Consider the following 288358-nt stretch of genomic DNA (forward strand, 5'->3'; position numbering starts at 1 on the left):
TAGATCCCTAGAAAGACTTTGAAAATTTTAGCCCAGACTGTACGTTTCATAGCTCTCATGGAGGATAAGCCACAGGCCACGAAGGACAGCTCACCTGCATGGACAGACACTCCTGCCAGCCCTCTGTCCTGTAGGAGCTGCACTGCAGATTCCACAGTGCCATTATTTGGCACAATATTACTCAAAATGCAAGCTAAATACAGGTAATACATCATGGGATGAAGGCCCGGTATTAAACTGTCCAAGGAAGGAAACACCTCCCTCTGTGTTTCCAGAATATCATGTAATTTACAGTCACTGCTGTGAGCTCTCTGGAAGAATATTAATGTCTCCCCTTCTCAGCCGGAAGTATTAAAGAGTCATTATTAACATCTGAAAGTATAGTCTACAGGCTGAAAAGGGAGCTCTCTGCAAAGACACAGAGACATTATTTCCTGGCCAGGAGCTGAGTGTAATACTTTTTCTTACGCTTTTACTGAAATGGGTTTCTATGCCAGATTTAGCCTCATCCTAGTGCCTTATTCACAACTCTGAATCAAGCACATGAATTCCCCTATTCATATTTAGAAGGGAATAAAGATGATCAGAAACGATTTCAGAAAAAGTATTCTGTATATTTTTTTAAAAAAGATATTTCTATACAAAATCTAAATTTCAAGGGCACAGATTTTTACCCACTATGAAATGGGAACTTTTAAGGTGATAGAAAAGAAAACATAAATGTATTAAGGAGGAAGTAAGGCTCATGAAAATTTTGAACAGACATTTCTACAACAATATAAACCGACCGTACTAATTTGAAGCATGGGGACTGTACCAGTCCTTGTACAGAGATGTTTCACATTAGCATGTTAATTCTTGTCTTCTTTCAGCAATGGACCAAAATGAGTCAAAAAATGCTGGTCTCACATGGAAAGATACTAAGAATCAGAGAAATCAGACCACAAACTGATTTAACATGAAAATAGGTATTTCTAGGAAGAGCTGGAAGTATAGAAGTGAGCCTGGAGTCTTGCTTGATGGAAACAACCTGAAAAACACTTCTGAGGAAGTCACTGATGGAAGTAGAAGGCTGTTCAGAGAACAGCTAAGTGCATGCATGACCAAAGACAGTTTGTACAGTATGATTCAAGATGTCTTACACAAGCTGTAATGGTCAATACAGCCTTGCATGAAGATAGTGGAATTTTCCAGAACTGCAAGAAGCTAAGGTTAAGAACAAAAGACATGTTCTGGGCAGCCAGGAGCTTCACTGGTAGAATTAGTCACTCCTGAGTGCTTGACAGCAGCTTTGCAATAGACACACGGGCTATGACATTAACTGGGAAATGCAGAAGGACTCACGTACACACTGCTGCAAACTCAAACTTCTCACTGCCCATGCTCCATGTTGGCTGGATATGAAACACTGGGGAACTTGCATAGTTCTCAGTATGACAAAAGAAACTGAGGCTGCCAGCCCTTATTTATGTGGATGTACCCTCAGACATTGCTTTGTTCACCATTTTACTCAAGACAAGGCAAGGCAAGGCAAGGTAAGGCAAGGCAAGGAAAGGCAAGGGAAGGGCATTAGAGAAATGGTGAATACTACGGTCATTTGTCCTTTAACTAAAAGTATGGTCATAAATCATTCAGCACTCTGAGATACTTGGCTCCTGATTCTTATGTATGTCAAAACCAACTGTAGCATTCTTGCAAGGCAAAGGGCCTTGTAATTTGACGATGACACATCAAATTAATAGAAATGGGTCTATGTACAAATAAGAATCGAGTCTACAGGTTGTTATGGTCAGTCTTGGTTCCTGATCAGAGGTGAGAAAACAAATTCACAATAGATGATTGTAGCTATTCTGGTCATGTACTTGGCAGCTTGGGCAGAGGATAGAGCTGTCCTAGAAGCACATACCAATACAGAACATGAGATAAGCATTGTGAGTCTAACACACATGGGCAAAACTGTGAGCAACAGCACTGGTTCTGCATATCTGCAGGGGACGTGGTTCCAGGTTTCTACACAGTCTGCAGTCTTGTTGGAACTATTGTAGCTCATTTCTCTGTTGCAATTGCTTTTGCTTCAACCAGGCTACAAAACCACTTGGAATCCTTGAAAAAATCTGGAGTCCTCAAATTCTGGGCACTAAAACCAACACAACTGAAAAACCTGAATGTAGGGCTACATTACCCAACGGGTACATCCAAGCATTAATCTAAAGAACTCACAACCCAGCTACATTTTTTTCCTCCTCTCTGAACTAAATGACAGAACAGAAATCCCCAGTGACCTTCAGAAAGCACATCTACTTGAATGACTAAATCAAGATGCCCACCACTTGTAGTGGCTGATGGCAGGTGAAGCACATACTGAGCAAGAAATGAGAGTGTTAAAGATTTTTGGCCTCAAGTTGGCAGTATTTGTTGTTACTGTTTTGAGGAATCCTTTGTTGTTCCTACATGGCATAAGGTACCACTCATCAAATATGTTTAAAAGGACTAAAATTCAGAAAAGCTCCACAACTAAGATTTATTGCCCTTAATGTTCCTATTTAAAGTGTTCCTGCAGTGCAGAGGGTCACTTTGTAAACACAGAACTTTCCTGCAACGTGCATTTCCCCCTTCACTTTTATGTAAGCTTTGTTAAATTTTATAGGGCTACAATTTCAGTTAACCCCCAGCATGGCAATTTCAGTGTGGCTTACAAAATCTAATCCAAAAAATATATATTTTTTCTTCTCAGAAGTATTCTTACCCTCTTTAGAGACCATTCTGATAGCAGAAGAAAATTCCTAATTTGATATCTAGCAATTAAACTTATTTATATACAGAACAGCAAGGATGGGCTTAAAATGGTGACCCAAGCAGAGCAGAGGGCTGAATAAACATGTCCAAAATTCACTCTTCAAGAAAAAGAAGCCTCCCTTGGCAATCACATTAACCTGAACACCCAAAGGGACATTTTGCCTAAGCCTCAGGCTGTGGAATTTCATTTAGTTTTTACTCACCACTTTCATCACCTGTTTTCAAGGTTGTGTTTGAAGTTACCTAACTCCACATTTGGGCACACAAATAACTGGGAGGAATGACAGAAGCACTTAACCCTGCCACACTTTCAAAAGAGCCAGCGTGGTTAGATACAATAAAAGCTGTAATGATGGAGTCTCAGCTGAAATATTCAAATACGAATTGAGGTACTTAATGACCATCTTAATTTTTCTGTAAGTGCTGAGCAGTCGCCTTAAGTAAAGCAGGCTCTTCTGAGAGCATAAGTTGAGCAACTGATATCACAGATGGTTTTTTAGCATGTTGGTCCATAGCCTGAAAAATGCAGTTTATATTTTTTAAAGCACGGATGTAACTAATGAACTTGTTTAAATATTAGGCAACACAGCAAACATGAGGTGGAAGTCACAGAGAAGAGCATGATAGAATACAAAATATAAACCCACGGTGGGGATGTACTCTGAGCCAACTCATACATTTTAGGCCAAAAATTAGCATTGCCTAACAACAGAGTTTTTATTTAACCCATTATAAAGATTCCTAATGCTACAAGCTTCACAGTCAGATATAACCTAGGAGCAGGGCCGAACTTCCAATGAATGAAGGGGGTGGCAGAATTTAGTTTCCAACCTAGGTCTGTCATGAACAAATTACATGTACGGTAAACATACATGCATTGTTACATATTCACTTTTCACAACTTTAATTGTACCTTAAAGTAGGAGAATGCTTTAAAAATGCATTAAGCTTGACAGCTGGAGAAAAATGAGGCTGTTCTAACATATCAAAGTGCAGAAGATTTTACTTCAACTGTAGAGAGATGTTGAACTTCTGCCATGGGAGATCAAGACCATCATTGCCAAGAGATGGAAAAGCTAGTAGGCAAAAGCAGATTGTTTTTGAAATATTGAGATTATTAAAATCTTAACTATAATTGACCCACATGCCACACAGCTCATATTTCTAGGTTCTATGCTTGCAAGAACAGTGCATTTTGCTTTAAACAGGGCTCAGTGTTACCTTTCTCTTTGGGCTGGTAAATTGACTGCACTCTTTCAGTATGAAACAACTTTTGATGAAAAAGGAGTTCGAGATTTTTGGCCTTGTTGTCACTCTTGAAATGAGAAGCTTGCTCTCCCACCCACTGTGAACTATGCCAGCCACATTACTTCTCATGCTTCCAGGGAGATTTCCCCTCGAGGTCACAGCGTTTTGTCACTCTGTGGTGGGGCGATGCAGCAATCTTTTGCTGCAGCACAATTAAGGCATATACCCAGAATGCAAGAATGTGGTGTAGCTGTGTCAACATCACAAAATAATTACTCATTCCCTGGGACAATTACCAAGAGGTCTTAACCTCAGGAGGAGTAGGACCAAACACTGGCAAGTAGGTTGTTGCTTTCTTCTGCTGCACAGCAGAAAATGTGCTTAGTAGATGTGGCCCGTCCCTTAGCCACTTGTCTCAAAGGCTGCACACAAACTAGTACTGCTCTAATATTCTGCTGTTCAGACTGGTGATAAGATCAGAAGCATGGCCAAATTCAGATTGACTGAAAGAGCCTGAAAATACACTCATACAGCCTTTACCTCAGGTGCACTCACTTCCAAGCAAAATTATCAATCCCACAGGCAGCAATTTCAAAACATGCTTGAAAAGAATTCTAAATAGCTATATTACATCACTGCAACTATTCCTGGGCTGTGAGATGTTAAAAGAACTAGAAATATCACCATCAAGCCTATTCATTGAAATGCCCTTTTCCTACCTCACCACGCTGTTCCACTTGGGATTAACACAAACAGTGAGGTTGACAGGATTAGGACACTCACTGGGAACACGACTATCCTGTTAGAGCAAACACCATGAGGTGTTCATTCCTTTTATCTCATGCAGTTTCTTGGCATGCGTCTTGGATACAAGTCTGCTGTTTTTCACATCACTGTAGAGCAGGAGTAAACTCACTGAAATGCAGGCATCCCATTTTCAGTTCTCTAGCCCATATAAGACTCCCAAGACATAGGCTTTACTGCACTACTGTGGCCTGCTGATTTCATATGCTACCGTACCTGCAAGTAGCACGTAGATGCTCTGAAGCCACGGGCTCACATAGAAGGATGAGAGTTGCTCCTGAGCTTGGTAAATGGCTTTTTGTTTTTGGACTGTTCCAGTACCAAAATAAACCGCAGGAACATGCTAAAGGTGTCCCACTCTACTCCTCAGCACAGCATCCAAAACAGCACAAGTGACCAGGATTTTGCATCAGACGGGGCATGTGGCACGGTTAGTTGCTGCAGCTCCAAGGGGGAGAGCAACTGATCTGTGAAAACTCAATTCTTTTACATCTTGTAAGCACACAGTCAACCTGGCTAACAGTGCCAAGAGAAGCAGTGCTGACAGCTGGGAAGAGCCAAAGCCCAAAAAGACTTTGCCCTCACTCCCACAGCCAAGAGCTTGTGTGATTTGGAAGCAGCATACAGGGATGAGGTCAATATTCCCTATTCCTTCACTGTGAGGCTGGGTTGATCTTAATGAACCAGAAGGGGTGAGGAAGGCATACCATTCAGCAGAGAACTGGGTTCAATCAGGCCTTCTATAAATTGGAGAATCACTGCATCTTTATCTGTTTGTGACTAGTAATACAGACACTTTCCCTAGAAAACACCTTCTGGTGGTGAGCAGACACCTTATTGCAGTCATCTGCATGAGCTGATTTTAAAAAGTACATGGGTCCCTTCCAGTGTCACTAGGATTTTAGATCCTCGCATTTGCTATTTAACAGGTCTTCATGACACATCTTCTCTACATGTCTGTAACACATACACTCTGGTTCCACATTTCTTTTTGCTTTCAGTTGCCATCAAACAGCCCTTTCTCCACACCTCCAAAAAAAAAATAAAAATAACAAAGCCAACCCCACTTACTTTAAATGGCAACTTCATGCAAGGTTTCAACCCAAGGTTATTTTTTTTCTACCAGTTGTTTCTTGAAGAACAGATGGCATTTGCAATGGTTCAGGATATATCCTATTTTTAAGTGTCATCTGTTTTTACTCTTCTGCAGTGGACTTAGCAATTAGAGGAAAATGCCATAAGAATTTTGTTTTTTACATGCTGAACAAACCACGCTGTTTCAAGCCACTCCAGACATTATCTCCCATTGCAAATGCCCAGCAGCCACCCTGCTCTGCATGCCTTCTGATGCAATATTTCCTGTCAGCATACAATAAGGAACAACCTGCTTCCGGCAGTGCCGACTCAGCAGAGCACTAAAACATGGACATAACAGAAATGGCAATGAGAAAGCTCAACTTTAAGTCGCACGCAATGGAATGATCTTTCATACACGACTTTGCAGGGAAGGGTCCCCTGTTCCAGCACAAAATTCAATACAATGAGAACATAACGTATCTTGCTTGTTTTCCTCTTTGGTGTTTTCTCCCTACACTTCGTATTCAGAAAAGGTAGCAGCTCCCCTGAAAAAGAGAAGCAATGAAAAAGGGAGTCAGGAACTGACATGCTATTTAGGTTTGTTGGGTTTTATACTGCAAATTCATAGGATAAACTCGGCCTTACTTTGTAAGCAACTGCAAGTTCAGTCTGCCTCTATTTTGATCCATCTGCACAGGAACCCACTCTTATAATGGAAAGCCAGCTAGCAAAATCTGAGCTTGAGCTTTTAAACCCTGCCAGAGAGATCAGGCCAGGTTTTGTACCATGCTAACATGGCTCCTGGGTCAAAGCTGGCTTCTATCCAGAGAAGCAGAGAGAGTTCCTACAGATTTCCAAAAGCCCACATAGATGTAGTGTCTAAAGTTAGCATTTGGAAGGAGTCATACGAACAGGGGAAAAAATGCTGTTGTGAATGCTTAAAAAGGGAAGATGCAGAGCCACAGTGGCTTGTTCCAAAGAGGCACCAAAGAAACACACAGCTGACATCTCTAATCCCCTGCCAAAGGCCTCTGGCTTGCCTCTTCCACCAGTACCAGGAGCACCTTCACTTTTGTTCATGCTCCGATTCATTTCCATTTTGTTTCTCTGTCAGGCTAAGAGCTGACGTAGCAGCAGCTCAAAAGTACAGTTTTTTAAGGCAGTTCTGGCTCACTCCCCCACTGTCACCCCCTCGGGGCTTAGCAAGCCCTGCAAGGAACTGAGCTGAAACGGGTTGTGTCAGCTGCTTTAGGAAGTAATACTCAATTAAATTGGGATAGGTGCACCTCAAAAAGACTTTGAACTTCAGGAAAAATTAAAACAGAATTAATCTGGAATCAGACTCCATATTCGAATCCAAGCAGGAGGAATCTGAAAATGAGAAAGGAGATGTTTTCACATGTGTGCTTCACACCATGCCAGCGGGGAGGGGTAAGTCTGTTTTCCACTAGCTCCAGCAGTGAAGGCATTCATCTGGGACACTGAAGACCCATGTCCTCCTCTTTCTAATTAAAGAAGAGCAAGATTTGATCTTCTTAAGAGAATTTCCTATATACCAAACTGTTCTGAAGGAACCTCTCATGGCTTAGCTGTTCCTCTTCTTCTAACGTACTTAAACGAGGTGTCTCTGTTCCCCCTTAAGAGCCCTAGCTGATATATCAAGTTATTCTCGGTCACCTTGGCCCCATGCATATGTATTAATTGCCAAACCTCCAAACTGATCTTCAACTCTGTTTTCATTCTGTCTCCCAGAACAATCTGAGATACTAGATGCCTATAACATTTGGAAAAACAGAATTGAAACATTTCAGAGAAATTTACTGTTTGTTTATTTCTGAATAGTTTCTTTAAACCAATACTTCTCATAACAGAGAATTCTCAGAAGGAATTGAAATAAGATGTATTCCTAGAAATCTGAAGCCGCTTCACCATAAATATCATAGGCAAAAATAATAAAATTGCTTGGGTAACCTTCCAACCAAGTTATACAGTCCATTCCCTTAATGCCAAGGTTTAATGTTTCTGCCATTAGGCTGAGTCCCCAGGGCACATCACAATAAGCTTGAGTGAGCGCATATGAGAATTGCTAGCAGGATAAATGGCCTTCTGGTTTCACATACACTTATTTTCTTGCTATTTCTCTACAGCACTTTAAACAGCCAGTCTTGCAAGATACTGATCTCCATACTAGCACTGTTTTGTAGCACATTGCTTTGAACTTGTGAGGCCACTTGTCAAGGAAGATGCTACTCAGTTCAGAAATAAAGTCAGTCTTATCACATAACTACAGGGAGCAAACAACTGAACCAGAGACCCATTTTCAGGCAGTCTGCAGAGACTAGTTCTGTCCCTGTAAGATAGACCAGGCCCATAGTCCATATCCCTCAGTGCAAAGAAACCACGTTGCAAATCTAACATCCGCAAGTCAGGAGGTGCCTGTGCAAACCCTAATTCATTCCCAGAGAGTGCATACAGCAGAATCCAATGCTCAGTTATACAGCATTTTCTCACACTTTCCACATTTATTCAGTATGTATGATGAACTGTACTTTAGACACAAAGGGGGCATATTACAGGGGACTCCGTCCAACAGGGCTCACAATTGCAAAAGTTGGGTTACATATGTTTGTGCTTCCCTTTGATGATAAACCTGGAGGTATAGGGGCTCTATGCACGAAAAGTATCTTGGATTGCCTTCCCATATATCATAGAATCATAGAATCATAGAATATCCTGAGTTGGAAGGGACCCTTAAGGATCATCAAGTCCAACTCTTGATACCGCACAGGTCTACCCAAAAGTTCAGACCATGTGACTAAGTGCACAGTCCAATCTCTTCTTAAATTCAGACAGGCTCGGTGCAGTGACCACTTCCCTGGGGAGCCTGTTCCAGTGTGCAACCAACCTCTCTGTGAAGAACCCCCTCCTGATGTCGAGCCTAAATTTCCCCTGCCTCAGCTTAACCCCGTTCCCGTGGGTCCTGTCACTGGTGTTAATGGAGAAAAGGTCTCCTGCCTCTCGACACCCCCTTACGAGGAAGTTGTAGACTGTGATGAGGTCTCACCTCAGCCTCCTCTTCTCCAGGCTGAACAGGCCCAGTGACCTCAGCCGTTCCTCGTACGTCTTCCCCTCCAGGCCTTTCACCATCTTCGTAGCCCTCCTCTGTACACTCTCCAACAGTTTCATGTCCTTTTTATACTGTGGTGCCCAGAACTGCACACAGTACTCGAGGTGAGGCCGCACCAGCGCAGAGTAGAGCGGGACAATCACCTCCCTTGACCTACTAGCGATGCCGTGCTTGATGCACCCCAGGACACGGTTGGCCCTCCTGGCCGCCAGGGCACACTGCTGGCTCATATTCAACTTGCTGTCTACCACGACCCCCAGATCCCTCTCTTCTAGGCTGCTCTCCAGCGTCTCATCGCCCAGTCTGTATGTGCAGCCAGGGTTTCCCCGTCCCAGGTGCAGGACCCGGCACTTGCTCTTATTGAACTTCATGCGGTTGGTGATCGCCCAGCTCTCCAACCTATCCAGATCCCTCTGCAAGGCCTTTCCACCCTCATTCGAGTCCACAACTCCTCCAAGTTTGGTGTCATCAGCAAACTTGCTCAAAATACCTTCTATTCCTACATCCAGATCGTTTATAAAAATATTGAAAAGTACCGGCCCTAAAATGGAGCCTTGAGGGACCCCACTGGTGACCGCCCGCCAGCCTGACGCAGCCCCATTTACCATAACCCTTTGGGCCCTGCCCGTTAGCCAATTGCTCACCCATCGTATGATGTTTTTATTTAGCTGTATGGTGGACATTTTGTCCAGTAGGATCCTATGGGAAACCGTGTCAAAAGCCTTGCTGAAGTCCAAAAAAATCACATCAGCTGGTTTCCCTTGGTCCATCATACGGGTGATCTTATCATAAAAGGAAATCAGGTTAGTTAGGCAGGACCTGCCCTTCACAAACCCATGCTGGCTGGGACCAATGACTGCTTTGTCCCCCAGGTGAGCCTCAATAAGTTCGAGAACCATCTTCTCCATGATTTTACCAGGCACTGACGTGAGACTGACAGGCCTGTAATTGCTAGGGTCTTCTTTCTGACCCTTCTTGTAAATCGGCACAACATTTGCCAGCTTCCAGTCTACCGGGACCTCTCCAAATTCCCAGGATCGTTGAAAAATAATTGAGAGAGGTTCCGCGATGACGTCCGCCAGCTCTTTCAGCACCCGGGGATGAATCCCATCCGGACCCATGGACTTGTAGGGATCCAGGTGGAGTAGCAAATCCCGCACACGTTCAGGGTCGGTTGGGAGTTTGTCATCCCCACCGTCCCGGTCCTCTAGCTCAGGGCACCCTGGGTCCCGAAGCCCATCATCGGCATTGAAGACAGAGGCAAAGAAGGCGTTAAGCGTCTCTGCTTTGCCTATGTCATTGTCTGTGAGGAGACCTTCCCTATCAAGGAGCGGCCCTATGTATTCTTTAGTTCTCCTTTTTCCATTCACATATCTGAAAAAGCCCTTTTTATTTTCTCTCACAGACACAGCCAGCTTCAACTGTAGGTGTGCTTTGGCCACACGAATTTTCTGCCTACAAACACGAACAGCATCCCTGTATTCTTTCCATGACACCTGGCCCTCCTTCCAGTAGCGAAACACTCTCTGTTTCCGCCTAATCTCCATTAGAATGTTCCTGGTCAGCCACGCCGGCCTCCCGCCCCGCCTGCCTGACTTGCGATATTCAGGAATTGCTTGATCTTGTGCTTCTAGGAGGCATCGTTTAAAGAATGACCAGCACTGGTGGACATCGAGGCCTTCAAGAGCAGTTTCCCAGGGGACCTTGCTGACTAGTTCCCTGAGCAGCCTGAAGTCCGCTTTCCCCATATCTAGGGATGAGGTTTTGGTGGCACTTTTCCTTCTGTCACCGTAAATTTTGAACTCAACCACTTCATGGTCGCTTTGACCAAGGCGGCCACCAATCACCACATCTCCCACCAGACCCTCTCTGTTTTCTAGCAACAGGTCTAGGAGGGCACCTTTCCTAGTTGGCTCCGTTAGCACCTGCACCACGAAGTTATCATCTAGGTGCTTCATGAACCTCCTGGACTTGCTCGTGTCAGCCGTGTGGCACTCCCAGTTAACGTCTGGCAAGTTGAAGTCCCCCATAAGGACAAGGGGAGTTAATCTCGAGGCCTCTCTTAGTTCTGTAAAGAATAATTTATCGGCGCTATCGTCCTGGCCAGGCGGTCTGTAATAGACTCCCACAACGACATCCCCTTTATTCGTTCGTCCCTTGATCCTTACCCAGAGGCTCTCAACTTTGCCATCGCCGACCTGAAGTTCCACACAGTCCAGCCCCTGCTTCACATACATTGCCACCCCACCACCTCGCCTACCCTGCCTGTCCCTCCTGAAGAGCCTGTAACCATCTATCGCAACACCCCAGTCACAGGACTCATCCCACCAGTTTCGCTTATGCCGATGATATCGTAGTTGCGGGACTGGGCCAGGACTTCTAGCTCATCCATTTTATTCCTCATACTGCGTGCGTTCGTGTAGAAGCACTTCAGGTGCGTCTCCTTACACTCAGCACCTTGTGGATCTGCCCGAAGGACCTCACTGGCACCCAGCCCCTCTGATTCTAGCGTACCTTCCCTTAGGTCTTCACCGGCGTGCCTGGTTTTAGCCCCTTCCCCCTTCAACTCTAGTTTAAAGCCCTATCTATCAGCCCTGCCAACTCCTGACCAAAGATCCTTACCCCTCTCCGAGAGAGGCACATCCCATCAGGTGCCATCAGGCCCTGTGTAGCATAGACCTTCCCGTGATCAAAGAACCCAAAGTTCTGCCGGTCACACCAGTCTCGAAGCCACGAGTTTATGTGAACAGCAATATAATATACCCACATATATATATATATATATATATATAAATATACCCACAAAGGAGCTGAAAACTTCACAGTATAGTGGAAGAGCCCCTCTTTTTGCCCTAACTTTCCTCCTGAAAGGTCATTAAGACAGTGTGGCAGAGGAGGAAGGAAAAACTGTCCCTGTGCCAAGCCCTGAGGATGGGATCCTCTGGGGATGACTATGAAAGGCAACTCCACATGGAAGTTATGGAAATGCTCCATGTTTTGCAGAGGACCTTCTCATGTTCAGGCCCAGGGGTCTTCATCCTCAAACTAAGGAGCAGGGAGTGGGTCTGGAAGTAAAAAGTGCCCATGAGGTCATCCTCAGAGAGGGGGGCACAGCCCAGGCTACTGACTGAGGACCAGCTGTAATTTCAGCAGCAGGTTTGACTGAAAGAAGCTGAGATGTCTCCCAGATTGCCTTGACAGTGTGGGTTTGTAGTCACAGCAGTTCTGTGCCACCCTAAAAAACAGTATTTCCACCCTTCTCTGGCACAGCTTTCCTACATCACAGTTTGCTAAGACTAGGCCCTCAGAGCCCTAAACATGCCTAGACTTTCCAGGTCCAGTTTGGGATCCATTTGGTAATCCATTTTGATAATGCATGAGAATCCTCAGCTTCCACTGAAGGTCAATGGGAGACATGTTTTAAATGCAAATACAAGAAGAGAACAAAATGCTAAGGATCTCAGATACAGAATCCAAAAATGAGTAGACATATCAGGCAGTGATGGCTTTAACAGCTGCATCCCAGAAGCTCACATGTGAAATGGGGCTAACACTAGCTCATCTCGCTAGTGGCAAGGCAGACCTACAGCAGAAACCTACCCATGTTCATAAAGAGCTTAGAAACTATGATCAGAGCATTTGCAGTCCCTGAGGATAGTCTGTATTCAGTGCAGGGTTCAGAGATGTGTATTAAGGAGAAATGTAAAGAAAAAAACTGGAAATGAAAAACACCATCTATCTTGACTAAGGTGAGAAGTCCACAGTGGTGAAAAATACGGTGTGATCACCTACTTGAAGAATATGTTAATGCAAACATACACAGAGCACAGAAGGATGGGGGGACAAATAGGCATTTGAACAGCTGAATTTAGATCAGGTACATCTAAAAATTTAGCTTTCGGTGCACAGATATACCAACACATGCACACCTATGTTGAAAACTGTCCCAAACACCCCCTGCTGTCACACCAGAAATAAAATATATATTTATATGCTACCAAGCTTGCAGCCCAGGTTACTCTAACCTTAGCTTCTCTCCCCTGTGGACATAATTCATACATGGTATACTTAAATAGCCCTAGGCAGTGAATTAAAGATACTGTTTCATTTACAATTCTGTAGCAAATTATTCACTGTAGTTCTACGTCAAGCTTTTCATTAAGTATTCATTATTCAGTGGTTTGTTCCTGCTTCTATAAGGCAATAACAGTGTTTAAATGCCAGTGACAACTGTCTTAGAATCACTGAGTGCCCAGCTTTGCAATGAGGCAATAAATTGCAACTTATTTGCCAGGAATATGCATTTTGAAAAGCACCTGATTTTTGCTTTAAGCAGCATCCCCACTTTGACCTAATTACAGAAGTCTTTTAGCCACTACAGTCATCTAATTCGCTCCTAGGATCAGCCAGGTTTCAATCTGCAGCACTCCAAAGTGTTTGTTGGCACCGAGTACATTCACCAGCAGTATACAGACTTTTTCAGAGCAGGCATCCCTTTTCTCAAGAAGCCATTTTGGGCCAGATATTGATGCCCTACCATAAAACACTTGCACATCTAAAAATAATTATGACACTACCTTGTGTATCTTAATCCCAAATTTTGAAAAGTAACAGATCAAATATGCTCCTTTTTCTGTAAAAAAATGTGTGGATAAGAACTTACACTGCCTTACTACGTACTGAAGTACCAGTAAATGCATACATTTCATAGAGTCTCAGTGGAAGATACTGCTTTTTTGCTGGACTTGGAGCTAACCATGTAGTTGGAGAGCCTACAAACATTTCTGCCAAGTTTTACTTATTCTGCAGAGAGATTTTTTTCCCAATCTTCTCCTCTTTTTGCCTGTGGGGCATGCTCAATCACACCTAAAAATAGGGAGTTGAATTCTGTGGAGAAAAACTGAACAAAGTCTTACTTAGAAGCTTGATAACAACCAACATGAAGCAGTCATATCTGAAATCTCACCGCACTCAACAGCAGAGCTCCAGTGACTTGGATTTTTCTCTTCAGATACAAAGTGTTACACAAGGGTTATTACATGGAGGACATGCAACAGTTTATGCTAACGTGTTTTCTTTAGCAGTTGGGATAGGTTACTGTAAAGGCATGAGTTCAGCAGCCACAACTCAGCTGACTGGTGGTGGCAGCTCACTTGGTCAGCCACAATCAACTAATCATTTGCAACTGTACAGAAATACTTCTAAAAGCAAAATCAAAGCAGGGATTAATGTGCAAATAAAAGCAGATACATAAGAAGGCTAAAGACAATGCTGTCTTCAATGCTGCCTCAAAGAACAGCAAAGGTGAAACCTTCACCTTTTCTGGTTACTAGAAGAATTCACTTATAACCCTGAATTTGCCAGTCAGTGGTATGCTGCCCCCACTTTCTGTAAGTGAAACCACTGTGGTGCTGTCAAATGGCTGTTGTGGTGTTAGTGAGCAGAATCTGAATCAACATGGTTAACGCATTCCCCCACCACTTCTTTAATCATGGAGGAAGAAAAAGGGGATATGTTTAGAAAGATTAGCACCTACGCAGGCCTTACCTGGGATGTTTGTTTCAAGCAGGTCACTCTGCCCTGCACTGCTGCTCTCAGAAGAAGCGATATCCATCCTACACCCAAGTGCAAAATGATTCCTGGCTTTCAAACTCTCAAGGAAATACTTTCTATTCTGTTCCTGAAACTAATAAATATTGCAGTATCTACAACTGTGTCTAATGCAGCTGCCTGAACTACACCAATGTGCAGGCACTGGGAAGGATTACCAGAAAATGACATCTTTGCAGCTGGAACATAACATTTGCTGCCCAGTTCTCAGTTTAGCTCCCTGCTTCAGTCTCTGAGTACACTGCTGAGACTGTATTTCTGATTCACTAAGAGTACTTACTGAAGAGAGAAGTCATTAAATGAGATCATGAAAGATGGACATGTCCCTTTGAAAGCCTCTCCGAACTGATGCTTATGCTCTGTAGATGGTTCTGTCTGCAGAAACCAAGAGGTTTCCCTTACTGTAGCTTGTCTTGCAGCCAAGAAGTTGTGTGGAAGACCATGGACCCCAGAACCTCAGATTCATGTCTTCAGGTTTCAGCTTCTAATAAAGGTTTCTTCAACAACACAAATTCTATACATTGTAATAAAATTTATTTTACCTCTACTTTGAAATTCACTATAGAAGGTTGTGACAGTATCCATACCTCCATGTGCTGGAAAATACAACCACCCAGGAAAGCCAGGCACTCCTGCAAAGTACAGCTCAGAATACAGGAAGGCTTATGGCCTCCAGATGGACTATGCCACAGGCTGGTGGCAGGGACATAGCAGAGAGACTACCCATTCTCATGAAGGCTGCAAATCCTGCAGGATTTGAGCAGGCCAGCATGGCTGGTAAGGAATATCTCAGTGTTCACCAGGAGAAAAAGCAGCCCCTTAAATTAAGACTGTGCATCTCATCTCAGGCAGCTCCTGCTGCCAGAAGGGAAATCACTGGGCAGGAGTAGTGACTGCTGCAAGCAGCTGGCCCCCATCTCACACATCCTGATCCCTGCCCTGGCAGCGGCAGAAAACCTGATTTCCCTGGGCACTGGCAAAGACAGAGTAAGTGATGAAGACATGACCATTTTGCTGTGCCCTTGGCAGACTTCTGCTGCCCAAGGCAACAACCTACATCACCTATGCTCCCGGCTGACCCTGTTTTGCAGTCTGTTCTCTGTTATGTGTTCAAATGACTCTATTAGCACCTCGAAATAAGTCATTTGGGTCCCACCTAAGGTTCAGAGAGATTTCACCAGTTGCCTTGACTCAGAAATGTACGGATTAATTGCAAATACCATCCAGGAACGTTAAAGCCCACATACAATTGTGACAACTGTAATATTATTGCTGAGAACAGTGCTCACTTGAGTCACGCTATAATTCAGTCATTATGATTTTCATGGAAAAAGGCATATTTCCCCCCAAACCCATTTCACAGAGTGAAAAGCAGACAGGTAGGATTTGTCCCACATAAAAATGAATTGCTATTTGCATTTCAGAAAATGGCTGTAGAAAACAGCAAAACATTAATTATTTAGGGCAGCAAAAAAACTAAAAGGCAATTTTCCCAATTTTTAAAAAGAAATGTTAACTGCAAGCAATGGGTCAATTTTTTTTTCCACTCACAAAGCAATTGCTGTATCCTCCTCTGTATGTAGAATACGTATCAAGTCTGACACACTGGTTTAATTACTGCAAGAATGAGCAAAACAATGAGCTTTTACAGCCAAAGAGCCTCGACTTCTAACAGATGCCAGTTCAACCTGTAGAGATATTCCATTGTGCCTTTGAAAATTTACCACACACACACACAGAAAAATAAAAATAAAAAGAGAAAAAACAGTCTTTCAATTTTTTTTTTCAAGAGTATAGAGGTTTTCCCTTTTAATCAGTGACCTAAAGAACACAGCTCCGCTCTTACACATTAATGTGCCATTAGTACACGAATGCAACGCAATTATCTTGGTGATTGTGACCAGACACGATCTAAGACACCAGTGAAAAGAAAGCCTATAAATCTCATTGCTGAATTATTTATATTGCTGTTGCAGCCAGACGTGCCCCTTGGGCAGAGATGAGAGCACTGCCATGCTGCCTGGGTGCCGGGATTGTGAACGTGGGTCAGCGTCTCTACCCCTCTGCCTTCTCCACCATGTTTTCCCCACATGAGCTAGGACAAACAGCCCAGCCCACAACACAGACACCCACTGATTTGCCTCTTGCACGGAGCAGGGTCCAGCCACAGTTCCAGTCTCCACTGGGAAGAGCAAGAGTCTCCCTCCTCCTGAGCTCACTGTACATTTAGTTAATTTTTTCTTGTTCTGGCAGGTTTTAATGAGGCTGGGGAAAAAATAGTTAGCATAGATAATGAAAATGGTGTTTTGTGCAGAGAGTTAGTTCAGTATTAGTTTGACTGAGGGATGAAATAGCAGACTGCTGATGTTAGGTTTTTCTGCTTCATCATCTATTTTTCTTAAGATGGCAAACAGCTAGCAAAGTGCTCATTAATGGATAGTGACAAGTAGTTTCCTGTGGTCTTAAAACAAACCATCAATTACAGAAAGTGTTTTCAGTTCTTGAGGCTAAAAAACATTCAATATCATTCAGCTGTTTGCGTGTTTTTTCAAGTGATGAGAAATCCAAGTGAGAAACATATACAAAAAGAGACGAGAGACACTGTTGTGCTTTCTCCAGACGAGGGTGCTTCAAAATAGCCTTCAGGTGAGGCTAAGATATACAGTGCCCCTACAAAACAAATGGCTCTCTGAAAGGCTACAGACTGATCTTCATTTGACCTGATCACATTTGTTCAGTGGATTGGTAAATGCTCAAGTCCCATAAAAGCTACATTAAAATTATATAGTTATAATTCTATAATTATATTATATTATATATATATTGCATAAAAAGCAAAGCACAGAGTAGGAAGAAAAGCAGGCTATAGTTTTAATGGATACTGACAAGAAAGTTCATTCTTACTACTTTTTCTTTCTATTCTAGCCTTTGTGCACTGACAGGTCAAGAAAGAGGACACTTCAAACCAGCTGGAAAAATTCACATGTGAAAGGCAAGAACAACTTCTGCTTCTAGAGTGTCACAGAACTCCATGCTCCTAAATCAACCAATTTTTCCTTTATTCATGTCCAGTTTGAAGTGATCTCTTGTGAAAAAAACAGGAACAGCATTGGCAAACGTTACAAGACCAATTCTTCATCACTATACACAGAAAAAGGAATCAGTTGCACCACTGGAAACATGAGAAATAGCAACAACCTAATGGTGTGTAACAAAACAGAGCATTGGACCTTATGGGCCTGTTTATATCATCTAAAATAAACAAAGAAATTGTCTTAGATGTCCTTACAGGAAATGTACAGGATCTCAGAAACACAGCTACTGTATTTAAAGTGGTGACAAAAATGTGTTTCTGAGCTGTGGACACAGTGTGAACCACTTTTATGTTTAAGTATACATCTATACATTTTTTTACAATAGACATGAGGTTTGGAAAAAGTGGTTCTAAAAAGCACCAGGTGATATCTGAGCAAGGTCTGGAATTACAAGCTGTATGGAGCATTTCCAATGCAAGAACAAGTTCTGAGTTTCCATTCATAAGTAACTTTCAGCACATTATACAGCTGGTCAGAGAAGCCTCTGCATTAGGTGTCAGTGTCCTGTGGTTCACAAAAAAAATTGACTGCATGACTGGTTTTTGTGCATCCATCCTGTAAGCCCAGTGTTAGAGTTGCCCATTAGTCACAAGCCAATACGGGACTCAGACTTTTTCAGTTTCATAGGCTTTGGATCCAGAGGTTCAGTTTAAGATCAACCTCTCATCAACTGTCTCTTCCTTCACCAACAGAGACTACGCATCAGATTTACTAAGGGTGAGCAGTATAACTGTAATCTAAACTAATATGAAGAGAGTTCAACAACAAAAACAGAAAAGCTGCAAGAAAGAAAGCTTTTTCTGCACAATCATAATGTAGATATCTTCTTTTCAAATGTACTACATCCATCTCCAGCAGGACAACAGCTGACAGCCCCTTGCACACACCCTGGGGGCTCAGGGACAAAAGCCCTCCCCTTTTGCAGCCAAGTGCCACATGGCGATTACTCACTGTTATGCTGGCACAAAATAGTAAGGGTCCAGCCATGATTACTGTTGGCAAGTCTTATAAGAGGCAGCTCATCATTCATGAAAGCGTACACTGCTCCTGTAGGGCTACATCAGGGACTGATTTACTCTTTGCATATGTATACATGCGGAACCTACAGGAAATGTGGAAACAATTGGAACATATGGAAAGGTGGCTTTCTGCAAGAGGAAAGCTCTCTCCAGATGCCCAACTTCTTATAATGATGGAGGTGTTTGTTTGCTCGTGCTGTTGTGCATCCGCTGCATGCCAAAATGATCCCCCCTGATCCCAGTTTTGTGCTTATGCCATGAGTGATAAAATAAGGCCTGACAAGCCATTTCAGATTCAGACCGTTCTCATTATTCACCCCAGCAGCTATTGTCTCAGTTAGATAGGCCAGCGGTTTCACAGGAACTGCATGGGTTATCTAGCTATAGTATAACCACATTTCTAACCACAAAGAAAATATTTCCGTCCATATAAATATTTAATACAAGCAATATCTTCATGTAGAAGAGAGGATATCAGGGATCCCTTTGTGACCATCCTGAAGCAGGCTAACTGCAACAACTCACCAATTCACTTCAGTAGAGCCAAGAATTATCAATATAAGTTTTACAACCTTACTCAGGGTAAGTTTACTGAAGTCAGAAAAAAGATATAAGAACTCCCATTAGCATGACCTATCCACGTCTTGGGTCAGATCCCAGGAAAAAAAAACACTCGTCCTCCCTTTTCAGCCATAAATTATGTGCTTAATTATCCAAATGTCAAACTGTGCTTGCAAATAACAAGGAAGGTCAGATCAGAGTGAGTTAGATCTTTAAAAGCCAGTTTCAGGGGCCAGGCCTTTCCACAGCAGACATGCAACTGCATTACACTTAGAACTCACCATCATGCTTTGCAAGTTGCTTCCGCAAGGGCCACAACCAAGGAATGAACTGCTCTTCCCGCTTGGAGCAGTTAGGGGGTCTCTGATGGCATGCTAGGCATTTACAGGAAGACAGGTTTTCAATTCCAGGGTTTCCCTGTGGAAACATCGAAACCTATTGAGTCAAGAGTGTTGGACTCTATCATTATGGAGAACTGTTTGGACTCCTCAGGACCATTTACACTTAGGACAATCTCAGCCTACAGCAAACCCAACAGTATGAGATGAAGGACACAATCATGTCCATTTTTTTTCTTTGAACTATTAGCCACAGTAGGATATTACTACTACAATATTGGATTGCTTCAGGGAGGGACTACAGGCCAAATTACCATGTCTGTAAACAGAGATACTCTGAATGAAATTCATTACTGGAACAAGTATTAGAGTGCAAACAGCTGCACCTTGAATTTGGCTCTTTGGTCTTTCCAAATTTGTGGTTACCAACAGGCTAGGTCCATCTCCTCCACCTCAAAATAATCCTACTGCCTTCAGCATCACAGTATCACAGTATCACAGATTTCTAGGTTGGAAGAGACCTCAAGATCATCGAGTCCAAACTCCGACCTAACACTAAGTACTCCACTAAACCATATCGCTAAGAAAAATTGTAAAGTTCCAGCATGATTCAGGTAGAGCCCAAGGTGTTTATAAAAAGATATTAACCAACAACAGGCAAACGCACAGGTATACTAACTTCTTCTCCTGTTTGCATGATGAGCATGGAAGTAACTCAGAAGGGAAAATACTAGCCAGACACGTTGGTTTTGGCAGCTGGCAGGCAGCCATTACCTGAGGTAAGGCTGGGGAATTGGGACTGCTCTGTGTGTGCTGCTTGGGCACCCAGCACAGCTGACCTGTGGAGCAGCTGGGCCACTGCTAGGGCAGAGATCAGGTGCACTCTACCACAGGGCTGCCAGAAATCCCCAGGTCTTCCACACACAGGTTTCACATTTGTTTGCAGGGTGTGCGAGACTTAAGTGAACACCATGAAGCCCATCAGGTAATAACAGAAAGGCTACAACATGCAGCTTCCTAACCCTGATACCACGAATACCTGGATATATACCACCTGATACCCGGATACCCGGATGCATTCCTTGCCTGTATTCAAACAAGCCAACCAGTCCTGCAGCAAACTGCTTTACTTCTCCAAAAAAATCAGGTGCCATCTCCTGTCTGTCCAATGTAGCTCTTACTTGGTCTCCTCCTCACCAGGAGTAGCACTCCTGGTCCTTCCAACAGCATGAGTTTCTTCTGCTCTCTCCCATACAGCAGGTCATACCATGACATTTGCCACACCTCTAACGGTCCACTGATTTTCTCTGCAACTCTCATTCTCTCCAGGCTTTTCTTGCTCCCACTGAACTCAAACACAACCCTTTTTGACAGCAAGTGTAGCAGCATGGCCCAGCTGCCTTGGCCCAAATAATAGCTGACCCAGCACCTCTGTGTTCCTAAAATAACCATTGAGCTCTGCATGCCAGCACGCAACCCCTGCCCAGGAACATGGGTCGCCTCTGCAGACCAGATTTGGTTTTGGCACCCTGAAGAGGAACCGTGTTGAGGCCAACTCTCCTCCTCTATCAGCCCCTCTCACCCCTCCCAGAAAGAGGAAATTGTGAGGTCTCAGTGAGCCTAAATCAAACATCCCATTTCCCAGGATGCTTTAAGGGACCACAGAATTGAAGGGATTTTCTCCTGACTAAAAGTAAGAATAACATGATTTCACTAAGGAAAAGGCACTACCTTCTAGCATTTCATGTGTAAATAGTTGCTTCCTTTGCCTCCACCAAACCTCTAAGCTAATTACAGCTTAAATGTTAACCCATGAGAAAAATACAGAACACTGAAACGTGGCATGGAAACATTGCAGCTCTAATCCTTTATAGCATTAGCTTGTTTAAACTTGATGAGATAGAAGGGAAACCAAAGGAGACACATGAAAAGATACCTGGTTACGTCACCTCAGCAGTTGCATGAGTGTGTTTTCTTGTACTTTTTTCTTCCACTTTTTTTTTAACATGTCTAGGGATCTCAAGTGAGTCAAAGTGTCCTTTACTCTCTCACGCACAAGAGAAGCTGCAAAACATGTCACAGAAGTTACATCTTTGAAGAGCCAGACAAAAAAATAAAAAATTCTGCTGCAGCATTAAACATAAATTACACTCAAACCCTGAGCTTTCCCCTAGAGCTAGCATCTCGCTTTTCTTTCTCCAAACATGCTAGCAACACCTGGATGGGTTTTGTGCACCCCATCATCCATTCTCCAGGTTAAAAACACAAACAAACTAACAAAAAACAAATAACAAAACCAACAAAAACCACACACACACACTTGAGGAGAAAATGTTCATTTAGCATGAGGGAAAGAAGGAACCTAGTGAGAAACATTACTGTCAGATATAGGAAAATGAGAAACCAAAAGGGAAGTATTGTGCAAAGCACTTCGGGTATCCAGGAACAGGGGAGGAAAGTTGTGCAAGACAGCCCAAAAAGCAGGAAGAAATATGCAGTCATTTTGTGTGCATGTATTAAAAGAGGAAACAGATGATCGCAAAAGACACACACGCAAAATTTTGTCAAGAAAGACCTGAGCTACTTACTATCTTTCCATTTTTTATAGTTTCTCATTTTCCCTCCGCACCACAAGCTTTTGTACATGTTTGACTAGGTCACCCAGACCAGAAAGCAGAACTGAGTGCTGACAGCTCACATCTAGGCGCGGGTGACCTCCTTCTCATAAAAGGTGAACACAACTTGCCCCAGAAATAGGCAGAGATGCAGATGTTCACCACCTGTAAAACCATTGCTTTTCCAGTTAAACTGAATGTAGGTGCTCGCCTTTGAAAATTTTACCTTTGGGCCTTCATTCGACCTCCCAACCCTGACAATAAAATGGATACAATGAAGAGTTTCTTCAGGGCAGAATGCATCAGTGAAGAGCAAAAAAGCTGAATTTATTACATCATTCTTCACTTTTTAATTAGGGGAAACATTGAAGAAAGACTCTGGAAGCAAAATCAATTTGCTAGTCTTGATTTGACTTTTTGTTTAGTGACAATTTGACTCCTAAGACCAAATTCTCTCTGGGGAAATAATTCCACTCACTTCAAGGCAATTGCTTCAATAGGTAAGTTGCTTAACTTTCTTTCTCAGGTCTATGTGCTTTCCCCCTTTGTTCTCTGAACCTGAAAATATCCTAAAATTCAGGGCATTTCTCCGCCACCCCTTCCAAAGATACCTTCAAAGTGACAAACATTTTCTCTACACAGCTAAGCCTTTCTTCATATCTACAAGTTTTAAAACAAATTAGAAATTACTTTAACTGTAAAATACCAGGGGGAAGAAATTTTGGAATATTCATCATTGTGATTAGAAGAAAAAGCAAGTCAGACACACTGATGAATGTGAGGTCTGTGGGATAGGAAAAAAACGACCTTTTGTTAGACCCACAATTCATGAATGCAGGTTCCCCACCTCCCATCTGTAAGCTAGTCATATTGCTGAGTATACTGTGTATATTTAAGCACTCTGAATTCAAATTGTGATAGAAAAACTGTCATTTACTTCTTTTCCATGACTTTTACCTTTATTTGGAACATATAATCAAAATAAATGTTGAGGAACCTGACTGTGGGTTTAGTTGAACTTAAGCTCTTCAGAATTTATGTTCTACTTCTTGTTTTCAGCCCTGGTATTTCTTTGTAAGATATTTCACAGGGAAGTAACCAGAAAACCATTTTTTTTTTTTTTTTTTTTTTTTTTTTTTGATCTTAAAAGTCACATAAGAAAGATGAAGTGATAGTTCAATAGTTCCCAGGGGATGTCTGGAAATAGAGGAGATTCATGAGTAGTTCTCAATGCATTAGCTTCCCTCACACATTCTAAACCCACATGAAAATCAGAACCCAGACGGTAAAAGCCCTTATGATCTTGTGCACCACTTAAAAATTTAAACAGTGTTCTAATGGAAAAAGATAGCCTATTAAAGACAACAGCGCCCATCTACCAACATAATGTTCATGCTGCTAAGCCTGCTGGAGCTCTCTATTCTGCTATTAAAGCTCTTCCTGCTTTTTTCTTTTGTGTAGCACCAACCAAGATGGAAGCCTAACAAAGGTGTGTTTTCCCCAGAGGGATCTCCATTCTTCTGCATGGATTTGCTTCTTTGCTTGCTTGTACTGAGGGAACTGGGAGACTCCTGGTAGGTAATGGGGATGAAATGCTGATAGCAGGGCAAGATTAATGTGATCTGATCCACTGGTGTTATCTTTCACATCTCTGCAGACTTGCAATTTGAATCTGTAAATCCAATCTTCCTCTTCCAACACTAGCAGTTCTCCTCTTCATTTTTTCTCTAACCAGTGTCACCTCAAGGCTAACCATGAAGCAATCACTATCCAAAACCTCAAGCTCTGTAGACAGACAAAAATATATTTTTCTTTCTCTCCTGAGACACGGTGTAAGGCCCAAATCCACATCTCTGTTTACCTGGAGAAATCTCCTAACGGAATAAACCCATCCACGCCATGGGGATACACCACTACAAGAGAGAATTGCTCTAAGAGTGTCCCTCATCCTGGTGAAATGCAGTTCGAGAGACAGCAGGATCATTCATCTCACCTGAGCCTTTGGAAAAGTATTTTTATGTGAATTTCTATTTCTACTTTTGATTCCTGGGACATGCTGAGAGTTCACGTATGGTGAGCTGCTACGGTTCAAGTGATGCATGACTCAGCCTCAGTGGACAAACAGCACAGGGTGGCGGAGCCCATCCAACATCTCGCCACCAGTGCTGAAAGGGGAAGTTGTACACCCCCTATCACTCTTGTACACACTCTTTTGCTTACCTTGCACCAGCTCTGGTGCTTGTCAGGAGCCTCCAAGAATGGATAAAAGCCACTAATCCATCTGCAGATTATCTCAGAAAAAGAAACTGAGCTTTCTGCCAGGATAAGAGCAAAGTTGACTCAGTAAAAAGTTTTACAAGCTACAGAGCCAGCAGAAGAATGCAGCGCTGAGTGAGAGGGCAGGGGTAGGGAGGACAAGCTGCAATAGGATCACAGCCTTTGGCAGCTGTAAGACTCAGCCATAATGCACAACTTCACCTTTGGGACCATGCAGATGTTGCCTCTATCACTAATGAAGCATCCAAGCAGAATGGTGAGGTAGGAAAGAATAAAAATTCTTAAGGAATAAATTCTGGCAGAAAAAAGAAAAATGCATGTGGATAGAGTTGTCCGAAAATATTTTTACAGAGGAAAATCGCAGGATAAGTATTTCGATATCTATTATCTATTATTAATATTTCGATATCTATTATCTTGAGGGTCATCACGCGGCACTTGCAGGGCAAGCAGGCGATCAGGCCCAGTCAGCATGGGTTTATGAAAGGCAGGTCCTGCTTGACGAACCTGATCTCCTTCTATGACCAAGTGACGCGCTTGGTGGATGAGGGAAAGGCTGTGGATGTGGTTTACCTTGACCTCAGTAAGGCTTTTGACACAGTTCCCCACAACATTCTCCTCAAGAAACTGGCTGCTCGGGGCTTGGACTGGCGTACGCTTCGCTGGGTTAGAAACTGGCTGGATGGCCGGGCCCAGAGAGTTGTGGTGAATGGAGTCAAATCTGGTTGGAGGCCGGTCACTAGTGGTGTCCCCCAGGGCTCGGTACTGGGGCTGGTCCTCTTTAATATCTTTATCGATGATCTGGATGAGGGCGTCCAGTGCACCCTCAGTAAGTTTGCAGATGACACCAAGCTAAGTGCGTGTGTCGATCTGCTCGAGGGCAGGAAGGCTCTGCAGGAGGATCTGGATAGGCTGGACCGATGGGCTGAGGTCAGCTGTATGAAGTTCAACAAGGCCAAGTGCCGGGTCCTGCACCTGGGGTGCAACAACCCCAAGCAGTGCTACAGGCTGGGAGATGAGTGGCTGGAAAGCTGCCTGGCCGAGAAGGACCTGGGAGTATTGGTTGATAGTCGGCTGAATATGAGCCAGCAGTGTGCCCAGGTGGCCAAGAAGGCCAACAGCATCCTGGCCTGTATAAGAAGCAGTGTGGCCAGCAGGTCGAGGGAAGTGATTGTCCCCCTTTACTCGGCTCTGGTGAGGCCGCACCTTGAGTACTGTGTTCAGTTTTGGGCCCCTCGCTACAGGAAGGACATGGACGTGCTCGAGCGAGTCCAGAGAAGGGCGACCAAGCTGGTGAGGGGTCTGGAGAACAAGTCTTACGAGGAGCGGCTGAGGGAGCTGGGCTTGTTCAGCCTGGAGAAGAGGAGGCTCAGGGGCGACCTCATCGCTCTCTACAGTTACCTGAAAGGAGGCTGTAAAGAGGTGAGGGTTGGTCTGTTCTCCTACGTGCCTGGTGACAGGACGAGGGGGAATGGGCGAAAGTTGCGACAGGGGAGTTTTAGGTTGGATGTTAGGAAGTACTTCTTTAGGGTTATTAAGCATTGGAACGGGCTGCCCAGGGAGGTGGTGGAGTCACCATCCCTGGAGGTCTTTAAAAGACGTTTAGATGTAGAGCTTAGCGATATGGTTTAGTGAAGTACTTAGTGTTAGTTCGGAGGTTGGACTCGATGATCTTGAGGTCTCTTCCAACCTAGAAATCTGTGATACTGTGATACTGTGATAGAGAAGATATTTTACTTTTTTTTTTTTTAACAGCTGGTTAACATCAATCACTAACAAACATTCAGCATAAAAGATATCCTTGTTAATGATTCAGTGCTTTGCTTCTTCCAGTGAGAGGAAACACTTAAATCCAACACTTAGAGGCTGGATAACAAGTTGTTAAAAGTAACTGGGAAAATTCCTAACCTTTCTAAGGAGGAATGGGAAAGAGGAAGGGAAAGCAAGAGGGAAAGTGAAGGGGAAGGAACAGACACGTATATACCACAAAAAGTAGATCACAATTTCCTATTTTCTTTCTTTTTAGTCCTTTGAAGGTTGCTTTTCAAGTAAAATACACTACTTTTTAAAAGCCTGTAACAACACCACTTCACACTTTTAATAAAGAGTTCTAAAAGCCATTAACTTCCATGTAGCCCACAATCTTTTCATATGGGAGAGACATGAAATGGCTGTTCTGGCAGACACTGCTGCTCTCACAGCCAAACGTCTCCTCCTTTTATCCATGCATAGCTGAGTGCTTACCCAGGAGCAGTGCAACGGTGTCCTCACTGCACGACTGCTCCTGTTAGCGGGGTTAGTGAGCATAGACAACCAGCAGCTGCTACCACCACACCAGCAAAGCCCTCAAAAGAAGCCCCTAAGCTGGAAAACAGATCCAGACGGGTAGAAACTGCATCGTGCAAGAGTATACACCTACACATAATCAGGAAAAAAAATCAGCACAGTAACAGCTCAGAGTAATAAACGGAGAGAGGCAGCCAAAAGTTTCTTTGTGAAGACCTGCTTCGTAGGTTTATGTTATTACAGGATCTCCTCCTCTCATGGACCAAAGATGAGTTCTGCAACATTGCACCAAGTGCCCACTGTGGCCTGCAGGTATTTATTATTTACTGCAGTCTCAGGAGGTCCACACTAAAAGCAGCCTGGGGAAGCAGGCTATGTTTTATCCACCACATGACCCAGTTTTCAGCAGCTCTGTCAAGCACTTCTGTCACTACTGACAGGGATGAATAATGTTCAGTGAAGTAGGTGATGAGTTACGTGAAACTAGCTTCCAGAGGAAATTAATTTCCGCAGAGAGGCTCTGGCTACTTGAACTTTGTTTTAAAAAGCTGTGTTTTATTGCAGTCTAAGTTAATGAAGAAAGGTAGCTGACAGGCTGCTGTGCCATCTGTGTTATCTTTCAGCCACCTTTCTTCCAGTAGCAGCAGCAGCCGAATAGGAATATCCACTGAAATAGCTTCTATTTAAACTCATTTTACTGCCTCTCTACTATCGCCATGATAAATAATCAGACTTACTTTTAATACAATGCGGTACATACGGCATCTCCACCAAGACCCTTCTTGAGCAGAGAACTGATTGCAAGAAGTACTGCACACTCAAGTCTTCTTCCTGGGAAACTCTGTTGGGATAACATTTATATAACCCTCCTCCAAGCCTTAGGAGCACCTGATTTCCCAAAAATATTATTTTTCTGCTCTTAAATTGTCAGACTTACCACAGTGAGCACCCCGAAGAGTATCCACCCCTTGGTCCCACACTTGACCTAATCTTTGTGTGTTGGAATATTTTGGGGACCCTCAACTGAGGCCCTATTCCAGATAGTAGGATAAAGGTAGAATTAAATCCATCAATCAGAAGAATGAATTCTCCATGGATTGCTTCAGACTGTGTTTCTACACTACAAAACTTACCCTAAAATTAAGGATAAACTAGTTTGTGCAACCTGTGTACAGTACATACCACATTCACACCCAGGTAGGTTACTGCTTCTAACACACTTACCTCAAACATATTCAGAAGTATGGCTGTCTACATTTCAGAGAAACGTAGAAATGTGGGACAAATATAAAAGAGTCTTCTATTGTGGAGAGGCTGCTATTCCATGTTGTTAATCTTTACAAAAAAAGCAGGCACATTTATCTCTGCTTGGGATCCTTTGTATGAATATTGCTGGAAAACACACTTCGATGTGATCGGATGCTTCGTAGTAGTTCCCCACCAAACATCAGGAAATAGCAAATGGGTTGAAGCAGACTTCACAAGGTGGGATTTCCTTGTGGTATTTTCTATTGGTATTTTGAAGAAAAACGGTAAAAAAGAATAAAAACTTGAAGAAGCTTTAGTTTACATGCCTTTGACACTGTGTGCTTGCAAAAGTATCAGGTAAAAGCATGTGCAAATGGTAAAAAGAATTTTAAAAAGCAGCACTCAAAAATACCAGAAACTCAGAGCTGTATAGGCCTTAGCCTAGACACAGTCCCAGGCAAGAACAAAAGGAGATGTCTCACCTCACCATTTAGCTGCCCCAAGAAATGTAGGTACAATGCTAATTTCTTCTTCTCCATCTTCACCTCTCTTGTATAGTATTTTACAAGCTTGGCTAGACACTATGAAGATATCTCACGTGTTTTGCTAGCTGAAGAGATTCTCAATAGCATAACAGGTTTTCCTACAATAAAACCTAAACGTGCAGCAGCTTTCCTTAACATTTCTAGATCTATTCTGATAGTATTAAATACATACATTACATATAAATATATATATATATCATATATATATATCAAATAAATATATGCGTTATTCTGATCAGCATTAAACTCAGCCACGTCTGATTCATTGCAGCACGTATCCAACCTTCTCACCAGTACTTGCCAACCATTAGCATTCAGAATTAGTGAATCAGTTCCTCATCAGACTTAGAAACAGAACAGTTTTTTAAATAATTATGAATTCCAAGGAGATTTGTCTTCGCATTTTTGACGTTGATGAGTTTATGTTCTCAAACACTGCTATGTAGCCATCAGCATTAGAATCTTAATTTTTAAAAACAGTCATGTGAAAGTGATATGAAATAGCATGACTCCAGAAGTCAAGGATCAATCAGTCAAAATAAATGCATGAAGCTTGGTGGCTTTAACTTCACAAGCTTTGTGGACAACACAGAGCAAAAGGTGAGGACCAGCCATGGGAATTCCTTGTGTTTTTGGAGGGACATGAAGCAGCAGTGAAGTGCCAGGTCCCTACCCTCTGGGGTAGAGAAAACAACATGGAATGGTGAAAACGTGACTCTTTGCATGAACAACTCACTGAGCTGCAGGGGACAGCCTGCAACTCTTGTGACTATGGCATGAAGTCAATAAGATATACGCTTGGTCCCCAAACTTCAGTTGCAACTGCCACTGCTGGAAGTCTCTCTAAATGAGAGCCAAGATTTTGATTGTCTTATTTAAGCACAGGAACTGGAATCGCACAGGCCTAAAATCCTGATGTCCCACAAAATGCACAGGTAATAAAACTACCACATATAAAGTATCTTCAGATCTTAGGGAACCTCAAGATGCTGTTCTTCCAAGAATATATTCACACCAAATAATTTATTCCTGTTCTAAGCTATTTTAGCTGTTAAAAAGCCAGAGGGTAGCGTGCACCAAGGCTTGTTTTATACACACACACACATATGTATACATACATATATATATATATAAAAGAATTTTCTTTTTCCATTCAGCTTCTAACTAGAAATATCTGACCAGTGTTGTTCCAAGTAGACTATATTTACTTCCAGGAATAAGAGCAAGTTAGGAGATTTTCACTGGCAACATAAATGGTCTCAGAAAAATGTGTGAGTGAAAAAATTAAAAATAAAAAGCCCAAAGGACACAAAATTAGAATGAAAATGTTTATACCACTTCGGCTTTTGAAGTTTTTTCTTTCTTTCTGCAGGTACTTCTCATTTCTCTCAGCATTTCACAATTGCCATTAAGCTGGGACCTGTTATGCAGGAAAACAGTGACATGGCAGAGATAATTCCCAAGGCTTTTATATCTGATTTGAGATGTGCTCTTCTCCAGCTCTAATGGGGACCAGGCTATATTCCTGCTGCCTGCCTTGTTTGTCTACAGAACTGTGGCAAGACAGCTTGCAAGAGGCAAAGCAATTCCCACTGGGGACTGTAATCAGGTGGGCTGCCAGGACAAAATGCTGAAGCAGCATCCCAAAGAAGAGCAGTGAATGAAAACCCTGCTGCCACCTGGATAGGTCAGGAGTCTTGTCTGTTACCGGGAGGTGAAAGCCCACTGTCAGCCGGTATGTGTAACAGCCATCAGAAATCAACATATGTCCTAAAAAATAAATTCCCTCTTGTAACTAACCCAACAAATGTGCTTGCACGTGTCTGCTTGCTTATAATCTTACCTTCATCTTGGCACTGCACATTGGTTATAGTCTGCACAGCAGGGCAGGTCCCATAGACAAAAGCCCTGACATCTTTCCACTCCTTATAAAAGTCATCATCCATGACAGCTGCTGGGTCGACAGCTCCACAGCAGCATGTTGCTGCAGGTCAGAGCAGCAGCACATAGTGAGCAGTGCTGTGTGGTCCCCCTGTACCAGTGGGGAGCAGAGAGGGAGTTGGACCCACAGTCGGTGCCTTTTTGGCTTCTCTGCTGCTAGGTGCCAAGTTTAATTAATTTTATGCAGGTTCTCCCCTCCAGGCAGGGCAGAATCCACGCCTTTGTGTCGCCAGCTGGTAAGCAGGCTCCATGAATGTGTACCAACAGGCAGAAAGTTAAAAGGCAGATTGTGCTCTCCACTGCACGGGTAGAGTAGAGCCCTGCATTTGACCTGGATGCTCTCCAGCAAGCAGCTGCAGCCTGTCCCCTCTGTTTCAGGCAGTTCAGAGCCCTTTCCAAGGAGACAAACGTTTTATTTGCATTTCCCTTTCCCACCTCGGATAATGGGAACATACTGCTGATGGTGGTCACAGAGGCCGTACATCACACACCACTTCAGAGATCTCCCTTTGTGCAATTCACTCCTCAGACAATAAAAATACCATGAAAATCCACAGTGGCACAGGTTATCCTTCAAATCATAGTGTTTGCTAAATGAAGAGAAACATGCAAGGCCTCATGTCATACCCAGTGCAGCTCTGACTGCATGCTGGAAGCTTCCTCAGCACAGTAATTGGTAACACTGGAGGTTTTTACTAAGTGTTTAAACCACAGTGTAAGTGAAACACAACCTCTAGCAGAGATATAATACATTTTTTAAAACAGACTATGCATTACAGAATATGTCACCATTTTTCCACTACCCTTTGAAAAGCAAGTGAAAGAAAGGGCCAGCCTTCCTGATCTAGCAGGCAAGCTACATAGCAAAACCTTCATGTAGCATGTACCAGCCTCCTACTGCTCACTATGCCTCCCCCAGCCAGAGATTCACCCCCAAACACCTCTAGGTCTGACAGCCAGGATCCTTCCCCAAACCTCTCTGCATCTGAGGGCCTGGAGAGCCCCAGCCCTCCTCAGCTCTTACCCAAGGTGCTGCCAGTCCCTCCAAAAGCAGGCAGAGGAGCCATGTTTTGCTCTTGCACAAGGAAAAAGCTCCTGTGCTGTGCAGAACAGCTGAACTTCAATGACTTGCAAAGCCCAGGATGCCCAGAAACAGCGCCGTGGCCGCCTCTGGGTTAGATGCCATTAAAAATAAGCATGGACTGTGCCCCCTCTTTTCTTTGCACATGCACAGGTTTGATTCTTGCTGTCTTTTCATTTGCCTCCAACTCAGAAATCACCCCATCACTTTGCAACCTAATGGAGAAACTATGTGAGAGCACAAATGTCGCATATCTCCTAATATAACCTGCTAGTTAGAAAGGAATTGGAGCAAATGAGATCTCCTGGGCCCAGGAACCTGCGCCTGGTGAACAAACCAAGAAAGCTGCTTCCCAAAGGGCCCTTCGGATATAACTTGGAAAGGATTGGGCTGAAAATCAGCATAGGCAGAGGAATCTATTTTTTTCAGAACAGTCCTTCGTTTGTGAAGAACTAAAGATACAATTTCAGAAGTACTGTTGTGGTTTAATCTTGCTAAATACCATTCTGCTGGAGGCCAGACACCCTGCATTTTTAAAGAGATTTTATGGACTGTTTATCTTAATATAATCTCCCACAAACATTTACGGGGAGCGTTTATTTAAAGCAGTCTGTGATCGCTATAAACATCACCATGGTATTAGGCTAACCAAGCTCTGAGCCGAACTGGAAGTCGTGTGGGAGCTTTATTTGGGATATTAAAGTAGCACAGCTCAATATATGATTTTATTTGCAGTAGACTGATGGGAATTAGAGATTAGTCATGTGGGGATTTTAACAGTTGTGAAGTTATGAGAGGCTGACTCAATGGTTTTCGTCTTGTAAAATGTCACCCAACTGTCTTGTTACTTCAGATTACAAGATTAAGAAGTTAAATACTTAAATCCCCAGAGAAAGGTTTGAATTTTGGGGTGGGAGGGCAGGAGAGAAGCACAGAAGGAGGAGAGAAGTAGGAAGGTATCTGCAAGCACAGTTCCATAGTGTTCTCACAAGTGACTAGAAAAATGGCACTGGTGCTTCCAAATTTAATTTCCTCTCCATGACCCTGTGTCAGATTCATTCAGTTTACAAGTCGATTTCGTATTATTAATTGTCAGCCTTGAAAACTCCGCTTGTGATCCACAAATCAAGTTGTGTCTCTTTATGCCTTCTAAATCACCAGTAATGAAGATTCTGCCCTTTGTAATTTACCTGTCAGTGCTTTGGAGATCCAGACCCAAATCCATCTTGCTCAGCCCTGCAGTGCCTGCATGTGTAGCTCTGGATCTTTTCTGAAGCAGCACTGTTGTTTCAACGTGGAGGAGACTAAGACAGACATTCCCCAGGCCTCCTCACTTTTTTCTTCACTCTATTTGTTATACATATATTGCTGGGATGCTGAGAGGATGCAGGAAAGATGGGTCTTAAGATACTGGAAAAAATGCACTAAGTGAAGGATCAGATAGGATTACCTGCTGCCCTGCCCTGAGCTGTATGTTGACGATCTCAGTAGCAGGATAGGCAGAGGATGAAAAGAGAGAAGAATGTGGCCCACTTGACTGCCATAGCAGAGAATTTCAATATACCCTTTGTTCGCTAGGTTTTATTTTGCACACGCAGGAATCCAGGTTTCTCTGACATCTAAATTCTTGGCCTTTTGCCACCGGTATAAGTAACTAGCATTTGTTATTAGTAAGAGAGCGCTTGTCCTATTAGAAGTCCATCCTTCTTCACATTCTGTACTTGCTATTGATTACATTTACACAATCATACAGTCTATTTAAGCTTGTACTTTGAGGAAAGTGATAGTGCTTTACATTAGGAAGTGTCACTTGCTAGATTCACATATGGCAGTTGCATGGTGAGTTGAAAAAGAAGCAATCAAGGGCTGTGTGTGGGAGTTTCTGATTTGTGCCTCGGAGTTACTGCCTCTCTGCCAGGTACAAAGGCAGAGCCAGAACAAACTCTTCTAGAAAAAAAATAACACTATTTTTGCTGCTAACACATAACGAAGATCAGGGATCAGATTTCTTATGTCAGTCATGTTATCTTTTTAGCCAACTCCAGACTGTATTGCAGACCATCTGATTTTTGCTGCCTGCAGTCCAGCTTCTGGTAATTGCTCTGCCCCAGAATGAGCATTCAGCTGAGCAGAAACAATCTGATCCCAGAGCCTTTGTATTTACTCCCCCAAACATGAAAACAACTCCAAAATCCATATATGAATTATAAGCTTAAAACTTTGCCTCATACCACTTCAGAGCATGGAAAATGCTGATGATCCATGATTTTCACTTCATTCATTCATCAAATTCTTGGGATAGTGCATCCAGGAAGAAGAAAATCACCATGTATGTCAGGGTAGGCATCAATCTCTGACACACTATGGCAGTTCTCATTTTCCTACAGACTTTCCAAAATTGGTACAGTTATGATGCAACTCTTCCTCTGAAAGACTAAGTGAACAAATACACCTCAGCCAGTAATGTTTTATGCTTTAGCTTAAGAACCTATGCTGTGTAAACTGCTATTTTTGCCATCACAGATAGAGTCATCTTAGTAGCTAAAAGGACAAAGGACAATAATGTCTTATTTTGCCTTTAAGATGAATAATGCATCCTTTACCTCCTGATTTCCACCCACTAAACTCCTTAATCATTGCTGAGCTACTATCAAGGTTATTACCTTCATCCACATAATCTAATCCCATTTTGATGCCTTTTGGTCTTGCTCACATGCTGTAGCAATGAGCTTCACTAACTTTCCAGTCACTGCAAGATAGGTTATTCCCTGAAGACCTTTAAACCTGCTCCCCAGTGAATTTCACTGGATATTCTTGTGTCGTGGCTGCCCATGGCAGTTTCTTATACACTTTCTCCGTGTTCTCCACAGCAGACCTCCATGGCACCACGCACCTGTCCCTCCATAGCCACTTTTTCCCCCCTAGACTGAAGAATGCGACTTATTCTCCTGCTGTAAAAACTACATCTATCATGCTTTTTGCCCTTTTCTGAGCTTTTTCTAATCCTACTGTGTCCTGGTTGAGAGTGTGTTCAGAACTGCATAGATTTATATAGGGACATAATATTTAACCTCCATTCCTTTTCTGCTCTTGTCTAGTCTTCCATCATGAGGGAACTGAAACAACATTTATTACGCAGAGGTGGTATCTTCTATATCCTGGCTGAAACAGTTTTGGTTACTGAGGATTCAGGCTCAGATGAATGAGAGGATACAACCAATAAAAGAAAAAAAAATGAATGAAATAAAATTAGTCAATCAGGTTAGAATTTAAAGGAAAGAATAGTGTGATAATAAAAAAGCAAAATGTATGCAAGTTTTCCTAGCACAGTATTTGGGAGGGGCAACAACAAAAAAAAATCATATTTTTTTGCTAAGCTGTGGTTTGAAAATGTATCACCGAGGTAACCGTACTAGAAATTTAGGGTATGTCTATGCTGCATATTGATAATTTATCCAGCTGAGCTCTGTGCTAATGCAACTATACTGCTTATAATACTTAAAAGCTAACTAGTTTAGGGCTCTCTTTGAAACCCCTTCACCAAATTGCACTGTGCAATAGAAACTAAAAAAAAATACAAATAAAAAGTCTTCAGCACTGCAGGACACCTTGAAAGGGAAAGTAACACCATTATCTCCTTTATACCAATGGAATAGCAGCTATTGTGTCTTTACAGGCATGGGGTGTTGAATAAACCTTGCAGAAGACCTGCACCAGGCCAACCTATGCAGCCTTACTCTGCATAGATGAAGATGCCTGCTGACTCCAACAGAAGTGCTCCCAGGCACAAAATTAAATCCAGGCATATGGGTCTTTTGCAGCAGTAGGCCTAAAATTGGTAACCCCCCCACGCATGGAAAGCTATCTCTGCAGTAGAGCCCATGCAAGATAATATGTTATCAGGGCGACAGGGCCTGACACACAGGGGTGCTGTACCTAAGATGCAGCAGTTACTACACACTTGAACTCACCCTAACTCTACACGGGATCAAAATTTAAGAGACAGACTGTGTCTCAGACAAAAATGCAGATGGAGCATGGGGAAGGCCTTTCTCCATTAGCTTTGGTCTATTATTTCTGCCCATAACAGAGAACACCAGTTTGTGCACAGAGGGTGGGTGATCGCTGAGGGCACAGATTTCTCTCCAGAGAGGAGTCCCACACTGGCACACAATCCTTTCCGTTTCTAAAGCCCTTGGCCACAAGCAAGCCCCACCTGTCTTGCACAGGCCAATTGATGTGCCCCTAAATTCACGAGGAACAGAAAACCCTGGGTTGCCAAGCCCCCTCTGAGAATGCAGTGATGATCAGAGTCGAGGGACGCATTTGAACGTTTCCAAGGAGCTCCTCACTGAAACAGGCGCAGAGTAATCATACCTTCTGGACGCAGGCATAGCTATCCCAACAGGCCAGCCTGGAAGAAATGTGGTATTAAATTAACAGCTACCCATGACACACAGAACTGACATGATGGCTGATGTATTTTTGGCCTGATTTCCTGTCTGTCAGCTCCCTTTAGTGAATTTTTTCTTTAGCTAATTTTAACCAATTTTGAAAGAAGGGCTGAAGTCTCACAGATAATTATATTTTTGTAAGTTTCAGGGATGTGGCAGCTGGAGAGAGAAGAAAGACCAAAATTAGTGCTTTCCATTAAGGAAAAGGCAGGCAAAACTCAGCCACTATACATACACCAGCGAGCCTGAGACAGCTAACGAACCTGTACACATACAGCTGCAGACTAGCATCATCTGTGTTCTCTCTTGTCCAATAAAGCTGGTAAGAAGGACATGGAGATGCACTAGCAGTTTTGCACTGGTATATGTGTCAGGATACAAATTCATAGATGTCCAGTTTTAAATAAATTCTGCTGTTCTCATAATAGTTCCTATGGTTTTGTTGAGGTACTGGTAGTAGCAGAGTATCTACTGAAATTAGGATTATTTGTGAAGATGCAGTCAAAAATATCTACCTTATTGCAGAAAAATGCAATTATCGCACCTCATTAATTACTTTTATTTGTGATCATTCTGTTTTAAACTTTTAATCCCACAGTTATTAGATCATAATATTGGACCATGAATTTTGTAATTATTAAAAAGGAATTCAAAGTTTCTCAGGCCAATTTTCTGTTGTGTTAAATTAAGGGAAATTGTGGTTTGTCTTTAAATTAAAACCAAAAAGAAAAACAATGCTTCAGAAATAAAAATGTCATTGTTCAAGGAAGAGTAATAAAGTATGAATGCTTCTTCATCATCAGACTGTTTTATAAATGAGCAAGAACACTGAAGCCAATAAATTACCATTACCCAAGCTTCATAAATCCTCAGTGGTTGGGTTTTACCGTGTAGTTTAAGTGTAGTGTAGTAAGATCTCAGAAGAGGCTAAGAAAGATTCATTTGGTGGATTTATAGGCAGAGAAGAGGTCTCTGCACTTTCTCAACAATTACTTGCAAAGTCAATATGGAAAAAGTTGCCCATTATGAAAATTGGTGGTTCTATAAGACAGCTCTCTGTAAGTGAAACCGTAAGAAAAAGCCTTGGGTTACTCAGTAGAATGAGTAGGTTTTATCTGCCCATTTTTCAAGCACAGCTTTGCTAGCAGGTTGGAACAGGGAATCAAAACAACAACAACAAAAAAATAAAAGTAAGGTCAGCATAGGTACAAATACCAAATATCGCTGAAACTTGGAAAACAATTTAAAAAGTGAAAAGTGGAGGAGTTGACCAAAACAGGAGGCAAAATAGGTGGCATGAATCGTACAGGGAGTTACCCAGTGACAGGGAACACAGATGGGTTCCTCCTGTACTGACACAGCTCCTTGATGAAACAACACCCGGAACCATAAAGGATATACACCAGCACAGTTTGAAAGTGGAAAGCCAGAGAAAATAAATAAATGTCTAGTCTATAAATATGAAATGAAACTGTTGCTGAAAAGGGCTTTGTGCATTGTGGAAGGCAAGTGTAAGCTTGTCTGCACTGTCCTACAATTAGAGTGTGGGAGAAATGTCTACATTTGGGTACAGCAAAAAATTCACCAAGTCTAGGTCTCATTAACTACCAGTGAAATCTGGACTTCTAAGTACTCCAATTTCCTTAAATTTGGAGCCTGTATTACTTACATGCTTCTGCTGATTTTTACCTTTGAGTGAAATTGTAAACTCAACAGGCTGGAGACTGTCTTACATTTATCTCCTTAACTGATCCCAAAATATAAATTGTAGCTCACCGTCCATTTCTAAAAAGAACAAAAAGACAGACCTCTCCAGCAATGGGCAAATGAGAGAAAGCCACCATGCCTGAGCTCAGAGCCAGACCCGGGGGGAAGAGAGGGGCTGTAGGAAAGCTGTTGATTAAACTTTGCTTCTACTAAAGTAGGCTGATGGAGGGCATCATTATCAATAGGAAACATGTACTTAAGTTAAAATTTAAAAAAAAAAAAAAAAAAGTTGTTTCTTGTATTCATATAACAAGGAAGCCATTTGAGTACGTCAGATTAAGAGTATTATTATATGCTGTCACGGGGCGTCCTTGAAGGCAACCCATTAGATGAACAACATGCAGTATGTGATAGCATTCAGAGCACAGCTTTTACTATTCCATGCCTTTGAACAGTGCTTGGTGACCTTGGATATTCTGATCAGGGATATGGGAGAGCTGTATTAAGAAGGAATTATTAAATATTGATTTTTTCTCTCCTGGCATTGGGCATCAAGATAAATGCCACAAATTCATCTATCCTGTTGAAGCTCACCCAGAAAAGGTGTTTCATCAAGTTCTGGTGCATAGAAAAGGAGACAGGGACAAAGAAACAAGAAACTTTTGCAGCTTTTCAAAAAAAAAAAAAAAGAAGTCTTTGTCAGACTTCTGAGCAGACCCTTAAAAAAGCTTCTGCAACCAGTATTAGCTCAGTTACCACACTGCTCTCCTGTTACACTCCCATCACAGATTTATTCATTCACTCATGGAAGTGATCCTAATACTAAGACCACAAAAATTTTGAGACTTGCAGAGGGAAATCTGCAAGTGCTTATGCCATGCTCAGGAACTTTGCTGATCCAAAACTTGGTAGTTGTCTCGCTTCCCCCTGAGCACAGTCCATGAACTTTCGGACCAGGGACTCCTGGGTCAAACTCAGTAAAACTTGTGGCACCTTGATGCTAAGCTAGCACATGCTGCAATGCTTATGGTTAATTTCACACTTAACATATCTTTTCAGGAGTTCTCAAGACAGAAATCCTGAACTTTATTATTTTATTAACTGCCAGCAAGGGAGTGCCTTCACTGATTCTCTCATTCACTCTAAATTAATGATAAAATAATATGTTGCCACAGAGTTCAGCTGTGGATTTTAAGGCCAGCATGACTTTGTCCAGAACTGGATGAATTCCAGGGCTGAAGGAGAGGAGTGAGCCAGAACTTGTGACTGCATCAGAGCTCAGCTGCAATTCAAACTAGGATAGTCTTTCTGGCACCTTCAATGCTACTGGATCCACTTTACAAAGGGAAGGATGGAGGACATTTTAATGATTTATTCAAGCCATAGTCAGGTTGCTCACAGCTCTCTGCTGACAATGCGACATGTTCCTTTGAACCAGGGCTTCAGCTTACTGACATTTTTCCAGAAAACTGGACCAATTGACCTCTTTGGAAGAGTCACAGCTCAAAGAGGGGGTGCAATTTTTGCTCTTTGGAGTTTTAAGAACCCAGCTGGATAAAGCCCTGAGTAACCTGGTCTAACACCATTGTCTGCCCTACTTTGAGCCTGAGGTGGGACTAGAGATGTCCCAAGATCACTTCCAACCTAATTTATCCTATGATCCTGTGAAAATGTTCAAGACTTGCAAACAAAGTCCTCTGTAATTTGTTCTCCCAAATAGGAGATGAGTTGTTTTTTTTCAAAAATTAAATTCATGAAAAATTCCTATTTGCTCTGTATCCTATTCAGATACGCCAGTATGGATTAAACGGCATTTGGTTGATCTCAAAGAATGGATGCTCACTTCAACCTCTTGAGACCCAAGCCAAGTTCTCTGTTTCATTTTAAATGGTGACACAGTGGTTATTTGCAGTCTGTTTAAGCCTAGTGGGCTGAAACCTTAAGAAAAAATTGAGGAGGGAGTTCATCAATAACAGCTGCTGGTGAAAAGAGCGAAGAACCCTCCCTCACAAGTCCCTCAGTGAGACTAGCCAGAGCTTTCTATAAGAATCTGCTGAGGAGCACAGGGAGACACCTGGGAAGCACAGGGCTAAAGTAAGCCTAATCTTCACGTGCAGTTTATACCATTTCAGGCTCTTTATAAAAGCAGGTGTTTTCAGCTAGAGGTGAATCTAACAGCCATTGTCACATATTGGAACATATAGGCAAAGACAAAGCTGAGTGTGCATGGGGTGAGGAGTGGCAGCTTGCAAAGTTTTGGCAAAGTTTTTTTGTGGTATGAAGAGTCCTGAGGGATTTTTGTTTCTGAAAGGAATGGAAAAGACTCATCTGGAAGTCATTCTGGGGCATTACAGAGGCAGTACAGACTGCATAAAACACTCTTTGAACTCTCTCACAAAGTCAAGAAGCCAATTTAAGTAAAAAGGGACTTTTGGAGGTTACTTAGTCCAGCTTCCAAAGCTGAATATCTCCAAACACAGAGATCCCACAGCCTTTCTGGGCAACCTGTTCCAATGTTTGACTGCCCCCCTGTGAAGATCTTCCTTCTACCTGGCTGGACTTTCTCATGCTGTGACTTGTGTCTGTCGCCTCTCACCCTTTTGCTGTGGATATCTGGCTACATCTTCTCTATAATTTCCCATTATTCAGTTGCAGACAGCAATTAGACTCCCACTCCACACCTTCTCCAGGATGAAGAAAGCACCACATCCTGCCTTTCCTTGTATGTCACATGCCCCAGACCCCTACCTGTCCTAGATGACTCGCTCCAATTTCCAATACCCCTCTTGTGCTAGGGACTCAGAACTGGGCACAGTGCAGTAGATATGGCCTAGCAAGTGCAACTCAGAGGGGAAAATCCACCTCCCTAGGCTTGATGGCGAAGATCCTGCTAACACAGCTTAGTCTGCGGTTGAACTTCAGTGCCACCAAACGCATGGCTGCTGGAGACAGGAGTAGCCAAGTGGTTCCATGTGGGCTGGTAACAGGAAGAGAAACGGAATTTTTTTTTTTCCCTTTCCCTCCAGGTTTCTCCATGCTTCATACCAGCACCTCTGCCTGCCCAGTCACTAGCCTGGAAACAACTAGGAAAAGTTGTGGGGCTCAGAACAGATTATACCAGGGTCCCAAACAAATTTTATGGCTCTCACAGTTCAGGCTTACATAAGAGGTAGACAAGCAAAAACATCAACCAAAAGATGGGCTGACAGAGCATGCATCATTCATGTCTGGTGAGAAAAGTGACTAATGGAGTACAGTAAAAAACTAAAATCTGCACTATTTACTCTTTTGTGCAATATCTGAGCTTAACTCATGGCTGGAGTACTGTTAAATTGTAGCATGACAAAAATTGGAAATGTCAACTATGATGCTGAGAAAACCAACCCCAAATCAAAATTTGGACATCTTGCCTCAAATAGGAATTTTCATTGTAATTCCTCTCCCTTCACCAAATTTCTCTAGAATGGTATTATTCTTTCTTCTCAGAGAGTATAATGTAAGCTTGTTCATTCACTTTTAACTTTGGAAACTGTTATTAAAAACTACATTTTTTTTTCCTTCTTCAGGTACAGTTTCTATCACATGTATTTGTAGTAAGTCATGTTTTGCCCTATGACTAGTCCTGTTTATTTCTGGGATGACAGAAGTGGCAAATTTTGGCCCATAATATCTGTATGCATCAGAAAAAGTGAAAGAGAGACAGCGAGAAGTGGTTAGAGTACCATGTATTCTCAGTAACCACCCACATATGCCTGCATACCCACACAAGTCTCTCTCTACAAAAAGTTATTAATTATATTTTAAAGATCTAGAGGTTTAATCAATCTGCTTTGGAAGAGCTGGTTATAGAATCAGTTTAATTCCCTCATTACAACTGGTCAAATAAAAAAAAAAAAAAGATCCTATTATAGAGAAAAAGATCTGCTAAGAAGCCTAATAAAGACTATGATGGAGTCTAAGGTGCCTTCACTTTTTTTTTTTTTTTTCCACACTGTCTGCTTTTATTTCTTTCATCAGTATTGGCATAAAGTTCCCAGACACCTAATTTCCAGGCTTCCATATTCTCCTTTTACAAGCTAGTCTGTCCTCCATTATTTTTCAGTGAGCACTTTGCATCATAGGGTACCAGCCCAAAAAAACCCTGAAGACATTAGTTAAATTTAAAAATCAAGCAAACAAAATCCCTTCAAAACCTACTTGCAAAAGTAGAGATTAAGCACAGAAAGGTTAACAGGAGTCCAAAAGGTTGATTTTCCAAGAGATATGTGAAGCTTCTAGCTGGATGGACATTAAAGTTTCCAGACACAAAATATCTATCCCAGGCTAACCTTATTTCTAGAGCAAATGTTCCCGCTGTCTTCAGTGGGTTTGGGCCCTACCTGGGGGGAGCCAGCCCCAGACCTCTCTTGGTGGTGCTTCCAGAAACTACACCAAAACACACAATAAGAAAAAACACGATACAGGTATATACATATATATATATATATATACATACAGATACATGCGGACTTGACTAGAACAGCGGTGGACTGTCCATGCCATACAGATTTCACAGAATCTTAAAAACAAAATAACACGCTGTGTTCAGACTACATCTCCTTCCAAGCAGTTTGATGCTGAGGGCCAGTTCTTGTACCATGAGTACAAGGACAGCCCCTTTGCCTGTGGAAGACTAGATAGTGTCACCAGCATGAAACTCCTGCTCTGTCCCAGTAACACCAGCAGGCTGGGGAAGACAACTCTAATTCCGCATCTGCCCAGTTTCCAGATCCAGTCTGTTCTGCCCAGTTCATGGCATGAGCTTCCCACAAAACAGGCTACCCAACTGGGCTTGCCACTTGGACCTTACCTACAGCGCAGCATGCGCCAGCCTGTTGCATAATGGCAAGACAAACGTCAATAGTGAGAGCTGTGAACTGCGTAGTGTAGACCGGGCTAAGATGGAAAAGTGAAAAGAGCCTCTCTCATTTGTCCATACCCCATTAAGCTCCACTGCTCTTCTGCCTTCCAACCTACACCAACCTTTCTCCTCCTCATTTGAGTTAAGATCACCCACCAATTCCTACAGAGCTACCAAATTTGATATATTCACAGCTTCTTTCCTTTGCTGTATCTCTGAAACAGCAGATGACCAGCCAGCAGCAGTAAATGAGAAGCCAGCACATTTTGCAGCCCATCCCTGCTGTCTGAGCAGCAGAGAAATTTCTGAGCATGCAGGCAACTGGGTGACTTCCAAGTACACATGGCCTCCTCTCCCTTTTCCATGTTTGACACATTCACATTTACTTTTGTTACTGGCAGACCCCTGTAGCTTGACTTCAACACCACCAAGGGAGAGGGCTGGAGAAGCTTGGACCACTACAGAAGCTCTTTGGTTGGATTACTTTCTCACTAGTGAAACACAGTGTAGCACGGTCGTAACACTCACCATAGCACTAGTTATCAGAGTGAGACATCTTTCACCATGAAATCAATATAGCCCAGAAAATCCAGAAGAGTGTTACACAGACCATTTTACAGTGACATGCAACATTAACATGAAAATACTTTCCCACTGGCTTTTCCCATGTCAGCAGGTGAGGCATTGCCACTGGCACACATGTACAAATCCAACACACAGCTGGGACTTTCTGCTGCCATGGTACAGCAACATCTTCCCTCCCAGCAGGTAGCTGAAAGGTAAGCGGCTTGTATCATGTAGCATGCCCTGCTGTCAACCTTGGTATTCTATCCTGTTTTCTTCAGCTGGCTCAGCAATAAAATACCTAATCATGCTGGTGCCTGAATCATCACTGGACTCTGGAGATAAACGGCCTGGGTCTCCCTCTGCAGAACCATTGCTCCAGGCTCTTTGCAGTCTCAAGTAGGCATTAACACCAGCATGTGTCCCCTGCATACAGTGCCCCGCTTCCACTCGGGTGTTTTACAGAGAGATAAATTGGTTCCACCACCTACTCTGCTGCAAGTACTCACACATCCTAGCTCTTAAGAGGGACTCTGAGTCCAGCAGAGCCTCCCTCCTGGAGGTGTGGCACTGCGGGAAGGGAAGCCAGCCTGGGTATTGCTCTTAGAGCGATCGGGAAGGGATGTCTGCTCTTGTGATTTCATTAGAAGAGCCTCTTCCCCCAGCAGTGGTGATTCCAGGAATATTTAAGTAGAATCAAGGAGTGATAATGCCTATTATAATATTAATACATTTTTATTCCTTCTCCTCCCATCAACTTCCACTCCTCAACGTCAGCAATTAGCACATCCGATGAGAGATTCAGTGAGGAAACAATTTCAGGTTAAGCACATCACGTACTGACTCACTGCCACGAAGCGCTAGCCTTCGACAGAATTCCTGGTGAAGGACAATGAAATATTCATCAGCCCATATTTGTAAATGGCCCAGCAACACACTGAGTAAATGACCTCTGATGAAGTGCCTCGCATTAAAATGGAACAGCAGCCAGCTGAAGCAAGGGAGCTACAAACTACGCATGTTTTGTCAGCACAGACAAGCAGCAAACACAAACAGAAAGGAATCTAGTTGGACTCATCATCCTGACAGGGAGAAACAAATGAGGAGCCAGCCTGTTTACTTCAGAGAGACCCACTGGTAGTGCTTGCCTGAGGCCAGAGCGGCTAAGCAACATTTTACTCCCCAGATGCTGGCCAGCATCAGTCACCCCTGGTCCCTTGCACCTCCACTGAAGCATCAACGCTACCGGTCCTTAACCAAGGGACCCGGTCCCTAAGATTGCACGCATAAGCCCGTGCCCTCCAGAGCAAACAGGGTGCCCAGCACTAGGCAGAAGCAGCCCCACAGTTTGCATTTCTTGCCTTACCCACACATTTCAATGTGAGCCCCTGTGAGGGGGCTGTGAGGAGGGAAGGTTGTGGGTATGGGGTGTGCCCAAGCACTGCTCTTTGCCTGGGGTGCAATGGTGTGGTGATGATTTCGGGAGCGGAAGGGTGGATTTTCTGTCCTGCTTTCAGCTCTCATCGTTATTCAGGATGCGTGATTTCCAGGGAGGTTGCCAGCGCTGCACTGCACCGCTTGTGACGGTTAATCCTCGTACGGGAAAGCTCCACAATGGAAATTGTGAGGAGAATGCAAAATAAATTAGGAAAACCCAGCAAGCAATCGTCAGCCTCCACAAAACGCAGAGGCATGCAGGTTCTGCCTCCCCCAGACCTTTTCCAAAGCGCTTTCTTGAAATCAAGCTTTAAAATACCCATCAGTTATTGCCCTGGGGCCTTGCAGAAAGGTGAGCTCCTACCGCCAGAGCCTGGTTGGAGACGCAGACCCGTTTTTAGCATGTATGTATTAATTAAACGTGCAGCGATGAGGCACATCCCCGTTCAGGCCCAGAGGCCCACAAGGAGCAGAGCAGGCAGCGCGTGCAGGAACTCGGGCAGACAGCACCATCAGGTGGCTCGTGTGGAAAGCGATGGGCAGAGACACCCAGGGCTGCCACCATCCCCAGCCGCACCCTGCCACCCTCTTGGCCATCCCTGGCCTCTCTTCATCCCCTTCCAGGTTCTGAGAGAGCACAGAGGTCCTCCCGGAAGGATCGCTGTGGGTCCAAAATTACACAGAAAGCTTCGATGGCAGCAAGGCACAGCCATGGAAAGCCTGAAGGGAAAGCTTCCCTTTCCCCCACTGTGCAGATCCACAGATCCGTTGTCTTGTCCTTTTTATTGCTGACAAGTGTATGTATCTCAGCTTTACTACATAGTTTAACTAACATGTTAACAAACTACCTGCTCGTGGCCACCAGAGTGCTGGTCTGAGCCAAGTCTCCATCCTTCCCTTCAGCCTCTTCAAATTTGGGGGGCACTGGCAAATTAAAGTTTTCACTTTGAAAACTATCCCCAGTGAGCAAATCCCTGTGGAGCCACCTCCACCTGCCTCTCTAGGGAAGATGAAGGATACTCTGTTCAGCCTCAAGCAGGTGCTCTTTCACCAAAGACTGCCTTTGAAACAGCAGCTGCTTCAGCATCTTTGCTGCCTGCCCTTGTTGCTCACATATTTGGCGAGTGTAAACTGGGAGCAGGAGCATTGCCCACCTCCTGGAGTCACAGAGCAGATATGGCCCCAACATGTGTGGTGTTTAGGAGCTGGATGAGCATAAAGATAATGAACAGCAATTGAGCTCCTAGACTTCAGACCTCGAGTATGCTGCAGCCTCTGCCCTCAGCCTCACACCTGTGGTCCTTACCTGACCCCAAAAAGACAGGAGAGTACTGGATGCAAGAATCTGAAGCAAAATGAAATGCTATTTCACCTACAGTTGTGCAATGACTATAACCATACCCACCACATTGTTTGTGCTGCCAAGGGAGAGACCCATCCAGTCTTAGTCGCTTTTCTTATACATGGATGTTAAAAGATTTTTCTTATACATGGATGTTAAAAGATTTTTCTTCATAGTGTTCTCCACTCCAATGAATAATTATTTCTAATTGTCTCCTAGGAGTACTTAGGTAACCTAATTAGAAATATGCATAAATATATTTACTTGGTTGTGTCTTTGTTTATGAATGTATATATTTTTATAACATAAATATGTCTTACATTTATGTAAGATATATAAATAAATATATCAATACACATACAAATTTATGCATTCACAAATTTAAAGGAAAACTATCCATACGTGGTTACTCAGCTCCTTTAGGAAACACCACAACTCAGAGTTTCAACCTTGAATGCACACAGTTAGATCCTATCCCAGCTGCTTGAAAATCAGGACTTTTCATAGCTACATTTGTGCTTATGCTTATAGAAGGGTTGATTTACGTACCCAATTTTGGGCCTCTAATTTTCAAAAATTTGTGGCCTGAACAGGAAGTCCTGTGTTTCCAGTTATAGTGCCCCAAGGGGCACTTCTGTGTGAAGTGCATCATTCAGTCACCTTGAAGGGACGTTAAAGCATTGAAAGTTGTTGACAGCCCATCTCAAAATCTCTGCCTCCTGTAATAAAGAGACCTCCAATTCCCAGATATGTTCAATGCAATAAAGTTTCTGAACATCCCACATAAAGATGATAACGGAGCACCTAACACAAAAGATGAAAAAAAGAGGAAATGAGATTATATTTCCCATCATGGCATCCACATTAAGCTCAATAGCTGCTTATTTCTGCTATAATTGTGCCAGAGTCATTTTGAATTTCATTTTCTTTATGCACCTTGCTCCAAAGCTGAGATACTTGGGGAAAAACAATACACAGAGCAGCACTTAAATGCACACAGCAACGTTTCACCAGTTGCTGCTAATGATGTCAGAGGAGGTCAGGTGGGCATAGAAGTATGAATTATCCCTACTTTTGTACATTTTTGAGTGACTAAACAGTACCCAGGAGAACTAAAGTCTTCCTAGGACAGCAGGAGCAAAGAAAGCTAAGGAGGAGGAATGCCTTTTTTCCTGCCACCTTAATTCTCTTTGCTTGCAAGCCCCTCCTCAGCCCTTGCCTTTGGTTTTACTGTAAAAAGAGAACGTGGTGCTAAGGAAAGTCAGCTTGCAGCAGCGTTGGTTCATGGGAAATCCTGCAGAAGCCACCTCCAGGCACTTCTGCAAGTACATTTCTATGCTGGGCTGTCAGTTGTGCTGCTCTATTCTAAGAGTAGAGCCATGGAGCAAGATGCTTGGGGTGGATTTGTTGGCAGATCAGTAGGGACTCATAATATCCCTGCCAAATTCATTTTCTCATGTGACCAGAGCTTGACTTGGAACATGGATTTCCTACAGAGACAAGTTTGAGCAGTGCCAGGAATTTGAAGGCCAGGTGGTCTGCAAAGTTTCTCCCCAGGCTCTGCAATCTTATTTCCTCATGTCATTCTTTCCAGCCAGCACAGAGCTCGGGCTGGGGTGCTCACATCAAACTGAGTCTTAAAAACCAATGCAATCACTCCTTCCCACCACCACCTATCCTCTGGAAAAGATTGCAACAGAAGTGGGAGGAAAGAGGAGCACGTTTCTGCTAGGAAACAGATTCAGACAGGCTTTGACCAAGACTGCTAGTGAAACTTTTCTCTGCCAGAGGAAACTCTAAAGAAATCCCACTTTTTCATCTCAGCAACATCCAAATTGGGCTTAGCTAGTGCAAACTGTCATGTCCTTGCTAACTTAGAAAGCCTGTATTTACTTCCTACCTGGGAATGAAAGCTATCATGCAAAGACAGATAGATGGGCTTTTCTGAAGAAAGCTATCCACAGCCACGCTGGTCTCTTGGGACAAGACAGCCCATATATTAATTTTAGATCTCTGGCAATCCATATACTAGAAATAACTTGTGGCTCTGATCCATACTGACTTCTATTAAGGAAAGAGAAGCTAGAATGAGCTGGAAGCTCTCCCAGATGATGCTCTCTGAATATCCATTGAGAAAAAGCAGCCTACCCTAATACACTACTCTGCCCTATCCCTAAGAAACTCTTATGAAATAAAGCAAGTTTAGCTTTCTGAATAGGCTCAATGACACTGTTAGCATTATAAGGTGATACTAGGCCAGGACCTGGACCAAAGATGGTGCTTTTCTCACTGTTTTGTCTCAGCAGCAACCAGGGTTAATACACAGTTTACACTTGTCTCCTTCTGGAGTTTTTAATCTTCTCATACTGCTAAGGAAGGATCCCTGCTCTCCAACCCCTGACACGGAGCAGGACTAGCAGTCTCATCCTAAAATGGCTCCTGTCATTCTTTCTGGAAATGTTAAGAGAAGTGGAAGTGGCCCTTCTCATGTATAATCCCATATCTATAATTGCTGCCTTGTTGGCAAATCCCAGTCACAGATTGCACTCAGCTCTATCCCACCCTCACATCAGATGCAATCCACACCAACCTGTGCCTGTCAGAGTGCCTGGCTGAGGTAGCTGGGAGGAGGAGAACTCACTTCGCGTGCTCCCCCAGGAGACTGAGCAAAGATTTCAGCAAGCCTGAAAAATCCCTCTGAAACCATCCCTGCACCAGCTCTGTCCTATGTTCCTGAGGAAGGGATGTAGTACCTCCTTCCTCCCAGCTAGGAGAGAGAAGATGGTACTAGACCATACTCCCTCCTGTCAGATTTAGATTTGGTTGCAGCAGCTGAGCTCCCCCTGCACAATTACAATAATGCTCAATACAGAGGGAGGCATATCTTCCACTGAAGCAGTATTTGAAATAACAGCACAAGCCACCAAGAAACTGACCTCCATGCGTTCTCTTCACTGGCATCAAGCTGAAGAAAAAGTTCAAAAATCCTGTGTTTCTACAGTTTGAGACCTGCTGGATTAATTCAGAAATTGCTTCATGGGGAGCATCTGCAAACTGCCTTACCAGACACCACTTCTGCTGGAAGAACGTAACTGGAAGAACGTCAGCAGCAGCTATCAAATTCATTTGCATCAGAAACTTTTTGGCAGTAGGCTGACCAATCTGAAATTCAGTCCCTGAATCCATTAGAATCCAGTTTAAACTTAATCTTCCCTGAGCTCTAGTTCCTTCGCCCCCGTTTTCCAGGCATTCAAACAAACCCAATTTCACCAACCATCAATCAGAAAGAATAAATATAGGATAGCGAACACTTGGGTATCAAAATGCAGCCTCTGCAAGTGGCAAAGTAGGTTGATGAAATCCAGAATTATTGCCTAATTTAAAAGCCCTACTTTCTTGCCTGGAAGGGTTGAGCTGGTTGTTCTCAATGTCTGTTGTTGGTGAAAGACCTCTGCCTCCCTTTTACAGTGTTCTCGGAGCACACCCTTCCTTCCATGCCTGCCAGCATTTGATTACAAGAACATTTTTAAAGATTTCATGTCATGCCTGTGTGGAAGTCAATTTGATCATTTTAGGAGAGAGAAACTATCCATGATAGGTGATCCAGAAGCAAAAGGTCAACTATTTTGGACATTCTTCCCTGCTTGTGGATCATTATTCAAGCCAAAATCGTACTGAGGTTCCAAGTTCTTGTGTTACTATGAAATTCCACTGTGTGCATTTTTTATTTTGATATCTACGGGTTCCAATTCATGTCCCTGTATTTGAATCACCTATAAACACAATTCATCTGTAAGGCCAGAAACTCAAACATCAACCAGTGCCTTGCTAGGTCTGCTCTGTCAGAAGTCCCTGGGCTGTATTATGAGAGGAATGCCTGGACACCACTGAGCATTTCCCAGGCAGTGAACTGAGCTTATTCCACCAACTCGCTTCCCCATGAACACAGGAAACTCCATTAGCCAGGATGGAGAAATGCTCGTTTTCAACAGACTTCCAACAGCCAACACCACGCCCCAGTCCATCAGTCCCAGGCGTGGGTGGCTGCTGTTCCTTGCTGCCTAACCAGCACCAATCTGCATCAATCCAAAGTTGTGCATCGGCATTGCAGTGCTGGCAAACAAATTCACTCCATCCAGGAGGGTTAGAGGTTTTGATGCAGACCACTGACCCCACTGCAATCCTCATTCCAACACCAAGGTAGACATAATGCCTGGCCAAACAGCTGCTCGTTAGCGCAGCCACAAAGCAGCACAGAAGAGAGTGACTTCTGACATAACGATACCTGCCAAGCTCATGCTAAGCCACAGGCTGATTTCTTAACTACATAAGGTTTCCCACCAGAGCAGTTCCTCACCACGTTGCTGCCACTGCCATGCACTGAGAGGCAGTCCACATTCTGGGAGACAGCACAACAGCACCAAACACCCTCTCACCCCTTTGAAGTTTGAGGTTTCAAAGCTTCTCCCATCTTGGACTTCATCTGAAAAAACAGAGGACATCCTGTGGTAGCTCAGAGTTTGTTAGCCCAGGATAAAAGTGGATACAAGTCCCTGCTTTGAATTCCAGCCTCACAAAAAAAGTTTACCAGCCCATATAGGCTATTGTGGAACAGGAGTTCTCTGCTAACCACAATGCTTATTGCCATCACTGAGATAACTCCCCTTCTAGTATGCATGTTCCCACCAAATTGTACCATAAGAAGCTTTGGATTCAGTGAAGTGGTATTTTCTGAGAGAAGTATTCACTAGGAAACTTCCACCCACCTCAAAACCTGCCTGTCACAGTAACAGCTCCACGCAGCTCCTGAGATGGGCTGGTGGAAGCAAGGAGGGGAGATGCAGAAGCAGACGAATGCTTTTCTCTTTGCACCAAAGCTGTTTCCACTGCTTCCACCCCTACTACAGTTGGAGAGACCACGTAGCTCAAAGGACATAATTTCTTTTTAGTCTTAGGCTCGTGTTCATTTGCATCCGAAACAGGCAATGCAAACATGTGTAAATGTATACATGTATACATGTACAATTGCTTCTGCTCTGAGCAGTGCTAAGCCTGCCTCCCTCCTTCCCATTCCCATATTCCAAGGCACACACTGCAGGAGGAATGGGCACACTCGGCAGCACTCATCCAAGACAAATGGCACAGCCACATCACACGTATGGCTATCCTCTTCAGAGAACACCAGAACAAACTTGTCTTACATTTCTTTCCCATATGCAAATGAAGGACAGGGGAATATTACACAGGTACCACCTTCCTGCCCCAGTCCTACCATGGACAAACATTTGCTGCTGCTCACACACTTTTCCCTCTGGAAGAAAGGTGAGAGAAGAGTCCAGGCAGGACACAAGCTAGTTCTTTGCTTGGGGTTGACCACTGAGTTTGCATTGCTAGAAGGGCCCTTGGTACAGCAGGGCAAAAACAAGGGCAGTAAAAGAATATAATGATAAATGAAAGCTGGAAGCCAGACAAGCACTCATGTCTGGGTACCACCCATTGGCTTCATAACTATGTTTCAAATGCCTCTGCTACTGACAGTAGAAGTCTACAAGCTTATCTTCCAGCACTTTAGAAAGGAGTTAAATAGAGCTTTAACAAATATTCTGTGTTCTTATATGAAGACACTATATAATCACAGCACAGAAATTGCATGCATCTTTCAAATATTGGATGATGTAAATGTAAGGATTCAAGTGTTAAAATCTAGACGTATTCAGCATGCTTCCTTCATGACAGCAGCTTAATTTTGCCCTTTCTCCATGACTGGCCATCAATTTCTTCCTGGAAAAGCTTTGTTTTTAACCAGAAGGAAGCTGTGTAAGGCTTTATTTTTACATGTACCTACAACAGCTGCATGGCCTTCACTGTAGGTTGATGCAATGTACACCCTCTCACTTTGTAGCAGACAAACCAGTCTGTGTCTCACAGTGTAGACTCCAGGTGAATACTGAAAAGTTGTAACAATGTACAACCTTAATATAGTTTTCTGAACATTTAATGTAAGTGATATAAAGGAGAATGTCCTTAACTTTTCTCCATACCACTGGCTAATTCCTTCTCCTGAAAGCTTTGATTTTTAAAAAGAACAACCAAATTTAGGATGGCATCTAAGATAGCGGTCCACTACTATTTAAGGTGTCAAAGTGATTAAAACCTGACCTGTATAAAGCTACACAGGCTCACGCCGTACACCAACCAGCAGCAGGTACTGCTGAGAAGCAGCCAACCCCAGACAGCCACAAAGGGCTCGTGCTCACGGCCTGCCAGGGCTGAGCAAAGCTCAGCTTCATGGTGCCCAGAGAAAGCACACAACAGCAGCCCCATCTGCGAGCCTAGCTTGTATAAAATTTTGTCGCTGTGTTCAGCGTCTCAGCCTCCGACTCTCGCTTTGCTCCCGGAGCACTTGCGGGGACAGTGGGCGCTCACAGGTGCTGCGGTGACAGCTAAGAGGGCCGGTGGGTCCCAGAAGCCTTCCCACACGTGAGCCCAGTCAGGCACACTGCTGGCAGTGCTGCAGCTCAAACACCCTCCTAGCACCATGCAGAACTCACCTCTGCTCAGGTACAGTTGGAAAGGGAATGGGGTGGAGCATTAGCTTTCGTTGAGGACAAATGAAATACAGTTTTCGCTTTTCTAAGCCATGCTGTATTTTAACTAGAATATTAGAAACTTTAGTGAAAGTACAGTAGGAAAAGCTGACTTTTACAGTTAGTGAAGGTATCTCCTCTGAAAATCTCATCTATCTTGTCATCTTTTACTCATGGGAGACCCACACAGAGACATCTGAAGAAGAGAGCTTTTGTTCAGAGGGAATTGCAAGAGAAAATAAATCAGTGAAATTTTTAGTGCAAAGTTTTCTCTGTAGAAATGTTTCATTGTACAATACAGGAGTACCCAAAGATACCAAAGGCAAGAAGAAATAATTTTGTTTGAAAGAACAAACGTAAACTTTTTTTAGAACTCACCTTACACTGGACTTGCACATTACAGTAAAAATTCTTTAAAGAAGAGAAACTCAAGGGGAAACCCGGTTGCAGAGATGAGGTGAAGTGCTATCCAGGCCTACATTTGGAAAAGTTTTGCAAACACAACTACTTGGCTAAGGGTAAATAAAAAACAACATACCCATAACTATTGTGCAAAAGTTGGAGTGCAGGTACAGTTGTATGAATGCAAGAAAGAGGCCCCACCAGAGCATCGGGTCTCATGACCAGCTAAAGCCTCTGCAGGGAACCCAGAGAGTAATTAAAGCAATTCAAGGGCAAGGATGCTGTGTGAGCAAAAAACAGAGCATGAAAAATATGTAGCTTCGTTGTCCTGGTATGCAGGCTGTGCCTTGGATATGAAACTACTTGCATTAATTGGAGGCAGGTAAAGGAATCAAGGCTACAGGAAGATAATTTGCCTTAGTGAGTGTATGAAATCTGGAGAAATAAGAAAAAAAAGGTATTGTCAGTATCAACTAGATAATTGTAGGGGAGCTTTAAGGATGCAGTCTTTGGGTCTTAGAAGATCTACCTTTACCTAAGCAACTGTACCAGTAACACTACATAAGACCAAGACTTGAGTAAAGGTATTGGAAACACCAAATTTGAGAATGGAAGTAGCAGAATCAGGGCCAACAATGAAAAAAAAATGAGGTGAGTTGCATATTTGCAAGGATTTTGGGTAAAGAAAGGAAAGTGGTAAAAGCAGCAAAAAAGGCAGGTTCTGCAATGTAAAAAGGGGGGAATAAGGCATAAAATTAGGCAAAGGTCAAAAGAGGGTGGGATCTTCTGACAGCAGGAGCTCAGACACCTACAAACTTTAGTGAAGCTACCTGTACACCCAAGCCCACCAGGATGCTAGAGAAAACCCCCATGGATAACTCATACGACTCTCCATCAGCGGTCCATATCCAAAAGACTCAGTGGCGAGAATAAAGAGGGACAGGCTCACACCCTGGCACCAAGTGGGTGGAAAGAAAGGGTGACAGAATGATAATAGCATAGTTGGGTTAATCTTAAAAGATTTGAGAATGATACTTAGTAGTTTTGTAGTTATAACTGCAAAATAATACAATTGTAAATTAATGATAGCAGCGTCTCTTATTCATAATATCTATCATTAGGCTACTTAATAGTATGTGGCTTAATCAATATTGCTGTCTATTAAAAGTTATGACTCAAGCTTGAAATCTAAAAGGGAAGAGGTGGACCTGAAGTAATGAGGAAGAACAAGAAAAAAGTCTCTTTATTGCTATACTTTCTCCAAGGAGCTGCTACTGGTTATTGTTAAGAGGTTAGAGACGTGAGAGGCTAGTGGTACAAGCTACTGGTAGGGGAGGATTTGCTCACATAACAATCTTGTATCACTAAAACCAAGAAGTAGTTAGAAAAAAACAAGAAGACATTGATATAACATTTACCTGCTTATTAGTCTCTCTTCGTACTTTTTGCTCTTTCCATTTATATTACAGATGTAATTTCCTTGTTAAGTAACAAGCATTTTCACTCCTTAGTACTGCAGAAGCACCCAAATAAGGTGAAAAGTGCTCTAGAAATACAAAGCCACTTCCTCTCTTCAAGTAAATAGCTTTCCTTACAGGCATTTTGTGCTGCTTATCTCCATGGTCAAAGCCTCCAATCAGATAAAGAAACATGCTTGTTGGCCAGCTAAGCAAGCTGCCAAAACAGAATTCCCACTGCCAGCACTGATACCACTTCATTTAGATGTAGTTTCTCATCCCACAGGCTTTGGCTGTTTGAAGGGAAAGCAGTTCTCAGAACAGATGGAGTTGGTAATAAAGCACTTTCTAGGAGATACAGGGATTACACAGGGAATGAAATGGCGAAACAGCGTCTGGAGTACATGTTGTAAACTAAAACCACCCAAAGTATAATTCCCTTCCCACTGAGAACAACGTAGTGGGGCAAACTGGAAGCGGCAGCACAGCTTTCCAAAACGTTCACCATCATGGCTGCTTCCCCTCAGAAGGGCGACTATTGAAACTACTTGAGACACTTTCCAACCTCGCACCCACAAAAAAATCTTGTGATTTGTCATTTTGAGTCAGTGTCAGGAGCACTGCCAAAAAAAGGATGAAGTAGCTTTCTCAAAAGAGCAAGAGAGAGTCTATGCAACAGACGGAGAAACAGTGCAGGCACTTGTCTGTGTATAACAGCGCTTCTGGACTCATCTACAAAGTCACATTTCATTTCTGCTAGGACATCTACACCAACCGTCCTGGTTTCAGTGAAGCAGGAAAACCCATATCCTGAAAGTCCACTGATGTTCTGCTCTCCCAAGCTCGTGCTTAGACTGAAATCTCTGCAAGGCACGGCCTAGACTTTTGGACATCAAGAGAACAGCCACCACAGCGCTTCCATGAAGATGAAAAGCTGCTTTGAGTCAGCACTTCAGCAGTCACTGACGCTGGAAACACGGTGCCAGCAGGATGGGGTAGAGAGAGGCAAGGAGGGTAAAGAACAAGACCAATGTCCAGGTAAACCATTTTGGTCCAGACCAAGGCTCCATTCTGCTAGTAACCTGCCCCAGTGCTGTCTATGAACAGGCATGCAGAGAAGAGTAAGAGCAGGGCAAGCATCTATAGTATTTCTCCCACATTTTCCCCTCTTCCAATGATTTTCATCTCATAAGAGGTCTTAAGCCTAATATGGTTTATTTGTTGACACCCCCACAGTGGGTCTCTCTTTCAAGCATTTGCCCTATTATTTGGTTTTCTTTGTTCATTATTATTGAGCATCATACTGACGTTTCAAAGGAAGGACCATGATGATGTCACTCCTAAAAAAAAAGAAAAGAAAAAAGAAACAGAAGTTATGTTCTCAGTTCTGACTTGCAGTGCTTTGCATTTTGTAAGGAGTCACTACATCCAGTTCTCATTTTCTTCATAGACCTTAGTGGAAAGGGACTTTTACTCTACATGATTCAAGTTTAAATGCATGATAGCAATCCTGGACATTGTCTCTGCTTATGGAATTGTGCTAGCTTTCATCAGCTATCAGCTGGGTATCACCAGAAGTCCAGTCAAACCAGACAGATCTGTAACTCAAATCTTTTTTTGTATGATCTGTACACATGTGCTATGCCTAAGGACAGTTGCCTGGATTCTCACCCTGGCCCTGGACATTTAACTCACTATTATGATAGCAACCAAAAACATGAAGCAGGCCTGAAGCTCATTATTCAAAGCAAGCAAGGTCTCTTGGACTGCACTAAACTGGTTTTTCAATTTAATACATCCTGGCTGAAATACTGGCCCCCTCTTTAATCTATGGGATTACTTTTGTTACCTTCATTCAGGCTAGGATTTCACCTCAGGAACAACTCTACTGTGTAGCATTATTTTATAATTATCTTGTCAGGTGATCTCCTGTTTGCTGAAGTACATAGGCTTTTCCCTCTTCAACTTTACTCAGTGACAGAGCAAATGATACTTGTAGCCTTTGGAGCAAGAAAGACTGAGATGGCCAAAGCAATCTTTTATTCGACTCCGTCACGCTACAGAGCCAATTTCTTCTCGTCTCCAGCTCAGAGAACGCTGTTCCAGACTTTTCCTTTATGGTTGAGTTTAGCTTGTAGGTTTTTTCCAGTTAATACTTTGTCCAGGAAAGTCCTTTTTGGCAACTGGGTTTTGAAATTCTGTTCCAAATCCTGGATCTCAAACTGAATCAGAGAATTTTACTGGGGATGAGGCAACACTCCCTCCTTTCCTTACTGATCATTCCTTGCCATCTGCAACAGCCACCTTTTTTTTTTTTTAAAGCTGTGCTTCATCCAAAAGCTAGCATGAATAACAAATGCAGTGTCAGTACTGGACAGTTAAACAATCAGGAAGACAGAAGGAAAAAAGTGAAGTCTGCATTTACCTGACTGGGTTTACTATTAAGTAGTATATTCCTAGTACCATTGAACAAAATGAACGAAAATGCAGCCTTCAGCACAGTCAAGCAGAGAGAATTCCTAAAAGTTTCAAGACTTGGTTATCTGGTGTGTCAGCTGTGTCAGACAAATCTCTCTTCCCTCTAGCAGAGTGCTTTTATTTTCTTTTTAACCAAGAAAAACACAGAAACCAAACTGGCCACCTTGCAAAATTTAGTCTGACTTTGTGCGACTAAGATGGGGTGATTTGGATCAAAATATTTTGCAGCGAGGGGGCCTAAATAAGCTTTTCTGAAGTCCTGACCCAAATGCTTTGACTTCAAGAGAAGAAACTGGCAGCAAGAAGAAAAACAAACAGTTTGCTGCATTGTTCCAGCAGGCACCAAGGCAGGGCTATGCAGTGCAGCGAGTAGGTGTGATTAGCTCATTTGTCATTAGTTTAAACTAACATGAAGCAGAAAGCAGAAGTCTGAGCACACGGAAACAGCACCCTCCAATTCCGATTAGCCTCTTGTTTATACCACGTTGTGGTAAGCTGGAGGCTGCCTTGGCTCACTTAACCCTTCTGCAGGCGTGAATGTAGTAACTCCTGTCTCCCTCGGAGAAGGGAAGGAACAGCTCCCTCCACAGAGGGTTAGCAAGAGACAGAGAGAACTGATCCTGCAAACTGCCACCATCACCATGAAGACATCAAATGCTCTTGTTCTCATCTTAGTCCTGCTTTCCATCAATGCCAGCACAGAATGGCCTACGCACACAGTCTGCAAAGAGGACAACTTGGAAATTCATTACAAAAGCTGTGGTGAGATTCTTAAAATTTCCATTTTCCTTTAAGCTGGGCAACGAAGTTGTTCTTAGGCAGTGAGAGAAGCCTATAAACCAGGCAGTGAATGGAAGGGTTACATTCCCAGGCCAGCACTGGGTTTTGCAGCTGGAACACTTTTAGTTTTTCAAATATAACGGGTTTGGTTCTCACACACACAAATCTAACTGATTTTAGATGGAATATAATAGAGAGGAAATAATGTAACCTAATTCAGATTGTTAAGTAGCTGCCAAAAATTCAGTTCAGCATGAAAGACGATTAGGATTTTTAACTTGAAGCTCAGTTACAAAAAACAGGAAGACCCTAAATCTTTATCCTTTTTTACCTCTGACACAGACTCTTCAACACACCAATCTGCTGTTTTCTTATCGTGTGGTTAGGCTGTGGTGATGTGCTTTCTGTCCTTCCACTTGGAGTGACAGGGGACCTGGTGTGACAGCGGGAAGGAGTTGCATTCTCAGCAGTTGCCACCATGCTTAGCAAGACCTCAGCAGCAGCACTTAATAGGGGCATTTCCCAGGGACCTCCGGGTTTGTTTGTTCTTTAAATCTGTAGAGAAGAAAAGGAGCAAGTGGCAGTGGGATGACTGAAAATGAATTCACTGAATGGTGCTTGCTTTCCACCTCTTGCTTTGCTGGCCTTGTGCCTCTCCTATTGTGCTGATCTGCTTTACAACTGGGACAAAGGGAATTAGATTCACAGACGCCTCATTCATTTTCCGCACGTGATGTGAAAAGTGATTCATGGCAAATGAGCACCCTAGAGTTTGTTTTTCCAATTCATCCAGATACAAAGGCTTTCCTGGGGGGCTTTTTCTCCCCTGTAGCTTTCATGCAGTTTTGCACACCCATTAAAATAAAGCCAGTGAGGAACAAGGGAAGTAAATAAATATTTGTAATGCAATTCTTCACTGGCCTGTTCCCCGGAGAACAAAGTCAGGCTTCACATATTATAAATGGGTATACTGCATTAGGAAAATATTTAATTAGATATTGAATACGAGCACTGGTACTACCTTTATTTTAAGAATTAGTTGTATAAACAAATTCTGTTCCCTCTACAGGTCTCAGTTAGCATGAGATGCCTTGACACAGGGGCACAGGCTACAGTTTGAGTTGATTCAAATGATGATGAAATTTGCTGGGCACGTGTCAGTCAGGCATTGCTTCTTACTATGCACACCACTGGACTGACAAACAAAATGCGTTTGTTTAGAACATACATATCACTTGTTTGGTTTGCCACACACAGAAAGGTAACAGGAGGAGTTCACGAGGAGTTCACAGCTTGAGAAGCACAAGCCAGAGATCTCAAGTCTGGTCCCACCACAAGAGTGATTTTCTGTTCTCCTAGGCACAGCTATGGGAGATGAGAGGATTACACAGACATGGAAGCAATGCAAGAATTAAATCAGATTCCTTGTTTGAAGCCTGATTCTTTGCCCCCTTACAGCTCAGGCAGATTCAGTTGTGGCAACACTCACAGCTGCTCTCAAAGTGTTCTGCCCTGCCTTTTTCCAGAAGCTACCTGTACCTGTAGCATCAGACCAGGAAGCACCGTTGGCATCTTAGCTGATAATGATATCTCATAGTCTGATATGATATCTCATAGTCTGGTAGCTTGCATAAAGCAAAACAAACAAAAAAGTCTTTTGGGATGAGCCCAAAAATCTATAGAAAGCCTCCTAGATGGGGAGGTTAATCAGAATACAGTAGTCTGCGTTCCCTCTCTTCAGAGAAGACACAGCTCTTCATGAGCTCGCTGGCCAGCTTGCAACAGTGACAAAGGCAGTGATCAGCCTTTCAGGAGGAGGGAAGCTTTGTCTGCACTTCATTTCACTCTTAACCATCATTTGATGTAAAGAACATAGCTTTTTTCTTTAGCTATGTCCCAACAGCTGTTCTCACCCAGGAAGGAAAAGACATGCTAGTGCCTGGTTTTGACAAGACCCTCTCCCAACCAACCCCCTCATGAAAACTTTGTAATGTCAGCAGGCACAGCATCAATGCTAGGCAGCTGCCCATACACTTTAGGTGTTTCAAGGGAAGGAATACTCCAAAACCATAGGGTTGCTCATTCTTCAAGGTGTTAGTACGAGATTAAAAAAAGTGGGAGCAGCTTCCTGGCTCACAGACCAGAGCTGGGGAAAAGGGACTATGATAACACATCCTAGCAGCCACAGAAGGCATCCCAACAAACTAGTGAAGAACATTAATATGTTGCAAAACTAAACCCACACTTATTTTAAGCTGACTCCCTACTGAGGGCACCCAATCCCCAAATAAATGTTAGGCCCCCCCCGTGAAACTTTCCCTCCTGCATGTCCTCTTCATTCTGATACATCCTCAAGGTATCTCCTGATCCAATGAAGATGCCAGAGAATGACACATTTTGGGATACAATATCTACAGGGAGGTTTCTAGTATGAAATATTGGGTAAAAAATTCCCTGATGGTTTCAAGAGGGTCAGGATTTCACCACTATTACTGTTACTATAAATTCTATGATGATATCAGTACACCAGGGCTGAATCAAGTAAAATTTAAAAAGGTCGGGGGAATTTTAGCCAATTACTTCACAACTTTATTTCTCAAACTCTATCAGCAGATTAATAGAGTTCAGTCTGAGAGCTTAAAATGGAGGTGTGTGTTCATTTATGCTTTGCAGTTTATCAGATCTTCTCCTATAAGGCTTCAAAAATCTGATTAAAGCCAAAAGTAAGAGTTAGCATACCAGTGATAAGCGTAGCAGAGAAGCTTAGCTGGCTAACTGAAGACAGACAGAGAAAGAATAGCAGTCTTCTATACCCAGGAGCAAGTCCCAATTCCCTGTTGAAAGCACTTGACCTAGCTGCAACCTGCCTCTATAATGGGGTAGTTTACAGGCATGCATCAAACCCCTTAGTGTCACCCCATATTCTGGATCCTACAGAAAGCATCCCCATTCACACCCAGCAATGTCAGACTAAGCATTCCAAAAACAGGACCCTAAGGCATGCATCAAAAGAAAGGGCTGGATAAGACCCCAGTGATCAGTGTCACACACTTGGGGGGAAAAAAAAATATAAAGGAAATCAGAAGAAAATTCTCAGCATCAAGTCCATAGCAAGAAACTCAGGCTGAGAGATGGGTGGTCTAGAAGTAAATAGACAGTACACTGCCTCCTCCACGTAACCGCAGGAGACATAACACCGAGACAGTCTATAAATAGCAAGACATTTCCCATCAGTGCCACTCTTCCTCCTAGGAAGAAGTGACAAAAACAAAGGAAGATCTCAAATGACCACAAATCACTTTAGAAACCTGTGCAGGGATCCTGAGATAAAAGCAACACAGGTTAACATCTCCAACTGAGAAAAGGGAACTGTAATTGGCAAGTCTATGCAGAGACGTGAAAAGAATCTGCTACACAAATGGCTGATTCCTATCCCTTTTAATTTCACAGTGATTTTTACAGCAACAATGCTTTTGATCTTTCCAGCTACATTTTAAAAGGCAATTCTGTGGGAAGGGAAAGGCAGCAAGGCAGCAGTAGCAGAGTGCCCTGAGCAGATTCCAATGGTATTTGATTGTCAGGCATCTAGCTGAAAGTGAAAAGTGCAATGCAGTCAGAAACTACAAAATGTAACTCTTCAATGCATCTACCAGCACCTGCCTCTAGACCATTCATGTAAGCTTGTGTCAATTAGCCATGAAAACATTCTTATGAGGTACTGTTCAAATGGGACCCTCTCCACAGGGTAAAGCAGGTGACTGCTACTATAGGTGCATGAAAAGCATTTTACAAGCATTTTTACAGCTTTTTCTTAAAATTTGAGTTGGGCCTCTGTCAAGAAATCAGTATTCCAGAATAGTTGTTTTTATTTCAGCCAGCATACCCAGACCAGTACTCCCAGTGATGAAAAAAGCTCTATGCGAAGGTTAGGACTTTGAAGAATTCAGAACTTCTGCTGCCTGAAAATGGAGATTTCTTGACAATGCAGAAGAGGCTACTATTAAGGTAGAAGGGTCCTAGAAAGGGTCTGGAGAACACTGACCATTAAGGACTTTGTTTCCTAAGCACAGGAGTAAATAACACAGAATTTCAGGGAGATCTGCAGGCCAGCCAAAGCTAAGTCTTGAAGGATATTCCCCAGGCTTTATAAAACACTGTTCAGAGCATATGGGATTTTTGACTATCAGGCAGAGACAAGCAGATTTCCCAAGTCACGTCTGACTTTGTTTTTTTCATCTGAAGCCACTAGCTGAAGTTTTGAGAGGAGGAGGAATCAATCACCATTCATTTCAAACTCCAGAACCTAAACAGAAAACTGACTGTACCCTGTCTTTACAATTTTATCTATCTTCAGATTTAAAAACAAACATGCAAACAAATAACAACACTTAGTGATATGGGCAACCATTTGCTATAATTAATGCCTTCTGCTAGACATAGCAGCAGCCTCTCTCGTCCCCTTCAGGGAATTATTTTTACATGCCAATGCCTCTTCATAAAGAGAGCAGTTAGACCGAACATGTGTTGTCCACTGAGCTCCATGACTGCTTGCATAGCTCTATGTCACACTTCAAGCAGGGTTATTTTTATGAAGATTTTTCCTGCCCTACATTGATAGAGTAAAAGAGAGCAGCACTGCCCACTTTGGTATGAGCTTGCACTGGATTGCATTTACTGGTAGAGGAAAATCTAATTTGTATTGTTTTTTAAACGTGTGAGCCCAGATTTGGATCTTGCCAGAAAAAGCCCCTTGAAGTCAACAGGGTTGTCCTGGTGCAGAATCTGCCCTGCTCAGATAAGCTGTTAACCCTCCTGTTAAACTCCACTTTGAGGGAACTTCTCAGTGTTGGTTTTTGTTTGTTTTGGGAAGGAGGGGGGTTGTTTGTTTGTTAGTTTTAAAAGTGGAAACTGATAGACTGGTTAGATTACATTATCCTGATGATTTGTCTGTCCGTGCTAATAGTTTCGGTCTTATTGGCGTCCCCCTCATGCACTCAGGCCCGTCACATCCTTTCTCCTACATACAGAGATCAAATACACTTTCTTTTAAAAATCCTTTTTTTCCTTATTTTCTTTTTCTAATAGACAACATAACACCCATCCTGCTAAATCAACAATACCAACTTTTAAGCAATCCTGCTAAATTGTCATTGTTGCAGCACTAATTTCACAGCTTATCCCTTTCTGCTTTCTACGTCAACCAAGGCTGCTGGTCCCTTCCTCCCTGGCCACAAGCACATACATCCTTTAGTTAAAGGATATCAGTAATCCAATAGCTTCAGCTGGCAAAGAAATGTCTGCAAAAACTCTCACCTCATGCATCTTCAGGGCAAATGTTCTGCTAGATGCTTGGTGAAAGAAGGTTCTTTTTCCACTATTCTTTGTTTTTTTGGCAGATAGATTGAGCCAGATGCTTCCCTTGGACTTATTTATTTATTTCCCTCAAGCAGTCTCCAGCAATTGCTTCTGCTTCTAAATTATTTAAAGCCACAAGACACCAACTCCCCTCTGATCTTTTGTTGCATAGATTGCTAATGGGCAAACAATCAAAGAACTTAAGAATTTCACTTGAAAACATTTTTTTTATTTGCTCTGTCCAAGCCGTCTTAGTGTCATAGCCTGGCTGCTGCACTCATCTGGTGTAGCTTACTTATTCCAGGGGGAAGGCCAGATGTTGACAGGCATATTTCTGGCACTGAATCCTAACAGACTGAAGCTACCATCAGAATCAAGGTAGCATGGATGTGAGTACACATGTAAATTTGCTTTAATTTTGCACATGTAAAACTTTTTAAAAAGTTTTGGTCCTTCCATGAACTGAAATTTCTGAGTCTGTTTCTTTCTCCGCTTCGTTAGAAAGGATTCAAACTTTCATTCCCTATGTGACCTTTTAGGTGGTTCTAACTTAATTTTACCTCATTTCAGAGAGAAAAGGGTATTTTGTAAGTTTTAAAATGTAAACAGTAAGGAGGAACAGGATACAATTTCACACCTCTGTGGTACTTCGGAAAAAAAAATAGGTTCAGCATCTAGACTTTGAACCATTTAGCAAAATCAATATTAATGCTTTCAATGAGACTAGTTGTGGAGAAAATTAACCTCAGCTGAACTTTTGCCACCTTGCTTTAAATTTTCCCATCTAATTTAGTTCTCAGATATTTCCTCATGGTGCCCATTTTTTTTCCCACCAAATCAATGAAGGTCCTGCATCATATACTGCAAAAGAAAGTTGTTTGTGACAGCCCATCCTGCTCATCTCCAGCTGCTAAATCTAAAATAACAGATACATTTTCCACCTATTGACTTTTGCCATGTCTTCGGTTGTTGTAGCCACTGAGTCACTAAGCTACCACAAGAAGAAGGGGTAACAGCCCACAAAGCAAGCCACAGGAAAATGTGCTCTCCTCTTTGGAAGCAAATAGGAGAGGCGCACCTAAAAAAAAAAATGTGCATTTCACTACAGTTAAAAATTACTGTGGGCAAAGCAGAACCACCATTTGCTACTGCATGCAGAATTTGAGTCTCTATGTTAACACAGCCTTGTTAGCAATGTGATAAAACTGAGATTAACTTCCTGGGTTATATAAAGTAGAAATTATCAAAAGGCATGTTCACTGCATCAAGTTAGGAACAAGAGTAAGCTCATAAGTGCTCCAGGGTAAAGCTTTCTGTGTGAGTGTATGAAGCATCGCTAGGCTTTCTGGGCATGGCCACATCATCTCATCTCATCTGTCATGAAGGCCCCAAAAAAAGCTCTGGACCCTACAATACCTACAGTTTACCAAAGAAAATAGGAGAGATGTAGGAGGTTTTGCCCAGAGAAGCTGTGGATGCCCCATCCCTGGAAGCATTTAGGGCCGGGCTGGATGGGACCTTGGACAGGTCTGGTGGGAGGTGTCTCTGCCCATGGCAGGGGGTTGGAACTGGATCATCCTTAAGGGCCCTTCCAACCCAAACCAGTCTGTGATTCGATGATCAGCTTCTTGCAGCAATTTAACATCCACCAGCAAAAATACCTAGAATAATCCAAGAAAAATGAAAATACACCTCAAAAATGCCAAAATTACTTCTGCATTATTGTGTTGGCGTCACTGCAGCAACTTCAAGGAAGCTTATGGCAAACTAACATTTGGAAGGAACAGTAACAACAAGGGACAAGATGCCCAAATACCCTGCAAAGAACCACCACATACCAAACTCCAAACCTCTGATCTGTCATAAATGCTGCTTTTAGACTCAGGAGAGCTGCCGCTTGCCAAAGCTAGGATCTTGAAAACTACCACAACTTAATTCAATGCACCAGTTTCCTCTTCACCTGAAGATGGATGACTCCTGTCAAACGATCCAGTGGTGATCGGGCAGGCGGGAACCCTGCTAGTTTCCTTAGCAGAGGGAGCATGCCATTCTAATTATAGCTTACTGCCACACTCCTGTGGTGGATTTCAACCCATCCCGGGAAAATGGGAACATTTAGTTCATTTATATGCTGCTGATTACTGTTCTGTATAATCAGCAGTGAAGCCTGTTATCCCAGAGCATGGCATGTGTCTAACAGCAGGGCAGTTGCTGGTAATGTTTGGTTCTATTTCTGACACAGGTCTGCAAGTCTGTTGTGAATCCTCAGTCCTAGAGGCAAGCCCTGATGCCCAGAGATCTGTCTCAAGCAGAACAATATAAAGACGATAAAGAAGCACGTGAAGAGAGAAGAGACAGATCTGATTAGGAATACAGGCAGTTATTGTATGCATCTTACTCATGCAGTGCATGGCATTTTCTTACCAACAGAACAGAAGAACAAAGACTTTCTCTCTAATACATTCCCTGCTGGGCCTAAATTAATGCAGCTTTTTTTTTTTTTTTTTTTTTTTTTTTTTTTTTTTGGTTAAACTGCTGTAGCTGAAGCCAGCCCTGCTTCCCTTTCTCTCTCAGGCTAACTAGGACAAATCAGGATTATCAAATACAAATGCAGATCTATATGTGCTGTCTCTCAAAGCCAGCATCTTTCAGTTTTGCCTTCTTAAACAGGCTTAGACAAAGCTTGTCATACCACTCAAAGCACAGCAACATCTCCCCACCCACACCTTTCCAAATATCACCACTGGCAAAAGCAAGGAAAGCCTTCATGAACCCTGAGACACTGGGCCTCCCCTCAAGCCCTTGCAAATAGCTTTAACAAGCCTGCTGTCAAGAAAGGCGGTTTGGGCAGGAAAAAGCAGGGAAATTTGAGTTAAGTTTTTGGCAGGGCTGATTTGTGCAAGGTAATGACACTCCTATCACCAGACGTAGCCCCAGGCTGCAGAGAGCCCCTCACCCACATTGCCTTTAGAGGCTTCCACCCAGCTCACCACCAGCTCTTTGGCTTGATACTGGGCACATCTCTTCCTCTCTTCGCCATCTGCCACACATCCTTGCTCATGGGCTGAGCCCTCCATCCCACATCTGGTCCTCACACCCCAAATGCTGTTACTATTGCAGTTATTGCCCCAGCAACACATTTGGAGGTTACCAGCCTTCTGAGATAGTTTCTGAACATCTGCAAATCTGGGCATCAGTTATACTCAGCAATGAGCTGTATTTGAATTAGTAAGAGACAAAGCCTTAGCCCTTTGTTGAAATTAGTTCATGAAATGCTGGAATTACCTGGCTTCAAAACGAGGGCCATAAAAACAGGCCAGTAATGCCTTTGCCTTAATCTAACAAAACTGTAATTGCTATTTGCATTACCAGTGTTCAGTACTCTTGAGAGAGGAGTGGAAATGATTTAAATATTGCATGAACATTTTTTAACCGTATTCTACATTTCTCTCTCTACTCTTCTAGGGGTTTTTAGCTTATAGATTGTACTGAGACTGATCTTCAGACTCCTCTCTACTGCCACATAGGTCTTAACAGAAAGGAAGCACAGTTACTGACTCTGTTAGTCACCTCCAAGAGCTTCAGGTTTAAGCAGACCTCAGAGACCACAAGTTGATAGAACTATTGGCAGTGGGGAATTCCCATGGTCTGTAGCCCTGGGATGTTAAGGATACATCAACTGTGATTTTCCCATTCCTTAACCTCCATGTTGCCTAATCATGTCAGAAACATACAGGAGATAAACCATACCATGTCTTCTGCAAAGGAAACCAGTGTGCCTGTCTGAACCAAGGAAAAGCCCAGGTTAATGCTTTGAAATGAAGCATTCTTATGATTAAGTAGCCACAACTGACATGATTCTCAAAATTTATTCTGCTCCGCACTGAACAGAGGGTCCCTCTGCTCTTCCCAGCCATGAATGAACATGGCTGCAGCATGCAGTGAAGGAAGACCTGAAGGGAAGTTCATTAAACTGAAGGTATTCAGGGAAATCTAGACATAAAACTAGAAATCTAATGCAGCTTGTGCTTCTTCCTCAGTACCTCGTGAGTAGATTCCACAGTGTCAAATATAACCTTGAGCATTTGGGTTAATTTATTTAAATAGACATTAAAGGGAAAATGTTGAGTGAATACAGAGTGAGATCCCAAACAGTTCCTCATTCTTTCCCTCCCTTTCATCACCTTGAATGTTGTAAGGACTAATGATTTAATTTTATTAAGAGCTTTGAAGGTGAGGAGTGTTGGGTAATTACTAAATGTTTCTTCCTTGTGCTCATTTCCAGCTCTTCTAGCATCAGTCTGTCCTTGTATGACCCTAACCAAGCCCAGCTATGTCATTCCACTCAATTGTACATCTTTTCTCCTAAAAGTGCAATTTCTAAAGGCCCAAAGCTTATTAATTTGGAGAGGCTTCTCACCCCTGCAAGAGTTACATATGTGCTCTCCTGCAAGCAAAGCTTGCATGCTTGCTGCTCTTGGTTCAGTCATGCCATTTATTTTCGTACTCATATGGGAACAGTGGGATTTAAGAGCAAGTTCAGATGAGAGTAAAGCCAGTAGAGGATAGCTAATAGGATGGTGGGGAGAGAGATAGAACAATAAGACAGGCTGTTCTAGAACAGCCCAACAAAATTCCTGTAACAGGTCCTTCCCATCCAACCATGCAATTTCTGTAATCCCCTGTTGGTGGTCTGCTAACAGGTCTGGTGCTGAAGGACACAGCTGTAGCAGGTTAAGACATTATCATTCCTAGCTGTCCACTTCATCTCCCTGATGGTGATCAACTCCCAGAGAACAGGAGGCTGAACAGACAAGTGGGGCACACGGGCAGCCCCAGCTCACAGCCCTCTGTCCTGGTGCACACCCGTGTTCAGCAGGAGGGTGAGCTGGTGGCCCTTCAGCTGCAGTAACTGAGGCATGAAAGCGTGTCCCTGTCTCTGTCAAAGGTACACTGCCTGCAGCCAGGAGGGTCATGCATATATACCACTGTAAATCTGTCTGAGCTAACTTACCTAGGACATGACCTTCTGCTAAGAACAGGAGTAGGAAAAGGAGTTCCTGAACTTTTCTTCCTATAACTTATCTGAGCTTCTAAGCAGTACTAATTGTGTCTGCTCAGTGATCTAGAAATGCCCAGCAAACTTCACCACTTCAAGCACCTCACAATATTAAGCCATAAAGGCTGAAATCGTGAACTATGGTACTACACTACAGGTTGTGCATGAGGAAAACCACATACCAAGCCAATATGGCAATCAATCTCCACCAGAGTATTTGGGAAAGAGTAAAACAGGAGGTGTGATACAGGGGTCAGCTGGCACTCCACCTTGTAACTGGTGATCAGATACATCCCATATTTACCTTCCACAAAGCAGGACTGTACTGCAGTGAGATAAAGCTGAAGGCCCAGCATTAGGCATGGCATTGAGTTCAAACAGCAGGCCTAAGAGATCTTAGAGTGCTTCAGATCCTCAGACTGTTTACAAAGGACAAAGACTCACATCTTTCTGAAGGCAGTTGCCTGAAAGGTTTAGAACTGTCTATAGAGAAACTTCAGTCAAAATCCTGTTCCTGGGCACCTTCATGATAGCTGAAAATGTTATAACCCAAGCCTTTCTCAGACAGATGTACAGAGAAACAAAAAATACAAAAAATATTCTCCCCCCCCCCCCCCCCCCAATAAGCAGATTTTTACTAATAAACCTCAACATGTTTGCAAAATTTCCAGCAACGTTTAAGTGTTGGTAACATATCAAAGCTGAACTGGAAAAGCAAAACTCCGCATTCAGTTGAAGAGTTTCTAGCTTTAATTATGGAAGAGGGAACAGATTGAAGGGAGTGGGTGGAGGGAAGTCTGGGAACATACAGTACTGTGCACTATGAAATGTTGCAGGGAAGTGGAAGGCTGAAGGGCAGCCCCATGTATTTTAGAGATTTAATGATAAATGTTATTGCTCTGCACATGTGAAAGACATAACTTGTATTTTTTCAGTCTAACCAGCTCACTTCAGATTGAGGCAACAAGGAAGAGTAAGAATTAAACCTCCGTAAGAGAGAGACAGTGACTCACAGTTGTGCAACAGAGAAATGGCAATGGCCTTGAGTTGCTTTTGTCACACGAGGGACTCCTCTACATTTGAAGAAAGGAGTAAGGCACACTACCTTAGTTCACAGCGCTCAGCTCAATCTACAAACATCTCTGCATATCAAGTAGTTAAAAAAAATAGTATTTCCTTTAATTTCCTTTTAGCAGCATCCTTTCTGCCTATGTTTTTTGTTTTGTTTTGTTTTCTTTTTGGAATCCAGACACCCTGGCACCATAGATTTAACAACAAAGCCATCCTTTCAATTGATTTCAGCAGAAGTCTGCCATGTACACAATAGTAACCAAGATGTTGGATTGCAAAGTCATCGCCTGAATTTCCACAGGGAGACGGTCAGAAAATTAATTGGAGTTTAATTCGCCAGTAGAAAAGTTTGTTTCACAGCAAAATAGTACCAACACAAAATCCGAGTGCTCTAATTCACAAATTTTGCTGGACTACCTCATGTGAGTGTTTTCACACACACTTCCTCACTGGGGATCAGGCAACATGTGCCTCAACACACCAGTGTCCCTCTGTGCTGCATCACTAGTGGTGGAATAGGGGACACCGTGGTTATGTTGCACCATGAAATACTTCACCTGGCAAAAAAGCTCAACTCATGAACTAAACTAAAACAGCTCTGAGGTGGAGTTCTTTATGAGAAATACATGTTTTCCAGGGAAGCTTTGTTTCATGAACATCTTCTTTGCATCCAAACAGTTATGGAAGATAAATTTTCAGCTAAAAAAAAAGCAAAAAAACTTCTAGCCTTAATACCATGATTTAATTTGTTGACTAAAGCACAGCCTCTTTCTCTTTGAAAAGAAAAGAGCATTGTATATGTTGCAGTGCCATCTTTGATCATGTTCCCCTCTGAAAATTACGGAACTGGAAATTTTGGTCGTTTGACAACGAGTACTGCTTGTAGGCAACAGTACCCAACTTGCTCAGGATCTGAACGGCTGCTTCCTGAAACTTATCCATGCACCACACACCAAAAACAGAAATGAGAGGGGCTATTGCAAAAGTCCAGAAGAAAGCGGAAACCAAGCCCTGAAAGGTGGCAGAGACCAGAGGGGAAGCAGGCATAACAGTCCTGGAAAAAAAAAAAAGAGAAGTTTGACACTCTTTCCATCTGGAGCAGGAAACTGCTCTCCTACCTGATTGCGACAACTTCTGAAGCTGCAATAACAAAGCAAAAACTGACAGGAACATGGAAAAAGAGGAATGACCCCCTTCTGACCCATGTCACACTTGAGTAGCCGATGAACACTCGCCTGTCCCAAGCAGGTCATGTAACTACAGAGACTGGTTTAGTGGTGTGGAAGGAAAAATACAGCATAGGGATACAGAGCTGTGGGAAATTACTGTGACTTTTACCTCCTTTTACCTATAACAAATAGTTATTTTAAATTGTCATAAGTTAGGACCTGGGAGATCCTTTTGGACCGCACTGACAATCCACATGCTGCAGATTCTGGCTTGAAGATGCCAGGTCCTCCCAGCATTTTCATTCTTTTCACGCTCCCCTAATAGACAAACAGGCTTTGGTCACCCAGGCTGGTTCCCTGTCAGCTGCTACAGCTGTGGAGCACTGCTGCAAAAATAGGGTCAGACTAGGAGCAAAAAGATGACAGACACATTAGCTCAGACTCACAGAAGTCACTCATGACTCAAGTGTCACCACAGCATCAAAGTAAAATTCTCCCAACCCATAATTTTCCATTCAGTAAGATGATCACCTCAAAGCACAAGCAATAATAAGTTAGAATTCAATTCTCAAGTCTATAATTTGTCACCAACAGCTCTGTGTAGACCGTAGAGCCTACAGCTGCTTCTGTGTGTGCTGCAGTTGTGCCTGGGTCCACCCTCACTGCTTCTTGGTTTTCCACAGAAGAGGGAGTCAGATGCATGGGCAAGGCCATGAAGCCACCATGAGGGCCAAGTATGCCTTGAGGCTCTTGTACAGCATACATCCATGGGTTAGATGACATTCAGCCAAACTGGCCACATCTTCCACCTCCAGCCACAGCTCTGGAAACCTCTTGCATGTGCCGATCGTTGCAGCCGTGCCAGCAGCAACTGAGCTGTCCGTTGTTGCTGCTGGCTGTCACCAGAAAGTGACACATTGGCAAGCCTTCAGGCATAGCGCATAGCCTGGGGAAGGAAGGAAGAAGGTGGAAGCAGGGGGAAAACAGTTGTGTTTGTTCAAGAGTTTTGGAGTCTCGTGCTGAGGAAAGGGCACCATGGAAAGTAGCAAGAAACACATCCATGTCGGTCAGCAGCTTTAGGGCTCCTTCTGCCCCCAGCTCTTCTAAGGTCTCCAAGAGAAGAAACAGGTTAGAAATATCACACAGTAATGGACCCAGCATGAACCACTGCAGGATCTCAGCAACACAATTTTGCTTTCATCTTTGGACTTTCTAATCAACTTCAGGATTCAGGTTCCCAGACAATCACCAAGCGATCTTGTGATACAAATTCATTAAAAAACAGTCATCGTAATTAATTTTTTATTTGTGCTGAGGAAGGAATGGTGACACACAGAACCTGAGAAGAACAGCAGTGCTAGGACTTCAGTGTCAAATGAGTACAGACAACCCACCTCCATGGGGAATTTGCTTTCCCTGAACTTGGTTAAATTTTCCATCCAGCAGGTTGTAGCCCCATGTAGGCTATCATCAGAACGTGTTTCAGATTGAAGTGGGAGGAAGGACAGACAGAAGTAGCTAGTAAACATGGCATGTAGGAGCTTTGAGCCCATCTTGGAACATTTCTAGGAAATCTGTAATGTTTTTTTAAAAGCACTTCTGTAGTTTTACTGCTCTTGTTACCCATTGCTTTCTATTTCCTGACAGATCCCCAGCAAGACTTTGCTTTCAGCATTGACCGTTGTTCTGATGTTGCAACCCACACCTTTAACATCAGAGCTGCCATGGTCCTAAGTAAGTGAATCGCTATTTCCTTGTGCCAAAAGCAGATAATTCACGTGTAAGTGCTGATATTAAGTAAGCAAGGGTGATAACCTCTGATAAAATAAAAATGGTCTTCATTTCTGAGAAGTTTCAAAACCTGCTTGAGGCTAGAGAAATGGCAGTTCTGTTACCAGCTCTGCCTCAGACAGTGTATTCAGCCCTCAGCCCCTATCCCTCTCCTACCCTTCGTCTGTACATATGAACAGCCAAGGTGGCGGCTGGATCTAGAGCTTGTCTTCACAGAGGATTCATCTGGGGAACGTCTTGCTGAATGAGATGGCTACAGCACCCACAATCTCGTGTCAGCATCAGCAGCGCTTCCCAAATTGCCAAGGCTGACCCTTGCACCTTCTTGCAACCCTGTTGGCCCCAAGTTCACCTTGAACCTCTACTACTACAACAAATATGAGACTGTGCTGCTGTATACTCGTGGTCTGAACATGAGTTTGTGTGCCAAGCATCTTTTAACACTTAGGAATGCTTCCTTACATGCAAAGGTCATCCTCCTAATGGATGTGCTGCCCTTTTCCCTGAGGAGCACCTGTTATCAGATGGCTGCAAAGTTACACAAGCCTGCACACCATATTATAGGCATTTGCAAATACCTTTCCACCAACTCAGATTACAGGGCCTCCCTCTAGATGCACGCCAAAAATGCCCAAACAGTCAACCTCCTAGCACTACTTATCTGCCATGCTGGTCCCTGACACAGGGCAACCATCCCAAGCCAGACATTTGGCCACGGGCTGCTCCAAGGGGCACACTGGACATGGCCACACTGCTAGGGACAGAAGGGAAGAAAGAGTTTAGGTGTATGGACACAAGCTTTCCTATGCCACTTGGTCTCAGGATCAGAGAATGGTCATGGGCATAATTTACAATAAAAATGTAAGCTATGCCCCTTGTTATATCTACCTCAAGAGACTTGGAGACCTGTTCCTGAAACATGTATTTCTAAGTATCAGGAATCCTCAGTGAAGGGAAAATGTTTAATGGTTTAAAAGCTGGAGGGGAGGATGGGGTGAATGGAAAATAAATTAAAGCTGTTTACTCTTGCACTTTTTCTGAACACTCTGTCCTTCTTTCTGTGTAGGACACAGCATTAAGGAACTGTACGTCAAGGTTGATCTGATCATAGGTGGGAAGACCGTTCTGAGCTACTCAGACACACTTTGCGAGCCTGGTCATTCTAAGCTTATTTTCTGTGGAAAGAAGAAAGGAGGTAATTTAGGTAGCACTCTGAAATGTTTGATGGCTACTGAATACTCCAAGCAGGATGCACCCGCTGTGCTGCTGAACGCACCAATACATTGTAATGTTCTGTTTACATCAACAGCATGTTAATGGATGACAGAAACACAGTAGGACAGAGATGTTTTAATTTTAGAGCCTGCCTTTCCTTAACCTGTTTGCTTGCTTTTCTTTTAATCACAGAATATTGCGCACACATGGGATTTCACATCCATAAAAAATAAGTTTAGTAATGAGACCCCATCCAACTGCAGAGAGGTTCATAAGCCCTATTTATAGCCACATGGTTGTCATGTGAGCAAAAAGTACTACAGAACTAGCCTTTATTTTTGTCAGAGGAAGGGTTCAGCAAACAAACAAGGCATTCTGAACACATTCTTTACTATTAAGCAAATAACACATCCTGTCCTTAAAGGCAGTTCCTAACACACTTTAAGGACTATGCTTGAATAAGGATCTTTGGATCAAGATAGTATTTGATACCATCTCTGCTTTGTACCTTGTTTCTGCCTACTGTGTGACTATGCTGCGGTCAGATGAATACAGTTCATGCCAGTCAAGCTGCCAGCCAGCAGCTGCCAGCCTCACACTAGTTGGTTTACAGTGGCATTAGCTGGCCCCAGAAAGCAGGCATCTTTGTTCTCAGGTGAGCCTGTGCACCTCAAGGTCCTTCTGCAATGACCCAGGCCAGGTAGTGCAAAGCTAGCCACAATATGTCCAGAAAGAGCTATGGTCATGCCTCTGGACTGTAAAATTCACGTATCTTAAACAGTCATTTTGAAATCCCTCTTACATCGTGATCGTCCTTTAAGTTGATTTTAAAACAAAGAGGTGGAACTGAAGTGAAGTCTGCCACAGAGCTCTTAGAGAATCAGTTAGTTTCAGGAGCTCCACTTTCCTTCCATTCACTTACATCTCCATCATGATAATGCTGCAACAATTCATGTGCAAGGGCTATGAGTCTGACAATCAAGCACAACACTATTGCTATGACTGCCCCTGGAAAATTACTAAAACATTTCACGCAGCATAGAAATATCACGAAGAATAATAGAGAAATGCTGCATGAGCAACCAATTATGTAAATCCTGTAAGCCAGATAGACACACACACACACACAAAAAAAATAATAAAAAAAATTTATAGGTTTCTTCAATTGTGTATTGAATTATAAGAAAAAAATAACCACCCCAGACCTCATGAAAAACTACCTTGTTTTCGTGAAGTACTTATTAACATCCTTTAGAGAACACATTAAGAAGTGGAGCCAGTCCTGAGTAGAGCACAAACTGCCCTTCACACGTTAAGCTACAAAGCCAAAACCTCCTGGGGTTTCCAATTCCCTTAATCTTAGACTGACAGGTGATTGTTTCTACTAATTGAAGCACACAGTGATATAAAGCCATAGTTGATTGTTGAAATAATATTATGTATCTTTGTTTAGAAGCATCCCTAAGTTGATGTGAGGACCTCTGCACTTCTATCTTGTTCAGTAGCTATTTCTATTTAGTAATTAAATCACAGTGGGAAAGAAGTGAACTTTCTCAGACTAAGGTTCAAACTGAAAGCGTGGTATTTCTTAATTAGTTGACATTTGATTCTAACCCATGTTTTAGAAAGTGAGCTCAATACCTGTCTGAGGCAATTCAGCACAACCATATTTTGACCATATTAGTACAACTGTAAGTCTGATCACAAAAGAAAATATTGTGAATGGTCAAGTATGCAGCCTAGCAAAAGTGAAGGTTAGATGACTCTTACAATGGAAGCTTTTCATGTAGAGCCCTGTTTCCATGTTGTATGGACAGCATTTCCAACAGTAGTCAAATCTGACATGAGCTTAGAGTTGTACACACAATGTGCTTGCCCACCACAAGAAGGACAAAAATTACCTCTGCCTCCCTCTTCCAAAGTGACAAGTAATGTAAAATAACAGCTCTACTGAAGATTTTGTTGGTCCACTGGTGTGGACAAGCAGAGAGGAAGTTACAAAGACGAGAGATGTGTAAGAGATGGATTTGGCAAAGTTTTGGATGTTGCCTCCACCCCCAGTATAATAATTATATATCATACACACAATATATAATACCTAATATGGCTGCAGGTTTCATGTTCATCATAATCATAGTATTTACTATTTATGTTAACAAACCTCACATCTGGCACAGCTCACTGGGAATCCCAAATAGGACTGAAGGTTTTTGTTTGAGTTTTATCCCTGTTGAGAAGTTGCAAGCTCAAAGGTTGCAAGGAAATAGGCCATTGTTCACTTAAGAACAGCAAAAACAAAACAAAAAAAAACTGCTAAATTCTTTGTGGTATAACACGAGCTCAGCTCTTCCTCTATTTTAATAGAAAGTGGTAATTCTCCACTTCCTCTAAAGAAAATAGTTACATAAGATTTAACAGATTTCTCAATGCAATCACTAAAATCAGAGAGAGAGACCTAGCATGGTAATATTTAGCAGCGTGCCAACCACAACTTGCAGGCTTCAACAAAACTTCCTGGTGAAAGATGCTAGCATACTCTGCAAGTTTGCAAGTTTTATTTCAGCCCCAACTGAAGAAAGCACCAGAGAGCTGGCACAATTCCTTGTGCGCACTCTCAAAACAATACAAAAACACCCCTGACTTTAGACCTCCACTCTATGCATTATTGCTTCTTTTGCTAGGTTTTACAGTGAGCATGTTTCTAAAAAAGTATTTGTGAATAGAGAACAAGGCATAAATTACAGAACTGGGTATCACTTTGGGAGTTTAGATACATTTTTCCGAGAAAGCAGCTACACCACAAAGCTAGGTCTTGTACTGATATACGATGCCATCTTGCTTAGCCCCTTCATATCACTTTTTCCTCCCCAGTAAAGAGAGTGGATATTTCTCATCCAGCTATGTATTTATATACATTTTTCTCACTCAACTGTATATCTATAGCTGGCAGTTATTCAGATCATTCCTGCATCCCTAAAACTCACAAAAGTTTTGTGTCAATTGCATGGATGCAAGATCGTGTCCTAGAAGAACTCCAACATGGAGCATTTAAGTTCTAAAACATAGAAAAAGAAGAGGTGGGTGCAGATGTACAGGGCCTTTATATAGTACAAGAGTGTGAGAATGTTTAAGATTTTCAGTGCAAGGAAGATTTGAGAAAGAGAAGTGAGAATTTCATTATAGGTGTTTTGTCAGGAATGAGAAGCATCTTCATGGTAAATGGTAACTAGTAAGTTGAAGTAATTCTCAGGAAGTTCTTACACATTTGAAAGCTCTGCGTCAGACTAGAAGCTACCAGAGGCCTGTTCATTGACAAGGAAAAGGACTAAGTTACTTTTGGTAGAAATAGTAGAGGAAAGCTGATACAAATACAGTAATATCACCCTGAATCAATAGTGCATTAGAAATGTTTTCCAGGATGCTCTACAGAAATCACATTCAGTTAAGTCTTTAAGGAGAAGAGCTGAACATGGAAGGTAGGCTAAAAGCACATCACTGATGACAGCACACATTATAGGTGCTATAACTTACCGGACTAATAATAACATAGGGGACTTTTAATTAGGAAAAATGTAGTCATGATTTATGCTGTTCCCAATAATGTAAATATACAGTCATGCATTTATGCAACTACAAAAGCATCTGGGCTTGCTCTATGAAGACCACAGAATTCTTTCAATGAGCTCGGCTCAGTGTTTGTGACAGTTACCACCACTGAAACAGATGTGTTCATCCTCTTTCAATGTAGGAATGCAAAAGTGTATATGAGTATACGAAGGACGCTGTGATAAACTACAGCTCTTAAAGCCTTGCAGAATGTTTACACTTCTGGAACTGTAGCAGAAATCTCCATGTGAGAGGAACACTGAATGTGCTGTGAGAAGCCTGATCCAGACAATGTGGGCACCAAGAAGATTGCTATAGTCAGAAATGAGTATGAACAATAAAATTCACAGATCTACAGTTCTATATTATTTCACAGCAGGCCTCAACTAGATGAAAAGTAAAGCTGATTTTGCTTTCCTATCAGAATATACATTCAAAGCAGCACAGTCCTTTTCCACAGTTACCGAAGCAAGGAGGGTCACAGGAGCTTTCTAGAGGCCTGATTACAGAACCACACAATGGTTGGTGCTGGAACGGACCTATGGAGATCATCTAGTCTGATCCCCCTGCTCAAGCAGGTTGCCCATGACCACGTCCGGATAGCTTTAGAATATCCCACAGGATGGAGACTCCGCAACCTCTCTGGGCAGCCTGTGCCAGAGGTCAGTCACTCTCACAGCATGGAAGTGCTTCTTGATGTTCAGACAGCACCTCCTGTGTTTCAGGTTGTGCCCATTGCCTCTTGTCCTGTCACTGGACACCACTGGAAAGAACCTGGCTCCCTCCCATGTTTGTTACCAAACAAATGCAGAGCTACCACAAGTCAGAGCAATCAAAGAAAACAGGGAGAGGTGAGGCAGAGCCCTAAGTCTGCCTTCATCTAACTGATGTAATCATTACTTTGTCATAGCAAAGAGGGATAAAATGGCTTCCACCTGTAGTGAAGGAGAAATCAGCATTGCCATCCTTTCAGAAAGAAATATATGGCCTGATGATCCTATTTCATTTTGAAATATAAGTTTTGCAGAGCTTGGATACCGTTTCTCTACGTTTAGAATCTGGACATCTTTCCAACAGCCTAGGTGAGACACTAAAGAGCTACATGACCCAAGATGAGTTTCCATATCCCAGAGGAAAAGGATTTCAGGGAAAGGCAATTGTTCACAGCCCAGTTTACTCTCTGTCCTCCTCTGCTGTCATCCAAGATGTGCTAGATTCAGAGATGACTGAAGGAGGGACAGACAAGGCCCATTTTAGGCCCTCTACTGAAAGCAAGTACATACAAACCACAAGCCATACCAATGCAGGGTTCGCACCACTCTGGGGGTGCAGCTCACAACATGCCTTAGCTCACATCCACACACGTACATCCCAAGTCCCAAGAGAGTCACTCATCACATAAGTCGTGCAGTAAGCAATGCCTTTAACTCCTATTTAGGCTCCAGTAAGTTGTGAACTGAGAAGTGGGCTGTGCAGTATTTTTAAGATTCTTGAGTCACCACTCTCTGCTGCGGAGATGTGTCAGACTCCAGGGCTTTCTTCATGCACAGAAGCAAGCAGTGATGGCAACTGCTCTTTGAAAAAAAGACTTCTTGGTGTCCAGGTGAGGTGGCCAGGGAAGCAGAGGGGAAGGAAAACAGTCTGAGTGCTATAATACAGTTGATCAGTTTGGGAGTGAGAAGCCAGAATGTACTGTTTCTATTCAGTTTTGGTATTATTTTTTTCAGGGAGACAGTGGGAAGTCCTGCTTCTTTCTCCACCTCCCAGAATCATCAGGGCATTACATTTAACAAACTTCTCATTAATACACAGCTGTGGGACATTGGTGATGTCTCAGGTTTCTGTTACTCATTTCCTAGTGCATATTATAGTTACGATTCTTTCATTTAAGTTTGTTAAATGAAGGCATTGACTAATATTTCATGATGTGTGGGGAAGACATTCTGTACACTTGTTTCCATTTCAGATACCTATTGCATGGTGGGATGGACCATATGACAATCATGTGACAAATCTTTTGTCCACCCTTTAACAAGGAACAGTTAAAGCAACGCAGAGATACCAGACTAAAACAACTCTCTGGGACTGACAAGCACCAAAATGCCAGCACATGCTCAAACATGATGAAACACTTACTCCTCTGTCACTGTCAAAGTAAAGAATATTTCATGACACCTACAAAAGAGAATCCTTAAACAGTTCTTAGTTTTCCATGACTTCTGTAGGGCAAGTTGTGCAAGAAATTCTGTACCAAAACATCTACGAATTTTATTTTCAGTCAAGTCTACACAGTTTGGCCCAGTAAGCTATGAAAAAGTAGGAGGAACTGCAGAACAGCTTGTGAATTCTGTCCATTAATGCTAAAGTTGCCCTTTCTTCCACAGTGAAGAGCAAGCATGTCTTGCAATTAAGGGGATGGAGATTGGAAGGTGCAACTCCTGGGCTCCATTCCAGTCACCGACACAACTCACGATGGCTTTAGCACATCATGTAACTTCTTGGTGAATGCTCTCTCAGTGAGACAGACATGTTCTTATTACTTTAAGGTCATGTTCAGCAAGCAGTCAGAACTCTACACCTACAGAAACACTCAGCTCAGATTACCATTCTGCTAATTCTAAGCAAAAAGTATAGCTCAACTGTTGAATCCCCAGGTGTTTAACAGATCATGCTAAAGGACTCATGTCTAGCAATTTCCTGCTCCCCTCTCATTTCCCCATTTGCAGGATGCATGCTGACATACGGACACCCACCTGGTTGTGCAAAGCCAGGGCCCCCCTCCTCTATCTTCTTGAGCCCAGGCTCTGCTTTCCCCATAAGGCAGTACACGTCCTGACATTTCTTTCAAGAGGGTTGTTGCAAGACTGTGTATTGAGCACTTTGCAGTTCTGTAACACTTGTCACTGGAGCATTTTGAAGTGCTATTACAAAAAAAAAAAAAGCGTCTATCAGCTGCTTGTTTCCTTCACGTGCTGTGTGGTATCTAACCACCCATCATTTTTGCTTTTCAGAACACCTCTACTATGAGGGACCTGTCACACTGGGGATCAAAGAAATCCCACAGGTAAGATTGCCACAGCTGTGCTCTGAAGCAGAAGGGCTTTCTGGACGAGGTGTAGTCCTCTGTCCATAAGCAACAACAGCAGCATATTCCAAGCTTCCCCAGCTGGCACACTGCATCATGGATAATCTTTTGCAACATGAAATTAAGGGGCTTTGTTTAAAAAGCAACAAAGACACCATTATCCAGAGACAGACAGGCTTTCTTCAAATAGCAGATCCCTTCTACCAGCACTAACTCACACACAGTTCTTTAGTAGATGCAGCTTCAAGTGACTCCTGAGAGACCAAAGCTGCAGTTCAACTCACTCCTTAGTGGGCTGAATAATTTGGAGAGTCTCATTCATCCTCACAGACTATAAAGGCAATTTGGATAACTATTGCAACTGCATGCATTTCACTGTACATATATAGTTTGAGGTAGAGACAGATTTCTTCTAAGTTGCAAATAAAAGTACAAGTTATGATACCAAGAACACTTTAAGGTTCCACAAGGCCAGAGAATAAGAGATGAAATTCTTAGAAGGGTGAGAAAGCAGGCAGTGCCTACGCATTGCTCTTACTGAGTTACTTGGTTGTCCATTATAGATGCTCTTTACAAGCAGTCTTCTTCACACTCAGCTAGGTCTCCTTCCTAAACCTCAACCAAATCACATTACAAAGCTAGATAGGTTTTAAATGCTGAAAGTAACGTGGTCTGCCGTAACCAGGCACAACTTGAAGCTATATTTTATGGGTCAATAACAAATGATTTCTAGCCAGATACCTGAAAAAACTGGATTGAAGGGGAGAAGGTAAGATCGGGATTGTCAAGAGATCTGTTTGATTACATGGGGAAGAAGGGGCCACAGTCATCACTGTGAAAGCATGCAGTTCAAGTGGACAGTAAAACACCCCTTAGATTTACTGGCACAGAGAAGTACACCAGCTCTCAGTTCTTCAACAGGTGACATAAAAACTTATGCCTCAGCCTCAAAACTGAGGATCTGTGGCCTAATCAGCACTGGATTGCAGCACTGGATTGGTCCAGGCACAAGAAAAGACAACAGGATCAGAACAGGGACAGAGAACAAGGACACAAGTCCTGGAGAGCTAAGCTTGCCAGGTCCTGCACAGGTTAGAAGGATAGCTGGGTTTGGGGAGACCAAGCCTCCATAACAGCAGCTAACATCTCAGCCTTCCTCCGTTGATAGCAGCAACCACAACAAGAAACCTTCACTTTCCAGGCTCTCCTACAGGGAGCTGGGCTCCCTTACGCAGGCTGTTATCCCTGTTATCCCATTCTTACAAGTCTGCTTCCCTAAATGCCATGCCTAGAGATACCATGTCAAGTAATGCCTAACGTGTGTTCCCCCCATCACCACACAGAGGAATACCCAAGCTTGTATCACTCAGCATCCTGCTCCAAGAGCAGCTTTGCTAACATACAGATGACATTTCTGTAGTAAAGGCTCTAAAGAAACTGAGACACAGGTCTCCAGACAAGGAGAAAGCCTTGGAAACATCCACGCAGAGCAGCAGAACTCCAATTATGGGCAAATTAGCTGAATTTGGAGCCAGAAACATTAAGACTGTTCACTATCTTGTTTTAATAACAATTTTTACCCATGAGGAAATTATTATTCTGGAGAATGAAAAAAATCTAGTCACCAATGAGCAATGGAAATGAGTTATTAAAAACTCACTTCCATGAATAAAACTATAAACTTCTGGAGAATTAACATGCTTGTGAGAAAGGGAATAGGAAGCCTTCACTGTTAATTAATTGATCAGGCAAATAATGCCATTCTTCCATGCAGCAATCAGCTTCTGCTCATTACAGAGAAGTCTCATCTGACCAACCCAAGGGACATTTAGACAATCTGTATGAAGATTACAACAAGGCTATATTCTCATGAGCATGTTGTCATTGGGCCTCTCTTTAAATTTGGATGTTACACTTAGCTTGATACTCTCTGTGAGGAAAGAGGGCAGATATTGCCTTTGAAATCCCATGGTAAAAGGAGAATGGCAAGAAGCACAATTAATTCTAGCTGTACCTCCTCCTGCTTCACAACCAGAAAAGTCCTGAGCAGGGCAAGGACTATGGTTCAAGACCAGGAGGCCACTGATGCCAAGTTCTCCACTTCTCCTGGTTTGCCTACCCCAGGTTTTGCTCCCTTACAAACTCCAGAGAAAACAGAAATGCCACAATGCTAACAACCCAGAGTCACAGAACAGTTGAGGTTGGAAGGGACCTCTGGACATCATATCTCAGGCTGATCCCCTGCTCAAGCAGGGTCACCTAAAGCACATTGCACAGGATCACATCCAGGTGGGTTTTGAATATCTCCAGAGAAGGAGACTCCACACACTCTCCATACAACCTGTCCCAGTGCTCTGCCACACTCACAGTAAAGAAGTTTTTTTTCAAGAGGATTAAATTTCATTCACCTCTTCTGAATCTCTTAGGTGAGCCTTGACACCTCCCTGCCCTCTGCTTCTCCTTCTCCAGACACCTGGAGAGCGCAGTTATGACCAACACAAAAAAGCCATGGCACCTTTAAGGTTGAGATTTTTGCCCTTCAACAATACAAGTTCTGTCCCTAAAAAGAAGATACTAGTGTTTAACTGCACAATTTGAAGTTAAACTACCACTTGTTTTACTGTATAGGAGTTCATCACAGATTGACTCATCTATATGCACATCCCCAAGATGCCATCTTTTATAGAAATTCATATGCATAAATAACAGTGTACATGGTGAACAAGATCCAAGAAAGAAGGGCCAGACAGACAACTGAGCACCTCTTCCCCTTCCAGTTACTAAACAGCACAGGCCATACTGTGCTTGCTCACAAGAAACATGAGAAGCAATACAGATTTGAAAGGAATTTTTATACATCAAAATATTTTGTTCCCCCCATTGTTTTAATTTTGAACTTATGCTGTCAGCATTGATATTTCTGATGAGCATATTTTGGCAGAAAATATGGGCAACTCCTTTACCAGCTCTGAAACATTTGGACAGGAGAGGTTTCAGAGGAACTTGATGGGAAACGTACTATTTTGTTTCTAGGAAGAGGACTCGCTCATAGAAACTGAAGCAATTATTTACTACTTATGGACTAATCTCTTGCTTTGTGTTTGTTTCATACAGGGAGAGTACACTATTTCAGCAAGGCTGATTAATGAAGATCATGTCACTGTTGCTTGTGCTGATTTTACTGTGAAAAATTATTTAGATTATTATTAGCAACTAAAATAATGTACCCAGACCAATTTCATTAAAGCTACAGATTACCAAAACTATTCAAGCCAATTGAATTGCTTGCATGCTGCAATGATTCTGAAGGAAATAATTCCCATATGGTGGTTCTGATGCTGTTCCTCTTTATAATTCACTGTTTTCAAGAAGTCAGTAGACCCTCTAGTGGTAATTTTATCTCTAAATGCACACTGTAGCCCACTTTTTGCTTTTAATACAAACAGCTGCAAATAGAAAGTACATGGTACCAACATTCTCATCTCAGGATGAAAATACGATGAGGCAGAATAGGCAAGAGCCAAAACAGTTTTTGCACTAAGCTATGGAGGTATCCATTTCTAACACAGGCTAAAGAAGATTTTCATATGTATTATCTAGTTACATCCCTCAATGCTTTCAATCTTCCCTGAGGCCTGTCTGGAGCCTCTGGTTGTATAGATTTTGTTATAACTATGGAACAAAAACATGATGAACATGCCTCTTTTCAGCACTCCACGGCCAGTCACAGTATTGATATTACTTCTGGCTTCAGGACTCTACCTGAATTTGTTTGTTCATTAATGTTTTTGTGATATGCAAATTGTTCTATTTCTAATCTATGTGCTTGTCTTGCTTCTTGATGAATTTGTAATAAAAGAAATTTTTTCCTCATGATTCTGATATCATTCTGAAACTTAAAAGGGAAAAAAGTACACAAACTTGGGAGGGAAAGAGCAACCAAGGGGGAACATTGAAGGAAATAATTTGAATGAGCATGTTCCTTTATTTTATTTTTTTTAAATATGAAACATGAGTTATGCTGATACACATTCTATGTCAGCAGAGGACAGACTGCTCTTTGCTTTGAGAAAAGAGCAATATGAGAAGTAAACACAACTTATGCTACCAGCCACAGCACACCCCCAAACTTCTCATTCCAGGAGCCTTTGCAGCTGGCATAGCTGATGGGTAGGTAGATAGACAAGCATAGGGAAAACACCTGGGCTCAGGAGCTTGGGTTGGAGATCGTGGACCTGGAAACCTGTTTGGGGGACTGGAAGAGTAGGAGAAGGATCAGGAGTGGGTTTGAATGTTCATTTTGAGAGGTATGGACATGAATCAGAGCCACAGGAGGGTGCTGGAGCTGAGCTCAGGTTCATGAGGTAATGAGCATGGTGCTGCATGCCTCACCTTGGCATGGTTCGCCAAGGGCAGCAGGGGCTGTGGCTCACAGCTGGCCACACAGGAGCTCTGACACACATGGTCTCTGTCCTACACACCCACACACTTGCGGCACAAATGAATTCCTGAACAGCAAGAGCATCCCTGCCGCACAGATGACCAACACTGCAGAGCAGCCAACAGCTGCCGGGCAAGGGATAGTCCCTTTCTTCCCTCCTGCACAGTGAAACTCTCACCTGCCATCCTAAAGGTGAGCAAGTCCTTGAGGCCTAACTTGTGTTAGCCAGGCTTACCTCTGCTGAACATGAACCAGCAAGCACCACAATATGGGATAAGAGAGCACAACATACTGCGGTTTCAGCCTGTTCTGGCGAGGGGAAAAAAATGCTGGAAGTTCTCATCACAGCTTTGGCCACCACTTCCCAGATCAGAATTCAACTCTAATACAGTGATGCTGCTTTAGAAGCAGTTTGTCCAAGTCACCACCGTTGTTATGTTTTAGGTTTTCATCACTAATAAAACTGTACCACAATACAGATACAAGCTCAGTTTCTCTTCACCTCAGTAGTTTAGGTTCACCTCTCCCCATTCCCATATCAGAAGAGACAGACCTTAAGATGAAATGAACAAAGCTGCATTTAGCAGTAGTACTCGCACAAGAGTCTGCTTGCTCAGCTCCTTTCTACTGCAACTCCAGAACAAAAGCGTGAGTAAAACCCAAGTGCTAGCCACCGAGCCTCTTGGTCTTTTATCTGATGAAAGACTCACCAGATGGAAAACAAACCTGCACTAGTTTAAACATTTATACTTCAAAAAAAAAAAAGAATCGATCCCATAATAGCCAAGTTCCTCTTAGTCAAATTTGCCATGTTCTGTACACTCCGGAGCAAGCCTAGCCTAGCCAAACACAGCAAACAAGCCAGCTTTTGCCTCCAAATGGTGCTCCCCTGGAGCAACTGCAGCAGAAGCAGGAGGTCTCAGCTGCCCAGAAACTGGTAATTTCAAGTTGGAAGCAGACTTCTGCCCTTGAGATCTTCCATCACTGACCCTTTGCTGCCTGAATTACTCAAACCCATTACAGAGCCTTGCTTCTGGCACCAGCTGAACAACGTTTGCCCCTCCAGCCTCAGCTTCTTCCTTGAATTCCTGTCTCTCATCAGCAACCATTGTGCATGGTCAAGCAACAAAAAAAACAGTGCTCATCTTCCTTGATCCCAGAACAGCTAATGAACTCCTTGCTGTCCCGGCAGGCCTGTGCTGTAGTCACACTTGCATTCAAACACACTTGACAGTCACTGCAGTTACCTTTTCTGAAATAGTCTCAAAAAGCTTAATAAGGGCACTGCAGCAACATCCAGACTGAATATAGCTCAGCTATGCAAGGGTGAGATGAATATCCTCCAGGGGTTTGCAGCCCAAGCGAGGAGGCAGATGAGTTTTGCAGAAACAAGCACCTGAGTACTTCTAGCCGGCTCTCCTTGAGGACACAAGGAAGGTAAAGCACAAAGCTATCTTTATTCTCATGCAATGAACTATGACAAAGGATCTGCCTGGAATATGGACCTGTCTTTTTAGTGGATTCTTCTGAATTAGCCTTCTTCCCAGGACTGACAAATGCTTCAGTGAGAGGGATAGGACAGGATCGTGAGCCCCAGGAGCTCCCACAGGGCTTGGGCAAACACAGTGATCAGCATGCCACAAGTATATTCAGTAATCAGCTAAAGCCTAGATGAAACAGCTACCAGTGTTTCCACAAGTCATGCACAGCCTTGTCAGAGACTTCAGCCATGCTTGTACTTGCCAGAGCATCGTAGCAAGCAAAGTTCAAGGTTGTCAGACATGAATAGAGCACCCAACACTCTAAGACAGCATACCCGTAGGTGAGCGAAAAGGTCTACCCATAACTCTAGCTCTCGCCCACCCAGTCTCATTACGTGGCTGTACACTGCAGAAACCCCCCTTCCTGCACAGCAGTAGGATGGGATTCCCCTCCAGAAAAGCCCTCAGCCAGACTTGGGGCACATGTCAGTGTTCAACCACCCTTGAACAGGAAAACCTCATGTGATGGATGCAGCATCTTCCTCACATGACGAGAGCTGGCTGTGGAAGATAAGAGGACAAAGTCACATGCAGTCCCCTGGGACAAAGAGGTTTCCCTCTATGCTCTGCCAGCCTTCTAGATTACTGTAGTATTCCCCCCCAATACCCACACCTCCAAGAAGGCCCCCTGGAATATTATTACCCTGACCTAGCTCTGGCTAGGTAACACAGAGCCTTTTAAAAATAAGAATTGTATAAATATGTATTATGAGGCAATCCTCTACAGACTAACACTTACAGGGTTAACTCTTCCCTTAGCACTCCCCTGCTCTCTTCTCTGGGACAGGGACTACATGGTTCTCCAGGGCTGCCCTGGCCCATTGAGAAAAGCCATCACATTAGCAGATATTCTCAGCCCAGCTCCCCCATTTGTCTCTCAGTGCTCTCTGATTTAAACATATGAGGAGCTGGCCTTAAACTAGACCTGATTTCAAGCGCATCAGTGTCTACAACAATTTCCCCAACAGCATGCAAGGAAAAAGATACAGAAGGAATAAAAATAGTGAGAAAACAAACAGCAATAAAAGTCAGAAATAAAGCTGCCTTTGTTCTGCTCTTAAACCTATACAGTGAAACAAAATATTTGCATAGAAAGATCCTGCTCGTGAGGCCTTAAAACTTTCTCCTCCCTCTGTTTCCATACCATTACGGTGTTTTTCATCCATGTCAGCTGCTCCCAGAAGCTCATTAAATATTTCCCCAATAAGTGAGACTGAGCACCACGTTCACCCACTGAGAACCCTCCGCCTCCATGGACACAGGACACTGACCAAGGAGCCTGAAAGGATCACAGAGGAGCAGTTAGCATCAGCCAGGAGACAAATTGCTAAGAGGGATTCAGGCATCTCCAGTTGGCGCAAAGCCTGAACAGAGAGATCGGACAGAAGAAGAGGCTCTCAAAGAACCCTGCCTGAGGCTCTGGGGGATTTCTGCCAGCGGGGTATTTTGATGATAAGGGTTGCAGAGCTTCTCAGTCTGTCAGGAATGAGCCTGCAAGATGGTAAAGCATTCCCCGTTGGCCCTATGATAATGCCTGTACTATCTAGTTATACAATAAGCCTTAGGTTGTTTTCCTAACCCAGGCAGCAGCTGGCAAAGCTAAAATGAGCTACTGTTGTCTCACACTGCAGTACAACAGCCTCACATGCAGTTTCCTTCTCCCTACCATATCTTCCCTCTTCCACTCAGCTGCACAGAGCATACTGATGCCATCAGTGCAGGAGCAAGGCACACCCAAACCATGCAGGGAACAACTTAGGAGGTTCAAACTCCAGCCGCTTTGATCAGGAGAGTGGCTCCACCAGAGCCAAAATAAATGTTTGCTGATAATCCCGTGCCCTCTGTTTGCTTGTGTGGCTCCCATTTTATTAGCTTTCTTATGGCAGGTTTTACAGCTGAGGTCAGAGTGATAAAATGCACAGATTGTTCTTCACCATGCTGATTTGTTTCTCCACAGTTTGATGCAGCCTTACCTTGAAAAATGCGATACTTTGATCCAGGGTGCTTTCTTGTCGCTTGCAAAACTTCACCTCCTTTAGCCACTTGACAAACAGTTAGAAAAGCAACAGGCTGTTCCAGGGCAGGAGGAGAGCAAGTCATAATCAGGTTTTCCTACTGAATGCTCAAGATACCCTTTACTGAAATACCCAAATCCTAAAGTACCCAAATCAAATGATGGTGCTTTACCTCTCTCCAAGGAGCGCTCTGCCTGTTGCCCCAGAGAACCCCTTGGGTAACTGCAGGACCAACATCAGATCACAAGATGCCAATCACTACCCCATCATCTCAGAAATGTCAGAGTCTGCTCAATAGCTTTTAATTCAGCCCAAAACACAATGCTACAACTTTCATCTGTTCTCCCTACTTTATTTATTCAAGTTACGCTCCCGCTAACCCATTTGGCTTTCCCATTCTGAAAGCCAAGAGAAAAATCAAAGAAGGAAAAAAGGGTTTTGTTTTTCCCTTATTTTTTCAAGTTCAAACTACTCAGGCTGGGAACTAAACCAAGCTGCATCAGTCAGCTGGAGACCAATTTACCTATTAACGGTGGCATAGCAAAAGCTGAAGAAGCCATCAGAAGCTTTCTGGTCCCAAGATGGAGTTCTTGTTGCTTTTCAACATGTTTAGAAATTACTACTCAGCCTTTACTGAATTTTATGAATGGAAAATAGTTTTGCCCCAGAGCCTGTATTTATTATTCATAGCTTGGTTTGTTCTCCCTGGATGTTAGGGAACTGTAGATCCAGATCAGGAATACACAATATTTTCCATCCCTAATTCTTTCATCAACACCTCTAAAGGTGAACACACAACAGAAGACACGTTTATAAACACATTGTTACCTTCTGGATGATGAGTACAAACAAACAAGCAGGCCTGAAGCCACTGCTAAGATGAGTTTTGCTTCTGCAGTTGCAGAACGTGGCAAGGAAACAACACTGCAGAGTTTTTCTACTCCACACCACTGCTGCTTGCTCACACAAGTCTCTCATAATCTTGTCTGAATAGCAAACCGCTGACACTGGCATTTGCTGGTCAGACAGAAAGAGCAAAATGGATGCAAATCCCCAGAACAACCAAGATAAGAAGCTCTAATTCAAGTAGACTCTGAAGTACCTCAGATTTTAAATCACACCTGAATACTCTGTGGCACGCACACACACAAAGGCACAACACATCATCTCCAGTCCTCCAGTCCATCTGTGAGGCAGTTCAGGGAAATTTTTCTGCATTGGCTTGGCTGCAATCACGATCTCTTCAGGCAGACCTTCACACAACTGAGATTTCCATCAGGATTATGAAGCATATTATCTGCAGATTTTCTGTGTTGTTTCTGCCTGGTTCTGTTTGTTTTGTTTTTGTTTTTTTTTTTTAACCTCCTACTTAAAATGAAACCCCAAACACTGATGAGACAGAGCTAACAACAGAAGAATATTAAGGTGTGAAACATCTTCTGCTCAATCTAAAACGAAGCAGCCAGACCAAGCAAAGCAGTTTGTCTGGACAGCAGTTTGCAGTCTAAAAGATGAAATAAGTGGAGAGGCCTCCTAGAAACAGACTGGTGGTCACACAGCAGAAAGGGCTGGTAGGAAGACTCAATCTAATTTGAATGAAGTCCAACACTTCAATTGTATTCTGCTGCTATGAGTCCTTCAGCAGCAGAACTCGCTGAAGGAGCTCCTGGTCCTGTCAACACACAGGAGTTGTGCTGTGGTTTTATTTGCTTATTTTAGGCTCAGTTAGTTCCCTGGCCTGCTTCCTACCACAAATCCTTCCGCGCAGCTGAAGGGTCAAAATCCCAGATGCAGCATTCCTTACGATTAAAGCACTGCTGAGGTTTCCGTATCACCCTGCTGCAGGCTGAAGTGCCATTCAGGAGACTCTATCATACTACCAGGCTTTTCTGACAAAGTAATTTCAAGAAGTTTCTGCCACTCCAGGTTGCTCATTCGTGCTTCCTACATAGTGACTGCACCCACAGAAAACACTGTAGGATGGACAAAAGTGAGGAGGAAGGGAGGGAACACTGCCAAAGTGGTACAACAGAGGGAAAAATCAGACACATGCTCTGCTATATTGCATAAGTGAGAGCCTCTGCAAAGATAAACTGTCTCTTTCAAGAGGGAAGATAGGTTAGGACCCATAAGGTCCTAACCATCTCTAGGTGCTCTTGAGAGCATGCTGAAGCAGCTGGTGTACCCCAGAAAATCCACCCTGGGCCTGAACATCTGCCTTGGCTGCTCACAAACACAGCATCCATGGCAGAGCAAAGCTCCCAGACAGAGGTCTCCTCCGGAGCTGGAGCCACATCCTGCTGGCTTACCAGGGATGGCCTCTTCCTCACTGCCCCAAACCCCATCTCCTCAGTGGGAGACACAGGTGAGCTGATGCCCCATCAAGGAGGGGCCACACTGCCCTAACACCATCCTGGCTCAGGATGAATTCATAGCAGCACTGAGCACAGGCCCTGGATTAATTGGTGTTAATAGGGAAGTTAGGAGCCTAAAGGACAAGGTCGCAGGTAAGCCCTTCACACCAGTAAACCCTTACACCTTTTCCTCAGTTGTGAGCCGAACCTGTCCCTACAGCTTGTTGGGAAGAGCGTACTAGAAAACAATGCTATGCTGAAAAAATCTAGAGGGTCACCTCCTTCATGAGGAATTAACAAAAAACCTGAAATACTTTGATGTCAAAACTTCCTGGACCAGCGTTATAGGAACAGGCTTTTCATTTTAAAATAGCTTCCTACCTAGTACATTTAATTATCACTTTTTGATAATTAATCATAAATAATGCTTAAATATTGGTATCAGAAAAACTGTTCTGACCTTCCCAAAGAGGACCTCCCCTGTCGCCCTCCCCTTGAAATAAAATGTTTTACAATCCGAGCCCTCCATCCCTTGGAGGAAGGTGAGTGAGATCAGGGCAGATCCTCCGCAGATGAAAAAATACCAAAGTCTTGTGGATATTTTTGCATGAAGTGGAAGTATCCTGCCTTGGCCAGCCTCCTTCGTACTCCAAAGACTGTCTCTGGCTGCTGTGCCACCTAGGTATAAGCTGCAGCTGATTTTCCCCCTGCAGCCCCACGCTGCTCAGCACTTAGCAAGATGCTGCAGGAGCCCCAAGTCGCTGTGTGGGACCCGGTGTCTTCTGCTGGTAGCTCCTCGGGGTGGGACACGTCAGTGCAAAGCCTGTCGCCGGGCAAGGGACATCCCCGCCTCTCACGGCCATCCAGGAGGTGGCACTGTTAAACTACTGAGGCTTGCCACAAGTCGTCTCTTTTCCCTCCCACCTCCTCCCCAGTCTTTTTTTTTTTTTCTCCTGCCTTGAGGATGCCGAAAGACCATCACAAAAAGCTCGGCTGAATTAAGAATAGACTCCTTAAAACAGACGATGGCTTTATGATTGCATGAGTGTTTCTCTCTCACATCAGCATTGTAAAGGACTGGCTAAGATAGAGATGTTTACTCTGTATAAGGTGATGTTATACAACTTTCTGCCTCCAGCAACTACCGGAACCGTTCTGTTTTAACCCTTTGGCACCTGGCCCCAGCCCATTCAAAGTCCCTTTTAATTAATTTATTTTGAACAGCCTACACCCTCAATGCACTGTGAGGCAGAACACCTACCTGGCTCTGACCGAGCAGGCAAACAACAAGAGTGCTTTATCACGAGGGAGGCGTTATCACAGCTCAGCGCCCCGACTCCTGCTCCCTGAGCAAACAGCAGTCATGGATGGCAACAGCCACAGTCCTCCACAGCAGCTCACCTGCCCTGTGCCAGCCACTCAGGCTCCCAGGCAGGGAAATGGCACAAACCTACCTTCTCTCAGCAGTTTGCACCAAGACTTGCTGAGCTGGGGGGACATACTTGCTCCTGCTGGGACTCGACGGATCCATAATCTCCAGGGAGGAGGTAGCAGCGCTGCAAGACTTAACAAAACTCCTGTTGGCACTTTCATGTCCCAGCAAGGGCCCACAGGAACATGGCTTGTGGAGGTGACTGAACAAGCTACTGCAGTTCACAGCAGTGCTTTGACTCTCAGTGAATTTGGAATAAAGTACAAAGTGGAAAAAAACTTGGCTGAAACATCCTGAAGTTATCTCCACTCACATCAGTAATGAAGGCAACAGCTTTCCTTGTAGACCCTCCCCAGCCCCTTTGCAACACTCACTGCAGCTCAAAAACCTATCATCCAGGAATCACTGATACTCTTGCAACTATTTCATTAGTTGTTTGCAGGAGAAAGATAACCACGAGGAAACATCTGCTGGATTTTAACTTCTTAGACTTGCTCAGTAGCAGTAGAAGCAACAGGTGGGAAGAAACTAGCCAGCCATGACCTGCTAGCTCTCCCTAAGCTGCATCTGGCAGTGGTTAGAGGGAAATCAGTGGTCAGAGGCTCAGCATGGGAACCACTCACCTACACCAATTCTGCTTTCAGGACTTCAGTGAGTTCACAAATGAGTACTGCTCCCCTTGAGCAAGGAGGTCTACAACTGCTCATCAGACTGTCTCTTTCAAATAACAGCCCAGATGAGTCATAGCAAAGATTGCAGTGCCTGTGTCTTTTTTTAGTGATTTAAAAGTTCTCATGGCCATTTTTTCTCCCTGAAACTTGGCCCTTCTCTACCACAGTTGCAGAAACTACCAGTAAATGAGGCTTTGCAAACTATGTGCTCCAGGACAGTGGCGTCCAAATTTCTAGCCAGACAGGCCACAAGTTCTTCTCACCATATGCAAGTACTACACATCTGATCCTCCCTGAACATAACACAGCATGCCCAGGTGGAAGAACTAACTTGTGTACATGCAATTTGCTCGACACCTCTCAGAAACGTTACCTGTGCTGCAAGCATGCACCTACCCTGCTTCCCAACAAGGCTACCAGGAAAGGGGTCCCGGGCTATGAGCAATGGCTCATGAGCAAGCCATTTTCTAAGAGTTCCTTGAATTTAGTAGAGGAGCTACCCACAAGCACTGATTGTCTGGCAACCAGCCCAATTAGCAGTTTTCTTAAGGACCTGGCAGCTCCTCCTCTCCCATAACAAGGGCTCACACCTGGACTCTGTTACAGGAAAGGCCATCATGAAACAAAAAATGTGCCCCGGGCACTGCCTCTTCCATCACCTTCAGGGTAGGAGTGGCTGGCTCTGAAAGTCCCTCCAAAGGAAAAAAAGAAACACAAAGCAATGACCAAGCTATGAGCTTTATGAACTGTCCTGCTGGGCCTTTGCTTGTTGGTGTAACTAGGGTCACACATCAACACAATGCAAGTGGCATGAAAACAGAAAGCTTCCAGTTAAAAAATCCTCTTGAGTTGTACCAAAGCCACCTTCCTAGCACTTTAATATTTCTGTGATAAATATTTCCTCACACACTAATGACTTAAATATCATGTGTCCATAGCGGGAGACGATTTCAACCTATGTCAAGAAGACAGAGCTCTCTCCTCAGTAACTAGGACAAATGCTAACTCCAACACAGCACTGCTGTTATCCCATCTGACCTCAGCAGCCAGCCAAAAATGTAGGGAGCGGCAAGTTTCCGTTACAAGCCGTTTTGGTAGCTGAATAAGGTGTTCCCTCCATCCCTCACAAAGAATGCATAAATTCCTTCCCCCAGGCCCGCCCCCCCCCCCACGTGAGCACAAAGATCAAACAATGCAAAGCGATGTATTTGCTCACATTCTCATGTCCCTTTTTGAAGCTCATACTCCATTTGAAAGCCTCTTCAGACCTTGACAGCAGCTCCGACTACTCCTGCTGCAGGACTCAAGGGTGCTGCCAGCTTTGGTGACCTCCCCTGCAGAGGGGAGATCTGACCATGGCAGGTACCTGCACCCCAGCCACCTCCATTAACAAGACGGTGTGCCAGCAAACTTGTCAACACCACACATTAATGCAGCTGCCTATACCCCACAGCAGATGCATAGCCTGTTCATTAACGGCTTCAGCTGCCAACACAAGGTTCAGCAGACTTTTTCCTGAGAATCACACTTAGAATGGTGCCTCTTACCTTCTCACAAGCCCCATCCACAGCTGTGCTTCTCCCTCAGGCAAGCACAACCACCCCTGCCATCCCAAAGCAAGCAGGTTGAGCAAGCTGATCCTGCTAGAGGGAAAAAAAATTACTGTTGGGGGTGTGAGAGGCACAGGGTTAATTTTTGGTTCCCTCTGGTTTGTTTCAGAGTCAGGGACAAGGAAGAGAGGCAAAAGGAGAGTTGGTGTGTTCAGCAGCAATTAAACATTAGGACAGCCTTCCTCCATCATTAAAAGTGCACTATAATTTCACTGACTCTTCTCAGCCCTTGCATATTTGAAAAGTCAATAGCCAGCAGAAGCCCATGCTGCCTGTCAGGAGCATGTTGTTGGACCTGGGGCTCAAGTATTTGCACCTCTTGATTTCCATTGGAGACCTTTTCCTTATTCACATCATAAATGGGCAGCAGATCCCCTCTCTATCACCTGTCTCAGCAAGGTTTAGTCTATTTGCAATTCCACTCCAGTTTATTAGCATCTGCTGCAGCACTCACCAAAATCAATAAGAAAGAGCCCATTTCACTGATTAAGGTGGGAATTAAATTCCTTCTCTTTCCAAGCAGCCTTGAAGTATTGCTCTCTCTTTAACACTGCTGAGTCCTGCAGGCAGAGACTGAAACAGCCCCTACTTCTCCAGCTCACATTTATAGAAATGAAAATGGGGGAGAATGAGTCTGATCTGAAGATTGTACTCCTACCTGGGTCTTCCTAGGTAAGGCCAAGGTGACATTTTCAGGAGTTGAATTCTGCCATCTTTTGCTTAGCTTTTACAAGCAGCGTTAAAATCATCATTATCAAATCAGTTTTCTGCTCTTTTTCTGAGAGGTTTGGGAGGAATACCTAGGCTTCCTTCCCCCTCCCCCCCCGCCCCCCCCCTCATGGGGAGGATGGGAGACACGAGCAGGAGGAAGAGGCACACTTCCTTCCAGGGCTGTTTCCCCTCCTCCCCCCAACTTTACGATTATGAGTATGGCTAAACACAGCCTTCTGTTTTTGTAGAGAATTAAAAGGTTTTTTTTACGGCTGAGCGCTGTCACGCTTTTTGTGACAAATAAGAGTACTGAATGCTTAGAAAAGCATCTCTCCTAAACACTGGGCACCAGAATCACTTACTGCACCAGTTGTTTCCCCATTGCCAGGATGCCTTTTTTGATGCTGGTCAAAATCTGTGTGTTAATGTTTAGTAATAAGAGCCTGTTTAGTGCATCATAACAAAAAAGTGCGGAACACCCTCTTCTTTTTCCTGTGACTGTGATACCAAAACACTTTAAAATCTTCACAGTGCTTATTTTCACACTGCACTAACAGCTGGCATAGAAGACCCTGAACTAGTTTATCAATAGACTGGAGCTCCGTGAAAGAAAGCAAACTATGAGATGAGAAGTCTGCTAGATTCCCAGATTGTTTCCATTTCAGTAAGTGCTATTGCTGGTAATAAAACCACAAAACAAATGATAGTCCCACAAACACTCCCTTAAGTAACATTCAATATTCCAGACCTGGAACTTTGTGATAGAATAATTATTAGCCCTACTTTGTTTCCAAGGGAAACTGAGGCCAGTAACACAGCAGGGAATTTCTCACACTTCTGCATTCCCAGCCCAGCATCCCCTCCAGAAGGCAGCTGTCCCTTCCCATTGCTCACATCTGTCTGGATCCTCAAGTGAGAAGCAGCAAGCTGTCCCAGGAGCAAGTGACTCAGCTGCCCCCAGCCGAGTTTCACCCATCTCCCTTCTCCAGCAGGGAAGGAGAGGGACCGTGCCAGCTCCCCACCCGCGCTGGCTGAAGCAACATGAGACCTCGAAGCTGTGCAAGCTCGTAGGACTGCTTGCGGCTGAGCCCAGGTGAGCCGCGGGCACACTGTCAGGGGGCTATGCCAGGAAACACCAAGCATCTTTCCCAATTGCTGCTGGAGCAGACGGCACCAGGTGTGCTATTTAACCAGCCCGGGTGCGGCTCTTATCCATTACAGCCAGTCCCCAAGATACTTTGCCTTGAGTCAGTCGCTGGCAAAGCTCCCAGGGAAGCAGTCTGCTCTGCATCTCCCATCTCTGGGCAGCCCTGGCAGCAGGGAGAGGATGGGCACATGGCTGTGCACCTCTGCGTTGGGAGAGCCTCACACCTTCTTTTAGAAAATGTACACTTTCACAGGAGGGAGTAAACTTGGTCTAGAAGCACTCGAATAAAAACAGGGTTTGAACTGCTTGGCTAAACACGCACAAGCCCATATGAATGCACTTAACACGAGCTGACAACCGGTTTTTATCTGGTTAGCGCTCATCAATTAATTACAGACCAGCGTGTCCACACCATGGTTTCTCTGTGATTTAGCCAAGTCAGTTTTCCAAAACAATTTTAACTAACCCAGTCACAGCTGAACTGTAGAAGCATATTTCAGTATCTGGGACACCAGAGCACAGTCAGGACTCTCAGGCTCTGAGTGCACATAAATGCAGTTTTCCAGACCCATTACAGAAACTTGCTGTGGCTGCCTGCAACATCCATGCCCACCCCAGCCCTCCTGGGAGGGGATGCTGCCCTCCCACGTAACGCTGGGGAAAGGGGCCCGTGCCTGTTTCTTATTTACTTCAGGTTAGAATCCAGTCCATTGAGCCTAAGCTGCTGAGGAAGGTTCGTGCTAAGGCCCCAGCCTGCAAAAAGAAGGTAACAGACAGCTGAGGAGCAGTAGCATCTTAAACAGCTGCAGCTGTTTCCCCAGTGAACGTGATTCAGAGCCTCAGCGTTCGCAAGCTGAAGCTTAGAACATAGCAACAATTCTTGCAAAATATTTTGCTTCTTGTCTTTTTTTTTTTTCCTCCTCCCCCACACAACTTTTTAACCTCTTGGTGCCTATGCTGAGTCCCTACCTAAAATAGGTTCCAGGGTGGAACATACTTGCCACTTGATCCGTGGCTTGCTAAATTTAGCCAAACACAGCCTGCCCGTACAAGATGGTTCTCTTGAAATGTCAGTAGCCACACATAAGGTTGCCAATGTCATCCAGGAAGTGGGACACCACGGCAGTTATATTTTTTACTTAAAATAATAGTAAAAGAAACTGTCATGCTCTGTGGAGAGGCAACCATAAATTTGATTCAAAAAAAAAAAGAGGAGGAGGGAGAAGGAAGGGGAGGACAGACTTCTGCAAAGCAGCACTTGAGCCAGAAGAGAACCTTTGTATTTAACATATGTAGAATAGATTAACTCTTTGACTGGAGTCAAAGAAAGCTGAAAAAGAGAACAACCTACTTTAAATGACTTTTGGCAGTAGAGAGTTAAAGTAGAAAACAGACTTGTAATCTAGAGGAAGGGAAGACATGGAGGAAAAGAGAAGGATACACCAGCATAACATACAATTCCATCTTCTTAAGTTACCAAGTGTTTGATGTCAGCATCTGACTTTGTAAATACGTGACTTCTGAAGACATATCAAATACACAACTGCTCCTCCATGCAGCAAGGCACTGTGATCCATACAAATACCTTCCCCAGTACTGTTGCAGTGGAGACACCAGCGACTAGCAAAGAAGAAAAACAACAAACACAACACCCTCACTTTCTCTGGTGCTCCATAGGCAACTGCTGCTCCCTACCCTCCTTGCAGTATCGCAGAGAACCACATTCTCTCTCATTCTCATCATCAGCTTAGTTCTGAATGTTTCTGAGCAGCCTTTCTTGTGTTTTTTTGGAAGGAAGAAAAAAAAAAAGCAGTTGTCTTTGAACTTAAGCCCATAGTCATAGAATTAAAAGCAAACAACATACTTTTTTGCAAATTTATCTGGAAATAGTACCCTCAGGTTGAGAAAAGCAACAAGAGGAGAGAAAAAGCTCCTGAAGACAAACAGTGTACGAGCTTGTCTCTCCATGAGAGAGAGAGAGGAGGAACCTGCACTAGGAACAACATTTCCAGCCATCCTGTCTTCCACTTCCTCCCTTTCTAAAGGGAGGGCAAAAGCTACCCCCAACTCAGAATTTGCTTCTTGCCTCCACCAGGGCCAAATGTAACGGTAATGAAAATGGTGATTTGCACCAGCTCCTTCTTCATCACTTGACTAAAAGCAGGTGAGCAAGCCAGGACAGCCCTAAAGGCAAGGGAGTGCTGGGTTAACCCCATTAGCTCTGCTTTGCAAATCCCCCCTGCCTCCCCAGTCAAACCGCCTGCCCAGGCTCAGTTGTGCCCTGTAGCCTTGAAATTATGCCTCATCTCTACCAGCACGTAAAACCAGTCACCTGCTATACGTTCAGGCACAGGATGAACTCAGTGCTCTGAACTCAGCCAAGCTAGGGGGAGGAGGCATCTAAAAGCAGATGCAATTAAGGGCATGTTAGCATGTAAAATCATCATGGTTCCCACCCAAAGCCGATGGCAAAGCTGAGCAGGAGCAGGACTAGGCTGGTCCAGGTTTGCTGTGGTTCTTGTCCCAGGATGTGCACAGAAATGGGGGGCCCAAAACCCAGAGGGAGGTGGCTGTGGGGCCTGGAGGGAAAGCTGGGCTGTAGGTACGTCTGGGATGGAGAATTAGCTCGCTGTGTTGGTACAAGCAGTATCTCGTGTCTGACTGATACTGCAGTCAGCAAAATGTGATACTGCTCCCTCTTATACACAGCCCCCAGCCCTAATGATGCCTCTGCGGAATAACCTGTTGCATCTTAAATCTAGCTAATTGTCTGGGCAGCAAAGAGCTGTTTTCAAGGCTAAGATGCCTGAACTTTTCCTCTCAGAGAGTGAGGAAAAGGAATGAGGGATTAACTGTGAAAAATGCATGTGTATGTAGAAACAGAGCTGTTATTCAATATCGTGCAACGTCTTCCTATTTGAGGAGCTGCCTGACCCTTCAGATAGATAAGCTTTTGGCTGTGATGGGATGGCTGTGGCAAGGGATAATGCAAGGTTTTTGACAGCAGTGGGACAAGAAAGTATTCACTTTGCAACCAGGGGTACAGATGCTGCAGTGTTTTATCATCAGTATTTTGCAGAACTCTCCATAAACTAAACTGCTGTCCTACTTGCCTAAAGTCACGGGTAATTATCTTCATATCCAATATAAATTAGCAAGATGTGGGTGTCACTGATACTGGGACAGTGTAACTTGCATCATTTCTGGCATTCAGTGATCTGTAAAATAATTCTAACTACATGTAGAAAACGATTACAGCAAGAAAAGGGGAAGATGTATGATTAAAACAGATGGGTGGAGCTACCAGCATCAAAATTGTGCTGAATCATCTTCCCCATATTTTACACTTAGGCTGTTTTCCCCCCCACTGGATATCCTTGGGGTCAACTGAAGATTTCACAGGTATATAGTTTCATCTGCCACCAAGGCTGCTATATAATAACATTTACTTTTTTTTTTTTTTCATATTACTCAGAATTTATGGAGTCCAAACGACTGTCGCACAAATCAGAAAACTCAAATGAGTCCCATGGAGATGCTCACAAGGGTGAAAACTGCATGCAAAAAGGGAAGCGGGGCCTTTATTCTTAATTAATTCTTATTTAACTCAAATATCTAGCAATCAGTTGGACAAAAATCTCTCTTTGTTTAACATTAAACAGCTGCTGTTCCATTAACGCCTGAGTAAGCTACTAATCTAGATTCCCCAAGGAAGACCTCCAGCAAGAAAAATCTAAAATATCAGATCTTAAAATCTATGACTTTTTTCTTCTATAAGAGGTGGGAGGGAGGAGGTACGGGACTCAAGAACATTTTCCTTTCTGAAGCTTTAGGGCGTTTGCACAGTCACACGCTCTTCAAATTCAGAATTCCTGGCTGGGGGCTTCCACTTTTCACAGCCAAATGCAGCAGCAAGCTGTATGGATGCACAAACTTCCCAACCAGTGTGCAGGGGTATGCCCAGCATGGAGTTACTGCTCCAAGTCTTAGCTGATGCTGTCAGATCTGTGGACTTGCAAACATCCCTTCATAAGACATGGACCTGAAGCATCATCCTGGACCAGGGCTCCCCTGGGTGTTAGCGGTCGTGAAATCTGAGGCAGAGCCTTTGACTTTAAGGCTCCTGTTCCTGGTGTAAATCTCACTGTCTGTCAAGAAGAGAGAGAACTGTCCAAGCCATGACAGCATTAGTCAGGTTACACTACTGTCTTGGCCGACAGTGGGGTAAAACAACCATCATTTAGTCCAGTGCAAATGTTATCCTCATTAAGCCTATGCCAAGAGATTTGCTAGTTCAGCTAATCTGAATTGGCTGTGGGTATCCGAATGCAAAATAAGCACTTTCCCCTCTTTAATTATAGTCTTTATGTTTCATGATTTAGGTTGCTCCTGTCATTGTTTGCAAGAGAGGATGGGGTTGCATAACAGTGTGTAACACGATACAGCTGCAGACGGAGCTGCTCAACCAGTGCAAGCCCAAATAGAAAACAGCTTCTTCTGTTAACCAGCAGCTGAACAGCAGGGAAATCTCACCCATCCCTTTCCACTGGTAGGGGGCAAGGGAAGTCCCGTGGGCTGTCCCTTTGCCCTGTTTATATCCAATTTATTGCAGCCACCAGCATCTTGGCAAGATTCAACAGAATTCTCTCTGGTGGGTCCTGACTAAGAGACAAAGACAAACTGGTTCTGTTCAGAGCATTGTTTTTGATGGGAGTGTTGGCATGTTTATTTTAAGAAATGGGAAACTTACCCCAACTATTTCACTTTTCATTCACCAAGTGTCAAACCTTGTAGGTCTCCCTCAAGCAAAAATCCAACCTGTGTCAGCAGGACTGTTGGGTTTGTCCTTTTTTTTTTCCTTTTTTACTTTTTCTTTCTTTCTTTCTTTCTTTCTTTCTTTCTTTCTTTCTTTCTTTCTTTCTTTCTTTCTTTCTTTCTTTCTTTCTTTCTTTTTCTTTTTTTTTTTTTAACAAGGCCTGTAGGATCCAGTCCAGCAACTCTTCAGCCATCATGTTCAGGTCCAGGATTAGTCTGTACTTGACCAGATTCTGATTCTTCTGAGGCATATTCTGTGCAAAGAAGATAAAGTGCTGCACCAAACAAGCATAAATGCTTGCTTTATACACTTCTGGGGCCTATGTGAGCTTCTGAGATCAGAGCCTGGGACCAAATTTTCTTCTTGCATTCTTCAGCGTAGTTCCTCTGAAGTCACTGCTACCAGATAAGCTATGTAGCATAGCACAACCTTATGTGGCCACTTGGACTGAGTGGCTTATTTTTAGCTCAAACCTCTACCTTAAGAGATGCCTGCTCTAATAATGCAGTACAGCCTTCGTGGTACCAGTGTAACTTTCCCTACAGAACATGCTTGGTTGATACACAATTAAACTGAATCAATTTAAAATCACACAACCACTTTCAAGTGTCACAGACTTCTGCGGACGCTCAGATTAGTTTGTCTGGCACATTGCATCCTTAGGGATGTTTTAGGGAATGAAGCTGCATAGCTGTAACCATTTTTAAAATCAGTACAACTACTGGGGTAAAAGCTACACTGCCACTTACTGGTTTCACTGTTCTACCCAAAACTGGTTTCACTGTTCTACCCAAAACAGAAACTTTAAGTATGTTGACTTATCCTGGAATATGAGGTGCAGGATTTGTCAAATGAAATGAACAGCTGCACATGCTCTTGGCTGTGCAGAAACAGACTGGGGAATGTAGAAGCTGATGAGTGCTACTAGATATAGAAAGACCACCTGAAAACCCCATGGGTGCCAATTCACGGTTACAAAAGTGTGACCTAGAAAACCTCACACATGGCTCAGTGTTGCACTGACCTGTAATGGCAGCTTACAAAAAGCAACTCGCCTAACAGAGCAGTTTTTCATCTGGTGCATGCCCAAACCTGATCCAAGCACATCCCATAGCGCCTTGGCTACCAGATGTGGATTGCTATTAAACCAACTGCTGCCTACATTAGTCAGGAACATTGCTTACTAAGTATGTTCAGACTTCAGGTTGTCTTGCACCCAGCTATTATCTGATCTTAAAAAGCTACCCAGCATTCCCCTGCCATTGAAGGCAATGCAGATGGCTCCGCATCAGGATTGCAGCTTTCTGCAGATCGGGTTGATCTGCAGCAAATCATTCTCAGTTCAGGCAGTGAGAGAGAAGATGGAGAACACAAAAAAGCATCTAAAACACAGCCAGCTAAACACATGACTTCTATACCAGTTCAATTTCCTTGGGACTTTCCCAGCATTTTTACCCCAACTGTTTGCAATAGTGAAAAAAATGTTGAGATTCAAGATTTTTTTTTCTGGCCCAGGCATCTTAATAGCTCTTCAGCCTGGCTGCAAAACTACATAAACAAGGATGAAATTCTGGCCCATGCAAATCATGGCAAAACTCCCACTGATCTGAATGAAGCCAGACTTTCACCCCCACCTTCCACAATGTACAAACCCAGATTTAAAATAAATTTTAAAAATAGAGCTCTAAAACTGTTCTTTCCAGAGCTAGATAGAAGAGGGAACATCAAAGAGTGCAGCCTTGCTGTTTTCATTAAACTCTCACCAAGTTTGGCTAACTCTGATGAAATAACAACGGTCGTGATCCCGCGTTCTCATTGAGATTGTTATCAAAATTAGCAAAAGCAGTTAAGTCAAAAGAGTGAGAAAACTGTGAATGAAGTTCAGCTCCAGCTGCTGGAACTTTCCTCCAGTACTGCTTGTTTGTCTGCCTAACTGCAATTCATCTTTCATTTTCCCCTGTTGCTTATGGCCTCCAGTCCTCAGTAGGATGCTAGATTCCTTGGCAAAGAGATGCAGGCTGTGTTGGTACCATTCTTCATGCTCCGCTGATCATTAACTCATCTGCAAAATTCCTTCCAGATATCTTACTTCTTCCCTTCTGCTGCTGCAATACAGCAGTGTACCTCCAGACAATCTTTAAGATTTTCTTTTCGTGGAGAAAACCACAGGAACTTCACAACACGTGATGAGCACCAGGCTTTCCAGAGAGCCCATGCTGTTTGAGGAAATGCTCTTGAGGGATCAGCAGGCTGTACCTTGCCCATAGATAAGCAGCAGCAAGCAGTTCAGCAGTGAACCGCATGGTCTCCACTCAGTGAGAAACTTAATCCCCCCTAAGTCAACAAGGCAGGCAGGGCACCGATAGCTTTCTCAGAACAGAACAGACATTATTACACCTCTGGTAATAAACTAGTAGAAGTTGACAGTACATGTCTCCGTTAACACAGTAAAGCCTTTCACAAATACAGCTGTCTGCATTCTCTCCAAGTATTTGGTAAATCCAGTGTCTCCCCGACAGTGTTCTGGAGGTCTCTTGTGGTCTGCAGAAAGCTGATGAGTTCAATGGACACACTGTTGTTTTCTTTCTTTGTTCATCCTCTGAACAGTTAAAGAAATTAGGAAAGGCAAGTACTTTCCTAACAGGATTTAAGCAGGATGAGATGTGGCAGAAGCAAGTGGTGCTAAGGAAGAGTTTTGAAGTGAGTGAGGGGAAGAGACATGTTGTACCACCAGGAGAGATGAAGAGATCTGTCCAGACTCTCTCTACAGAGATTTGTCCCATGCTATGAAATTGCTAGAAAAAAGCTCTGAGCTAAGCCAGTTTCACTGAATGCACAAAAACCATGCTGTCACAGTGCTCATAGAGACAGTCAGCCATAAGAGGGCAGCAGGTATCTAACGCATACAGAAAAGTGTCCCTTTCTGATACAGGATGTCCCAAAAAGCTAAACTCATTGGGCAAAGCAAGAGAAGAGGTATTAAAAAAAAAAAAAAAAACTATATTAAATCTTCTCTTAAAGAAGCACTGTTAGCCAAGCACCTACCCACAGGCAGTAAGTACAGCCACATACCGTCTTATGCCAGGAAGAAAAGTGTTGTAATGTCTCATCCTGAATGAGCCATCCTCCATCCTGCCCAGCTTTTATCCTGGAGATATATGAAAGAATTACATTTCTGGCAAACTTCCTGATTTAACAGCTGAATGGAAGTCCTTTGTGAAATATGCATTCCATGGCTTGCCCTCAGCCTCATGTAATGAAAAGGAGGGGAAAAAAGACCCTGAAACATACAAGCTAGGACACTTGTGACTGCAGTGCGGAGCCATGAAAGCCAACCCTGCCACCTCGACGTGATCCTCATGGCTCTGCACAACCTGGTCCTCAGGTCAACTGCCTGACCGCAGAGCAGCCATGGGCCCAAAGCCCTGCACTGGCACAGCGTCCCGAAAGCAAGAGGCAGCATTTTCCTTAGGGGAAAAGGCAGCTCGGCCACTCCTGCCTCTGCTGAGCACTTCAGCAGGAGACAAAGCCTCATGCTGATGCAGGACAGGCAGTGCCTCTCCATCCTGCTGGTCCGGAGGTGAAGTCTCCTTACACTGTGAGCGTATGACCCAGGGTGGAAATAAAACGGGACTGGCAAGCCACCAGCAACTCTGCTCCCATCACCGAGAGCAACTTAGGCTCACACTGCCAACATTTTTAGGCAGCGAGATCTGAGGAGAAGTTAGAGCCTCAACGCACAACACGATGCAAGTGATTTCAAGTGACACACGCCCAGAGGGATATTCTCGGGGCTGAATCCAGAGGCCAGCCATGCTTTGTGCCAGGGACAAAATGTGCACAGTTTCCTGGGGACATGCCGGCTGGCCAGCCAAGGCCACACAATGTTGCCCACAGTGCCGCTGGTGCTCCCCGGCCCAGTCCCACCATGCGGCCAGCAGCAGGCCAGGTGGCATCTCCTTCCACAGCCCCAAATCCCGTGTCCAAAGGCAAACCCCTCCTCCTCCAGCCACGAAACAAAACTGGCCACTCACACGTGGGATTTCTTCCCTCTCCAGGCAGAACTGAGACTGCGATGGCTGCAGCCCGTGGGCTGGTGAAAGCCGTGTGAGAACAGCTCACCCCTGGCAGGCACCCAGCCATCCTCCACAGGAGGGCGCAAGAGGAGACAACATGGCTGGCGGGCAGGGCCCCGCCTGTCCCACAGGCCCTGCAGACCCTGGTGAGGGGCTGGAGCAGATCACCCAGAGAGGTTGTGGGTGCACCAACCTTGGAAGCATTCAAAATTGGTTTGGACAGGGCTTTGAGCAACCTGGTCTGGTGGAAGATGACCCTGCCTGTAGCAGGCGGGTTGGACTAAGTGATCTCTGTGGGTCCCTTCCAGCCCAAACCGTTCTGTGATCCCATGATTTATGGAGGACAAGTCTATTATGCCTGCTTGCTTTTGTGACAGCATTGTCCTTTAACTTAAATAGCTCCTCTTTTTCCTTAGCATTAACCTCCAGGATGTATTTATAGAGAGCGATCATATCCCTCTCTCAGCCTTCATGGTACTGGGCTGAATAAGCCAAGCTCTTTCCATCTACTTTTATAACACCAGCTCTCCAGTGCCCTAATCCTCCCGCAGCCTTTCTTTGCACCTGTTCCAGTGTGAATCAATCTTTTTTGAACGTGAATGACCATAACTGCCCAGCATTGTGCAGATGGCATGTCACATTGCTTTTTACAACAGAATTAGTATTTCCCTCTCTCAAGCACAGATACTTTGCATCAGGCAGCCAGGGATTTCACTTGGCTCTTCCCTACTACAACATGCTGGGGCAAAATATCACTTGCTCACAATGGTAATGAAGCACGAGATAAACCCAGAAGCATCACATTTAAACAACTACAAAAATTATTTGGGAGCAATGCTGTGGACAAGATTTTTAAATGTTCAAGAGCCAGAAAAATAAATAAATAAATAAAATAAAATAAAATAAAATAAAATAAAATAAAATAAAATAAAATAAAATTCTTTTTCTGTGACAATCTTACACTTAAAAACTGTCAAATTTAATATGGAAAAAATAATTGTGGAAGGGCTGTGTGGAAAAGGAGTGTCATGAAAACTGTTCACAGATGGTAAAATTATTCTTACAATGGTAGAGTGAAGTAAGATGTGTGCTATAAAGAGCAAATGATGGCCACTGTCCCACATGCCTTTTGCAGCGCCCCTGTGTGCCTGTGTCACTGTTCCAGCATTGCTGCTGTTTCTTTATCTTCCAGCAGCCCTTCTGACACCCACCATGATCACTCCTAGCATTGCCATCTTTGATCCCTTCACTCGCCGACTGGTGAAAGGAGCCAGTTTTCTCTCCATACGTGTTAGATCCTGAACACGTAAATACCGTTACTTATAGCAACTCCTGGGCTTCTTTGTGCTCCAGTTCTCTGTGGTGACCAGCTTTGGGTCCCAGCCACAGCCCAGATACATCATGCTGGAGCTCATATCACATCTGTCCAGACAGCTCCATTCCTTTCCAAGCCCCCCAAACACCAGATGCCTGCACTGATAAAGGAGGATGACTGTTCCACATGTTTTCAGCTGCTTTCTTTTTTAATATCCACTAGGATGTTTCAAAGGGCTGGAGAAGCCCTGCAATGTATGGACCCTGTACTGCAGCAGAGATGGGAAAGAGATGGGAAAGGAACTTCAACGAGCTTCCTTGAGACCTCCCTGCCCTAGGAAATTATCTTAGTGACACCAAAAAAACTTAAAGGTAATAACGTAAAGCCACAAATCTTCAGGCCCTTCAGTTGCATCAACCCAAGCATTTCTCTTCCATTTGTTTTCGTTGCTGGATGGGTCTTGTTTGTTTGCAGAAGGCAACCCTGAGGGAGTGCACACTGACCTGCTGAGAGGATGCCATGCGGTGGTCCATGCCCAGCCCGCCCCGCTTCTGGTCACTAGGGGCCACTCTCAGAGCTGCTGAGGAGAGGCCAGCAGCTGTGTCTTGTCACTGTCCTCCCCTCCCACCCTTGCCTGCTGCCCTGCTCGCTGGAGCTGAGCTGGGAACCAGCAGGGAGAGCTGGGAGGGAGGCACCTTCAGCTGGCAGGGAAGAGGAGCAAGGCCGGTGCTGAGTGGGGAGGGTGGGGAAGGAGGGGAGCTGAGGCTGGGAGAGGAAGAAGAACAACATGCTGCTGCAAGTCCTTCCCCCACGATGACTGGAGAGAAGAAAGCTGATTGCTGACGAGGAAGATTAGGAGGCCCTCCCTTGCCCATGCCAGCCCATCCCTGCAGAAAACTGCTGCCTCTGTCCTGCCCTGAGACCCGTGGTGGAGCAGAGAGCTGGACCATGGGCGTGTGAATGAGGGGGGCCTTTGGCTTGCTTGAACACAGGTGGGGCGCAGGCGTTGTACAACCAGGTGTCATCTTCCTCCAAATTCCAGGCGGAGGTAGCAGCCCCAGGGCCTTCAGCAAGGGAGGATCCATCAGGAAGAAAGAAAACGGCAGAAAAGGAGGAGGTGCCAGGGAAAGCAGAGAGCAAGTGAGGCCAACATAGGCCCTTGCCCCCAGCGTGTCCCAGCAGACAATTCTGAGACACTCGCCTTAATATAGCACCATCTGCCCAGCTATTTTCTCCTCTGGCTCGTGTACAGTGATCTCCACATTACAATCAGCGTGGCTGGCATACTTGAGCTAGCTGCAGCCTAGCGAGGTCAGGCAGGGAGCAGTCGCTGCGTACACACAGTGGCGAGGACTTCAGCCCCGGCTCTCCAGGTCCCTGAGCAGTTTTTGCCGAAGCCCATGCCATTCCCTCTCCCCTGCTTTGACCCATACTGGCTAGGTCAGCCAGCATGTGCTGCCCTGCTCTGATCGCAAAGCAGTCTGGTCCTTAGGGAGGGTGGATTTGTGCAGCAGGGGCTGGTTGGTATCTCGGATAAAGAAAAAAACAAGTACACACGGGCACTGAGCTGAGAAACAGTTTGGCAGGTCTCATGTTTTTGTCCCAAGTCCCATTAGTTTGTGTTTTTCATCACACCTCAGAGACAAGAGCTTCGCTCTTCTGCACCAATATCATCTTGCAAAAGAAGCAAATAAGAAGAATGCCACATTTGTGGTTTGCTGTTTATTTATCGCTCTAAGCCTTGCGGTTTTGAAGGTAAACTCATTTTTCTCTGATTCAGAATGGTGGTAGAAGGAACACAAAAACACAACACTTGTCTGTTCTCAGAGGGTGTGCTCTCCTACATATTTTTTGTCTTTTTATTTGTTTTGTCTGTGCAGACTTTGTGCTCTCTGGTGCAGAACTAGGACTTCACCTGTTTCTGTGTTTACCCTGTATATCACAAAGTTTGAGCTGCCATGCAAATAATAAATACAACCATTTATATGGCTGAGCAAAAGCCTTTTTTTTTTTTTCCTAAAATGGGTGTGACACAGGGACAGACTGGGCAAAGTTTGCGAAACACTTTGTACTGTGTGCTGATTGCTCCATCTTTTAGACCAAGCTGGGGCTCCCAAGAAGAGAGGGAATTAGCAGGGGTAGTTCCAGTGAGGATCGAGAGCTTGTGCTGCACAGCAGAGGCCCATGTGTTGCCTGCAAAGATAGCGTGATGTCCATCTACTTACCCTGAAACCAAACCCAACGATACATTTCCTCTCATATGAAGTAATCCTACAGCACAAATCAAGATTAATTGACATCTCATGTCTACCACAGCTGCACAAATGGTCGGTACAGCACAAGTGGGGCCTGTTCGCTAATCGTGAAGTAGCTAAGAGCAGACCTTGGATTACTGTGGCCTATAGTAATATATCACTTTCCATAAAAAGAAAGGAACATTGTGCTCTCTTTCTCAACACTGTTTCACCCCAGCTCATCAGTTGCCCAGCAATCGCCCTCCTCTCCCAACACTTGCATGGCAAAAGGAGGGGGTTTTAATCCCAGAGAAATTCTGCTGCGCTCAACTGAAGCAAAAGGAGCAGGGACGAGCGGGTGGGGGAAGAGGCTCTTAACAGCAGCAAAAAACTCCAGCACGAGGGGAGTTTCCAGGCTATCATAAGTCTAAAGGCCAGTCTTTCCTTTCTAATGGTGCCAATGTGCTCTGCCCTGCCTGACCGGAGACTGCCTGACAGGCGAGAGCAGCCTCTTGTCTCTGCAGAAGAATTTCATTTCTTGCTGAACAGTCAAACCCGCTGTTGAGTTACAGCTCCATTTCAGTTACAGCAGCCTTTTAAAGCACATACGTTAAGTTCTCATATTGTGAAACCAGTCATTTCGCAAACTGGCTGAAGTTTTCGGTCATTTTGCAAAATGCCAGGAGGTAGTAGGTATGCACATGAAATCCTCACCCTCTGGCTATTACTAACTCACTAACTCAAAGAGAGATGTAAAACTATTCTTACGTTCATTTCTACAACCAGGCAATCTTTTGTAATTACTTCTAAAGCAACACCCATCCCTTGACAGAGCTAACAGTGTATTGTAACATCAGCCCTTACATTTCAGTCTCACACATAACATCTGCCTCTGTCTTGCAGAGCTCTGGCCCACTGCAACTCCATTACCCAAGCCAACCTCCCCAAATTAATATTGAACATCTGTCTGAATCCCTTATAAAAGTTTCTTTCCATTGGTCGCACACTGGAAAAGGCTCCCCAGGGACGTAGTCACTGCACCAAGCCTGTCTGAATTTAAAAAGCAATTAGACTGTGCACTTAGTCACATGGTCTAAACTTTGGGCAGACCTGTGCGGTGCCAAGAGTTGGATTTGATGATCCTTATGGGTCCCTTCCAACTCGGGATATTCTATGATTCTATGATTCTATGATTACCAGCCTCACCACCAGGAAAACTGAAGAAATGGTCACAGAAAAAGAAAACGCGTTTCACATGTCCCAGGAACACGGTACCATACACTGGAAGAAATACCTAAGTTCCCAAGATATAGGATGTGATGTTTAGATTGGATATTGGGAATAATTTCTTCATGGAGAGGATGGTCAAGCATTGGAACAGGCTGCCCAGGGAAGTGGTGGATATGGCACTAAGGGGCATGGTTTAGTGATGGGATTTGGTAGATCAGGTTGATGGTTGGACCTGGTGATCTTGAAGGTCTTTTCCAACCTAAATGATGCTATGGTTCTATGGAGAAGCCACTGGCTAGGTACATGTTCTGCAGAGCAGGCTCAGGGTCATACACTGAAAGTCATCCAGCACTGCAACACCATTATGAAAAAGGCAAACAACATGCTGGATGTATAAACAGGAGAAAATCCCTCAGGACAAGTGAAGTAATACGTCCACCGTGGGCTAGCCAGGCCTAAGCTAGACTGCCATCCAGTTTTGGATGCAATGCTTCAAAACCAACCAACTGGAAAGAGTCCAGGAGAGACAAATGAGATCGATCAGAGGTTTAGAAAACACAGTCAGTGACGAAGGACTGGAAGAATTGCATCTCTCCAATAATATCCCAATCAATATAAAATTGCTGGAAGTACAGTCACCCACAGAAGTCTATTTTTGATAGCCACAGTGCAACAGGATGCCCAGAGTGCCAGCATTCACACAAGTAGTGTGACGACAATGCCAGGCAGTTTGCGAATGTCTCCAACTTTCAGTCACTTTGTGTGGCAACTGAGAAGAGAAATCAAGCAGTGAGATAAAATGTCTGTGATTCTTGTCACAAAATGTCCAAACTTTCAGTCATTTCATGAGTAAAACGTTTTCCGAAGTTAAAGAAAACTGCACTCATTCCACAAAATTACTTTACGGGATGACTAACCCACATATGAAAATACTTTTAAAAATTATTCTAACCAATTTGTTGTATTACTCTGTCATACTACCTGGGGAGCTTGCAATTGCAGAACCCTGTGGAGACTAAGGAAGGCAGCATGCTTGCTTTGCAAAAGGGCAGAAGACACTAAAAGCTAGTTTACATGATTTGACCACAGAAACCACAGGAGCCTTCGGCCAAATTGAGATCCAAAATGAAATCTTCTGAGTTCAAGCCCACTGCCCTCTCTATCACCACCTACACACATTCCCACCCTCCATACTGTTCTTTTTTACCCGTCAGTATGTATTGCACTGTAACTATAAGTACACATTGCACAGCACAGCATCATATGGGATATAACACAGGTTACCCACCAAAACAGGACTAAATTTAGTCACCTTGCAGGGAAATTGGGATTCAGAGTCCGAGTCGGGGGCTGAAGTCACCTCCCACCACAGCACCCGCAATCTGCTTCAGATTGGGGATTGCCTTTCCTTAATGCCTCACCTGGCATGTAGGCACAAAACAGGCATGGAAAAGGAAAAAAGAAAAAGAAAAAAAGAAAAAGAAAAAGAAATACCAAGAAAAACTTCCAGTTATCACAGCATGGGGCAGAAAAGGCCTGGTTGCTCTCTGTTCAATCCTTGTTTGGCTGGAGGCATGTGTGTGCACCACTTTCATTTCCTCTCCTCCTCTCTCTTTCGCTCTCTCTCTCACACACACACATACATTTTCCTGCAGCAGGCTGCCTGGCACTCCTCATTTTCTGCCTACAGCAAGCAGCCTCTCTGATACTAAAAAAGAAAAAGAAAAAAAAAAAAAAGAGTCAACTGGAGTCAGACTTTCCCTGTCAGCTCTCCTTTGGTGCCAGCCGGTCCCTGTGACCAGAGCCACTGCCTGCAGTTTGGCGGTACGCAGGCCGAGTGCCGACAGTGCCGCGGACGGTGGGGCACCCAGGCTGGGGAGGATAAAGTTAACTCAGCTCCTTCAGCACAGCCTGCAGGGTAGATGGATTGCTATGCAGACGCAGATGCATCCCAAATTTCTAAGCCTGCCAGTCAGCCTCAGGATTCTCCACTGATGCATCCCCAGAGAAATCTGAAAAAATAACTGATCTCATGAAAGTAGCCTATTGGTGCTAACTTTCAAAAGGCTTCTTCCTCTGTTTATGCCGACAAATGCAAAGGCTCTCCCCACAGCCATCGCGACAGTCTTGCCCCTTCAGGACCCCGGGGCTGCTGAGGTGGAGGTGTGGATTTATGGCGCTGGCTTTTTCAGGGTATAATGCTGAGCCTCAGGGATCAAGGGTTATGACATTTTTATGGCCTCTCCTCTCCCCCCCATATGAATATGAAGCAACCGTAAGGAAAAACATCTGGTTTCACTTTTCTTTTCTCCACCACTGTTCCCATCTGACAAAACCTTAAAAACTTGCCAGTGCTCTAGTGAGCCGTGTGTGCCAGCAGCCTGCAAGGAGCCAAGGCTTTTTTGGTGTCATCACAGCAAGCATACACTGCCCTGGAAGGAACGGCTCCATGGTTGCTCGAAGGCAAGACTAACCAGACCTGGTCCCACTGTTGAGTGCGCTGGCAGCCCTCCTCTGCTGCTCAAGCAGGATGAAGGGCCACTACAAGGCTGCCCTCCATCTTGATCTCATTATAGGCTGCGTCTCCAGAGGGAAGCGCAGGCCACAACGAGGAACGCGGTGAGAGGAAGTGACCCCTGCTAAGCCCAGGGAAAAACAGCAGCGAGGAGGAGAAGTCCTGCCGCCCTACTCACTTTGGGTTTCATCCGTCGCAGATGCTCCTCAAGAGGCTTTCTGCAGGGTGGCAAAATGGCGGGATAAGGGAGGTGGGCCTAAAAATCCAGGTGGAGGCCTCCGACTCATGGGACCTGCCTGGACCACTGCTTGTGCCACGGGCTCCAAGGCCAGTCTGGCAAAGGTGGCCAAGAGCAGTGTCCACAGGTGGACACACAGTAACATTGACACTGTGTAATCTCTTTCCTCAAGTTATCTTATTTATCTGAGGAAAGACGAAATCAAAATATTTCAAAGAATTTGAAAGCCTTTCTCCCTGATCTAAAGGAGGGGAAGGCATAATGCAGCAGGCAAAGTGCACCAGCTCTGGAAAACCTCCAGAAATAATCTCGCTTTCAGCTTCCCATCTCAGGGTTCAAATGCCCCGAGGAAGTCAGGTGGACTATACCAGGTAATACATACCCTATATGTTAGGATACGCCTAATAAAAGAGGGACAACTTAAAAGAAGCACCATGTGCTGTCCCCCAGGTATGCGCTGTTGAGTACCACCAGCTGCTGAGGAGGCCATGGGACATGAGGGATGTTAGTGTTCCAGGGCTGCATGGCAATGAAGACCTCAAGTCAGGCATCAGAAACAAATATTAGAAACACTGGGGCACCTGAATAATGAAACTGGCCTCCAAGGAAGGTTTCTGAGGGACAGGAACCCCAAGGGTTCACAGAGAAGGATTTTCACCATCAGGATGCATGAAGAAAATTTCTGGGCTGCAAGAGAAGACCCAGGGTATTGTTTTCCATTTTCTTGCTCTCATTTTGACTGCCCTTCTTGACTATGCCAACACCACTCCCTCCTCTTATTCTTTTTCTTTGTTTACTTAACTTTTTCTCCCCGTAGCAACTGCATAAAGATGAAGCCATCTGATATTTCCAAGTAACCAAGACCATTATTCACCGAAGGCACTGGCCTGGATCCTAATTACCGCTGGTCTCAACACAAGAGTAGCACACAGCTGTAAATATCTCTGTACAGTATTCCTCTCGTGTCAGGCTGACCCTAATTCTTACAAGTCTCCTGGGGTAACAAATAAAACTTCGACACTGAGCTACCAGAGAAAACAGGCATGCTAGGTACACTTTGGAAGGAAAAACAACAGCAAGAGAGGAGACTAGGTGCAAATACAGTTTTGTACCCCTTTCCAAGGCATGCAAAGGGGAAGCAGGTGAAAGGAGTCAGTAGTCACTAGTATCTGCAGGCCACATGACAGGATGGAAACCTTACAGCTCACTGACATGAGGACAATGAGGACTTTCCGGATCATGTCCCAATGCCCTGCGAATGTTTGTTGAAGAGGCTGGACCATTCCCTTCTCACATCACCCTTCCAAGCATTTTCTCCAGGCATGCTGCTCTTCTGGCATTACATGATTTCTTCACCTTATTTCCCTCTATTCACACAAAGAGCCTGTGTTTCATGCGGACCTTTGTTTGAGGCTAAAGAGCATCAGAATTGCCAGGTAACAGCACTTCACTACGCAGGTGATGGGGTCAGTCAGTGCAAAGCCCTGCTAAGGAGGAGGAGAGTGCTGTGCCTTTCTTCTCTCCTTGCCAGAGGTACAGAAAGGAGAAAAGGACAGGGTAGCAAAACAAGTGACAAAACACAAAGTATGGTGCTTTTTTTTTTTTTTTTTATATCCAGAGCAATGCAAGCATAGTGTAAGATCCTGACTATTTCACAACGGTAAAGACAGTCACTAAAATACCCTTTTTATTTCTTTTCAAAACACAGTTCCCATCAGACATGCTGGGAAAAGAGTCCAGTTTGTCACCAGCTCCCCAGAGGGTTAGGCACTTGTAACACTCCCTCATCTTTTATTGTCCTTATTCTTCAAACCCTGCCCATCGCCTGGGTGATTTTACACTGCCCTTCTGCTCTCCTTCCCATCCATCACAGGGCATTTCCCTTTCCCTCTCGCTTCCTCCTCTTCTCTGGTCTGCTCTTGCATTCCAGCTTCCCCCACTCACCCCCAAAGTTTGTTGGGAGAGCAGCATTCCTCCCGTGCCTTCAGTCCCTCAGCCCACGTGGCTGCCTGCGTCCAGCCAGCAGCTCCCACCCTGGCAGCAGGGCTGCAGGAGCCTAAACCTGCTGCTTCTGGCAGCTGGGCTGATTTAGCTGAGCAGAAGAGACGAAACTTTGGCAAGAGGTTTCAGCCTAACAAGCGGAGGTGAAGAAGGCACAGTGCAAAAGTCCACTGCTGCATACCAGGAGGTAGAAATCAGTACAGCTGGTACCATGTGCTCAGCTCTCAGCCAAAGTCCTTTCTCTCAAGGTTGTGCTGGCAGACTGCAAAAACAATGACTGAAAGCTCAGCATGGGAGTGAGCAAAGGGGAACTTGCCCCAGAAGAAAGAATTTGCAAGGAGGAAAGCTTTAGCGTATTTTGTTTAGAAGTCAAGCCCTTGGCAGGAACTTGTGAAGAGGAAGAATGTTGATCCAATATACACCTAATGTTCTTTAATGCATGTGTGTATTTCTCCCAGCCTTTCCACAAAAGTGCTCGCTTTAAGACTCAGTTCTTAATGAGTGGCATTGTGGAAAGACACCCTCATCTGCTTCAAGACAGGCTATATGCTGCAAATTAAGACATACTGCAAGAAGATTTTTACCAGGAACAAGTATTTCCCACTACTCTGGATGGCTGCTATGCCACAATGCATTCTCCCTGGCACACTAGAGTGGATAAATATTCCCGAGAATAAGGCTTGTGAACCTCGGATCCTCATTTCTTGGCAAGAGGGCATCCCAATCCTGGGTAGTGCTGTGTGTGCACGACTGGCTTCTTGTGTGCTGGCCAGAGGAAAGAGATACAGGGTCATATAAATAATAGTTATTAGAAAGTGACGGGCAGCCAACACAGTGAAACCTGCATCCAGGACTGCAGACACATCCCCCGTGCTAACTAGCTGCCTCTCAAGATGGCTCAAGATTTCCACGGCCATGCTGTTCGATCTCTCATTCAAGTGCCACGTCTACGGGGCAAACACATTCCCTCCATTCCCAGATGCCAAGTTTCACTCCAGCATGTCCAAACCACTGCCCGGCGCTGCAGCACTCTTTTCCAACGGAACTCTTCCCCCCTCCCTCCCTCCCTCCCTCCCTCCCTCCCTCCCTCCTGCAGGTCCTACTGGTGGCAGCTCGAGGCTGTCTAACGCCACCCTCCCTGCTTGATAACAGCAAGAACCAGGATTTCCTGGTATGCCAGAAGCGGGTTTGCCACTCCTGCCTGTGTGAAAAGGGTGGGACAGGAGGTGAAGCAGCCACCGGGTGTTAGGCTCTGGGTCGTGTCTGTGCACCTTGACATCCTGCCAGGCTATAATAGGAGAGACCTGCAGGGAGCAACGTGTGTCAAAGTTGGTAATTTTCCTTCCTGCCTTCGCTCCTCGAAACCGCCTCGACTGGATAAGCGCCCGCCCCGGTCCTTCTTTGGACAGCCAACGAAGCATGCACACTGCGCAAGCGGCTGCCAGCTCCGCTGGAAAATGTACAGACCGAAAGATCACCTGTGACTGCGCAGCCTTGGCATGAGCCCTTCTGCACGTCTGCAACTTGACGCTGCTGCTGCGGCTGTTTTTTTCTCACTGTGCACGCAGCCGGAGGCGCCTCTGGAAACGCTCCCTGCAGCAGGGCGGGTGGCCCCAGTGCTTGCAGCAGCCTGATCCTCCCTGCACTTCTAAGCCCAACTGTGCTATTAGTGCCTCCTCTCCCCTTCCCTCCCCCAGCGATTCCAGCTTCCCCAGCCTGCCACAGTGTCAGTCCGCAGCTGGAAAAGGCATCCCCGGATCATTTGCAGCTGGATCCAAGCCAGATGCGGCAAAGGCTGGAAAGCTCCCTTGCACTCACAGCAAGACCACAGGTGGCTGTGGCTTACACATACCTACTCATGCCCCTGTGCCACGCCAGCGTCTCAGCTCAGACGCAGCCTTGCACATGGGGAGCTGGGCTTGGAGAGCTAACTTGTGCCCTTTTCTGTGTGGCCCCCCAAGCAGAATTACCAAAAATTGCACAAAAGAGCCCCAGTCTCTTGAGGTTTGCAGAGGAGGATGCAAAGCATCCAGGTTAACTGCCTCTTTGGCCTCTTTGGACAAAATTCAGGTGCCACGTCACCTGAGGCTGTCCCACCCCTAGCTGAGGCCAAGCTGGCTTAAGTTTTCATGCAAAGAAAACCGATAAGCTTGCCTGGCTGGCAATCTTTGAGCTCCCAGAGTTGTCAAAGCAGATCTGCTTTGCCTGTCCTCCTGCCTCCCCCAGCCCTGCACGCTGCCTTCTCCTCTCCAGCTACTCACAGATGCATGTGGCCAATTTTCCACTTTCTAAACCCCTACAAAAATGTAGGGTTTGCAGTTTATTCACCTGACTTTTAATTCCAGGGAAAATGGGGCACATCGGTGGCGTCAGCACGTTCCTGGTTTCAGGTTTTCTTCTCACAGTGATGCTTGCCACTGGGCTGGTTTGAGAGCTGGGAGCGGGGTGTCTGGTGGTCCCCTGGCAGCAGCAGGGAGGACCACGTACTTGCTACCAACTAATTCAGACAATTTATTCTAAAACGCTATATCAAGACAGGCACAGCGTGAACAGAGAAGTGCAAACCCGCAGAGATCTAGAAGGCACTCCAAGCTGGGTATTGCTTTATTCTTCTGTCTGCCTCTGTTGTCTGTGTGGGTGATTCAGAAAACCCTGTTTAATAAGACTCAGCTCCTGCCATCTGTTAAGTGGGGTGCTATAGGGACTGGCTATTGTAATGCATTGCACAACAGAATCGCCTGTGATTTAGTGTACTTTGTGCAACATGTCCCGTTGCCATCGCTCACGGGTATCAGGGTGAGGCTTGAAGGATCCTTTTCTCTTTGGGGCACAGTGACTCACTGCGGTGGATGAGTGGGCCACGTCGACCCTCTGCATCCCCCCAGCTCTGAGTCAGAGGCTCTGATTACAGGGACATGTTTAGGATTACAGTCAAGCACTTGCCCAGAAACCTCCTTCTCTCTTAGCTCTGCCAGCATTGCTGCTAACGGAGCTTTTGTGCTCTCTCAGACGAAGCGGAAAGGATGGAAATTCAGGAACCCTCCGGATGGCCTGCAACTGTATACCCAGATGTCAGATCAAAGGTACCAATTGATCAGCTGGGCCGGTGACACCCAGTCACATAGTGATGGGATGACATAATCACATCCTTTCTCATGCCTTAATAGTAAAATAAAAATTTTTACTGGCAGTTGGTGTAGGTGGGTGTTCTGCAAGATGTCTGGCTGTGCGGCATGGGCCCTCCCGATGGCAGGGAGCAGAGGCATCGCTTTACAAACCTTTGGAGACAATGTGCTTTGCACTTTTTGAGGCAGTCATGTGTCTGGCTGTTGTGGTGAGACAGTAACCTTATTTCTTGAGAGCATCACTCCATCCCTGCAGAATGCCCTCGCAGCGCAAGAAGAGCCCAAGCGATGGGGTGGCACAGGACCACCCAGACCCTCAAGGCTGAACTCCTCCTGATGCTGGAAGTTAGGGACAGTGAGAACAGAGGTGGCTGAGCCCCTGCTCCTGGTAAGGTGTTTTCTCTCACCCCCTCAAAATGTGTGGGACAAAATCCCCAGCTAACTGGTCGCTGCCATTTTGGAAGAACATCTGCAGTGTCCCTGGGGGAGGCATACCCTGCTCTGCACGGGAAGCACATCCCTTTGTGTTTCAGCATGTCACCCGGGCTGCTGCTGCTGAAGTACCTGACCTGGTTTTACAGGGATGGATACAGTCACGCACAAGCATCAGAATTTGGGAAGTGACTCAGAAAGTCAGCTATAGGCACTAATGAAATGCATTTAAAAAAAAAAAAAAAAGATAGAGGAAGGGCTGACATCAAAGTGAGCAATGGAGGACCCAGAAAGCAGTGGATTTAACACTTGGTCGACAGAATGAATTATGGGGAAGGAGCTGTGAGTGTGTTTCCATGAAGCTGTTCCTCCGGCACAGCTGGAAGCTCAGCAGTTCATGAGATGTTGCAGAGGACCTGGTTGCACCATACCTCTCCACCTCTTGCTCAAGCTCCCCAGGTGAGCGCCTGGCTTTGGTTCCTGCAGCACCGCGCCGTGTGAGTGCGTATCCGCCAGGGACAGGCGTGTTGGTGCCTGCTGCCAGCCCGCTGCCTTCGCCTCCCCGCAGGGGGAAGAGGGGAGGAAGAGGAGGAATTGCTGGGCTTGCATTGCACAGCTGCCTGCATGACCCACATCCCTGCACCCATCCCACAGCTCAGCCTCTCAGGCACAGCATGGGAAGCACCGGGGAGCACCTACGCAGCCTGTTCCCTGTGCTGCAGCCACCCCAGTGACGGCGAAGGTCAGTTTGTAGCAGGAAAGGAAGTTTACTTTCAGGGAGTTCAGCTTTCCAACACCAGCAACAAGCATGGCTGAAAAACAAAAGGCCAGAGGGTGGGAGGAAACACATTTAAGAAGCTTCCTATGTGCAAAACCAGCTGAGCTTTCTCAGTCAGCAGAAGATGCTGCATCCCTCTCCCCTTGGTCAAAGGCATGCTGCGGTCTGGCAGATGCCTGTGCCAGAGTGTTATCTCCCATCTCTCACAGATGCCTGCGAGCAGGCAGCTGTAAATCAGGGTAACTTGGAGCTGTGCCCCCAGGAGTACTGCTGTGCTGGCACCATGGTGCTCTAAGCACAGGACCGATGCCCAGAGCGTGTTCGCTGGATATGCAGAGGTTGTCTGCAGGCTCTCACCACGTCCCTCGTGGCTGGGAGAAATAACAGGCGCCATTCCTTCTGGCATGGAGGTAAAGGAGCAGATGCGCAGGGACGTGGTTTTTTTTGAACTTACTATCCTGAGGCTTACTCTGCATCTGTGCTGCCGGTGATACCCTGACCAAATCTGAGAGAAATGACAGCTGTGTCTAGGGAAACACCCTCTTTCCAAACATTGGCATCTTCCCCAGACATCTCCGCTTGATCTCTATGGCTCCTTGTTTTGTTGCATCTTGCTACAGAAGGCACCAAGATGGCAGCCCAAGAGCTGAAAGAGTTTGTCAGCTACTGCTGTAGCAGCGAGCTAGTGTTGGAGTGCTGTCACACTGGGGAATTGTGTTTTCTCAGGGAAAGAAGCAACAAACATAGCATCTCCACAGCCATGAGGGAAAACAGATCATGTCCTGAAGTCATTCTCTCCCCAGCAGTTCCCATCACTGGGTCTGAAGCAGCAGAAGAGAGAGGGCTCATCTGGGCACTGAGGGAGAGGGGATGGTTTAAAAGTACGTCCATCCCCAGCCAAACAACCCCAATGGACACAAACTGGGAAAAGAGGCACAAAACATGCTGAGCTCCCCAGCTGAGCTCACCACTGGACATCACAGACCTGGGTGTGTGAGTGGTACCTCACACACATCTGTGCTGTGCCAGCAGAGCATAGGGCAAATAGTGTGGGGTGAGAAAGCGTGTGCTTGCCAAAGGACCAAGCTCAGCAAAGAGCAAGGCATTGCCCCAAGGAAGAAGGAGGGGTAAGGAAAGGATGCACGGAGGAAAAAAAGCAGAAAGATACAGCAAAGCAGCATCATGGAGAAGCACCAGGTCCAAGGAGGAGAGAGTGAACAGTGACACCACGAGGCATGATGCAGGAGAAAGAAGGACCACATGGATGGGAAGGAGTGAGCCATAGCTGAGGCTTCCAGAAAACAAGCTGAGAAAAGGTGAGAAAGGCTGATGAAAATATAGTGGGTGCAGTACGGGGGCTGGCAGTGAAGGCTGCGGAGATGAGAAAGGTCACTTTGTGGGGTGAAAGAATTGACCTGGCCATACAAGGATGTCAGACCCACTCAAGAAACTGAAGTACTGAAGGTACAGTTCATCTCATCCCAAAGCAGATATCAGCTACTTCATGCATCCACTTCTCTCTGAGAAGAGGACCTACAGTAACTATGCCAGAAAAAGATGACTGCACTGCACAGATCAAATTCCAGTGGATGAATCCTTCTGTCTAACAACTCTCTGCTCTTGGGTGGCAAGCAGAAGGGCAGAGCTTTGGATGAGGGTTGCATCTGCATGTTTGAGGGTGATCTCCTGGGAAATTTTCCCCAGGCCTGAGCGTTACCCAAGGAAACATGAGTAGGTTTCTATGCTGCTTCACTCCCAAACTTGTCAGTGGGGAGGGCTCTCCCGAGGAAACTCCACAGGTGGGTTTCACTTTTGCTGGCAGCACCCATCTTGCACGTGTACTTCCGCAGGCAGTGATGTCCAGGAGGACAAACCATGAGGGACAGCGGTACCTCACCCAGCCCACGGCTGCAGCACAGCAGTGATGCCCACAGGAGTGGGATTAGCCCCCCATGTGGCCACGTGAAGTGGGCTTGGGCATCTCTCAAACAGGGTGCCATCTAGGCCCTGGCTTGGGAAGCCTGCTGAGTTAGCCACTGCCATCGTCCTCTCCTCCCTGCTCTGTGTGCGGGTGAGTCAGTGCAGCATGGGCAGCTGCTGGTGTCCTCAGAGTCACCTGAGTCCCACACAGCCTGCTGCGAGCCCTGCTCACAGGACAGTGGGGACTGATCTCCTTACGGTGATTAACAACAGCCCTTCACATGCCTTGAGGTCACAGGGAGCTTTTCCACAGGCTTGGCTCCAGCCCTAGGGCAGCGAGATGCTCTTCCCACTCTTTTTCCCACATTGGTGCAAGGGAGGAATCACCCCTCTGCCCTGGGCTGGGTCCTGTGTCTCCCCCAGCTCCCCACGCCATACAGCCCCTGCACAGCACAAAGGGATGCTGCAATATCAGCCAAACCAGGCCAGCCAATATGGAAAAAAAAGGAGGACACACAGGTGACTGAGAGACCAGCAATGCACACAGCGGTGTCTCGAAACCTCGGCATGGCTCTTTGGAAAGCTTACAAGGGGGTGGGAGGTGGAGGAAGTGTTTTCAACATTCCTTTATTAATAATATATGAAGAAAAATACCCTGAAATAATATGGTCGAGATCGGCAGTAGTTCTGGGGAGCTTGCCAGCTCCTCCTCCTGATCCTTCTGACCGATAGCAGCTGGAGGCAATGGGGACAACATCTCAGCCATGGTGACTTCTGAGTTATGCTTGGTGCTGTCAGGAGAGAGAGCGCAGGAAAGGGCTTAGATTTCAAGGCACGTAGCAAGTTCGGTTTAAGATGGGCTTAGATCTTGGCAAGGTTGGGACCTTTCAGTCCAGGTCCTGGATGCATGCAGAGGCCCCTGTGAAGCCCCGACTACAGCAGAGATTTAATCCAGCTCCCAAGATGTTGCATAAAGGTACAAAAACATGAGCTTTGGTACTAGCTCACCATCTGCCTCTAGGTACATGTAACAACACAGTAAATACCACTTGCATGTATTCGCAGATTTAATGGTCAGATAAGTGGTAAGGACGGTATGGAAAAGGTCTGCTTAGGAACAAGCAATATTAAAAACAGGCATCTCCATCTTTGCTACTACCACTACTTTGTAAGGGAAATAACGCTTCCATTGTTTAGGCCGTAAGTGGTCACTACAGAGGGTAAAAATAATTAGGGAGGACTTAATAGGAGGAATGTTATTTATCTTTATAATGTTTCTACAGCCTCGCCTGTGCTCAGGTGTTGCCACTGCACCCATCTCAAAGGATGTTAGCTACAAGAGAAAGAAGAGATTACAAAGAGAGATTACAAAAATGGTGTGGAAAGAGGTGGAAAGGACTTGTGGAAAAATCTTTTACACCATAGGCCATCTCGCATGGCTTGTTATAGAAGACTGAACACACTCAAGACTAGGGGAGGTCAAAACAACCTACAACCTTCTACAGAAAAGGCTAGTAAAACATTTCTGTCTGTCCATTTCTTATGGCCCAGAGACAACTTCACCAGCTTTAACTGTTTTTCTTAGACTGCACAGACAACCTGCCCCAAGACACACCTCATGCCACAGGCTTAGGACCCAGCACAGGGCATCACATGCAGATGGACAGTCATAGCTTTGCCAGTTAGACATGAGCCCTCAGGTTTCATAATATGGCACCAGACACTGCATGATGGTTAGGAAGAAGGTCCCCCTGCAGGCAACCAAACCCTTAAGTGTCTGATATGAAGCTTTTTGTCTTGGCCTGAAAGCCCTGGGGTGCTCAGCACTGCCCAAAACAGGCTGCTTGCTGCTGCCTTAATCCAGCACAGCACTTCTGCCCTTCCACAGGCTTCACATGGGAACAAAACAGACTGTTCACTTTGCCCACGTTGGTATGTCCCTTTACCTTCAGCCTGGGCTTTTACTTCTGTTTTCTGAGAGATGCTGTTTTCAGAGGAGAAGTGCAAGCCCATTTTCCACAACCATCTCAGCATTCGCAGTCTGGGCCAGCTTTCAAAAAGGTGGTCAGGCACTGGCAAAGCACCTGAACGAGTACAGGCTGAAGAGCTGGCCATGAGCATTACAGTGGGATCTGGCAGAGGGCAAATTCCTTTATAAGTGCAGCAGCATCAGCCTGCTCAGAATAAAAGGCAGAGCCTCAAAATGAGTCATGTTTGAAACACTGGATGGAAGATGAGGAGAGTTATGTTTTAACGTCTTTGATGTGGGAGTGTGGACAACACTTCCCTGTGATGGCAAGGACAAATTTCCTGACTTCTGCTTAACACAAGAGATATGGAGTCAATGACCATGGCTGAGACTTATCTGTATTGCAGTATCACCTAGGCTATTAACTGTAATAATTACTGCTCGTCTCCTCTAGAAAAAAATTCTCTGTATACAGAAAGGTTTTCTTATGTGGCAGCATATGACAGATCATACACTTTCAAGATGTGCTTCTCCTCTAGATGTAGCCAAATCCTCAGGGAGAGTTTTGTTCATCCTTTGTATTGCTGTGGGGGCTGTCACTGGTGCCTGGTTCTTCCTGCCCCTAGAATCGATCACTTCTTTTTGCAGCTTGCTTGTGACTGCTTCCCTTTACTCCTGGCTTAGCCTAGCTCCCAAATACAGGGGACCACTTCCCTTTCTGCTGGGGGACAGTTCCACTTTCTCACTCTCACGTGCTAGCAGACTCTGGTTGCATTTAGGTTCCCAGTTCTGCACAGGGACAAGGTTTTCAAATTATAAGATGTCCCCGTGGAAGCTTCACCATGTTTGAGAGGGTGTTAGTATTCATACAAGTCAGGGAAGCCCTTACTGGAAAAGAAAAAACAACCACACTTTTGTTCCTACTTCTTGACAGTGTCCCTTTAACAGCACTCAACAGCTGTTAAATGGGATAATCGCCTGTTATCCTCATGTCACTAATTCAAATGCTAATGGCTCTCAGTGCATAAGAGGTTATTCAGCCATCCGGCACCCCAGGTACACTGTGCATGAGGAGGATGCTGAAGTGATTAAGCTTCCTTCTGGGACTCTAGACACATTTAAAAGAAATACTTCCAGATGAACTTGGAGAAGAGATGATGGCCAAGACGGAAAGGAAAATTGGGCCATGAGGATGCTGGCAGGAAGGATTTGCACGTTTTGATGCCTCCAGGGTGCTCCATTCATCCCCATGGAGAGAGACCCCATGCCTGCTCCAGCCTGAGTGCACCCCCCTCTGCCAGCAGATTTAACCAAGGCTGAATTTGATTTCCAAACGCATGACCACTACTCATGCAGTGGTAGAGCTCAGAAAGCCCAATTAAGGGTCATCATTTCACTGTCCTGGATAAACTGCTGTCCCAGCAGCACACTGTCCTAGCAGCACAACTCTTGCTATCAATCTGGAAAGAGAGATGCCTCTTTCCAATGGCTGGCTCGCTATTAGCAGGTGACAACAGGCTCAGTGTACCTCCAGCCACCCAATGCAGAGTGCCATGCCGCAGGGCCAACAGCCTGCTGCTGCTTACCTCTGTAGCAGGAAAGAGGCTGTAAAAGGCAGCAGCAAATCCTTAAAATCAACACCGATTTTATGGAGCAGAGGTTGGAACTGGATCTGCATGTGTGTGTATACCAAATGCAGATCGGTGTATGCATTGATATGTCATGTCTACTATCTCTCAGGTAGTGAGAGAAGAAGCTACAAAGATACATAGCATCTCTGACACAGTAATAACCACGGATTGTGTAGATGCACTGTTAAACAGGTCACACTAGTACCTGTCAATGGCCTACTCAGCACAAGAGTAGAGACAGAGTTAAGCCTGAAACTCTCCTGTGGTGAAGCTGCTGATAATACAGGGCCCACGAGGCAGTAGGTCTCTGGTGTCTGCTATTGCCTTTAATAAAGACTGTTACCTGTGATGCACAAGGAAAGAAACAGCAGTGAATTTGTTTTCTGCCACAGGGGCTGTCAATGTGCCTCACCAGAACCTCTTGATTTCCAAGGAGGATGCCCAGATCCTAGACATTGCTGTCACTTATCTAGAAAGTGGCATGGAGGAGGAGAAAAGGGGAATTAACAGATGAATGTAATACCCTGGACAAGGAGATACAGAAGGTGAGGAGGGTAAATGGCTGGAAAAGAGGACATCTTTTCCACTGCTCAGCCATCCTCACCTGAAAGGCTTGTGACCACATTCTCCAGATGGAGAATGAGCACTCCAGCCTATTTTTCTTTTAATAATCAATGAGCACTCCAGCCTATTTTTCTTTTCAAAAATCTACTTCGGTATCAAAACAGTGGCACACTTCTAAACGTGGTCTTAAACCCATGAAGACCACTATTTTTTAAGGAAATTCACTGGCCAAAGCACCTTCCATTCTCTGCTTTAACTTAAAAGGGATCCTGCATTTAGGCCTTTAGGCCTGAGCTGGCCTTGCATCGCCAACCCCCTCAGTACTCTTTTCCTGGCTGTTCTTACTCCACCTCTTCTGACAAGTTACTTATGGCCAAGGAAAGTTGTTCTCCTTGCACTTTCAAATATATATATTTGATATATATTTATATATACTTAAGTATATATACATATCTGTTGCCATGGCAGTGGTGCAGGTTACAACCAACAATTTTAGGCACACAAAGTTTAAAATGGCAACCAAGTTACAACTTGGTTAACTCCGTGGCTAACAACTCCTTTGTTTCCTTCCGGGACACAAGGAATGGATGCAGCCAGCTAGCTCACGAGCACTGGAAGGCCTCTGCTCCGCAGGCTCAGGGGTGACAACCATGCCACTGCGGCACGTCCCCTCCGTGCAGCTGCAGGCCTGACCCAGTTTCTCCTCGGAGCTGTCATGGCAACCTGCACGGTCACACTTGCACGGTGAAACGTGGATTGCTCGCAGCAGGGAAGGGGGACCCCAAAAAGTGTGGGGGATGAGCGGGAGGGGCCTCATCTTTTTGCTCTGTTTCTTGCATAGCACCTTCTCCCTAGCCATCAGCAAAGCCTGGCTCGATACCGTAGCAGAGAGGTTGGATGCAGGAGAAGGAGAGAGCTGCCACTTATCCTGGTGCTGCTTTTTCCCCCAGGAGGAACCATGTTTGGCCTGGCTTTATACAGAAATGAGGCATATTCAACTGCTTCACATAGCTTGAGGCAGAGGCCGCCTCTCCTTCCCTTCTGTCCCCACAAACGCGAGGCCATTGTCCACCCAGACCAAACGCGGCCCAGAGGCGGCAGCCTCACAGCCATGAAATCTGTCAGAAGAAGGACAAGCAGGACTTTGCCCCAGAAACCTCATCAACCTGAGCAGGAGGGAAAAATGCTCTGCACCATGGGGCAGATGCCCAAAAAATCACTCCGTTGTCACAGGGAGTAAGCAAAGAAAAAAAAAAAAAAAAAAAAAAAAACTGTCTGGGAGGTTTGATTTATAAAGGGAAATGAGCTGTAAGATAGCGTGCCCAGCCTGGCTAAGCAACGGCGAGTGCAAGAAAAGCGAGCAGCAGCCAGCAAGCACCGGAAGGGCCTCAGCAGCAGGGAGAAAGGCACCAGTGTGCTCGGAGGCAGTGAGAAGCACAGAAAGTGCACGCAAAGTAGGAGTGCCGGGATGACATTTGAAAAGGGGAAAAATTCGGCGGAGCAGCAGGAAAAGCTTCCTGACAGCGAGATGTATGTGCTGGAGCCATCCCTCAGGAGCAGCCCTGGAAGCCTCATCACTTGGCATCCGACAAGTGAGCCAGAGGAAAGCTGCAAGTCCTGGAAAGGCCTCATCCGAAGCTCGCTGAAGTCAACAGCCAGGCTTGCATTAACTACAGGAGGTTTGGCTCAGAGACCAACTCTACAGCTATGGACAAGCCTGCAGGGAAGAGAGGAGTTTAGGGAGGTGACCAGGTGGCCCTGGGTCCAGGACAAGCAGTCTGCTCCCAGCAGGAGCCAGGAAGCAAATGGGGATGGAGAAAGAAAGCATCCCTTCTCCTTTAAGGCAGTGTATCTGCCAGCAAGGAGTTGGTCCGCTCTGGCCACAGCGCAGAGTCAGGGCTCAGGCTTCTGTTAGCTTGGGCCCCTGGGAAGGCCTGCTGCCAAAAAAAAAAAAAAAAAAAAAAAAGGCAATTTTGCTTTAGTCAGGGGGTAGGGCATGGGTGGATGGGAAGGAAAAGTGAGGGAAAGAGGGGGTGAAAACACACAAGAGAGAAAACATATGTACTGTGTCTCTGGATGCTGTGCAGCAAGAAGCCAGGCAGGAAGGAGCTCAGGTCTGGGGGAGGAGGCAATGGATACAGGCAGGAGTCACATCCAGAGCAGCTCCAGGGAAAATACTGCTTCCCTCCAAGCAAGGAAGAGCCTTCCCCTGAAAAAATATGTTAAAGACATCCCCAGAGCTTGCTAAGTCACCAGCCCTTCCCACCACAACACATTTCGCCGATGGGAAAAATCCATGCTCAGATTGCCCTTACTCAGGACTGGCATCCCAGCATTTCCTCCACAGCCTGACACTAAATTTCACTTTCTCATCCTGCCCCCCAAACAAAAGCACCTGTGCATGAAGAGCAGCCATGCATTTATGTAGTGAATGGCCAGGTGTGAACAATTAAAGAAGTAACTGAGCTATACACACAGCAGCCCTGAAAGTGCTTGGTGCCTTTGCTATCCATCACTGCTTTTACTACTGTATCCCTTTATTCTGATGCACTGTCCTGTCCATCCAAACTGCAAACTCCACAGGGCAGGAAATGACAGCCTGTGCTATGACCAAGCCAACAGAAATAAATGGATTTAAAGTGGAAAGCCTAATTTAAGAGGAAAGAACATCATAGAGAGGTTGCACATATTTCCAGATCAGGCATCATAAACCCAGGGAAATCAGAGTTAAAGTTATGCCTAAAATAAATTCAAACTTGTTGAAGTGTGGCAATGTGCAACTGAGGCATACAAACAGCCTGAATTCTGCCCTGCAGTGACACATAGCCATATGATTGTGATTAAAATGTTTTAGTACTTGTCCTCCTAGACTAGATTACCCTGATAAATACAACATTTTTTCATATTTCCTTCTCTTGCCCCTCCTCCAGCAAGCCTGTTCCCCAGGTAGCGACACCAGCACCAATTTCACTGCCTACCAGCAAAAATGATACGTGTCACGGGTCTGTCACATCTGTGACGGGAGCCCCAGGCTAAGCCTTGTCTCAGAAATCGTGTCCCTGCTGCCACCAGGCCCCCAGGCGCTGGGAGAGGAGCTGCACCCTGCATCAGAGCAGTGCTCACTGCTGCTGAGGAGAAGGGAAGGCTTTCCCTCACGCCTTGTATACCGCTGTAATCGACACCCACCTATTTATTTTATGAGCTCATTAAAACCTAGGTTTTTAAGTGCCAAGAAAATAAAAGGGAAACAAAGAAAAATCATCTGGATAAACAATTACGGCTTTTTGTCAAGGACTCAGAAGCTAATCGAGTCCAGATCTGTTCCACACTCACATTTACATGCAAAATTGTACTTACTGAGCTAGAAAAAAAGTCCAATTAGCATCAGGAGCCAGCTCTGCCCACAGCTAGGTGCACGCAAGTCCTGAGGAGCAAGCAGGGGCTCCCTGGGCTAGCAGAAGGCAATGCCTGGCCCCCGATGCCTGAACTGGCCACGTAAGGGCCAGTTTTGCCCTGACTGCCCCCAGGTCCGGTCTGAAATGACTCTGCATAAGCCGTATTTACATAGGAGTGTGTGTGGCCTGAATTGTCCCCCTGCGTTTAAATATTGGGCACTAAGTCACAGCTGTCCCCTTGTTTGCACTTTGGCTGCTGGGCAGCAGGAACACCCCAGCATTAGTCAGAAGCAGACGCATTAATGAGCGAGCAGATATTTCATAGTTTACAGTTTATCATTCTTTTGTTCACATAAATACACACACACCCTGTCTCTGCTTCTTCCCCCTGTTGACTTCCTACAGGTTATTTTATTTGGCCTTTGTCAATGGCTTTACAAAGAGTTCTACTGTGTGGACATGCACCTTGCCACCAGCAGGCTTTCTGTACGTTGCACTGAATCCCAAGGAGTCTCATCCGGTCCCGGAGCAGCTGCTCTGCCCAAGCCAACAGTCATTCTCTGCATGTGACGATCCCAAGTAAATGTGCAACCAACAATAGCTGCCAGCAAAGACCTCTGCCTCAGGAAAATATTTACAAATCGCATCAGATGGAGGAAAGCACCGTCACCTTTGCTGTGTGGAAAGGCATGATGCCGAAGCCTGTGATCAGCAAGGTAATCTGTGACACAAAAGGAACAAACTCCTCTTCTTTGGGATAACGCTCCCACTTCTCCTTCATCCCACTCCTCTACTGTCAGCAACATTTACAGATCACAGTTCATGATTTAATGACTCACAGACGGACCATGTCCAGTATAGGAGAACCTCCCTTGTGGTACTAGCTCTTTGTGATTCGTATGCCTAATGGATGCTAATTGTGAATCGTGAATATTTTTTATTAAACAAAACTCTAGAACTTTTACAAGTATAATGCTGTACAGTGGGCTCAATGGGAGCCAGTTTGGATGTCATTTTTCGTGTGTGAATAGAATGGCTTTTCATAAAAAAAAAAAAAAAAAAAAAAAAAAGCTTATTTGCTGACACTGAAGTTTCTTGTGGGAATACATCACTTTTTTAATTAAATTTTCATCTGGAAGATTTTTCGGGTCAAAAATGGAATTTCTGGTCAAAACCATAGCAGGGAAGAACACACAGGAAGCCAGGCTGTGAGGCGAGCCGAGCAGAGCCTCGCGTCCCAGCAGCTGGCTACATGGCGGAGCTAGTGGCGGCTCTGCCACACTGCCACCCCTCTTCCAGCCACGCTCAGGGCACCGGGAGCATCCCTGAGCAGGGGACACAATGAGGAGCCATCAGGGCAGGGGCTGGTGGGCAGGAGCATCATACACTGCAATGGGATCTAGGGGAGGATGCCTGGTCCTATCCGCCTTGCCCCCCCGTATCGGCAGAAAGCACCTTCAGCAAGAGCATCGGTGCATGCCCTGGGTGGCCGCAGGGCTTTATCGGCTCCTGTGCTCCATCATGAGCCCCTCTGCATGGAACAGCTCAGCCAGGATGCTGCAGCAGAGGTGGGGATGTGGTGGCGACCACAGACAGCCTGCTCCTCAGTTCACCTCAGAGAGGGCAGGTCACAAGCGTTGCAGCTCCGTCACTGCAGCTGGAGGAGTACAAAACGTTGTCAGAAGGGATCAAAATCAGGCCTGGCACATGTGTGTGTGCGTGTGTGTGTGGTTTCACAACGCCTCCCTCTCCGCCCCACCAGCCACACCAGTTTCCTCAAAGAAAAGCAGAACAGCAGAGCACAGACCCAAAGCTACGCAGCGATGTATTAAAGCCTTGTTTTTCCCACTGCTTGAAGAACTGACCCAGCCCCCTCAAATGTTCCCAGCATATTTGAATTGTGAGTCAGAGACCACAATGGAGATACTTGCCTGGCTTGACAAAGTTTAAACATCTCCTGCCAAATAGTAATCGCTGATTTTGCTCCGTCACTCGTGAGTCCTGTTTCTGCCGCCCTAACCATGCAAAACACACTGCCACACTGAGAAGGCCAGCATTACTTCTCGGATGCTTACCTGCAGCTTCTCCAGTTCCTCATGGCTTGTTTTGTGCAGAGCACTGCTCACACACAGGATGGGAATCTGCAGATACTGAAAGACCCTGCCCCTCTACCCATGGTCAAGGCAATGAAGAGAGAGGATAGAAAGAACAGCAGCAGTACTGAAAACTGAGGCCAGAAAAGGCTTCATCTTTGCGGGCAGGGTCTAACATTCAAAATAAAAATGTCAAGACAGAGATATTCACGGATTGGACCAGCAGCTCATCCTAAGGCCTTAGAGTTAACCTATGAGGGACCAGCACACCCTTTGGCCACCACTACCACCTCTGCAGTAACCTCTGGCTAAAGGGAGCAGCCAGGAGCAGGAAGCATTAACTGTGTCATTTGCCACAGCTAAATTCACCTGCTGCCATGAGTTAGTGTCCAAAGTAACAAAATTTTCGCTGCTCTTTGCCCTGCAGATGCAACAGGGCTGCAGCTGTCAGTAAGCCTCCCCTCCCATCTGCAACGGGCTGCGGCACTGCCGGTCATCAAGCAGGCATGCCAGGTCGCTCTGCCTTCCAACACATTAACCTGGCAGTACCCAAAAGCCTCATCTGCCCCTGCTTTTTTTCCCAGGGCAATTTTTCCTTGCTGCACCAGTAGAAATGCTGCCATCCAGGGGCAGAGCTGAGAGCAAACACAGGCCAACGCAGCCTGGCCTCCACTTGCCTGGGCAATGGGGAGCTGAAGCACGTGCCCTGTGCAGCCTCGAGTGCCAAAGGGCAACTTGAATGCTACTGCTGCTGTTTCAGCTGCTGCATTCAGGCCATTCCCGAGCAGTTTAACCAATACACCAGTTCACATTCCTCAAGACTGCTAGTGTCAAGCAAGGTTTTAAAGAGTTCCAAAAGCATTTGCTATTTAACTTCCAAGTTGAAGACCAGGATGTTATCTGTAACACATTTTCAGTTATTATTTAGCTATAGGTCACGTGCATTTCCCATTTTTAAATTTTTCTGTACACTCATGAGTGCTCAAGTCTCTTTTTTTTTTTTTTTTGTAATTAGCTTTTTTCTCTTTTTCTTACATCGAAAGCCAAGATTCCCAGGTGATCTCAGCACTCTAGCAGGGAGACACAAGGGCTTCAAGGAAATCCCCACCTATCGCCCTGTAAGGCTCGAGCTGGCAGCGCCACTTTGCTCCTCACCACCCCAGCTCTTGCTCCAGCAGTGGAGCCATGTCAGGAAGACTGAATGCTGAGAAAAAACTCAGACACAACCAAACCCTCCAGCACTGCATGAGTCTGAGTCTTGTGTGTGTGTGCTCGCTTCCTTGCTTGATATTCCTCTTCTTTCGCAGCTAGAGTTAATATTTCTGCAGTGGATTCATGCTCGTACTTGCACCAAGAGATCCTCCCTACTATCTCCCCCATCGCCCAGGCTGCAGTGCAATGAGCAGCCAGCTGCTATCCACCCCTGCTGCCTGTGGTTTCAGACAGCTGGGCTACAAACCGGGCGAGATGTAGGAGTTTCCGGGTTCTGGGTTGCATGCGGAGGAAAGAGGTGACTTTGGGTGCTTCTCGTCTTGCTCTGCAGGGGCGCTGACTTTCGCCTCTGCAACACCTGCTGGGGGGAGCCTGGGGTGGGACACAGAGCCAGCAAGAAGAAAAACTTCAAGCAAGATTTGCTCACTTCCTTATTAGTTGCCCTTGCAAAAAAAAAAAAAAAGTTATGAGAAGGCAGGTCTGAGTGGACTTCATGCAAACAAATGCAAACACTGCACTTTGACATCTCTCTGCTTTTAGGAAGGGGGAGTGTTTGACTGGAGCCACTGCTAAAGCCCTAGACAGAGACCCAGGAGCTCTGCAATTTCCTTCCCAGCTCCGCCTCAGGCTTTAAGTTTCAGGACTGTGGTGTCTTGCTGACAAATCTGAGCTGTGCTAAAATGAAGATAAAATATTAATGATCCCTCCAAACTTCCCACCCCCTGAGCACGCGCTGCCCTGAGCGGTGCACATGCGCTCGCCTCCCCCATCGCAGTGCTGGCAACACGGCGATGCCCAGACCTGTGCCCTCCAAATGCCCCACGGGCTGCTCCTTAGCACGGGGGCAGATCCTGAAGGTGTGTAAGAAAAAACAAGCAAGAAAAATCAGCTGAACTCTGCAATGTGAGAGAACACCAGGCTGGATCCCAAGCCCATTCAAATCGATGAGAGGGTTTCCAAAGCATTGTCTGAAAACAGTAAAAGCAGTGTTAAGTACTGTGGCAGCGGGAACAGATTTTTCAGTCCTGGCTGATGGGTCAAAGCTGGACAGAGCACTGAAATAACCCACAGAGGGGATTGCTCCATGACAGCCATGCTGGGAAAGCCATGGGGGAGCTCATTTAGCCACTGCCCAGATTACTTCATATGTCCACATCCATCAATTTGGCATCATCCATGAGCAATAAAATGTGCCCATGAAAAGCTGTCTACACCAGCTAGAGCTATTGATCAGAGACAGACCAAAACAGGAGGCAAACAGGGGTACTGTAAGATTGGAGCAAGGGGCCTCAAAGCTCCTTGCCTCACACGGTTCAGATGAGGCCATCAACCAAGCCTCGAAGGAGAACTGCCCTTGCGAAGGGTTCTTCTGCAGCCATCTGCATGAGACCACTGCCATCTGAGCTGAAGGGAAAGCCTCGTTGTACAGACACGGTGAAAGGCTGGGCCAGCTACGGCAGGGGGGCTGCAGTGTGTTTTTAGAACATGCTATTCTGGGCAACAAGATTTGGAAAGTGGGTCTGGAGGCTGAGCCAGCCTCACGGTGCTGGCCCTGAAAACGTGCCTTTCTTGAAAAAGTCGTTTTGAAGAAATTTGGAATGCAGTCTGAATGTAAGCAGCTTTCTGCTCTCCATCCTGCCTCAGAGGCAATGCAAGAACGAGAAATCCAAGGGGCATAAACTGGCTCTGAAAGAGACTCAGCCCAAGGCTCGGGCTTCCTCCTTAAACCAGAGAGAAAGCAGGCAGCAACAAAACCACTGCATATTCACACGGAGATCTTCTGGTGCTGTTTGCAGGAGCAGTGGCTGCGAAGTCCCCTCACAGATGATGTGCCTCCACTGTGCCATCGGCTGGGTGTTGAGGTGGTCAGCTGTTCCTTGGCCATCCAGACGACTCCTATTACAAAATCTGGAAGAAAGATGGAAGCTGAAACCAGAGAAGCTGCAAACAAGGGCTAGCAGCCTCCCGTAGCAGAGCAGGAAAGGCTCCCCATGCATGGAGAGAAATGCTGGAAGAGAACACTTGGGACAGAACACTGTTTTAGTGGTAGGCACTCAGGAAACACAGGTGAGCACACACTGTGCAGCGAGCCACCAGCCCCTCGTGTCTGGCACTCAGAAATGAGGATGTTAGGGGCCTAAAACAAAAGAAGCACCTCTCTCCTGCCCTGCGAACCCACAGCAATTACAACAGCAATTGTTCCCCTCCAAAGCACTGCTGTCACATCCATCCCCCAGCAATCTGCAACAGCGATACGCCCTCATGGACAGGTTTGGCGCAGCAGCCTCCCCAGCCAAAGTTAAGTTTTGTATCAGGGGCTAAAGATCAAACCCTATCTCTCCGAACACACCTTTGTTAGTTTTGGCTGCACCCTTTCAGGTATCACCTGCCTCCCCAGGCAAACACGTTCCTGTTCTGATCTCCACCGGCCTGATGCACTCCTCTGAGGGCTGATTTCGCCTGGCAGGTACCTTACCTCTGCACCCACTGCATCCGCAGTGAGCAACCAGGGAAGGAGAGCTCTCAGACCACAGTGGCTGCAGTGAGCATGGTACAGAAGGAGAAGGAAGGAGCTGGAAGCAGCTTCACCATCAGGCTGAGGCTGGGCTTTGCTGGAAATGGGATGGAAAATTGGCAGCGACGTCTTGCCACCCCAACAAACAATGCATTCATATGCAGAGCTACAGAGCAAACGATATGCCGGTCGTTCATCTGGAGAACAGGTTTCGCCAGCTTGGATTAAATGATTACATTGCCACAGCATGTGCTGCTTGCTGCTTTGGGAGATAAAGGAAGTACAGCGAGAGAGAGGCCTGACCCCAAAACCCAGCTCCAAACTCCTCTACACTCACAGAAAGCTTGGACCCACACCGAGTACACTGGGCATGGAGCGGGTGCTGTTTAAAAGGAAGCATTTCAGTGCTGATGCGCTAATTGCTAATGCGGGGCGGGGGGGGGGGAAGGAAAAGAAGTTTGAATTACAGGAGGCATATACTTTGACTCAAGTTACTGCCTCCAGATGTGCAGCAGGCTGAGCCTGTTCCCGAGCCTTCTGCTCCGTGTTCCCACAAGCACACACAAAGCTGAAGGCTGGGTAAGTGCACTTGGAGGTCCAAAAGCACATGTGCAGCAGTGACAGACTCCACCAAACTCTGTGTCCCGCATCCACAAAGCCCCCGTTGAGCAACTCCCCGAGGATGTAATTGCAGTCGGCTTCATTCCAGGCTGTGAACACAAGTCTGGCCATGGACATTACTGCTAGCGCACAAGGAGGAAAGGAAACGTACAGGAGAAAGTGCAAAACAACACTCTGGCAATCCACACACGCTTAGGTTAAAGGTTTTTCCTCTATAGCAGAAGTTTACTTGGCTACCTTTGGCAGTCCTGTCAGCTTCCCCACATTAGTCTTTTGCAATGCAGAAAGGCTCACGCCTGCGTAAGCCTCCAACCCACTGCACTGCACTAAACCCACAGCCCCTGGCAGCACCCCTGGAGCCCTCCAGGGCCCTCATGGGCAAAAAGAGGATGCCCAATGAGCCGACCCAGCAGCTTTGGGTCTTCCAGGCCTCAGGCGATCTGAACCCTGGTGCCGGGAGCCCACAGCATCCTTCCTGCCCCACACTCACCGACCTCGCAGCATGCCCCATCTCTCAGGGGAGGATGCATCTGCTATGGGGGAGGCAAACTGCACAGGGGCACAGCCAGAGCTACCACCCTCTCCCCCGCCGCATGTCGCAATGCGAACGGTGGCGACACTATCGCTTTCACATTTGCCTTTTTGGTTTTTCAGGATGGGAAAAGCCATGTGTCAGTCCACAGCTCATGCATGGGAGTGACACAGAACACATCTTTGGGGGAAGGTCTCCATAAACAGCTTGAGGCAAGCAGGCATCACAGGAAGCTTTCAGCCCAAGCAGTTGTAGTCCGTCAGATTTCTAAGCCATCAAAAGTCAGGTCATATCAATGGGAAGTGTCAGGCAGGCTTAAGCAACACTGAGCTGCCGTCCCCACACACAGTAACCATGAACACACACACGACGTGTCCGGTTGGGCTGGCTCCCACTCGGGCATTTACACTTGCGATTCGTGGGTGACTCTTTACAAATATATCTGCCAGATACACACCAAGGTACACTTCCATCCACAAGCACATGACTGAAGAGGTGGGTTCAAGCTAAAGTGACTCAGCCTCCCATTTACAGGAACAAAATTAGCAACCACTCATAGACGTCTTAAGTCTGAGATGGGGCTAGATGGCACTGTAAGTTAGTGAATGCACAAGCCCTTCATGTCAGGAGATTTCACTTTGGCATTATGATCAGTGGAAAGCCAGGAAAGCTGGTGCTCCCTGAGGTGTATTTTCTAGAACTGGGCTAGTAATGCACGCTGACAGACTGATCCAACACTTTTCCTTGGTACCTAGTTAGGAGCTGATCCAATAATTTAGTCATTCTCTGGAATTTACTTATTTTTTCAGCAAATAATTCTTGGCTCGCAAGCATTTAAACATGTAATGTTTATTATAAAACATATGTTTTTCCCCAATACAGTTTTTTGCCTACAGTTTCCCTGTTTTAATTTATCCCATTTCTCCTGATTAACCCCTGCCCCCCACCCCCGTTGTTCCCATGCTGGATGCCTCTACCTCTCCCAGGAGAACAATGATGAAATGACATTCGCCTCACAGGCCTCCTGGCACATCACCCCAAATCACCAGGATCAGCTCTGCGAGGCAGAGAGCCCTCTGGCCCCGAGCCCCTGAATCACTTAAAGATGCACGGCTGAAACAGAGCAAGATGTGGCCATGGAGGCAACGGCTGCAGCTGTGTTCAGGTTGGGGCATTCAGGTCCCTGCAGGCTCCAGCCTCCCTGTGAGCTGATAATGAGAGGAACGAGCAAGGACCTGCCGTAATCTCAAGGCCAGACTTTCAACGACTGCCCCTGGGCTCCCTCCTCAAGTGAGCATGCCTGCCACCATAAGGGAAAGGCAGCCACGTGCATGGGGTGGGAGAGGGGGGATGTACCGTCTCGCTGCAGCCTCCCGGTCTGGGAGGAGGATGGCCGCCTCTCTAAGCAGAGGCCACATCGGCAGCATCTTGTCCTCCGATGAGTATCTCTCTCCTGTCATTTAACAAGGGGACCAGCCCTCTGAAAGAACTTTTCCCAGCGGTGAATCCCATCGGCTTCCTGACAGGCTGGGTCATTCCAGCCTGTGAAAACGCCTTCCCCGTTCCTCAAGTAACAGATTAGTCACGTACATTTGCAATGGTGGCGAATCTGCCAAGTAGCTGGGAAGCAGGGCAGGAGGAGGAGAGCAGCAGCATGACAAGCGCAGCCAGAGGAGCAGAGAGGAGAAACTAAATTTTCCTTCCTCTTCTCCCATGCTCTTCAGTTTTGAACAGCGCTTGCAAGCTCAAGCTGCAAAACAGCTGCATCACGTGCGGGAGGTGAAATCCAGGCATTACCAGGGAGCCCTGGGCATCCCTGCCTCCCCTCTGTTGCCTGATGGCTGTCAGTAGCATCACCCTGCAGCAAGAAACGACAGCTTTTCTGAGGGTAGGACCAGAAGCCTCCCTAAATACGGATAGCATTTGGCAACAGGGAAAAGCTCCCACTTAAGCTCACATCTTCCAAGTGACTGACAAATGCCAGACCTCAGCAGGTCTGACAAAGGCTCAGAGCCTCAAAGCATCCTGGTTAGCGGCGAGCAGCTCCAAGAGGAACACAAGCATGCAAAAGGCCCCAGAAATCCAGCTCCTGATTAATACGTGGCTTACTGGAAACAGCTACTTCCTTCTTCCAGTATCTTGCATGAAAAATCAGTCATCGTTAGAGCAGCGGTGCGTGGAGCCTGCAAGCAGGTCAGCCTGCACCTCGGTGCTGAGTGCTGCACATGTGGATGTCAAACTGCCCCGGGGCCACACTGCCAGCTAAAAACACCCCAGAAGTAAGAAAGGGAGGGTCAAAGCCAGAGCACCTGAGTGATCTAGCAACAGGAGGAAAGAAAAAAAAAAAAAAAAGCAAGCTGTTTCAGGTCATGTGAGGTGTGTACACATTCCCAGACGTTCAGTCTGTCCTCTGTAGCTTGGGGAAAAGCTTAATGGGCAGCATGGCCTGGAGAAATCATGTAGGGGACAGAGCAGGAGAGTGCCTTGGGGGAGGCAGCTCGGCAGGTTTTCAAGACAAATGCTGCTACTGCAGAAACTGATAGGGAAATGTGTAGGCGGTCCTTGTCCTGGTAATGAGTAACAGCTACAAAACTCTTAGTATCACTGAAATACACATTGGTTCTGCCAGTACGTTCACCACAAAACTACCTGTCGCGTGTCAGCACTGCAGTATTCAATTCAGACGTTCCAGAGAGAGACAGAAAACATTGCAGGCCAGTCCCAGCACCCCGCATGCCAGCAGAGGGGAATCACAACCTTACAGGCCACATCCTTGTTAGCAGAAAAGTGATGTTCCCTCCCTGTATCCCCCACCTTAGGGGGCAGTGCTGAAAAAGGAGCATAAAGCACAAGCACCGCTACTGAGACAGAAACCTCCCCATCAGGAGAAATACCAGAGGAAGCCTCAGAAACGTCCAAGGTTTCCTTCCGGGGAACAAGTGGGCATGTGGCTGTGCACAAGCACTGAGGCTGCTGCACCCACCCAGCGTCAAACACGAGCCTTGCCCTCTTCGGGACGTGCCATGTCCCGATGCAAATTGCAGGCATCACCCCCTGATCCTCTCACTATCCCATGTCTCCAAGGGGCTTTGCTGCACGGCTGGCCCTGTATTGGAGGGAGATGTGCTGCCTGCGTTGCACCAGAAGAGCAATTAGGCTGGTCAATCACTTTAATTGCTATCACACAGTAATAATCTATTTATGATATTTGTGCTAAAGTGCATGAGGCACTAAAGTCTGGTTTTAATGGTAACTGGGATGGTCCTGACCCAAACAACCATCCTCTGTAGTGAAGCTGTGTATTTTGGGAGGATTTTTTTGGTTGGCTGTTTCCAGAACTGTACTAGAATACTGTTTAGCTTAGGTTTTTGCCTCAACATATATTTTTTGTCTGTTTACTTTGCAATCTCAGAGAAAAAATGCAGAGCAGTAAGCAGTGCTGCACATACTTGCCATGCAACACATGTTTATCCTTCCAGTTCACCCATGTCTTATTCCTGTTCTGGGTATTTATTTTTGTCCTCCTGCAAGGGCTTGGACATTCAGGAAAGATGCCATTTTTAGAATTACTGGACCTCAGGCACTGGAGGTACATAAACAAGCAGTGTGCTGAGGCACGAGGGTGCCGACAGCTTTCCTAGGTGGTTGGCTATCTCACATAGCCAGGAGATGGGGATAAGAGGGCTTCAGGAGCGGCCCAAGCACATCTCTGAGGGAGTTTTGTGCTCTATAGCGGTGCTTTTCCTACACAAGATGGGACACTGGAGAGAATTCCTTTCCCCCCATTTGCACTGTTAATGTCTCCCTTATTGTATGGAGGTGCTGGGTGCACACAAGCTCTTCTCTGCCACATACTGAACAAAGCCACAGGAAAAAGATGATGCAGCCACTGCTCTGGCCATGTCAGCTTGAGCAACAAAAACACAGCACTGAAAAATAAACCACACTGCTTCAAAAAGCCCTCAGGAGACTATCTTCAATGGTATCATTTTTTCTGCTTCTTTCTGATCCTTTTTTTTTTTTTACTGGTGAAGTTGACATCTTTTCCTCTTGCTGAACCAGCATTTCCTGACAGCAAACCATTGTCAGAAATTTTCCATCCAGCTCTCGAGTGGATTTCAACACTCGATCTCTGTGCATACATACGAGAAGAGGTTAATGTCAATCTCAGAAAATTATCTACAGGATGTGCTCAAGGGTACCACCAGTAAGGAGCAGCACGTTCATTTGGAGAAGTTCAGACACTGGCCGGTTTCTTTGCCTTAGAGCTGGGGTCAGCTTTTCTCTGCTCAATTACAGCTATAATGGTGATCCTCTCTCAACTGTTTACTGCCTAACTGACCTGTCATTTGGAAAAAATCTTTCCATGGGGAACACTGCCTTTCGTGACACAGTAAAGCCCCTTTCAAAAGCCCTGGGACATTCTGATGGTTTTGAAACAAAACATCTTGGAGAAGAGCACTGCTCTCCCAGTAAACAGCAGCATAGGCTGGCCTCAGAAGCTAAACAAGCAAGGCAGGAGCTTGTGGGGGGAGCTGGTAACAAATGCAGCAGTGAGCTTCTTAATCACAAATGTGATCACTGCCTGTGGGGCCTGAGGACAATTACCTTGTCACAGCTGCCGTCTGAATAGTGGTGACGGGACAGTTCTCCACATTTGGAGAACTTTAACCAGCAAAATCTCTCCAAAGATAACAATGCACTGGAAGTGTAAGCATGCTCAAACAACATTTTAAAGAAATTAAAAAGGAAAAATCCCCTGTGTCATCACAGAGCTGCCAGGCATGATGCAGCCCAGGAATGGCAGCCTCTGTTTATAGTGGTTACACTCCAGGGGTAGGGGCAGAAACCCCAATTCCTGGGGCTTTTTTGGGACCAGCCTGACCCAATTCAGATTTTTGCCTGAAGTGCACTCCAGCCAAAGCTGCCTTAATATGCACGCTCATGGGGAGGGGTACTGAGCATCCCAGCAACACATCCAGGAGACGTCACCTTTTCTAAAGGACATGGCTGATTCATCGCCCCACTTAAGTATGGAGAGAGTCCCAGCTGCGGAAGCCAGACCTGTTTGGCAGCAGCCAGCCAGCATCAGCTGCCACCTGGAAAAGGAAAGAAAAAAAAAAAAGCTTTGAAATGAGAGAGTGAGCAGAGGAATGGAGGGGAAAAATGGGTGGAGGAATGGAGGAGGTGGGCTTGCGATCTCTGGTTGGGTAACAAGCTAATTCCCCCCTGCTCCCTGCCTGCAACTCCATCTAATTACCCTGTTTCCTCTGAGCTGATTGGAAAGCGGCCTTGTGTCTGGAAAAGACCATAAGCATCTTATGTGCATCTGTTCCCCCTAATCCCCCACAACCAGTGCCTGTGTGCTGGGAGAGGCAGCAGGGGAGCTGCACACGGCAGCGGCCTCCATGCCCCATCACCGTGCCCTGTTCCTATGCCCCATCACTCTTGCTGGGGTTGGGGGCTTTCAGGGAACTGCGGTTGTTCCTCTTCTGCCCATTTCACAACCCAGAGGCCCTCTTTCCTCCTTCCCCTTGCAAAAAAGAAAATTAAAAAAAAAAAAAAAAAGTCTGCAAGGGGCGGGGAGAAGGACACGTTTTGCTTAGCCCTGCTGCAGTTTGGAGCTGTTTAAGCCACTCATTTTCCCCTTGCCCTAATCCTGCATTATCCTTCAGGAATGACATTCAATTCCTGAAGGGGGGGTGGGGGGTGGGGAGGGGTCAAAAAAGTGCTCTCCAGGGCCCTGCATGGTTTGCCCAGGAATTTGGATTGCACTTCTCATGTGTGGCTCCGGGAAGGAGCAGAGGCACAATTAGGCAGCCATTTGGTAGCACGCAGGCACATTTTCAGCAGGCTCTTACTAGTGGGAGCTAATTCAATGCGAGCAAAGCACAGGGATAAACAGCTCCCTTTGCCAGCAGCAGGATTGTCACATCTGGAGTTTACACAAGTTACGAGGAGCCAGGAGCCACTATTTTGTTTCACTCGCACTGCATCGTAAAACATGTTAGCACGTTAAAAGCACCACAGCACCGACACACACAGGGTTGCATGCATGTGAGGGGACATCTCTGTCTCACAGCCCTGCCGTGTCCTCACCCCACCGCCTTCACAAGCCATCCATCTGCTGGGCTAGGCCCTGTGTCTTGGTTAATGCCCTCAACTTTGCTCCAGGTCCCAGGATGGGAGGGTTTTGGCCTCCAGCAGGGCCTGGTTCTGGCCCCGTGTTGTTCCTCCCCATTGACTGCCTCGTGTGGGACGCCAGCAGGCCCCTGCAGCCCGATGGCCGCCCCCTGGCCTAACCCAGGTGGAGGCCAATTGTTTTAAACCAATTTTAGAAAGGTTGCCTGTGCCTCTGTGGGGCATTTATTTCCAAGCGCCTTCTGTGTTTACCCAGCCAGCTTCCTGCTGTTTTGCTTTGGGATTTCTGCAGCTGCAACTCTGAGGACTCCTCCAGGGAGAGCCTCCTTTCTTGTCCCTCAGCACACCAGCAGAGGTGGTAACGAGCCCTGTGGACTCGGCCACATCTGGTCTCCATAGGAAGCCCTTGTCCTCAGCCCAACCAAAATGCTGGGCACCACTCACACTCGAATGGCGAGATATGGCTGGCCACAGGCCGGGCCCATCCTGTAGCTCCTCCCGGCCCCAACCCTCCATACTGACTAAATGCTGACTATAGTCAGCTGTGGACTTCTCGGCCAAATTCTGTTTCTGGGAAGGTGACCAAGTTTCCAGTGTGAAAAAAGCTGAAGTCAATGGCTTTAGCTAAATTTTACATCTTTGGAGCTTCACACCTGCACAAAATATAAGGATGAAGAAGGCAAAACCCACCTTCCCCAATTCATTTTTTTTTTCCCCCATTTTGTGTCAGCAAGCACAAGCTAACCATGAAATCTGCTGCCTCCTGACAGCAGATCTGATATGTCCTCCCATGATTTGGGGTCAGATGCAGGCACAACACAACCTGCACTGCCATTCCCCACCAGCAGCTCTGGTCAGGGCTCTTGAGATGAGACCCATGGGGTGGGAAATGGGAAAACCTCTACTTCCACACAGATGTGGATGTCCACAAACCCCATGTTGGGGTCAGAGTCATGAACTGTATTCACAACAGAGATATATGTTGCAGATGGTTTGGAGCAAGGGACTTTGGTGAAGGATCAGGCTGGCCTGAGTGGGAAAGCAAGCAGGAACACAAAAGTCATCTCTCCGCCCACTGCAAGGGTTGCAAAACCTTGCACAGAGGTAAAGACCTGGAGGTTACAGTGTGGGAAGCGGGCTGTGAGTTATTTCTTCACCTCATCCTCCTGCCAAGGGACAAAGGGCTGCCTCTGGGAGACACACCTCACGCTACAGAGGACCGTGATGCCCCTTGGTCCACCTTGCCCACCAAGCAGCAGACTCACTGCCCCAAGTCCCACCGGCACTCCTGGTGCCTGTGGAGGATGATGTGAAGTGGGGAGAGGTGGCTGCCCTCTGCTCCAGCGCTCGTGACTGGCTCAAAAAGTGAAGTGAAAGACAGCTACGGGAAACTGTAAGGTTGCACTTCGCCTTTAACACCATCCTCCCAGTTCACAGACTTTATTTATGTGTTTTATCATTTTTTTTTCCCTCATAAATGTTATCTTTATGAGAAAGATGCACTGGTTTAACTTCAGCTTTGCTAGTGTGATGCAAACACATCATTTAAACTAAAATGTTAAGTCCCTCAATGTAAATTAATGCAATTTTCCCCATGAGATTAGTGGCTGGGAAAAAAAAAAGTGTGTCTCTAAAACCTTCATCTTTAGGTACCTGATAAGTGGTATAAACTTTCGGAGTACCCAGACTGACCAGAAGTTTACAGTTAATTCAGCCTGCAGTTCTGTGAATCTGGAGGTGCATCTGGTCATATTCCTCTGGAGCTGCAAAGACAATTTTGCTCAGTGCTTTGGAAAGCCAGACCATGTAACCAGAGCCTTAAGAAATCACTGCAGAGTCTGGTTTGATCCTTTCTTTTCCCCTGTTCTTAAAAGAAAGAAAACAAAGCCTGAATCTTCAGCCCTGATGTTACAGAGGCATGCTTGAAACTGATGGTTTTTGAGGATGGGAAAACAGAAAGAAACAGAGAAAGGATGTATATTCCTTCTCCAACTTCCCAAAACCACACTTCTCTGTTGCGCACACCCTCCTGCTAACCCTCCATTTCCCAGAGCTTTTCAATCACATTTAGGGCCAGAGGTTGTGCTTACAATTGCAATGGCAGTCTCACACCTTCCTCCTCAATACCCAGCCAGTATCACGTAGGATATGACCAGCCATGCCACAAGCCAGAAGGTCTCCAGCCCCTTGAATATCCCCTTCCACAGCTGGGCAAACTCCCACTCATCCCCCTCAGGTTAAAAAAAATAAAAATGAAAATAATAAAAAAAAAAAGCTAACCAAGGTGTTTCTCAGAAGCCCCACTGACATGAACTCTGCCCCCAATTACGTGTCTGAATGAGCAGAGCTATAGAGGTAAGTGAAAAGAAAGTTTGGGTTTAACAGATTTTCTCTGTTAAGGAATCAGCACAGCCAGTCATTTACTTGCATCAGGACTCCTATTACCTGGTATTTCCATGTTGCAACTCAGTGGTGCAAAAGATGGGTCAAGTCTGCAGTCAAGGGCTTGCTGTATTTCAGACTCAGAGCAATCTGGGATCTCAAAACACTATAAAACACCTTTCTGCAGCAAACGTCAACCCATCTGAGTGCAGGAGATGGGACAAGCTGAAAAGAGAGTGTGGGCTTGGCTGGCCACAGGTAATAAGTAGTCCTCTGGCTGCTCTCAGCACCTCTGATGTTTTGTCTCTAGTGGAGAGCTGTGATAATTGAGCCAGCTTTTCATGAACTATCTCAGATGGAAGAGCAGTCTAGCCACAGCAACACAAACCTGAGTTGCAGTCCTTTCCCATGGAAGCAAGAGAAGTAAAATCCACTGCTTCGTAATGCCGCAGCAAAGACATTTTGAGGAACTTATGCCTGCTCATTTAAGAGCAGCTCAGGAATCACTGCTTTGCTGCAGTCACAGAACTCAGAGCTTTTAGAATCAGGTCCTATGACCATATCCTCCAAGCTATACAAATTAGTGGGGGGGGGGAAAAAAAGAAGAAAAAAAAGAAAGAAAGCACACCACACAAAGTAGGTATCCAAATACTTTTGAAGATCCAGGCCTGCAGAGCTGATAAAAAAATCACCCAGCAATTATTGCAGAGCTAGGAGGAGACCATCCAGGTACTATCATCTATGCTTCCCACAGTAAGTGTCTGTAGCAAGAATAAGTGACCACAACACAGGAGTCATGGCTGCTGGTCCTGTGCTCTCTGCGGAGATCTGCAGTTAGTCCCTCAATGTCTTGCATTCTTTGAGACTCCTTTCAAATCTTTTATAAGGGTATTTCAAAGAAAACAGAAGTCTTCACATGACAAATTCCACACACTGTGTGTACACAGGCATGTGATGGTTTTAAAAACTGCTAAAGGAATAAATTCACTGTATCCCAATTCATTCTCTGCATATGGCCCAATGATCCCAGCCTTGATGTGTGGAAAAACAAACAAACAAACAATAGCTATATTGTATGAAAGAACTAAGCATAAAGAGGCCCTCTATTTCCTACTCTGCTCTCACTGAGGTCCTGTCTTTCCAGGACAAAACCTTTGTGAATATTCAAGATTTGGATACTGAGCAGATTTATTTTGACACCCTTTTCTGGGGAAAGTATGCAGCTTCCAAAAACTAGGCAGTGAGAGCAGCTGTCAAGACAGCCATGGCCCAGCGAAGGGCAGTCATTATCATCCTTTCCCACTGTGCTGATTGATCCTCAAAAGCAATGGCATATTTTAATTGTCTGCAATTTGTTAAGGAAGACCAAATCCCCCAACTGCACTAGAAACCATTCCCTCTAACTCTTGGAGTTGTTTTTTCAGCTTTTATTTATTTATTTATTTATTTAATTATTTTTCCTTTTGGTCTTGTACTCTTTGCACCAAGCCAGGTACTGCAGACCATATCTTGGGAAAACCTGTTTCTGTAGGTGCATCTCTTGACTAGGGGAAGACCTGATCTAATGGAAGATGGCCTTACTTTGAAGTTGTCCTTCCAGTAGTCCTTTCCAATCTATATTGACCAGAGAGAAGCAGAGCCAAAGTTGTATGAAGACAGCCTGACCCAGATTTCAGCTGGGGCACCAGGCACTCCGTGAGCCTAGAGATGCGTTACTTGGGGGCGCATTGACTGGTTGGAAATCTGCTGTCTTCTTTGGGGCTGTCAATAGTCAGCAAGCTGTCCACTCTTGAAGATTTCAGCTGAAAGAGTTCACCCAAGGCTACACAATAAGTGAGTTGGCAGAAGCACAAAGTGAGCCTCCATCTTCCCAGTTCCCTGGTCGCTTCTTTAGCCACAGGCTCTGTGGTAAAAACTTAACTGCTACAACTTTATACAATTGTGTCACCACTGCATTTCAGAAAGCACCTGCAAAACCCAATAAACTTACAACCCCCCCCCCCAAAAAAAAAAAGGCACTTCAATTGAAAAGATAAGGTGATGGCATTATATTGTCAAGTGTACAGCCTTTACAGTTTATATTTTAATATAAACCTCTGGTTAAGCTATTAACCGAACTATAATGCAAATCCTTGAGAACTTTACCTAATATTCTGCAATGGGAAAATGTAAATGAGAAAATTTCTAAAGCAGATAACAAACTGCTTTTACAAATGATGGAAGATTTTTAGCTCACACCACAAACATTATAGGCTGCCCAACTGAGGTACTGAATAGACAGAAACCCTACACGTTTCCACCTCCGTGTAAGCTGGTGCAAATGAGGAAGAATTTAATTGATCATTAGCGCAACAGAGGTCTGGATTTTCAATCTGGCTGTAGCTTATTCAACTATGACTTTATATTTAAATGTTTTTACAGTATCTTTCACACTGGGGCTTGGGGGCTCCCAGGCAGTAAGCAATACATTGAGATAAAAGGGCAATTTAAGGGCTATTTGAGTTTTCATCCTTACTTCTTCCTGCCTTGCTTTTGTGGGTTTAAAACATAATCTTTTTACTAATTAAATACATATGAATATTCTGTTGCCCGCACAGTGAATATATAATTAGACTCAGGAGAAAGATTATGTGCTCTCAAGCTGATGCTAACACTTCAGCATAAAGGTACCCAAGACACCAGTAAAAGTAACCTATGAGCTTCTGCTAATAACATGCTGCCTCGGATCTCTAGAGGATTATTTTACTCTGGAGCAGTATATTGAAAAGGGCCTGAAACAGATACCCTATAATTTATGTCCCTGCTTAGAGCCTTGGTGAGAAAAAAGTGGCCTTTGCACTAAATTGTAATGGTTTCTTTCCTTCTCTTTTTTTTTGGGGGGGGGCTGAAGTTAGCACACATGATTTTTGGAGAGCAGGAAGCTGCAAGGAACCTTTGGGTAGCTTCAAACAAAACATATTCTGCTGTCCAAGTTCCATCCTTTTTCCCTGTCCAGGACCACTTTTCCCCCTTAAAAACACAGGGAAACTTCTTAAATAAATCATATTAGGCAGGGCCCTTTCTCTAGCTCCAAAACTGAGGAAGTATGTCTGCTGCTTTATGCTCATGAAGCACATACTTTGGAAGCTGTGTTACCTCCCAGTGCTATTATTTGCTATACCTCATAAATATCACAGTCCTTTTCCTTTCCTCTCCTTGGCACTCTTCCCATTGTTTTCAGGTGGTGGTTTTGTTTTTGTTGTTGTTTTTTAACAGAGGTTACCCTCCCAGCCCTCACATGATAATGCTTTTATTTTTTTTTCTTCTGTGGTTCAACCAGCTCAGGCAACTAGATAAATACTGTGGGGAGCTGGCCCTTAAATATCAGGTTTGGCCTGTACTTTTCATGGAGGTCTTTATTTCTTTAAATCGTAGGTGGTCTCCTTAAGACAGCATGGAGACAAGGCTGTTGTAGCAAAAGGAGAAAAAAGAAGAAAAGAAGAAAAATCCCCTCAGGATATTTCTTGTGGTAAAATGGGCTAAGGAATATTTCAGGGCAGTTCCAGACAAATGCAAAACCAAATCTCCGTGAGGTTCAGTGAACTCCGCAAATTGCGTGTTTCCTCCAAAACCCCAAACTAGGCAACTTGAACTTAATTCTGGAATGAGTAGTGGGGATGCTGGCATTTCAGTGCCCCTTGGCAGTTGTGAAGAGGGTTAGTTTGTTTTTTTTTGTTGTTGTTGTTGTTTTTTTTTTAAGATGTCTATTTTCAGAGCAAAGTTTGCTTAAAAAAAGCAGTGGGTTAGCTACTGAAAATCAGCCTATATCAACTAGCATCAACCAAAAATTTAGACAAGTAAGGGAAAAGAAGTTCCTGTACTAGAAGTAACATCTCGGTGCAAACAACCCTCAGATTTCCTCTCATCTTAAAAAGAAAATGATACCTGGATACCTTAGAGAAAGGCCAAGAAATAACAAGAGAGATGCAGTCTCAATGTCAGCAGTACCAGTGATATTACTAGCATTATCTTCAAGTTAGTACAGTGTAATCTTGATGTAAGGAAGTTGTTTCCAACACAGCACAGCTCCACCACGAAAAACAAACTTCCAGTCCATTTGGAACTGCAGTTTGCAAAACCGTATCTCTGCAAACTCAAAAATGCAGCCATTTTACTCTTTTATAGGGGAACAGACCTCTGTTCACCACCTTCATGCATGTAAAATTATTGGCTGGCCAAGCCCGGGAAATCTCAGGGTAACACACAGTGTTTGGACATTTTTCCATAGGGTCTAACTCCTTAAATAAGCTCCTTCTGCATGAGACTGGCCGACTTTTTAATGTTTACATTGCCAATAAAACATGTCCTCTGGTGTCATAGCTTGACATGAGTTTAGGTACAGATATGAAACTCTGAAGTTGAGTAAGGGGTCAAGAACGAGGCATGTTTCTCTTTCACAACCCCAAACCGGGCAGCTCGGTAAGTGTTGAGATGAAACAGGTACTGTTTGGCTAGAGAGCTCTGTGTGCTGGTCCTATCTTATGTCAACTAACCCAAAGAAAAGACCCTAGACCAGGTGGAGCTGCTCCATGCCCTACGATGCTTGCAAGGATTTGATGATTGCAGGTACTGGCTTGTGTCCACCTATGCATCCGGGACCATTCATTCACTTTTCCTGAAATCCTTTCCTTTTCGGAAGGAAAACCCAAAGTGTCTGCCTGCCCACATGGAAACGTACTGCATGTTTCAGTCAGAGCTGTTGAGACAGATTGCTAAATTTAATTACCAGTTCCAAGGGCTGAGGCTGTGAATGACAGGTCAATTCATGCAGTGAGTTAGCAAAGATTGCTGATAAATGCTTTCTAATTGAAAGGATGATAAAACACCTATTACTCACTGAGGATCTTGAAGGATGAGTTAGTCCTGGGGATTTCTTACACCATGAAGATCAAGAAGTGCTAATCTCATCAGCACTCTGCCATCATTTCCTACCCGCCTTGTCACTCACAAGATTCAGGAAGGATGGTGATATTGCAGGGGGCTGCCCTGTCACTGCTTCCTCACTCCTATTAAGGAGATGAATAGAAACAGGCAGGAGCGGCATGGCTGAGGTCTATTGTACTCTGGAGAATATCTGACATTTTTGTGAGTTAGGAAAACAACAAAGAACAAAAATAACCTCTCACAGCTCCCTTGGAAAACTGACTGCATTAACAATGTCATATCCTTCGCACAGCATCTTTTAGCCCGAAGCGGTCTGTGCAGGCTTGTGGGCATTACTTACAGCTATACCAGTGAACTGTTGAACACAAGCAGTTTGGACCTGGAAAGCTGGACTTTGCCCTAGAAAGACCAATATGCAGGCACATGTGCCTTTTTTCACTGACCAGGGCATTAAGACAGTAACTCTGGCAATAGGATATAGCAGTCATACAGGAAGAGAAATGCTCTTACATTGTCACAGTCACAGCGGGAAAAGTCCTGCGCATAGATCTTACCCAAAAGTTACCTTCTACAGCACTAAGTGACACAGCACTTGCTGCTGGGAAGGCATGAAAACAGCCACCACCAGGAGCAGAAGCCTCTGCTGCCTTGCTTCCATGCTGCGCAACCCTGGATGTATTTTCTCATTTCTCCCTCTCTTTCCCTTTCCCTTTTCCTTCCTGCTCTTTTTGCTGGTCTTTTTAGAGCGTAAGATCTTCAGAGTTAGGTATGTATTTGCACAGTGCCTAACACAATGGGGTACAGTCCTAGCTTAATCTTCTGGATTCTGCTGTCATACAAATAATAACTCACACCAGATAGCTGACATACAGCCACACTAGATCTAAGGCTGGGACAGGGCCAAGTGACACAAGCCACAGAGCATGTATAAAGTGTAGTTTTGTCACAGACAGAAAGTCAAGCCATTTTCAAGTCTTTGAGCAGCAGACATCAACTTACCTGTTCGGATGCATTACTTTTCCCTTTCTCCCCCACTAACATATACACACAGATTTTGCTACACGTTATTTAACATTTACATCCTGAAGCCCAAGGTTTTCTGGGAGGTTGCAGCACTCCTGAAATTGTGCTTAACACATTTAACTGGTGACAGATTTACTGTCTCTACATCTACAAAAATCCTTTACACAAAGAAGAGCATTTCCCATGGAAATGAGTGCTCTAGGCTGGAAGTCTGACCAGACATTGGCATGAGGAGAGAAAGAAAATAGTTAAACTAATTAATGTAAGAAAGCGGTCCAGTGACAGCATGATTCATGGTGCTTGTATTTACAGAATCGAATAGCATACAAGCTTGTAAAACTGTTAGACCCTTTTCTTTTAACTTCAGACTGCCCAAATTCTTCAAAGTCTAGATTGGTCTTGGTCAGCTCACTCCTGTACTCAGTATGATTTCCCCCAAGCCAAAAGCCTCAGGCTATGGGCAGACACCCTTTCTGATGGTCAGATGTACAGGTAGATTTGTGACTGAAATGCATGAGGTAGATCAGACAATCAGCTCCGTCAGTAAATCTTAGAAATGTAACTTGCAGAAAAAGGACAGTGATAAGCAACTGTGGGCAAAAACTTCTTCTGGCAGCTGGTTCAGGAGACGTTGTAGTGCCTACAACATTGCACTGACGCTTAAAACAGTTTCATTTAGTGTCCTACCATGGACAAAGGTCATCTCATGCCACTTGCTTTAGGCACACGTCTTAGGCCTGCTCTCCACACACTCTCCGTACGTTATAATTATATACCAAATATAGGTGGATACTACTATATATACATTTTTAATTGATGTGGTCTCTAAGAGTACTGTCCCTGCTATGCAGATATCTATGCTGGTATAAAACTGCCTTTCACTGATGAAGTATATTATCTTTCTAACTTGGGAATAAGCCCTTGCCCTTTACATACATATAAAGTGTCACGCTCACATTCTCACTGAAAGATTTTATTTGGGAAAGTACCCCTGCTGAAGCAGGCCAGTCCATAGTTGTGGTCAAATACAACTTCAGTAAAGGCTCCCCAGCCATTTTCACACATACTCCGGCATAAAGGACATGTATCTCTGTGAAACAGAAGCTCTTCTCCTTCCCTCCATGTTCTTATCATGAGTGAGCATCCTTCCGATCAAAGACTGTTGTTGGATCCCAAGAAAATGCTAAAAGTTACTCTTACAGCTTCTTGTTCTCTCCCCTTCCCTACGTTGCAGTGCACTGCTTAGGCATTTGCTCCTACAACTATTCATTGGGCTGCACTGTAAATCAAATCAGGCAACTGTTCCTTTTCTATTTTTCTTTTTTTAAATAAAAATATCTTTCATTCTTCAGGGTGTTTTTTTTCTTAAAACACTTTCTCAAGCCAGCTGCAGCTGCAGCCTCCATCTCGTCAAACCACAGCCTGAATTAGAATCCATTCAAACGAATAGAACAGATATCCCAAGTTTTAGATTTCATGCTTACTGCAAAGCTGAGCAGATGTGAAGCATGTTTACAAATGCAGAGACATTTTGGGAGTTGCCCTGTTTGATGTCTGGACTTGTTTTGTACACACTCCTTATACTGCTGCAAGTACTTGGAGGAGGATCCTTCCATGGTGACTTTACTAAATGAAATAAAATGAAGCCTCCTTCTGTTTGAGCCAAAGGGAACTTGGCTTAAAGCTTTTTTTTTTTTTTCAGTTGCAAGATAGCTCTTCAGCTTATATCTTACTGTGTCATCAGTAATTAGGCATGTACAGGAAATCAATCTCAACAGGGATGTAAGATTCAAAACCTGCCAGTAAGCGTTAGATAACAATTCTTTTTAAATACAAGCTCTTTAAATGGATGCTTATTAGTGAAATACAGTGCCTGAGTCAAACTCCTAGATAACCTGACGATAATTAATTTTGTTCAAAGAATATGCCTAAACTGTTTTGGTGACCATAGAGATAGAGACCACTAAGATAAAACCTCACCATGGCTCCTCTAGGCTGAGAAGTATGAACAGGCAGTGTAACAATTGCTAGGAGGGATGCCAATGTAAAAACAAACAAACTCTTAACTGAAATTTAGACCTGGAAAACGAATGTCAGCCTGTAAAGAGCTGTTCCTGTTAGCCTAGAGATTCAGGATGTACTTACCCTGTAGAAACCACAAGGGCATTTTTTTCCTCTGATGATTATTTGCGTCAAAAAGCTTTCTTGGATAGTTATTGTAGCTAAGATTTCCCACCTAGGTACACAGGAAAAGACAGTAAAGCATAGATATTTTCTGTTCATAGATATACTTCCATATATCTATATTCACACTACAAACACACGCAAGTAAGCAGAAGGTCAAATACTGAGCTGCAAGGAGGTAGTGTCACTCCAATAATTACATGTCTACACACGTAACACCAGGTTCAAACACTAAGAAGATGTAAACTGGAGATGCTACGTGTAAGTCAGCAGTGTTAGGCCACTTGATGCTGATCCAAAATACCTGTTTTAAGTATACAGGTAGGACATGCCCTCTTAAATCCAAGCAGATCCACTGAGTCAGAGATAGTTTACAGAGAGCCAGATCTGTCCTTTTTTTTCTTCCAATTGCAGCCTATTAATCCATGAAAGTTGGAAAATAATGAAGATCCATTCAAGTTTATGATTATATCTAAAAACTCCTGCAGACCATTGGGTTACTTGCAGGAGTTATGCTAGTGAGGTTGCTCCAGCAACACAGTTCTTGAGATGCAGTCAGCAAACCAAGACTGAAAAAACAAAGAACCCACAGATCAAGCCCAAAAGGACACACAGCTTGTTTCATTGCTTCTGACAGCAAGGTAGTTTAAGCAACGCTTTCCTTTGGGCATGTGTCCTTAGTGATTTTGTAACTGGGAAGGACCTATAAGTTATGTTGAATTGGGGTACTGCCAGTAGCTATTGCTTTCAAGACCTTTACGCACTGAGATGGGAAGAATGTGTCCATGAAATAGATACTAGACCATGTGTGTTTGTGCATGTGTGTGTCAGCCTCAGAACCAGAAAGGCCTGAATGAGTTAGATCTGTAAACTTAGCTCCCTCTGGGAAAAATCCTCCTTCAGAAACCTTCTACTTTTTCAGAAAATACACGTTCTTGTTATTCCAGCTCTCCCCATCTTACATACTATGTAATTCCAACATGCAGTGAGATCAATGTTTACACTGGCATAAAGGATTCCTGCAATTATGGCATGAATGAGGAATAAAACAGCAAGACCATCCTACAGATACACAAACTGATCTATAGGAATCAGTTTGATCTATAGGCTTAACATTCATGAGTAACAGTGCACAGGTACCTGGATGCATCTTCATCCTTGCTCATAAGAGTTTTCACTTAATGACCCCATTTAGTCTAAGCTCTTCTATAACACAGATAGAGGCACTGGAAGACACTTTGAAGTTGAACAGACAATGATGTGCCTCTCTCTTTCCATCTTGCATCCATACCCTGTGGTTTTACTCCTACCTCAAAGCTGAAAAGAGACAGGACTCAAGGGGAAAATAAACCAGCAGATCCTCTGCAGAGTCACTGTTTTGGGGAGAGAAAGAAGTGGGTGGGATGGAGAGCAGTTCAGAAGATCCATAGCTGACCACTGGGGTCCCTCTGCGCTGCCTGTTGCACCCCTCAACTCTGTGCCACTTTCAAACTTTAGGGGCCCTTTCATCAGACCTAACTTCCAGCGACAGTCTGTCTTTATGATTTTAGAGCTACCTGCTAGCTCCACAGCTAAGTGGCTGGAGCAATAGGCCAGTCCTTTCCCCCCACCCATCTGCAAATCTCTCTGGAGTAGAGTGTGAGAAGGGAAGAGGTCCTACCCCATGTCCAGCCATGGCAGCTGAGATTAGCAGGGAGGCGCCTGCAGCTAGCACCGAGGTTCGACCCCTCCATGTCCAGCAGTGGGGATTTCTCAGATGAGTGCTCCTGTGTTGGAGCTTGCTCCCCTTGGCAGCTGCTCAGACCTTGAGTCTAATGACCTTCGGGGCACTGTGCAAGCCTCATTCGTTTTGTTTAACATTCGATTAACTTTTTCTGGGTTTCTCCTGTAATTTAATACAAGATTGAGGCCTCCACGGCAAACAGGAATGAGAAAAAATATTACTTCTTAAATTTTTCTACAAAACACTGCATGACAGCAGAATAAGTACAATTTACTCAGTGCAATCTAAAAATAAAAAATAAAAAAATACCGAAATGCATACAGGAAAACAACCCTAAAATTGACAAGCCTAAACACACTGTCAGAGGTCTGCAAAAAGTTGGCTGGCTCTACTCTTCTCCTGGCAGAGGAAAGAGTTCAGACACAGAGCAGAGATACAGCAAAAGGCCAAATGAAAATGCACAGTCTTTTTTGTAGAAACACCTGCTATACTAAGGATGCATGAAATGTTTTTCTATTTCATTTCTCTCTGAGCAATTGCTAGAGCTGCTACAGAGCAAGTACAAAAGGAGGTGGTTTATCTGGCAGTCAAGATGTGGTTCTCATGATGAAAGAGTCTGAGGACTCTTGTGTTGGCATGCACATACCAGCTACTCCCTCATGTGATCCTCAGAGCTGCAGCTCACTGATACTCCATTTTTTTTCCAGGTCAAGACTTCGTCCTAAAGTTTCTGAACTCCTTGCCCAGGGCTTCAGATCTTCTCCAACCACAAACAAACAGACTGCATCAAGGAATGACAGGTTAGCCACCTGCTCATGTCCTAGTTCCTAATAACAAAGATGGGAAGGTAGGGAGAGGAGGAGAGATTTAAGGGATTTTAAGTGTTACCTATAATTTGACAGTTATTAATCATGTTCCAACTCTCTAAGTGCCTCCAGCTCCTTCATAATTCAGTATGTACCTGCAGAACTACAAGGGTTTCCACGGAGCTGCATTAGGTGAAAAGAAAAAGAAAAAAAAAAAAAGTACTTCCCAACGCACTCCAAAATTCATTGGGTGGATTATGCTGTTGAGGTTGGTTGAGCTTTTCCAATAGTCCTTACAATTCACATGGACCAAAACAGGGCAGGGCTGGCTTTCAGAGTCAGCAGGGTTGGAGCACATTGCATTTCTTCTAAGATAAGAAAGAGGATCATTTCACACTTTGCCTGGATTTGCAGTAACAGAAGTTTTCTGTTCCTGGGCAGACAGCAAAACACAGATCAAAGCTACTCATTCTCCAGAGGTTGGACCTGGTGAGACCCAGAAAAAGGAAGACACAGGTACTTTACTTTATGTGCCTCAGCCATACAAAAGGACAATCCATTGCATTGCTAGGTCCTGTTAACCCCACAGTTAATGCTGTGTGCATTGGGCTTTCAGCTGTGAAGATTTTCAGTTTGATTCCTGTTATGGCAAGATTCATCACACATAATATCCCATTGTTTTGGGACCCCATGCAAAACGCTGCACCTTTGAAATCTACCTCTGCATCCATATTTTGTAGCTCTTGCCCAGACATGCTTTTTGTTAACATTTTTGGAAAATACAAGGGCAAATCAAAAGTTTCCTATTCTGCACGACGAACATATGATGAAAGTAGGGTACTCAGCTACCCTACTGTTCCTCAAAACAAGATGCTAGGCATAAAAATTTCACCCAGCTGAAAGCAAATATATACCCCTACTCTAAGGCAGCAGTTCCAGACAGACATCAAATGAACAGAACTTAAATGAAGAACAGAAGCAAATGATGAACTTGAGCATGAGTAGGCAAACTGTTGAGGAGAAGAAGGGAGAGGAGAAGCCATTTTGCAAGACTATGTGGAGGGAATTTGAGTGACTCACAGGAGTAGCAGCTTTCACTCATTCCAATCATTGAAAAACACCCTTGGTCCCCACACCACGGTGTCTCCATGCTTACAGGAGATATCTTGATGTTCAAGTGGCAGACCCGTGGGACTTCTCCCTGTCCTTTCAATTCGCTGGCACAGCAGTAAGACCCACAGGGTTCTGGGGGGCCTTGTGCTGATGCGAAGGGCTGCCTGCATCCCCCCTGCTTTGGGACCGGGTGATGTGGGGTGGCTCAAGGGCGTGCTCCCTTAGGTTACGGTGGCCATGGCATCAGTGCCTATGTGTTGCTGTAAAAACAACTTTGATCTTCCTTTGTCTTCTGGCAGAAGCACAGCAATGGGAAGGACAAAGAGGGAAGTGGAGATCACAGAGTATGCAAGCACCCACCACCTGGGAATCCCCCAAATATGGGAGAGGTCTTCCTTTGCCAAAAAATTCATCCAGCTGTTTTCCCAAAGGGCTCTTAGGAGCTACAGATATCTATGCATAACAAGGAGCATCTTTGAGCTTGCTCTACTTTTTATTAAAAAATCAATAAGCACTCTCTTAATTCACTTAATGACATCTTTCATTCACTTCCCACACCCAGTCATGCACTGAAATCAGACTGACCTTAGTAAACCTGTATCACTCTTTTCCTGGAAAAGCTTGGCATTATTTCCTAGTAATAACTGCAGAAACCTTATGGAAGAAGCCAATTAAGCAATAAAGTACAATAAAGTACGAACTATTACGCTAACATAACAATTCACACCTATGGTATTGCTACTAGATTCACACCTGCAGTGTTACGTAAAACCAAAAGCCGGGAACTATTAAAACAAGCTAGCCAATTTACTATTACAATATAATTTGTGCCTGGGGATACACTGCAGAAATTATAAAATATTGATATGTATTTTTATTTGAGTGTGAACAAATATCTGAATTTTAATAGGGAAATGATCAAGTAGTTTAAGAAGTGAATCAGATGTAGCTTGACCCATTTAAAACTATACAAGGCAAAATGCTGAAAAGCAGCCTGTGGGCTGGGAGCCTGCAGGAGGAGAGGAAAGGTGTGGATGAGGTGACACCACAGTGTCTCACATCTGCCCTGTGGCCCACTCTGACAGGACAGGTACTCGATTGACCTTAGCTGGAGTATCTCATTGAAGCCAACAGAGCTATTATGTACATAGGGCTAGCTGCTGGGATGGAAGCAATTTGACAGAAAAAAAATTAAGTGCTTAGTCACAGTATCTAGCATGCATTCTCTTTGAAATATCCCCCAGTGATAGCTATCATAATTATACTTCCTTACTTAGATTAGTTACAAAGCAATTAGACTCTGTCATCTGTTCTTGCTCTGTGAATAGTTTCAGTTGAGTTGAAGGCACGGGACATGGCACTACACAGCTGTGTCAGCACCTGGCTGCCCCATCCTAAAGCACTTCCAAACAAGGAAGAATTAAAAACAACAAACCCAGAGTCTGTCAGAACTCCCTTCCTTATCCCTAGATTCTTCAGAAAACAAGAAAATGACATTGTCTTACACTTTATTTATGCACGGGGCTGGACTTTCACATTTCCTTTGATGTTGACCCTAACTGAACCAGTTGCAGAATACTAATGACGCAGTTGAGTGATAATATTCAACTCGGGTACCTGGGACATACCTTTCCCGTCTAAAATGGTGGCAAGCCAAAGAGCAGAAGCAGCCTCCTAATGCTCTAATACCTCTTAGGTACAGGGGGCATGGGGGAGCTTCATGCTGCCATGCCAGCGCACCTGTAACTCAGTGTCTGAAGTCAAACATGGCCTTGCAGGCAAAATAAGGCGCCCATGCTCATGCAACGTCTAAGAAAACACAAGTATTAGTGATGGCTCCTTTGACAGGCTGGGCCCTTAACTAACGAGCCCCATAGCTTCTGTGTCTCCTCATGGACCTGCCTGCCTGAGGCGGGTTGCCTCCACTTGGCTACTACATCCTCCTTTTGCCTGACCTCCTCTGTGTCCTCTTCCCTGTCTGCCTAACGAGCTGCCATGAAAATAATCTTCCCCTCCTGCTGCTCCGACCTTGTCCCCGGGTGCCCTTGGAGGCGAGGCATGCGCCAGCTCTGCTGTGCAGAGGCCGCAGCTACCTTCGCTGGTGACACTTTAACCGCAAGCAGCCAGGCGGGCAGGCCAGAGGTCAGAGTGGTCCCCGTGCATCGCCTCTGCTCACCGAGTCCAATTCTCCAGTGTGTCCTCGCTCCTGCAGCCGGCCTCCTTGCACTGTTGTAAAACAGCACAATGTCCCCCCCCCAAGCATTAATCTTGCCCTGGTCCTGGCCAGCCCAGGCAGGGGGCTTCAGGGGTGCTTTTGGCCTCAGGTGGGCCCCTTGGAGATCTCCAGACCTTGCCAGGTGCCTCCAGGGGTCCACGCACTAAAAGGTCCAGGCCCACCCTCTCCACAGGGGGCCAAGCACAAACAGAAGAACCTGGTGGGAACCCCACAAATTAAAGCCCACAATGTTGCTCAGGACTACGCTAATTAGTTCAATAAAATCTTACCGGCTGGGATTTCTATGGAAACTCAGCAGTCCCTGCCTCCGCCAGCGGTGACACCATCCAACTGCTTCAGCAAAGGTGCTGGGAAATTATCAGGGACACTTGGCTCAAAACCGAGTTGTCTTGCAACATTTTTCTGAAGTGCTGTTTGCTTTGGCCTGTGGATTCTAATGAGGAAAACAAACAACAACAACCAAAACACAACAAACACCACAAACAAGTAGATAATTTCTAGGAACACACTAATGGCTTTAGGGATGAAGTCTGTGAAGAGAAAAAAAAAAAAAGGCAAAGGCAGTGGAAGTTGTGAAACTTCAGAAATGTCTGGAGCATGCCCAAGGCTTGTATTAAAATGAAAGGGGGTAAAAATGGGTCGGATCTTTTTCTTTTGAATTTGTATTCTACCTGTTCAAGGGGCTCCTTGAAAACTAGTAATGACCAAAAGTGTATTTCATAACTCTGAAAACAGAAGAGAAGTAAAAACAATCACTTTGTTCTCTGCCTTTTCTGTGAAACAACATCCCTTTAGAAACACACAGCGCTCTATTCAGTATCCAAACTGTGTTATTAAACTACCAGACATACACACAACTCTAAAACCTAGAAATACAGAGCAGGGGGACACTATTTTTTTTAAAGAAGCCATTTCTAACAATGTGGCAAGGAAAAAGAAAAAAAGGGTGGAAAGACACATTTTATATTAGGACCAGATGTGGAAAGGGGGGAAAAATTAAGTTTGTGCCAGCCAGCATCGAGGAGGATTTTTATGCTTCAGCTTCGGAGCTGAGCCTGCAGCACGCCGTACCACATGCTGGTATCAGTCACTCTAAGGACGACAGCATATTAGCAGCATAACGCTCTTGCCAGCAGAGAGCAGGGAGCTGGTAAACTAACAGCAACCTCTTCTCTCTGTCTAGTACTTGCAGCCTTTCGGAAAGTTAGTGAAAGCCTGTTCAAACTCTGCTGCAGTCCAAACTTCAAGCCCATTGAAAAGCTTGCTCTGGCCCCAGTCCAAAGTCCAGTGTTTTATTACCAGTCTCATGTCTTTCTGTCCTTGGTCTTCTATTATCCACTTATTTTCTTAGCTTTTTAGAGAAAAAAAAATAATAAAGCATCCTTATAGTTCAACAACTATCTTAACAAATTCTGGTACATGCCGTGGACCTCGTTAATTGATTCCACATCCAAAGCACAAGACTTTGGGCTATTTTTGTTGTTCAGAGCTGTACATTGGCCAACATCCTCTGCATATAATTAACCCCCTATTTCCATGGAATCTCTGCATTAACTTATTACAGGCTCAGCTGGTAATGAACTCCCAGGAGAAGTCCACATACAAACACTGGCCATTGGCTTTGCTGCCCACGTGGATTAAACAAAAATTAATCTCATCTATTTGGTTATTCATTTGGTGTCTTTAAATTGGAGGCGTTTTTCTGCTTCGTTTGATGCACACAAAGAAAGAGGGATCTGGCTACTGAACTTTATCCAGAAACATCCATGTGTGGAGCAGATTAATGGGAACTTTTCATACCCATAATAGCTTTACAGCAGCGAAGTAGAACATGCAGTTCTCCCCGGGTGACTATAGTGCTCTGGGAGACAGGGAAAACAAATGTGGCTAGAAGATAGTAATGTTTTGCTCATCAAGCACTGCGTAGTTTAGACATCATTAAAGTGACATGTTTAGAACTAAGCCTGGGAGGAAACTCAGCTACTACGGTGTATGGTTTTTTTTAATGCCTTTTCTTTTTTTTTTTTGGTGACACTCTGAAGCTTTTGGACACTGCAGTAAAAAGAAGGATGTGACAGACAGAGATGTCCCAAAGCAGCTGCTGGTATCAAGTGACCATATGTAAAATGGTAAAAGGAAACTGACAGGAGGACTAGCAAGGAAAAGCAGCAGCAGCAGAGATTACCAATTTTCCCCCTCTACCTGCCTCCCTTCAGAAATTAGGCTTTATAAATTAAGATATCAGATCAGCTATTTTTATACCACTTATAACTTAACACATAGCGAGCACCTGGCTGGGACCCAAAAGATGAAGGTCCTTTTCCAGGCTTTGCACTGACCACAGATAAGTCACTGTACTGTTGCGTGCCTCAGTTTCCCCATTGGTAAAGCTGGAGTAACAATAACCACATCCCTTGGAAAATGCTCTGAGAACTACCAGGGAAAAGACTGTAGGAGAGTAACTCTAAATGAACTCATTTCTCCCCTACTTCCTTAGCATCTCATCAAACCTCTCCTCAAAAAAGGGGTGGCTCTTGGGTTTTTGGGTTGAATATGCCATAAGTGGTGATTGGGTGGGTGGCACTTCATCTACCAGCTTGCATGTCATTGTCTGTGCTGTTCTTACACCACCAGAGAACACAGAACAGAGATCCTCCTGCAGTTTTTGACAGTACCTTTCTTTATATTGTATGGACATCTCTCTGGTCCATCAGACCTGCATGGAGGTTTCCTGAACAGATGTCATGGGGCCTCTTGGTCTTCTCTCTGCCACAGCCACAGAAGCTGCTTCTTGGCATAATTTACTTCCGCACATTAAAACATGAACTTGAGCCTCAACTTGAGCCTTCCAAATACTTGGTCTACCTTTAGTGGACAGTTCTAGACCCATTTCTCACTGGAAGTCCTTTCCTCTAAACATCCCCTCCCCACTTGTGGGGAAAAACTCATTACTTGGAAAGGTATTTACACAAACTTTCAGTTGGCAGAGGGCGTCCATGTGCTGTTAAATCCCACAGTCCAGTTTAAGTCCTCTCCTTGTACGACATTCCTGTTGTTGTAGGGCTTTCTGGAAGAGGAGCAGAACTGGAAATATGCTTTGGGGGTTTTCCTGGCCCAGACAAGCACTGCTCTTCTTGCAAGTCAAGGATGGAACCCATCAGAGATCAGGACCTTGAGCTGACCTTGGAGGTGGCCCGAGCAACCTGGAGGACCGTAAGTAGAGTGAAGTGAAGGGGGCTATGCATACACCTGCTGCCCTCCAACCTGGCCGTGACAGGACACCTAGTCCCAACCCCGCTGCCTTTACACTTGCGAACAGGGGTAACAAGGACAAAAAGGCTGCAGCTCTGCCTTTTTCAGGGTGAGCTTTCCAGTCTCACATGGCAGCGCAGGGACTCACTCAGGTGGTTAAAGGCTGGGGCAGCGATTCCCAGCCGGTCAGCACCCGAGCCAGCTGGATTACAGCCTACGTGCCTCAAAGCCTCCCACCACCGTGCAGAAGTCGCCTTTGACAAGCAGAGGCAGATGGGCTTGGGGAACAGCGAGTGCAGTGGCCCAGCTCATTCTCTGAGGCATCTCTCCCTGCCTGTCCCCCACCTTTCTCAACAGCATCTCCTGTGTGTTGTGGGGCCGGGGGAACAGCTGGCTGTTCCTCAGCAGCTGCTCCTCCTGGCCACCTCCATGTCCCACTGGTGCTGCTGGTTACGTAGGAGAACAAGCAGCCAGGGTTTTGCTGGGGTATGTCGAGAAGCAAGAACAGCTGTCATGCCACCTCCGTGGTTGCAGGAAGCCACAGCAGGTCTCTACAGGCTTGCATGGGTGAAGGCCCTCATGGAATAGTGACAGGAGCCTTGTAGCCCTGTGTTACCTATTCCAAACTCTGAACAGAAAACATTAAAAACTGCTGAAGGACTTAGGAAGAACAGCTTCCAAGAGAGGGCTCAGATCCATTGCCTTAAGCATCCTACATCTGAAAACCACCAACCTGCCCCCAGGCCACACCACCACAGGTCTATCTGCAGAGCATCCAGTGTGCTGCGGCCTGGGGTGCCACCATCACTCGTCTCCTCATGGTTTTCCCTCAGACTGACAGACTAGTGACAGGATCGTGACTGGATGTTTCATGCCTTCTGCAAGGTTTTAGGTCTGGGCAGAAAACTCCAGGCTTTGTTTGTCTGACAGAGGTCTCTATTCGCTTGCGAATGCCTACCACAACCAGCTGGCTGGCATCTGCCAAACAAGCAGAAGAGCAGGAAGCAAAGCGTGTCCACAAGACGGAAACCAGGCTTGAGAGCGCGACACAAAAGCAAGTGGGGAGGTGTCTGGGACCCACCCACTTCTTCAGAGCAGCCTTTCAAGCTGCTGCGCCACTAGTATTTAGCCGGTCGACCAGTTCATCTAGTCAGCAGCATCAGCAAACAGCTCCACTTAAACTGTGCTGCTGGTACACTCTGCTCCCCCATGCAGCTGCTGCCAGGACATTAGCGCTGCCTGGGCACAGCTGGAAACTAACCCACCAGCTCAGGGACCGAGGCCATGCAAACGTGCAGTGAGACACATGGATGAACCAGCCACTGGACGGCTGACTCAGTTTCTCCAACAGAGCCTCCCCACTCGCCTTTTTCCAGATCCAAAGCGTCTCTGCCTGGTAACAGCAAGAGGAGTACAGCTACGAACAGCCTAGGGCAGAGCAAGAAGACAAAGCAAAGCAGAACTGGCACTTCTGTTTACTGCATCAAAGTCAACACTGGAAGGACATTGCTATAGTTGACTGTAAACAGTACAAGATGGTTTTTGCAAGCAAACAAATTGGTTGAACGTGTCCAGACCCGTGTTCATTACTAGTGTGGAGACGAAGCTGGTGGGATTCTTGTGGTGCTGAATTATTTGGCTTGGTACAAGTACACATTCTCACATATGAGTTTTGCACCAAAGTACAAAAAAACGGTGTATGAGAATTGGTACTCTAAGAGCAGGATTGTATCTAATCTAGCAGTCTTACTTTCTGTTAAAATTCCCATGAGAACAACGGTGTGACTGCCCTTTCTTCAATATTTGCTAATGCTCCTAAAATACTGGGAAGAATTTTGCTAATCATCCATTTCCTTACATTTTGCAAAGCAGCTGAAATCAAACCTTAAAAACTACAAGACATGCAACAACTAGTGGCGGTTTGTAAGCAGCACCAGTTAAAAAACCAGCCAGAAGATTACAGCACAAAACATTTTTCAAAGGAAACTCAATAGCAGAGCATTGTCGAGGATGTGATGAATGAAGATTGCTGAGTTGTCTTTGAGGATGGATTTCGCTTCCACTGAAGTCAATTAGACCCTAGGGGAGAGATTTAAGGAATTCATTTCTCATTCAACCTGAAGCCTTCTCAAAGGAACTTGCATATCCATGCTGATATCCAAAACCTCCAGCTCAAGCACCCAAAACTCAGACCACCCACAGCTGTCGTACATGTTCAGGTCTCCCCAGCAGAGTGAAGGGGAGCCTAGTGGATTGCCAGCTGCCCTGTTCCCTACTTCTCGTATTCCCTGACCCATGGAAACCACCTTCAGAAATGGAGGGTGGTGACCATCACACACCTCCAAAGCAGGTATCCCATGATCTTCCTCCCTTTTTAGCTTATTCTCCTCATGGTGCTTGGGGTGAAACACATCAATCCATCTGTAATCACACATAAAGTGCTATAGAAAGCTCTGATAAGCTGCTAGGACACAGTTATTGTTACAAATCACATTTGCTTTTTAAATTCAGGGAATAAAGAAAGAAAATCCATCTATGGTAAAAGCAGATGATGCTATCTCAGGAAAGGCTAGAACTTCCTGATCCTTAAAACATTTATCAGAACAGTGTCAGCTAGGTTTTTAAAACACAATCTCTCTGTGTCAAAAATGTAAATTTACAACAGACGCAGGTACTTTTCCAAAGTTTTACCCACACATTTGCAAGGCCTCATGCTGACACAGTGAGGAAGTTCTACCAGCTCAACAAATAGCAGGATTTTTGAGGTGAGTTATTCAGGCCAACTCAGGCTCTGTGACCATTTACTTAGCTTTTGGTTTATTTTGGTCTAGCCTAAAACTGACTTCAAGATCAATTATTCTGGTTTAAAACAAAGTTGTCCACGCATGGCTTTGTAACAATTTTAAACTTTGCTTTCAGTCATGGAAAGCAACTTTCCCACATAGCAGAGGACAGGACAAGTTTTAATTCACACCCTTATTTATTTTAGAATTCCTGTGTGGAGCTATTCTTATTTTGGAATAAAAGCACTCATGCACAGACTCAAGTAACTAGGGAGTCAGAACCCATGTAATTATTTCTGAACATTTTGTGTGTACACCAGCATTGTATCAAAATGCCTGTTCTGTATGCCAATTCTGATGTAATGACATCACTCACTGTAATAGATTATTTGGGAATTAAAACCAAAATAAACAGGTATTATAAGGAAAAAATATTGCCACATGAGGGCATGCTTCATCTCTTTCAAAAGCTTGCCTTTCAGTCTCGGACATTTAAGGCAAGTTACATTTCTAGACCTAGTTTTAAGAAAAAGAAAACTCAGTTTTTAAACATGATTTGCTAGGTTTCTAAGGTACAAATTAATTGCAAATTTATTACAAACTTTGAGAAGAAATATTCTTTGCTCCCATCCATGAATATACTACTTTTCTAGGCTGGCAGCAGCACATGCTTTGGTCTTAGGGCAGAGGAGATGAGCTACCTGGATGCATAATACTCAAGTTTTATACAGTTTGGTTCCTTGCAATAACCATAGCAAACTAAAACACAAAGCTACGGAGGATATAAATTTCACCTTTTGCCCAATGGGAACGGTTTCCTGGTTGATCAGACACATCATGGGGAATAAGGGCAAAGGTTGCCATCTCCTACAGTCTGCTTGCAAAAAAGGGCAGGGTTGAGGGGTTCCCCAGCTTTAAATCTATCTGGGTCTGTCTCTTCCTGGACATGACCACACAAGCTTCAGTGCACCCACAGGGTCCTCAAATCACAAGATCAGTACCAAACTGGCACATCACCTTTAAAGAGTCTTGTAGAGACTCCTCAAATTATGCAGTAATCCCAGCAAAGCCCAAGTGACCTGCACTGCCACCTTTTAGGCAAAACTTTCCACCTTTTAGGCAAAAAAAGTCCACCTTTTAGGCAAAACTGCCACCAATAGGCTTCTGGAGCCTTGGGCTACTGACACATTTGTTGTAACAGCCCAGAAATGAATTAGATTGTACTGATGAGTCAATGAGAGGTTAATCTCTCCATTCAGAGAGCTGCACCAGAGCAGGGAGGATCCTTGAGACTGCCAACTTTCTCCAGTCTCCGAAGCAGGATTTTGGACCCATGGTAGAGTACAGAGATAAACTAAGAAGTAACAGCATCCAAGCCTTTGAGTCACTAGAAGTAATTTTTCACTGGTGAGTCACAGTATCTGCACATCCTTGCTTCCTGGAAACTTAGGGTACTTAAATACGTAATATCTCACTTGAATATCATGTCTGTATCATGGAGACAGTTCTCCAAAGTGTTTCTCCTGCTACCTTTCAGCTCTAGCCAGTGTCCACGGATGCTAAACATGCTAAAGGACCCGGCCTCACGATTACTTGCTAAAATCAAATGGGAGGGGTTTTAGTAACTTCCAGAGGAGCAAGGACATGCATTCAGTTTCAGATACCTGACACTCATCTGACCTGTGCTCAGCCATCCCTGCCAGAGAACAGCAGCTCCTGGACGATTCATCTTCAGCTTAATCCAGGGAACCAGGAAGCTGCAGAAGCTGTGGCTGTGACAGCACACAACTTTGCAATTTTGGCAGTCTGGGCTTGTGCTGACTAAGATGCTAACACTGACAATAAGAGACAGCTTATTGGGGAATCTTTCTTCGGCTTCTCCTTCTATCCCAGAGATGTAAATCCACCACACTCGTCTTTCACCACCGCACCCATGCTCTAAGATGATTTCATCTGGCCACAGAAAAGACAGATGAAACACGAATGCTCCAGCACTTGTGGAAGCAGGTGCAAGAAAAGACATAGGTGGAGGGATAAAAAAATTGATAGATGTTTTTTAATCCTTTGACCTCAACAGTATTAAATTCCCTGATATTTTTGTTGTTGTGAATGTGTTTCCATCATAAAATTAAAAAGTGACAGGCTTTATGGCTTCATCTTAAAATATCAAAGGAAAAGGCACTGTAATGTTGGATGAGAGCATCAGTCAGCCTCCTGGGTTAACACTGACTAAAATTTTGCTCTTCCTTCTGAGATTTTACCAAGAGTAGTTTTGGGTTGATTCATCAATACCGAAGTAACTGGATATTTATAGCATCCATGGGGCTGGATACATCACTCCCCTGGATGAGCAGAGCCAAAGAAACAAGAACCCTGGTGGCGCAGAGAGGCCACCCTGATTGATGCAGGGGCCTGGCTGTGGAGGCCGCAGAGGGTTCTCCCCTCTCTGCACCAGGCCCACACAGGCAGGAGGGCAGGTGCCAGCCCACCCTGATCCACACCACCACCATTTTGTAGGCAGCCTTGGCTGGGTGTCAGCAGGAGCCCAGCACTGCCCCAGTCAGAGCAGGGAGATGAAGGAGCACTGCAGATTTGGAGGGGGGAAGCCCTTCCTTGTCTGGGTTAAGCAGGATGGGGACACCTGATGTCACCGGCCTATCAAGGTGCTTGTCACCCAGCACAAAACCTCTAGGGAAGGCAGCAGGATGCAGAAGATGTCCGCCTTCCTAGGCCGGTGACAGCTGAGGCATCAGCTGGCTTACCAGCTTCCCCCAGGGGCAGCAGCAGGGCTGCCGAGAGGAGCCTCTGAAGTGGCTCACACTGCACCTCCAGACAGAGCGCCTTGTCACCATGCTGATACACTCCAAAATCCCTGAGCTACTGATGGCAGCTGGGCTAAGGCAGTGTTTTAACTGGCCCTCGCTTCAGCAGGTAACAATCCGCCTTGTAGGCCACTGCCTGCATGTGGAAATCTCTCTCGCTTTTATTTAATCTTGGGAGATTCCCTAATGACTGGAGAGGAAGGGAAATTACAATGTCCCAAAGGTCTGAAAGGCAAAATTTCAGAAGGAGCTGGATACTGAAGTTCCTTTTGCACGACTGCAAACCCCAGCCAAAGCCCTCAGGCACAGTGCAGGTAGGTTAAACCAGATCACTGAGTATGCCCTTACGCAGGCACCATCGTCAATAGGATTTTTGCCCCACTCACAACAATGAGCCTTTTTATAAAGCACCAGCTTCCTGATCCACCTTCACTGCCAGTGCTGGAAACGCTGACAAGCAAGCTCCAGCTCATCGAGGTGCTGTGGCCACGGCAAAGCCACCCCCTTCCTCCTTGCCTCCCCAGCCACAGGAGAGCTGGCCACAACCCTGGCTGTGTCACGAGCTCTCAAGAAATTGGCAGGCTTGGCCTTGCCACTGCTGAGGTGCGAGCATGTGTTTCATTTGCCTGGTAAGCCGTGGTAGAGTGGCGGTGAACATCTGGGTTGAGAAAGCTGCCGCCACCGCTTGCCAAGCATAGGTGAGTCAAAGCCCTGACAATGGGTATGTAAATGCAAAGCATTTACAGACAGAACAGGAATAAAAACCTCACACTGTACTGAGAAGCACAAGGCAAAAATCACTGGTCACTGTAAAAAATAAATAGAAAGTTAGGCTTTCTGTGGGGTCAGAGCTAAGCATGAGCTCTTGCTTCAGCCCAGGGACAACTGTGTCCAGCCTCTGTGGAGGAGAATCCCCCTTTGACTGGGGAAGAACACAGGCAGCAGGCACAAGGAGAACAGCACATGGCAGCGATCATGAGAGAGTGGCAAACAGCCATCCTGACTGGTGGTCACAAAGCTGTCCAGCAGCTGCACAGGGGGAAAAGAAAAAAAAACAGCAAAAGAGAGATGGAGTGGAGGAGGAGGGGAGGAAGTTTTAAAGACAAACAGATTGAGGGCAGCCTCTCAAACAAGTCAAAACTCACGGAGACAAGCACGTTCCTCCTCTGAGAAAAGTCCCAATAAAGCAGGAGGCATCTGCGAATGAATAAAAAAAAAAAGGAATAAAACCTGGACAAGTAGGAAGCTGCAGTCAATCAGCTTCATACATATTTAACAGGAATGTTCATCCGAATAGAGGCCTGCCTGTAGTGCACTAGAAACGAGTCTGCTGCCCAGGAGGAACACACAGAAAGCCTCGCTTACAGCCAGCATGGGACAGAAAGGCAGAGGATGGCTCACTGTTGTCGGGGAAGACAGGGAAAAAGGAGCCCTGATGGAAATGGAAGAGATGGTGAGGGATTGGGCAGCCCCTGCTCCTGTGCTGATAAGATATCCAGGGAAGGACATGCTCTCCAGTCCCTGACCCAGGGAAGAAAGGAGAGACCATGCTCCACTTTGCAACGGAAATCTCACTCCTGGCATCGGCTGCAGGGGACAAGCAGTGCTGCTGTCTGTGAAGCCGGAGAGGTTGAACCATGGCCCAAGAAACAGCACAGTTGCCCAAGCTGCGATAGCCCCAGAAAAAAAAGCTTTAGCTCTTGTTTTCTGGTCCAAAGTTCCTGCTCTCAGTGCAGCAGAACAGCTTTGACAAGCCAGAGAAAGCCAGAGGAACATGTGCCAGGATCGTGACTGCTCTCAGGAGGATGTGGGGTAGAAGGATCGCGTCTACATTAGTCTCTCTATCAATGGCCTGGATCCAGGCATAGACTTGGATTATAAACCTCTTGACACACACCTCAGTGGGCTCTTTCAGACCCACATTAGCAAGGATTCATGCCTGACAGAAATATGCTGCACTGAACCACCTTGCTTGTGCTCCACCTCCACCTTGGCTGAACCGACACCTCTGCAAAGACAATGTGTCCTGTATCAGAGCTACTCCACAGGCAGTCCTCTGCAACCCCTTGACACAGAACATCACTCAACAGATGTATTAATATACATCGGGCTTGCCCCTATTGGTACAAAAATGAGAAACCCACCTTAGTCTACTAGCTTGGGAAATGTCATTGCAGGATTCCCCCTGATTATTGTCCTTCAGCGGCACCCCTGTGAAACACAAAGACAATTCCTACCAAGACCTATTTCCTCTCTATCCAGCACAGCCTGTAATAGGAGTTCTGCAACCCCAGCTATGTCCTCGCTGACACCTGCTCAGCCTCAGAGCCCTCCAGGGGTTTGCACAAACACGACTGGCTGAACTTTACGGCAAGGCACGGGAAAACAGATAGTCTCATCCCACGGGATGCTACAACCCTGTTGACACAGCTCACAGTGGCTGCTAAATGGTGTTTCCAGAGCAGACTTCCCTCTCTTCAAGATGCAGAGGCTCTCTCTGGGGCAGAAACAATGGCTCCAGCCTGCCCTGTTACCTGTGGCAAATGAGCATCAGCTAGCCAAGGAGAGGCTCTCACCTGGCAGATGGGAAGCAGAACGTGGCTGAAGAAAAAGAGGAGCACACCTACAGCACATGACAGTAGTACGTGATATGTTCCAGAGATACGTGAAAATGACAGTTATGAAAGAGATGGGAGGGGGAAAAAAAAAAGAATAAAGTTTCTTGGCTCGTGTCCAGGGGGAAAGGTTCATTTCTGTCATCAGACTTAATGGCTGAGCCTAGGGAGAAATGCAAATGCTATCAGGTCCTCCCTTCCCAGGGAGAGAGCAGGGTCAAAGGCAGCCCCACCTTTCCTCCCCGCATGCATGCCATCTGCCTCCGCCTGACCCGAGGCTGGCGGTTGTCCTGAACTGCCATTGTAGCCGGGTTTAAGGAGAGCAGCAGCAGTCTGCATCATGCAGGGAATCAGAAGTACTTTTGCCTCAGGCACCACGGTAAGCTCAACGGGAACCCGTTTTCATGCGTCAGATGTATTACATGGATGCCACACATCCCATTTGGCAACTCCCTCAAGTATTGCAAGCTTCTGGACAAAGGGACTCCCAAACTCTCTGGATCTGGCACAGCACTCGCCGACTTGAATTTAGACTCGCATTCTTGGCCAGAAGCCCCGAGCAAGCGCTGTGAAGGAAGCGCCTTCGTCCCCCCTCTCCCTCCTTCCCCTCCTACCCCCGGACGGAAGGCATGTTGAATCGCTCCTCTTCACGGGCCAGGGAGTGCTCTTCTTCTGGAACAAAACCCTCCGCACGGGGAGCTCTGCTGCTCCTGCTCTTCTCAATCCATCAGAAGAAATACTGCTGGGATCCTGCTCTGCTGGAGCCAAAATACATCGCAAAATCCAGCTAGTTTCGCCAAGATTTTGTTTAGGAAGAAAACCAGGAAAACAAAGTGTTCCAGCAGTGTTGAAACATTTATTTTCAGCATGTTTGCAGAGCAACATAGCTTTTTTTTTAATAAAAAAAAAAAAAACTTAAACACTACTGTCATTTTAATTTTCTGTCTGTTTGTATTGCATCAGGTAAGCTGCAAAACTCAAAATCAAAACTTTCAATTCACCCAAAGCAAATAAAGGAGTTGGGTGTAAAAAAAAAAAAAAAAAAAAAAAAAGTGACACCAGCTCAAATTCTGAAAGCTATCCTCTATAAAACTGAACTTAAAACTGCATTTTCAGCCTCTGTACAAATGTCAAAAATTATTTTAATTCAATTCTCAATCTACAAAAATCTCCTGGTAGAGATAAGCTTTTACCACTAGGTAAGATGGGACAAGTGCTGTATTGTGTAAAATGTTGTTATAAAAGCGTTATAACTCCAGTAAGACGATCTAGTAGTACAGCGTCTAAAATTTGAAATTTAAAAAAAAGTGAAATTCCCTTCACCTATAAAAGTATAGCACCAGGAGAAAAGCTTTCTGTACATCAGAATTTTACAGATTCTGAAATTATATAATCTTAAATGACGTTTCCCAGCATCGGTCTTCAATGTGACTTTTCAAAATGGTGAGATGACTTCAGCATCCTATTAGTCGTGTTCTCATGTGCATGTATGCACCTCCACTGGTCTTACAGTTGTAAGTTAGGACAGGATTTGGGCCATGATATCCATAGGGCAAACTGCAAATCCTTAGAGGAGAGGGGAAAAAGAGACAGTAACCCTAGAACAATTAGTGAAGTTAAAGACAAGAAAATCTAATAATGTCAATAGAAGCAATGCTATGAGTTCACATAAGTCTAAGTAAAACATTTGGACTTTAGATACCATCTAGGTTAAGGACTCTGTAGGAATCACTGAACTGAGCACTAAAATAAAGCCCCTTTGGAGGAGGCAGCAGCTTTAAATCTACAGAAAGCAACTTTACATACCGACTGCAGGCAGAGAGCACAGAATACTACGCTTAAGCAGAAATTGCAGGAAGCACGTGGGTGGCAATAGCCATCCTCCACACTAGCATTTAGTGGAGGACACTGCGACCATTCCTCTGGATGGTTCCTCTGGGAAAGCTCTGCTCCGCAGCAGGATCCACCACCAAGGTGCACCCCACTATCCAGGGGCCTCCAGCTGGTCTTAGGATGAGCCTCCTGGAATTACCAGGGATGGACTCAGAACAGTCAGAAATAAAACTTGAGATCTTGGACCTAATACAATAGGTCTTGGAGGCTGTACAAGAGCCACAGAGATCAGATGTCACCCAGTGATTAGGAGAGGGAGGGATAATATCAAAGAGAAGGCAGGCCAGCTACGTTAAGAGGAAGAAAATTCCTTCGATTAAAGCCCAGACCTATGAGTCAGAAGCTCTAGTTTATACCCTTGGCAGAGCTGAAAACTTCCTGTGACATCTTCAGCAAATCCACTGTGCTCCTCAATACAATAGTATAATAATTCATAAGGACCAGAGCTTTAAATTAACTGGAGTTTATAGCCTGCTTGGAGCTCCCAAGGTGAAAAGCACTCTTACCTTACAGCCCAGCAGCAAAACCCTCCTGCCACCCATCTGCTGCGCACAGCACAAGCACTCCCAGTAGGATACCATACACAGTAATACTCAGGCTGATGTAAAACATGCTTTAGCACTTGCTACTTACTGCCATTAACAATAATGGCCCAGCATACTGCTTCCTCCTTTACTTCCTGTACCTTAAAGCCAGCTATATCCCACCTCATTCTTCATGAAGCGAAACTATTCCTATCATTATACCAGGTATATCCAAGTAAACAGGAAAAAACAGAAGATTTGTTATCAGGTACCATGGGAAGGGAGAAGGATGGTGATTGGCAGTTTTGGCAGCTATGTAAATGGTGCCAGGCATGGCTATTTTGTTAACCACCTCCCTGTCAAGAAAGCCAGTTCCATGGGGATTCATATTTGGAGAAGTCTTTCCAACACACTGCTGGCTCTTATCTTGAGCTGACATTACATGCTGTTCATCACAGGCCATGACAGAAGTTTTAGCAGCAGCAGCAGCTGCCAGAGTAGCAGAATATTCTCTGGGGGAAAAAATAATAATAATAATAATAATTACCTTGAATAATATCAGTTGCTCTACAGCTTTTACCTTCCAGTTGGGGATATTTGGCTCTGAGCTGATGAAAGCACTTTCAGAGTATCAGCTGGAAGGAGTAAGGCATCCAGATGTATTTAACAGAAGTAAAAACCTATGTATGCCCTACATTTCTTGACTGAAAGTCACCACCCAAAAATAGCTTGTGATCAAGTTATTTTTATTTAGAGAAGAGCCTGTGCCTTGAATTTGGATCCGAGTCCAAATTCCACTACAGTTTTGGACTGCTGTTAAGGTAGGATGCTCCATTCTGGCCCAGTTCAGAAACAGGATGACCAGTAAGGATGACCAGTATTCTTGCTTGCTTTGTTTTGTCTGTGTACGTGTCAAGGGTTCTTTGATGGTTCTGTATTTTTGGATCTGGAAATCCTGAAGAATCCTTAAAAAACACATGCACATTTTCTTTCTGCTTTCTCACATTTCTGAATGAACCCTTGAGCACAGGAGATTTCTTCTTTGCCCCAACTGGATATTCTTAAACATTTTATTACAACTTTCTGGTTCAGCTTTAACCACAGTGGTATTAACATAATAATTAACATAAATTTCTTGTAAAATCACTGTTAGTAAATTTGGATAATAACAAACTCTTAGGTATCTGGGTTTTTGCTGCACTGGGTACCCATCCTAGAGCTCTTGTTTATGCAGGAGGCTGACACAGCTCCACACACACCATTCCAGTTACTCATGTAAGAAACAAGCATTTTACGCATATTTTACAAACATGCTTTGTACAAAATACCCAAGTATGTATTCATCCCCAAAAAAACAAACCTGAAACAGCAGCAACGTTATCTGTTCCAGTAGATGTATCCAGCCCCACATGTATGCCTTGCCCATCTTCAGACCTGTAGGAGGCAATGCAGGAGCTGTCTGAGGCTGCAGACGTTCTGTGGGAAAGGCTGAAGCCTTCTTTTCTCCCCGTCCCTCCTTACTAAAGCCCATGGAAATGCAAATGCTCCCTCTTAAAAGTAAAGCAATGTCAGCTGGGTCAACTAACACCATCTTTGTCAGCACTGAAAACTATCTGACAGACTTCACCTGACAGATTAGGAAGACGTTGGACCACCTTTTCTAACAGCAGAGCAATGGGTACAGGAGCCATCAGCAGAGGGTTGGTAGCAAGCATCTGGAATGGCTGTAAGATCTCCAACCAGCTCAGCTGTTTGAAAATTAATGTCTGTCCACAGTCCTGTGGAACTGAGCTGGTACATCTTCAGACATCCTTACATAAATCTCCAGTGCACTCAAGAGATTTATGATAAACACTTGCTCTTTCCTTAACCTCCAGAACCTTTTCCACCTGCTGAATAACGTAAGATTCTTTCCCCTCAGCCAGCCTGTTCAATATCTATATAAAGCCTGTAGAGAAGATTCAGTGGCACCATGGACTGACTTGTCAGCAGTACACATATGACACCCATCTCTACATCATCTTCACCTCCCATGCAAATAACACCATTACCCAGCTCTTCAAGAGCTTGGCTGAGATCAGCAAATGAATGAAGAGATGTTGGCAGAAGCTGAATCGTCACAAGAGCCTGGGCTGAGGATGGTAGAGGAAAGTATCTCACATTTCCATAATATCATTCATTCTCCATCACTGGCATTAAGACTAACTGGAGATTTAATGTTTATCTGAACTCATTCCTCCTGGAAACTCCGATAGCTGCTTCTGCAAAATCCTCAGTCCTTCACTACTATTTCTGATCAGGTGACTTGCTAGTTTGAACTTGGCCCTTATGCCTGATTTCTACAAACATTTAGAAAAGATACCCTGTGCAAAAATGTGTTGGTCTATTTATTCAGCAACACAAGACCACCAAGCAAGCTTGAGCTGAGTTCTCTGCTCTGCTCACCACTCAGTCCCAGTTTAAATCAAAGGCCTTATTTTCAAAGCCTTCATCACCTTAGCAAAAAAAAATGTAAGGTGTAAGGACAGCCACAGTTATGTTGGAACCTGACAGTTATATTGCTCTGTAACAAAATAAATACTCAATTTGAAGGAATGTGCACCAGGGACAGAGGTTCCCTGGTGCCTAGGACATGACTACAGAGTCCTGACCAACTGCAGGAGAAAACCATAAATCTCAGAAGTCCAGAACAAAAGGGAAACTCCAGTTTTTCAGCCCAGCCTTCCCTTCTCTATTCTAATTGCACCAAAACCACCAGTGCTAACAAGTAGTCCATGACTGGCAGGCATGATGAAGTCTGATTTCCAAGGGCACACTCCAGTGCGGGTTCTCCGGTGCCTGACAAAAGGTGACCTGAGCTGACAGCATCGTGATATTTCTAGCACAAACAAGCTCTCTCTTGTGCCTCTTCTTTTTAAAATGTTATAGGAAGTTCAGTTTGAAATTTCTGTTCTTTTGCCAAATTCAGTTGAAACTGACCAGCAGGCCCACACTTTTGGGGATGTGGGGAGTTAGGGCACAATGGATTCACATGCACAGACAAACACACAGCATGAATTAGAGATTGTTTTATTAGGAACCAAAGTTGGCACACCTAAAAAGTGCCCTATGTAAGATGTAGGAGAGAAAAAGAGAGAAACAAATGTTGAAGGTGCTTTGTGTTTGTTTTCAAGAGCTCGTAAAGTAATTAGAGGCAGATACATAAAGTCACACATAAGCCTTTCAGTAGAACAGCAACAGTTAGGCAATGAAAACCTAGAGAAAAATCACAAAAAAAAAAAAATCCACACCACAGTGCCCTAGGTAATCAGGTCTGAAACAACAACAACAAACTAAAATAAACACAAAAGCTGCTTTTCAATTATATGAGATGCAAAATAAGTCAACAAGTCTAGAAAATACCACTGAAATGCACCTGAATCTGCGTCCTTAATTTCTGTTTTCTTCAGCACAAAAATTAGCCTTGAAGAATAAGTCAGATATTTATTTCTGACAACAACTGGCAATACTTTTGTGTGTTTCAAATGCAAGTCCAAGAACCTTTTGAATGGTTAAAAGGTGTGTGAAGGTTGTAAAGCTCAGAAGTCTTGCCAAGGATGATACAACTTTGCTGAATTTGTTAGTCTTACATTACCATGAATTTTTCACAGTAACCATTCAACATGACATCTGCCTAAGTCTGTCCAAACCTTTGGGTTCATGTGACAGGGAAGAAGTGACCAGGCAAAACATCAGAAGTAGAAACGTGGAATCACCGAAGAGGCCCACTCAAAAGCTGTGCCACTGTGGGGTTATATCTTGCCAGGCTCTCCTGATGATTGATTCCAGCAGCAACATTTGGGTTGGCACACAGTGCCAATGAGTCAGCATTTTTAAGTTACAACTGAGAAAACAAGAAAGAAAAAAAAAAAGTTTTATTATTTGGTAAGGCAAGTAGCATCATAGTGTTTCCAAGCATTAGTGCAAAGCAACCTCCTCCCCGTTCCCTCCCCAAAGCCTGCCTTATTTTCCTAAACTGTCGATTCATAAACCAGTAAGTGTGCTGCTTCTTTCTGCTTCATATCCTCCATCCTGCTTGCACATGTGCTCAGCCAGTAACAGGCACCCAGAGCGAAACAGGATTACGTTCCTCTGGTTTGGAGTGTGAGCACAGCCCTGGGTGGGGCTGCCGGAGGATCAGCTCTTAATAAGGTGTCCAATTTATAATCTAGCAGGGTGAGGAGCAACTGAATTTCACAATGAATAGCTCTTCTGTCTTACCATCTCCTGAGGCTGGCTGCCTGGCCAGCCTGCCTCATCCCTTTCTCTCTCTCTCTCTCCCGCAGATGTTGCTCTTTTACTAACTTTTTGCTGTTTCCCAGACTGGAAATATAAAGAGGAAGGAAAACAAGAAGTATCCACCCGTATCTCGTTGGAGACTGCAAACCGTGGTAAAATGAGCAAACTATCTGCTAGCTAGCTTAATAGGAAATAAACCCCTGCTATTTACTTATTCCAAGAAGGCTGAATTTCAACCTACAATCCCGCTCCCAGGGACTGCCGTGGTGCCAAGAGATGCCTGTATAAGGAATGCTCTGCACAACAGCCCCAGACGTGTGGGCCACCAGGCGCTAAGGCACGCGGCTGATGGGGAGAGAGGATCGGTCACACACTGCACAGCACAGAGGATGAGCGGAGGGATGTGGTTCCCAGACTAATGCTGCCTATGGTGCTGTCTTAAACCTCTCCCACTTAAAACCTGACCCTTTTAAAGGGCCTCGGACACTGCTTTCCACACGCACTGCCCCGAGATGTACCAGCCGCGCTCTCTGCGTCCTCAACATTTTTCCCCTCACAGATCAATATGGCCACAAGCCTTCTCTTCGGGGGGAGCTGAGGTTTGTCAGGCAGCGATAGCTATCCCGCAGGACCAGCAAACCAAGCAGCCGAGCAACCCCTGCAGCCACAACCAGCTGCTTTCTGCTGCCAGGAGGGCTGAGAGACGAGGCTGGGCCCGTTCCCCCTTGGGGCCGGGGAGCCTTTCGCTCTCCTCGGCCCCTGCTGTCCCCCCCGGCCGAGCGGCGGCACGGCGCAGCACCCTCTGGCGGCACTCGGCGGCCGGGCTTGGGAGCAGGGCCTCGGCCTCCTCTTCATCCGCGGGGACACCTGCTACACACAGAGCCTGGGCAGGGAAAGGCCTCAGCAGGGAGAGGGTTAGGTTCGCCGCGCAGCTGAGCGTGGATTTCTCCCCTCGCCGCCGTCCAAAGATTCACCCTGCCCCAAGAGACTTGCGCAGAGCCTCCCGCACCCCCGGGAAATACAGCTAATAGATTTCTTTGCCATTGTGATGATCTAACCGGGCCTCACAAAGCATAAATCCACAACGGCCTGGATTCAGGAATTACACCTGTGCTTCTAGACACCTATAATCCCCATTTCCGTCTCTACGCTGGCACTGCATTCTGTACAATGACTTGTTTCCCTCCACAGCACTTAAACCAAAATTAACTACATCTCCACCTGAAAAGTCACCATCACTCTGTGCTTCCCCCCTTGCCAAAGAGCAGTGAAAGGTGATACCACCAGCCACCTGGTCAATCCTTGTCAGGGTAGGGGGCATCTGGCTCCCGTAAGATTTTTTATACAAGCAGTCTGTTTCCAGGACCGCTGCTGCTTCTGCAGCAGGATGCTGTTTTCAGGATGTGATTTAAGCTGAACTAACGATCACAGAAAAAGAAGAAGCAGGGAGCGTACACTCGGCTTCCTGGAAAAGACACCTGAGCTGATCCAAAGGCCTCCTGCAACCACAGCCCGTCCTCCCAGGGTGCTGCGGCTCATCCCAGCAATTGCCAGCACTGTGGGCTCAGGGGTCGTGGCAAGCCGTCCGCAGCTGGCCAGGGAGCCTGCCGAGTTTGAGCAGTGAAATGCACAGTGTTTTCAATTAACAGCCTGCTCGGCAGCCACGTCGTAGGCTGTGAGAAATACTAAGTGTCTTAGGCAGCCTGTTGGTCCAGGCTGCTTGGGGGGGGCGCCATTCTGCCCCCATCCTCATGGGTTGCATCTGGGAGTGATGCAGGAGATGAAGAGCAAAAAAGGGACTAGCTTAGCTGGAGTTCCCGTTATGCCATTGAGAGAAAAAAAAAAAAAAAAAGATGTCAACAACTACGGGCTTAATTGTTTCTTCTCAAACAGATTGTTAGCTTATGTGAATCAGGGTAGCTCTGCTGAGTAAACCAAAGAATGGAAAGGGGGAGGGGGATAGCCTTGGGTTCAGAAAGACACAATATGGGTCTTTATCCACAGCAACCCCCTTGCTGCTGGGTCCTGAGTAACATTAACTTATTGCCACCACCCCCACCACCAAGAGATAGTGGCAGTAAGACAAAGAGACACAGGGTGGCAAATGGCCACGTTTCTGCAACCACCTCCATGCGAGGCCACCTGAAGAATCGGGCCTTGGCTCCCTGCAGCTTCTGTTCTTGCCCTGCTGCTAAGCCCTGTCATGAAACTGAACCATATAAAGCAAGGCTGATGAAAACCCAGAAACTTACTTTCTGAGCCAGATTCCTTCCTTGCTCTGGTCCACCTTACAGCCACATGCACCCTGGACTAGATAAAAGGAACAGGTATAAAGAAAACATGACTGCTTTTTTCAGCATCAGTGCCAGCTTGGAGTGTTCATCCAACGGCAGCCTTGTGAAATGCTGGGAAATCCCACCGCGAGCAAAAGAGAAAAAGCTGTGCTTTAATTTCAGCAAAACACTGCATACAGACAAAGAACGGGCGGTGAGTGAGTGATGCAAACGCGCCTAGTCGGATTTCTCCACTGGACCTTCAAGAGAAAAAGAGGTAAAACATCAAGCACAAAGGGCAGCCTGAGTTCTCCAAACACAAAATCAGGACAAGCCAAATCCTGTCCAATTGCACAACATTAAAGAGTGATTCTGTGCTCTCTTACCTTGTGTTAAGGCAACAGCAATGTTCTGACCTGCAATGATTTATGTGTAGTAAATTCATGCTCATAAACAAGTGAGAGGAACCAAAATCTCATGCCCTAATCCTTCCAAGCAAAACCAACCTCTTTATGGGCATGTAACATTTAGCTGAGCTTGCTGCGAAGGAGGTAATGTTTATCCTTATTTGAATACAACAAAAGACCAAAACAGGAGCAACAATGCTCAAAGAGCTGTTCTCCTTTACATGTGCAAGTAATGCTACAAATAAATAAATAAATAAATAAATAAATAAATAAAATTTGCTTCACATCCTTTACTAACATTAATTAATTTAGCCTGATGTCTCCCCAGCTGGACAGGTGTTATCATCCCCACTAAACAAATGAGCAAGCTGAGTAAGACAGACCTGGCCCTGTTTTTCTAAGTAGCATCTAATTTTCAGTGCACTTCTGTGTACAGGCAGCTTCTGTTAATTTTGGCTGGAGCTGTAAGTGATTAATACATGTGCAAGACAGATTCTGGGTATCTTAAGCTACAGGGCTAAAATTAAAGCCCAAGCCTGAATATGTGAACCTAAAGGACTTACCCATGGCTGGGCAAGACAGGAAATCTGTTGCAGGATCAGGAAAATAAGCCAAGTCTTCAGATTCCTTGGGGCTTGTCTCCACAAGAAACATAGGGAAGCAATGTAAAATTACAGCACACCAACAACTGACTCCCCAGGTGGACCCTTCAGTGCTCACTGCTTTCAAAGAGCAAATTTTAACCCCTCTGTAAATTTATCCCTACACACACACACGCAGGCCCAGTTCTCGCTTACTGCTGAATACTGTGGCTCATTGCCACTTTCTAAACTGAAAGGTGGTGGTGACAAGAGAAGGATGTGGTGACTCAGGAGGTAGCAATAAGAAAGCCAAGGGTAAAGTTTCACTTTGATTTCAGCAGCAAAGCTCCCTGTGAAGATGCTCTTGGTTTGCAATCGGCAAAGCAGCAGCTCACCTGAGTTTCACAGAGGGGTAAGCCACCTCATGCTTGGTGTACACAAAGATTACGTCTCACCCAGTTTTAAGGCAGACGTGGACAAACCGAGTTGCTGTCCCCATTAGCAGGAGCACAATGGCAGCTCAAAGGAGGAGCTGCATGGTTTCGTGCTAGAAATAAGCAGCAGGTCTCTTTGCAATCATCTCCCTAGAGATAATCTAACAAAGTCCACACAGGGGGCTGGGCTACAGATGCATGTCCTCCCAAGCTAATGTGCTGGTAGAAAAGGTTATCCTCCCAGCCTGTGGTTACAATCCCTTCAGATCTGCTTTGTTGAACTGTGCTTGAATGCTTCACACATTTTTTTCAGCCTGAATGGGGGCAGGTTAGCAGCGACCTAGTATTTTCATTTTACAAGCTACCCCCTCCAGGCATGAGGGGAAGCTCTCAGCCCACAGCCTGCACCCTGGACCTGAAAGCAGCAGAAACCTCCAGCACTAGGGAAGAGCCAGTGATGGTAACTTCTGCCACAGCCTGCATGCATAACTGCTGCCTACGTGCAGGGTGACAGTGTCCAAGGCGTTCATACTCAGGCTTGTCACACGCTGGCTTTCATGTGGAGATAAGCCTGCTACTAACACATCCAGCTTGGCTAACATTTTATGTATTGCAGGCATAGCTTTGCCATTTTTAAAATTCTCAAATCCGTGTGATATAGATTCACTGGCAAAAGTCAGTGTAGATGTGACCTGCCAAAACTGGTGGGTCCAAAGGAAGATATTCAACACATCCCAAGCTGAGCTAAGCATACACAGGCCAGAATTTCTGGGTGCCAGCCCATCTGTACAGAGGAACAATTGCAGTTGCTGTTGCAAGCGGCAGCATGCAGTGAGGGTGCCAGCCGACCACAAAGTGACCACCCAGGAGATGCATACAGTACACAGGCAGGCGTAAGGTCGCTTTATTGTCTGCTGACTTCAGTATAGTAGGAATACCAGAACAGACGTAACACAAAAACACATTTTTGCCATTTCAAGTTGCAGACATCCATCTGTTCAAGCTGAAGCGGAGCCCCACAGTATCACTGCCCTTCATCCCTCCCACACCCCCAGAGACTTACTTACACCCGCAGTCCCATGACGCTGAATCAAGTGTTGGTGTAGCTCCACTCTAAAGATTTTTTTAAGGACTTTTGGGTTAAGAAAAAAACAAAAATCCATACATCCTCCCTAAAAAGCACTTATTTTCTTTTAAGTGGATCATTTCACAGACCAGGCTTAAAGGGCAGCTAGACAGACAGCTGAATCAGCACAGCCGATGAAGCAGTAACCTGGGGCAGCTGAAAAGAAACCGACCAGCGCTGCCGCCTCACTAAGCTGCAAGCTACAGCAGGACACCTGACTGTGGCCCAGCTCTTCCACTATTTTCCAAAGCATGTGTTTTTGTTTTGTTTTTGTTTTGTTTTGTTTTGTTTTTCTTCAGGTTTCCTAAGGAAAAAAGGTTTATGCAATTGCTCTGTCTGTCAGCCTTCCTGCAATCCCTTCCAAATCTTCTGCCCAATCTCAGGCAAATCTAAAAGTGTCTTGAACATGCAATGTCTCTTTAAACCACCAGTGTCTGTGCAGAAGCCCAAGCTGGTGTCCTCTGCAGGGAGAAATGCAAGAAAAACTCAGCTGCCAGCCAGTGCTCCTGATGAGCCAACACAAGAGTCTGGCCTACAAGTTTCAGAGGGACACAGAGGGTGCCGAGTTGGTGAATTGGACACTCACCCTAGGAAGGAAGGCTTTATCATTTTGATTGCTCATGCACAGCCTGATTTAATCCTGAGCTGGAAACTTTGAGCATGAAGAATTCAGCGTGTGCTGAGGTTTTAGAATGCAGCATCCTCTCCGAAGTTCCTTCTGGAAACTGTTGAGATGTGGTTAGTGCTTTTAACTCTGTTCAGTTATTTCTGTATCAGACTATCATAAGATTAATTGTCTGAACAACACCAGTATTATAGCCACTTTTAGCACAAAAAAAAAATAAAAAAAAAAAGTGATATTTTCTTCAGTGCAAGGACTCAGATGTACCATTTGCACAATATGATACCTGATGCTGTATTTATATTGCTTAAATGTATTTTCTGGGGGTGCTCAAGACAAAGATGAATTCCGTCTAACATGAGAGGAAAGAAATAACTTGCTATCCAGATAGGTTGTTCACTGAACTATAAATCAGGGAGAATAACCATGCATACTGTATTTCTGCCTATTCCCACAGCCTCCCTCTTGTCATCACAGAGGTCTTTAGTATCCTGAAATACAGCTTGACAATAAAAATTAATTGAAAGTGTGCTAGAATCATTGACTTTTGGAGTTTCACAGTTTGCCCATCCTTAAATAACTCTGGTTATAAAATCCTGTTTGTGCTACAATTCCTTGGCTCTCTGCCACGTAGCATGTACAGAAATCAGCAGTGTGTGCAGCAGGGACTTAGCCGGCTATATGAGTGCACATAATGGACTTTCTTCTTCTTTAGCTCAGCAGCAAAATACTGACTCAGATCTAGAGACCGGTTATAGTCCCAGTGGTGTTTACTCCATGTAATTAGCAGTATCAAGTGTGTTGTCTTTTGGGTAGTCTGATTGTTTCCATATGCACAAGTACCTTCGGTGAATGCACACAGGGCAAAAGACAGACAACGCTCAAAGCGCACACAGTGCTACGGGAAGCACATATGTTTTAAATATATTATCTCTGCAATTAAAAGGAGATTATAAATTGGTCATATAAATCTTCAAGAACAGGGTCAGCAGAGAAAGGAAAAGATCTCCTTTCTAAGCATGCACTATGCCTAGGTAAGAGCTCGCGCTGCAGGTCCCGTGATGGGCCAGACATTTCCCTGCTTGCCTACCAGCAAGCGGCATGGATCAGGCTCGGCTTGGCTCAGGCCAAGCTGGAAACCTTGCTCCCAAGCCAGGGCGCATTGCTGCGGGCAGAAGGCTGCTGGTGCTGTGCTGGGGCCCGGAGGAAGATCATCCGTGTTTGTGGTGGGGCGTGCCTGGGAATGCTGCGCAACATTAATCTTAGGGGCAGGTACTTGTTGAAATTCCAGTTCGGAGGGAGATGTCTGAGGCAGAGCTGGGCCTTGCCTTCACAGCTGAAAGAGGTGTGCTTTTTAACCTCAGGGTAATGTTTCTGACCTATCTCGAGGTAAAAGCGGTGAAGCCAAGGAGCTTCAGCTCTCCTGCAAGGCAAATGAGGCAAGGTCAGCACCCCAAATGGGGGTATGCTGCTGGCCTACTTCACCACAGCAGCAGCAGTTACAGCAAGGTTAAAATAAAAAATAAAAAAAAAAAAAATCCTTGAGAGCAGGAAAGACAGGCCCTTACATCTGTTTCGAAATTAAGGGCATAAAAGGTGTTTTGTCTCTTTTTTTTTTTTTTTTCTTTTTTTTGCCTCTTGTTCTCCCTCTCCCTTCTCATGCTCCCCCACGTTGCTCCATCCTCCCCAGCCATACTCCCTTGCCCTGGCTCCCAGACTTGTGCCCCGCAGCCGGCTGTGCTGCTGGGGGACATGGGGAAGGAGGAGAGGCAGGCAGAATGATTCCTGCTGCAGCCTGGCTGCTCTGGCACTGTGGCGCCCTTCATGGCTCTCCTCAGGGTCCTCCCGGCGCCGCTCACTGGGGCAGGGCCACTCCAGGCCTCACCTGTAATTGCAGCACGCCTCGTGCTTCAGGGAACGCTGTTCTAGGCTGCTCCCTCATGTGCCTGCTTTTAGGGCTGGGGGGGGGGGTCTGAAGAAAGGTGATCTTAAGTAACAGCCTCAGGATGCTCCCCAGCTCCTGCCCTTAGTGCACCCCAGACTGTGTGCTGTCCCTCATGCTACCTTGCCAGCCTGGGGCTGCCTGCTGGCTGCTTTCCTCCAGTCCTCCCAAAATCTGCTCAATATGCGCCCGTTTTGCAAATGGTATTTCAGTACCTGTCCCATAGCGAACCGCTGTTTATTTATAAAAAGGATTCATCAAAGGAGTCTTCTTGGCCAGGATATTATAACTTGAGACTTCATTGCAGCAGATACGGTAAAGATCTCACCTTAAAATTTGCTTTGCAATACAGAAAGTACACCTTCAAACTTGAGCATTTGTAGCTACATTTACTGTCTGTACCAACCTGCATCATACAATTTCACTCTTCAAGCTCTAGGAACTAGCACAAAAAGCTCTCAAAACAAGCTCTTTAGTTAATAAATCCTCATGATAAATTACTACAAAGCAATATTTTATATATTTTATATATTAGTTATTATATTATTATATATCTAGATATGTTAGCTATTGTAGCTGATATATAGCTATTTTCTATAGCTCTTCTTGGAAATATTATGCACTTGCTGATTTGGACAGGATTTTTGTAAATTTAGTCAGAAGTAGAGATTCCGTATAGAAAAGGGCTTACACTGATCATTGAATACATTTCATTAAACAGCCTAACAATTTGTTTTGGTCATGTCTTCTGACATTAGTGATGGGGATGTTAGTATTTCAATAATAAGCTATCAAACCATATTGCAAAGAGTCACTGTTTGGTAATTTCTTGAAAAGTTTGACTAGATGAAAAAAGGTATTTGTGCCTAATCAGAAGCGTATTTGATCTCAAACACAAGATTTGGTTATCTCAGTGAAAAATACAGCATCCCAAATTAAAGTTTAGTAGTTTTTACACCTATCATTATTGTCTCTCTGTTTCATATTTTCTTGTTTTTCTCCCATCCTTTTCTAATTATTCTTTGCCCATTTCCACTTCAGTGTTTTTCAGTGACAACTGAATGTCATGTCATGCAGTGCTGTCATGGTCACAATAGATGAAGGGAAGCCCACTGTATTCACTCAACCTGAAAAAAACATCACTGGGGAGCACAAGAACATTGGTGCAGTCTTTTATCACTGCTAACACCCCTGCAGGTGGGGAACTTTTCCCTCGCACACAGTGAGCTTTGAGTGTGAACTTGCCCTTACACAGAAATACCCGAGGAAGGTTTAAAAACGATGCTTCAGGTACTGCTGCCAGTTTAGTATTGGCCGTACACAGCACAGCGCAAGCTAATTTAAAGCTTAGGTAAATAATAGTTAGATGTGTTTTAGGGCCCTTTTATGTGTGAAACATTAGGTTAATAAGAAGTACAAACATTTAGTTCAAATTTAATAATTCAAAAGACAAATGTACTACATGTTCAGTATCTAGAACACTGTTATATTTACATTTATAGAGAGAATCTGGAAAACCACCTTTTCCATGGTGCTGGAAATAATATACTGCTTGTGCGTCATGTTATTTTGAGTCATTATTAATCTATTACTCAACTATTTTTGTTAATTTGGTCCAGCTCTGAAGATTTAGGGTGATGTTGAAGATTAAGGCCCCCAACTCCACGGAGGCAAGCATGTGTGTACCATGTGCTCAAGCACTTACAGGAGCAGAGCAGAAGTATGTATCAAGTCCAAACTTGAAAACAGGTGGTTTTAAGTTATACAAGCACAAAGAGCAGTGAACCTTTTTTTTTTTTGAGCAGCAGCTTTTATTTTTTTGTGTTCAGAAATTGAACAGCTATTTTTATTTCCGTTTCCACAAAAAAAAAAAAAGAAGAAGAAGAAGATGATGATGATGATGAAGAAATAAACAATCAACAACAACAAGATAGCAGTCTGAGAAAGAATCTCGTGAAGTCTAGAGGCAGCTGTACGACCAAGGCTGTCCCCACCACACGCAAGCAGCGGATCAAGGCCTGTGGCCCTGGCCAGGCCGTGCTGTGGCTCCCGGGGAGAACTCTGCAGCCCACTGGCATTGGCAGCAGGTATTTTGAAGTAACAGAACAACAACAACAACAACAACAAAGGCATTCATTAGCATCTCTCGTGAAAGAAAATCCTCTTTAAAATAAATAAATAAATAAAAGGGCCATCCCACCCTGAGCAGTGCTTCTTAACAACGCCACGCTCTGAGGGGAGCGACGCTTCCCAGCTCTGCGGGGGGGGACAGGAGGGGACAAGATGGGGCCAGGCAGCACCCTGCCTTCCCCTCCAGTCAGCCTCCCCAGCAGGGCACCCCACAGCTTGGTGTGTCCTGGTGGTGGGGCTGAAGACAAGCCCTCACCAGCTCCTGCTGAGACCCAACACCCCCGAGGGGGTTGGGGGCTGCCTTCCCCTTGCCTGGCCTGTCCTCACCCTGAGGGTGAGGACAGGTCGGGCTGAGTGCTGCAACCAGGCCTTGTCGCCCCTACACACATGTTTAGCCACCCCTAGGCCTTGCGAGGCTTCTGCGCCTCCAGCCTGGGTGCAGTCAACAGGCCTCACCCATACACGCCCACCCTGAGCTTGTCTGCGCACCCTGCAAGCATGCGGGGCTCTACATGGCCTCACAAGGCACTGGGCGGCCTGTGGAACAAGGCTGGGGATGTGTGGGGTGCCCTGATGGTGGGGCAAGGGGAGGTGGGGTTTGGGGGTTCACGTCTGCCACAAGACGGGGTGAAATCCCTCATGACTGTGGGGAAAGAGAGTGTCGCTCGCAGGGTAACAGATGGGTGCCGTGAGCAGCCATCAGGATGCAGAACCAGCCCTCCTCTTACTCACCTACCTGCCTGCCACGGGTGGGGGGAGGTTTTGCAATATCTGGGGAAAGGGATGAGCCCCAGGAGGATAAGAGTGGGAGAGGAATGGCGAGGTTACATAAAGGAGGTGGGCGAGAGCAGGCCAGTCAGACGTGCACACTGAGGCTAATCCAGAGATGAGGGGATGGCAGAATAGGTACTGGGAGAGGAAATGAAACACACTCCTAGCCTTTCACGTACCCACCAGGGAGAGGAGGGAGGGGGGGACAGCCTTACGCTGTATTTGGTGAGGGTGCCTGGACAAAAGAAAGAAGCACTATCACTGCACGTACAGGGCAGGGAGAGGGAAGATGTCCCCTCCACGCCTCGCTTGCAGCGGAGGTTTGCTGTTCCCTCCCCACACGCTGCTGGAGAAATCTGCACTTCTGCTGCTTGCTAGGAGACAGCACACAGCTCAGTGGCTACGAGTGTTATGAGGCTTGCTAAATGGAGACTCCTGCTGCCCCGTTGGTTGCTGCTGTGCTCTCCGAGGGAGGAGGAGATGGAGGAGGAGGAGGGAGGGATGTGAAAGTGGGTCAGGAATGTAACTAGACTCTGCCCCCCTTGTTGCAGGCACAGGCGGCGCTGCCTTAGCGATGGAAAGCAGGCATTTCACTGTTGATGTTCCCCAGTCATACGGCTGACGGTTACTAGGGGATCCTGAAGGATGTGTTTCCCTGTGACCCTTTGAGAAGAAAAACTTAGTTGCCGCAGTAACCAAGTTTGGCTTGGATGCAATGATGCAGTAAATATCATAGGTGAGCCTTGCTAATGGAGGAGGAGGAAGCTGAAGCTGCATAGGCTGGATAACTCTTGCAGGCAGCTCAGAAAACATTTTTTAAATGTCCCAACAAACTGTATTACTTAATTACATGCCTTGCATTTCCTGCTGCAGTAAAATGTTCAGATCTTATCCCCTATGTATTGTAGACTACTAAGAAAACAGAGAGAGAAATAAACTGCCTTACTGCTGTAGCAGGAGGTGCAGAGCTCACTCACAACTCTGCAGTAGCACAGCCCTTTTGCAGAATTGGGATGTAAGTAATTTTTGTTTGATGACCTTAATTTTTTGAAAGTAAAAGGGTGTGAAGGAAGGTGAATGCTGACTGAAAAAAAAAAAATTGCATTCAGCTTCTTTCAGTATCACTATTTTAGATTAAGAATTTTCAGTATTGTTACTTAGATTAACAGAGAGAATTCTTCAACCCTGCTCCTATAGGAAATCTTCAAACTAAATACTTTCAAAGTGGAAAACAAACTCAAAGAACAAGCAAAAAATAATTCAGCTTGAGGCCCAGTCACACAGCGTCATCTCTATTCCCTCCAACTTTTGTTGCCATATTTTCATCTTCCTTTTACAGAGAAACGGGCATTTATTCACAGGGGTGGGGAATTGCTTTTCAGAGTGAGAAATAAGAACTGAAAAGAAACACAGAAGGCAGATACTGTGATATATCATTTTCTTCTTTAACTGTTTTCCAGAGTTGTGCTTTTTTCTAAAGCACTGGTCTTCTGAAGAAAATCTGTGCTGCTGTACGGTGGGGCCAGTTCTGCTGGTAGCCTGAGCATCAACGGGGGAGAACAGAGCTGGCAGACCAGCAGATGCATCAAGAGCTAGAGACACACCAAATATGTCACTGTAGGCCATGCAGCACATAGGTATGCACCCTGCCGATGGATGAGGGTATGCGTGTACATTTCTATGGGAACAAAGTCACCGGAGTAAACTGGGCAGCTATTCCTTTGTTACCTCTTTGAATTATTTGTCAAGGAGGTATTGCTATAAATAAGACAAACATCCCTTTAGCTTCATTCATCTCTGAAAGCTGTTCAGTTTTTAAAAGCATCTATGCACTATAATTTGTGGACATTCACGGATGCACAGTGAATCTTACTGTTTCACTTTTTATGTGGGATAATTTGTGAAGTTGATTTCCCAAATAATTTGCTACTGGCAGCTACATTTAATAGTGAAAGTTATGTAGAAGTAAGCAAAATGTGGTGAGATAGGACTATTCTAATGTAACATTACTCCTGCTTTAAGAAAACAGTAGGAACTGATAATGATTGAAGTGCTGCGGGGCACAAAGCTCTTAAAAAAACTCAGTGGCCAGCCTGGGTGATACATCATAGATGAATGTAGCCTGGAAAATATTTAGGCAATCTTTATCCAGTTTTAAGATCAATAGTTGCTTTGGTATTTTATGCCTTTTTTTTTTTTTTTGTAGACAAACATTATCTGTTTTTGTCAACTCCCCTGGCAATGTAGAAGACTCAGTGGACACAGTCTTTCATGCCATCTATCTGCACAGGCCCCTGCTTCTGTGCAGTCTTGCAGATCTGGGCAGGGGAATCCCATGAGGATCCCTCATTACTGGATGAAAACGCAATGTTAGAAAGTTTAATCTTTTGGGACTGCAAGATAACGTCTTGATGGTCCTACCTATTACCAGCAAATTTCCACGTGTTGAGGCAACCTAGTGAGCTGGGAAAACTAAACACGATGGGGAAGAACTGCTTGTCTTAGCAAGCATTCCTTCACTTACTGGTAGGGAGGGCCTGATTTCATTGTTTTGCTGGGCCTTTTTTATGCCCCTCTAGACAAGCAAAGGGCATGTTAAGCCTTATGGAAACAGTCACGAGAAAATCCTCCTGTGCTCAGTGTGGGAGCACGGTCTTTCCTATCTTTTTCCCTGCACCCCTTTCTGTAGGGATGCATGGTGCGGTGTGAGGAGGGAGGTGTGGCCAGCAAGTTGGTGCTTTCTAGTTATTCTTGGCTCTGGTAAAGGCCTTTCAATTCAAGGGTAAATAGCAGGGACCTTGACGCTGCTCTAAATCTGCATTGCTGTCTTGATCATTGTCTGTGATCCCCAGAAGGACTGGATAATATGGCAGAGCATGACACACAATTTAGGTATAACAGAGAATTAGGCCTTTGAATGGGAGTTGATTGTGGCATCTAAGAGCAGTTCTTTACTGGTAAACTTTGTGCATGGGCCTAGTCTGCCATGAGAGGCTTGTTAATGCAAAAGGATGGAAAAGGAAATACGGAGAAGTTTTGGGTCTGCTGCCTGAGTCCATCTGCAGAAGTATTTTTGCTTTGTTTTTGCTTTAACTTTTATACTGAAAATTTAGGAGGAAAAAAATCCTGTTTAAATAGGCCTTTTTCTAGGTGTGCTCAATCAAGTCTCCTGGTTATTACAGGGAAAAGACATGTATGAAGTTTTACCAAATCATGTTAACAGGCTAGTGTGCGTAGTTATACCTCTTTTCTCAGTAATTTTAGCATGTTTGGGCTTCTAAAACCATCATTTCCAACACAGATGATAATAATAATGAAAGTTGTTAGCTTGTCTTGTTTCCACCTTGCAGGGGAACTATTTTGCATCCTACTAAAGTGTCTGACTGGTTTCAGGGAGAGAATAGATTGGGCCCTACTAAAATAGGTTTAAAGATTTGGCCACGTGCTATTTCTGGAGCTTTATTTCCTTGGTTAATATCTTGTTCTTGCCAGACTGAATTGCAGAAACTTCTTTGTAAGTGGGATGAAACAGTAACAGCAAAGGTATGATCCCACACCATGCTGAATAGGGACCTCAAAGCCTATTACCATTTTAATGATGGCATTGTTAAGCAAAGTAGTCTCAAGATGAAATCATTTACTTCATTAAGAAAAACATGCTATTTGTTGAGTGTTTTACCTTTAGCTACCAAAATACAGTAGTGTCTAGCTTTCTTTTGAAACTCACACATGCTGTTTCAAAGCTTTTTGCAGCTGAAGATTGTCAGCCGCTCACTGTACTTACAAAACAGGTTTAAAAGCAGACACGGTTAACAGGATGTGACATAGACTCTCTTCAGAGCAGTATGTGACACATCCCTGTACTTTTCTAATACCTTTGAAAGAGTCTGTTTAAGCTTGTAATGCAACAACTCTCCTTAAAGTTTGAGTTCAGCAAGAAGGTCTTAATGAAGGTATATTCCATATGTATCTTATTCAGAATTATTTCAGCGAACTTCTGCTTATCAGTACTGAAAAGATGTGTTAAAACCAGTCCGACAACTTTTTTTTCGTAACGCCGTGTGCTGGAGGGCCTTGAGAAAACAGTTTTGAAACAATATCAGAGCTGAACTAGTGAAATGCTTTGAACAAGAAGAATGTTCATTAAACACATTTCCCTGATTTTTGTAGCGTCCCAAACAACAAAAGTCAGGTATTTAATGATTTATAGCCCCTTTTCCAGTCAGATGCTTCAGAAGAAGTTCGGAAGATTTGCATCGTGCAAGTAAGAACATGGTGGACTTAAAATGTTTAACCTACACAATTTTTTCAAAACTTTAGCCATGAATTTACTGGATCCTGTTTCAAAACATGCATATAAAAGTCTTAATTACCCACCCAGCTCCCCTTATCTTAATTCACTGTAATTCAGCCAACACCCACGGGAGAGGCTATGTAGTGACTGGACCACGGGAAATGTAGGTTTTTGTACTTCATCAGAAACAGTCACTGTGGTATAATCCTCCTTTCTCTGAGTTCTCATTAACTAGAACTCCTTGAAGTGAAAATAGGTTTCATTGCCCAAGGTTGTACTCTTTGCTCTCCCCCAAAAGGGCTGTCCTTCAGGTCACAGGGCTGTGCATAGGTCCTCCCACACCAGCCCCAAGCAAATGAGTGCCTGGCAGATCAGCTCCTCTGCAGCCACCTGGCAATGCTCGCTCTGCTCTGTAGGGTTGAGGAGGAAGGACATGGGTGGATAAGGCCTTTGCAAAGTGTGCTAGCTTCCTATTTGCTTCCGCTTTTCCAAATGGAAATTTTTCAGTACTTCTCATCACCCCTTTTTTGATGTGTAGCAAAACATTTCAGGTCAGAATGGGTTACTCAGCACCTCTGAAAAACATAGTCGCACTGTACATGGCTTGCTCTGAAAAATAAGAACTGAGTGGCATAGAAAAATAGAACAGGATTTAGAAGAAATTGCATATGTCAGTTTTCAGGATATGTGCATGAAAAATGATGCAAACAAGCAGTAGCATCATGTTAGAGCATGGGGAGCTGGGTTTAATTTAGTCTGAAGCATACCAGCTCAGACTAAAAAAAAAGTTTTGCTAAAGGTGGAAAGCATTCCAGTGCAATCAGTCAGTAGTATAAAAATAAAAAATAAAAAAAAAATAAAAAAAAATCAAGGCATTGAGAGAAATGTCCACCTTGTGTTATTACAAAAATATAGGGTCCAACTCTGGAAATGTACATCTTGTGTCATTATATAGGGCCCAACTCTGGAAATGTACACGAGTCACTGGAGATGCTTCCTAAAGTAGCTAGCCGGCAGAGAATAGTAAAGGAAGAATCTTTACATCCAGGGCCGTGTTTTGAAGAGCTGCAGTTGATGGTGCTTCCTCCTAAGCATTCCCAGGAGCTGCGTCTATGTCTGCTTTGGTAAGTAGAGAATAGATGGTGGATCCTGGTATTGACACGATCATTTACACATGCATCTTGGTATTTTCTTTGAAGTCTTAGGTAATAGCAAACACGAGTCTCTGTAGAGATGACTTTTGCAACACAGGAAACACCTGTACACCCTCTTCAAATTATTTCTCTGTGTAACAAACGCACACCAGAGCTGCTGTGTCACAGGGCCTTCTCACCCTAAAAGCTGGGGTCAGGAGCTACCTCAAGAAAAAACACCGGACAAGGCAAAATCTTTTCCCTAAGCCTTCCCTCCTCTCATCTCCCACTCTGTTTTAAGTTCTGACTCTCTGCTTTTTTCTTCTGTGTTCCTCAACCCCAGCTTGCTTTCATAAAAGCATCAATCCATCACTCCCTATATTTATTTCTGTATGTATTCCTGAGTGGCCAGGGAACAGCAGATTCTTCTTTATTACCAGTGTGCGTGGACTCCAGCTACAGTCTGGTTTGCATTCAAAAGCTGTAAAAGTAGAACTGTATCAGTCAGTGATGTGACTTCTGTAATTTCTAATTTTTTTTTTTATTATTATTATTTTAACATGGCTATATGGCTGACAGCTCTCTTCCTCATTTAATGACAGCCAGTTCTATTTCCTGTGCTAAAATGAGCGCTACTGATATAAGCAGGCCGGGAGCTGGGAGAGGTGGCTCTTATTCCTGGCCTTTCTACATCTTGTTGATTAGTTCCCCTCTCATTGCTTCAGTTCCTTCAGCTGCAGAACGAGGCTCACAAAACTGTCCTTTTTATTGTAACGTACTTTAAGATTCATCACGAAGAACATGACATGAAATTAGGCAGCAATAGCTGCTGCAGAAGTATTAACACACCATTGTCGCTGCATGAGGGAGTTCTGGCACATTGTATTAGTATACATGAAGCAGAAAAACTTTTTTCACAGTTAGCATCTTCTACTCTTCAACCTGGCAAGGGTACAATAGCATCTTAGATAAGAAAATGTTTCTGCAGTGTGATATCATTACTGTGGTCTTCTTATGATTTTGTCAGGATCCTGGCAGAAATGAGCATCAGGTATTTGCAATAAGGCCAAAAAAAAAAAAAAGAAAAAAAAAGCAATTTCTCTTTTAACCAGTTATTAACCTTGAGACAGTCTATATTTACAGGGAGGTAGTTAAGTGTCTTAAGCATAGTATCTCTTCCTTTGATCTGTGAAATCAGTGTGGTTTCTAATAAGTTCAGTGTTGTTATTTTATTCTGAAGTGCTACTGTATGTCTTCCAGTATTTTACAGAAAACTGATAGTAAGTGAACTACACAGTTCTGGAATTCCTTACAGTTTGGTATGTCAGCATTTCTGTAACTTCATGTGCTGCAGAGCAGGACTAAGAAACTGCTCTTGGAGGATGTAGCTATCATTAGGTGATTCAGTAATGGTTTGATAAACATTTAGACCTCTCAGCCACACAGCCTGATTTTCTCTCTGAAGAAACTCAATGCCCAGCTTGACATTAAGTTTGTTTTATGATAAGCTCAAAGTAACTTGGAGTGAGAATCCATCCAACTAAAAATAAATTAATAAATTTGTTGCACTGAATCATGGGCCAGTACAAAACTTTGATACCAAAGGCTCTGTTCCTTAATCTGATGAAATCTTAATGAAAAATCTTTTATTTTGTTTTCAAAGTAACTAAAATGCATGTGCATGTTTAGGGTTGGTATTTTTCTGGAAGGAAAGTAATTGCGTTGCACCTTCACCCTCCCCCAACCCATCCCTTAAAATAAATTTAAAAAAAAATCCACCAAAGCAGCAGGATGTAGAAGCTGTGCAATGATTGTATATGTTGTATGTTTATTAATGTGACAGTGAGCCTCTTCATCCTTAGAGCATTTTTGTCCCCAGGTCCTGTAACAGCCTCGCACTGGGTCAGACACCCGTTTTGTAAAGAATGCCCCAGAAAGCACTGTGTGGGTGATGTTATAATGCTGTATATTCCTACAATAGAGCAGTGTGTCTGCGTAATGGTATCAGGAATTTTGCTTTGGAGAGTTAATGTGAATACCAAATGATAAATAAAATGCTGAAATGAAAAATAGGCCCTAAAGAATGGAAAGCATTGTAATAAGACAACATTTATCTTTCTGACCGTGGGCCCTCTGAAGTCTGCAGAAAGGGTTTATGGATGAGACATGACCAGCAGAGAGCACGCAGGATCATTGTTAAGAGCAGATCACCGGAGTTCTGTAGAGACCCTGTCACAAAACACAAGCCTATTTAATGTTCAAGATAATAATTCATAAAGCATGAACTGTGATATTCAGAAGCATTTGGCAAACATCTTCTAATATTACTGGATTGTTTAAAGATGTTTGCAGGTCACATTCACAAGCAGATGTCTTATCTGGTATTTTTTATACGCAGTATTTTTAACAACTCTTTTGGCTGTTACCTGTGCACTACCTCTTTCCCTTCATAGACAGCTAACTCCATCCTCTCATTTTTCTTGCATAATGGCTATAGAGAACAGCCTTTTGGGGAGGTCATTTTGTTATCCTGTTTGCAAATCCTTATCTAAGGTGCCTGATAATCAAAGAAAAAACTTACTAATCATATATGTTTTGAAATTATCTAAATAAATAGCTCTTACCTTGTGACACTCTTCTTTAAAGTTCAATCCATTTCTTCATTATATTATTTGCATTCCTGAAAGCCTTTTCTTTCATGTTCATGGTAACCTTCCTATCTCCCATTAATTGCAGTGGCCTCCATCACTTTTCCCGACCGTTTAGAATCTGTTGGGAAGAATTCAGCTTGTTTTCTTATTGTAATAGTTTTTCAAGTGTTTCAACATGCTGCAGCACATTGGACAAATTGTAGAGGATTCTCAATGAACACTTCTTCCCAAGCTTCATTTTTAAACTAACCTCCTGGTATTATTATGATAAGTAGATTTGCTTTGGATTTTTTCTGCAAACTTTTGACATACAACTCTTTTACATCCCAAATTTTTCACTTAAATGATTGAGCACTGATAAGCCCTTCTTGCAAGGGTTTCTTTGAGTCAAAGGTGTCTCATTCAATATCCCAGGAGTTTGGGCAGTTACCTGAGATGCAGAAGAGTGTTTCCATTCATAATCATTCCAATTTTCATCAGAGATCACACAACTAGTTATATGTGTTATGCCATTAAACTTTTAAATGGAATGACCATAGTTCGGCATCTAACTCATACTCATGTGCTTAAGTTTAAGGGTTGTTCAGAAGCCATCGAAGTAATGAATGCACTCAATATCTCTGAAAATCAGGCTATGTAGGCACCTAGAAAATACAGAATCAAATATCTAGCAGCAGGCATCCTACCTGAAAAAAAATGCTTGCCTTTTATTTTCTAATTAATTGAATATGGCTGAAGTATTGGTTCCCAGCAGAAGCACAGTGCATGACTTAATGGATCTCTTGCTCATTCAGATATGGTAAATCTGATACATAGGTTTATGTTGTCCAGCAAATTTCGTGTCTTTTCTATTTCAAAGCTAAAAAGTGGTTACTAAATTCTGTAGTCTGATTTTCAACATATTTGTTTCATTTTCTAAATTCTAAAAAATCTGTTATCTTCTGTAAAATTTGGGGAGAAATGGCAGTATGGTTGTGCCATGATGTATTTTACTGATCCTGAAAGCTTAGTTTAGGCCCTCCTAATTACATGAAGTTCCCTCTTCTCACGTAGCCCTGGGATAATTGGGTGGTATGGCAGCCTAAAGCCTTTGGGATGGTAAAATAATCATGCATTAACCCTATAAACATGCTCTTGCTTTGATGTTATCACCACTAGCTGCTAGCTGAATAATTACAGTTCCCTTGTGATCAACTTTCATATGATAAGCGTGATAGCAATGATAAAAAAAAAGGTGAAAAAATTGCAAGACACTCGACATGTTTTTAGTTTATATGATGAAAGTATATCAATTTATTGAAACTGATGTGGAGGGTGCCATGTAATTAAAGCTTTTGGTCCCCATTTTGTTACTGCAGGCAAACAGGGCTTGCACTCAATAGTGGGGAGCAGCCACGGGAACTGGTTGTGGCTCTCTGGCTGAGATAAGTTTATGCCGTTCCCTTTGGCAAATCATTGTCTTTTTAATTCCTCAACGCTTTGTTCAAAGTACAGCTGTGTTTCAATAATAACTTATTTCTGTATAATTCCAATTCAGTGGTTTTTATTACATATGCTGCTAACATTTTCACACGAGTACTCCAGCTGTGCACCAGTTCTCTGCAGTCAGCACTAACCCAAAATCATACCAGGAACTGTTTCTATTAGTTTCTGTGTTACTAAACCTTTGTATGCTGAACTGTATGTACACTGCTCTCATTTCATTTTCTCTTCATTCCACTGTTGTCCTGGCTCTCCAAACCTCTTTTTTTTTCATGTTTAGCCCGTTTGCTGCCACAAGCTTTTGCTGCCGTTCCTATTTACACACAGCATTATCCAGGTAACAAGCTTTAAAAGAACTGTCCATTTCCAGATACGAAATCTGAGCCCGCTCTTTTCTTTCCCAGAGTGGTTGAGTAATGTGGTGTTTGTAATAGGACGGGACTAATGATACCAGCTCTACTTAATCACCGCATGCAAGTAAGCACAGTGTGCATTTCCTCTGCTTTGCTGTGTCAGTAACCAGGAGTCTAGACCAGAAACATCATCTGCAGATCTGTCTTTAAGATTAAGCCAAGAAAAGTGTGCAGACTGTGGTGAATCGTGCCCGTTGGCTGGTGGGTTGAGGGTTTAACAACTAACACAAAAACAAGTATTTTTATTGATTAAGTCTGTGCCCAGAGAACGATGGAGAAGATCTTCTGAGGTGAATCATCGCCACTTATAGCAGAAACCACAGTTCAGAATTTCATGTCTTTATCTGTTCTTTATTACATGTGACTATAACCATAGCAAAGCCCCAATAAATACCAAGGAAAAATGAGCAGGAAAAGAAAAGAAGAGTTACTTTTCAGTTTGAGAGACCTTTAATGCAATTTTCTAGCTGTGTGTGTGCATGTATAGGATAAGCAGTTGTGGAGGACATTGGTTTCCTTCAACAGATGGTATTTTTGCATGTGGACCACTGCTCAGAAGACAGTAGGGAGAATTCATCACATTCATTTTTATGTGTACTTTAAATCAGGCTTTGCATCCGGGTCTCTAGAGGTAGAAAGCCAGTGCTCCAATCCACTGTGCTACTGGGTGCCTTACTAGTGTTCTCCTTAGTCCTTCCCTTGGGTTGTCTTCTGTATAATGCTTTTTCTAGTGGTTAGGCTCCACCCTTAGGCCTTTTCTTGTTTATTTCTTTTCATTTTACCATTTTTTTCAATAATTTTGCTAAACTATTCAGACTATTCATTTGCACTCTACGATATATTTTCAGCTACTTCTGAGGGCAGAATGGTATAGAGTAAAAGAGACAGCTTAATCAAACAAATTTGGAAGGCCACTGTGAACTGAGTACATAAGATTGTTCATAAAATTATTAAAGGAAGACTTTTTGCAGTTGCCATTCAATCAAAAGTAATATCTGTGAAGACTATTTCACCAATGAAATTAGAGAGCCACAGCAGTGTATTATCAGTTCACAACAGGTTGCAGGAAAAATTTTGTATGACTGTTAGGACATCAGGATGTTCTTATAGGTATTAATCCCAATTTAATCCTTTGCTGTAGGCACGTGGGCCACTGATTGCAAGCTGAAAATGTGGACTTCAAATGTCTTCTGCCCTTCGTAGTTACTCGGAGTTCTGTTGAAGAAGGCACAGATGTCTGTGCACTGTGCTTAGAAAACATTTCTTTCAAGAGTCAAGATTTCCATACAGTGAATCATTTCAGGTAGCAGCTTTCTCACGCTCATTTTAATAATAGTGGTTTTTTTTTTTTTTCCTTTTCAAGTTTCAGTTTAGATAGAGCACAGTCCCGTCTGACCACCAAAGTAATTGAAAAGGGGAAAAAAAAATGTTTAGTAGCATATCTACCAAATCTAGCTGCTACCAAATCTTTGCTCTCTAGGTGTTCATTAAGAGAGTTTTCACCTTTGTAGTTCACAGAAGGAAAACAAGATTACGAACGTTATCTATCATACAGGCTGAAGACAGGAACGCCAAAAAAAAAAAATTGAGAATGGTTTCTTCTCAAGAATCCTTTGCCTAAAAATCAAGATAATTTAATGATAAATGAATGTAAAAGTGTCAGTATTAGGACTTAAATCCTCTTATCCACGTTTTCTTAATATTCAGACACTTTGCAAGTATTAAGTCTTCTTTTTGTGGAAGCAAGTATTTTCCTATATGAAAGCTCCAGCAATGATCTAAAACACTTCTCTGTTTTATGCCCTTCTGGTCTACAAACCTGCATTGTTCTACCAGGAGAAACCTTCTGCTGACAGTTTTTGCTATAGCCATGGAAGTAATTTTATTATATCAGTAGAAGTCCTTTTACCTGTCTTAATCATGTCTCTGTTACGGACAGTCTGCTAATTGTGTGTGTGTGACTGTTTTGACAAGCAAAGAGCTCTTCCAGTGTAGTTACACCTCGGTATGCTGTAACAGAGGTATATCTACCGTAGATACAACTTGCATCAGCAAAACTGTGCTTTTGCCAGTGTGGCTTATCTTATCGTTGTCCGAATGACACAAAATGTGCTGGTGAAAGTATAGTTCTGCCTGCGTAACTGTGAACATTAGCTGCTTTTGGGAGTGTGGCTCAGTTTTAACCTCAGTTGCAAATCATACCCCTTTGTATATCTGACTAGCATAAGTAGGCCTGCACAACTTTACAGCAAAGACCTGGCCTGAGGCAATTTTGCCTCTGGTTTAAGGAGGCACACAAATTTAAGTAAGTACAAAGCTCGGGGGCAATTTTCATGCTCATTTACCTGACGTTTTTTCTGCTCCCCCTTGCTCCTTTGTTTATCGCATCCTCCGGCCATTTTTTCCCTGATAGTTCTGTTCCTCTGTTCTTTTCCCCAAATCCTGTCACTGCATCCTCCCACAAGTTACATTCATCTCTGCCCTTGAAAGTCGTCCTGCTTTTTCCTACCCTGCAGGGTTGCTGCTCCCTTGCATACTTTCTTCATGACTGCTGCTTCACTTCCTATTTCTTCACTTCTCTGCTGTTTCCTGGCCCTCTCTGCCTGGTTTCTCCTGCTTTGTGGGTGCATCTCAAAGCGCTGTCTACCATGTTTCCCGGAGCTGGTTGGGGTTTCCTTCTTCCCCGCCCAGTTTTCTACTTGCAGTCTGTCAGCTATGATTAGCTATGACATGAAGTTAGGAAAATACAAATGTAGGCTGAAAAAATCAAGGAAAACATCCTAACAGTGAAGTCTGAAAGAGTATGGAGCAAGCTTCCAAGGGAAGCTGTTGAACAATCCATAATTGAGGATATTTAAAACTAAACTAAGATAGTACTGAAAAAATTTATTGTGTAGAGCAATACTGTGGCAGCCTCAGATGATGAACAGCAGGTATTTTTCATCTGCCTGTAACACCAACAGATAGTAAATACTGCTCTAGGTGGATATTGTTGCCTTCCTTCAGCTCCTGATGTCTCTGCTGGTGCTTCTGAACAACTAAACATGAAAAAGTTGCTGTTAGCATGGGCATTTATTTTGTTTGTCAGAAGTTTCAGAATCAGCTCTCCATGGCAAATTGGACATGGGGAAACACGCAGCTGGCTTACTGCTTGCCTTCACTAGGGAAAATAATCACATTTAAACTAATGATCAATTAGGTGTGAGAGGCTGGGTGGTCAGTAAGATTGAAACATGTTGTGTTCAGTACCAAAGCACAAACTGGGCATTAAACACTAACTTTTCTTCACGCATGTGTTTTTTGCATTACCTGGCAACAAAAGTTTCTCGGCAAAAATGCAGAGTTTTAAAAGAAGCAAAAATATTGCAGTGGGTGGTTTTGCTTACCGTTGTTCTTTTTCCTGCTCTGTCTCTACACATAGCACATGGGCTATACAACCTGTTTCTGAAAATGTACATTAGTGATCAGAGAACCGTTTGAGAATGTAAATGTCAAACATCTGCTTGTTAGGTTTTCACGCTATGTTTTTTGAACAGTTTGGGCAATAAGTAGGCTGTGCTGTTCCAAAATTTGCTAAGTAATTAAGTATGCGTGAGTAGATCTTACTTGGTTGTATCCAGTTGAAACACACTGTTTTTTTAAATCCTCCTCTTTCAAGAATTTCAGTTATTAGAATTGTAATAGCCCTCTTTTGTGCGCCTGCTGTTTGTTTCACTTATGAGGCTTGAGGACATGCTAGTTGCTTGCATATCACTGCAGCCATTCTCTACAGTTACCGCTGTAATAGGATATAAACCTCCGAGTCTCCTGAAAGAACGGGTTTTGGTCATTATCTTCCCCAGAAATGATTTAGAAACATTAGCCGCTGCTAAAGTAGTTCTGTGGGAGAGTTTATGCTACTTTTTAATACCCTGAAAATCAGGGCTGGGGAAGGGACTAGTTCATCAAGCTGGTCCAGTCCCGGGGCTGCTCTGCACTGCATCTGCTGGAGACTCCCACAGTGAAAGGAGAGGAGATGGGGGCAGCAGTTGTGGCAGACAGAGGCTTCAACCAGTCCTGCAGTATGCCCTACACTCAGTGACCTATGGGGAAAAAAGTGATGTGGGTCTCATACTGTCTTCGTGTTGCCAGATGAGTCCTGTGAGAGGAGGTACTCTTAGTAGGCCAGGTGAGCCAGCAGTAGGTCTCCTTTGCACTGCTGGAATGGCTTGAAGCAAGCGGGAAGCAAAAACTAAACATTCAATCTCAAATTTTTGCTGTGTGTACTCAGTAAAATACTGTATGCTGAGGATAGGACATACACCAGTGGGGATGGCTTAGTACCTGAAGAACCACTCCAGCATTTTGAGGGAAAACTGGGTTTTATTTCCTGCTCTACAACTGCTCTCCCATTGAGATGTGAGGCAAATTGCTTAAGTGCTCTGTGCTACCTTTGGTTTTCTTTCACTCACTAAAGGCTCATGTGAAGATAAATTTGGACTGAAACGCTGGCCTTGGCTTTCTGATCATGCAAAGCTGCCCTTGGAGATAATGGGTGGGGTGGCTGCAGGAGCAAGTTCCACCCCTGTGCACCCTAGCTGCAGGATTTCCAGAGGCCAGGATAGCAGAGCATGGCAGTGCATCACATTAACCCACGTACTGAAAATGGGAACGTTGTATGGTACTGTGTTACCTGACAAATGCTGGGAGACTTTGCTGCACCATGTGCCATTCTGTGTTGTTTTCCTCTGCTGGAATTCATCAAGTTTAGCTTTCCCAGCATTTTGCTGGAAATATATTTAATTGAACTTGCCACCTTTTATTCTGTATAATTACCTTGCCTGTATAGCGGCCACAGTTGACAGTTCTGCATTGGTTCTTAAATGGAGTTTTTGATCCAAGAATTGTTGGAAAAGAAACGCCTCAAAAACAAATCAAAACAAACCCCCAGCCCCAGACAAGACCCAACAGTGGCATGTTCATTCATTTAAAGAAATGCTTGGTTGATATGTAAAGGAAATTCTAGAATTTCTTTTGGTCTTAGGTATTACAAAGACTTATTTCTCAAAGCCCTCGGGGCAGTATTCTCTGATCCTTCGAATACGCTTTTCCCTGTGTTAGTATGTCAGCTGGATTTTGCCTCTCGGCATGAGCAAGGACATCAGAAGTAGGATGGAGGCTGAGGGGACAAGGGGACGCCAGTTTTGTTGCACCAGATGCTGTGCAAGCGTAAGCTCAAGCGGTGCACAGGGCCTCCGATACTCGTAATCTCCTTTGCAGCTGCACAGGGTGAGGGAGCTGGCCTCGCCCAGCCTTCATCGCAGCCTAGAAAGTCAGTGCTAGAAAGTCAGGGGCCACTGCTGACTCCTTAGTGTGTAAAATACTCCTGGCTAGTAGAACTGACTTACCAAAACTGCTTTGGTGGAAGGGGAAGTGTAAGCATTGGAAGAAATTGAAGTAACTTCTAAATGCTATGCTCTGAAGCAGAGAATACTGGTGATGTCTAATAAGAGTAGGAAAAAAAAATATTTTCTAGCTAATCTTTACCTCCTCTTTTAATACCAATGTTTGCTCTAGTCTCTTCGCTTTAAGACATCATTGTATCCTCAAGTTGTGGCCTTTATATAAGCTACATATCCTGTTTTTCTTCTCCCCTTGAATACCTTTAATCAGCATTTCTTATATTTGAATTGTGGGTGGGGGCAGAGTTGTCCTTTTCTTAGGGCCGCAGCAGGTGACTTTTATGTCATCAATATGGCTACATCACCCAGTGTTTTTAATGAAATTAAGAACACACAAAATATCATCACAGAACAATTTATTATATCTGTACTACTGTTAACTGTATTTAACAACACCGTGTAGGATCAGAGAGGTGTGTGTGAGGGTTATATAGGAGATGGAGGAAGTCTTCTTGCTCCATAGCATGCTTACCATCACTTCTGAGTACTGATGTCACGATTTCAGAAAGCGTACAAGCCGCATGGACTCAGGCAAACAGTGACTTGACACTTCAGTTGTCACACACACAGTGATCAGAGGAGATGGGATAAAGCACAGGAATGCAAATGGAAGAAAGCTAAGAAAGAAAGGGAGATCTGTATAATTTAAGCAATGTAGCAACATTTTGGGGGAGTCATTTTATTCATAGTAGTGGTTTCTGTCAGGTGAAAATTATATCTACTTTCCCTTTCACTGAAATAAAAAAAATGAAACCATTTGCTTGAGATTTCACATTCAGCCTGAGACCACAGTGGGTTTTGACCTCTGCAATAGTTTATAAAATTTCAAGTGAGGGGAAGTTTGAAAACTGAGTTATTTTAATTTTTCTTGTGATATTTTATCCTGTGATAGCCCAGAGTTAAATCCTAAACTGTTAAAGACATATCAATCTTTTGACACTTTCATAAACCTTGGTATTTAATTTTTTTTTAGTTATTACATCACATTTTTGCATTTTTTTTTATTTACAGCACTAACATAATATATACTGATTTACCATTCATTATTACATCTGTCTGTAAGAGTGGGGATGCTTAAACCATAGAAATATAAACGCGATTAAAAAAATTATCTACCTATTTTCCCCAAACAATAAAATCCTCTGATTTTTTCCAGTGAGAGGTTTACAGTACCTACATTATTTGCATGTCCATGTTTCCAGAGTAGGTTTCCAGAGTAGGTTTCAAATGCTGAGTTGACCAGAGCTGGTTTCCTACAGTATCGATGCCCTGGCTAAACTTCCTGTGCGGGGCTGCTGAAGAACCTCTGAAGCTGGAAAATCTGGGAAGGGTGGATCAGAAACTTCACCAAGAGGTGGTCCAAAAATCTCCAAGGAGTATTTGATAGAGATTAGCCACAGGTGAATTAGACACGAGTTGCCAGTCTCTAAAGAACTTGCATCAGTTTAAACCAGAGCAATTTATGTAAATGTCTGTGCAAACAGCGCCTTAGGTTGTAAACTCTCAGGCCTAATCTACAGCCAGCTTGTATGGATGTGCCATTCAAGCTGAAATCATCGCAGTCTGCTCATGTGAATAAAAACATGTCGAGGTCTGAGCCTGAAGTGGACAACTGTTCCAATTTTGGTTTGATGGGATGCCTGTCAGCAAGAGACACTCAAGTAAAGAGGTAAGGTGGCTACATTGCTACTCGATTTACCAACAGCCTTATCGCTGCGGGTTGGCAGGCATAATAGGGACAGAGATGAAACGGTTAAAGGCACCTTACAATTAATTTATTTGTAATGACTTCCCTCGATTGTTATTTTTTGTTTGTTTGCTTGCTTTTTGGAAAATAAGAACCTTGTAGCAGAACAATTGGAATGCACTTTCTAATGTTGGCTGTCTTGTGGGGAAAGCTTTCTAGAGCTGTTCTGTCAGTCAGCATCCCAGTTTTAACAGACCTCACTGGCACAGAAATTTATACACAAAACTCACATGTAGTACCGCACAAAACTCAGCTGACAAAAACTCAGCTTGCAGAAACCACTGCAGCAAATACATGTAAGTTAGAGCTGATGTTTCGTGTTGTGGATACACGTGTGAGCCTTTCAGTCTTGCAGTTGTGGCCTTCCCAGGTTCCCAATCACCAGAACTGCAGTTGTTTTACTTGGAATATGGAAGGGAAGATGGTTATTCCTGGCCCGAGACACAGCTGATGGCCTTGGGATGGGTTCTGACTATTCCCGACATGTACGCCTTTATCCAACATGTGCAAAGAGCGCTGCTTAGACAAACTTAATGAGGGCACCTTGCAGGCAAAAGGCTCACTGTCACCTGCCTGGAATGTAGCCCTCCTTTCCATTTGAATCCCTTTCCAGTCCTGAGCTAGGGTACCACGTGGGCTGGTACAAGCCAGTTGCCTCCAGGCCAGATCTTGACTTCTTTACACACCAGCCTGCGACTTCAGGTTCCATCTCACAAGTAACAGCTTTAAAAGGCCTGCTTTTATTAGCTCAGAAATAGTGTAAATAACCATTTCCTTGAAGAGTAAGCTAGTTCCTCATAGTCACGATTGCACTCCTCCCAACCAGTTTTACTTTTTTTCTCCATTGAGCTTTCAGTGTTTCCACACACTTGGTTCTTATGTGCTCTTCCTATTTGCCACACAGCTCTTAACTGGCTGTGAAGTGAAATCCCTGTGACTCCATCCAGCTCCCCTGCATCCCTTGCAGAGCCCTCCAGCCCTCTCAACCTCCACCGCACCAAAAGTGACAGGAGGGAGCACAGGGTGGTTTGTGTCTGTGTGCACCGGGTGACTTCTTGCATTTGCAAGCACCCGAGCCGTGCCTTTGCTTGGATGTGCTGCTTGGACCTCACGCTCCTGTGCTGATGTGCTGTTAAATGTGAAGTGATGCCCTGATAAACAGGATCTCCGGGAGGTCCTGTCGGATGGGCGGCTGGCCCCCGCAGGGACCGGGATGGGGGCTTTCGGAGGTAAAATAAAATAGTAACGAAGGGGGGAATAAGAGTAATAAAGGGGGGGGGGGGGGAAGTAATAAAGGAGGAGGAAAGAAGAATAGAGAGGAAAATAATAAAGGGGGTAAGAGTAGTAAAGGGGGAAAATAGCAAAGGGAGTAAGCAGTAGAGGGGGAAAGTAGTAAAGGGGGAAAGTATTAAAGTGGAAAAAATAGTAAAGGGGGAAATGATAAAAGTGTAAAAGGGAAAAAAACAGAGGAAAAAAGAGGGTGAAAAAGTAAGACCGCAGCTGCCTCGCCCCCGGGCGCTGCCCGCCCCGGCCGTGCGGCCGCCGCTACCTGGCTCCTGGCCGGGCCGGGCGGGCACCTGGCGGCCCCCCGCCGTGCCGAGCCGTGCCGAGCCGTGCCGAGCCGCGGATGCTGCCGGGCGGCAGCGGCGCGCCCCCGGCCGGAGGCGGTCTCCCCGTGAGGCGGCGCCTGCCCGGGCCGCGGGGCTGCGCGGGGGCGGGCCGGGGGCGGGCGGGCCGCGGAGCGCGCCGGGGTCCCGCCGCGCGCCCATCGCTCCCCTGCGGGGCGGCGCGGGCGGACGGCGACTTAGCGCCGACTTGATGAACTTTGCACAGCCACCCAAACGCCATTTTGAGCGCTTTTTTTTTTTTTTTTTTTTCCCTCTCCCGGAACGAGGCCGCGGAGCCCTCCCCCTCCCCTCCGTGCCCCCCCCGTGGTGGTGTCCCCCCCCCGGCTCCTCCCGGCATGTCGCGCCGCAAGCAGCCCAGCCCCAGCAAAGTCCGGCGTAAGTACCGCGCACAAAGGGCAGGAGCGGGACCCCCCGGGAGGGCTCTTTCCAGACCGGGGGGTGGAAATAAAAAAAAAAACAAACTTTCCGGGGGCTTTGGGGTGGGGGGGGTGAGGAGGTCGCGGCGTGTTGTCGGTCGGCCGGGAGAGCGGTGAAAAAAGCGAAACGCTCGTCGGGGGGAAGGAAGGAAAAAGTTTCCTTGCGAAAAAAAAAAAAAAGGGGGAGGAAAAAAGTTTGGCTGGCAGCGGTGGAGATGATGATGAGTTCGTGCAGCCTCCCTCTTCCCTTCCCCCGCTCCTCCCTCTCCTCTCCTCCCTCCGCGGCTCCTATTTTTTTTTCTCTTTCTTTTTTTTTCTCTCCCCCTTCCCTGTTGCAGACTTTCTACCAACCAGCGGCACCAGCCGCGGCGTTTTGCCTCCAGGACCTGATGCTCATCCATATTAAACCGTCTGAGCTCAGGAATCCGGCCAGCTCATCCCCCCCCTCCCGCTGCAAAGTTTATTTTTAACCAGCCACAATTTGGATGGGGCTGCGAGGAAGCCACATCTTCTAGCCCAGCTCCGGCAGCCCCCCCGGCCCGGAGCCTTTTCCCTTTTCCCTTTTTTTTTTTTTTTTTGCCCCGGGGTCGGTGCCCCCCCTCGCTCGGGGGGGCCGGCGGTGGGAGCGGGGCCCGGCCGGGAGGCCCCCGCCGAGCGACGGAGCCGGGATGAAGGCGCCCCTCCGCAGGTAGACCGGGCATCCCCCCGCCAAACCGCCGCCTCCCTTCTCTTCTTCCTTCCCTCCGCTGCCCCGTCCCTCTTTTCTCCTTCTTTTTAAAGGGTTTTTCTTTTATTTTTCCCCTCTCTTTTCCTCCCCCCCCCCCCCGGGACGTGCGTGTCCTTTCCCCTCCCGGCCTGCGCGGCGGGGCGGGGAGATTTGGGATGGGGGGGGTGTTATGGGGGTAAGGGGGGCAGAGGGACGTGGCCCCAGCCCTAGGGGTGATCCCTGGCCCTGGGGGTGTCCCCTGCCCCCCCGGGGTGTCTCCCAGCCCCGCCGCCTTTGTGTGCCGCTACAGGAAGGAGCCGGGCAGCATCCGAGCCGGGGGGGGGTCCCTCTTCTTCTCCCCCATCCCTGTGTTCCCATCCCGTCCCCTTCTCGGAGAACCCCCAAATCCGGCTGCCCCGGGGCTGGAAACCAACTTTTGCCCCCCCCACTCTGTTCTCCGTGCCCAGGCGGGGGGGGATGCGGCGTGCGGAGCTGGACCAGGGGGGCTGGGATGGAGGGGCTGGGTTGGGGGTAAAGGGGGGCTCCTCTGCCGTGCCCCCCACCCCAGCACGCTGCTGTGGGGCAGAGCAGGGCCATGGGGAGCACTGAGATGCTGCTGCAGCCCGACGGGCTTTTTTTTCTGCAGAGAGCAGAGGAGGGAGGGCGGTGGATTGAACTTTGTCATGTCGCAGATAAGTTTCCTCTGGCTTCTTCTCCCTGTGCTTCTCCCCCCGCCTCCCCTCCGCACGCACGCGGGGTTGGTTGTTTTTTTTTTCCTTGTATTTTTTTTCTGCTTTTGTTTTGTTTAGTCTTTTTTCACCCTAAAGAACCAACTTTCCCTCGTTTCACCTCTCAGCTGTGATATCCTTGTCTGCTTGGCATCCTCGCCCGGGAGGAGCGAGCAGAGCGCTTCCCCTGGCTCAGCACATTTCCCTTCCCGGCCCACCGAGGCCGTCCACCCCCCTGGCCCCCCAGCTCCTCCAGCCCAGGCTGGGGCTGATGCTGCCTGGTTCTGGCCACCAAGCAGCCAGCATCCTGCCGGGGAGCCACTGAACTGATTTCTGGAGGGAAGTGGGGGGAAGAAAACAAGAGAGTTTTAGTCCTGGCTCCCTCTTTTGCCCGTCTTCTGGCCTAGATAAGATCGAGTGTGGTTACGTGCTTGAGAAAGTAGCTAACCGTGTAGTTCAGTCTGATTTGGGGGCAGCAGCCTAGGAGAGGCACTAAATGCAGCCGGTGTTGCCAGCCTTTCCAGCGCTGTGCCTTGGAAAAAGCCAAAACGTGCTCCTTAATGCCAGGAGCGGTTGCTAAACGCTGTCCTGCTGCCCCTGCAGCGCCCAGCAGACAGCTGGTACGGCGGCTGGAGGTTTCGCCTTGAGGTCAGCCGTTCTGACACGAGCACCGAGTTTTGTTACCGCAGTTCCTGTTTTCCACAGGGTCAGCGTGCGTGAAGGGGATGCAGTGACTCGGGGTCAGGCCAGCCATATTTGTTTTAGGTTCTAATTTTCCCTTTGAAGACTTAAGGGTATATAGTCTCTTCTCTGTGCGCCTGCATAATGCCCATTAGCCTTAACGGGAGTTAGGTACGTCCATGGAAGAATGGGGCCTTTTGTTTGTTAGAAACCCAGAACCAGTGTGAATCCATCATCCAATCAGCCCGAGTACCAGGGCTCTCCCTCACCTGCCAGCAGGGACACATCCAGCTTGCTTTCTTGCTACGGGGCAGCTTTGCTCAGCCTGGTGTGGCCTCTTTTGCTGCCTCACCTTCCTTCTCCCGGCATCCATCTCTGGAACGGAATTTGCATCGTGCAGTTGGAAAAACACCATCCTGTAGGTACAGTTGAGTAAACTTTTCTGTTGCTCTTATTTCGCAGGAAGCTTCTAATTGTCAGGCTGCCATTTGTCCATCAGGAGTGGCTATTTTTGTAGCCACTATTTCACATTTCCTTTAATAGCTGATGACCCTAAAAAATGCACGTGTATATATGTATTATTTATTTACTATATACTTATATATATACTTATATATATACTTATATATTAAATATATACATATACATGTGTATATATACCTATTTTTTTGCCTCATTATTAAGACAGTGTAACAGGGTGTTTGCTGGCTTTTTCTTTTTTCCTCCTCATGCAAAGCTGGGGTTTGAAGCTTTGTTCGCTTGCAGATTTCAGTGTAGTGGAACATCTTATTCCGCCTCCGCTTATGCAGGTTGTGCACCCCTTAACTCCTTACTGTGTTTGCTGGCCCTCTGACCAAATGGCTTTTGGCTTTGATTTTGAGGGTTCAGGAGATGCTTGAAGTTTCAAAACTGGGAAAGCTGAATGTCTTAAATTATCTGTGAGCAATATCTACAATCTCCATCAGTACCAAAGGCAAGTGTAGTGTTTCCCAAGGCATACAGACAGTGACTTCTGTAGTGCTTTTCTCAGTCCTTAAGGATGTTATCACTTTTTCTAAACTGAAGTCACGGTGCAATCGTAACAAAAGCTTGACTTTAGCCAATGCAAGTTTCTTCCTAAGCAGAAATGCAGTTTGGATTGCTCTCAGTTGGATTTCTTATTTAAATAAAAACTGTTCACGTACTTACATTGTGTAGATTAAAAACATATAGATAAATCCTTTTGGTTATATTCATTATCCCTTGTAAAAGTAGATGGTGCTTAGAAGGTCATAGGATAAGTGTTGCTAAGCAGCTAAACAGAAGGACGCTAAAATTAACCTGAGTGTTTTTGTAAGGGATTCACTTTTTAAGTTGCAGTGGTCTTTTGTTTGACTTAAAATGCAAGTTTTTGATAGTAAGACATCTGAAAAAAAATGCTTAGATGTGTGAATAAAGCTTTCCAGAGGACTGTGTTGAGCAGTCAAGTTGTCTAAGTAGAGAAGTAATTCCAGCCTCCCCCAGTATGCCTAAACGTTACCAGGATTGGGCCCTCCATTTGTGCCCTTTGCAAATGTCCTTCCAGAGTTATCTGTTGCTCACTTCTCCGAGAGCATCTGATGTGTATTGGATAGCAGCCTGTAGGGACAGTGTTGGGAAAAAAAGAAACTGCAAAGGTTCCCCAGGAGCAAGCAGAAAACAAGTAAATCCTGTTAGTCTCAAAATCTATGCAAGTGCAGAAAAAGCCCCTTTTAACTTTTTGATGGATGATGCCTAAGCTTGGAAATCTGTGTTTTAGGTGTACGCTCCTGCAACGTGTGAAGTCATGTCTGCTGCTTTCAGTGCAGCAGAAGCTGCTGCGAAGGGAGCGCGCTATTGGACCGCGCTGGTAGCAGTTTGAGACGGCTGCCTTGATGATGTGGTAGTTTCTTTCCTGGGAGGTAATTGTTTTCGGAGGAGGACGGCAGCGCTGCTTTCAGGTCTCAGGAGGTAGGGAGAATGCCTGTTGCTCCATGTCTTTTTCTTTTACCTCCTTTATGAATTCAAGCAAAACGCCGGTCGTGGGATTACAGCTTTAAAATATGCTTTTTCAGGAGTATTCTGCGCCTTGGAAAGGGGCCAGGAACTGCTTTGTGTTCTTTTGAGCACAGCTTCATCGTGGATGTAGTGCTCGGGTACCCTGCAACTTTTTTGAGAAGCGTCTGGAGGAGCAAATGTAAACTTTGGGGGTGAGAAGGAATTGCCTCCTGAGACTGTGCGATGATTTAAACAGCCTTGTTTCTGGCTTTGAGGTGGGAGGTTTGACGTGCCATGTTGTTGTCCAGAAGTTAAAGCAGATTTTCTTTGGGGAGGCGCAAGATGAGTCCTTCCTGTGTGTGGTGGTTTGTAATATCCTACATGAAACGGCAGCTGTGGGAGCTGCCCCCTGCCTTCCGTTTAGAGGTACCTTTATAGACAGTGATTTTCAAGGAAGGATTTGGGTGTCTTTGGAAATGCCGCGCTCTGGTGATGCACTGAAAAGTTAGCTGGTCCTGTGGAGCCGGGGAGGGCTCAAAAGTTGCCAAGCTTTGCCAGGTCTGGTTTGGTTATCAGCCTGTGGTTAAAAATGAAAGGAGGTGAGCTCGGCTGAGGTGCGAAGTGCTGACTCTGTTCTGGGGTACTTCTGGACAGGAATTGTCCTAAAATTGTCCTCTGGTTTTGAGGGCCAGCAGCTCGGAAATGAGTGCGGGGCAGCAGTACCAGAGCATCTCACCTGCCTTCCCTCCGCGTGTTGCTCAGAGCAGGGTGTGACAAAACTTACCTAAAGCTCACGCTAGGGTTTTACGGGGAAAGGTGAAAAGTGCAGGTAATTGCCAGCTGGGCCATATGCTGTGGACTCCTGTTAGGTGGCTCGTTCGGCTTGTGCTGCCCTATCCCAGTGGTGTAAAAGGGTCGAAACAAGAAAAAGGGCCTGGACAAAAGGGAGAAGAGTCAGTGGGATACTTGTCTTGCAGCTGTGCCAGTGTTAAAGCTGTTAGAGATGCCTGCTGCAGTCAGAAATAAATTGCTTGATGTAACCGAACAGCACCTGGACCCGTGTTTCCTTTAGAAATGACACAGGCACTTCTGGTGTATCCTACTTTTTTTTTTTTTTTTTTTTTTTTTGTAGTATTTCAGCCTTCAGGTTGGCCAGCCTAGGAATCAATAAAGGTGGTTGCCTTTGAATAGGTGCTTTACACAAAAGAAGTAGTTGATGGGTGGAGACTGTTTATTTAGGGTGATTCAACTAAGTAATGCTAAGAGAATCTGAATACCTCTTTAGAGATGTAGAGAAAGGCAGCTGTTTTAACAACAGGATTCACCTGCAGAGTCCACAGAGATGCTAGAGCAAGGGAAAAGAAAAGCTGTCAATATCCCCCAGGGGCATTGTTAGGCTCCTGGCCTGAAATAGGTATTCAAGGACCATTAGAGAGAGAGGCCTTTAATGCCTTGATTGCCTCCCCCATCTCCTTTGCTGGTGTCCCTGCAGAAGCACCTGGAATGCAACTTTCACATTCCGCTGCTTTCCTGCATCTAACCTTACTCACCGAAACCATGTCGTGCTTAATCTTATTCACTTAGGATCTTGAAAGATTTTTTCCTTGTGAAGAAGACATCCCCTTCCTTGGTCTGGTGTCTGATGTTCCTTTGAAGATGGGTTCGCACGAGGGACGTTACTTTGTGCAGAACTCTCAACAAGTGTTGGGAGAGCTGATTATACACTGTGGCCAAGGGACTTAACAGTGCAATCACTGGCAGCTTCGAAAAATTAAATTTTGGCTTTTAAGTGGGTTTGAGTAAAAAGTACATTAAGCACCTTAGAAGTTTTCTATGCTGGTATGCCTGGGCGACTTGCTAATTTGCCTCTGAAAATAAATGTATTTTGTGCTTAATAATGGAAGTGTTAGCCCCTGATACATGTAAGACTTCTCTGGTTGTCATCTCCTGGTGGAGATTGTAAAGCATGCTTTCTTGATACAGCACAAACTGACTTGTAGGTGTTGTAGAAATGTGTGGCCTGCATCACCCATCCTTTGAAAACGGAGGATGATCAACTTCTGACAAACATTTTTTAGTTAATTTAGGTATGTATCTCCTCTGTAAAGGTGAGAGGAACAAAATGTTCACGTTGAAGTGTAGCTGGCCTTTGCTTTTACCTTGTGTGATTAGCTGGCTTTAGCAGGAGCCCTTGTTAGTCCCGTTCCTTACGGCAGGTGATGTCAGTGCTCAGATGTATCAGCGCCTGGGAGTGTTTTGCTTGCAGTACTTGCATCACAGCAATAAATCCATTCCTGTGTTGAGGCCGTGCTCCTTCACACTGCTGGTGCTGCAGCCCAGGCAAGGGAGAACTGCTTTGGATTTTGCAGTAATCAGCAGCAGTACTTCCTTTTGTTTCCTTTAGGGAGCAACATTACTGTTAATTTGGACCACTCACAGCTTTGGGTAGGGGAAAGAGCCTAGTTTAAGTAAGTTCCTCTCCTTGTTCTATTACACAAAATGCATTTTCCTCCTCAAATTAAGTTTGTTGTGTCTCATTGCTCTTAGGGTGTTGAGCACATGAGAAGCGGCCAGGACGTGAATACCCATGTACTGTTCTTCATCCAAGTGCACGTGTTTTTCTGCTGCTCATGCAGTTGCCTGTGTATTGAGGACAACAGGTGGCTGTGGCGTCTTGGGTGTGTGCTTGCTGGCTTTGTCCTCTTCTTCTCCCCAAAAGCCTTAAGGGATCCTGAACCGGTGTGCACTTGGATAACTTGTGGCACCACTCAGATGTTCCACGGTCTGAGCGTCCTGATCTTTTTGGGTAGAAGGAAGGAAAGCTGCAGCAGGAGGCTCACTTTTTAGGTGAGACTCTGAAGGTCCAGGAGGTGGAACTGCGTGCTGCAGAAGATAGATGTGGAAGAGATGGAGCTGGGTTACTGAGGGCTTCTGTTTATGACTCTACTTTCCAGGCAAAGAAGTATGAGTGCAATGATGAGTTCTTCTCAATGGAGATGTAACTTATGCCTTGCGTTTAGTTGATTTGGAGGACATATTTCTTTTGTTCTCTTTTTCTAGCGGCTGCAGGTATCAATGGTTCTTCTTCCTTATCAGACAGCCCAGCCAGGTGCCAGCTAGTACACTTTACCACGTTTCCAAGTAAGGTTCAAAGCTGTGGTCCTTGGCAGCTTCTGGAACAAGTCTTGGATCAGCTTCCAGCTTTCACAGCAGATAGGTGGCTTTTCTGCTTGGGAAGATCTCTTAGCAGTGTTTGAACTGGCAGGAGCCCGACTGTCATGTTGCGAAATGGTGAAGAGAGCTATATCACCGTGCCCCTAATTCCCTGATGTAAACTTAGTTTATTGTTGGAAACCGTGCTTCTCCTTAAACTGTGAGGAATTTATCATTTTCATATCAGTGTCACCTACATTTTGAAGTAGAAATCTTCTCGGTCCTCTGTCTCCATTCCTCCTTTTTGGGAAGCATCAGTGTTGTTTTGCTGAATGTGAAGTGACTGGGAATGACTGCCACGTTCTGCCTAACCAGAGGGTGAATTCCTAGGGGTGGGCGAAGTGATCGATACCTCAGAGTGGATGCCAGTTACCCCAGAAGGAAGCCATGCAGATTATAAACTCTGCAGGAAGGAACTGGTGGATTCTGTACGCTCGGCAGCCCCGTTAACTGCACCTCAAGCCGTTTCCAATCTGTACTTTCAAAGCTCTTGGAACTTGTAAGCTCTTTAAATCTAGTGACTTAGGATTTTCCATGGCTCCCTTTTCCCTTGAGAAAGAAAAAGATAGGAATAAGTGGTAAGGTTTCTCATCTTAAGTGCTCCATAGTCAGCAAATGCCTTCATGGAACTGCTAAGTGGGCCAAGCTGAACACAGATTGTGTCTCATTACGGTTGCTTTTACGTGTTTAATAAATCAGTAGATGTGTAAATAGTATGTAGAAGTGGAAAACATGGCTTCACTCGAATCAACAGCAAAACTCTTTCAGACTTCACTGGACTAAGATTTTGTGTGGGGTATGTACAGCTGAAAGCTCTTGAGCATTCATAGCATGAAAGACGCCAGGAAACTTTAAAAAACTGAAACACTAATGGTGCCTTTGTATTTTTCTGCTGCTTGAAATTCCTACAGGTGTAGTTATAAATTCAGTGCATCTATTTCAGGAGGTTGTATGATAAACAAAAAACTGAATTTGAGCTATAATAGCCTATTTGACTAAATTCTCTTCCATCCTGGGTTTGGACAACGCTGAAACAGCGTGGGCATCCCTTTTCTAAATCGTAGAGGCAATGCTCTAGCTTTCGTGAGTATATTCCCTCTGGTGAGTGGGAGGAGGACTTGTCCTTCCCAAGCCTGTCCTTCCCTGCAGGAAAAGGAGAATGCAGAGGATTCTCCCCAAGGATGGATCTGGGGCAGAGATGGCCCCTGCGTGTTTGGGGCTGGAGTTTTTATTTACACCCTTGCGTAACCCTTAGTCTCCATAGGAAAAGATGTGGGTTAGTAGATTTGGAACGCCGCGGGCTTGCATGTGGCTGTGGTCTGCCCAACAGCCAATGTGTGCTGGTGTTGCATAGCGAATGTACTGATGCATGCCTGGGGTCGTCCAGCGAGTTACCCCCTGCAGAAGGATCTGCTGGTACCCAACTTTTGGCCTGGTGCATTGGCAGCCTCCGTCTTGCCTGCACTTGACTTGCAGTAAATGCTTCTGTTTGTGTGCTCACTGTCTTTCTTTTTCAAATGATCACTAAAAAGTGTGTTGGCCAAAAATAATTTACGTTGGACAAGAGGATGCCAGGAGCACATACAAACTGCACGCTGTATTTGCTGTCCCGGCGGGTGATTCAAACAGGGCTGCGCAACTCAGTAGCACAGATGTGGATTAAGAAAGTCCAGATCGCTGATGTAAAAATTCCACTCTTTCTGGTAATGGATGTTTATACGAGCTGCCTAGTCCACAGACCCAAGAAACGAGCTGGTGGTGGTCTTTGTTTAATTCCCACTATACAGATGCCAAGTGTTAGGCTTTGATTTCCTACACTGTAAACTCTTCGGGGCAGGGATCAGCATTCAATTACTGAGTTTTGAAAAGCCACCTAGCACACTGTGGAACTGACCTGCTCGGCAGTACCTCAGTATAAATGTTTAATTATAACTATCTTCTTACCCCATGGTGGAGTCTTTCCAGATATCAAGGTTGAGGCATGCTGGGAACCTGCGCTGCTGCCGCTGAGGTGTCCGTGTATAAACAGAGAGCTTTGGTTGCAAGGCACAGTTTGGGTAGCTCTCTTGAATGCCTAGGTTGCACACGAGGGACAAGGATTCAGGTGTTTTTTCTCTAGGTAACGGTGCAAGAATATGCACATGTTCAGGGGGCTGTGTGGTGCTTGGTTTAGAAGGAGATATGCTCCTCAATGTAATACTTGTTTGAAAACATCACAGTCAGACTGCATCCTCTCTCACTTTTGCTTTAGGTCTGAATGTAAAAATGTCAAATATTAAAGTTCTGAAATGCAGAAATTAGAAGAAACTGGGATTAGAAAGATATCACCCCTCGGTATGTCCTGTTCCCAGGACTGAAACGAAGTGCAGTTGCTGGCTCGTGCCATTCAGAAAGTAATCTAATTCTCTTGCCTTGAGTGACTTGCATTGTAGCTTTAAACTGAATTCTTAAATCACCCCAACAGTGATGTATGTATCATTCGTTATGTTTATACAACATGAAAGCATATGGAGTAATGGAAACATCTAGAAATTAGACCTCCAGAGAAGACTCCCATTTTAATCAGGTTACTTACTTGGATTAAACCAAACCAAATTTAAAACATGTGGGCTCGTGTACTAACCTAGTTGCATTTTCAGCACTCCGGGGGTCCGTCTGGGAGTTTATCGGTGCACTGTCGTAGGCTGTTCCAGGCGCCTTTATAGGAGCAGTTTGGTGTTACTAAGGTTGGAATAAGCTGATGTCAGATTTTTGTCCACAGTGCATAGCAAGTAGAGGTCAAACACTTGCACAGCCGGTGATACTATGACTTGTTAAGAATGTACGCAGCAGGTCGCTTTTCAAAACATCTTTTGAAAAGCAGCCTGTGAGAGCGGTGCCACGTATAAGAGACATGCATCTTCCTCTGGCATCAGCAAATGGATGCATCCTATCAAATTGGACTGCTGAGCATGTTTAGTCATGTTACTGTAATAAGCTCTGGGAACAGGAATGGGTTTTACCTTACTGCACTTTGTGAAGATTTGAATGAATTTGACTGGTTTGTTCCAGAGAAACTCGTGTTTGTATCTGCCGCTTTTGTGCTGGGTATACAGAAGGAAGGAGTCGGTTTTGTTTCTTGGCTGAAGGGGGTTTCTTTGCCGTGGAGAATTGCTAACATTACTGCACTCAGTTGGACCTCTTCTAAGGAATAATAACTTAAAAAAAAATCCCAAGTGATTCCTGGAATGGTCAGTGTTTCTGGAGCTGATGGTGTACGTGGCTACTCGATTTTGAGGCTCCTCTTTGCCCCGATAAACCAAGTGGTAGGGACCCTCCTCTTGCTTCCAGCTGTAGCTTTCAGGCACCTCTACTTCTCCTGTCCCAATGTCTTGTCCTACAACACACACAGATGTAAAATTTGCTGTGCTGGGTGTTACCATCTATATCTTTTTCTTTTTATCTTAATGCAGCTTGGCCTGATGGCTCTCACGGTATTTCTAAAATTTGCCTTTGTGTGTATGTCGGAGGCAAGTCTAGATCATGCCAAGCACTGATCCTGCAGACACTTCAAACATAGATATAATTCTGTTTAAGGAGGCTGTTCCATTTAAGTCAAAATACTGGCATGGGTGAAGTTAAGGGAAGTGTTTCAGGACTGGGGCCTGTGTTTAACTTGCAGAAAAAGTATTCGTGACACAAGCCAGAATCTTTAACCCATTTGAGCTGTGACTGTGAACGCATCTTACTGCCTTCCGTTTCTGACCTACTTGAGAAAACACTGCTCAGCTTAAGGAGGTGTAGCCGGTCTTGCGGCCTGAGAAGAGCCGGCCTTGAGGAGACGCGGCGCTAGACGTGGCTGCAAACCCAAACTCCTTTGACGCACGGCGTCTGCAAGAGTTAAAGCAAAGCGCTCCAGCAGCTCATGTGTTCTCTGTGTGTGCATACTTTCCTAATCTTGACATGGGGTCTGAGCTGCAGGCTCCGAGGCCGTACGTGAAGTTGGCTTGGCTGCCACTTTTTCGCTCCCTGAATCTGGCTGCGGCTCAGCGGAGGGATGCTCTCTGCCGCTGGGATTACTGCAGGCAGGCAGCTGCCGAAAACTTGCGCCAGTGGGGCCGGCCGGACCAAAAGGTGTCCTGGCACAGCTCACGCGTCCTCGCGCTGCTTGGTGCCTTTGCAGGGAGCAGCAGAGGGAAGGAAAAGTACTGCAGTGGCCCCTTCGCTGCTTCTGGAAGACATCTCGCACCCGCGTTGCGCTCGCGGGTTGCTCTGGGTGAGCTTTTTGCTGCTCTGCTATCATCATTTGGCTGGAGAACAGCTGCCTCCAAGGATGGGGGTCTGTTTTAAAACAGGGGAACAGCTGTACAGAGCAGGGCCTGCGGGTTGCCAGGCAATCCCCGTGTCTGGGCAGGGGGAGGACAGAGCACATGTCTTTCTCCTCTAGGTGACAAAGTCCTCAGGGCATCGTGGGCCCTGCCTGTTCGGGAAGAAGAACTGCAGTTCCTTCACCCCACAGCCTGGCTGTCAAAAGTTACTGAACGCTTCTTACCAGAGGCTGGAAATGAAAACAGCCTTTTTTTTTCTTTTTTTTTTTTTTTTCCTTAGGTTTCCTTGGAAAGGCTGCCAGTGGCCACCTCGCCCCACCCTGCAGACGTGTGGGCGGGAGTGGGGGTAGCCGGCAGGAGGGAACATCACCAAAAAGGCAGAGCGACTTGGCTCTCGGCCATGAACAGGAGCAGGAACAGCTGCCTGGATAGCCCCCAGAGCCTCACTGATGTCAGCACAACCAGCGCTCCTTAAAACCCTGCACCGTGTGTGGGGGGCGCAGGGGGGCACGGCTGGGAGCAGGTTTGAGGGGGGAAAGCAGTGCATAAAAAAGCTGCTTTTTTTTTTTTTTCTTTCCCCCCTGTTGTTTGCTCTCTGAAGCAGACCTCTGCTTTCTGTAGCAATGGGAAGGTTTTGGATGAGTGAGTGAGAGTTACGAGAAATTCATAAAAGCCGAACAAGTTTCCAAAAGCAAGAAGCAGAAAGAATAAGCGTTGTAAAGTTTGTGTGTGTCTGCGGTGTGTCTGTTTGCTTGCTTTTTTCCTTTTAAGAGAAGCATGGCTAAGAACAGTTGGGTACTGTTGGAAAAATCTGTCAGTGCCATTCCCTTCTCTCTCTCCTGTGTTGTCTCTGAGAACTTGTCATACTGTGACAGATCATACTGTCAAACATCATACTGTGTTTGAAAAGTATCTGGCTTGCCTTGGGAAGCCGTATGAAATACGGCAGGATGTGGCATCCTGCAGTGAGCGTGTAACGTACGCTCACTTTGCCTCCTGCGCTGGCTCGAGCAGGGGCAGGGAGCGCACATAAGAGCATAAGTCTGCACTCCCTTCTGCTGATCCAGAGAGACGGCACCCACCTCGCCCTGTGGTTTACTGAAGCTGTCTTGGCCTGGAAGTTGATAGCAGGAGTGCCTGGTGTGGAAGGCCTCTGTGAATAAGGGCTGTGGGGCTGTCTGTCTGGCTGCCCTGATGCAGGGTTCACAGTGCAGAAGAATTACCTTCGACTGATACTGAACCAAATGAATGCGAGTTCCTCTCAGGCCTGAGACGACTTCTTCCTATTAAACACTAGTGCAGTACTTTCCAAAAGTCACAGGAGAATCTGACGTGTGGCTTGAAATGCTGAGGGAAGAGGATACCAGCTTTTCCAGAACTGTACAGCTCGATCGCAGAACGAGGTTGGACTGGACATGAAACTGGATTCCAGGGTGACGTGGTGATTGCAGTCTCCGCCGGCTTTGCTTCTTCCCACAGCTGGGGAGTTGATTTTCCCAGTAGGCCTGTGCCAGCGTAGTCCTGCTGCTAGTCTTGTGGTGTTTCCCCAACACAGAAGTCATGCTTGAATTGCTTGCAAGTGGTATGCAGCGCACAAATCTAGGCGACAGGGGTAAGCCAACCTATCCAGGCTTGTTGCAAAGCTGAATTTGCAAAATGCTGTCTCCATCAAGGCCAGTGTAGTAATGAGTTGCAGAGACTCTGTCTTGAAAAACAAACAGTGTGACACAGGCGTTCAGGGAGGAGGTCGTTGTGCTCTTGTGTAAGGCTGATGCTTTTTGTTAACTTTACAAGTCGGGTTAACGTCTCCTCTATCGTTCCAGAATTCTTGTAGCAATTAGCAGAAACGACACAGGGTCACAGAAGTTGTATGGGGCCAGGATAAGCATCTGTTCGTGTGCTTTTTAATCTGGAGAGTGGCATGAAAAATATGTTTCCTGAAGGTGACAGAGATACAGGAACAGAGTCAGGGAAAGAACCCAACTACTCTAAATCCAGTCCTGTGTCTTCACCATTAGATCCTGCTTCCTGTCTAGGCAGATGAACCCACATAAAACCCCTGGTTCACAAACAGATGACTTTCAAGTACTACTGGCATTGTAAAATACAGCTAGGGCTAATATATTTGTCCTGACTTTAATCTTGAGTGCCTGGTGGAATACCTGTAAGTATTTACATTTTAACATGAGCTTTTGTGCTTGTGAAAGCAGACAGTTTGACAGCAATGACCTCTCGCACAAAAGCCTGAATAAGTGATGAACTTCCAGCAAATCCATGACCTGAACTCTGCTGGATGTATATTGAAGGTGACATGTTAATATGGCCTGTGGCAGTACCAACAGGAGGCCTGGCTCTGTGCTGGGCTCTTCTGCTGGAGGTGGCCTGCCTCTCGCCACCCTCCATGCCTGCCCAAAGGCCTTCATGTAAGTCCTGGGAAATAAGGGTGCCTGTGCTCGCTGCCTAGGTGAGGGCCTTGGGCAAATGTTTGCTGCAGAACTGACTTCAGTGTTTCTGGAGGTTTCCCATCCTGCTGCTCTGCTCTGATGCTGGGTGAAGGGCTTGGTTTGAGTAGCTGAGAAGGCAGGAGGGTGGATGTGTCTGGGGCCTCCTAAGTGCTGCACTTCAGAGTTTGCTGTGCTTAAATTGAATTGAGCGATAGTTAAAACTTCAGTAATGGGCAGCTTTGGTGTTGGACACGTCTCTGCTGCAAGTGTGGTAACCTCTGGCTGTCAGACAGGGAAGACAGCTGTGGTATGGTAACCTCTGAATTCACTCTGACCTGAATCACGCTGAAGCTGCAGTTCCAGGGACGTTTCCCCAGTTCTGCCCTGCCCTGGAATAAGCAGTTCCTGGTACCTGCCTCTCCACTGAAACTTCGGGTCACAGCAGGGAATGCCTCTTCAGGCTGGCACTGCTGCTGTAAGAAATGCCTCTGGATCTCTGGCTGGAGGTTTTTCAGTCCCATGGAGTAAGTCGTGCTGCATTTTTCACCTGCAAACTCAAGTGAATCCTATTTGTGTCTAATACCAAGTCAGACCTAAAGCCCATCTAGCACAGGTTGCCAGTTGATGGGAGTTTATCAAAATAGAGTATGGCAAAAGGGCATCTGCTGATGATGCTTTTCCTAGTGAAGTCTTCCAGGATTTTGTAGCCTCTGGAATCTCTTCAGCCAAAGGGTTCAGTATTTAGGTTCAGGAATCCTTTTTCTTGAGCTTGCCCAGTGGCTCTTTGAACCTGTGCAGGCACTTGGCATGAGTCTCACAGTTTTACCACATGCTTTGTTGGAGGGAAGGTGAAAAAAACAACTTCGTAGACCTGCCGTTTGATGCTTCCACTTGGTACGATATAGGATGTGGGCTATGGGAAGTAATGCATGATTGACCACTACTGACCATCTCCATGCCTTTTGGGGTTGTGTGCACCTCTGTTGTATCCCCTCTGTGGCCTTCCTCCCAGGCTGGAGCCCGGTCTCAGTATCAGTGATTATGCAGAAGCTGTTCCATGCTCTTGATTACGTTGTTCACTGAACACTTGTTAAAGCCATGGTTTGCCTTGTTAACATCTATCACAGGCACATGCCAAAAGTATTTTATTTGCCTACATATTTATTGCTGTAAGACATATACTTGGACAGGCTTAAAGGTTTCCAGGTGCTGCCAGGATTCTCCTGTTCAGCAGCTTTTTTAGTGGAACTTTCTCTGTATTGGCGGGTTACAGACAGGAGATGCTGACTAGTGAGGGTGTTTGCAGATCTGGCTCAGCTGCTGAGCTCCTCATTACTTGAGAACTGCTTGTTTAGATGGTGCTTAGCTCTCTGCCTTCCTCCCTTCTGGTATACTACTGGTTTCTAAGAGCAGTGTCCGTGTATCCCTCCACTTAATATCTTTTTTCCCCCTACAGATGGCAGCCTGAAGCACGCCCTGCACATCTGAAACCTTAGTGAGTGGAATTTAATCAGACACAATGGGCATCTGTCCTTGCCAGCTGTGGGGTATTTCTTTGAGCTCCGCCCGAGCCAAGTGATACTGCCCACAAAAAAGTTAGCCTCCTTTCTTCATCTGCACTGCTTACATGGGATGGTAACGGGGATTCGCCCATCTTTACGGTCTCAGCAGCTGTCAGAGAAATTGTTTTGAGCTCCTTGAAGTGAAATGCTTATTGATGTAACTCTCTTATGTTTGTATCCCCTTCTTATGGTAATCTGCCTACCCACTTGTCCACTTGTAGGACTGCTGCATGTTGCTGAACTTGGTGATTTTAACTTTTTGCAACCAAAGGAATGTTGCTTCGGCACTACCATACTGCTGGCATTTAATTATGTTAGATCACTCCCAGGCCGCTTCACAGATCAATGCCTACAATACTTACTGAAATGCAGATACTTGTGAAGTGCAGAGTGAGAACGGAGAGCTGTAGATCAGGTCATGCTAACCCCTTTCTCTGTGTAAAGTGCTGCACATTCTTCAGTACTGACAGCCTAAAAAGGAACCGTGGCTTTTAAAGCCCTACCTTACTTAACCTGTGTACCAAATGATGTGTGCTACTTTATTCATGTTTAGTTGGAGTAAAACTTTATTCTGACTTGTCAGAACAGGGAACTTCGTTCCAAGTAATATGAATGGTGACAATAGTGATTTCAAACCTTTTGGTAAAGAAAGCATTTCACAAACAGAACTCAAATTTATCTAGGTTACTTATTTCCTTTATTAAGCGTCTGAAGATTTATGAAATATAGTGGTCTTATGAGAAACAAACCCTGCTCATCGTGTAGTACTGGTTTATAATGATAATCTTTCAATGTAGCTGTGTATAAAACCATTCTAATAAGCCGTTGAGCACTTAGTCTTGTACTCTGTGGGCCCTGTGATTTATGTAGTGTTTGGAAGTAGCTAGCATATCTGTTCAGAGAAAGGAGGCTGGGGCTGTCCTTTGAAACTATCAAGCTGTGTCTGTAGTTCTTACTGTTGAATTCAGAGCTCGTCTTGCAGTGCTCTGCTGCTGCTCTGTGCATTTAGTATCATACATTTAAATTTAGTAACTTAAGGGTCGCACAAGGACCAAGGAATGTAGCTCTAGCATGGCATACTCTTTGCAGCTCTCTGCAGTTGGGTGTCAGACCAGGAAAACCTAAAAACTAACATGGAGTCACTGTATATGTGTAAACAGTAGGGCACATCTATGTTGCTTTAATTAGAAGTATTTTCATTACTGCCTTTTTTCGTAGGGTACATATCTTAAATATTAAAGGTCTTAAGTTTCTTAAAGGTACATCTTACGGTGCTAGACCAAGAGGCTGATAAGGATGTTTTTTACTTGTTCCTCTGCCTTCCAAAAGAAGTTTAAATTTGGCTGGATCAGTTCTCTAATCTGACTTGCTGTGCAGCTGATTTAGCTGTGCTGGCACAAGGAGGCAGTGGAGAAGACATAGCAGAAGAGGACAGGACTTCTGATTGCGATGCAGATAGGAGAGATTTAAAATGACCGTGCAACCATAGTTAAAAAGACCAGTGCTCAAACCATCAAAACCACCACATCCTTGTAGCAAAGCAAGGGCCAGGAGGAAAAGTGAAGGAACCGCATGGAATGCCTTTTTGCTAGTTATCTTTGCTGGGGCCTCAAATCAACCTTAGATGAACCAGAAGGCATTGTTTGCTAGGATGGATCCTAGACTCCATGCAGTTACGCTGCTGGGTTGATTAATTCCTGCTCACAGAGCGTAATCCAAGCTCTGCTCCATGGGTGGGGGGTCATTAGCAATGTCTGTTGTATCTGTCCTGGTGTATAGGAGCTGCATCTGCTCTGTTCCTGTTGTTGGGCTTAAGATCTTTGCCAGCTTGGAGTTGCAATGTTGAAAGAACAGAAGAACAGCACGGTCTTTTTTTTTTTTTTTGAGGGGCGGGGGGAGGAGGGGAGATGCTTTATTTTTAATTTTAGTATATTCTTATCTGCATTCTGGCTTCCAGAGTCACTGAGGGTAAGTGTGAGCATCCACTCCATGGTTGCTTTTAGTTCATAGGCATCTTTGTACCATGATGAGAGTAAAGTACTGAAAGAGTGGCATGCTTATGTTAATAGAGTCACTTTCCTCCTTCTACCCCTTTTCCTTTTCCCACTTGTCCCTGTCTTTCAGGTACAGTTGTGGTATTTGCCTTCAAAGGTTGTGTTTAACACCACTTGTGTTTAATGCTTTTTCCTTCCACCACTTCAAGGCAAGTATTCTTCCAGGTATGTGACTACAAACAATGCAAAGGGAAAATCTCAATGGAGATCTGTGCGTGATGTTAGTTATCTCTTTGAAGCTGCCTTTTTCTTAAGAGTCTTTTGATATTTAGGTATTTCCTTCCATCTTTCCCTTCTGGTGTGTCTTTACCTGGTTAACTAAAAAAATTCATAGTGATGTCAGATTACTGACCTCGGAATGGTTTTGTTGGCAACCTAAATGTGCGTTTGACATCAGAGCATGAAGAAGCAGTTTACATTCTACAACAAAAACAGCTTCGGAGGGTTTTTTGTTGTTGTTTTCCATAATATGTTTATCCCCTCTCCTCTAGCCATTCATTGCTGCCTCCTCTCCAGAGGTGCTGATACAAGTGTTTGTGGGGTTTCCGTGTAAGCCTAATCACTAAAGTGATCCAGGTCACCAGTCCTCCTCCATTTTTTTCTTTTTTTCAACAGTCACACCCTGCAAACTTTTGTTTTGTTCACTGAAAGGGGAGCAAACTGTAGGCTTTCCCTGATACGGGAATGAGCAACTGGAGAAAGGGGAAGAGCTTCTGGAGAGGTGTTGACCCTGAGTGCAGGCATCACAAAACTACATGCTGTTTGTGTAAATAGGTTTTAGAGTTTCAGCTGTGAAGATAGACTCATCTTCCCACCTTAGCACACATTTGCTGGCTGCTCTCTTGATGCAAATAACTTCATTGTGTTAGTTGTGCAAAAAATCTGTTGCTTCTGTAAATTGTGTTGTCTTCAGCTCTTCTTTCTGCTCCCAAAGTAATTTCCATCTTAAGAGAGTATCTTTCTTAATTACGCTTGATATTGTGTAAGGAGATCATGTTTCATCATGTCAGACTGTGGTCCAGGTTTTGTTCTGACTGAACTGGTACAAATCAGGTGCACCTTTTCCAACGTTGGTGCAGTGTCTTCTGTGGGAGAAGTCGGTTTGTGTAGCCAGGAGCAGAGTATCAATCACTGCATGGAGATACTGGATTAACTGAAATAATAGTGAGAACTGATGGAGATTTTATTTGAATGGCCAAGCTTCTGTTATAAGATAAAGAATTAAATCTATGTTAAAGGCCAAATAAGAGCTGCAACAGCACATTTCTAAGAAAATTGTCCTGTTAAAAATGAACATGGACTGTGAAGGGGCTTTGTGGCATATGCAGACTTGATGCAGGCTCTATCAGCAGCTATTGTCAGTTACAATAGTCCATTTGTTTTTAGATTTCTGAAGTTACTTCTTACTGTTTCGGGGAGTAGTATGTAAAACAGGACGGCCTGTAGAAATCTAAAACGCCAGCCAAAAGACACCTTTTTGTGTCTACGTGTTGCAGCTGTCTATCTCTTGGCAGCAGGCAGCGTGGTGTAGAATGTGAGGTTTCAGTGCTGAAGCATGAAAGAGTGAAATAAGGCAGTTCAGGACTTAAAATGCTTTTCTTTTCTAGGGAATTTCAGTCTTCACCGTTGCTTAGTTATTTGGGAACTATTTGTAGAGTTGTTTTTTTTCTGACGGTAACTCCTTGCATTCACAAGATGAGAAACTGAGACAGGTCGCTCTTTAATTTTCTCTGTTATTCTGCAGTTTAGGAATCAGATGAATTGTAGTCAGTTGCATTGATACCAAGCTGGGAGGAAATGGAGCTCGTGTGTATTTCTTAGGGGGAGGAGAGGAGGAAAGGGGAGACTGAACATTTTTTTCCATTGAATAGACTCTTGTATATGCCAAATGACATTTTCATTTAGGAACATCAGCACTGGTAATATCATTTTGGTTTGGATCACGTTGTTTCTGGATAAACTCTTGGCGGCATCATAGCACCTTTTAATCTCCCCTAGTTACACCTGGGAAAGCAGGGGATTTTGCAAAATGGGCCACCATAGATTCCCTCAGTTTGCCAACGTGACACTGCAAACATGTGCGTTCTGGGGTACGTAGGTACAGCTTCATACCGTGCATGCACACTGGCACAGGAGATGTGGGATGATAGGTTGTGAGGTTTCCTGGTGAAAGCTATTTTTTGCAAGCACGCCATGCGTTCGGTTAGGCGGGTGCTCTCAGAACGTCACATGGACACAGTGTCCAGGGGCTAGGAGCCCGGCACTCCTGCACACAGGGTGTAGGGGATGACCCCTGTCCCTGGTAGCATTTAGTATCGGACCTTGCCTTTTGCAGAGGCTTTTCATTATTACAGCCTTGCCTGGGACACAGTTTCCCTTTCGGCTGATAGGTTTGTAGTGCTGCAGTTACTGCGCCTGCACTGGGTGGGCTGAGAAGGCAGTCAGGGGCTGCTTGGTGTGCCTGGCATGCTGCCCCCATGGTAGCCAGGGTCGTGCATCTCTGCCTTGAAGAGGTATGGTTATGGTCACTCAGTCTCTGTGCGAGTGGATGAAACCTGACTTTTCTCTCCCTGAAATGCAAGTTAAAGGCTGTGTGGTGTTTTGGAAGGCTTGGGCATTCTTTTGTCTTTTTTCCCCCCCCTTTGCTTCTAACTTCTGCACGGTTTTTAAGCCTCTTTGAGAGGCTGGCATTTGGGGGACTGGAAGTCATCTCAGGGAGAGGAAAAGGACGAGCTAACCTTGGCACCTGGGGCCTGGCTATTACGTTGCATTTCCCTCACGCGGTGCGCTGGGCCAGCCCCGGTGATGTTCTCGCAGCAAATGGAGGAAGTCGCGCTGGCGGCAGCCTCCTCGCGCCAGGGGGATGGGGCTGGTGGGCTGGATGCGGGCCACACATAGCACTGAGGGGGGGAAAGGCAGGAAAAACCCAAACCACTTGGCTACAGGCGAAGCGAGGCCAACTTTTCCAGAACTCTTCATCCTTGGGGGCAGAGATTGTTTCCCCGGGTGGGAGGGCGGTGGGGAAGGTACCACGGGAAGGAGCCGGGGAAGGATGGAGGGGGGGTGGCCGCTCCTCTGCCTGCTTGCTGACTAAACAGTTATGTCAGCTGGCAGCCGGCGCAGCCTGGGGATTTGCGATAGCTCCTGCAGGGTGGGGGCGGCTGCGCGGGGGGAAGGGAGGGGAAGGGAAGGGCCGGCCATGCCGCAGTGCCAACTGCTGCTCCAGCCTCCCCTGGCGCGGGGGGCAGAGGCCAGGCCCGCGGCTGCACACTTGTGTCCGGCACTGGGAAGCTTCCATGGCGATGTCCCAGCTCAGGGAACGAGCCATCCTTGCTGGCTAAGATGCCACACAGCAGCCCACTGGAAAGCCAGCCGGTGAGGGAAAGCCTTCCAGCCTCTCCTGTAGTGCTGGAGCCCACACACCAGGGTGTGAGGAGCAAGCACTGGGTGCTGCTGCTGGGTGCTCGGGGACAGAGCTGCCCCTTGGTCCCCCGGCGGCCCCAAGCCCTGTTAGCGAGGCTTTTTCACCGGTACTTGCTGGCTTGCCACAGGGAGAGCCCTCCCCGTGTGAGCGCAGCCCAAAAGGAAAGTGGATGGTGAATCCTGGCTACTGTTCAAGTTTAATGTTTCCTACTTGGCCTTGAAGGCAGATGGAGCCCGGGGTAGCCTGTAGACAGAGCAGGAGCAGTTTGTAATGATTCCTGCAAGTGAAAAGTGTTCAAAACCCATTTTTTCTGTTCTTCTCACTTTGTTTTCCATAAATCGGGTGCTGTAAAACTGGAACAGCCTTGGAGCAGCTGTGGCTTTTTGCCCATGTGCTTCCCTCCCCTCCACCCCCCATTAGGAGTACGCGAAGGATGGGTTGCTTGTGAATCACCTCCGTACCTACCTAACTTCTCCTGTCCCAGCAGCAAGACAGAGAAGGACCCTGTCCTGACAGGCAAAAAGGGTGTGTGTCTCAATTGTTTGAGGTCAACTGAGTTAGCTGAACACAATAATAAAAAAAAAGCCCTCTTGATGCTCCTTAAGGTACAGCCTACCATGTCCGAAGCCATGTTTGTGGCTGTGTGAGACCAGTTAATGTGTTAACCTGCATCTTAATGAACATTCAGGTGGATTTTTAGTAATGTTAGTCTGACTCAACTGAGCTGACACGACTGCAGTCGTGAATGAACCTGTCTAGCCCACTTGGACAAGCTTGCTTAAGTTAGCAATACAGCACCAGTGGTTCTAATGGCCTAGTTAAGATGATTTGCCTTTTTTTTTTTTTTTGACAAACACAGAGCAAGGTGAGCGAAGGCCATAGAAAAGTGTTTATTTTTGCGATGGGGAGATCTACAGATCTCAACCAGGAGTTGCTTTGTTTTACCTTTGTGCAGCTCTCATCACCTCGGTGCAGTTCTCAAATGGGTGTGTTGTGCCTGGCACTCCTTCACAGCACACCTGAATGCTATTTTATGCACGAGTCAAATGGTAGCATGATTTCATAGGGCCTTGCAATCCTTTGCTGAGTGGCCTTACAGATGAGCTGGGCAGCTGGGCTTCTGGCAGTTTGTTCAAAACCATGTTGGAGTTTGCTAGTTGCTGTGGGAAGGTTAAAAAGCACTGAAATACCTACATGACACCTCAGTCTCCCTTCTGTTTTAAATGTTCCACTTAGGACAAACCAGGAAAATGAGCACTTTGTGAGAGGGTGTTAAAGCTGATAAAATTTGAATCCCTAAATCGTCCCTAAATCCCTAAAACCCATCTAGGTTTTTTTCCTGCTTGATATAGGTAAAAAGGCTTAGTTTTAGTTTGGTTTGGTTTTTAAGCAGGGGGAAAAGTCTTCTGGAGATAGGAAACCACTCAGAAGTTACTGTTGAGGCAGCTGTATATTATCTGTTTTTCAAAGCAGTCATATGGTCTGTGGTTCTATGAAAATGGGATATTTTGAAACAAGAGGGGTATATAACTGCTTGAGTACTTAGATGTAGGGTCTGAAATGCTGAATAACTGCAATTGCAGCTAACTTCACAAGGAACGCTTCTGGAAACGGCTCTTGATGCACTGAGTACAAAGCACTACAAGTGCGGGTAAATAGTTCTCTAAAATATTTTGGCACACTGAGAAAACTTCAGTGAGTGCTACTTGGAAGCCAAGCACTTGACTTTTCGTGGCTAAGATCAGTTTAAATAGGTGGGTTTTTCTTCCTTCTGTGTGTAGGGAAGAGGGGAACAGAAGGGCAAGTAAAAAAATCAGAGGAAAGACCTCACTGCTGACTTGGTAGATGTGTTTGACCTTCTTAGCCTTATGCGCTTGTCTGTGGTTTCCAGCCAAAGGCTCTCACTTTGAGAGAGCCTTGCTTCTCGTGCTGAACTATTTTTTGACGCAGTGAATGAATGCAATATGTTAACACTCCTGTAAGTCCCAGAATTGCTTGGCTGCCCCTTGTCCTGCCTGCCTCGTACTGGCTGAAAAGGTACCATTGTTTGTTCTGCAAACAGTGGGTGATGTTTGTTTCCAAGGTGACTGTGGCTCTGTTGCTGCCCTCTAGTACAAAAAAAAAATTATTTTTTTTTTTAAATTGGCTTTAAACACCTGAGAGCATCCCACTGTCACCAGAGATGGGGGAAGGGAGGAAAGAGCTTTTTGGTATAGCTCTCTGGGCTGTTTATTAGAACAAAGACAAAGAAAATGTCAGTAATCTAAGAAGTGGTGATGCATATATTTGGTTTATGCTATGAAATATTATTCCTAAATAGCACACAGGTACCACTGTTGAGACACTTGATTGTTTCTAAGGATGTGTGTCTTCGAGGAGAAGAAATTAATATGAATTTAAGGTCTCTCAAACATCTTGGTCAAATGTTAGTTGTAGTTTCAGTTTACAGCAGTTATGCTATGCTTTTTCAGTTATTTAAATGAGAGGATATTTTGAAGACTTTGCTCAAACAAGGGTGCATTAACTTCCTAATAGGAAAGCTGGAAGGGAAAAATCAGTAGTTCTGCTAGACTTGTAGGTTTTCAGGTTGTTTTGGAAAACTATTATTTGGCAATAAAATATGCATCCCCAAGAAAGAAAACCCCAGTAGTCGGTTCTTTCATTGCTTTTGTGTATTCTTGGATTCCATTATCCTGTGTATATGATACTCAGCGTAGTGCTATTTTTAAGTGTTTAGGTAGATGGATTAGAAGCATTTTACAGTGCTTTCCCTGTGCTGCCTGCCCATCTACTGATGTCTGCTTTAGTATGGGGGGAATGAGTTGGAGAAAAGCAAAACAAAACTTTTTTAAACTGGTCATGGATGCTGCTAGCAGAACTTTGCCTTCCTCCCCATCGGGTTTAGTACAGTTCATACGCAGGTTTCAGTAAACATTAACTACTTTTATCAGGGCTCGCAGCATGTTGAATGGTTAGCAAAGAGCATGTACCGAGAGAGACAGAGAAAATGAACAAGTCCAAGGTCAAAAGGATGGTAGATTTTCCTTTATTAAAATACAGGGTGAAGAATGTTGACACCACTTTGTGGAAAAAGGTCTGTGAAAAATCTGGTTCTTGTCCTTCAGTTTTCATCAGGGTGAAAGCACTTGGGGGTACTGCCAGGAGGATGTGCATTGTCAGTATTTTTCTGCTGTAGTGAGATGATCAGAAGACATTGGCTCTTTCACACTCGCACCAGCTGGCAACGTGAACTCCTCCTGACTTGGATCAAGTCAGAGTAGGGTATGATCTTTGTTATCGCTGTCACATCTTTATATGGCCTGCTCCTGCCCAGCATCACCAGAACTACCATTGACTTCAGCAGTGCACAGATGAGCACAGGCAGCAAGAGATCGTAATTTCCTCCCTGCCTTGCCTGCATGAAGCAATGATACAAAGCCATCCTGATTAAGAAGAGTTGGTTAAGAAACTGTGTGGTTTAGCAGCTTGCCTCACCTTTAATTCTTTTGCGTGGCATGGATGTTTCTTTATTGCTTTTGAGGGGTGCAGTGCTACTAATTTTGATGCAAATTGATATGCTCTAGTGATTTAAAAAAGAGTTGATTAGCTTAGCAATGAAAACAGGGAAAATTGCAGTTAATTAAATGATTTTAAGTTGAGGTGTAGAAAGAAGCATTTTGAAAAGAGTATGTGACCTGCCTTAATGAACTCTGTTGAAACATCCGATGCTACAAATTCTAAGTTATTTTTAATTGTGCAAATCAACGTATCCTGTCCCTCCTAACTCCAGTCAAATAACGTTTTGCAAAAGAAGGAAGCAGCAGCGTTCGCCTGCATGTTTCCTAGAAGCTAGAATTATTGAAAGGTTGTACCTCACTGGAAAAACACAGATTTACTTAAATGACACATCAAACACACAAGAAATCCAAACAGTCTGTGGATGATCTGACAGTAGTTTGAGAAACACCCTCTGCTGCATGCCCCTCAAATAAGAAACGTGCGCACAGTTAAAAATCTCATCTTTGTGGTGACACAGATGATTCAGTGCAGGAAACGAGAGGAATCTCATTCAGCGGCTAAGCATTTGTGGGGCGGGGGTGTGAGGAGGTCATGGTGTTCAGCATACCCAGCTAGAAAGCTTTGGGCTCCTTTCTCTCTTGAATTTTCTGCTGATTTGAATCAGCATCAGCGCGAGATGTAAATCCCTTCCTTTTCATTCTACCTGGAGGAGCTGAGAGATCAAAGAAAGACAAGACGGGAATCTCCTGCTGGTGCTTTTTTTTAAAATTTAACTACAGATATTAGCCATCCTGCTCGAAGCTGTCCCCTGCAACAGGAGGTGCAGCGGCACAAGTGCCTGCACTCCTGCCACAGCCGAGCTACGGGTGGCCAGCCTGGCAAATGGGGGAGGTCAGCACTGCAGCCCTGCTGGTGGCCTGAGCCCTTCCTCCTGCAGTGGCTGAACATCCTGATGGGGGTGGCAGCGGGAGAGGAGCTTGAGGTGCAGGCTAGCAGTTGTTGCAGCCTCTTGGAAGGTGCCGCCATTCATCTAAATATAAAATACGGACTGTGGTTTTGGTCTTAAATATTTGTGGGATTTTAACAAACCACTACAAACAAACAAACAGCAGCAAAAAGTGACACGTTTGAAGCAGGATTAATTTTTTATTTTTCTTTTGCAAGGTAATGTGGAGGCTTGTATTCTGTGACTCAGTGTTCAAAGGGAAGACATTTTTCAATTTGAGAACTTCTTTGTTCATCTCTTATTCACAGACTTCCCTTAAAGAGCTTTATTTTACAGTTTTTTTCTCAGGAGGCTGGGATGTAATTTTCTTTTTAACTCTGATGATGTTCTTCCACAGCTTTCCAGGTGTTTTCGCCTCCCTCTCTGAAGCTTAAAAAAAAAAAAGAAGGAAAAAACAAACAAAAAAAAATCCATTCCTTTCCTAATAAGTAGATCATGTGTGGTATTAGCAGCCTTTATAAAGCCTGCAGAGGGAAAAAATCATGTGTGCAACTTGAATTCCAAAATATATTCATTTGGTACTAAAGGCAAGTTTAATGGGAACGTGGACAAAACATTACGTGTGTGTAAATTTTTGTCTTGCCTGGAAACTGACCAAGGAATAAAGTAAGAAAAAAGATTTTTAGATTGTTCTAATGCCTCCGCAAAGGCATTTGCAGTTATGTGGTTGCTGTAGGTCCTCCACTGATAAGCAGCATTAATGAAGTGGCTTTTCATGCAGTTTTATTGAAATTATTTATGCAAATACACTGCAAACTTTATTGCAAGCACAGTTATTTACAATGCACAGTTGGTAAACAAAAGCATTGCCATTCATTCTCCAGTGCCTTGATAGCTTATAGAAAGCTGGCTCACTTCTCTCCGCTTTAGCTGGCCGTGTGTGCTCCCAGCTTTTATTCCTTGTCTCCAGCAGACCCACAGGTTTTGTCAGCTCATAGCAACGTGGTGCAGGAAGGGCTCACTCTTGAAGAACCGCTCATCCTGTTTTGCCTTTTTTTTTTTTAATTTTTTTTAAAGCGCTGTGGAAAAATATGTGTGCTGTCAGTCTGTGAGACCACAGTCCTGTTCCCCTCTGAAATTGTTTCATGAGAGGTTCTCAAAGAAGAGTTAGGTATGCTGTGGGCAGGAAGAATTACATCTGTGTCCCCTTTTAGGTACCGTTGCAGAGGCTTCAGTGCACAAGCACTCTCTGAAATCTCTGATGTACCAAGTCTTTAGATAATATCATCTATAGACTTGCTCTGTCAACCATTACCAAAAATGTGTCCTCTCTCCTTCAGCTGGGCCTCCCCTGGCTGGGGAAGACATCTCTTTACCGCATAACTACTGTGTTCAGGCTCGACTTGCTACAAAATCTTTGTTCTGATGGTGAGATGTAAGAGGCCTCCGTGTTGTGCAGGAGCTCGCAGAAGACACGGTGGATGCCCCACCACAGCCTTGGGGCAGCCAAGAGGGGTTGGTGAGACTTTTTTCATTTCCTATCGACGTGTAGGCAGGCCTCAGTGCATTTCTCCTCTTAGAGAAACTCTTGCTGGCTTTCCTGTTGAACTTCAGGTACAGTCTGTGACTTTGGGCAGGTTTTTAATGGCCAATCTTAGTAGAACAGAGGAGGTCATAAGTATTTATTAATACGTTGTATTTCTGCGCTGCCATTTAGGAACACTTCTGTGTTGACTTGCGTGGGTGTCTCACGTGTCTGAGGTTCAGGCAGGATTCCACCTCAGCGCTGCAGGTGCCAGCTGTGTGTGGGACAGGCGATGGTGCCTGCTTCCTGGGCCAAGGGCAGACTGTAGGGCATGGCCCCATCCTGCAGCAAGACCTGGGCATCCACACGTCTGGTCTACACACAGGGACGTCCTGGGATTTTGGGCACTTGCCAGTTTCACCCACAGCCTGTGTCTGGCAGCCTTCTTTCTAGGAACACCTCGGAGTGGGAAGCGGTAGAGCCCAGGATGAGGGCTGCCACCCCGACAGGGTTTCTGCATCCCATGGCTTGTTAATGGACACCCAGGTGTGGGGTGTTGGCCCGGTGAATCCCCCAGATGGGTACACAGGGCACTGAGAATACCCATCACGAGGTGGCGGGCAGCCCGGGAGGTTCCCTGTGCACGCCGAAGCCCCCGGTCTGCCCAGCTGAAAAGCCTGGATTGTTTCAGTCTTGCAGCTCTGGTGCAGGGTCTTACATTCAAAGCACTAATGACTTCCTCATTAGGACCCAGACTCTTTAAATTTTTATTAAAGGGATTGTCTGTGCTGACATTTAGCTATTACCAGATGTTGGCTTTTAGTTACCAGTGTGGAGGTGGCATAGCTAATAAAGGCAAGGGTGAGAAACTTGTGTGAAGCTGACTGTCAGATGCGGCTTTGTGTACTGCAGCCTGCATGATGTCTGTCGCGTCTTCATGGGCCAGTGTTCTAGAAGAAAGCCATTTTTTTTTCTTCTTTCTTTTCTTCTATACTCTTGACTGACCAAGTGTTTTCCAAGTGCTTGTCTTTTTCAGGTGGCGTTGCTCTTTTGTTAGAGTCTAGCTAATGCAGGAAGAGTGCAAAGGTAGCTCAATGGCAGTTTGTTTTTTTTCCTTATATTTCGGTACAAAACTTTCCTGTAGATCATACTTCTCCCCCTCAACCTCTTTTCGCCATACCCTCCCTCAGAAAATGTCAGCAACCAATTGTTTCCTTTGCAGAGCTTAGAGCCCCTAGACAGAGGCTTTTCCAGTTTTATGAATGCACCATTTGTTGCTGAGGGCACAACTGTTCGATGTAACTGGCTGCATCCCACTCTGCTTGGGACCAGCATGCACTACAGCCAGTCTGTGCATAAACCAGATTTTTGTATTAAATGGCACCATTTTGTCCACAGCAGCAGTCTGTCTGTCTTTTGTGTGTGCGCGTGTGAGATTTGCAGCTTTCAGATGCAAAATACATAAAGAGCAGCAGTTTTGCAGAAGTATGTGTTTCTCAGTGAGCATACATTTCCATTTTAAGGTTTATTTTCCTAGGGAGTTCCTGATGAGTGATATTTCTTCGTTATTTTGTGTAGGTGGACCGAGGCAAAAACAAGTTTTTAAATATTTTATAAAATGGATGCAGGGTGTAACATTACCAATGTAGTAGTGTTATTGGGGGCACGCTCAACTATAACTCCAGTGAAAATGCATTTAGCACATTGAAAGCGTGCGTGCTCAGTTATGTTTTATTCTGTGTCATCAACCCACAGTATTCCCCCTCCTTCTCTTATTTTTTTGAGTGCTGTAGGGTCGGCAACCGTATAGATGTACCAAATTAAAGATCCTCTGTGCTTCGCATGTTCCAGCGATGTCTAGCAAGTGTCATGTGATGTGAAACCTGGTGCTCTTCCTCACTGCCTCCCCCAGTTGCCTCCTTTCCAAGGTTTTGTCCAGCAACGTGCCCAGGGCAGCCGGAGGAGCTGCATGGGTACTGCTCCACACCAGCTGCACGTCTGCGGCCAGCGTTTCACATGTATAATGCGGCAGCTGCAGCCTCCTGGCAAAAGTGAATGTGCTACGGTGGGGGCAGAGTCGGCCGTGGGTGAGTGGGTACTGTGCTGTTTGTTTGCCTTCTCACCACCCTTCCCCTTCTCCCCTTAAACGCAGTTTCTGGAAAGCGCAGCCCCCGTGTGCAGTTATGCGAGTGCAAGCTGCAAAGCAGGGAGGTTGCGTGAGGCTCTGGCCCCAGCAGCTAAGTCACGGCTTAGTCCACGCTGCCTGCCTCATTTGTCTCAATGCCAGGAGTTTCTCCTCGGAAGCACAAGGCATTGCTTCCCCCATCTCTCCACTTACGTACCTGCTGAGTGCCCCCAGCACATAAGAACACCTACAAAGCAACACCACTGCCTCAAAGATCACCCACTTTTACATCGGTAAAAATGCTTTCCCTGCTCCATCTTCATGGTGTTTAAGAAATGGGGAAAACTAGAAGCACCCCTAATATTCCTGATTGTAAGAAGACAGTGGTGCAGAAGATGGGGATTCCCCACCTCACCCTCCTTTGGGTACCCAAACGACTGAGCACTGGGCAGGCTTGCCTGAAATGTAATAATCCCTCTGCTAAAGAGAAATAATAAAAAGTACAGCTTTGCAGCCTTTCTGTGGATGTTTCCATTGCCCCCCTCTTCTCTGTATATTCACTGCCCACATACTGTTGCCCACGGGATGAGGGCGGGAGGGGGAAGCTTGTTCTCTTTCATGTGACTGCAGCACAGTTAATAGTTGTAGCAGACTTCAAGGACTCGTGTGACCAAAGGGATCGATCAGATTCGTTTCTAGTAACCGGAGGGAAATATTTCAGGCACATCTTCGTGTCTCGGCTTCCTAGCAGGTCCAGGGAAGGAGCCAGATCTGCTTTCTCTGTGATTGCTCATTTGTTAGGAGCTGGCTAGCGTATAGTGCGCAGAGACAAAGGCAACCCTGGCCTGAAAAGCCCCCAAAGACAAGTAGTATCGTAAATACATCTGTAAAACTGTTCAACTTACAGGCTGCATGCGTCTCGCACTTGTGCTCCATTTCTCCCCCCACTGCCTTAAAAAAGGGATGGCAAAATAGTTTGATAAAACGCATCAAGTACTAAACTGTTGATACAATTTAAAAAAAAAAAAAAGAGTCTCAGCTCAAGCATATGTCTGCAGCACTTTAATCTTTTATGGGTTGCATACTTGCTGTGGGAGTGGAAGGGGATGTTGTAGGCTTACTTTCAGTGTACTTAGAAACCTTTCCCACAGCATGAAAACTCCCCGGAAAACATGTGAAACAACTGACTGGAAACCAGGACATTTCTTATGCCCAGCACTCATTGCTCTGAGGGATTTGCTGTGCTCTGAAGGTCATTTAATAATCTTTCTTCTTTGTTGGTTTCTTTCAGCGTAGTTCACGCATGGTGCTGTTGCAATCAAGTTGTGCATGTGTTGCCGAGCTTTTAGGGGTCCTTGTTTCTCTACCATGTTTTTGCCCCTGGTTCTTTTGTTACGGTGCTCCCATGATTACTACAACTGTTGCTTAAAATGGCTACCGAGCAAAAACATGTTCTTGCCATCAGTAAGAAACTGCTTAGCCTGTGTCAAAACCACCCCGCACAGCTTTGAGTTGATGCCTGCATTGCTTAGCTGGTATATTTCTGATCTTCAGGCTATCCATTAACCCTGTGCATACTGTTCACAAGGAAGAAATAAATTTGCTGCAGTGATGGAAGTGTGTCCTGATGCTGCGATCACTGCTGCTGCCCCTCACCGCACTCTGGTTAGATTTTCGTGGCATGCAGTCCTTTGGGTGTGTGGTTTGGGGTTGGTGTTTTTTTTGTTTGTTTCCCCACCCCTTACCACTTTGCATAGTTTTTATTTTTGAGGTGCTGCAGAAGTTGCTAACGTAGAAAAGCAGTGACAAAGGCGGGAAGTCTGGCGCTTGAGGGCTGGCGGTCCTGACAAGTTGATAAGGAAGATCCAGTTCCCTATCATAAAGAAGCTATGTGTCCACTTTCAGCCTGTGACGGACTCGGCGTTTTGCTTTCTGGCGTCTCCTTTCCGTGGGCCGATGTTTGTGCTGGAGTGCGATGGAGTGTGAAAGGTGTCAGAGGAGAGAAGGGGCTGCAACCCAGCTCTGGCTGCCAAAGAAAAACCAACCCAGACCAACAAAACAAGAGTTAAACGAAACATACCACAGAACAGGTTAGGCAGGACTCTGAAGCCAGATACGAACCTTCTCCTGCACTTTAAGGCATCTTTAGTACACCCTCCTCCCTCTACCCTTTCAGGATTTCCCCCCCCCCCCCCCCATTATGAAATAGTCTTGCGTGGACTCGTGGCTCACATGTGGGGCAGGCGGGGAGTTGCAGTGCTCGCTCGCCTGCTGCCAGCTGTTTCTTAAGAAAGAGAGTGTGCACTTGTCTGTGCCCGTCATCCCGCAGCAGAGGCAGCACTCTGCGCGGCATGCACCCCTGTGCGCCTTCGTGCCCTCTGCCTGGCTGCCTTGTGGATGGCCCGAGCCGAAAAGTAGCGGGGGAGGAAGAGAAGCAATGAGATGGGGAATGCTGGCGGGTGGAGCTTGCCAGGCTGATACTCCCTGTAGTTAATCATTACTTGCAGCATAACCTGTTCCTGTTTTCTAGAGGTTTCACTGGCACCCGCAGCCAGGAGCATATGAGGAATATGTGACAAACTGCTCTCCGAGCGAGACAGCTCGCCTTGCAGCAGCAAGCCCGGCGTCTAATACAAGACATCATTTCTCCTGTAACATGTTTATGCCTAATCGTTCAGTAAACATACCATATATAGTCTGGTTCGTGCTCGCTATAACACCCTGCCGCAAGGCGACTTCACCAGTACCGCGCAGATTCCTCAGCTCCTGGTAACCGGCTGACAAATAGGATGGTGCCATATGTAACATAAATATTCCCCACAACTGTTTTTTTTTTATAGTCCTGCCCATAGAGCATAAAGCCTGTGGTGCTGACCATGACAGTCGTAAGTCTGGCGCTTTGAAAAACGAAGATTGCACAGAACAAGTTGCCTGTCGAAGGATGGACCGGGTCCTGTGCATGCACTGTTGTTGCAGAGCAAAGATGCTGCTCCTACCATACATGTCAGACGAAGCTCATATTTATGAATCAGTGGTTCATCGACTCTTTTTTTTTTTTCTTTTTTCTCCTCTCTCCACTTCAAATAATCTGTTGCCTCCTATGGGTTGGGTCCCAAGCTCGAGCTGTGATTCATTGAGAACTTTCTCTTTTCATTCTAGCATCTTTTGTAGAATTTCTGCCCTTCCTCTTTCTCTGTGCCCTCCTTTTGTTTACCCAGCAGTAGCAGTGTACTCAGCACAGCAGAGGACGTGAAAATCAGCACTGAGGTGGATTCACAGCTTTCTTAATCAGCTGTTACGTATGGATAGCCTACAGCTTTTTTCTTTTTATTTTTTTTTAACATTGTGAAATGACTTTCAGTAACATTCTGACTCTTTTTGTGCTAGCAGAAGTGGTTTGGGAAAAGGAGATGAAGCCTGTCTGCCTAGACTGGGGTAGGTTTTGCTTGCCTTTTGCTCCCTTCCCTGGTCTATGAGAAGATAGCACAGTGGTATGGACCCAAGATAGCTTTGCGCAAAGCTTTTTGTCTCTCTGCTTGGTGATGGCTGCTAGCACCTGGTTCCAGCAGTTTAGTGAGTGACGGTGCCTCCTACAGCACTGAGATGATTTCTAAATCAGAGAGAGTGCCGGTTAGGTGCAGATCGATACAGGTGGATTTTCCCCCAGTGGCCTGCTCCTCATTTAGGCAAAGCTCCCAGAAGGGGAGAGCTTGCAGCAGGGGAATGTTTAGGCGTTACATAAATGGACAGGACGTGCATTTCTCTGACTTGCCTCTCATTGGCCTCGTCAGAGTGAATTATGTCTGACTGCTTGGCAGTTAATTGGACCATCCTTCCAATTTCCTAAGCTGATAAGCCCCTCACTGTCTGCCTCAATCAGGCTTCTTTGTTTGAGAAGTTACTAATGCTCCAGAAGAAGAGAATAACTACTTTCCTACGTACTGTAACCAAGTGAGGTGCTCTGATCATTTAACTGCTGCGATAAGTCTGTGAAGATTCACCATCTCTCTTCAGCAAAATCCTTTCATAAGAATTATTTGTACCGTAACACCCGTAGGAGTTGGCAGGCAGTGAAAGTAGGTACAGCTGGTGTATTTACTACATACCTTGTCACTTTTTGAAAGAATTGCATGTGTGCTTAAGGTATCCTGTGAGCAGCTTTATTCTGGCAGAGCCTGGTAGCTGTGTGGAGTACTGCTGGTGTCTGCAGTAGTCTGCCCATTGGGATCGGGTCTCGTTTCTATGGCTCCCTTTTATCGCAGAACCATCAGACTGGGACTGTCTTCCTGATGAGTCTGGATGGTGCCTAGTGTAAAGTGGGTGTTGCCAGAAGGTGAGTAATAAATGATGATTAATCATCTCTGCTCTATGGATAAGTTAGTATGAAAAAGCACTTGGCTAAAGACTGTGCTTCAACAAGCTCATCAAAATTAACCATGCAGGAGACAGTAGTGCACCATCCTGAAGGCCTGATTCTTGCATCTGTGACTGGTTTTGTGTTAACTTCCGTGCATTTGCTGCTTCTGGTTGAGGGAGAAATGTGGCTCCTCTTGTCTCCTGTGTAAAATGATATCAGTACTACAGATTGCAGATGGGTTGAGTGATACAGAATTGTATGTATTAAAAGAAAACAACCTTCAGTTAGATTGGTCTGTAACCTTTTTGATGCAAAGGTATGATTATGAACCTTGCAGATATGCATCCTCGTGTTTGTACCATAGAGTCTGTGATATGAATGCATTGAAAAGATGCAAAGGTCCTGTATGAAATTGTATCTTGAAGTTGAAAACTCATTTTATTCTATGGGAAACAATTCATCATTTCCTGTCGAAACTGTAAATAAGTAGAAGGAGAAAACCTAAAGCCGTACCGATTTTTGAAAGAGTTTACATTTTGAGTTTTCATATTGATTTGAGCAATGCACTACATCTGTTTGATCATACAGTTAATTCTAAAACCTTTTGAAAAGGAGGATTCATCACAGAAATCTTTCTTCTCCCCCCATCCTTCAACTATTTCTGGCAGCTTACAGGGCTCTAAGCACACAAAGGGAGTATTGGAGGACTTGCTCCTTGCACAGAAATTGGAAGGACAGGGCTTTTTTTGTTCTTTCTTTTCTTCCTTTTCTTAAAAAAGCTTTCCAAGGACATTAAAGTATGCAGAGAAAATAAATGTTTGTGCATTGCATTGTGTGCCTGTGTTTGTAGGTACACTCTGACCTCGGGAAGTGACTACCGGTTTATTTCTTGTTGTAACTCTGAGTTTGTACTGTTGAGCCCCAGAATGTCTGTGGCATAGCTGGAGGAAGAGAAGAGGGCGCACACACTGTCCATGTGAGTTCAAGCCACCATTAGTGGTGCTCAGCTATAATTCATTCGTTAGGTCAAAGAGAGGTAAGGGCTGTGGTGAGGTGGATGTGGGGCCCAGCCAGCAGGACAAGATCTTGTGGAGAAGCTAAGGGGGGGAGGTGTTCAGAAGCCCCGTATGTTCCACCAGTGGTGGCAGCGTCTCTGTCCTCTCCTCCCAAGGACTAGTCTTGAGCCCTCAGACAGCTAGCTGAGGACTTCTCTTACTGGGACATCCTTTACTAGCATTTCTGTTGCCTGGCCTTCAAGATGATGGGCAGAGAATTTGCATTTGGGTTTCAAAGTTTTTGGAAGAGTGTGTGTGCTTTGTGTCTTGTCCAAACCTTGGTGAGGCTGGTAGCTAACAGCCATTGAGTGGCACTCTGAAGGCCTTGCCATCTCCCAAGGGGGCCGCGAGCTGTGGTCGTTCCGACTGGAAGTGCTGAGGAGAGAAGGGGAAGAAGTGTCCATGTCCTGAAGGAGATGAAAAGGGAAAACTGGAAAATGAGTGACTTCTCACTCAAAAGTTCTTGGAAAGAAAGGTGCTGCGTATGTAGTACTTAATGCAAATGGCACTCCGCGTGTATGAAAATGCAAACTGGCTCTGGTTTATCAGAGGGCAAGTTGGGATGCTGTAGTGGCATTGTCGCAACAGTGAACTGAGAGAATTCGGGAGGCAGACTTCCCTGAAAGAGTTAAGGGAACATCAGGGATGGAGAAGTTTAAAAAGTGTTTAACCTCAAAATTAAGACAACTTGAAAACGAATTAACTGCTGGGTCTGGAATGATCTATGAATGTATAGGACCTTAAGCACAGAAAGTATTGGGGTGAATCTGGAAAGGGTCCACGTGTAAGGAATGTAGTTCTTATGGCTTCCGAGATAGCTTTTTGTGTAGACAGCATGGAAAACGATTACAAAATAAGTATTGCAAGACACTTAATGAGATGGGAAACTGGCAGTGCTAAAGCCTGTGGCTCTTGGAATCGAGTGATTGTGAGAGAAGTGCAGCTTTTCTCTGCTTTGCTTTTCCAAGCAAACATTTTCTGACTCGTGAACAACCATGAGTGGAGTTTTTCCGATGGGCTTAAAGTCAGCAAGTGCCAAAAATGCATTGAAAATCTCTCTTGAGATGAGGGGCTATGACAGCAACTGGACTTGAGGAAAAAAGATATTTTTGATGTTTGATGGCAGTTCCACCAGTGGAGTCCAAGACTTCATTTCATCTTTTGAGAAGGGGTTGAACTGTCCACTTGTGCTGGTTTGGAATGGGATTGACAGGGACTGACCTAACCAGTTTTTAGGGAGCTTAGTTAGCTTCCTAATTTCCAGGTATACTGGGAGAGCCATGAGGAACAGGAGTGGAGAATGGTGGTAAGTTCCTCTGCATGAAAGAAGCTGGGCTGCCAGGAGTATTTTCAATTGGAGATCACCAGGCAGCTTTATTACAAGCCATGTTTTCACTTGCATACAGTTCTACCAAGCTTTAACCATTTGCACTGAAACACCGCATTTCAGGTGTTTAGCTTCAGGCCACATTTGTTTTGTTTGAAAGAAAAACAAGTAATAAAAAAATAATAAAATCCTTCAGTCATTTTTAAGAATGCAACTAAGGGAAAAGTAACTTCGGGTTTTGAATTCTCTTTTGTGACCTCTCTTTTCTTAATAGAAAGAAGACAAAACAAACCAAGAATACCTAAAAAGGAGGAGAAAGTCTGATCTTTTTTCTAGTCCTTAAAGCACTACTGCGGGAGCACTGAGATTTCGGAAGGGGGTGGGAGGTTGCAGTTACAGCTAATGGTTGAATAAGCTAGCAGAGGTGTCAGCAGTGACGCTTAGTCTGGTGTGTTCTGTTCCTAACATCTGTCGTAATATGTGTGGGGAAAAAGGGATGATGAAAGCCAAGCATCCTCTAGTCCCTCTGACCCCAGACTGGATTAAGTTGGTTCAGCTCTGTGAATACTCAAGTTGGCAACCTAGCCCCTTATCAAGTTAGCAGTCTTGTGTACCTGTGTATCTGCGTGCTCTTTCACTAGCAAAAAATGTGGTGAATGCCCAAATATTTCTCTTGCGCTGTGACATAAGGGTATAGAATTTCTGTTTGAGGGGTTTGCTGGTGTAAGATGACAATGTGCTTCTCGTGGATGTGTTGAGCTTTATAGGCACTTCCGTTCCATATGGAGTAAGGGTAGCTTGAAAGTTGTCTGGTGAGATTTGCACACCTTGCCAAACACAGCTGGTCTCTTAAATTAGAACAGAGGCCCAGGAGTTCATAAATACCTGGGCACATGACGTAAATAAGCCTGATGATGGACGGGCCCTGTAGCCCTCCCTTGCAGACCGCAGCTTGCCCAGGGACCTTTTAGCCATGCCAATTAGAAGCTTCTGTTGATGTTAATGGGTCTCTCCCGTAGAAGGAGCCTGTTGGTATGAATTCATTTGCAAGGCCGAGGCCTTGATTTGTTATGAGCCCTGCAGTGTGGTTTGCAATGGCCTGCCTACATCTTCCTGAGCTGCTGTGGGTGCGAGAGAGAAACAGAGGAAGGTTGCAGAAGTGTTCACCACCTTCACTTCCAGTCAGGAGCAAAAAGGAGCTGAGAGCACAGAGGATGAGATACCACCGGTGCTGCACGCACAGGGCGAAGGCGGCTGCTGTCTAAAAATATGCATATGAAAACGGAACTGGAAGTGACTGCAAAGCTGCATTTGCAGGTATTGTAGTTTTTAGAAACTAGGTCCAAAAGGTTTAGCAGCAGAGAGTATTTCAGGACACTCCCTGATCTGTTTCATTTGCTTTGCTGAAGCGTTAAAAGAACCCCTGGTTTCCACTGCTAAGGCTAGCAATTAATAAATCAGTTCAGGATTTTATTTTATTTTTTGTTTTGATTATATGCAGTATATGTGTATAGTGTGTGTTTTAATATACACTTTAAAAAATAACTCCTTTATTGCTTGATTATGGAAGTAGACACAGCAGAAAGAGTATTCTGTACGTTCTTTGACAAGACACTTGATTGAAGACATTTATTCACATTAAGCACCAGGAGCAGTATTGAATAGCTGTGTCCTTCTCTGTTTTGAGAAACTCATCAAAAGGAAAGAAAAATCACTTTTTTGTTTGCTTTCCAAGAGAGAAAAAAATGAGTTTGAAAAGGGGTTAAATAGCGATTTGTATTCCTTTTCTTGCAACCTCCTCCCTCCCCCCAAAAAACCCAACCACTCTTCCCCTCCACCGTTGCCCACAGAATTACCATGCATCTAATCTTAGAGGTGGGTTTACGTGTTTGTTCTAAAAAACGCCATCCTCTCAGTCTCTGGTAATCCACCAGGTGGAAGCAAATGTGTAGGGTATTTGTATACATATTTGTAAATCTGAGTTTGTGCAGGGCGGATTTCTGAGAGAGCAGCGTATGTGGAAAGGCAAGGGAACCCTCCCTCGTCGGTGCAATACCGTCAGTAAAGCAAAAACGTGCAGTTAACCACCGGCTTGAATCGTTAGTGGTTTTTGTTCATGTGGTAGGCCGGGTGACATTGTATTAGCCAATTCTTCTGATGGATGGTTAGAGATCAGTTGCCTGGTTGTTCTGAATTACAATAGGGAGCAGGCTGTCTGGGAGGGGATGGGGAGAATCGGATAGGAAGTGGTTTCTTAGAGATGGGTGCTTTTCTGGTGCTAACAGAAGTTTTGGTCTATTAGCCGCGAGTGTGCTTTTCTGACCTGCAAGGGTACGTTTGTAGCTTACTGCTGTACTTTTCCCTTCCTGCTGTCTTCCTGATAGCCACCTTGCATCTGAGTACATCTCTGCTCTTGCAAAAAATGGCAGCTTTGAATTTTGGGGAGTATCCCTTTGTATTCAGACCTCACAAGCATTTTGCTTTGAAGTCACCTTTATCTAGAAGTGCTAACGTGTTTGTTCAGTTGTTTTGGTGAAGGGGTGGGCAGAGGGAGTCCATGCTCAAATGGGAAGCTTTAAGTAGCTGTGAGTATCTTGAAAGCATCCCTCTGGCCTGCAGTTGTTTGGAAAGGGACTGTGCTATCAAGGTTTACATTGCCTGTAACATTTCATTTAACATAAACGGTTTGTCCGCATACTGCTGCAGGTTCTTGGTCTGTTTTAATACAATTTTTGTTGTTGTTTCTCTGCTGACTTGTCATACTAAAATTAATGTTACAGTGTGACAAATTGTGTTCTTAATAACTGAAGCTTCACTCGTAGGGCAAAGCCTGAAGAGTAAGTCATGTTGAATATGTATTGGTTTAAATTACTTGTACAGTTTGGGCTTTGCTTAATTCTGAACATGTAAAAGTAACAATCCAATTGCTTAAAATTTAAGTGTTCCTTTCCAGCTGTACCAGTGAAGATATTTGCATTTTCAGTCCAAGGTTGCAAAACCTAGCTCTGTGCTTGTAGTCAGTGCATGTTAGGACAAAAATAAAATGGAGGAAGAGCTGAAAGAAACCGTTTGCATCACTTGAGGCCCATGGGAGCTGAGGGTCAAGATCACTCTGAAAATTAATAAGTTCACTAGAGAATATGATAATACAAGGAAACGATGGTATTGCAACAAGGTTTTCTTTTTTTAATTATTTTTATTACTAGCAGAAACTTTAAAAATAAGATGAGAGCGAGAGAAAGCATGGGAGCAGAAGTGGCTTGAAGGGGAAATGACCAAGTCTGTTTAGAAATGCAGAGCGTGATGGTTCAGGAGCACTGCTTTCTTTGATTGAAACTCCTTTCTGTTTTGGGGAGCAGAGATCACAGCCCTGTGAAATCTGATTTCTTAATGCTGTTTTGATTAAAGCAAAATAATTCTGGTCCCTCCACTTGTCTGGAGGATTGAGGACTTAAACAGGGTGTGCTGGGCCTGCAGAGAAGCAAGTGTAATCTCAAATCTGTAAGTGGTATGCAGCCTCTATTGTTATTTTTAACAAATTAAAATGTCACAGAAATTTGCGCAGGCAAACTTTTGGTCCTGCTGTACCCCAGTGCAATAATTATAATGCAGAAACAGCTGATGGGTCACGTCTCCAGCCCTGCACAGCGTTATGACTTGCTACCTACATTCCATGTTTAGCTTTGAGTGATCAGATGGTGCAAGCAATGTGAGCTAGCAGCGCCTGAGGACATGCAGCCAGGCAACACGTCCTTTCTCCATGCAGCTTTAGTTTCTTTTCTCAACTTCTGTCCCATCCCATCCCCTTGAGGTGATGCACCGTACAATAAATGCCGCTCTCTGGAGGTGGTCATGCTGCCGGTGTGGGAGCATGTGTGCCATTCCCACCGTGCTGCACGTTAAGTCCAAGGGTCCAAGGTTTGTAAATATTGTTTCTAAAATACCTGAGAACTCCAGGTGAGCAGTTTGCCCTACTTACCAGGTACTCTGTAGCTCTGGTTGAGACATGTGGTGGCACGTGGTGGCAGACTGTTTCATCTTTGTTACTGATGTGGCTTAGCAAAGCGTGAGTTGTACTTTTTTTGGAGGGGGATAACTTCATCTTTGTGCATGGGGAAGGGGTCATTTACAGAGGTTTACAAGCAAAAAAAGGTTGAAAATGCAGTTTTATTCAGCCCTGAAAAATTTGAGGGAGGCCAGAGGGAGATATTGTAGACTTCTGTTTGTTTTGTGCTTAGCACTGCACAAAAGGTACACCCAGTCCTTGATTTGGGAGAGATTGGACAGGCAAGTAGAAAATGACTAACTGACTGCCTGGGACTGCTCCTGCTCTCTTGCTCCCCTCTTCCAGGGATTCCATGGAGAGATGCAGTGCAGACATTTTAATTGTCATAGTTCATTTTATTGTGAGATTCTTTTCACTGTGTTTAATTGGAGAGCTGAACTTCAGGTAGATTTTTAAGTGGAAGGAGTTTTCTTCAGTGGCAGAAGGACTGCAAACGAACTCCGAGCTGGAGCAAAGGGAGAGAGGAGGAGCAGGAGGAGGGACTGCAGATGGAGCTGGCAGTGAGTTCATTCCACGACATCTTTTCATCTTTCCCTGGTACTGCTGCACCACAGGAATAGAGTTACAGACAACATTCTTGCTCAGGTCTCTCATCCCGCACTCAAATAGAGGGTGTAATTTGACGATGCTTCAGCTACCCTGTTTGAAGGCTGTTGATGAAACTGTATGTCTGTGCATATATAAAGAAAAACAACCCCCCAAAAACCACACATCCCAAAACAGTGTGACCAATTCCATGATCCCAGATCACTGTGCGGCTGTTCAAATGCCAGGACTGGCACAATGCTGGAGGGGGAAGGTGTAGCTGGAGCTGAGGGGTGAAGTGAGGACTGGCTTGTCTCTCCTTCTGAATGACAGCCGTGGCTTACATCAGGTTAAATCAGCCTGTACTCTGCAGTCTGAGGCAAAGCAGAATGGATTAAAAACAGTTTTCCACTTCTAACCTTGAGTTTCCTTGCAGCTGTAGTTCTAAATCAGCTTGTGTGGGGTACATGTATTCCTGCATCTCAGCAGAGAGACGTCTTCTTACAGGTCAGTTCTTGCAATCGGTATTGGCTACAGTTTTTTCTTATTGGCACGTCTGTGTCCATGACTTCCACAAATAGATTTTGAAATGGATTTGCATCTCCTCCTCCATCCGTATCGGCGGTTTAGCAGTGAGGCCTGCGGGGTGGCTGCATGGGTGGCCGCCTCGCGCCCTGCTTGGGCTGATGCAGATCTTCTCAGTTGGCCAAGGTTATCTTGCTGCTGACCTTGTAGCCAGAACTCAGCCTCTCAGCGGCACAGTAATTGTGAAAATGAGGGGTTTTGAAAGAATCTGCAAAGGCTGATTGTCCTTACTTGCTTTTGTAAAAGCCACAGTTTATTTTCATCACCACGCTGAACTAGGAAAGAAAGCGACTTCGTGTTAAATTCACAAATTCTGAGAAGGTCCTGTCTGAAGATTCTTACTTCTAAAATCCACTGTGGAGACTTCTTAAATTTAGCACGTCAAGAGGCTGCTTTACCACAGCTCAGCCTAAAAGCCTACTTTTGGTACTGTACTTTCTCGGTTGTTTGCTGACGGGGCATTAATAGCTTGCTGTACGTGATACATGGCATCTGATTTCTTCCTAGCTGTGGCCTTTCATACCAGAATGTCTTTGCCTTGGTTGTAATTGGTTCAGTTTACTGAACTAAATATGTTTGCATGCTTTTGGGATGAAGAGGGACTTCTGTTAGCTGTGTAACAGAATGAGGCATGGGGATTAATGGGGGGAACAGTGAGAGAGAGAGGAGTTGTATGGGTTTTATTTTTTTCTAGAGGCATCAGGCTCCTCCTGTAGCGAGGGAGAGCATAGTACATCGAACCTAAAGACCTTTAAAGTACATGCTGAAATGGATGCTGGGAAGATACAGTACAGTGCTTGGGCACAACTCCAAGGCTCCCAAGGCAAGTAATATTTAAACAAGCTGAACAGCCCTTTTAGGCAAGCAGCAGGAAATCCAGCACTGAGCTTTGTGTTGTTGCATGGTCAGCAGAAGATAAAAGCTCAGGCTATGCAGCTGGGGTTCCCTCCTATCACTGGATGGCAAACTGTTAAGAAAAGATAAAAGGACAGAAAAGAACAGGGGGTCATCTTATTGAAAAGCATTCCTTCATATTTTAAGCTGTCGAAGTACTTTGAAATATGTTGGGCCTGATGTAAGTCAGAAGCATCGTCATTCTGGTGTTTGTTGGAGCTTTTACATCAGTTGGCAGGTGAAACGCAAATTCGGCCCTCGGCTTCACCGGAGATCAATGTTTAACATGGGCAAGATCCTGACATACATAGGTGCCTCGCAGTGAGCAGGAGCCTCCCACGTACGGCCTTTCCAGGTTCCGCTTTCTGCAGCTTATTCTTGATTGGGCACTATTTTAACAATGAGGAAAACAAATTTAACTGAATGAGATTACTATTTCAAGTCTTCTAATCACTATTTACTGTGTTCCTCCCCTCCATCCCTCCCCCTTTTTTCCTGCATCACAGCACTGGTGTCTTGGGAAAGAAAATGCTTCAGAGCATTTGTTACCAATTTAGCAGCAAGTACGTGCTCAAATTTGGGATTTCTAAGATCTGTGTGTGCCATATGTAGGCAAAATGTAATCTTTGCTAGTTGCAGTAGAAGGGAACAAACACAAATTTGCTGTTCTTCAGATAGTGATTCTTTAATCTAGTGAGACTTACAGTTGTGCAGCCTTTTTGTTTTGGTAAGACAGTTAACTGGCCTCCCCGGGGTGCCTAATTGCTTATCATGAACTAATCAGTCCCCTGGGTATATGAAGGAATGAAACGCTGCCAAGATAGAGCCTCTGACTTCCCCCAGAGGTGTGATAACTCTCCCAACTACCCCACCCTTTCAGGAGCTTGCTTATTTTAAAGACCTTGCTATTTCAGAAATTATCCATGCTTTAGTGTTTTGTGGGGAGTTTTAAAGGGCTGTATTTGCTGAGGAACTTTTGAAGTTGCCAGCTTTCATATTTTTTTCTGCTAGATCTGTATTGAATAACATTTCAAGTTCGGTGCAAAATATGCTGAACATGTTGCTGCCGCTGCTTCTGTTTATGAAAGTGTCTACCTCCATAGTCTCTGTGTCATGCAAGACCCTAACAAATGAGGAAAGGCCTCATTTCTGTCTTCAGCTGTCAGTAAGTTGGGCTGGTAAAATCTTCTAGCTTCAGAAACCCTGTTTGAAGTTCAGATGAACGAACGAGGGAAACAAATCCGGTGACTGTCTTCTAATTTTTGGTAGAATGGTAGTTCCACATTACCATGTGTGAAATGGGTGGGTAGGCTGAGAAAAGTTTTTCACCTTACCGTGAAAAATTATTTATTTGACTGGTGTTTTTTTTTCTTTCTCTTTTTAGTTTCTTGTTTTAACTCATTCAGATATGCCCTTTTCTGCTCAACAGGTGAGACTGCTGCTGATTTCTTAACTTCTTCCCATGTACCTCTTTATACTGAACAGCTGAGCTTCATAAGGCTTATAAAACAATACAGAGTAATAATGTCTGAACTGGAAGTGGAAAATAGCTCCTGCTATTTAGTATCTGAGTGAAAGTGTGAATTCTGGTGTTGAGGTTTTCTTCATCCTTTACTTTTGCTTGGAATTAACATCCATTTTATGTGAAGTTTGGAGGATGAGATCCGTCAGTTAGGTAGCAATACAGTTTGTGCCTTTAAAGAGTTGTACCCCATTCAAAGAACCACCTCCAATGATTATTGTTTCTTTTTTGGCTCTCTTAAAACACTTTTGTTCTTGTTTACCGCTTGTCATGGAATAGATCCTAAATGACCTCAGCAAGATTAGTGTAAACATATATATATTGCCATAATATGGACTGGCTTAAAACTGTAAAGCAAGGTGATTTCATTTTCAGAATTAAAGGAAAATGGCTGTGTGGGTGTGTATGTATATGACTGAGAAAATGTTCATGTGGGAACATCACTCATGAAAATAAGTATGAATTTCAGTATCACAAGTTTGATTATGATAATTTAATGTTGCTTTGCTATGTGTGCACAAGTGAAAGCAATTGGTCAAGGTTCCACTTAGTGAACTGTTGCTCTTCTTCTGTAGAATTGGGGTGGCCATGAGTGGATGCACAGGTCACTTGGTCGATTTTTTTTTGTTTGCGCGTGTTGTTGGTCATTTTTTTTCTATGGTTAATGTCTACAACTGCTAGAGAATCGGGTTGAACCTTTGCGTAATTCATACTACTTTGTTCCAAATTAATGTTTTGGTGTGCAATCTTACAAGTCAATGAGAGTGAGCAGAAGGAAATAAGCTGCCCTTTTCATACATAAATTGTGGGAAGAATTGTCTGTGTCATCTGTTTGATGGTAATGTGTGAAGCACTAGCAGTGAAATTGTGTTTTTGGAAGAGAAGAATGATTTTGGACCAGAAGCAGACGTTTTTGGCTGGAGGAATAGCAACTTGAAACTTCACTTAGTGAAGAAACCTGTTCACAATTTTGTCTGTTTTCCTTTTTTTTTTTTTCCCAGCTTTCCTGAAATAAACTTCCTGCAATTCTTTGCAGTGTGCAGGTGTCCAGACTCCCCTTTACTCATACTCACTTGTGCAGCCCGTCAGCCAACTGAGGGCTGTACCTAAAATTCTGCCTGCGGGTCTACACTGCAGTGGTCTTGGCAGAGTTACAGTGGATACCTTGTGCACCTACAGGCTGCAGCATCCCTCTTAGGCTGAACAACTGAGTATTGCATTCCAGAAGTCTACATATGGGGAGCAGTGCCCATGATAGACAAAAGAAAGCTGCAGAGATTGTAAGCTGCTACCTAATCTCTGTGGCTGTGGTGCCGAGGAGCATCAAAACTTTGCTGGGTGGATCTGACAGCTTATTGCAGAATAGAGAGTCAGTCTTGCTGGTATTTGCAGTTATTAACCTTAGTGGATTTTTTTTTTTTTTTTAACTTTGATTTTGTGTTTTTCTCTGCGTGTGTACGAGGCTTGTGGCCTTGCCACCGGAATGCTTGTGTTCAGGAAACTTAAGACTGTTCCCACTGAAGAGCTTTGAAGATCAGCAGGCGTTTCCTCCAGGGGCTACAGCAGTGTTGGAGGAGCCAGTTGCTGCAGAAGTCTTCAGGCCTATCCGCCCAACTTTGGTCATTCCTTACCTCACCACCTCACATGGATTATGCTGTTTGCAGACTGTCTAAGCTCCATGATGACCTCCATGGAGTCCTTATGAGCTTTTACAAGGCCGGGCCTGTGTACTTTGTAAAATCCTTTTGAAATGCCTGCTAGGCTTTTAAAGTCCCAGAGCAAAAGCTATATTACAAGGAACGTAGAAGGTGAGCAGCTGGATGCAGTTGTGGATGAAGGGGGATTTATGTTTGTGAGTGCGTAGGCAATTCTTGGTTTTAGTATGCATCTTTTTCAGATTAGATAGAGAGATGTCTTTTCTGAGGAGGCTTCTTGTACTCATCTGATAAAGCTGAGGGACTTCTGAATTCCATAAAAATTGTAGATCTGGATTTCTGTGCTCTAGTTTGGCGTGTGTGTTGCACTCTATGAAAATTGACAGATGCTGTTTCATTTTGTCAGTGTGCAGGAAGCACCTCCCACAGGTTAGTTTCACTGTGTTTATTTCAAAATAGAATGAAAACTTGTACTGAAGAATACCACTGACAAGTAGTTCTGCTGTTTAAATTTTTCCTGCTGGCTCTCCTGTGAGGATCTCAGCTTTGCCTGCTTGCCAGCACCATCTACTGCTGTAACTAATTTACCTAACTAAAACAAGAAGCAAACACTGTTTCAGAATTTAGAGCTCCACAAACAACCCTGGAGGCTACCAGCCCAGCTGGTATAAGCTGGTGGGTGTGCGCACAGGGCTGCAGCAACTTGTTCATCAGTGATGGGGAGAGGCATTTTTCTTAAGGCTGGGTTCTTCCTTCACCATCAGGAGGCAATAAGCCCCAGTTTGAGTGATTTCTGGTACTCTGGCACCTGTGGCAAACATTGAATTAGAACACCCCAGGTAAAATTGAACACCTAGCTTGTATCTCTTGGCTCTGATTGAAAATAGTGGGAGAACGGCATCCTATGGTCATCTAAACTTAGTATCACATGGAGATGATGCAGATGGCATATATGTGTTTCTGGTCTTTAGCAGATTGTAAAAGGTGGTTGACTTAAAACCTGTTGGTCTCATGCAGTGCAGAGCAGGAGGGTGGCTTTGGCTTGTGGGTCTGTGCAGGGTCTGCCTGGTGTGGGGATATGAGGAGCGCTACAGGTTGTCTTGCTCATGGAAAAGCTGTGTAGTTGTGTTGGATATTGCACTGGAGGCTCACGTTAAAAGGAATGAGGGTTGTGCAGAACACTTGTGACTCCCTTTGCTCCAGCACATCTCTCTTTCCTACTTGTGACATGTGGTTTTCCCTCCTAAAATGTCAAACTAAAACCTTCTAATTAAAACTCTCTTTCAGCGTGTGTGTGTTTGAACATTTTAAATTGTCTTGGTTATAGATTTTTTTGTTGTTTGTTTGGAAAGTGTGATGGGGGAATAGTTCCTGTGCTGACCAGATACAGAAGACAGGAAGATAATGATGTTAACAAGGTGAGGGAGAAAAGGAGGTGTTTGTTTAGAAAAAGCCTAGTCGCTAAAGCCTGTGGAGCAGAGGAACCCTGCTGATAACACAGATGAAATCGTCTGCCTTTCCTAACTTTAGAGAAGTGGAGCTTTGTAATAAATGGCTGCCATGTGGCAGCTGTCTCCCAGCTTCGTGAGCCTGGCAGTAGTTAATCCTGTCAGCAAGTCATGCTCCCTGGAAAAGAGCAGCAAGAAGAGCTGCAAACTCTTGAATCATTCTCTCTGCAAAACATTTGCATGTTGAATCCCTTTCTGCTTAAAACGAGTTTGGTAATTTGGTGGAGGCTCTCATCTTTAAGTAGCATTAGAGTGCAGCTGTGTTGGCTTTTAAATAAAAAGTTAGAAACATGCCGAGATGTAGCGATTCTGTTCCTTAAAAAAAAAAAAAAAGCCATTTTCGTTTTGGAGGGTATATGTTACAGGGTACAAAACGCACTGTACAAAGAAAGGACTCCATGTTGATATCTGTGTGTTAATTCAGGTTTAGCATCTGAGGTCATGATTATCCTTAAAAGCTTGAGCCTTTAAGATACAAAACCATTCACCTTGGTTTGTTTTTTTATTTTGTTGAGCATCTAATGTTTCTGTCCTTTCTCCACAACCCGGAAAACTAGAACTTTTGCCTAAAAAAAAAAAAAAAAAGTTTGAGATTCTTGTGCAGTAATGTAATACCATCAGATTTTTTCAGGGCTCGTGATAAAATTGTGATGGTTGACAACACCACCACCAGGAAATGAGTTTTAATCCCTGTAATTTCCATCTTTCTTTTCATGTTGCGCATCATTTTACTTTGTTACCTTGTGAGGTGTAGAGTACTCTGGCATGCTACCTGGTAAGGTGCTGCATGCGGAGTGTGCTGGCGCCTGTCTCACAACCAGCACTGTCAGGCTGCAAAGGATGCAGTAAGTGAGCTGATGCTGTCCCCTCTGGGCTTGCCTACACAAGGAATGTTGCTGTGTGTGGATGCACTTACAGTGGTGAAACTCCATGCAGTACATAGTGCAAAAGAAAAATGTCTTTTCCTGGTTTAGCATGCCCTGTTTTCAGTTTATAAAAAATATAAACTTGTCTCAGTGAAGCCTTCTTTAAATCCGTCCCTGGAGGAAGAGGATTGTAACCAGGGTGCTGCGCAAGAAACAGGGCACTGGCACAGGAGATTTTCTGTGCCTTCCTCTGTGTGATTCATCCTGCCTCTCTAATCCTTTCCAAACCTGTCCTGCTGCACACGCACAGCTCCAGCTATGTGCGAAGAACAGGCGTGAAGGAGCAAAACATTTGCTCATTTCTCCTACCACTTTCCTTCAGAGCTTTGCCTGGGACCTTCGCCCAGAACTGCGGGTCCGAAGCTGCCCTTGGCTGAGCTGTTGGCCATCAGGGCTGCTGGGGCGAGGGCCGGGGCCGGGCCGCCCCCCCTGCCCCAACAGCTGCAGGCACCGATTGCCAGCGAGCGGCACAGTGGCGGTGTTTCGTGGCTTTTCTTCCTCTCGCTGTTACTGTTCCTTATTCTTTTGTGATGCTGCGAGGAGGAACAACCAGACTGATTGTCTCCCCGCCGGGTGGGTGCCTGGGCATCTGCACAGCCAGTTGGTAAGGCACAGAAGCCCCTGTTTTTTTTAAGTGACACCAGGGGCTATTGATTGCAGGCTCGTGCTGTGCTGCTGCTGCACAGATGCTTGCTTTTGGCCCACCTTAAAAGGACAAGACATCCCGTGGTTTAGACTGGCCATATATTGTCAGGGATGCCAGCACCTCCGTCACAGCTACCCGGCAGACTTGAGCGTCCCGTTTTGCCCGCACCCTGTCCTTGCATCCTTTTCTTCATCGGAGTTGAGGGATGCAGCAGTTTGCCTTGGCTGGAGGGGAGGTGGCTTTTCTTCTCTCTTACTCTGAAATGTTTTCCATCTGGCTTTCCCAAGTGCAGTCCGTCTAGCTCACCCCTCAGACTCTTGGGAAAGCATCCTGTTCTCTCAGCACAGTGCTTGCTTAGCTGTCTAGGTTATGGCACATCAATGTATAGCTTTTTTTGTTTGTTTGTTTCTTTCCCCCAGGGTTTTAAGTTTACTGGGTTTGGCTGTGTTGTGATTCTTCCTCTCAGCGCAAGGCAAAAATGTAAAAAGAAAAAAAAACAACAAAAAAAACCACAGGGCTTTCTACTTGCTACGCTTCAGATTGTTTCCTCATTTTACATCCCTTACCCCTCTCTCAGGCAGCAGCAGCAGCAGCGAGTGCGGTTTTGCTTCCCTAAGGGCTGCTGGAGGGGCTCAGCTCCTTGAGGCACACATCCCATCTCAGCAGGGGGACATGCAAAGCCGAGGGGTGCCTGCTGGTCATCATTTCGGGCTCCCCCGCCGCTAAATTTTCCTGGGTTTTCCTCAGCTCCTTTTGGGTAGTGTCTGTTGCAGCAGACGGTGCAGCACTGCTTGCCCAACCTGCCCTCTCCTTCACACCAGCCCGGCATCGCTCATGCGTTCGGGGCTGGGTCCTCCAGGCCCAGGCTCTGCTGGGGGATCGCAGTCCCGGGCTCCCACGCTCTCCTGCACCACGTCCCACGGTGTCTCCTCGCCCAGCGGGATGCAAGCCAGCCCCGGCCCAAGGGAGAGCTGCGGTGGCCGGGCTGGGGAAGGCCTGTCGGTCAGAGGAGAGACCCTGCGCTGTGTCTCAAGGCACGCCACCGTCTTGCGGCTTGCCCACCCGGGGGGATGCGAAGGGACTTTCTTGGGTCGCCACTTCATCTAAGGCAAATAAACTGGAGTCGAAGCCAAGAAACACATCAACTTCCTGGAACTCTGCGAGCTGTCCACACAGCTGTCCTAGCTTGCTGAACACATGCAAAGCAGAGCTTATAAGGACAGACAGTATTGCTTTTGTGTCCCTGCTCGGCACGCGGGGAGGGAGCAGGGGAGGGGACGCTCTAGGTAGCGCCGAAGGCCCGCCTTACCCAGCGTGCTCCCTTGGCCGCATTTCGGGGAGTTGAACCCCTCCCCAGAGGCCTCCTTGCACCCTGATGGTGCACAGGGAGCCGGCAAGGATGAGGATGGAGGGGCGTTTGTACACGGGAAGGAGTGGAGGGACGTCTGTTTATAGTTGCTTGCATTACTTCGCTGTTTTCCCGTCTTCATTTTTTTGCATGTGTCTGAAAGCAGCTCTCGTGGCCCCAAGTTTGTTAAGCTGCCTTCAAATCTCAGTGTCCTTTTTGCCTGAACAAGTTCTCAAAGCTGACTGCAGTTTGGTGACAAAGGCTGCCTGGAGGGCCAGGTGCTAACCCGCAAGCTGATACAAACGGTGAGGATGAGGAACAGCTTTTAGACATGTCTTTGGTATGGGGGAGGAGGGATAAGGCGTTAGGCAATCTCAAAATTTTTCAGCAGCTGGTCAGACAAAATAAGGGGGGGTTGCAGTTCCTGCAGGGCTGTGCGTATTGTGTGGTGTGGCCATCCTGGGCACAGTTATGCTGGAGGGGAGCTCGAGCAGGCTGAGACCGAACCCCCGGAGGTACAGAGTCTCCTGGCAGAGAACTAGGCTTTCCCATCAGGGGCCTGGGGGCCGTCAGATTTTGCTTTCGCTCTCGAGCAGTGTGTGCCTCGCTTCTCTTTTCTAGCCTAGCAAGACCACAGGCTCTTGTGTGAGCTGCCATTCCCACAGCACACAGCCATTGTGAAAGAAACAAACGGGGGGGTGCTATATAAGTTAGCAAGTTAGCAAGCTGAGCATGGGGCCAAGGAGACAGGTATGAATGCGTCTTATATTAATGCTGCCTGGTGTCTCCTTGTATTGCTGTAAACCAGTTGGAAAATATAGGAGAATTTCATCCAGGAAGCCTCTCTTTGCCAGTACAGCATCTGCTTGTTAGATTAGTGTAGCTTCCTTGTTTTCAGTGTGACTTTATCAGCACGGTACCAGGGTATCATGATGATTCAGAGTTGCAGTTCACTTAAGGCAGTAACAGAGTTCAAATTCCAGTGTGTTTTATGAGAGATGCTTTTGGTCAGCTAAGTCAAAGTCCTGGGGACCACTAACGTTTGATAAGTCATCCAGACATGGATTTCAAAACCTGCGTATAAACTAGATGTGCTTGCATATCTCATCGTGCATGTGAAGGAATAAAACCAGAGGAGTAAACATACTTGAATATTCAAAATTTAGACTGGCAGTTAGGTGTTGTAACAACAGTGTACAAAATGATCTGTATACACAGGGGTCTTCTTGCTCGTTTGGTGCTTCCTCCCTTGCCCTGCCCTGCAAACAGGTAGTGCTCCCCGGCTCTGCTTTAAGGCATGGCCATGAGCATGTGCTTCACTTGTTTATTCAGTGTCTGTGCGTATCTGTCTGTGTCTATGTTAAATAAGAAGAGGCATATGGCCATGGTGGATCATAGGGTTATTTTACAGGGCAAGGTATGCTAACACAGGTAAAACAACTGTATCAGTAGTAGTTCTAAGAGGTCAAGTAGGAAGATGAGCAATCTGTCTTTTAGTGCTCAGAGAGTGCCTTTCCACAGATATAGCTCTCTTTGGTTGGTGTTTTTGAAGGTTTGTTTTGTTGGCTTCCCCTTCGTCCACCCCCATTGTCCCTGGAAGAAAATTGTAGTTAGAGGTACAAGTTCAAAAACATTGGGGTAATATTCTTAGTGTCTGTTTTTTTCCAAATAATAAGCGAACAAACGACCACCAAATATTCCCATGCCACTGTCTTTTTTTTTATGCTTGTCTTCCTTTCCCCGTAGGCTGCTCTGTACTGGTGCTCCAGCAGTGGTGACAGTGAGGTGACGCTGCCAGTATAATTCTCTACCGCTGGGGTGCCGAGTCAGCACCAACACTTCAGTAGCAAGGGCAGAGTTGGTATTAAAAAGGTCAGTTGGGAAAACTTTCTTCTTTTGGTTTTCCTTTGCCTTGAGGCAGTGTCTTTGAATAGCATTAACCCTTTTTTCTTCCCACACAACGCATTTTCACCCTCTTTCCTTCCTGCCACCTTTGAAGCAAAATCGCATTCAAAAAGCAGTTGGGGCAATGTGCACATCTCCGGGGGTGGGAGTAGCTGTTTGTGCTTGGGAGTGTCACCTTGTGCTCTGGGAAGAAAATCTGCTCCTCCGGGTAGAAACTTGGTATGAGACCAGTGCATCAGAAACGTTTTTGAAAGTGGTGTAGCAGTTCTTAGGTATTATAATCTCAAGGGTAAACTGTAAACTTTTGTTTATTCAAATGCGATATCCCTCTTTGAAGTTCTGTTCTTGTCTAAATTTGTATACTAGAAGGTCTGGCCTTCATTTAAGTGATCCTTGGTTTTTTTTTCTACCACTGAGGGAAAAAAAAAAAAAAAGCGGGAAAGCCTTGAATAAGCTAATAGCATTGCTAAGATGGAAATGATGAGGAAGGCTCAGGATTCCTGTTTGGGCCTCATGGGAGAACGTGGTTTGAAATGCATGTGTGTGGGGGGGTGCATTCCTAAAACAGTCATTTGTTTCCCCCATTTCTCCTCCTCCCACTGTGTTCTGTACTACGTATTGCGGCATGTTTAATGAAACCAATAAAAGTATTTGGCGGAGAGTGTTAATCTTTCCCCGGCCCAATTAGTGCATGGCTTCTACTTTAACGTTGATGTGGACTTTTTTTTTTAGGGCAGAACAATGAGCAGCTTTGTGCTACATGCAAGGTTTTCCCCCTCCTTGCCTGTATTGTGTATTTCTTCCTATCTATTCCGAAGGGAGAGCTCATGTGCAGAGACAGTGGAGCAAACTGGAGCAGGGATTTGTACCAACTCCACGCTTGTGTAGCCACCTCTCCCTGGCAAGTCAAGTGACTGTGACTCTGAAGACTCATCATCTCTTCTCCTTTCTTCTTCCTTCCCTTGTGGCCCATGTTCTCCTTTTTGCTTCATCTGTGATGCTCTTCACCAGAAGGAGAAGCAGATGTAACTGTTGAGAGTGGTCTTTAAACAAAAAAATTAAATATAAATAAATACATATAAGTAGAGGGGGGAAGTAACTGCTGATGGGCTTAGCTTTAGCATACAGTGGAGTCGCACTTTATCCCAGAGGAGGAAATAGGTTTAGCAAGTGTCTTCCTGTACAGACTGAATGGGAAGCAACAAGTTTTTTTTTTTTTTTCCCTTTTTTTTTTTTGTCTTGTGAGCCCTCTGCTTTCCTGGTGACTCTCCCAGTAGCTGGTTATGTGCAGCATCAGGGGTGGGCCTCTGGCAGGAGGAGGAGCTGAAGGCCCCTCAGGTTTCTCAGTGGGATTGCAGTTGCCCCAGTTACATGGTTTTAGAAACAGCATCAAGTGGAGGGAGCCGGGTCTCTTGATATGGCAGGCAAAGAGGGCTGTGGGGATTTTGTATTGTGGTTTTTTTTTGTTTGTTTGTTTGTTTTCTCCTCACATGTCTTAGCACTCTCTGCTTTCATAAGAGAGGATGACTCGGGGGGGGGGGGTTCATCAAAGTAGAAGATGACTTGAATGCTCGTGACCACTTCCCTGTTTCCTAGAGGCTTTGGTCAGATGTTGAATGCAACCTGAGGCTGCACTGTTTGCCAGCCTGTTTCCTGTTTGTCCCTCTTTCCTGGAGGTCTTTGTTCTCTTTTGGGGAAAGGGAGGAAGGAGGCTCCATCAGCACGACCTCTGAGCTGAGGCCTTCACTGTGAGCTGAGGCGGCTTGCAGTCCTGAAGGCAGCCTGGTGTAGGGCATCCGTGCTGGTTGCTGCCTCGCGGATTCCCTGGGCTTCTTAGGTCTGTGGAAAAAAAACATTTCCCCATCCTCAGTGATGCATTTATTTAAAAAAAAAAAAAAAAAATCTGCAAGAGAAACCTCTCAGTATGTTCCTGCCTGAAGGCTTTCTGCCATGGGTTTTCCCACAGGAAGGAGTGATTTGGCCCAGTATCCTTATTGTTCCTATATCCTATTGCAAATAGAAAGTTAGGCTTCTGAAATTGGTGCGTGCTGCTCATGCAGTTGTCTTTGTTTCAGAGGCACATTTTTATTTTGTGCAAGAAAATGGAAAATACATATGTAAATATAAATACATATGTAAATAAAAGCAATAGTATCTATTTTTTTTGGAGAATTTAAGGTTTTTTTCAACCGCTTATAAATTAGGAAAATTTTAATGTATCGAAAACAATTTTAAAAGCAAGGTCTGTTGTTTGCATTAGCAGTAAGATGTTTTAGATTCAGAAATAAAATAGCTATTGATTCACAGAAATTGTGAAAGGCTGTAATAGCATAAATACATACTTTTCCTCCTGAAAGAAGAACAGAAAGCAGGCTGGCAGGTGTTTCAAAATCAGAAGGTAGGTTTGTTAATGTGTGCCTGTATGCCTGCCTCTTCTCTTTTTGATGAAAAAGTCACATTTTCACTCTCGCTAAAACCAGCACTAGGAATTCTGACTCCAATACTCTGGGAAGATCCTCAGCAATTTTAAAGTTACCTTGGCTGACACACCCGTCTTCACACTCATACAACAGATTAACTTTTTCCAGGATGTAACAGTGGTAACGTTAATGTTATAGGTATTGACTGAAAGAGAAAAAAATATGTCTACTTTGGAAGGAAGAGTTGTTTTTGTTTTGTTTTGTTGTTTGTTTGGTTGGTTTGCTTGTTTGTTTTTAAGTGCTGAAACACTTATTTGCATTAATTTTGACAACAATCCCTCCAAATAATTTTAAATGGTGGTACTAAGCAGATACAGCAGCAACTTAGAATATTTATACCAGTCTTGAAAATAACTGTAGTGTTTGTTCTATTCAGGATTAATCCAGCTACCACATAAGTGGTTAAAAAGAAAGAAAAAAATAAATGACTGTGTTGCTCTGGAATGAGATGGACCTTTTTTAAAGACCCTAACAAATCAATAGCTCTTGTGCTTGCTGGAGAAAATACAGAAGGATGGATGCTTGGCTTCTCTTTGGATCAAGCAATCCCTGCCATCATAGGGAACATCAGTGTTTTTCTTAGCAGAAAAGTACAAAAATGACTAGGGAAGAATTAAGTTAAATCGTTCAGGATAGCATCAAAATGGTCTTTTTGTCAGTTTTTGGAGACTTAAACCAAAAATGGTGTTTTGAGAAGTTAATGTTATCTAGAGCCTTAGAGTCTGGCCTTAGTCAGGTCCTGCATTTTGGCTCTAGACTGTGCTGGTTCACTGTGTCAAACCATTCATCTGTGTGCAGCTCCCAAGAAGGTAGGCAGTTAACCAGAGGGAGCTTGAGTCTGTTGCTTTTTCTTGCGTTGAGTGAAATAAGGATCTGCTCGACAAAAGTCAAGAGAGCAGAAGCTGGGTCTTTTCTCTTTGTCTGCCTTTTGGTGTACACTGTAAAATGTTAACAGTTAGGATGCTATGATTTCTCATTTGCAGATGCTGTTCAGAAAGCATTTGAATGTGTTACGTGAGTGACAGATTTGCATGTCACCCTAGAGAGCATGTGTTTTAAAAGGAAGAAACCCCGTTAACCACAGTTTGAGGCTGAAGGCCTCTGCTTTCTGAAAAAAAGGAAAATTTGTATTAAGTCTGCTGGATGCAATCTGGAAATCTGAGATTATGAAATGTCCACAGTGTGTTAATTTACTTAATGAACTATTTTGCATGTAAGGTTATAAAGGTGTATTCCTCCATTAAAAATGTATCGTTATCTTTCAATATTACAAATAACCTTTTTCAGAGGCTGTCAGCATGGGTGCCACAAGGCGAGAACTCCTCTCTTTCTCTTGTGCCGATCATTCACTGTCACCTCTCAAAATGGTGTTCAACTGCCCTATCATTCTCCAGCCAGAACAGGCATCCTTCCTGAAACCCCAATGATAACATGATAAGGTTGTGGTTTCAGAAAGGGGCGTGGAGAAATTCCGTCAGCAAATATGGTGGTTGCTTATGTCTTCAGCTCACCTAAAGCCCTTGGGCAGTGGGTGTGGGGAATGTGCCAAATGGGCCCAGAAACCTCAGTAGTCATTTCACCACTGCTGGAAGGAATAAGGTCACCATGAAGTCTTCTATTGGAGTAAATGTTAATCCTCCAAGAAGAGAAATAGGAGGGTGGGATATTCATGAATGAAAACAAATTACTTATTGTATCTTTCTCTGCAGAATGTTCTTCCAGCCTCCTAACCAGATATCACGACTGTCAATGATGTGCTGGCTTGTTCTCTCTTTTGTTTCTTCCTACTATTTTTTTTCTGGATGAGTACTGGGGACCAAGTCAAGAGTGTTTCCTCGCTTTGTTTGCCTGGTTTCCAGCAGAGGCAGCAGCAGCTGCCTGTGCCAGACACTCCTGGGGGCAGGCACTTGGCTGCGCTGAGCTGGCTCTGTTTACGTGCTTCCATCATCAAACTTATGTACCCATTGGGGGAGCTCTCAAATTAAGGGGTTGTAGTCTTACTTTGCTAAAACGTCTTCCAGCGAAACTTAATCCCTTTCTCTTTCTCCCATCTCCCTCACCTAGTGCTAGAGGGTGCTACTGAAGAAGGGGCCGAAGAGCCTGATGCTACTAAACCTACTACACTAAGTGAGGAGACCAGCAATCAAGAAGAAAGCCTCAGTCAATCAGGGGATAAAAATGAAGGTAACTGGTTTGACTAGCTCTGAGTGACTCTCTAATTTAGGACATTGATTAAAGCTTGTAGAAATATTTCTTACCCAATCCATAACCCTTATCTGTGTGAAGGGTGTAATATACGTTGAGCAGAGGCACTGGTGCAACATTTCTCTCCCTGTCCCTAGCCTTTGTCTATGTGAAGAGTATATGCTGAGCAGAAGCATGGGCACATAAATTCTCAACTACCACTGCAGGCTTCCAAACTAAAATTTTCTTGGCTCCAAGTAACTTGGCACCACATTACTTAGCCTCAAAAAACACCTGTTTATAATGCTCAAGCTTATCTTTCAAAGACAGTATTATGCAGAGATCAAATGTTCACAAACATGTTCCTCCTTGTTCACCCTCACCATCCTCTGGTGGTAGAGTGACTCTCACAACACACATTAAGATCCTGTGCTGTCCACCTGAGATGACAAAGCAGTAGACTCACAGGGTGTTCCTGTTCAGTTGGGAGACTCCTTTTCAGGCAAAGGAGTGTTTAGTTTGAAAACATTCTGCTTTTCAAACTCCGAAAGAGGAAAGCGGAAGGCCTTACCTGTATGTTTGATGCACTACATAGAGAACATGATGGAGAAGTCTGAATCTGAACAGCTTTGCCTGCAAGGCAACATTAGTCATGGATGTAATAACATACTCCATGGACTGATAGGAGTTGGTAGACCAAAAAGAAAACAACTCTACATTGATGACAGCTGTGGCAGTAAAGAGGCATTTTAGGGGATTTGGGGTTGGATTTTTGCTAATTTAGTTTGCTCATATGCAGAGCTGGCTTAAGCTATGCTAGACTGAGAACCCAGTATTCTATGCTGTGTTAGTAATGTCTTAATTGTGCAGTTCTGCTCAAAACACATGCTTGTTTGAATGATGGTGTTTGCCAGAGTATGCATTCATCAGTACTGCTCTAATAGTTCATTGCGGTCACTAGGTACCACAAATAATACCATTTTATAGCAAGAGAATTTAAGGTAAATCACTCTGTATGTGCCATACTCAATCAAGGCTGAAAATCAAGATAACATGGATGTTCTATGAGAAGAAATGCACACCTTATCCTACACATTCCAATATAAGAAACTATTACAAGAAAAACTCCAATTATTATGGGCCATTGTATATGGTCCATGAAGATCAAACAGTGTGGTGCAAGGTACAAGCAGCTGAAAATACTGTGGGGTTTTCTTTCAGATGGCCTAGCAACTCCTATGTGTGTTTTTGTTTTTAATTCCAGAGAAGCAGCTGGAAACCTTAAACAGTTACAAGGTATCACCAAGTTCACCAAACAGTTTGGACGGAGCGGACTTGTCCTCCATTGACGCCATGATGTCAGCAGTAATGAATGTGGGGAAGATAGCTGAAAATGGCGGGAACTCTCAAAATGTTAAATCCCCCTCCAAGTCTCCTGCACCAAATCGGATTGGCAGGAGGAATCAGGTATGTAAGCCCAAGTACAGGGGACGAAGGGAAGTCAAACAGCTGCATGGGAAGTGATAAAATGTAATTATGTTTTGTTGATGATTTTGTCTGTTTTTCCCTCAATGGTTATGCATTGCCTCTGCCATTGCCGCTATATGGATGTTTTCTGATGTCCCTCCATAAGTTATCTTAAGAAAACTGGGGATGGAAGGTGTCCACTTCCATGGATTCACATGTAAAACATTGGAGCACATGTTCCCACATCATGCAGTGGGCAAGCTGATCTACCAGATGACAGCAGTAGAGGCAAAGCCAAAATTGCCACGTTTTCCCTGCCACATCTGTTACCCAGGCTCTTGCGTTTGCCTGATTTGTTGGGAGATCAGTTTGTTCCATTAACCTAGGAGAGAAGAAGTAGCTGGAACTGAACTTGCTCAGAGAGGGAGCAGGGTGGTCTGGCAGGGGGCTGTGGGGCTTGGCTCAGCTGTTCTGGGGGTTGCTTCATGAGGTGTGTGATTGCTCCAGGGGAAGATCCAAGTGATTTAAGGTTAAAGGTGGTGCTGGAATGAAACGTCCATAGGGGTGCTCAGTTCACACAATTGTACTATAAGGTGCCCTTACTTCATTGTTAATGAAAGTATGAAGAGCTATTGCAGAATGCTTTGTATAAATCTTAGGGAGAAAATATATGTAGTTTTTATCATTTTTCTTCCATTTACCAGTTGATGGCATCAGTTGATAGCAATATTGATCTAGAGGAGTGAAAGGAGACTGTTAAAGCTGTGATTATTGATACCCATGTTTCTCTCCTGCTGCATCAAGCCCTGCCCATGAAGGTTCTGCAGAACAGCCAGAAATACCCCAAATCCCGTTGCTCGTTTGACTTTAAAGCTTGTGGCAAAGCACGGAAAATTTGTAAATGAATCAAGATGTAACAGGGATCAGAAAGGTTGAGAAGCATGACTCATGTGATGTTCCTATAGTAGTTTATTAATAGCTTGCAGAGTAGCTGCCCAGTTGACAGACTTATGACTTGTCTTGAATTTTTTTGCTTACAAGGAGTTAAAAGCTGTTAATAGTAAATGAACATGGGAATTCTTAAATGAAGAGCCTGGGCAGTGTACTGGCAACTGTATTTGTGGGGTCGTACTGTCTAGCACCTGGCTTTGAGGTTTATTTGCAGTGTTCCCAGTTAAGGGCTGCCATGGTTCCTTGATTTCATCATGTGAAGTAAGGCACTGGAGTTCAGACGAGTCTCAGTGGCGGTGCTATTACACAGCTGTCTGCTGGTACACCATGTGGTTTGGCTTCATGAAGTTTATTAGCGTTGGTGACCTTTATTCCACCTGATATTTCGATGGGCATCGAATCAAAGGAAGCTCGAGAGTAAATGTGACAGGATTAAGAGGGATTCTTACAGTGTAAAAATAAATAAATCCATTGAAAACATAGTAAATAGCCTATTTGTTTTTAGGCTGAAAGATTGTTATTGCCAAAGGGGCAAATGGCTACATTACTGAGAAAATAGAAGTGTGATGTGAAATATTAAGTGGGTATCAATCTGTTTAGCAACATCTAATACAGTGAATTTCCATTTTCAGAGTAGCAGAATGAAAGCACTGAATTGTTTCAGTGTGTAACAGCACACAGATCTCCGATTCTGATCAGAATGTGCCCCTTATTATAATTGCAAGGATAATAACAGTCAGCTAGTTTTCTGGGTCTGACTGCTGTTTCCCATGAGTTGGCAGTGAAACATTTTGCCCTGAACCTTTGTCCCAAGTCTGTGGTTCTCTTTATAATGCTGACTTGGCTCTAGTCTACCCGTAGTCTAATAAACGTGTTCTCACATCAACCTGCATCCATTTGAGCTTCTCATTTGCTTTGCTCTTGAAGAAAAGAAAAGATGTGACAAAGGTGTTTCTTGAGCTGGAGAAAACCCTAATGCACAAATCTTGAAGCATTTGCCATCAGCTGAATGCAGAGCAGTCCTGCCAGGTTGGCTAACTTGAAAGTAGCTAACAAATAAGCTGCTAATTTAAGCTTTTTGTTCAGGAAGTGTGTTTTCACCAGCCTGGCTCCAGTGAAGTAGCCAAGTGCCATGTTTTACACTTGTGAGCAGGGGTGCTTTTACAATAGGGATGCTAATGTTTTTTGATCTGGATTGAGTCAGTCAACAGCAGTCCTGTTGTAGCTACCCTTGATTTGCTTGAGCTGTGTTACGGTATGCAGCACGTACCCTGTGTGACCACTGGAGAAAGTTTGGGTTTTAGTTAATAATAAACCCCAGATTCAATACTAATCAGCTCTGGTGGAGCTATAGTGTGTTTCTGATCTTTGCTTCAAGGTGAACCATTAATTACTCTATCTTCTGTTAATTTGCTGATTCAAAGAGCAGGCAGTCTAGAAAGCAGGCTCTGAAACAATTAATTGCATCGTGTAGAACTGTATCACTTATTTAGAAGGGGGGCAAAATAAAGTAGTAGGTTGATAATTTCACAGAAATACCCTGGGGATTAAACACCATCTAAACTGTCAGCACAGCTGCAGGGATTTTCCTCGCAGCACAGTGTGTTTGTTCTCTGTCCTGAGCCAACTTTAACAGGGTTGCAGTATAGTTGGAGCCGAACATTACTCCACAGACTGGTTGCATATAGTAAAATTGAAGTTGTATAAGTAGGATCGAATGCATGTGTGTGAATTATATGTTTGTATATAAAAATGTGTGTGTGGGCCAATGGGATAATGCATTTTAATTTTCTTGGTGTGTTCAGACTTCATAATGGCAGCCTTTCTTGCTTGCTTTCTAATGTTTTTTGAGTAATGGTGCAATAGGCTTTGGCCCGTGTGCATGGCCTACAGTGATTAACTTCAGGATGGAGAGCCCTGAAAAACATTTGGAAAAAGATCCACAAGAGAAACAATACAGGGGAATGGGAGAACCTAACTGCTGTGGTCCTGATACTTCTAGAAGTGAGGTCTGAAGTTTTGTTTACTTGAGTCAAAATAAGAAAGTAGCTCTTCATTCACATCCATTGCTAGTCGGCATTGCTAGTCGGTCAGCATTGCTAGTCGGTCGAGGGAAGTGATTGTCCCGCTCTGCTCTGCGCTGGTGCGGCCTCACCTCAAGTACTGTGTGCAGTTCTGGGCACCACAGTACAAGAAGGACGTTAAACTGTTGGAGAGTGTCCGGAGGAGGGCAACGAAGATGGTGAAGGGCCTAGAGGAGAAGACATGCGAGGAGCAGCTGAGGGCACTGGGCCTGTTCAGCCTGGAGAAGAGGAGGCTGAGGGGGGATCTCATCGCAGTCTACAACTTCCTCGCGAAGGGGAGTGGAGAGGCAGGTGACCTATTCTCCGTTATCACCAGTGACAGGACTTGCGGGAACGGTGTTAAGCTGAGGCAGGGGAGGTTTAGGCTGGACATCAGGAAGAGGTTCTTCACCGAAAGAGTGGTTGCACACTGGAACAGGCTCCCCAGTGAAGTAGTCACGGCACCGAGCCTGTCTGAATTTAAGAAGCGATTGGACTATGCACTTAGTCACATGGTCTGAATTTTTGGGCAGACCTGTGTGGTGCCAGGAGTTGGACTTGATGATCCTTATGGGTCCCTTCCAACTCGGGATATTCTATGATTCTATGATTCTATGATCCATGTCACTGAAGTTAACAGAAAAGTTTCATGGACCCTACGTTTGAAAACATGTTAGATTTTAGCAGATTCTGTAGATTTTAGTTAGATTTCTCTATAGAATTTTTTCCCCAAATGATGTGGAAAGCAACATTGCTTCATTAAGCTGAGACTTAAAAAAAAGCTTTTTCTATCATTGTGTCAGCATCTTTCTTCCCCAAATGCCAGAGGATTTGTCACAGGGGCTTGAGTCAGTCATTCTCAGTGTTCCCCACAAATGCTTGTGTCTGACAATCTGGAAACGGTCCTTTCTCCGTTGATGACTTTTGGGACAGCGATAGGGAATAAGAGTTGTTCGGAGGGAGAGGAAATGGATAGATAGTAACTTCAACTCCCTCTCATTTCTGACTGAAAAGCTGCTTATGTTTGGTGGTTTTTTTTTTTGTGTTTTTTTTTTTGTTTGTTTGTTTTTTTACTAATGGTACCTACAATGGCCAGCAAAGAGATTCAGTAGAATGCTTCCTTTTAGCATAAATATTGTCGTTTCCCATCGGTCACGCAGAGATGGTTTTTGGTACTCTCATTACCAGAAGTTGAGGTAACAGGCGGTAGATCTCTCTAGCTGGTAAAGATGTGCACTCTTCTACAGAAAACGAAGATTTAACTCAGTGGCAGACCTTCTTGCTTTGAGTCATACAGGCTTGAGTGCAGAAGCCTCATCTGGGCTTGTTAGTGAGATGGGGAAAATGCCCATATGTTACTCAGTAGTCATCCTTGTGGACAATTCAGGCAAATGCCTTTGGTTCCTGTGAGAGTGCCATTTCATCGTTGGCTGAAAGAGTGGCGGTTTTACTCAGTGTCTCAAGGGCATACTTAAATCAGGCTGAGCTCTCCGGGTCGGCTGCACTGTTTGTACTCGTGGTTTGACCATGGTTACTCCTGATTCTCACCTGGGTGGAGAACAGCGGGTTCATAATGTGTTCGTTTTGAGTCACGTACACTCCTGCATCGTCACCTCTTTCTCGCTATGATCTCATCAGATCTTGCAAGCTTAAGAAGGGTTGGGCCTGGTCAGTGTTGCCTGGATGGGATGCTTCCAGGAGAAACACAGGATGCTCGGGGAAATGGTGCTGGTGATTCAGTAAATGCCGCTCTTCCTTCTGAGTCAGACGAGGAGCAGAACGCACAGCCCTGAGAAAAGGGCACTGGGCTAGCGCCCTGCCACTGAGATGGGGTGGAAAACCCGAAATCCTGAAGACGTGTGCTTATTAAAGATCTTTTTGTAAGATTAGTGGTGTTTGCCCGCATAATCTGGCGGGTTTCCAGGCTGGGTAATTACTTTCTGCTCACCTAAATTCCTCCTGGCAGTTTGAGCTGGTCGCAATAATTGCCTTCACTTCCTGTCCTAAACTGCTACTGCTGAGTATCAGTGTGCTGTTAAAACAGCTGCTGTACTTCTGTGGTAGCTGAAATGGCCCCTATTTATAAATTCAGAAGTTTCTGAAACTTCCCTGAGGGATCTATCAGGATGATAAATGCACACATACAAGTTGTTCTGTTAGCAGTAGCCTTTTGTACTTAGGATGGCTTCTATTTTTCCATCCCCAGCAGTAACAGCTTTCCAGTTCTTTTATATTGATATTCCTTCTGATTTTTTTTGTTTTGTTTTGTTCACAGGAAACAAAAGAAGAGAAGTCTTCCTATACCTGTCCTCTGTGTGAAAAGATTTGCACTACACAGCACCAGCTAACTATGCACATTCGTCAGGTACACAAAGTATAAGCTTGATTCTTTATTAATTGTGTCTGGTTTGCCAGTATGCATTTGCAATGGTGAAAAACAATTCCGTGTACAAATCAGAAATGCTTCATTATAACTTTTTTTGCAATCGGTTTGCTTTTATTTAAGCCCTCTCCTGGTATTTCTTTAAAACAACAACAACAACAACAACGGGGTAATTCTCCTCCCTTCCTCTCCTTCCTCTCCCCACCCCCCGAGTGGCTCAAACAAGGATGTGTGTCCTGTTCTGCATAGCTTAAGGTATCCTAAGGATCCGGAAAACCACTTCCATCATGAAGCATAAGTCCTGTTTTGTTATCCTGTTTGAATACAGTTCCCTTTACTGTTCATGCAAGTTAAGAAGCAGGAAGACACAATTTTAAAATCATCTCAGCGTTGAAGAGCCTCTCTGTCCTTTACAGAGTACAGCAATTTTGGGAGGCAGAATAGAAAATACACTTTACAAATATATGATACTCTTTTTTTTTTTCTTTCTTTTTTTTTTTTTTTTTTCATGTCAGCTACAGGCTGCCTCCTGCTCCTCTTGAAATATATATGTATTTTATAAGGAGCTTTGGCCTTTGTCAGAAAGTTGTACTTTGGTTGTTAGGTTGTGGTTCATCATTGTGACTCCACTAGATACTACTTCAGTTTTCTGTTCTGTACTGTAACTGTTACTTATTTTTTTCCTAATTCTCCGCTTTGTTGTTGTTGTTGTTTTCTCATTTCTTTGTTTTTGTTGTTGTTTTTTTTTTTGCTATGTGAAGAAAAAATCAATTATCTGAATGCAAGTAACAAAGAGTGGTACATGTAGCACAGGTAGCTAATAGCCATGTTTTGCCCTGTAATGCATTCTTATGGCCATAGGAGCCTGCATGTGAGTTCAGAAGCAGCTTCCTTCTGTTTTCTTATTACTCAGTTACTTCAAAATTAATATCTTTAAAGAGTATTTATTGTTAAGTGTCTTCTGCCATAAAGTTCATAATTACATCTTCTTTCTGTTTTCCCCCTTACCACTCACCCAACCCCAAACCACTGCATAACTTAAGGTATCCCAAGGTACCATTTGTCTGATGGGTTGTTGCTGGATCCCTTTCTATACCCCTCTGCTGCACACCCAGGGGAAATGTGGTGGGCACTTCAGGCTGCACAAAGCAACTACCTGTGCTGGTGCATTAAGGAGTTAAAAGTGAATGGTGAGGGTGGAGTTGAGGGGGGAGTGCTCAGGAAAAGAGAAGTTTATATGGAGCACACCTTGATATAAGGTATTGCGTTAAGTGGCTTTTCAAAGCTGCTTTTAAGATGTTTGTAAATCTCTCTGATATTTTACTGGCACTTTAGAAGGGGCATTCAATGAAAAAAAATCATTGCTTTCTCTAGCATAACACTGACACTGGAGGAACAGACCATTCCTGCAGCATCTGTGGAAAGTCTCTGAGCTCAGCGAGCTCCCTTGATCGCCACATGCTGGTGCACTCAGGTGAAAGGCCTTATAAATGTTCAGTATGTGGACAGTCCTTCACCACCAATGGAAACATGCACAGGTGAGTGCTGATTGTGACCCAGGAGTTTGGAAAGCATTACGAGATAGGGGGCTGGTTTTGTTTCTGTGGAAGGACTTTGAAGCTGACTAAAGATCCTTACTTGGGCAGAAAATACGGACTCTGGTATCAAATATGGAGTGACACACATGCACATTCTACAGCTACTAGGATGCTTTTGTTGTGGGAGGACACCAGAATTGAGACAGGTCTCCTAGCTCTCTTCACATTGTACCGAGTTGTTGTGGATATCCAGAAGTATTGTTTTTTTGGTTTTATTATTATTATTTTGACAAATGGGATGGATTTTTCTCGAAGGATAAAAATACATAGCCAAGCTGTAGAGGAGCTTCTGATTTCCTAGCTTTAGTGTAGCAGATGCAAGTGGTTGTACCGGGGCATCTTTGGTATTGGAGGATGTTAAGAAGTGAGGTATCCAAGTGCCATCATGAAGATGTCTCTTTAGAATAATTGATCTTGGTTTTAGATACACGCATCAGTACTTACTTGCACCGTAGACAACTTACTGCATTGTAGATCTGGGAAATTCTCTGTAATCGGAGTTGCCAAACATACTTCATACAGTTTCTTTAGTAGGGATAAAGCAATATGTACAGTTGTAAAGTGGGAAAACTGAATGTTAAATCACATGTATGTTCCTTCCCCTCTCTCATCCCCCAATTCAGTATTCATTTATTTGCATGGGTGGAGCACCTCAGAGCTGATTAACAGTTTGTGAATTCCCACATAGTTTTAGTCCCCATATCAAAGAGTTTACAACCTACAAAGAAACTGTAAAACAGGTGGGAGAAAGGAACATAGCTTATAAGCAAAATGACAAGAGCGATGGTTACGGACCATCACATGGTTTTGTGTGGGAGGGAAGATACCGCGTTTCCTTGATTATTACCAATCATTTTCCAAGCAATATGCTTGGAAAGGGTGGAATGAAAGGTGTGATTTCAGTGACAATAGAAGAGATAACATACTCCTGCACAAAGAAAGCAGTACCTGCTTGCAGCTCTACCTTCTCTATATCTTATTGAACAGCTTAAACAGTTACTTAAAAATGGAGGAGAAATGAGAGTGTGTGCGGTTTTGTAACTCTGTATTTGTTTAACCTGTACTTGATCAGAATTGGAGAGAGAAATGTAAAATGGGAAGGGGAAGACATAAAGATGTTCAGAGGAGATAGTGGCCTTGGGCATTGAATAAATCACGTCTGACTCATCTGACCAGGAGGCAGAGATGTCGCGAGCCACATGTTTCCCAGACTGGGTCATTGCTCCATGTGCCATGAGGAAGGCAGGGCAGTTTCTGAGTTGCAGCTGATGCCACTGTTGGCATCAAGAGGGTGAATTCCAGCACCAGGAACCTTGTGTTGTTGGACGCCGTTGTGTCTTGTTCCTCAGCCCAGGCTGCTTGCTGAAGGATTGCATGTTTTGTTTAGTTTTTTGCTCCCTAGGCATCTCCTCATCCTCTCCCAGGAACTGGAAAAGGAGGCTTCCTGTGGCACTTTACTCCAGGCCTATCAGATGTTAACGTAATATCTTTTGCTTATTGGGGTTTCCCTGTATAACAACTCTTACCATGCTTTAAGCAGTTCATCAGAGTTGCCAGGCTGAGTGACTTGCCCAAAAGAAGTAACCATAGATCAGAACCTTCTAATGAGAAGATTGTTCATTTAAAATTTTTCCTCTTAATGAGATACTACATGAAGTTACCAGGATGGAGCGCCGTCTTTACCGCCCACGCTAAGAAGGACCTGAGCTCATGCAAGGAAAAGATTCCTGTTAAAAGTTCTTTGACAGGTGTCGGTTCCTGTCTGCTCTGTAAAATTCCTTCTTGTGTAGGCCGACATTGCAGCAGCATGGTGGGATATTGCAGAAAGCTCATTGACACTGCAGCAAGTGGTCCCAGACCTGGGACAAGCAAGATCCTGAGCCTACCTACAGAGGGTAGTTTTGCAAAAGGAGGGTAATGGTTGGCAGGACAGCACCAAAACAATTTTTTTTTTTCAGCGAATAACCATTTCTTGATGCTGTAACAGACTATAAAAGTGAATCCTGATGCCGAGGTGGAAAGTATGAATGTGCAAGTAGGCAGATGAGAATAAATACAAAGTGAAATTATATTTGTTATCTGGTACTATGACACGCTCACAAGGAAGATGCTCATTTTGCCCACCAGGTACTTCCTTCAGAAACAGGTATTTCTAGTCTAAGATGGTCTGAAAGAAATTCTTCTGTAGGCACTGCAAACCTAGCATCAGGTCCCGTGGCCTGCCAGTGCTGTGGATGAGTGCCTTTCGCATCACATTCAAAACTGCTTCTGCTTCAGGATCCGGGGGCAGGGACCTGCTTGCCAGGTCCTGCCTTGTGTGCAATACCTGCAGGTCTTGCTTGTGGTGAGACCATGTCTATTCTTTTGCACCAGCTGGGTGATAACACCAGTCCATCTTTCTCTGCTCCTGCACACAGTTCCTTTATTGTTTTCTGGTTTTGTACTAGAGTGTCTAAGTAGTGACAGATAGGTGCCCAAACCAGCAAAGAACAAGGTTTCTAATGTGTCTCCATTAGCCAGGGTTGCGGTCCCTGTGGAGCATAACACAAAATGTGGGGTCAGAGAGAGAAATTGTGAGTTTAGCAGAAAGTTGTGAATGTTCTGCTAAAGAATCAGCATAGCTCGTGGAGGTCCTGTAGGAGTCTTCCCATGTATTGCTGTATTTACACCAAATATGCTCAGTGCACAGGGCAGGACCCAGGGAGAATTTAGTCTGCTGGGATCTGAATGGGGGGGAGAAGGTGTATGCACATACTGCATACGTTCTTCTCTTCTCTTTCTCCATTTGTGCCTTGTTCTGGCTCTTACTTAACTGCCTATGCTATTTTTTGAATCAAGACTTTTTTTTTTAAGACCTTTTAGGGTTAAAAGCCCAATGAAATAGTTTTGTCAAGGGCAATGCTGTACTGTAGGAGTGTTTATTACTGTTTCGATAGGGGATGAAATTTGTGATCCATTTTTTTTTACCTCCTAGCAGCCAGGTCATTAGACGTTCGGTAGAGAAGAGGAGGGAGGGAGACAAGTTCCAGTTGGTTTTCAGGGTTAGGAAATGTGTTCTTACACTCTCGGGTGCCTATCATCTCTGTGGAAAGTAATTTTTCTCCTCCCTCCCTTTATTAAGGGAGAAAAAACCTCCAGAGCTCTAATTTGGTGGTTTTTTTGCATGACAGCAAAACTTAGTTGCAGTACCCAAACTTTTTGGCAAGTGGGAGCACAATTTTCTGCCTGGCTCTCCTCCGGGTTAGTCTAGCTGTGCTGGGGTGTTGCTTGTACTCTTTACCTGTTAAATTGATGCTGCCCTTCCTGACTCCCACAATACAAGCAAACACTTCATTTGTAAATGAGTCAGAGCCTCTCACATAAGGTCCAGTTTCTTTTTGTTGTGCTCCTTGGCTCCTTGTCAACATGTCAAGTTGAATGGGCACAGCAAACGGAGGGGTGGAGAAGGAAGGCTCTCTTGTGCAGCACCATTCAGAAAAAGAGGTTAAAACCTGCTTCCTTTTCTGACCAGGGTGACTCTTGGCCAGGATTTTCAACAAGGAACTGTGAGCCCAGGGCATTCCCGAAAACTCTCCTGAAGCTGCCAGACTGCTCAGGACTGGCCTCAGCCTCCTGTGGGGAGAGTCGCAGTTGGGGAGAGCAGAGGTCTCTGGAGAGTGCTCAGTGTCTAGAGTGAAGAGCTAATTTTCTCATTCTTCTGAACGTGCTGTCAACCTAATTGCCTCTATATCAGTGCCCAGGCTCCTGTTAGAGGGGGGTTGTTGCAGTCTGGTGTGATAACTGGGAAACCCGTCCGTACCTGGGATCCTTATCAGGAACATGAATTGCTCAGGAGGAGGAGAGCTGGAGAGAATGCTGCCTTTTTCTTTTTGAGCAGTTCCAGAAGGAGCGAGCCTTGTAGCATAAGGGACCGGGACTGATGTGGGGTTTGAGGAGCTTGTATTGTTGCGGTTTGTAGGAATTCAGAGGAAGGGGTTAGATCATAGTAATTTTGAGTTCAAAATTCCTGTAACTGGAATGGAACAGTGATGATGAGTACATAAGAAAAACTGTAACACAGCACATGGTAATCCTTCAACTTCTGTGCTAGAGACCCAGGCACTATGGCTTTATCTCGGTTGCAGTAAATTAAAGTTGAATACTCTCAGATCTCCAGCAGGAGCATAAACTTTATGGAAAGAAGTTGTGTGCATATAAGAGTTTTCTGTGGCTCTGAAATGGCTGGGTATTTCCGAAGAAGTGTCTAAAATCAATAGATTGCAATTACTAAAGTCTTTCCATCTGTTGCTCTCTCAAGAGTTTATCTATGAATAGTGAGGAGCCCGTTTGGGTCTAGACTCTGCCACTAAATAGGAAGTTGCAAACCTCTTCTTACATCTCCCCCACTACATCTCCCCAAAATGTAGACAGAGGAGTTAGTCTGCTGCTGTGGGTTTTGATGGTGGTGTTGGTTTGTTAGCTTTAGCAAGGGACCTTAAGGTAGAGAAAAGAGTTTGCTTGACTTACTGTGCTGCATTCCAGTAGAACATGCATCAGACTTTAGTGGGAAGAGTGATGCCTCCACTTGCTCCAGAAGGGTTTCCTTCGGGGTAGGAGACTTTGCCAACAGCTCCTTTTCCATTTCTGTAGCTAAGGATGGTCTGTACCTATCACTTTAAAATCACATTTTCCTCCCTGCCAAAGACATGTTCTGCATGCAACTTGGAAATGTTAATAGAATATAAATGCCAGACAGGAGGCGAGAAATGACCTTCCTGCCAGTTTCCAGTGGGTAGCTATTAAAGGCTCTGTGGCAAGTTTGAAAAGAGTTAAGGAATAATATATGTATTTCAACCACAACTTCCCCAGTTTGGTAAACTAAGGGGTAGTGTCTATGGCTGGTGTTCGCTATGCTGCTGTCTCTAAGTGTGATAATGCAAACTAACTGAAGCGTTGTGTGTGAAACCAGAATGTCACAGGTATTGACCTTTTCTCCCCTTCCACTCCTTGCCCTCTACCTGGAAAAATTCTTCATAAAGGCTTTTTAGTTACATCCTACTTAAGTACTCATAGGCTGTTTATGGACTATCTCAGGAACAGGTCTCAAAGTTGGGGGATTTTTTTTTTTGGCACATGCAAAACACCACATGCAACAACCACATGCAGAAGTCTTTGAAACTCAAATTGGAAGATCTGGATTGCAGAAGCTATGCTTTGAAGCATGCTTACAAAGGGTCCTATCAAAGAAGGTATTTCTTCTTTTAATTAAGAAGGCACTTTCATTCTCAGTCTTATTCTCAGTGTTAGATAATTTTCCAAAACTTCTTTTTTTAACGTGCTTAGAGAGACAAACAGCTGTTTTTGTTACCAGTGCACGGTACTGTTCTGCTATTCAAATTTTTTAAACGATGCTTCATGTGTATGTATATGTTGCTGAGTGTAGGTTTTTTGAGAAAGTTAGAAAATGCATGTGCTGGAGGGGAATCTGTGAATTTTGTTGTTTTAGCCAGTCACCTTCACTGGCAAATGAAGAGCATACACTTAGTGAAGACTGTAACTTACTGTTTGGATGATGAGCGTTGGATCCCCATAAAGGCAGAGGGATTGAGATGCATATGCTTCAATGATTTCCCAGCTCTCTTTAACATGGATCTGTGTTTTATAGGCAGGCATGCATACAGGCTGCCTGTGACTTCTCAAACATCCAATACGCAGAGTGTCTTTGAGATCTGGCTAAATCCATCCTCTCCCTGCATTCCACCTGTGAATTTCTCCTATGTTATTTATGGCACTGGCCGGCTTCCAGTAAGTTGTGTGTGCTTTGTAGGGTGCAGTGCAGTAACAATGCCCAGCCTTGAAGTACAAATAGGATCTCTGCAGTCTAGCACATGCATGCAGTCTAGCATTTGCTTAAGATGGGAATTTTTGAAGGGAGAACATAGCTAAAAAGGCATGATGAGCTGTTTTTTTTTTTGGGGGGGGGAGGTAACAGGAGGGGAGTTGCAGAAGGGGAGAGGAACTGTCTTGTTACAACATTGTTTGGTTTATGGTGGTTTGCAAAGATGGCCAAGTGGAAATTTGGTATCAAATTTTGGGTACCTTTGGAAGATTGAACACGTAAGATCTTGAAACAAAAAACAAGTACCCAAAGAACTTGCCACACTGAAAATGACTGACACTTCGCGTGTGTGAAAAGGCCATTGATTATTGTCTTGCACAACAGAAATGCCTCTTTGATCATCTCCTGAGGAGCTTTTATTTCAGTGCTCTTAAATATGAAGAAGCAGGATCTATACAGGCTTTCAGATGCATTCCTTATATGTGGGGAATGATTTAACCACTGTCACCGTGCTAGTAAAAGATAAGCTTCAGCAAATACAAGTGCCCTAATTCTTGAGCGGGGATAACTAACACAAAGGGCTAATTTCTGCTTCTAGTAATTGATAACTGTAGCTGTAGGAGACAAGTGAGATGTGATACCTGTTCTGGTTTTCTTTGCGGTTAAAAAATGTTCCTTATGTTTTCACTAATACATTTTGTAAATAAAGGTGAGGAAACAGATGGAGAGAAATGTTTTTGGTCTCTCCTGTCAGCAGATATGTCCAGAGTAAACGTTTGGTACCCGACTGGGACCTCCATGTTAAAAAAAGAAAGAAAGAAAAGGTCAGGACTTTTCAACATCAGTGTATAGCAGAAAGAGTCTGTTTCTCTGTGTCTTTGATAAGAATTGGAGGAACAAAGTATTTTTAATAGTCCCAGGCAGAAACTTTTGTCTGTCTCACTGCCGCTGAGTAGATTGGTCATCTTTGTAAAGACTTTACATAAACCGTTATTTAATTCACATGTTACATAAATAGAATGCTCAAAAAAAAAACCACACCATGGATATCTTCAGCTGTAAGTGACCCTAAAGGAGCCCTTGTGTCGCAGTACCACTGTGAGCCCTTGGAGCTGTAAGGAGATGCCATGATTTCAGATGTGTTGAGCACTGCTTGCAGCCTTGGACAGTATCCCCCTTCAGTTATCATTAAAGAACAGCAAAGGAAGTTAACACAAAAACACTAATGCTGAGATCTGATTAGAATCAAGCAAAGCAAGGAAGTGCAGAGTTAAGATTTATATGCTGACCTTAATTAGCTCCATTGTTCTTGAGAACCAAAGCGTACACAATGAGGAACATTATACTTGCATCTCCACAGCTCTTCGGTACCTAAACATAAGAAACACTTCCGTGAGCTTTTCAGCTCCAGATTTTGTGTGTGTGTGTGTGTCCTTTAATTAATACTTAAATCTGAGCTTGTACCTTGTAAGGTTGTGGGTTTTCACGGTTTGGTTTTCTGCAGGCAGAGGGGGACGCTCTGCCCTCAGTGGTCACTTCAGGTTTTGGGTATGAATCGTGCCAAGGGGAAGGTGGTCCGACATCGCTGGGTAATACCACCCTCCTCACAGGCAGTAACATAAATCTCCGTGTAACAGAGTGTATTCAGCATAGCTTAGTGCTGCTTTGTTACCCGTGTCACAGCTCAAATGAGCACAAGCCACTTGACAGATTAGACGCTAGTCGCAGAGCACATGGCTGCGGCGACCTTGATCTTTCCGCATATGTACCCTTTCAGGAACATAACCTCCTCTAAAGGTTTAATATTCTTGGGGATGTTACCTCCCCTTCTCACCTTAGAAGAGCCACTAAATAAATACAAGCTTTAACTTTGCAAGCACTGGGAAATCCAGGTGATATTTGCAGCCAGTTGAGGGGCTGTTAGTCCTTTGCCATAAGCCCAGCATTGTAGCAGGTCTTGTGGATATGTTGGCTCTCAAGGTTAACAGGCAGCGTGTCCGGATGGCGTTCTGGTTTGTCTTCTAGGTCTGTACTTCAGTTTGGGCAATTCTGTATAGAAAATGCTGGTTGCTGAGAAAGTTTGCTGGGAACGTTTGTATGTTAGGGAAATCTTTGCTTAGCCTGTTGTGCATGCATGTCATAAATGCTTGCCTTGCTGCTTTAATAAGCGCATGTTGAATGTTGTCTGAAGAGACTCCTGGGCCAAGTACCAAAGAGAAGGAGGAAAAAGTCTGTCTCAAACTGCATTTGTGGTTGCTGTCGTTCCACCTTTAATGTCTCTTCCAGCTTTACCTTTTCTCCCCCCAGTATCTAACCTGCTCAACCTGTTCTAGTTCAGCATGCTGCAACCAGCACACTGCAGTATGTGTCCCCTCTCGGGGTCAGTGGGTTCATTTTGCCTTTCTCTTTTCTTCCCTTTTAAAAATAAGCTGTTCATTCACTGGGGCCTTTCACTCATGTTTTTGATCTGTGATGTTCACCTGCACGATGCACAGCTTCAGCAAAAAAAAAAAATAATACAGGTCTATAAAGCAGTAGCACCATGGTGCAGCTGGTGAATACCACACAGAGTACAAGCACTGCTTTCTCTTTCTTGAGGGCATCAATAGATGTGCTGACTTTGTCAGGCTGCTCTCTTAGCTGAAGTTTTCTGAACAGTCTCAGTGATTTTTAGTAATTCCTCAGAGCAAGCTCTCCAGTGCTTTGTGTGGAAAGATATTGTAAAGCAGAGGAGGTATGCAACTTCTGTGTGGGCCCAACATCCTAAACTCCCCATGTTCTGCTGCAGTTTCTGCTGATTCCTGTAAAGTAGCACAAGTCGTACAGGGACTTCAGTTTCCAGCTACTCTGCTGGACTGCTCCAAGCAGAGCCGTGGAATGAGACGAGAAACCTTTTCCTGGTGCTGTGTGTGAGATCACCGCTGGTGAGGAAGGAGGACCACATGTTCAGGAACAGGAGAGGAAATGGGCTGAACACTTGAAGCTGGGCCTGCTAGGATGCGGTCTGCAGCGCTGGCAGAAGTTTGCACAACTTGTGTGTGCAGCGATAACCCTTACTTCCTTGCCCCTCGAGTTACTTGGTGACTGCTGATGTCAGGGTTATGTGGAGACCCTGTTTTAATGAAGATGTGCTTGTTATCTGGCGCAGCTTCCTTGTTTGCAGGCCAGGGGGGGAGGGGAAGTACTGGGCTCCATCTGCGCAGCATCCCCAGCATTGCTGTGGCCCTGTGGCTGTCTATTTTTTCCTCCTTGAGCAGTGTGACGCAGCAAGTTGTTCTCTGCTCTGTGCCATCGGGATTGCTCAACAGTGGAGTGTGACAGGGCAGCAACTGCATGAGGGCTCTGCCTGGTTCTGGGAAGTAGCTGAGACATGTTTGCTTGGTTGTTAAAAGGGTGCGGTTTTGGGGGAGGCAGGATGTACCTGGGACTTCTTCAGCCTTGCTTGCTGTTATGGATAAGACCTTCTGACATCCCTTCTCAAATTTTTTCTCTCTGATTTTTTTCCCTGATGCTAAAATTTAAAACAGCTTCAGTTGTCCTTACCATCTAGTCACACTTGTTTTACTGTGAAGTTTAAAATCAATTCTGAATTTATTGACAAGGCTTTTACACCATGATAACTAAAGGAAGTGCCTGAAAACCACAGATTTCCAAAAAGATGAAAGAAAACAGCAATTCGGAATGTCCCAGGCCAGGTTTTTGGTACACTTTTAAAAGCCTTATTCCTGCTTAGTTTTACTGTTGTTAATAAACTTTTGTCTCCAAGCTTAAAGGAGCATGGGGGCTGCAGAGGGATCTTGTTTAATACTTATTAAAGAGTTTTTTACGGCTTAGAAGTCTCCATGCAGTATTTGGCAATGTTAATTTAGGTCTGCTCTGAATTTAATGCAGACTGCAGGCAGGCAGTTTGGTGAAGTGATACTGGGAAGTGCAGACTGTATTTCTCGCCTCTTTTGCCCTCCCTTCTGCAAGCTTTGATGCAGACGGCAAATGAGTGCTTTCTTTTGCTGTCCTTTGGTAAGCTTTGCTTTGGAGGCATGTTTTGAATCACTTCCCTGTCACAGCATCATCAGGCAAATATTTGTCTCCCTTTTTTTCCTTTGAGGTGTTCTGACAACACTTCTGGTAGAGAGAACAGGAGTGACTTTGAGCCAAGCTGGGAATGCAGTTGTATCAATCCCAGCCTGTTACAACTTGCTGATTCTGCGTCGCAAGTAGTTGCTTAAATATCTGTGAATACAGCATAATTATTCAGAAATGGTACCTCCCCCCCACTTTTTGGATTTGTAGATCGGTATCTTTCCTCTCAGTCATGCTTGCAACTTGCCTTTATTCGCGGCAAAGCAAAAATTTTATTCTAGGATAAAAGTACAAAATGCTTTGTGTGCACGTAGGTGTATAATATGTACTTAGCTGTCACGTACTGGCAGCTGCATGGCGCTGGTTAACTTTGCAGGCCGTCCTGGTAGCGCTGAAAAGGGTTTCTAGTCTGTCCTTTGAACCCAATCACAGGTGGCTTTTGCTACCCTGGTGCTCCCAGGTAGTCTGGGTGGATCTAAATAATAATGCTTGTGTCACCCGAATGATGCTGCCTGCCACCCAGCTGTAAGGCTGGTTTTGCATTGCCTCGTGTCGCAGGGAGATGGACAGGCCCAGCAGCCCGCACTGGGCTCGGAGGGACACTGGGGGCACGACTATGTGGCACGACGTGGCTGCAGACACACGGCCAAAGTGAGTCGGTGCTTCCCAACCTGGTGCTTCTGGGACCTGTCCGCCCTGCCCGGGCTTTTCGATGGAATCACCTGCATTGCCATGGCTCTCAGCAGCTGAGCCCTGGAGATTGCTGGCTGTTCTCTTCGCCACAAATTAGCGTCCATCACTGGCTAAGACTAGGCTGTTCGGTGGGGCTTGAAATCTGTTTTGAGATTGTTGTAAGAAAGCATTTCCCAAGTAGTTGAGTTTTTCGTGTTGTCATGCCTCTCAATTTGCTGTGAAGTGTGCTTGTATGGCTTAGGGCTTTTGGGATCATTTTTGTAATTTTGAGAATAAAAGTAGCAAAGGAGCCAAGGAAAAGAAAAATAGAAACTCATCCAAGTGCAGATCAGGTCTGATTTGCAAAATTACCTGCATCTTTCTGGTTCCTGTGATTACAACTGGCAAGGGCTGCATGAATTGCTCTCTTAAGTGGCTGCTGTTTGTAATTAGCACTGGAAATACATTGTCGATACAGATTCTGTACATGTTTTAACGAACAAACAACTGACTAAAGTCTTTAACCCAAGGGTATAATGTTACTGTACTTTTGACTTAAGTTCCAGTCATATTCACGAGACACTAAGGAGAGGGTTAGCAGAAGTGTATTAAGTGATTGCTCCTAAAAATGCTGCTGCTTCACTTTCTGTTTGTTTAAGATTCATTTCTCATGCATGTCAAATAGCAGAAGCTTTAAAGAGTAGTCCCCTGTGTTTTGCTACATTTCTGGACCATTTGGGCTGAAGTAAGATTTGTTAAGCAGAACAAAGCAACAGTGACAAAACTGACATGACATAGAAATTTCTCAGAGGAGACATTAGCAGTGTAATTTTGAAGGCTGCCTTCTCTTGCTCTCTGAGACTTTTTTCATTTTGTGGGTCCAAAGAACATCATGGTCCAATTTTCATCCTGTGTGCACACATCTTGCGCTCTTATTAGTCCTGATATGGTGACACAAAGTTGAAACTTAGATAAAGCAAATGTTTGTTTGTTTGTTTGTTTTTAAACATAAATAGTTGCTCATATATTGAATGTTAGGTATGCTCTTTACTGCAGATTACTGAAAATATATATTTTTTGATTCTTCAGAAATTTTACTGTTATTTGAAAGTAGTAGTGTAAGTGAAAAATCTCAGAGAAGAAAACAGTGGAAGAAATAAAGCAATTGTATCAACCAAATCATGCTTAGGGAATCTGACCAGCTCAGTCCTTCCCAGACTAGCTTGGTGAACTTGAAGAACTCTTCACTTTGGGGAAAAAAAATAATACAGTAGTATATTTTCAATAAGGTAAAGCCTAAAAAGCATTATTTTTTATTTTCATTCTCTGAGTGGTTGGATGTGTCTTTAGGTAAGTATCAGATGCGTGAGACTCATCCCCTAGATTTTGATACCAGACTGCTCAGAAATCACAAGGGAGATGAGGAACAGCAATGTGCAATTCAGTAGAGTATAGGGTACATCTAGTGGTAAAGTGGAGAAACTTAGAATAATATCTGGGATATGAAGCCAGAACCTGAACTTGATACTGTCAGATGATCTCTCTGGACTGATAATGCCCAGATTCATTGGCCTCCCCACTGTGTTTTCACAGAAGTGGAGATGTGAGGGAGGAGGAGGGTGTTTATACATGCACTGGATCCTGCGCTCAAGAATTAATCTTGATTTAGATGCTGGGACTTTCCCAACCGGGCCCCAGTGAAATTGCTTGCTGCTCCCCCTCTGGACATGCTGCTCCTTCTAATCAGACCTACCTGGCATAAACCTCTTGACTGAAAGCCAGCAGTGCTTGTGCTGCCATGGTTATAAGGGAGAGGCTTTAACCCTGGACCCTGCTCAGAGGCTGTAGATCCACTCTTTTGTTCCACACCTTCCTTTTGCCTAGGCCTCTGGGGCAGGCATGCCCTTTTTCAGGGATGTGGAGAACATCAGCAGCCACGGAAACCTGGGGCGCAAGGATGGTGCGGTTTTGCTCCCCAGAGACAGAGGTGAGGGATTCCCACACAAGCTGAGGCAGAGGGATGCTTCCTCCCCAAGAGCCAAAGTGGTGCTGCTCGGGTTATCTGCATGCAAAGCAGGAGCTCCTGGTTTTGTTCATAATTCAGTGGGACCCAGAGCTGGGAGCAGCTGTGTTGTGCAGTTGCCTCTTTTAGGATGCTTTGACTCCTGGTTCTAGCCTTGAGCCAGCCAGTCAAAACCTTCCCACGTTCTGGTTTTGGCACTGGAGCTGTGGGCTGCCCTGTTTCGAGACCTCCAGAAAGCTTATATGATCAACATGCAAATCCCCTCTGCATTAAGAAAATGCAGCAACCCTTTTTGGAGATGCAGTAAAGATGGGGATGTGACCGACAGAAACTGCGTATCAGTTCAGTAGGGCACATGCTTCCCCCCGCCCCCCCCCCCCCCACGCCCTCCCGTGAGTCACCTCCCTTAGGCACTGATCCAACACCATCCAAGGAGAGAAAAAGGAGTAAGGCACTTGAGTTCTGCATTTGTTTGTTTTCACAAAAGTCTCTTCTTCAGTGAAAAGCAGTGAAGTATTCACTTGCCACTGTTCTGGTCCAATATTCACCCTTCTGAAATCATGCTCTGCACTACACTGTTGGGACAAAGACTTACTGCCCTTTTGTTTTTGTTTTTGTTTGTGTTGCTTTTTTAAAAAAAAAAACAAAACAGAAGTGAGGGGAATTCTTGTGCACTATCATCTTGATCATTTTGTTCACGTGATGCTTGAGGGAAGAGGAAAGCTGTGGCACAAGAGGGGAAGCGGAAGGTGATTCTCCCAGGGAGGATGGAATTTTTCAGCTGCAGTAAAGCAGTTGAAAAATGTGATTTTGTTGTGAGGGCCGACTGGCACACAGTCATAGCACAGTTGGATCCTCTTGGCTCACCTGTGAAATTCTTTTTGTGAGGGGGAGGAAAGAGATTATGAGGAGAGCATTTTCACGTACAGCTGTGCTGTGAAAAGCAGAGCGTGTAGTAAGCTATCTGCATTTTTTGCATAGCAATTCTTAAACACTGAGAGTTCAGTTCAGAGGTGGATCAGACCTTGTTTGGAAAATACTTAATTTCCTCTTGCCATTTCAGGATTATTCTTTGCAAATTCTTCTGGCTCTGTGTCTGGACTCATTCTAAACAGAGTTCTATCACTTGCTCAGAGAGTTTAATCAAAGCCAACTAGCACATAGTGCTGAGAATCCTCACTGGTATTAAGCACAGATTTTTGTCTCCTTCATTTCATCTTGTGAATCATTTCAGTGTTGCACCCTCAGAACTTGTCCAAGTGCGTGTGACCTATCTGCGTGCTGGGGAGACTGATAACCACTGCATGAAGTGCAGTTTTCAGGACTCTGCACCATCCTGAGCTCGTCTGTTGCTCGCGGGCTGCCCTGTAGGATGGCTCAGAGCTACATTTCATTGATTTAAATTAGAAAAAAAGCAAAGTTCCCTCAGCCGTGGCTCTCCTGAGCCGAGGTAGTAGTCACTTCTGAGGTGCTGGCAAGTGTTATTGTAAGCTGGTTCTGTGGCTGAACATGAGTATTTCCGTGCATGTCCTTATTTTGCCCTTCTTTTTTTTTTTTTTTTCTCACTTAAAGTGTTGAGTGCTTATCTTTTTTTTTTTTTTCGAATTTATGAATGTTATATCATTTTCCTTTGTCACTGTAGATGCTGAAAACCAGGCTGACTTATGAGCCGGGTTTTCGTGTTCAAAGTATGCCAGTGTTGTCAGGCCAAACTACGTTGTTATAGTCACAATGGGAAAATAACTTCTAAGCACAGCTTTGTTCCTGTTCTCCTGGTGTCTTGGCAGGCTAAACAGCGAGGTCGAGCATTTTCAGTGTTACGTATAAGATCTAATCAAGGCAAACTCTTTTAAAGGAGAATAAGGCAACACTTCCCCCACCCCCACCCCCCCTCTTAGTTATAGTTAGGAAACTTTTAAAGTAAAAGGAGCCTTGGTGAAGGGAACATTTAACTTTAAAAGAAAGTCTGTGGATGTGGATGTGACTTGGCATCTGCTGCAGTTCAACCTAAGTTGGGTGATAAATGTTTTCTCGAGGCAGAATGACATCCATGTTGCAAGGTAAAAAGAGAGAGATGAAGATTGTGTCTATCCTTTGTACTGCTCAGCTTTATCTTCACGCTTATCTTGGGTTGTAGCTCTAGTAATCTTTTTCCTCTCCACCCTTGACTCGATGTAGTGAAACTTGCTTAACCTGTCAAAGGAATAAACCTGCTTGCTGTAATGCGGACAGGTTGCAACTCTCCTTGAGAACTCTGGAACCTGCTGCTTTGCTTTCAGATTTGTCTTTTTCCTTAATGATTGGATGCAGAGAGCTATCAGAGTGTCTGTGATATTTGACCTACACAGTAAAAGTCAAAGGTGCAGTCAGGGTGTCTTCCTGTTTATAGCTCAATAGCTCAGGCTGCTTCCTTTCAAATATGCAAAACTAAAACATGAAGGGATTACCACATTCCCTGCTGGGGGTATGGATTCTGCTCATGCTTTTTGGGCATGACAGAAGCGTGCATGGGAATGCAGGCAGGAGATCTGCAGGCTGGGGACAGCTGATGACTTCAACACCAGGTGTAGTAGCAAAGCCCTGTCACTGTGGTGCTGCACCCACATTAACAAGCCCTGCCTTATTAGCATGCATTATATTGCAAACACAGCTGGACTGCTTTTGGGACTTGCAGGAGCCGGTGTATTAGCATGGATTGTGTCAAGCCAGGCAGAGGTGCCAGGCTGGACTGGCACTCACCTGGAGGTCTTCTGTTCACTCTGGATGTGCCATTGCACCCCTCTCACGTAGGAGCAGCTCTGTCGAAACGCAGAGTTAAGCAGATGGATGAACAGCAGGGAAAATAGCTTAGCCCTAAGGAAGCTGTTTTGCATGGGCAGCTACTAAACAGGAGTTCTGTATACTTGGTACTGACAGAAAAGAGACTTGAAAAGAAAATAGAAACAAAAAGTCCCACACTTTATGTATAGCAGTTTGTTGTTTGTTTGTTTTCTGAGTGAATGTGATTTAGCTCGACTGATTTCACCGTCTACCTCTCTGAAAAGTTACTGGCCAAGTAATACTAGGTAGGTGTCAGCCAGGCTGCCAGAAGGGTGAGCATGCAGGCTGTGTATCTGTTAGGCTGGCTGGCCCTATCTGGGGGGACACACAACACATGCAAAAGGGAGATCTCATCAAAATTAGAAAGCACTCTTTACCAAAAAGAAAAAAAAAGCCAACAAACCACCTTCTGCATTTTGCTGTGCCTCTGGAATTGGATCCTGCATTTTTGGCAGGTCATTCCCAGTTGCTTTTCAGGTTTATCTGCAACCACGGTGGGCAGCTCTCGCTACCCAGCCTGCTGGGCACATCTGCACACAGATGCTCTCTCCTTCTGGAGCCTCCCACAGTGTGACCAACACATGTCACCAGCATCCATCCCCTGGTTATGTGACCCGTGAGGGTTACTAGGGGACTCAGTTTGGTCCACCAAAAGGCTGGGAGTCGAAAGCTGGTAGAAGCTGACCAGCCATTTTAATCTTGCAGGGGTTCTAATACACCCGGGGCTTTTGAATGCTGGCTGTTCCTGCATAACACCCTCAGAAGACCGGGTGTAGTTTGAGACAGTAATTTAGTTGGCTTTATCTAAACGTTCACAGATTGTGAAAGGAAACAAATAAAAAGCATTGTGCTGGGAGACAGTCATCCCAGCAGCTTCTGCCCATGGGTCAGTTTGGTCCAGTGTGTTATCTTGCAGCATCACGCCCTTGGCATTCAAAACTAAAATTGATTTTATGTCATAACACCCAAGCAGTTATGAGGACATATGAGACTTGTCTAGATTACAACATTCTCTCATGTTTGAACATGATAGTGTGCAGTCAAGTGAAATGGCACCATCCTGAGCTGAGTTGGTGGTGTGACTTCTGAAGGAGCGTGCCCAAATGCCATTAACATTGTCTCCCTTGTGCTGCTTTGAAGTCAGTCACACAGACAAAGTATACCTCTCTCCTACAGTCCTATTTCTAACTATTAGAAGTGAGAATTTCCATTGCATGTAGGAAGGTAGGAGCCTAAGTTAGATTATTTTCGAAAGCACTTGAGTTCAGAAAATTTGAGGCTAAAGGCCCTACGTCTGTTTTTAAAAAAAGTACTAGCTAAGCTTTGAGTACTCCAAAGAAGAAACGTGGGAGTAATACCTGTCATCTAACCGGGCGAGAGTATCTTCCTTGGGTTGCAGACACAGCAGACTGTGGGGCAAGTGGGACAGGTGTACAGATATTCGTGAGATTCCTTCCTGAGTCACTTTCTCCCTCGGGTTTATACACAGCATCAGAGAACCAAATAAATACACTAGGTGTCTCTCGGTCAGTTTGCTGGGGTTTAGAGACCCATCCTGCAATGACAATACTTGTAACCTGGGGGAAGTATGGGTGGACTTTGTGGAATCTTTTTTCCCTTTTTCAGTGCCTCTGTGACAAGAAATAGTCATTGTCCTGGGTACAGGGGCTTGTGAACACATTTTGGCAATACTGAATTTTGCAAACCATACCTGCTGCAGCTAAACAGAATTAGCAGATATATCCTGACTTCGCATTTCTAGCTGAAATTTGATTTCTGGGTGCACCAGTATTCTGTCTTAAGGCTGAGAAGGAAATAGGAGTGCATTTAAGTGTTGTTCTGACATTGGCACATACAGATGCGTTTTGGGGTATGGTCTGAAGCAGTAAAAGGAGAGCCAGCTGAAGACAGGGCGCTTCTTTTGCATTGAGAAAAGTGGATGCTAAGCTGCAGGCGTTTACTTGCTAGACCACCACCAGACTGCGGCCAGGTGTGTGGATCACCGCGTGGCTTTGGGCAGAAGCAGGGCCTCATGGGTGATGGGGGATAGATGCGGTGCTCCTGGGGTCAGGCAGTATCGGGGTGAGAGCCGTCCTGTGGGCTGGGGCATGGGGATAGATGCTGGGCTCTATGCCCACCACCCCACATGCTCAGGGGCGCTGTAAAGAGCCCATGCTGGATCGTGTCCCAGCTGCCTTTCAGAAGTGCAGTGCAGTTCGTGGGATCTCTGCCGCGTTCCTTTAAAGGCAAACCTTGGAAGAGTGTTGGCATTAAAATTTACGCGGACTTCCTGTCCCGATTATTTGCCTGCTGACAGTGTCGTCTTCCCCCTCCTGCTCAGGCACATGAAGATTCACGAGAAGGATCCAAACAGCACAGCGAGCACAACTCCCCCGTCTCCGCTGAAGCGCAGGCGATTATCTTCGAAACGGAAGCTTAGTCAAGATGCTGAGATGGACAGAGAGGAGAGGACGCCTGCAAAAAAGGTTCTTTACCAGGCATGCAGCAAAAGGCTTTCCTGGCTGCCTCCTAAACTTCCAGCTTCTAGTGTTCATGCAGACAGCATGGGAATAGTTAAATTTGGTCTTTGTTATAGCCCTGTACATTTTAAGATACCATGTTTTTCCTTTGTCGTCAACAGTGTTGTCTGAAATCAACAATGAATTTCTAATATCAGAGACTGAAAGAATTCCTTTTTTTTCTATATTGTTTATGAATGTCTGGGTTTGCTTTTGAGTTGTATTAGCTGATGTTGGATGAGAAGAGGATGAACTATTCTTCTGCTACTGTAACTTTTCCCCTGTTTTTTTCCTTGTTTAAT

The 288358-nt window shown here is 44.8% G+C and overlaps 3 protein-coding genes and 5 long non-coding RNA genes across 23 annotated transcripts in view; 3 read left to right on the top strand and 5 right to left on the bottom strand.

The window, feature by feature from the left end:
- Positions 1 to 51971: 51971 nt before the first annotated feature.
- LOC310895217 lies at positions 51972 to 68794 on the bottom strand. The gene is made up of 3 exons (XR_014580545.1): positions 62706 to 68794; positions 58108 to 58331; positions 51972 to 55858 (listed from the first exon to the last, which is right to left on the bottom strand). It is a non-coding gene; the product is annotated as an uncharacterized lncRNA (long non-coding RNA).
- On the top strand, positions 57418 to 84000 carry LY86 (lymphocyte antigen 86). The gene is made up of 5 exons (XM_083826176.1): positions 57418 to 57758; positions 72078 to 72164; positions 73288 to 73416; positions 80054 to 80106; positions 83242 to 84000. Exons 1-5 carry the CDS (start codon positions 57638 to 57640, stop codon positions 83335 to 83337), a joined length of 486 nt encoding a protein of 161 aa, XP_083682302.1. The 5' UTR covers positions 57418 to 57637; the 3' UTR covers positions 83338 to 84000.
- A 120-nt stretch (positions 84001 to 84120) lies between these two features.
- On the bottom strand, positions 84121 to 98420 carry LOC310895214. Of its 3 annotated transcripts, none has more exons than XR_014580540.1 (4): positions 98382 to 98420; positions 88083 to 88179; positions 87254 to 87388; positions 84121 to 86610 (listed from the first exon to the last, which is right to left on the bottom strand). It is a non-coding gene; the product is annotated as an uncharacterized lncRNA (long non-coding RNA). The 3 variants fall into 3 exon arrangements; XR_014580541.1 differs by lacking the exon at positions 98382 to 98420 and adding an exon at positions 97943 to 98328; XR_014580542.1 differs by lacking the exon at positions 98382 to 98420 and adding an exon at positions 97914 to 98328.
- Positions 98421 to 98493: 73 nt separating this feature from the next.
- Positions 98494 to 105805, top strand: LOC310895218. Its single transcript, XR_014580546.1, has 2 exons — positions 98494 to 98553; positions 99525 to 105805. It is a non-coding gene; the product is annotated as an uncharacterized lncRNA (long non-coding RNA).
- Positions 105806 to 121342: 15537 nt separating this feature from the next.
- Positions 121343 to 174210, bottom strand: LOC310895213. Its single transcript, XR_014580539.1, has 8 exons — positions 173042 to 174210; positions 172229 to 172316; positions 169879 to 170019; positions 158062 to 167846; positions 151876 to 151966; positions 135220 to 140360; positions 128251 to 133501; positions 121343 to 121520 (listed from the first exon to the last, which is right to left on the bottom strand). It is a non-coding gene; the product is annotated as an uncharacterized lncRNA (long non-coding RNA).
- LOC310895216 lies at positions 121529 to 128227 on the bottom strand. Its single transcript, XR_014580544.1, has 3 exons — positions 127209 to 128227; positions 126959 to 127102; positions 121529 to 126830 (listed from the first exon to the last, which is right to left on the bottom strand). It is a non-coding gene; the product is annotated as an uncharacterized lncRNA (long non-coding RNA).
- A 27298-nt stretch (positions 174211 to 201508) lies between the features above and the next one.
- Positions 201509 to 205254, bottom strand: LOC310895227 (uncharacterized protein; the record flags this gene model as incomplete). Its single annotated transcript, XM_083826211.1, has 3 exons — positions 201509 to 202276; positions 202837 to 202980; positions 204956 to 205254. The coding sequence occupies 3 exons, from the start codon at positions 205252 to 205254 to the stop codon at positions 202153 to 202155; spliced, it is 567 nt and encodes a 188-aa protein (XP_083682337.1). The 3' UTR covers positions 201509 to 202152.
- Positions 205255 to 205274: 20 nt separating this feature from the next.
- Positions 205275 to 288358, top strand: part of RREB1 (ras responsive element binding protein 1) — a 124450-nt gene continuing 41366 nt past the window's right edge. For 2 of the 14 annotated variants that reach the window (XM_083826181.1, XM_083826185.1), the window contains exons 1-6: positions 205275 to 205409; positions 261543 to 261662; positions 262927 to 263129; positions 268419 to 268508; positions 269901 to 270064; positions 287879 to 288035. In XM_083826181.1, coding sequence (XP_083682307.1) covers positions 205370 to 205409; positions 261543 to 261662; positions 262927 to 263129; positions 268419 to 268508; positions 269901 to 270064; positions 287879 to 288035 — 774 coding nt within the window. In that variant the 5' untranslated portion in view covers positions 205275 to 205369. Of the gene's footprint in view, positions 205410 to 205467; positions 206139 to 206334; positions 209534 to 255259; positions 255399 to 256839; positions 256966 to 261542; positions 261663 to 262926; positions 263130 to 268418; positions 268509 to 269900; positions 270065 to 287878; positions 288036 to 288358 lie in introns of those variants that run through there. The other 12 variants (XM_083826187.1, XM_083826186.1, XM_083826192.1 and 9 more) reach the window with 11 other exon arrangements.

Source organism: Anser anser (genome assembly GCF_964211835.1).
Source record: "Anser anser genome assembly, chromosome: 2".
Classification (NCBI taxonomy): Eukaryota; Metazoa; Chordata; class Aves; order Anseriformes; family Anatidae; genus Anser; species Anser anser.

What these genes read in the sequence shown, in the direction of transcription:
- LY86 (XM_083826176.1), top strand. Translation starts at nt 57,638, where the DNA reads ATGAAGACATCAAATGCTCTTGTTCTCATCTTAGTCCTGCTTTCCATC. An exon ending in AATTCATTACAAAAGCTGTG is followed by an intron (nt 57,759 to 72,077) that starts GTGAGATTCTTA and finishes ATTTCCTGACAG; the next exon opens with ATCCCCAGCAAGACTTTGCT. An exon ending in GGATCAAAGAAATCCCACAG is followed by an intron (nt 80,107 to 83,241) that starts GTAAGATTGCCA and finishes TGTTTCATACAG; the next exon opens with GGAGAGTACACTATTTCAGC.